General features: G+C 39.9%; 1 protein-coding gene and 1 pseudogene across 1 annotated transcript; both read right to left on the bottom strand.

Annotated features, from left to right (window-relative positions):
- Positions 1-51,436: 51,436 nt before the first annotated feature.
- Positions 51,437-260,955, bottom strand: CASK (calcium/calmodulin dependent serine protein kinase). The gene is made up of 28 exons (XM_087967572.1): positions 260,847-260,955; positions 229,643-229,748; positions 209,261-209,338; positions 188,170-188,242; positions 181,367-181,469; positions 178,107-178,282; positions 163,307-163,429; positions 160,855-160,938; positions 157,077-157,176; positions 145,983-146,000; positions 141,840-141,961; positions 136,627-136,704; positions 127,194-127,274; positions 123,746-123,934; positions 123,112-123,190; positions 120,121-120,206; positions 111,541-111,609; positions 108,257-108,280; positions 98,093-98,161; positions 96,794-96,829; positions 89,641-89,837; positions 86,313-86,428; positions 59,488-59,568; positions 59,323-59,403; positions 56,411-56,613; positions 56,080-56,163; positions 55,277-55,303; positions 51,437-52,800 (listed from the first exon to the last, which is right to left on the bottom strand). Exons 2-28 carry the CDS (start codon positions 229,717-229,719, stop codon positions 52,624-52,626), a joined length of 2,631 nt encoding a protein of 876 aa, XP_087823698.1. The 5' UTR covers positions 229,720-229,748; positions 260,847-260,955; the 3' UTR covers positions 51,437-52,623.
- Positions 242,061-242,777, bottom strand: LOC148130490 (uncharacterized; annotated as a pseudogene).
- Positions 260,956-288,358: the final 27,403 nt, after the last annotated feature.

Here is a 288,358-nt window from a genome sequence, read left to right as displayed (position 1 = left end):
CCAAGGAGGAGACCACACACAGGGAATCCCATCATCTCTTTTACAGTCATCTGGTAGTTCCCCGGTGCTCCAGGATTTTTGAAAGATGTGGTGCAGTGGTTCTGAGATGACCTCTGCCAGCTCCTTTAGAACTCTGGGATGTAATCCATCAGGTCCCGGTGATTTGTGTTCATCAAGATCAGACAGGTGTTCTCTTACTATTATTTTTGCTTATTTTAACTTTTATTTCTAGTCTGTCTTTTATAGTCTTTGGTAGTTTGGGCTATCATTTCTTTTTGCATGAAGACTAATGCAAAGAATGAGTTCAGCAGATCTGCTTTCTCTCTGTTGTCTGTTACTTCCTTGCCATCTTCTCTCTTTAGTGGACCGACTGTTTCCTTGATTTTTTTTCCTTGTTATTTATTTGTTGGAAGAAACAATATTCATTCTAAGCCTTTGCTTTCCTGACTTCATTTTTGCAAATTCTGGCCATCTGCTGATATTCTCCCTTAATTGTGTGTCCCTCTTTCCATTTGTCCTTTTCGTTTTTCAATTTGTCAGAGAGATCTTTGTGCAGCCATTTTCATCCAAGGAATCTTTCCCAAGTTTTCTCTGATTTTATTAAGCAGTTTGTATTTTTCTATCAGTATGTCCCAGTCATGGCTTTCATTCCACCAAGTTTCTGTTATTCCGATTATATCATATCTACCATCATGTATTAGTAATTCGAGTTCACCCTATTTGTTCCCCAGACTTTGTGCATTTGTATATAGGCACTTGAGATTTTTATGTCTGATGCTGGGTATGCTTCCTATGTTTCTTATTTGATGTTTGAGTTTGTCTTCCTTCCCATCCTTCCTTTTTTCATTATTTGACTTGCTTTCTAGCGGTTTTTGCTTGGAATTAGGTCCTGGAGATCCTAAAGATTGGTCACCCGCCCCCCTCAATTTTAGTTTAAAGCCCTCCTGATAAATTAAGCCAGTCATTTTCCGAAAACATTCTTCCCAGTCTTTGTGAGGTGCAACTCATCCCTTGCCAGAAGCCCATTATGGAGATAGTACAGACCATGGTCCAGGAATCCAAAGTTTTTTTTGGCAACACCAACCCTTTAGCCCAGGGGTGTCAAACTCAAACCCACAATGAGGCCAAATCTGGCCCACATGGCCATCCTGGAAACTGTAAGGGTCCAGCCCGTGTTACTTCAGCCCGGCCCACACCATCCTGGCATGTGGGCACACAGGCCTAGTTCTCCATCACTGTGTGCAGAGAAATTAGTTTGTGGAACTATGGTTAAAAAACATAGTTCAGACCTTCCAACTTCGCAAGATTTTTGTGTGTGTGAGAAGTTGGAAGGTCTGAACTAATGATTAACCGTAGTCCCACAGACTACTTCAGTTGCTCTGCATGTGACAAAGCGAAAGAAGCTGGAAAGTTAGTGAAGGGATGTGGTTGCCTGAGTGGAGAGGATGAAGGTTTGGCCTGGCTGGCCTGGCTGAAGGGCCCTCAGGTAAGGTGGGACAGGGTACCTCTGCACAAGAGGTGGTATTCAGCAGGTTCTGACCAGTTCTGGAGAACCGGTAGCAGAAATTTTGCGTAGTTTGGAGAACCAGCAAATACCACCTCTGACTGGAGATTTTACAATATCCTTCCCTTGCCACGCCCACCAAGCCATGCCCACAGAACCAGTATTAAAAAAAATAAATTGAATCATACCACTGCTCTGCACCCCCTGCCTTGTTGCATCATCCATCCCCCTTTGCATCGCTTTGTTCTTCGCCACTACTTCTTTTTGCTTGCCTCCATAATCTAGTTAGTAGAAGGCTGAGCAATGTACTGGTGCAATGGCCACAAAGTGAGGCGGTTATGGGGTGGAGTATAAAGCAAGGTATGCCCCACACCAGCTTACCTGAGCATCCTGCCAGACAGGCACTGAAGCACTGCAACTGCCACTGCAGAGAGAGAGAGAGAAGGAGGGCTCTCCAAACTATGCATGTGTGTGTGTTTGTATGAGAGAGACAGACAGTGTGCAATCCCTGCTTTAGTTGGAGCATTTAAGCCGTGGCCAGGGAAGGGGCCATTAGCCATTTTTCTCCTCGTCCTTCCCACTGAAGTGGCAGCACCCACCTAATGATTGCCCCCTCCTTAACCAGACAGCCAGCACTGCCTGATCTGTTCCCTGCCTGGCCAGCCAGCGCAAAGCCTCGCTGTTCTTTTCCTCCTCTTCCTCCCCACCCAAGTGGCACCAGGCTCTGCGGGACAGGGTCTCAGGGTCCCCAGTGCAGCGAACTCATGGCGGGCTGGATGCAGATGTGAAGGGTCTGGCCCCTTCAAACAGTAAGGCTGGCCCAGGTAAGTGAGCAGTGCACTAGGGCCACAGACGGCGTTGATTCCTGCACCCAGCTGATTCCAATTCCACCTTACTGTTTGAAGGCTGACCGAAGCCATCAACTGAGTGAGGAAGCACTGTGGGACCAGGCCATTCACACCTGCATCCAGCCTGCCACAGTTCGCTGTGCTGGAGGAATGAGAACCTGTCTTGTGGAGGCTGCTGCCACTTGGGTGGGGAGGATGATGATGAGGAGAAGAACAGCGAGGCTTTGCACTGGCTGACCAGGCAGGGAGCAGGTCAGGCAGTGCTGGCTGGCTGGTTGGGGAAGGGGCAATCATTAGGTAGCTGCCGTTGCTTCAGTGATGAGGAGAAAAATGGCTGCTGCCCCCTTTCCCCCATGCCACCACTTAAATGCTCCAACTAAAGCAGGGGTTGCATGCACTCTCTCCCATACACATACACACAGAGAGAGTTTGGAGACTTCCCCCCTCTCTCTTTGCAGCAGCAGTTGCAGTGCTTCAGTACCTGTCTGGCAGGGCACTCATTTAAGCAGAGGGGCATGGGGGGAAGCTCCACAGCCCCCCATCTTGCTTTGTACTCCCCCTCCTCCTCCCTGCTCAGGTGTTGCATTGGAATGCTCCCTCTCTCCCTCAAGGTCTCATTCAGTAGTTAAGTGGAAAGTAGTTTGGGTAGGGGAGGAGCAGGAGACTGGCAAACACTTTTTGCATAGAGAATGAAAGTTTCTGGGTCCCTGACACTCTGCAAAAGAGGATGGGCGCCTGAATCTGATATTCTCACTAAAAGCATTTCCAAGCCAAATCTCCTCTCCCTTACTCAGAGACAAAGAAAGAGAGACACAAAGAGAGGAGACAGATGTTTGCAAGGTGATTCCTTGTGGCAGGAAGGGAGGCAGAAGCATGAGCAGGGGTGGGATTCAAATTTTTTAACAACTGTTTCTGTGGGCATGGCTTAGTTGGTGGGTATGGCTTGGTGGTCATGTGATTGGGTGGGCATGTCCAACTCACCATCACTCATGTTAAGGGGCGCTTCTCCTCGCCTGGCCTCTCATGACAGTGGGGATGCTGCAACAGTCGTAAGTGTAAAAAATGGTCATAAGTCACTTTTTTCAGTGCCATGGTAACTTTGAATGGTCACTAAATGAACTGTTGTAAGTCAAGGATTACTTGTACAAAAATACAAAAAGCTTCTTTGCTTGCAAAAAGCTGCCCTAAATACCAATCATTAGATTAAAAATACCTGCAAGCTGGAGTTACAAATTAGGCAGGATTCCAGAGCACCTTGAGGAATTAAAATAGTTAAAATGCAATAACTATCAGCAGCCAACTCTTGCTCATAAAGTGAAACCCTTTAGCAGAGAGGTCATTTAAGCTCTCCAGAAAGAGCACACCCAGGAAAAGCAATCTTTAGATCTATTTGCACCACTTAAAGATACCAGCTGGTCTCACTTACCTCACAAGATATCCTAAGGAAATCATCCAGATTTAAGGAAAGGTCACATGCCCCCTAGAAAGGCAGTAAAAAAATCAATGCCAAACTTGCATCCTGCCTCTTGGAAGTACACCCCAAAAGGACAGTGTCAGATACCACTAAAGCAGTGAAGGAAGAGCCCCTCCCCAGATAGAAAAAGAAACCATGAGACAGGAAAAAAATCAAACACAATACAAATAATTAAATCACAACAGTAGCTGTTGCTTGTTAAACCAATTACCAATAGACACAGGAATTAGCCAGATTTGTCAACCCAGTTTCTTTTCAGGAACAGAGATTAATCTTTTTCCTTCCAAACAAAGCTGAATAGGGAAAATTATCCCATCAATAAACACAGGATTAAACTTTGCCAAGGACAGAATTAAACTTCACCAAAACCCAGTTTTAAACCAAAACTCAGAAAGAGTATGTAAACTCACGTTTGAATGTCAATCTTTTTAGCTAGCCAAGAAGCCTTGCTGAATGTCACTCATCTTGATTCCTTGTCATTAAAAATCTTCTTTCGGCAGCTCTACTATGTTATTCAATTATTTCTTGCTGATCATTGCATGCCGGCTGGAAGTACTTCCAGGGGAGTATTTCCTCCCAACAGCAGTGTAAAAAGCTTAAAACAACCCTTCCCTTTTAAGAAAGTATCAGGAAAGGAAAAAAAGCTCCTTCGGAGACAGTAACTCTAGGCATACTGCCAAGAATGTAATAAGGGTGAAAAAAAACAAAAGGAGATTTCTTCTAACTACCTGTTCTCTGAACTGCTTAGAAAGTTAACAAGGGGTTCTATAGAACCAGTTGGAACTGGTAGAATCCCATACCTGAGCATGAGGTATCTTTATGGGTTGGGAAGGCCTTGAGGGCCTGTTCTATCACTAGGCTCCCCCATGGCCTTCCCCACACTAAGATACTTCATGTGCACATTGGTGTTCTTGAATTGTGGGCTCTTAGGAAATTATCCCCTCCTTGTGTGTTGCAAGCAGCTATTTTCAGTGGGGAAAACAGGACAAAGCAAGTAGGGAAGAATATTTTCCTTTGATATATTTCCAGTATGAATTAGACCATGTCAGGATCCCTACAGGAGAGCCCTTTTAAGGGTTATATATTAATAGAAAAGCAAATAACGTACCTCTGTTCTTAAACGCTAAAGCTGTTGCACATAAAAAACAGAGGAGCTCTGATCAACTACCAGAACTATCATTTTGATAGTTGTACTGTACTACCCTATAAACTGCGGAAGCCCCCACGAAATGCAAGCATGGGATAAACTGAGCCTGATTTGTTCTCAGCCTTATAAATGGCCACAAATTACTAGCAAAAGTGGCATTTGATCACAGGGTGAGGAATGTTTCCCCTTTTGCATTTAAGCATTCAAGAAGGGACAAGAAAGACAAAGAAAAAGAAGGAAAGAAGGAAAGAAGGCAAAAGAGCAAGGAAGAAAAAAGAAGGAAAGAGGGGAAGGAAGAAGAAAGAAAGGAGAATGAAAAGGGAAGGAAATAGAAGGGAAGGAAGGAAGAAGAGTATAATGAAAGAAAGAGTATAATGAGGACCTGAGGTAAATCCTGCCTTAGCACTTGCCACCAGCAGCCCTGCTGCCTTTTACCATCCCCCTTTCCCCTCCTCCTAACCTCTCCTGGTAGTCTCTCATCCTATCACTGAGGATGCTTTGGTTACAGAACCAGGTCTCCTCGTAAGGAGATGGAGTGGGCCTCTCTCTGACCCACACACTTTGCCCTCCCGCACACACCATGAGCAACCTGACCAAGGAGAGTGAGCACAGCAGCAGTGGGAGCTGGCCACGCCCACCCTGCCCACGCCCTCCCATGCCCCCCAAAGTCAACCATAATCCTGATGTGGCCCTCAATGAAATTTAGTTTGACACCCGTGCCAGTGGTTCACTTCTAGAATTCTTTGTTCTCTTACTGGATGTTGTCCTTGCATTGGCAGTACAGATGAAAAAACTACTTGTGCACCTAAGTCCCTGACTTTCTTGCCTAGCTGCTCATAATCATTCAATATTGTTTTCAAGTCCTTTTTTGTGTCATTCATCCCTACATGTAGTAGTAGAAAAGGGTAGTAATCTGTGGACCTAATTATTTTGGTTAGATTCTCAGCCACATCCTGATTTTAGCTTCAAGGAGACAACATACCTCTCTGGATAGACTGTCTGTTCTACAGATGGCAGGTTCTGTTCCCTTAAGAATTGAATCTCCTATCACCAGCACTCAGCTTTGTTTTCTTAGGGAGGTTTGGGGTGTTTTTCTATCACAGAAGCATTTGATGGTGTTACTTTTTTAGGGACTTTTGATGGTGCTTCTTTTCTATGTGTCTGTTTTCTTCTAGTAAGAGTCCATGAAATCGATTGCTTAGCACCAGTGAGGCTGCATCAGAGTGGGTTGGTTTGGACAGGGGTTTTATACTAGGTTTTTCTTCTTCTATGAATTACATGTATCCATCTGTCTTCTTCCTCTGTCTAAGGGTAAATTCTTTTAGAAGTTGTTTGATCATTATTATGTTGAATTTGGGCGTATTCTGTTTGTAAGGTTTGGGGTTTCTCATTTTGTGCATTAAGTTTCAGAGTTGGTTACAATTTCCTCTAGACCCTTTACTTTTTCTTCTAGTAACTTGATTAGTTTACATTTTGTACATACATAGTTTGAGTATTCTATGGGCATAAGTGTATACATGGAACATGTTCTGCAGATCAGAATAGTATCAGTTTCTTCTTCCATGAGTGGATTTAAAAAAATTGAAAATGGAAGTGTAGGTTTTACCACAGATTTTTAAAAGGGAAAAATGTCCAATTTGGAGTATATATCTTCTAACAGATTATTTAAATTTCAAATTTGGGGGGAAAAGTGCAGCTGAAAGTTTAAGGTTCTAGCAGTTAAAGAATATCCAGCTTAAGGATTTAAAGTTCTATAGTTCAAAATTGTTTAGTTTAAAATTTTGTAATTCTAGCAGATCATTTAGATTGTCCAATTTTAAAATTTTCAGTGTTGAGTGGGCTTAAGTGTGAGATTCATTCTTAGCCTGTACTGGAATGTTCTATGATTGTCCCTTTTCTCCCTTCCTTCTTATGATCCTTTCCCTCCCTGCCTTCTTGTGGTCTTAATTTATCTCTTTCTTTTCTGGCTTTGTATATTTCTTACTTGCTATTGTCTACTCGCTTTTGATTTTTTTGCCTTGTGTCCTGTGTTGTCTTTTTATCCTCCCTTCCTACTTGCTTTTCTCCTGCCACTACCGGGTATTTAGCTCTGTCTGCTTTTTTCAGTTCATGGTGTTTCCCCTCCTCTCTTGCCTGTTGGTCTCCCATGCTGCTCTGTTGTCGTTCTCAGTCACTGGTTCAGTGATCCACTTTGCTGAAATGCTCCACCAACACTAACAGCCTTTGGTTGCATCGATGCTCTTCTGTTGCTTTCTATGCTCTCTCAGAATCTGCTTTGCTGTGTTGCCCCTCGCTGCCAGCTCTCCCCTCTGCCAGACCGCCGCTGCTCCTGGCTCTCCAGCCATGTGGCTCCCATTTGTGCTGCTTCTCCTGCCTGGATGGCCCAAGGTGAACTCGCCTCTTGTCTCCTCTCCACAGCCGGTTCTCCTCCTCCTCCCTGTTCCTTTCTCTCACTAGCTCACCCTTTTTTTCTCTGCCGATTGTTGTTTTGCCCTCAGTCAGCTCTCCTCTCTGCCCCAAGGATGATTTTCCTCCCTGCTCCACAGCTGGGCCCCACTTGCTCACCAGCTCTCCTCCTTGTTCTCTGCCGGTTCATTTTGCCTCTCCGCTCACCTCGCTACAATGGGCCTCTGGGCTCTTGGGTAGGCGTGTAGCTGGGCTTCTCTCAGCAGGCCAAGTTCTCCCCCTCTCATCTCTCTCATCTCTTTCTTTCTCATTTCTCTCTTTCTCCCACTCCCTTTCTCCCTCATCTCCTCTCTCTCATCTCTTTTTCTTTCTCATCTCTCTCATTTCTCTCTCATCTCTTTCTTTCTCCCTCTCTCTTTCTCATCTCTCATCTCTTTCTTTCTCCCTCTCTCTTTCTCATCTCTCTCTCTAATCTCTCTCTCACCTTTTTCTCCCTCCCCTCTCTTTCTCATCTCCTATCATTCGGCTCTCTCATCTCTTTTTCTTCCCCCTTTCTGTCTTATCTCTCTGTCTCTCATCTCTCTCATCTCTTTTTCTTTCTTTCTCCCTTTCTCTCTCATTTCTTTCTTTCCGTCTCTCATCTCTCTTTCTCCCGCTCTTTCTCTCTCATCTCTGTCTGTCTCATCTCCACTCACTCATCTCTCCCTTTTTCTCTTTCTTCCCCCATCTCTTTCTCCCTCTCCCTCATCTCCCCTCTCTCATGTCTTTCTCTCCCATTTCTCTCTCATCTCTCTTTCATCTCTCTCATCTCTTTCACCCTCCTCTCCTCTCCTCTCCTCTCTCTCTCATCTCTTTCTCCCTCCCTCTCTTTCTCAATTCTTTCTCTCTCATCTCTTCCCCTCTCTCTTTCTCATCTCTCACTCATCTCTTTTTCTTTCTCATCTCTCTGTCTCTCATTTCTCTCATCTCCCTTTCTCCCTCTTTTTCATCTCTCTTTTTCCCTCCCTCCTCTCTCTTTCTCATTTTTCTCTCACTCATCTTTCTCATCTCTTTTTTCTTTCTCCCCCTTTCTCATCTTTCTCTCATCTCTTTCTCCCTCTCTCTTTCTGATCTCATCTCTCTCATCTCTCTCTTTCTTCCTCCCTCTCATCTTCCTCCCTCTCATCTCCTCTCTATCTCTCTCAGCTTTCTCTTTATCTCTCTCATTTTTCTCTCATCTCTTTCTTTCTCCCTATCTCTTTCTCATATCTCTTTTTCTCATCTCTCTTTCTTTTTCTTTTTCCCTCTTTTCTCATTTCTCTCTCTCTCCCTCTCTCATCTGTCTCGCTGGTTTGTGCATGTGTGTTCCCTCTTGAACCATTTCCAAAAACAGGCGAGGGTTGGGTGTTTTTTTTGCTGATGTTGTTCTTCTTTGGGTGCTTTTTACCAGATGATTTAAATCAAGAGTCATTTCAGGTTCCCAGATAAATGAAGTTCTTTCATCCCCCTGCTGTGGCTCCCTGTCAGATGATCCCACCACTGGCTGGCCCTACCTTCCCACTCGCCTGCCCTGAGAAGAGAAGGGTGATGGCGGCGGATGGAGACTCTCTTCATATTCCAGAGCAGGAATGAAGCTCCCCTATACTTGCCTCTTTTTCTGGCCCTTCTTGGTGCTGTGTGCACCTTGCACTAAGTTTAAGTGTGCTGCACAAGGTGCTGCAAGACCAGCAATCAGGCCATGGAGGTGGTGAGAATATGGGGAGACATGCATCTTTCTCTCTGCCCTGAGACATTGACGCCTCTGCTCTTGCTACCTCCATGGCTGTTCGCTGCTTTTGCAGTGCCTCGCACTCCACACTTAAACTTAGCATGCTTCACAATGGGGGAGGCAGTGTCCCCTCCTTCTCCTGGAGCCCATTACAACATGGAGCATCAGCTGCAGTATGCTTGGCCAGTGTCTTGGGGCAGAGAAAAGTTGTGCATCTCCCTTAGTGGCTGAGGTGAGCACAGCACCAAGAAGGGCTGGAAAAAGAGTCAAGTAGAGGGGGAATTCACTCCTGCTCTGGAATATGGAGCAAGTCTCCATCCGCCACCATTGCCCTTCTTTTCTCAGGGCAGGCGAGGAGTGGGAGGGAGGGGTGGGACCAGCCAATGGTGGGATCATCCAACAGGGATCCTCAGGAAAGGGTCCAAAGAGCCACATGCAGCTGTAGAGTCACACGTTGCTGACCCACACCTTAGATGCTTCATAAAGTACCAACAAGATGACTGGCCCGATCACCTCCCATTCGTGGATGTCACTTACAATAATCAGTCCATACCAGCACCAGATTTACACCCTTCCACGTGGCCATTGGACAGGCTTTAATCCAATGCCAGATCTCCCATATGAAAAAATCTACCATACCGTCCTTGAAAGAGTGAATAGAGCAACAGAACAGTGGTTGCCAACCAGTGGGCCGCGGCCCACTGGTTAGCCACAGAAAAATTTTGATGGTCCACAGAGAAATGGCCCCCGAAAGCAATTAATCTGGGCCCGTGGGAAAACAAGGCTGCTCCGCCCACATGGCCCGCCCACCTGCTGACCCCCACCCTTCAGCCTTAGCTTGAGACTGAGTAGAGAGCCACGCAAGCTGGAACTGGAAGGTAAAACCAACGGCGGGGGAGGGAAATCTGTCCCAGGGTACCTCATTGATGTTGGTGGGAAAGTTGGTCCCATATTCCAGAGCTGTAATAGTCATAGGACTGGCCCTTTGGTCATCCCGGAGCAGCTCCTCCACTGGGATGACTACAGCTCTGAAATATGGGACCAGCCCATGGTGGCTGAAATGAGATAATGGTGCTGTTGTGCGGGTAGGAGTGCAGAGCAAGCGGGCAAAACAGCAGTGACTGGAAGAAACGCTACTCACATTTGCATCTCCCTTCGCCATGGTGGTGCCAAGGCAGCCCCTCGTGTCCTGCCATGGCTGTAGTGAGCAGAGAGAAGCAGTCAGAGTCAACCCTAGCTCTGCTGATGTTAAATCGCCCCCCTGCAAACTGTTGTCTCTCTCTCTCTGAAGTGACGTGGAAACTTTGGCCAGGGTCTCAAGAGATGAGAGTGACTCCAGCTGCTTCTCTTGTCTCTCTTGAGGAGCGCTTGACAGCTTGGCTGGAGGGGGAAGCTCTCTCATCCTCCAGTGGGCTCTGTGAGGCAGGTGGCGGGGAAGCGGCACTTGGGAGGAGCAGATTGGCCGCTGCTGGGCTCCAGGGTGGGTTTCTCTACCACCGAGGGTGCAGCTGTCGGGAGGAGAGGAAATAGCACCTCACTCCCCTCCCAGGGCGGGAGAGGCAAGGAGTAGCAGAAGCGGTGGATGGAGGGCTGATGGAGGAAAGCAACTCTCCTCTTGGGGGGGGGGTGAAGGTGTCAGCCTCCCCTCCTTTCCTTGCCTGCCTCCAGGTGAGACTAGAAGAGCCACAGCATCACCGTCCTGGAGCTTTTCCTCAGCTGCAGATATGAGCTCTCTCAATTCTCCCCCCAGGATCTGAAAGGATCCCTACTTTCTCCCTCTCCACTCCCCCTTTGGTAGGCAGCTAGGGTGGTGGAGAGGGTGCTGCCCCCCAAGGAGAGCAAAGCCCCATTTCTGACTTTGCTTCTTTCAGTGGCAGTTGCCCTGAGGACCCTCAGCTCAGACCCCACCGCCCGCTCTTCTGTCTCTTTTGGAAGGTGCAGGTGGGGGGAGGGATGGAAGCAGCCCAGCCCTCCTTCTCTCCCCCAACTCCAGGCAACCACACCTGGCAAAGGAGGGAGAGGTTTCCTCTGACTTGGGGGAGATATGAAATCACAGGAGACCAGATTGGGTGGGGGCTGTGGTTTTCTTCTGTTTGAGGGGGAGCTGGTTCCTCTCCGTCCAGACCTTCCCAGCCTCCAGGCACCATATGGCTTCTTTTGAATCCCAGCAGTATTAAATCCTCCCTCTTGCTCCCCAAAGGATGAGAAAGGCCCTTCCTTTCCCTTCGCTCTGCCCCACAGTTCCCAACCTCACTCCTCAGGACAGCCCCCACTTGTCCCCTCCCCCTCCCCCCCTTATTCAGCCAGAGTGCTGCCTTTCCTCCTGAGATGGACTGGTCCCATATTCCAGAGCTGTAGTAGTCACAGGACTGAGCCGTTGGTCATCCCGGAGCAGCTGCCCCAAAGGGCCAGTCCTGTGGCTACTACAACTCTGGAATATGGGACTGACTTTGCCACCATCGTCAGTTTGCCCGTCTTCATTTTTCTTCACTCAGATTTGACCAAGCTTCTTGAGAGAAGGAACACAAAAGACGTTCCTGGAAGGCTGTGTGCCTGGAGCAGGTGCTTTCTTTTGGGAATTCCTGCCCGGAGGCCAAGAGAAAGTGCCTGCTCCGGACACACAGTGCCCCAGGATCAAGCTAGGTTGATGCTCTTTTTAGGTAAGTTTGATCTTAACTTTATTTTCTTTGACTATAACATTTAATGGCATCAAATAATTTGATTTTGTCAACCATCATTTTTTGTTTGGTTTTAGATTTGAATGGTTTCCATGATGATAAAAAAAAAAAGCAAAGGAATATTTTGTATTTCTTTATGTTACTAATGATAATAGTAACAACAACAATATGTGTACTTCACATAACTGTGAGCTGATCAATGAATCAGAGCCTCCACACTCCTCATCAGGCACCATTAGGAAGAACATTCAAACTGGAGGTGGAAAGAATAAAAAATTCAAAGTATCAAGAAAACATGATTCAGACTACTTGAAATTTGGATTTATACAAGAACCTGGTAATGAGCTGGACCCACTGCCGCTTTGTGTTCTGTGTTCACAACATCCATTGAAGGCATGAAACCTTTGAAACTCAGAAGACTCTTGCAAACAAAACACCCAGATTTAGCCAACAAACCACTTGAATATTTTTAAAGAATGCATGAAAATATGCAAAAGCAAGTAATTGCTTTAACAAAAATGACTGTTGAAGATAAGTCCTTATTAAAGGCTTCTTTTCTGATAGCACTTCAGGTTGCAAAAAATAAAAAGCTGTATAAATTGGAGACGCTTTAATTAAGCCTTACATGTTACAAGCCTGTGAAGAGGTTTTGGGGAAGCAGGCTGTTCAGAAACTGAAAGCAATTGCTATGTCCACTAACACTGTCAAGCACAGAATTGAACATATGGCTGAAGATATTGAAAATCAAGTTATAAAATGGTGAAAAATGCACCATTTTATGCAATTCAACTTGATGAATCAACAGACATAAGTAACAAGACACTTCTCCTTTGATTTGTGAAGATTGAGTGTGAAGGAGAGTTACAGGAAGAACTACTTTGCTTGCTCAATTTGCCAGGTAGAACAACTAGCTCTGAGATTTTTGAAGCATTGAACAGTTCCTTGAACACGGAATTGAATGGAAAAAATGTATTGGAATATGTACAGACGGTGCTGCAAACATGACTGGACATCTTTCAGGAATTGTTGCAAAGGTGAAAAAAAATTGGTCACCCAGACATTTTGTCAACACACTGCATTATACATCATGAGCAACTTGCAGCAAAAAATGTCCCCAGAACTACACAAAGTGTTATCAGATGTTATTAAAATTGTAAATGAAATTCGACACAAAGCACTCGATTCTCGAATGTTTGAGGCACTTTGTGAAAGAAATGGGTTCCAAGTATACTCTTCTTATTCTTCACACTGAGGTGTGATGGTTGTCAAGGGGCAAAATACTAACCCGACTGTTTGCCCTGCATGAAGAAGTATTTTTCTACCAGCAAAATAACCCCAAATTTCAAGAACTTTTGTCCAATGATGAGTGGGTAGCCAAGCTTGCATACCTGACAGGTATTTTTTCATTGTTAAATGAACTAAACTTATCTTTGCAAGGACAATTTCAGGACATGTTCAAACTACGAGGTAAAAATGGATGCTTTTCAAAAGAAAATATTACTGTGGCAAAATTACTGTGGCTGAAAAAGATCTGCAAATGTTTTCAAATGTTCATGATTATATGAGAGAGAAAAATGTCAACTGGCAGGTAGTAACCATTGTTCAGCAGCACTTATAGTCACTCACAGAATCTTTTGGTCTTTATTACCCAAAGAAAGAAGATTCCAGACATGGCAATATGTGGATAATAGATCCATTTGCGGGAAACATTGAAGATAGCAATTTAAGTATGCATGAAAAAGAAAGCCTCATCGATCTATCATCTGATGACCACCTCAAAGCTTAATTCCAGTCATTCATCTCAAGACCTCATTTCTAGCTCTCTGTAAAAAGTGAATACCCATTGGTGAGTGAAAAAGAAATGAAAATTTTGATTCAATTTTCAACAACATATATGTGCGAAAAGACATTTTAATCTGTCACAGCAATCAAAACTCGGTAGCGGTCTCGTCTTGAAATAAAAAAGACTCTCCGTCTTGCAGTAACGTCATTAGAGCTTATTTCAAACAAGCAGGAACAAATATCACACTAAAAATGTGTAATATTTAAATGCTTCAATATTTTGCAATAATTGCACTAACTTTAATAATTTTGTTACAGTTAAATATTTGATTTTGTTATGATTAAGCATTTACAATTTTGTTATAATTAAATAAGCATTTTTATATTATATTTATATTTAATTTATATTTAATATAAAATTAATTTTTATATTAAACATATTATCTTTTTTAAAAAATTCATATTAGTGGTCTCGGGATTTAAAAGTATGAGTTTGGTGGTCCCTGAGGTCCAAAAGTTGGCGACCCCTGAAATAAAGCAATTACAGACCTGGCCAGTTGTGCGCAAAGTCTTGGACAAAGCGAGAGCAGCTTACAAAGAGCAGTCAGATAAAAAGCAAATAGAACCAAAACTGTTCTGAGTTGGAGATAGGTGTATCTTTCCACCCGATTCCTACAGTCCCTGCAACTATCTAAAAAGCTGGGTCCTAAGTTCATAGGGCCTTTCCCCATTATGTGCATCATAAATCCTGTTACGGTAGAACTCCAATTGCCGAAAATGCCGAGACAAGTCCACCTAGTATTCCAATGCATCTATTGTGGCCCGCCAGCTGCCAGTGCTGGCAGCAGAATTGGACGATGAGGAGGTTGAGGAGGAACTTGGGCCAGCCTTCTGGGGAAGGCTCTGATGGATGCTCTGTGTCAGATGCAGAGATAGAGCTGGGGCCGTCCGACATTTCCCAGCCACCCAAGAGGCAGCTGCCTTTGGAGGCTGATATGAATGAGGAGGAAGAACAGCTAGGCCTGTACCCGATGCACATATGCACAGAGCTGTTAGCAGAAGGGAACAACAGAGGTCGAGGAGTTGACTCAGGAAGCAAAGCACATGTAGACGCTGAATGGCCCCTCCCTGGCTGGGGAATAAGGAAGGGAATGATTGTCGTAGGAAACAACAGTTTGTCTTTCTGAAGATTTTGCTCATTGTGTTTTGTGCCACAGAGACTGCTTGCCAGAACTTAATTTGCAGCCTTTCAGCTGGGAGCTCATGGCCTTGCAATTGATGCAAGGAACTGATAAGGTATATTGCTGCCGTTAGCTCTTTGAAGGGCTATTGACTGGACTTTTCGGTAAGTGAATGCAATTAATTCACAAGAGGTAAATAAAGAGGGGTTTTTCGTGACAAGGAGTCTGTTTTTTGCTTCTGCTAAGGCTGGGTCAGAACAGTACCCTCCTAAAACCTGAAATAACTTCACCCTTAAGGCTGCTGCAGCATCACAGCCTATAATGGTTGAGTGACAGCACCATTTTGAAATCAAGGAAATCCTTGACTCATGAAAGCACCATGGAGTAACCTAGTATTTGGTAGCTTGGAAAAACCTCATCTGAAAATGAGTGGATACACAAAAACCATGTTAGACCCCCTAGGCTACTCAAACATTTTCATGCTGATTATCCAGACAAATCTAATCACTTCTTTTCTCCCCCATTTTCCTTTCTTCCAGGTGGACCTCTCCTAGGGTGGACATGCCTGTTATCCAGACAATCCTAACTAATCTCTTTTCTCCCCCCTCATTTTCTTTTCTTCCAGGTGGACTTTTCCTAGGGGAACACCATGTGAGGTCCCCATAGATCCCGATCAGGATGTTGTCATTCTGGTGGGAGGGGTCCTGATGACATTTTATGATCTTCTCTTATTTCTGGTCTTTCCTTTACTTTGATGTACCTTCTGGAAAATGGAAGTGGGGAGGGATGAGCCTGGGGCCATCTGTTTTGTCTCAGATCTGGAGGGAAGAGCAGGTGGAGCCCAAGAACAACTTCTTATTGCCTTCTCAGCTCAAAGTTCTCACAACTTCACACATGTGGATTGGCTCACCTTGGACTGCATGGAGGGGAGGGGTTTCTACACTTTTACATTCAAACTGTTTTGAGTGGGAACTTCAGATCCTGTCTATTCTCCTTGTTATCACTATCTCCCAATAAAAGTTCCTTTTGAAATGCTGTCTGTTTCAAGAGTTCTGCTTTCTTGAGAGATAGGAGAGGCAAGTCCTTACAGAGTCTCTTGAATCCCATTATTTCAATGAATCTATAAATTTTACTCTTTTTAAATCTCATCTTATAAAAGTCCCTAAAAACCTTTGTCATAGTATGGTGCTGTGGTAGGTCTTTTTTTTCCAATGCTAAATTCATTCTGAGACAAGGTTTTCCTAATGAAGTTCTTGTTGCAGTAATGATTTGTCTATCTTTTGTCTGAATGGTAAATCTCAAATCAGGGCCACTGATAGTAGCTATCCTTTCTGGAGTTAGCTACTGTCTCTGGACCTCATTTCAATGGGTTATTGATATAAGTTGTGTTATGATGGCTTTTCATGTTCCAAATTGCTCATGAAATAAACCTCTGGTCTCAAAAGATTTATTGCTTGTGGTTTGTCTGTATTTCTTTTACTGAATTATTTTTATAACAGATGGTGTGTTGGCTAGGAATAAGACAGCTGCTGGAAGAGACCTGCCATCTGGCCAGGACCCCTCACAGCCTGCTCTTATTCAGAAGCCTACAGTCTACTTTGAATCAGAGGTAAGCCACATGGTCCTATTAGGACCATGCATAGTTAGATAGGGTGTGTGAGTTAGATAGGGAGGGTGGGACCTGTCCCAAAATTCGACTACAAGGGAAGGGTCACAACTGGTCTTGCACAAGGGACAGGCCCATGTCTTTCCCAGTGTCTTTCATTGGCAGAACAGTCCAGGATGATGACTCTGTGGCTGGGACCAGGTGGAATATCATCTCCCCTGAGAGCTGATCACACTCTTTTTTTTTTTTTTTTTTGAAAACAATTTTATTGATTTTCAAAGACAATACACTAACAAACAAAACATAAAATATAAAAACATAGAACATCTTTTCTGAAAGCTGCTTGATCCCGGGTTACAACTCTTCGTACAGACACAAATTCAAATTCATATTCATTTTATATACCATTCCATATCTTATTACCATTTTCAATTTTCTATATAGCTTCTCACCTCTTTTAACTTTCTTTATTTTATTTTATTTATCTCATCTCAGTTCAAATCATAATACTTATTATTCTTTGTCTGTTCTGTTTCCAGCTATCCATTTATCTTTTCTCTTTAGATAAAACTTCTCCTGTACACTGATTGGAGTATGACGCCTTTAACTCTTTCCCCTAAATTTATAATACTTAATATAATACATAACTTGCATTGGGATTCTGTTTAGTACATTCTAAAATTACACAATGTATTTTATAGAAAAAAAAATTATAGGTATATGATGTAATTAAAACAACTATCAGTGCCAATACAAATCTAATCATTAATATATTAATATCATTTATATCTTAAACATTTTACACGTTACTTTTCAATTAAATATCATACTTTTATGGGAACACTTATACTGTCCATAGTTATTTCCCCCCCACATCACATATTTTAAATCATTATTTCATTAAAATGTTCCCATTTCTCCTACTTCAATTCTCTCATTTATTTCATTGCCTTCTTTTTCTTCACAAAAATTTCACTAAATTACACTAAATATTGTATCCCATTTTTGATTACATGTTGTTTCCAACATTTATTTCTGAATACAAATATAAGAATACAATCTTATGTACCTTTGGAGAATCCCTTTTTCAATTAAGTTTACCCATTGTCTCTAAAAGAATTTTGTTTCTTTACATCTTGCTCTCCACCATTGAGGCTTCTCATCCCTTCCTTTCTCCCTTGCTTATTCTTCTCCTTGCCCTTTTTACCCCCTTGTCTCTCCACCTCCCTTTTCTTCTTCTGCTTTCCCCCTTTCTGTTGTTTTCTAACATTGTATCCACTTTTCACCTTATTTTTCTCTTTCTTGGTTGTTTTTTCAAATCTTAAAGTCCCCCTTTTCTTTTCCTCTTTCTCCTTTCCTTCCGCAAATAGAGTCACTTGTTCATCAAAGATGGCTTCTTCTTTATCCCAGTCATCCTGTTGCGCAGTCAGTTTTTCATAAGTGCAAACCGCCATTTCTAAAAATTGAAAAAGAGTGCCAAGAGAATCTTTCCCTTCTTGTTCTTCTTTTTTGTATTTTTGGTATTCAATTTTCAATTCATCCACAAGTGATGCCATTGTAGAGAGAAAAAGTTTTTCCAAAACAACCACCCAAGTGCTTTTAATCAAAAATAGTTCCCAAAAGTTCCAAAATCACCAAACAATCCATATAAGCTGTTTCTTTTAGTGCTTTCTTCTTTCTTCCCTTTCTCTTTCTGGAGTTACTGTTTAGTCACAAAGTTCCAGTTAAAATGTATCTTTTAGAAGTCTTGTTGATATTTAATAGCTCTTTAAAATTCTAGGCAATCTCCTCCTTACTTACAAATTCTGCTCCAATTTTTTTTCCTCTCCCCACTTACAGCAAAAAAGGTGTTTTTTTAAAAAAAAAATGTTCAGAAATCCTTATCCCTTTAGCATTTAATTACCTCCAATGCGGGTTTTCTGATTTCTCTTGTGGTTTTATTCGCTGTCACGTTAGGAAGGAGAGTGAAAAGAAAAGAAAACTTTCCCTTTTAAACTTCCATTCGCCGCTTGTAATTCTCTGGAAACAATGTATCTTTGGCAAATTTTAAGTTCCAGGGTATTTTCGCTGTTGCTTTATCCTGGTCAGCAAAAAACACTTTCACTTCTTCACAGCTCCTCTTGCACTTTCTTTTCCTGGCTGAGCGCTTCTATGTGGCGGCCATTTCTGACCGCTGCTCAGCTGCCTTCGGAAAAGGGGGTTTAGCCAGCTAGGGAAGAGAGGTGCGATATCTCTCGACCCTGCCAGGTCCCCCCTGTCTTCGCCACCTTCTACGGAGGTGGCTAGCCCTGAAGCCGGGTGGCTCAGGGCACTCGGGCAGTGAGCACAGGCAGAAACCGCGCATAGCCGCGGATTCCTGCCTGCCCCGAAGCGCTGCAGACCGGAAATCCTGAGCTGATCACACTCTTGTATTGTATTGAAGGAGGGTCACACCCTCAGTCTGGGTCATGCCCAAGGAAGCATGCTTCTTAAAGTAAGATTTATTTTGCTGTACTATTATGTGGTCTTGGTTTGGCAGTACTACTTGCTTCCACCATTAACGACACCCTACAGGAAAATAAGTTTGTAAACAAAGAGGAAAAAAATGAGTTTTCAACCAACTGGTTAGGCTGGTGTTTCATAAAGATGTTTTTATGCTGTTATTTTTTTGTGATTACAGTTGTATTACAATTTGCAATCTCATTGTTGTAATTATCATCCTATGATGAGATTTCTGAATATATGCCTCTTGATTATTTTGCTTCTGTTTCAACTTTTCTCCCAATGAAGGTTATGCCTCAATGTCACCAGAGCATGCCCCTGTCAGAGTCCTTTTTGCCTTCTTCCCATTATCTATTGTCTCTCTATTGACACCTTTATTTCAAATTGTTTATGCTCAATTTGTTATATTGGTTTATTTTTCTCTTCCTTATTGTCATTTCATATTCTTTATGATACTGCCTAAGTTAATTGGAGGAAACTTAACCTTGCTGCTAGGATTGAGTTTTCCATTCCTTCTTTTGTCTGAATTGCTATTTTACATCCTGGGTGCTTTTTCCTTCAGCACTATGATTTTTTCTTTACCTGGTTTTTCCACAGAATCAGGAAATAAAGAAATATGGGAAACGGACAAAAAAAATTGTTTGTTTGAAAGATGAATATGTAACTTAAATTATATCTGTATGGAGATGTGAAAACCTGGAACCCTGCTGTTCACTAAAAAAAGATCTTCTATTTTTCTTTTTGTTTTGTGAAAACCCAAATAAAATTGTTTTTTAAAAAAAGACTTATGGAGAGAGAAGAAATAATATACGTATTAGTCGAACAGACATGAATCCTGGTCCAGAATCGATATGATTTGGACGTCGATGGAGCTAATCTCGGAAATAAAGGAAGTAGAAATAGACACAAATCTCTGGGCAGACCATAATCCCATGAGAATCACTTGGAGAGGGCAAAGGAAAAGTTCAAGATGGACACTTAACTGAACAATTTTGAAAGATAAAGATTTTATTCAGAGGATCAACAAAGAATTGGGATTCTTCTTTAAAGAAAACAAGACTGGAGACACATCCATACAAAATCTATGGGATATGATGAAAGTATTCACGAGTGTTGCTATATCATTCATGGCTAAGAAAAACAAAATTAAGAAGCAAAAACTAAAAGACTTGGAAGAAGAATATAGGATTTTAGAGGCAGAGCTACAAAAGAATCCACCAAAAAGAAGTCTAAAAGAGCAAATGGACCTAACTAAACATAAGTTGGCCATCCTCGAAAAAGAATTGGCACAGTATATAAAGAAAGCAAATCAAAAAAATTTAAAGAATGCGAATAAACCAGGGAGGTGACTAGTGTATAAATTGAAGAAACAGAAAGAAAAGAAATAGATTAATAAATTGCAAGATGAAGATGGAAATATTTGTTACCAAAATGAAGACAAAAAGAATATAATTCAGGTATTCTATGAGAAACATAGAAACATACAAAGAAAATGAAGATTATACAGAGAAAAAAACTCAACAGTATCTAGAAAAGGCTGAATTGTCAAAGGTACCAGAAGAAAAGATATGCTCAATGAAGAAATAAGAATGCCAGAATTAATTGAGGCTATCAAAAACAACAACAACAACAACAAAGTATTGGGCCCCGATGGACTGCCATCAGAACTATATAAGGACTTCAGAATAGCCTAGGCCCAATGCTACTAGAGTTTTATAATGCTGTCCTTACAGAAGCGAAGATACCACCATCATGGGTGGAGACCAATATAGTGTTGATTCCAAAAGAGGATGCTAATTCAAAACTATAGGCCAATTTCATTACTGAATACAGACTACAAAATATTTGCATATATAATAGCCAAACGTTTTGAAAAGATTCCTCAATACGTTTATACATGTTGACCAAAATGGCTTCCTACCTAAGAAGCAGATAAAGAACAATATGAGAACAGTACTAGACATATTAGAATATTACAAAACACATAGCGAAAAACATAGTGAAAGATTCCCAAAAGGCATTTGATAATGTAAATTGGAAATGTATGTTACAACAACTGAGGCACATTTTGGTGACAAATTTATAAATATGTTCAGGGCAATATATTCAAAACAAGAGGCCAAAGTACTAATGAATGGTGAGGTGACAAGAGGTTTCACAATACAGAAAGGTACAAGTTAAGGTTTCCCACTACCCCTGCTGCTGTTTATTTTAACGTTGGAAGTATTGACGAGAAACATTCAAAAAGATGAACAAATGAAAGGATTGGAAATAAGAAGAGAACAGTACAAATTACAAGCCTTTGCAGATGACCTAGTGTTTATCCTAGAGGACCCCTACAGTCTGGTGTGAAGATCATGGAAGAACTGGTAGAATACAGAGAAGTAGTGGGATTAAAAATAAACAAGGAGAAAACTAAAATGATAGTTAAGAACATGGCAAATAAACAGAAGGAGGAATTGACAAAAGAAATGAGTATTCAAATAGTGAAAAAAGTGAAGTATCTAGGAATATACTTAACGGCAAGGTACGTAATGCATAAAGAAGACAACTATACCAAATTAACCAATCAAATAAAGATGTATCTAGAGAGATGGAAGAACCTACAAATCTCCCTAATGGGTAGAATAGCCATAATTAAAATGAATATTTTGCCAAAGATACTTTTTTTATTCCAAAATATCCCTATAAAATTAGAGCAAAGCTTATTTAAAAATTTGAACCAAACAATGTCGAAATTCATATGGCAAGGAAAGAGACAGAATCAAATTGAAAGTAATGCATGATGCCAAAGAGAAAGGATGTGTCAGCCTTCAAGATTTTCTTCCTTTGTTTTGCATCTTTCGGCTGTCATGAGTAACAGGGGGAGGAGGGGGGACATGATTATGGGAAGTGAGCTGGAGGTTTTTACAAACAGAACTGTATAAGTTGGGGGGGGGGAAGTTTCTTGCTTTGGCTTCTATGCTATGTTATGTGCAGCCTCAACTCTTTATCAAAATCTGTCAAGGTCAAGGGACAGAGGCCTCATCACTACCCGGAGATGCCCACATGATGTGGTACACAACTTTTAATTGGATGAGCCAATTGAACTATTGGGGGTGGGAACGTTGCCATCACTTTGTATATGTGATTTACGTGCTCATTTTCTCAGATTCAGAATTCTTTTGTTGCTACCACTTGACTTCCAGTAAAAGATATCTTTTCTCTAATTAATGGAGTCTAAGTATTTCTTTCTTGGATTTTGAATGGAGCACCAGCTGACATTATTCTGAATCTCAGTTTACCAGCCCACCCGGAGAATTAACAACACAATGTCTAATCCAGCCAGCGACCAAGAAGACCTGAGAGTGACTGGAGGACCAGATTCCCTGTTGTTAGAGGTGGCAGGGGAAGCTGACTTGTTAGCAGAATTTAGTCTTGGTGAAAAACCAGCTGTAAAGCCCAAATGGTCCCTGGGAGATGGCTGTAAGTATCCTGAGAAAAAGCCTCCTCCAGGAGTGACCACTACTCATCGGCGTGGAAGAGAAGAGCTATGGCATGACTGTTCATGACTGTGCTGCAGGCCAGGTTTGAAGACCCACTAGCTGAACGTAAGGCTAGAATCAGGATGAAGACCATAAATCAGGGGCAGAGATCAGTGGCCGATTACACCCAGATATTTAGAGAGTTGGTGTGTCATATTCGAGGCTGGTCTCAGGGAGCCCTGATAGAAGCTTTTAAAGATGGTTTGAATGAAGATGTTTATCAAAGCTGTATTGCCAGAAGAGACTCCAGTGAGCTGCAGCTGTGGTACGTATTGGCAGCAGAGGTGGAAATTGATCTGACCCGAAACAGACATGGGGGGGGGGCTTGGTTGGGGAAAGTCCTCCCCCACCAGCCCTTGAGAAGCCTTAAAACCTCAAAAGGGAGGGTTGGCAGCAAAACCCAAGACCACTGCATGCTTCCAATGTGGGAAGGAAGGTCACCAGGCTGCAGACTGCCATGTCAAACTAGAGCCAAAGGGGGCACTAGGAGGAGGAAGAAAACCTGAAAAAATTCCAGCAAAACCTCATGAAACAGTGCTTAAAGTGGAGGAGGTTGTAGAGATCGCCCCTCTGAAAGGAGAGAGAGGAGCTGGGAACTCCAACCTCTTCTGAAGAGAGTGAATCCGAATCGGAAGACAACTCACTGTAAGTCCAAACAAGGGCCCTATGACCATTCCAGTGAGATTAAGGGTACCCACGTTGGGAGCCAAAGGGGAAATGTTGGCCCTGTTAGATTTTGGGTGCACAAGGTGTGTAATCAGCTTGGAAGTAGTAGAGAAAATGGGCTCAAAGCTAAAGACTTTAAAAACACCCATAGCCTTTTGCTAACTGGATGGATTGGTAGCTGGGGGCGGCCCTGAACATTTCATAACAGAACCAGTAGAAATGACGATGGGGAAGCATAGAGAGATTTTGTGTTTTATTGTGGCTCCTGGGATGGAGCGCCCCCTAATACTGGGTTTGCCCTGTGTCCGGAAATGGAACCCCCATGTCAACTGGAGGGAATCATTGCGCATATGTACTGACCAACCCCCAGAAGGGGAGGGGCAATTTCAACTGAAACCCAAGAATCCCACAGAGCTGGCCTCCACTGGCACCGAGAATCTGAGGGGGGGAGGAGAAAATTCCAGAGGAATATTGGGACTTAAAGGAGGTATTCAGCAAGAAGGCCTTGGACGAGCTCCCCCCCCCCCATCGCTCAAGAGATTGCAGTATTGAAATTTTGCCAGGAATGAAACTCCCAAAACCAAAACTGTACTCGATGACACCGCGGAAGTTAGAAAAGCTGCGGTCATTTATTGATAAAAATTTGGAACGTGATTTCATCCAACCTGTTAGGCCTCGGGTAGTGGCCCCAGTATTGTTCCGCGAGAAGAAAGATGGCTCTCTTCATTTGTGTATTGACTATAGGAACCTCAACGCCATTTCGGTGGAGAACGTGTACCCCTCCCCTTGATGAAGGATATGTTGGCCCACTTAGCCAAAGGGAATTTTTTTACAAAACTCGGCCTGAGAGAAACTTACTACCGAGTTCGAATTAAGGAAGGGGATGGGAACTTCCAGTGACATCGTGGCATGGCGAGGTAGGAGAACTCTGCTCCGCTCTCCTACATTGGGGTTTTTGTTCGTGAGCGACCGTTCGAGGTGGGGATAGATCCTGGTGGGATCACCCAAGCAAGGAAGAACTCTCAGAGCCTAACTGGGGAATGCAATCCTGGAGGTAAAGAAGGGAGCCCGAAGCTCAGGGCAAAAGAAGTCAGCCTGTTGAGGCTGGCCCAAAGATGCGACAGAACAATTTAAGAAGGAAGTGGTGAGAAGAGATCGAATTTGAGTCTGGGAAAGACTTTGGAGGCAAAATCGGTGTTGGATTATAACTGGTGGATAATATGGAAAAGTAATTGGTGTGTGTTTGAAACTCTGATGCAGAAGGGGGAAAGCTGAAAGTGGCGGCAGGACTGAGGTGTTTACCCCCAGCTCGGGATAAAGTGAATTTCACTTTTAAATAGGAAAGTGAAAAGGAGAGAAGAGCGATTATTGTTGGTGAAAACCTTCTCTTTCTAGCCATATGAAAAAATCGTGGAAAGTACTTTATAGAAGAACAAGAATCTTGAAACTTTGAAATTGAGTGGAGGAGTGACAGTGCAGCTTGTGGTGGCGGCCATTGAGACTGGCAATTCTGGGAGAGTGCAGGAAGGCAGCTGAAGTGACTGTTAGAACTGAGAACTGAAACCTCAATTTAGTATTGATATAACCGGAATACCAAGGCAACGATAGGAAAATAGGAGACTTATAAATCCTCTTCTCGTCCAGTGTTTTTCTTTTTTCTTTTTCTTTTTATTTCTCTTCCCCCTTAGAACTGATTGGAGTGGTATAGCTTTACTTTATATTTATTCATGGTATATATGTAAATAATAAGAAAATAAGATTGGTTGGTTATTTTGAAATAGGATTTGAGTAAGTGATATTTAACCTCTTTGGATTATATTCTATATTTCCTTTCTCTTCTCCCTTTTACATACATTTGATTGAATATAGATTAATGAACTTAATATACTGATTAATATAATGATAAGTTAATTTATTATTTCTTCCCTCTCTTTCCCATATTCTCCTTATATTGGATATTGTGATTTACTGGAATATAAAAAGCATTAACTTGAATTTAGAACTTTTATTATATGTCTAGGGAAACATTAGTTGAAATACAGTAATTAATTTAAAGAAGTGACTGGGGTTATAATATTGTTATGTATCTAAGCATAACTGAGTGATTTTTAAAAAAATCTGTTAACTGACTTATGAACTGATGAGATATTGAATGTATTAAATTAGGTATTGTATTAATATAAGGTGAGGGGAATATTTAGAGTAATAATAATTAAGGTGGGCTTGGAAGTCTGAATATATAATTATTGATGATAACTTCCTTAATTTAATGGTGTTAGGAAATTAGATTAAGCAGATAAACAGTAATACAAAATATAGCAGTCGGGGCGGTGCTACTACAAGCAAACGAGATGGGGACTCTGTAACTGTGTGCATATACTTCCTGTAAACTAACTGAGACCGAAAGAAGATGGGCCATCTGGGAAAAAGAAGTTTTTGCAGTTCGCTGGGCTGTTAACCTGGAGGCATTTTCTAGAAGGGGCAAAACACCCTTTTGAGGTGTGGACGGATCATAAAAATTTGGAGGCTTTAAAAATGCCTCGGAAACTGTCTCCCAAGCAAGTTTGCTGGGTGCAGTACTTCAAACGCTTTAATTTTTCATTGAAGTACATTCCAGGGGGGAAGAACTTTGTGGCGGATAATTTATCTAGATTACCTCAATATAATAGTGCCTGCCCAGAAGTGGTTTGGCCTATTGTCCCCACCAAACAGTTGGTGGCTCCAGTGGTTACCAGAGCCCAGAAAAAGAAGGAAGTTGAATTATCAAATGATTTATCTTTCCAGTTAAAAGAAGCTCTGAAACTTGATTGGTTTTTGGCTCACTCAAATAACTGTACAGTTAGAGATGGATTGGCATGGGTGGGGGCCAAATTATATGTTCCAGAAAAGTTGAGAAACCAAATATTACAGCAAGCTCATGACTCTAAAGCTGCTGGACATTTTGGATTTGTGAAAACCTTACACTTGGTTAAAAGGCAATTTTGGTGAAAAAAGGCAATTTTACCTTGTAAAAAGACATCAAGGCTTATGTGGCTAGTTGTCCTATCTGTGCCTCAGTCAAACGACCGCCTGGTAAACCAGTGGGCTTGCTACAAAATGTGGCTAGGCCAACTGCTCCATGGCAAGAAATTTCTATGGATTTTATAGTGGAATTACCTGAAAGTGGGGGAAATACAATTATTTGGGTAGTAACAGATTTGTTTTCCAAACAGGTACACTTCATACCATGTGCAAAGATCCCATCTGCGAAAATCTTGGCTAAACTATTTATTTTACATATCTACAGGTTACATGGTGTTCCTGAACGCATAATCTCAGATAGAGGTGTCCAGTTTACCTCAAACTTTTGGAGGGAGTTCCTTAAATTATTGGGCTCTGCCCAGGGCTTAAGCTCTGCCCACCACCCACAAACCAATGGGGCTTGTGAGAGAACTAACCCTGTATTGGAACAGTATCTTAGATGTTATATAAATTATCAGCAAGACGATTGGGCTGACCTATTGCCATTTGCTAAGGTGGCATATAACAATTCGGTACACAGCAGTACTGGGTTTACTCCATTTAAAGTGGCTTCGGGACAAGACTTTGTACCTATACCCGAACTTCCACAGGAGAAACCTAACATTCAGTCACTGAATGAGTGGATAACCCAACTCCAGCTTACCTGGCTGGTTACCCGTAAAGCATTGGATGATGCTCATCAATCTCATAAAAATATTTGCAGACCACACAAAAGTCAAAAAAGCTTGGACCTAAGTATGTTGGACCTTTTCCAATTGAACTAATTGTGAATCCTGTGGCAGTCCAACTGCAGTTACCAAAAACCCTCCGACGAATCTACCCTGTCTTCCATGTTAATTAAAACCTGAACATACCTCCGACCTGAGACCAGCTCAGGTTGATCCCACCATGCCTTTGCTTATTGAAGGTGAGCATCATTTTGAAGTTAAAGAAATCTTGGACTCTAGGAAATAAAGAGAAACTCCAATATTTAGTTGTTTGGAAACATTTTCCTCCTTCCCATTCCGAATGGGTGAATGAGAAGGATGTTTGAGCTCCTAAGCTTGTCAAGGCGTTTCGTACAAAATATCCTAATAAACCCTGAACTTTAGTATTATGATGTTATATGTATATTATGCTTTTATCTTTTATTCTTTCTCTTTTTAGGTCTAATGCCTGTTTTTCAGGGGGCGGGGGGCGCGAATGTCAGCCTTCAAGATTGTCTTCCTTTGCTTTGCATCTTTTGGCTGTCATAAGTAACAGGGGGAGGAGGGGGGACGTGATTATGGGAAGTGAGCTGGAGGTTTTTACAAAACAAACTGTATAAGTTGGGGGGGAGTTTCTTGCTTAGGCTTCTATCCTATGCTATGCGCAACCACAACGCTTTATCAAAATATGTCAAGGTCAACAGACAGAGGCCTCATCACCACCTGAAGATGCCCACATAATGTGGGTACACAACTTTTAATTGGATGAGCAAATTGAACTATTGGGGGTGGGAACGTTGCCATCACTTTGTATATGTGAATTACGCGCTCATTTTCTCAGATTCAGAATTCTTTTGTTGCTACCACTTGACTTCCAGTAAAAGATATATTTTCTCTAATTTATGGAGTCTAAGTATTTCTTTCTTGGATTTTGAATGGAGCACCATCTGACAGGAGGATTCGCCCTGTCTAACTGGGAGTTATATTATCAAGCTGCAGCACTCACTTGGATAAATCAATGGATTACATTAAGGAATAAGAGGCTATTAACACTGGAAGGCCATGATATCCAAGAAGGATGGCACATTTTTCTTTGGTACGGAAAAGGCACAGCACACAAATATTTTCAGAGACACCACAAAAGACAGGCACTCTTGACGGTGTGGAACAAAATTCAACATAAAAATTATATGGAAACTCCAATCTGGCTCTCTACACTAGAAGTGCTAACACCCAAATTTGATAAATATGGGGAAAATTGTTGTATATAAGGACATATTAAATGAGAAAGAATTGAAAACCAGATCAGAATTAATAGCACAAGGGGTAGAACTGGAGTGGTGGTCATATCTACAAATACAGTTGAGATACACACAGGATGTGAAAACATGGGGCATTAATAGAGAATTAACAACATTAGACAAACTGTTAATAGGGATTGAGGATAAACTGATTAAGGTGCTACAGAGATACCTATTAGACTATAAATTGTTAGAGACAATGGTGGCATGGGCCAAAAATTTTGGACACAACATTGAATTGGCTATATGGTAGAATCTTTGGGAAAATAGGAAATTAACATTGGCCACATTATACAAGGAAAATTTATACAAAATGTTCTACAGGTGGCATCTTCCTCCAGCAAGGCTGGGCAAAATGTTTAGAAATTTATCACCAAAATGCTGGAAATACAAGGATTTACCAGGTACATACTATCACATGTGGTGGACATGTAACCATGCAAGGAAATATTGGCAACAGATTCAGACATGGTTAGAGCAAATGGTGGGAGAACATATTCAATTCCTTTTAGGAATAATGACAGAAGGTCACAGAAAAGGCACAACATATTTAATAATACATGTACTGAAAGCAGAGAGAATGGTCTATGCACAACACTGAAAGAATGAAAATACACCACCAGAAAGAGAGATAGTAAGGAAAATACTGGCTTGTGAAGAACTGGATAGACTAACTTTTGAAAAATAAGGGAGAAACAGAATACTATGATACCTGGAATAACCTTTATCAATGGTTGCAAAAGAGAGATGGAGGTCGGAACAAAAAATAGGACGAATAGACCCAGAATGTGATATGATAGGATGGGAAAAACAATTGTAACAGAATTAATATCACACCAATAATATGAATGTTAATGGTTTAGTAATATCCTTGTACGTATGGCACAGTAATGCCAGAACGGTTGCATTGTGTTAGATATTTATATTTGTAATCAATAAAATATATATATATTGAAAAAAAAGATCTTAATATTTGCCTGGCCCTTTCCTACAATTTATTTTGTATGATAATCCCAGTGCCCTTTGTTAGGGATAACATTGTTTACCCTAACTGGTTTGGGTAAAAAATAATAAATAAGTTATCATGGTTTGTTGGTTAAAGTGTGTGTAACTTTAACTACAAGAATGTAATTAAGGGTGTGGTTGTAAAAGCACCATAAAAGAAGCAAGTCAATTGCAGCTCTCTCTCTCTGGCTTAATGATCCCTAATTACTGGATTGATTGATGACTGCGTTTTTCTTACTGGAACGGAGGAGAGAAAGGAGTGTTGATTTCTCAACGGAGAGAAGAGATAATACGGACTGATTTATTGTAAGTGAACTGACATTGGCTATTCAACACGGACTTTGCAAATTGAGTATCCCCGACTGGACTGACTGAAATGATACATGACTAATGGACCATTTATTTTGACTATGCTATAATTCCTAATGGAATAAACTATATTTTTGATAGCACAAGCGTATCTGTTTTTTACTGCGTGTTAACTAAAATACAAACTTATCTCACACATTTACCTGTCTACCTATCTGACTACGCTACACATTCTGTTTAGTTTGTTTTCCTTAACACTCGTTGGGGAATTCAGGCTTAACACTGGTTATGGGCCCAGAGACTGCAAAGTCAGTTTAACTAGGATAAAAAACAGGTTTATGTAAAAAGTGAGATTTTGTGTTGTTACACGTTACAGTAAAGACAGCTGTGTTTTTATTAATTATAGTTTTATATCCATATATTGAAACATGGCACAAGTCAGTCTACAAAGTTTGTCCCTTATATCCAAGCTGGATGGAACAAACTATGTTTCATGGTCTATGAAATGTAGTCTACTTCTACGAAGAGAAGGTCTGTGGAACATAATTGAAAACCCACCAAACGTAGAGGAATGGGATACTGAAAACGAGGAAGATAGTCAAAAGATAGAAGACTTTAAACAGAAAAATGAACAAGCTCTTTGCATCATAGGACTAACACTATCTGATCAGCAACTTGTTCATATACGTGGAGAGCAAACAGCTGTTGGGTGTTGGCAAAAACTGAAGAGGATTTATGTCCGAGATAACGTTGGTGCTCACATAAATCTAACACGGAAGCTTTTCCAGACGCATCTCCAAAAAAATGGTGATATGCTGAGTCATTTGAATACTATGAAAAGCATTTTTCAAGAACTACACAAGAAGGAGCTTATTTTCTCTGAACTACACCAGGTCTACATAATTCTATCTTCATTAGATGAAAGTTTTGATGACTACGTAACTTCCCTTGAAATTTTACCTAAAGAAAGCCTAACTTTAACTGATATCACTGGCAGATTGATTGAAGAGGCCAGAAGAAGGCTTGAAAGAGATCAGTTAAGGAGGGAGCAACCTCAAAAGGAAGATAATGAACCTACTGCATACGCAATTAAAAAGTGTTTTAATTGTGGAGGAAGAGGACATTTGGCAAGATTTTGTAAGAAAGCAAAGCACCAGAATGCAAGTCAAAATACTGGAAGTCATCAAAGAAAAAATAAAAATTTTGAGTTAGCCATGTATAGTAATGGAGTTGTGAAAAATAATTTATGGGTGGTTGACAGTGGAGCATCCCACTGTATAACAAATGATAAAAAAAAATTGTAAAAATGTCCATGAGTTCACAGCATATCTCATTGGCAAACGGCTGAAAAATGAAAGCAAAAGGTGAAGGTATTGCACATTGTTCTTGTATAAAAGAGAACGTAAAAATGTTATATTTTTACTTAATATATATTTTTATTTAATTTGCTTTCAGTTAGAATGTTGGTTAGATTAGGATACGTAGTTACCTTTAGGGGAGATACTTGCTTAATTGAAAAAGAATGTAAGAAAATTACTGCATCTATAAGAGGTGAATTGTATGTGTTAAATGATAATGGTTTAGAGGTGGCTAACACGGTTTATAATAATAAGAAACCTCATGATAAATGTATTCACTTGTTACACCGACGGCTAGGTCATTTAAATTTTAAAATGATTAAGAGAACTGTTCAACTATCTAAAGGAATAAGTTTGAAACCTTGTAATAAGTATTTGCAATGTTCTGCTTGCAATCAAAGCAAAAGCAAAGTCATACCGGCAAATAGAGTTGATGGATTTACTACCAAAGAGCCTTTAGAGGTAGTATTTGCCAATATAATAGGTCCTAAAAAACCAAGTGTAGGTGGTGCTCGATACATATTAAGCATAATGGACCACTATTCTAGGTACGGTTTCTGTTTTCTAATGAAGAGAAAAACTGAAACGTATATAAATTTCTTTTAATTGGTTAAAATTTGCAGAGAGGAAAACTAAAAAAGAAATTAGTAACTCTTATAACAGATAATGGTGCGGAATTTACAAATAATAAATTCCAGAGTAGACTTAGAATGGCAGGTATTCAACATAAAAAGTCTGCACCATATAGGCCTCAACATAATGCATTTATAGAGAGAAGAGGCCAAACACTGCAATCAATGGGACGGACTATGTTATCTGATTCAGGATTACCTGACAATTTGTGGGGAGAAGCTATAATGTGTGGTAATCACATATTAAATAATGTTGTTAATTCAACAACAGGTGAATTACCATTCACACTGTGGCATGATAGGAAACCTGATTTAAGTTACATTCACACATTTGGTGCACCAGCATGGGTGCATATCCCTACACAACTCAGAAACAAAGGACAGCATAGAGCTAAAAGATTATTTTTTGTTGGATATCAATCAAACCATAGATCTTATAGATTCTGGGAACAAGGTACATCTAGAGTATACTGCAGTGCTAGTGCACAATTCCTAGAACATATAGGATGGAATAGATTAGAGCAAGATTCAGATAATGATGTAATTATAGAACCCTACAAGAAGCAGAAAGAAAAGACTAGTTATAAGAAAAGTCCAATTAAAGAAGAAGTCCACGAAGAGCAAATAGAACCAGAACAAGAGGAAATAATTGATCAAGAAGAGATAGATAATCAAGAACAGGAAATAAAGGAAAGTCCACCTGTAAGTCCTGTAATACTTAGACGCACAACACGTGTAACCAGACCACCTGAAAGGTATCAGGCAAGTATAGTTTGCCAAGTAAATAAAGTTCCTACTAGTATAGATGAACTTAGGATGTATCCTGTAAAGGATCAGGAGAATTGGCAAAAGGCAATGGAAAAAGAGTTAAATTCATTAAAGGAAATGAAAGTATATGAAGATACCAAATTACCTCCAGGAGAAAAAATCCATTGGGTGCAAATGGATATTCAAAGTAAAGACTGGAAATAATGGGACAGTTACTTATAAGGCTAGGTTAGTAGCTCAAGGATTTAATCAAAATGCATTTGATTATGATGAGGTATTTGCACCAAATTTAAAGGCTACAACTTTAAGAGCAGCTTTAGTGTGGGCAGCTAAGAATTATATAGTTAACCATTTAGACGTAGAAACTGCCTATCTACATGCACCATTGCAGCATACAATATATTTGAAAAAACCAGTTGGTATAAATGATAATAAAGCAAATAGCAATGATTGTTGGAAACTCAAAAAGAGTGTATATGGATTGAAACAATCTGGCTATGAATGGAACCAATATATTGTGAAAGAATTAAACAATATAGGGTTTAAATCTGGTTTATCAGATCCATGTATGTTTAAAAGAGAAAATAATGGAACGGTGTCATTATTGTTATTATTTACAGATGATATTGCTTTGATTACTAATACCAATAATGAAGCTACTGAGATTATTTCATTATTAGCCAAAAAGATAAAATTAAAGCATTTAGGTGAAATGAAAAAGTATCTAGGATTGACAATTAACAAAACCAAAAATGGATTTATAATATCTCAAGAAGATAAAATTTGCCAATTAATTAAATTGTATAAAATGGAACTTTGTAAGCCGGCAAAGACTCCAATGAGTCAGGAAGTTTGCCAAACTGATGCTCAAAGTCCCAAATTCGATAAGACCATCTATCAATCTTTGATTGGTAGCTTATCATATATAAGCAATTGGTCAAGGCCAGATATTGCTTATAGTGTTAATCAGCTGGCACGATTTAATAATGATCCACATCAATGTCATTGGCAAGCATTAAAGAGAATTTTAAGATATCTTAAAGGAACAATGCACCATGCATTGTATCTAGAGCCAAAAGGTGATTTGATTCTTAGTGCCTATGCAGATGCAAGTTTTGCAACTGACAAACACTAGAAAATCAACATCTGGGATGGCTATATTATTTGGTAAGACACTAATAGGGTGGAGGTCAATCAGACAACAGCGTATCAGCTTGTCCACGATGGAAGCAGAATTTTCATGTCTGTCATTACTATGCACTGACTTAATTCTGTACAAACAGTTATTATTCGACATGGGTATAACTGTTAAAGATTCCATTATTGTGTACGAGGACAACCAGGCAGCCATACAGTTAGCTACTAATATTGCTGTAAAGACTAGATCAAAGCATACTGATTTAAGATACTTAAATGTTAGAGAATCTGTGAAAATTGGTCTAATTAAACTAGAGTACTGCATGACAGAAGAAAACATTGCAGACCAGTTTACAAAAGCTCAAGGTGTAGTAAAATTTAAAGAGAGTTGTAACAATTATGATTTAAAGGTGTAAATGGTTATATTATTATTATATTATTATTATTATTACCCAAAAGGGGAGAATGTTAGGGATAACATTGTTTACCCTAACTGGTTTGGGTAAAAAATAATAAATAAGTTATAATGGTTTGTTGGTTAAAGTGTGTGTAACTTTAACTACAAGAATGTAATTAAGGGTGTGGTTGTAAAAGCACCATAAAAGAAGCAAGTCAATTGCAGCTCTCTCTCTCTGGCTTAATGATCCCTAATTACTGGATTGATTGATGACTGCGTTTTTTCTTACTGGAACGGAGGAGAGAAAGGAGTGTTGATTTCTCAACGGAGAGAAGAGATAATACGGACTGATTTATTGTAAGTGAACTGACATTGGCTATTCAACACGGACTTTGCAAATTGAGTATCCCCGACTGGACTGACTGAAATGATACATGACTAATGGACCATTTATTTTGACTATGCTATAATTCCTAATGGAATAAACTATATTTTTGATAGCACAAGCGTATCTGTTTTTTACTGCGTGTTAACTAAAATACAAACTTATCTCACACATTTACCTGTCTGCCTATCTGACTACGCTACACATTCTGTTTAGTTTGTTTTCCTTAACACTCGTTGGGGAATTCAGGCTTAACACCCTTCATGTTTCTATTTTGGGTTTAACATAAACACATCTTCAAGTCTTTTTTTGCTCCTCTTGATTCATTTGTTGTAAACTTATTGCTTCTGAGAATGCTATTTTTAAAAAGGGTTTTTTTGGGGTGTTCTGGTTGATCCCTATTAATTAATCATCCATCTTGCCAGAGGAGACTCTGGGCAGATTACAGATATACAATTAAAACATAGTAATTTAAAACAATATATGAGGATCTTAAAATTAAAATTCAGTTAAAATAAAACTGACCTGGATGGAGAGGGAAGGAACAAAGGGAGGTTATTTACTTCAATAGTTACCTCCAAAATGCCACACTGCCATTGGCCCAGCCATGTCTTCAAGGCCTTTTAGAAGGCCAAAAGGGCAGACGCGGGTCTCACCTCTGGGGACATTATGTTCTACAGGGAGAGTGCCACGGCAGAAACATATCTTCTTCTGAACCTCACTGGCCAAATTTTTTTAGTCAACAGGGTCTGCAACATGCCCCTTCTGCTGGCATGGATGGGTGAGCAAGTCCCATGGGGTGAGCCAGTTCCTCAGGTAGTCTGGACCCCTGGACCCATGCCATGAAGGGCTTTAAAAGTGATAATTTGAATTCAATCCAAAAGCAAACTGGCAGCTAGTTCAGCTTGTGAAACAGCAGTGTAACATGGGTCACCCTAGGAGCCCTAAAAACTGCCCACACAGCTGTGTTCTGCACCAGCTGAAGTTTCCATATACTCTTCAAAAATAGCCTCATGTAGAATTAATTGCAGTAATGCAGGCAAGAGATGACCAGGACTTGTGTGACTGAGTGGAGGGACTGATCCAGGAAAGTTGCAAATTGTGCATGACACAAAATTGTGCAAAGGCTCTTCTGGCCACAATTGCCACCTGCTCATTGAGCAGGAGTCACAAGTCCAGAAGAATACATATATTAGGCACTGGGTCTATCTGGGGTAATTCAACTAGTCCTGGAGCCAGAAGCTCCACACACCCAGTTCTACTGGGGTTCACTCAAAATTTTCTTGTCCCCCATCAAAACCTCCACAGCCTTCAGACACTATAGGAGGGCAGCAATAGCATCATTTGGGTGACCCAGGATGGATGATCATCAGTGTACTGATGGTACCTCATTTTTTTTGCAAAAAGTTTTCTTTTTTACATACATATCAATGTATGAACAGTGTGGCACCTGGGTGTCTTACATTTTAATACAATTAAAATAATACTCAACATATTTAACTTTTAATAAGCTTATATAATTCTAGTTATATAATTCTATAATTCTTACTACCCATATTTTATTAAATTCAAATTCTCATTATTTGATTTTCAATATTGCAGTATATTATTTTTACGGCGATCTTTATATTCTATTCTTTACATCCAATAATATATTAATAACCATATATACTATCTTTCACAAACTTATATAGTTCTAGCATTAATATATTAATGTTCAGTTACAATCTTCCATTATTTAATTATTCAATATTTCCATATATTATTTTTGTCAGTTTACCATGTTATTCAAATATACTTAATACTACCATCATTCAAGTTCTAATTTCTCTTCTTATTCTTACATCACCTTGTTGCATAAAGAAGCGTATTCTATTATTCCCTCTCTCTAGTGTCCATCCCTATTCTAACTTCTAATTATGCCACTATTATTTCCAAAAATATTCCCTTTCTTTCCACATTTTAATACCGTTAAGTTAATATTCATCATATTTCTGTGCTTAACACATTTATATACTTTTAATGATAATAGGGATATTTTTATTAAGTTATAGTCTTTCCTTATTTAATTATTCAGTATTTCAATACTTGTATGTGTGTGTATAAAATTTCATTCATCAGAAATATCCTTCCTTTTACCACAGATAAAATATTAATAATCATATTTATTATATTTAACAAGATTATATAATTCTAATAATATACATCTTGATATTAAGTTTTAATTATTCAGTATTTTAATGTGTTATTTTTATGCTAATCACCATTTTACTTAAACATGCTTAATATTCCATTTCCCCCTTTTATTACTTCTTTATCATATTATATACCTATATGTGTTCCATTGTTCTCCCTCTCTCTAATTTCCATCCCTATTCCAACTTTTAATTATATCATTATTATATTTAAAAAAGTTCTTTAACCATCTTCTCTTGTCCTATTTAAAGCATTACATTTCTCCTCTTAGCTTGCCTACCATACTCCTCTCTGGGTCTTTATCTGCTTCCACATCATAACCAATCCTTTTATGCATTTCTCCCTTTTCCACCCTGTTCCATTGTCTAATTTTCAAAAGTTTTGTTCTTGCCTTTGTCTCTCTCCCAAAAAAATTATCCTGCAGTTTCAGTTCCTCTTTCAATTTCCTTAAAATACTCTCCTCTCTGCTTATTACATCCATCATTATATTTATTTTTCCCTCCTTATCATCACATTTTATTTGATTTGTCTTTGTATTTTCTTCTAGTCTTTTAATTGATTCCTCTTCTTCTTAGGCATTTTGCTCACTCCTTTCCAGCTTTTCTTCTATGCTCTGCATTTTATTCATGCTGCTTCTTTTCAAAGTGTCTTTAAAATCCTTAAACATCAACACCATTTCTTCCCAAATTTCACTCATTTCTTGCTGGTGAGACATCTCGTTTAATTTTATTTTATTCCTTTTTTTTGTCCAATAATCCAAAAAACAAAAACAAGTATTCAAACCAAAGTCACTTCTTGCAAAATGTAAAGTTCTTATATCTTTATATCTCCAAATTAATCAACCTTTTCCTCTGGATTGTCTCAGGGATTTTCAAAAGCCTCATAAATCTATAAATTCAATCTTATATTAAGACCTTCAAAGTCACTTTAATAATATTTCTGAATTTTGGGAATATGTTGTGTCTTCCTTCCATCAGCAGGTGGTGCTCTTAAATCCTATTCCAATTTTAGCCAGTTTTCTCCAATTGTAGAAATAACAGTCCAAAATAATAAGATAATATTCATTTTTAGGTATATGGTTCCAGCATTTTAAAATGCCTATTCAATACAATACCTGTCCAATTTAAAGTTCCAATTTTCTATATTTCCCAAAAATCCCCCCCCCCCCCAACTTTAAAGTTCTTCTCAAAATGCTTGTACTGCCGCTTTAAAAATAACAGTAAGTTCCTTTTTTCCCTGGAAAGTTTTTTGGGGTTAAGTTTTAGGTACAGCAGATTCTTCTCACCCAGTTCCAAACACCATTCACTATCTCCTCTCCAGCACAATGCTTAGGTGTTCACGGCTGTCCCAACTTTGTGGTGGCCACTTTGACCAGCCTCTTCTCTCCATTGTGGCGTAGAGGGAAAAGGCTCTGGAGTTCCACAGGAGAGTTGCGTTCTCTCCTGGGACCTCTCAGAGTACCCCTCCTTAGCTTCACCACTCCTCCAAGGTGGTTTTCGGCTTCTTCCAGAGCCCACAAACAGTGAGAAGCCAGGTGCAGGAACGGAGAATTCTGTTTCTCCGCTTCTGGTATCGTCGCGACGTCAGATGGAAGTTCCTGATGGTACTTCATCCTATGGCAATTTCCAATCAAGACAGAAACTTGTCTGTGAATAGTACAGAAGATAAAGAAACAGAAACTATGCCTGCAGAGCTTTGTTTTTCATTTTAATTATTTTTAAAATATTTTCTTATAAACTTTAAAATATTAGAAATCTTTTAAATGTAATTATAATGAAGAATGCTTTTTTTGCAGATCAATTGTCAAGTGTGCTTGCAGAGATGTTCATCAGAATTCTGACTGAAATGGTAGGACAGACGATAATAAGCAAAATTTGGAAAATGAAACATGTCAGGTAAGGGAGCATTTAGGTCATATTTTCTTCTTCAGTAGGATATGAAGATATCTACGAAAGAAAGGTTATTAAAGCACACAATAATAAATGGAATACTTTATAAATAGTTCAAAATTGAGCTAGGAATAAGAAAAAGATTTAACATTCCCTAGGTTTTTCATATATTTATAGATTAATACCCAAGGAATGCTTTGATGTGAGGTAAAGAATATGTGTACATTTTATTTATGTGCAGATGATAATGCTAAGAATTAAAATCATTTGCAACAAGACTAAGACAAAGCACTTCAGCATTATCAGGCATCTATTTCCACTGATCAATCTTGCTTGACAGAGTTAAACAAGAATGATCAATGGAAATAGATGCCTGATAATGCTGAAGTGCTTTGTTGATACAGAGAACATGAATTAAGATAGAATTGGAAAACAAAAATATGGAGTATATATAGGCTAAAAAAAAAAAAGGAAAACTAAGAAAATCTCAGATAAATGGAACTTATGAGATAATGAAAAAGAGATTGATAAGAAGTTTAAATATCAAAAGGCAGGGTATGAATTAGTGTATGAATGTCATGGACGCACAGATCATTTAAGGACAGAACAGAATAAAGATATATAGTTTGTGTAAGATAAGATCCAGAATTCATTTTCTTATATATTTTGACTTTAATTTTTTGCTTATACTTACTCTCGTACACATAACACAACATAGGCTTGTTATGTATGTACCATGTGTGTTTCTTCAAAAAGATGACCCACTTTGAAAAGAAGCCCTATCATATTTTTGAGCACATGCGATCAAATTAAGCCCACCCACAAAATTAGCCCTAATTAAGACCCTGCCCATGGGGTGCAGGGGGTGGGGTGAGGCACACAAGTAAAAAATAAGCTAGGGTGGGGATGGGGGGGTAGAGTTGCCCTACTTACCAGGCCTCGCTCACCCCGACACCTGCCACACCTTCTGCAGCCACTTGCTGCCACTCGCATGCATTGCCATGGCTTCCATTTTGCCTTCAGATTATTGACTCACCTTGTGGCAGTGGCATTGACAGCCCTGTCCAGCTGGAATCCACTGCTGGCCCACTTCTTCTGTGGCCGCTTGCTGCCACTCGCACGCATCACCCTGGCCTCCTTTTCGCCTTCAAATGCCTTCCGGAAAGCCCTCTGCAGCTGTCAGATCCCTGTTCATGATACTGCCATTCAGCTGGGGGGAAGGGGGAATGTAGTATTTAGATTATGGTATGTAGTTTATTGCTTTCTTCCTTGCTTGTAACTTTTCATTTTATAACCTTTAGCCTGGCATCTGGGTGCCCTGAGATTTTCTCACCTTTTGAGGAATGTGAAGAGAGGGGGAGGCCATGTGGATTTTTTTCGTTCTGAAAGGCAGATGACCCTGGGAACGCTCGCTTATCAGCATCCCAGGATGACCATTACAATAACATCTCAACACCTGTGGATTGGTCAAATCCATATTGGACTGAAGGGAGGGGTTTCTAATTCCTATTATTCTAACTGTATTGCCTGAGGGAGCTCAGAGTTTGCTTTTCCTTTGTCTTCCTACCACTCCTGTTCAATAAAAGATTCCTTTTGAAATGCCAAAGTTTCAAGAGTCTTTTCTTTCTTGAGTAGGGAGGAAAGGCAGGACATTACAGCAGCCGATAATAGAGCTCTGCAAATGCCTTCTGGAAAGTCCTCTGCAGTTAATAGAGCTCCAAATCATTCCAGAGCTCTATTATCAGCTGCAGAGGGCTTTCCGGAAGGCATTTGCAGCCGATAATAGAGCTCCGGATTGATCCAGAGCTCTGTTATCGGCTGCAGAGGGCTTTCCAGAAGGCATCTCAAGGTGAAAGGGAGGCATGTGAATGGCGACAAGCAGCTGCAGAAGTTGGGTGGGGCTGTTGGTGCCACCACTGCGAGGTGAGTCAATAATCAGAACCCTCCAAAAGGAAGGCCTAGCTATTTTTGGGGGGTCAAAAGAAAATAAGACCTGGCCTTCTTTTTGGAGAAACACGGTATGTATGTGTAGGATACAGGAGACATTTGATTGATGGCATACTTCAAAATGTAGCTATCTCCAATAGCTGATATACTAAAAATGCATGAAGATGATGATGTACAATAGCTTGGAGGGCTAACCATACTATTAGAATATAGAATAAGACAGAGTAGCTGTCAGCCCTATAACCATCCTATATGAAAGTATACAGGACTGCCACAGTGATGGTTCAGCAAGCTGTGGGAACAAAATGGGGGGGGGGAAGTGTAGATAGTGTGGGGTGTATAATCATAACAGCATTCTTTCCCTTGGGAACTAAGGATGTCCAACCTGCACCTGGAGAGGCGTGATAGAAGTTGGCTGAAGTTGGGGCGTTGATTTGATTGGACCATGTGATGCAGAAGTGGATGTAGGGGAAGGAACTTTGGGTTTTACTTTGGGTGGGGAAAATGCGGGAATTTAGATTCGGGTTTTCCCCAGATGTGCCAATATGACATTTCTTCCCCCCCCTTTAACTTTGAGCTGAAATACATCAGGGGGGAGGGGAAGAACCTGCTTGCAGATGTCTTGTCAAGGAAACCATAATTCGATAGTTGCTGGGAAGAGGTCGTGCACGCAATAATTCCCCATTCCCCAAAAGCAGCCCAAGCCACCACCAGAGGTCAAGCCAAGCATCAGGGTGACCTCAGAGATCAAATGACAGCCACTCTAAAGTCCTCGCTCCCAACTGACCAGTGGTTTGCTGACAACTGGGACACCTTAACCTTAAGGGTGAGATTGGCTTGGAAGGGGTCCAAACTCTACATCCCTGCCACATTGAGGCTTCAAGTTTTACAACCCAGCCATGACTCCCACTTGGCTGGTCACTTCGGATCCCTAAAAACCCTCCACTTAACCAGAAGGCAATTTTGGTGTCCAAAGATGAAAACCAATGTGGAGGAGTATGTCAAAAGTTGCTCTATGTGTGCAGCCATGAAGATGAGACTGGGGAAACTCCCGGGATTACTCCAACAAGTGGCAGACCCAGCTGGCCCTGGAAGAAATTGCCATAGACTTCATAGTTGAATTCCCAGAGAGCAGGGGAAACAGTCACTTGGACCATGGTTGACTTTTCAAAACAAGCCCACTTTACTGCCTGCTCTGGGTTGCCTTCACCCAGGAAATTGGCTAAGATGTTCATAAAGCATATATATTAACTGTATGGAATTCCCCAAATCATCTCGAATCGAGGAGTACAGTTCACAGCAAAGTTCTAGAGGGAGTTCTTGAAGACCATAGGATTGACCCAGGGACCATAGGATTGACCTCGGCTTTTCATCCAAGCATGAACGGGGCCACAAAATGTAAGAACGCCATGGTAGAGCAATATCTGAGATGCTATGTGGACTGTCCCAAGACAATTGGGCAGACTTCCTGCTGTTTTTGGAGATGGCTTACAATAACACAGTGCACAGTAGCATTGGACTAACCCCTTTTCAGATCACTAGTGGCATGGAGTTTGTTTCCATGCCCGAATTGGCGAGAGAGCCGCCTTTGTCCATGTCCCTGACAGAGTGGATGGACTCACTAATGTTGGGTTGGGAGAATATGAAACGGGCCCTGGCTGAAGCAGCAAAGCGTACAAACCTGCCCCCCCCCCAAAACAGATAAGCACCATGGTATCTCCAGCCTGTCTTCTGAGTGGGAGATCGTGTGTACTTATTGACAAAATACCTTAAACTAAAGTGTACAATTAAATCTCGCCCGACTGTTAGGGAAAATACATCTGGTGTTCCATAGTAGCTTGTTAAAGCCAGTTGTGGATTCACAATTAAGACCAAGGAATAGGGCAGCACCTAAACCCATTGTAGTACAGGATGAAATCCACTATGAGTTTACGCAAATCTTGGACTCTTGAATGCACTGGGGTCACTTGCAATATTTAGTCCACTAGCAGTTATCCCTTGTATGAAGCTACATGGGTAAAGAGCTGGGATGTAAAAGCAGACAGAATGGTAAAGCAGTTCCATGAGAATTTCCCTAAGCCAAGGGGAAGGGGGGGTTAGGGATGCCACAACTAATTCCTTATCCTTTATCTTGTTCCAGGAGCTCCTCATCAGCTGAGGGAGGGGGCAGTGTGTCAGCCCTATAACCAACTTATGTGAGAGTTTGCAGGGCTGCCACAGTGATGGTTCAGCAAGCTGTGGGAATGAAAGGGGGGAGGTATAGATCGTGTGGGGTGTATAATCATAACAACATTCTTTCCCTTGGGAGCCAAGGACGTCCAGCCTGCACCTGTGAAGGTGTGATAGAAGTTAAGCTGAAGTTGGGCTGTTGATTTGGACCATGTGATGCATAGGTGGATGCAGGGGAAAGAACTTTGGGTTTTACTTTGGGTGGGGAAAACACAGGCGTTTAGATTAGGGTTTTCCCCAGATATGCCAATATGACATTTCCAATAAATTTATGCTTTGAGGAAGAAATCTGCTTGGAGTTTTAATTCTGTTGGAGGTGTTACTTGGAACCCTGACAGTAGCCTCCTATCATATGGAAGTTTACTCTCAGAATTTCTGAAAAATCAAAGCTGTTTGGATAATGAAAGTGTCACTGTTCCAATTCTCCAAAACCAAGAAACATAAATAAAAGGTTTAATTAATTGGTTTTAATTCTGGAAGGCCTGGAAACATTGGCACATAGCAACCAAAACAAAGGCAACAATAACAGTTGCTGCTTTCCTGCCTATTTAACCTCATCCCCTGCATGCACCTGCCCCACCCACATGGCTGTTGTATTTCTAGAGGCCTGAGGCCTGGAATCTTTCTGTTGGCTCTAGTTCTTTCTTCTGCTGCTGGCCTACTCTCCAGATGATTGTCGACCTGCTGCTTCTTTGTTGTCTACCTCCCATACCATGAGTCTGTTTTTCATTATACCTGTAATCCTTCCCCCCCTGAATGGCAACCCCGAAACGGTCTGCTGGAGGCTCACCATTTCGAGGGTTGACAGGCGGCTCCCCTCTATCATGGAGATTGCATCTGGAAGATAAGCAAAGACCACAATTAGTTGCCTGTTGAGCAGGGTGCCATGCAATCACTCCCATCCAGTTTTCGAGGGTGTTCCCGGTGGAACTGTCTCACCAACCATGCAGCCTTCACCTCCCAATTCCTCACCCAAGATGCCTCTGATAGGGGGTACCCCTTCCATTGTACTAGGTATTGTAGCACCACCCTATGAATGCGAGAATCTAGGATCCGCTCAACCTCATAGTGAGCTTCCCCCCACTTGAATGCCCCTGGGTTCATGCTTCAGGGGACTTCATACCTCCGAGGCCTCTACATGTCTAAACAGACTACTGTGGAACACCGGTTGTATTCTCTCTAATAGACGAGGGAGCTTCAGTTCCAGTGTGACTAGGTTTATTACACAGACTATGGGAAATGGACCCAGGAATTTAGGGACTAGTTTACAGCAGGGCACCTTTAGATGTAGGTATTTGGTGGAGAGGAATATCTCACCAACCTGGAATGAGGTCTGGTGGCTCTGCTTTTTGTCGGCCTGGACCTTTCACCAACCTGGAATGAGGTCTGTCATCTCTACTTCTTGTTGACGTGGACCTTTTGGGTCTCTGCTGCCTTCCTTAATGCTATTCTCACCTTCCCCCTTACTTTTTGCATGTTGTCCACCCACTCAGTTAGGCTAATAGACAAAGGGGACTCCTGAGGGTCCTTGGGAGTGGGGACAAACTCTATCCCATTGGCCAGTTTGAAGGGGGTGAACCTCGTACTGCTGTGACTGAGTAGTTATATGCTACTTCTGCAAAGGGTAGGTCGTCAGTCCAAATGGTCTGTTGGTAGTTTACGTAGCATCTGATATATTGCTCAATTATGGCATTGGCTCTCTCTGCCGCTGCATTGGTAGCTGGATGGAATGCGGAACTCAGGCCTTGAGAGGACCCAATCATCCTAAGGAACTCCCTCCAGAATTTGGCTGTGAATTGCACTCCCTGGTCCAAGATGATTCTCCATGGGATGCCGTGGAGGCAGTAGATGTGGGTGAGGAACATCTTTGCCAGCTTATGTGCCAATGGGAGGTTCGGACAAGCCATGAAGTGGGCTTGCTTTGAAAATATGTCAATAATTGTCCATATAACAGTATTCCCATTACTTTCAGGGAGTTCTATGATGAAATTCATAGCTATTTCTTCTCACGGTCAAGTGGGATTAGCCACAGGTTGCAAGAGGCCCAGTGGTTTTCCTAGTCATTTTTTCATCGCTGCACAGATCATACAGCTCCGGACATAGTCCTCTAGGTCTTTTTTCAATTTTGGCCATCAAAATTGTTGGTTGACCAGATGAAGGGTTTTCAGGAACCTGAAATGACCAGCTGACTTCACATCATGGGACTTCTGCAGCACAGCCATCTGCTGATTGTGAGGGACATATAATTCGCTCCCCTTCCATGCAAGGCCATCTCTCTGGGTTAACATTTGCCGGTTCTCTGAAATCATGGGTCAGTGGCCATAGCCGCGTTCAAGGAACAGGTAATCTCATCCCATCCCTCTTCCGGCTGTTGTATCGCCTGCCCTCGGGTTGTGGCTTGAGTCGTGGATTGCGGAAGTATAATGGCATGAACCACATCTCCTCATCTGCTATTGTATTGAGGCATCCTCGACAGGGCATCCGCAAGAAAATTCCTCCTCCTAGAAATATACTTCAGGGTGAAGAGGAAGTGTTTAAAATACAGCACCCATCTGACTTTTTTGGGGGGCAACTTGCACAGAGTTTGGAAGGCTTCAAGGTTCTTGTGATCTGTCCACACTTCAAAGGGTACATGACTCCTCTCCAGCAGATGCCATGTCATCAGTCCCCACCGGACTGCATAGGCTTCCTTTTTCCGAATCGCCCACTGCCTTTTGGAGTCTGTGAATTTGCATGACGTATAGGTGCACAGTTGCAGGTTATCCTGCTCATTGGTTTGAAGGACAACTCCCACGGCCATGTCAATGGCATTGGCTTGTACCACAAATACTCGCTCTGGATCTGGATGTTTTAGGATGGGCTCCTTAGCAAACTGTGCCTTTATTATTTCAAAGGCTTTAGGACGAGCTCCTTAGCAAACAGTGCCTTTATTATTTCAAAGGCATTTTGACATTCCACTGTCCATTGTAGTGGTTGGACAAGTGGGGTCCAACTGTCTGGGGGAGAAGGCGGATGTTGGTACTTGAGGATAGGCAATACCCCTCAAATTCCCTCAGCATGAGCAACTCCGGAAACAGGATCCCAGTGGCACCTCGAGCCATGAGTCTGTGAAAATGCAGGCTAAGGGCGTGGGGAATCTGGCCTTCCACCCTGTGTCTAGAGACTTCACAAATGTATTCAGCAAGAAGGAATACAACATCCTTCCCCCACACCGGCCCACAGACTGTGCCATAGAAATCTACCGAGGGGCCAAATTACCAAAGCCAAAAATATACTCAATGACACCATGGGAGATGGATGAACTACAATGCTACATAGCGAAAAACTTGGCTAGGGGATTCATTGAGCTGCCCAGCCAGATTGCAGCCCTGGTCCTGTTCAGGGAAAAGAAGGATGGGACACTAAGGCTGTATGTGGAGGGTCAACCATTCCGAGGGTTGACAGAAAATATCTATTATGACACAGGTGTTAAGAAAAAACAGGAAAATAGATGACAAATTCATAAAATTGGTAAATAAAGCAGATAAGATTGAGAAGAAATTAAAATATCTGGATATCACAAAAATGAACTATATATTGTTTTATAATAACTATGTTAAGACATGGAATAAAATTAAAAGAATAAGTTAGGATGGGAAAAACTGTAATTCTCATTGCTTTGGAGAATTTCTGAGATAAAAATGACCTGCCTAGAATAATGTTTTTATTTCAGATAATACTTATTTTGACAACTAATACACCATTTAAATAGTGGCAAAAGGATACACCGACATTGTGTGGTGGGAGGGGGGGGGAACCCAACGAATTAAATATAACATATCCCAAGACCCAAAGAGCTTTACCTGATTTGAAATTGTATTTTACAGTTTGCTATTTGGTTTGGATGAAAGAGTAATGTTATAGAGAAATAGAAGGCTTTTGAAGGATATGACTTGAGATTTGAGTAGTGTGGATATTTTGGTAAGATAAAGTCAAGGTTATTGTGTATTTTAATCCTTATGTTAGACGTGACATATTGAAAAGATGGAAGAGTTAGAAATTTAAGTTATGAACCAAAATACCTTTGTGGCTCTCAGCCACATTTTATACATAAGAAATAATATGAAAATACACAGGCTAACTTATTATGGGATATTAGATTTTTATCAAGGGAAATAGAAAATGTCAACAGAAGAACTGATGGCAGAGGGACATAGTTGCCAGTGGTTTTCTTATTTACAGTTATTAGAAACATTTAAAATAGACAAAACAGCTTATGGTTTTGAACATTATAAGACTGAATCTGAAATGGAATTTTGTACATATGATGAACATTTTATGTTACTAAAATGTGTAAACTTCTATTGAAATTTGAAACAGAAGAATGAAATAATGTATGATAAACTGGGCTAAAAGTTTGGTTATTATACAGGTAGTCCTCAACTTACAATTGACCCCAACATTTCTGTTGTGGAAAAATTTGTTGAGTTTTGCTCCATTTTATGACCTTTCTTGCCAGATGTTAAATGAATCACTGGTTAAGTTAGTAACATCTGGATTCCCCATTGACTTTGCTTGTTAGGTTGCAAAAGGAGATCATGTGACAACAGGATATGGCAACCATCATAAATATGAATCAGTTGCCAAGCATCTGAATTTTGATCAAATGACCATGGGGATGCTTTTATGGTTGTGTGAAAAACGGTCACTTTTTTCAGTGATGTTGTTAACTTTGAATGGTCACTAAATGAACTGTTGTAAGTTGAGGACTACCTGTATACAGAAATGGAACAATGAGAAATTGCAGTTGCAAGGATTGAAATTTACACTATAATTTTACATTTTTATAAAATGATGTACCATTGGTATATGTCACAAGATAAAATTGTCCAGAATATATAATTTCAAATTTGTGTTGGAAATGTGAACAAGAAGAGACATTTTATCATACTTACTGGACATGTAAAAAAGCTAGAACATTTCGGATCAAAATACGTAAAGATTTAGTGGATATTAAAGATTAATACACAACTGAGACCAGAGGTTTTTCTTTTAGGACTGATGGATAAAAAGCTGGAAAAAAGTAATGGAATTTTGGTTTTGTACATGATAACTGCACCAATATTATTTTATGTGCAAAGGTGGAAAGATTCAACAATACCTAGAACAGAAGAGATGGTTGGTAGAAATGATGGAACTCACTGAGATTGACTTTTTTAGTCAGAGAAAGGACAGTAGAGATAGCAATAACACTTAGACTTATATACCGCTTCACAGTGCTTTACAGCCCTCTAAGCAGTTTACAGAGTCAGCATACTGCCCTCAACAATCTGGGTCCTCATTTTACTGACCTCGGAAGGATGGAAGGCTGAGTCAACCTTGAGCCAATCAAGACAGAAGAAATCAAATTCCTGGCAGTCAGTAGACTTAGCCTGCAGTATTTCATTCTAACCACTGCACCACCACGGCTCCTCTTCTTATTGCTGGAAATGGAATGGAAACCCTTTATAGACTTTTGTGTGAACCAGAAAAAAATGAACTTATGAATCACAGTTTAATAATTAGACAGGATAGATTATAGAAAGAAGATTGTCATGTAACTTCAGAGAAAGAAGTAAAATTGTAATTGCACTTATAACTGCTGTAAAAATGGTCAATTATTTATATCTTTTGTTTCTTTTCTATTTTTACTGTTTCCATTTCTTGCATTTTTAGCTTTCTTTTTGTTTTTCTTTCTTACTTTACATTAGTTTGTATTTGTTTTTACCTTTTTAAAAATACTGTGCATGTATATGTGTGCATCTTTGTGTGTATGAAAGAATCTACTATGTAACTCACTTCCAATTCTCTTAGGACTTTTTTTTACCACAATTAATTCTGGTGAGGTAGCAAAATATGATTTTTTAATAAAGCATGCTTCTGCATAAAAATAAGAGCGAAAGAACACATGATGTTATAGATTAGTGTTTATGTGCTATCAGAACCCTACTTTGCTTCTAAAGAACAAGCACTCTAAAAAGTTCACAATTCCCAATTAGTTTATAATTTTAGCTTTCAATTTCATAGATTTTGTTCTGTATTTTCCAATATTAATACAATAATGTATTAATAGCAAGAGCAATCCTTCACAAATCATGGATATTAATCCTATTTTATTAAAATCAATTGTTTGATCATTATCACGGGAAGTGAACTTTTTTGCAATTTTATGCTGTTATTATTATTAATACAAACATTTAGCACCAATTGTCAAATCCCTATTTTGTGCCTGAATATTTATCAAAATTAATAAGAGTACTGATAGTTTAGTATATTATACAAACTGTTAAAACCAAAACAACCGAGGGAAAAAAGACCTCCATGCAGATATCTGAGTACAAAGGAGAGTAAAAGAATCTTGAATGAATTCAGTGATTTAGATCCTGGGATCTTCTCAAAAGTAGTGAAAACAAAAAACAATGTAGCTTCCTCCAATAGTTTTTTCAACATAGTGTTTCAAATCATATGATTATATGGGATCCTATAAATTATATGGACACATGTTGATCAAATTATTAGGAACTTGATCAATAGATATAATCAAGGGCAAATAACAATAGTTTCTTAAAAATATATGTAACATCCAGAAATTCATAAATAGCTTGCAAAGTGTACAATAAGTTGAGAATATGTCACTGGAACAGAGGCAGATAATCTTTCTGCCAATAAATATACACTTCTATGTGCAAAAAGTGCAAAATGAGCAACTTGCTATTCTCTGACTAGCTTTGTTGCTAATCAGCATTTCCTTTCATAATCTAATTACTGCTAACTTGGAAATGCATACAATGCAATGTTACAGAATATACAGTGCATTCAGAAACTATTCAAACTCCCTTCACTTTTGTCAATTTTGTTGTGCTGCAGCTTGATTCTACAGTTGTTGAAATTATTTTTTTTCTCATTAATCTACATTCAGTACTCCATGGTGAAGCGAAAGCAAAATTTTAGAAATGTCTGTAAATTTATTAAAAAGAAAGCTGAAATATCACATTGGCATAAATATTCAGATCCTTTGCAACAATACTTGAAATTTAGCTCTAGTGCCTCCCCCATTTCTCTTGATTGTTGCTGTCATGTTTCTACACCCTGAATGGAATCAACTTGTGGTAAATTAAATTGATTGGACATGATTTGGAAAGGCACACAATATTGTGTGCACAATCTCTATAGAAGGCGTCACAGCTGAAAATGCATACTGTAGCAGAGCAAAAGCCACAAAGTCAAAGAAACTGTCTGCAGAGCTCAGTCAGGATTATTGCAAGGCACAGATCTAGGGAAGGCTACAAGGCTACAATAAAATTTCTGCTGCACTGAAGTTTCCTAAGAGCAGAGTGGCCTCCATAATTCTCAAATGGAAGAAGTTTGGCGCAAGCAGTATCTTCCAAGAGCTGGTCGCCCGGTCAAACTGAGCAATCAGCGTAGAAGGAAAGTAACCTAGAACCTAATGGTCACTCTGACTGAGTTCCAGAGACCTTGTATGGAGTTGGGACAGAGTTCCAGAAGGACAACCATCATTGCAGCCGTCCACTGATCTGGGCTTTATAGAATGGCTAGATGGAAGCCTTTCCTCTGTGCAAAACACATGAAAACCTGCTTAGTTTGCTTCTTCTTAACCTCTGCTACAGTATGCATTGTCAGTGGTGACACCTTCTATAGAGAGGTTTGTGCCTTTCCAAATCATGTCCAATGAATTTAATTTACCACAGGTCAACTCCATTCAAGGTGTAGAATCAGGTCAGCAACAATCAAGAGAAATGGGAGGCACTCGAGCTAAATTTCATATGCAAAAGGGTCTGAATTCTTATTCCAATGTGATATTTCATTTTTTTCTTTTTAATAAATTTACAGATATTTCTAAAATTCTGTTTTCACTTTGTCATTATGGAGTACTGAATGTAGTTTAATGAGAAAAAGAATGAATTTCAACAACTGTAGAATTGGGCTGCAGCATAACAAAATTGACAAAAGTAAAGAGGATCTGAATACTTTCTGAATGCACTGTATATAGGACTCTTACAAAAATGTTGTAAGAGTCCTCTTTTTGTTTTTTTGTTTGTAAATGTTTCTTCAGAGCTATAATGTTGAAGAAATGAGGTTAACTACTTGTGGCTATACACCAAATTACATACAGGACTGCCAGAAAACAAACAAACAAACGAACTCTCTTTCTCTCTCTCTTCTACAATCAACAACCCTCACTTCTTCAAGATCACAGCATGTTATCTTGATAGGTAATAATGTAATGTGTGCATATTAAAAATTGGACTCAAAGAATGCTTACAACCTAACTTGAAAATAATATCGGAGAACAAGCTACAATCTTAAAAACTCTGAAAGAAGTACAATCAAAGTGGATAAATCTAATGCCCTTTTAAAATATTTTGTTTCTTTAGAATGGTAATCATTGAGAACCTTTAATTGTTCTCAAGGAATTTATATTAGTAAATAATATTTCTGTATTGCAATGTTGAAGATAACACTTTTCAAAAACATACTGGAATTTAATAACAAAAGCAAAGAATCCATATTAAATAATAAAAATGTAAAACAATCAGTCCAAGATACAGTAATACCAGTGATACATGGAGATTTGAGTCACAAAGATATCACAAACTGGGATGGATAATGCACAATCTCCTTCTGTTATGGGGAACAGATGTTATCCTTGCTAAGACATTAGTTAGAGAAATCAGAATATAGCAATAACCCTGAGATGAATTCATGGTAAAATTTGCTTATTAAGGCTCCATATCTAAGATTTAGGACTGTTCTACACATTGCCAAGATTATATTTTTTCCAACTAGATCATATAACTCAGCGAGCCATAGCCAATTGGAAAATCCATTTTATCTAAACCATATATTTATTTTATTACAATGTGTTTTGGGAATATATACTTTTCAGCATGTATAATACAAGCAAGTGCTAAAAATGTGAATATATGAATATATGAAGCGACCCTTATTTTCAGAGTGAGTTTGCAATTAAAGCATGAATGTCAAATATCACAAAGATGAGAGAACTTTTTTCTAAACATCTACAAAAAATTGGCTGTTTTTCTTAAGTAATTGTAGAATCCTGTGATGAAATGAATGACTCAAGGCATTTAATTGTTGAACACATAAAATGAAGTATATTTAAAATAAAACTTTAAAAAATGGTCAGACTATAGAATCTGAAAAGAATTTACAGGGCTGCAGCAGCTGAGTTTTTGGAACTGTTAATTTATCACAAAACTTAAACTGGGTTTCTTTCATTGCGCAGTATTTTCTTTTAAAATGTGTGCATTTTCAAAACAATTACATACATATTAAAAATCAGCATATTTGCTCAAACGTAATTAAAACGGTAATACTCTCAGACAACACAGATCTGAAATGGCAAAACCAGTAATTTTTTTCCCTCCCATCTTTACAACAAATTAATTTGAGACAAAATTACAAACACATTTCACTATATGATTAATAATAAAAATTAGGAGTTTTGTTTATAAAGTTGCCCAAAATGCAAGGGATGTGCATAGGTTTTACAACTTAGTCATAGTATTTTATTTTATTCCCTTGGGTATCTTCCCCCCATGAATGGAATGTACTTGGTTGTAGATTACAGTTTTTTCAACACAGATACACCAACGGCATGAACGCTTGCAACTGTCCACATGCATTAAGAGTCAAGACCCAACTTCAAATCTCTATTCAGTTTTACAGAGTTCTTCAAAGAGACAGTATCACATTATCTTCCTATTAAACTAAAATATTTTAAAAATGCTACTTTAAAAATGATTTTAAAAAGCAGAAGAAGGCCATTAGAATATAAGTATTGATCTGGTCATGATTGGGCTAATAATTTCAAATAAATAAAGGAAAGCAACTCAATCCAATTCACAAAATCAGACTCTAAAAGATGCAATGTTCTACCCCCAATTAAAGTAAAGATCACATTATTATTAAAATAGATTATAGAAAGCAGCATCTATTTTGTGCAGTTTTAGGGGCCTTTGAAATTAAAAGCTATGAGTTCCAAAAATATACCATTCCAAAGGATTGAATAATACATACATTTAAAGATACATTTTAATAAAATTTAGAAGAACTGATTTAAAAAAGATACTGTCTCTTTAAATTATCATATTTTTTTTGCCTAGCTATAAGGACATGACAATAATTATAAATGTAGGTCACACTACATCTAGGTAGTCTCTAGGGGCCAAGACCTGTTGACATAAGGTCAATAACAAAGAGGTTCTTCCAAGTATGAGGTGGCTTCAAACAATGATCACATTCTTCTGGTAATTGGGTTAATATATCCAGGAAACAGGAACCCATTGTGATGCTTTACAAACAAGCTCAATGGCTTCTTCCAGATGCCTGATTGTTTCATCAATTTCATTGTTGATAATTGTAAGGTCAAAGTAGTGTGCATATGTTCTCTGTAAGATTTCTGATTCCTTTTGCAAGCGTTGAAGAGATTCATCCTGCACAGTGATTAGGAAAAATGAAGGTGGAACAACTTTGTTATCTTAGTTATTGCATACAAGGAAGCATATTTCCAAATGCATTTCTTATATAAGGATTCATTCATTTTGAATCCTCTTGTAAGACATGTATTTGAAATGTTGCTTTACTTTAATAAAATTGAATTGAACTTATTAAATTGTGTGGTTCAATTATATAAATTTATTTTCTTCATATAACTCAGCACTTGTTTAAATGGGAGAGATGAATGTGGGAGAAAATAATTGGATAAACAAGGAACAAGAGAGGAATGCTACCTTATTAATGAATCATGAGAATATGTATGTATGTATGTATTATTTATTATAGCTGTCCATTTCAAATCAATGACTCTGGATGGTGAACCATAAATAATGAAAATTGTTAAATCAGAATATGAAAAAGAAATTAAATACAAATAGTAGCCAAGTTATTATGTAGTTTCAACATAATTCAACACAAAACCTTGGTTTGTGACTAAAATAAACTACTTAATAACAATCTGATTAATATATACAGAAGTGGACAAAAGTATTGGCAACCTACTTTTTCCTCCCAAAATTTGGATTTGCCCTGAAATAAACTGAAACTGACATATGTAAATTGCATTCAGTATTTTTATTCCATAATTTCTATGAGATACCTTGCTTTTGATGTATGATATTTTTGTAAATAATAAAACAAATGAACTAATCAGATTAACTAGACAGTTATTTGGGGGTCTTCTAGTCTAATTTCCTGCCCAAGGCAGAGTCCTTATATCATCTCAAACAAATAACTGTGCAATCTTTCCCTGAAAAACTCCAGGCTCAGAGTACCCACAATTCCAGAAGGTAACCAACTCCACTGTTTAATAGTTATTACTGTCAGAAAGTTCCTCCTTCTCTCTCTCCTGATGAGCGTTCACCCATTGCTTCTTGTCCTAACCTCAGGTGCTAAATTGATGCCCTCTATTGGAAGATTGGTATCATATCTCCCCTCTGTGTTTTCTTGGTTAAACTAAATATACCTAGTTGCTTTAGCTATTCTTCATAGGATTTAGTCTTCAGACCCCTTATCATCTTTGTTGCTCTTCTGTGTGCTCTTTCTAGGGCCCCAGCATTTGTTTCTAAACCGTGGTGGCCAGAACTGGATGCAATATTCCTAATATGGCCTCACCAATGCGGTATACAGTGGTACTATCACTTCTGGTGATCTTGATGCTAGCCCTCTGCTGATGCAGCCTAAGACTATATTTGCTTTTTTAGCAGCTGCAGCAGACTGCTGGCTATATGTAAGTGGTGGTCCATATTATTATATAACTGTTCTCATGTATATCATAAAACTGTGAAAGGATCATAATATCTATAGAACTGTGTCAGAACTACTTATTACTTTATGTTATGCAAAATATGATTTATAGGTAGTTCTTGGATTATAACCACTAGTTCACAACATTTAAAGTTGTGATGGTGCTGAACGAGGGAGATCTACAACCAGTCTTCAAAACTGCAGCTATCACAGAATCTGAAATTATGATCTGGGTGCTTGAGCCTGGATTGCAATTACAACATTGCAGCAAGCCACTGTCATGTGACTGCAACTTCTGACATTCCTGCTGACTTTCCACAAGCAAAATCAATAGGGGAGCTGTCAGGAAGTCAGAAGTTGTTCCTGCCATTTTGCCTGCACTCCAAAATGCCTGCCCACGGCACCTTCCTATGGTACCCATGCAACCAGGACTGCTGCAATTGTCATTAGTAAGTGATATGGTTTACCTAAGGTACATCAGACTTTATAGCCACATTGCTTCGTAATGGAAACTCTGGTCCACCCCAATTGCCATTGTAACCCAAAGACTACCTGTATTATGCTGTAAAGAATTATTTAAAAATTTTGAAAATTTCTATCCCAAATCCAGCCTCAGTTAATTCTATGGAAACTAGAATAAATTGGGAGTTGCTCAGAATTTTACAAAATGGGCAGCTATATAAATGTTTTAAATAAATATATAAATATGGTGAAATCTTCAGAATTCAGCTACAGTTTTTCTATTGTGCAGAAAAATGCAAGGAAGCAGTTACCTAGCTCCAGATTATTTACTCCTTATTAAATGAGAAACAGTCAACACTTCCTAATGTAGTGACTGGGGAAATCATCCTCCCACAAAGGACATTTGCATGGTGCCTAATGTGAGGTCATTTTATCCTTGGGAAATTATTTCTATGATTCCTATCATTCTCTCTGACTGGTGAACTACAGCTCTCATGATTAGTGGAATTACTTGCTTTGAGCTGTAATTCAACTGCATCTGAAAGCCTATATATACACTGCCAATTCCAGTTTTAAATTAAAAATATAAGAAAATATAAAAATAGCTATGGCATATAGGTTACATTTTATTGAAAACAACTATTTTATTCAAATAATATTAAAATAACAAAATATACATAATATTTGTTCCTAGCTGGTACTTACAGGCAATTTTCTGCACCATTTTGGCAGCTAGATAGAATCAGTACAAGTATAAGAAAAATGAGAAGAAAAGCAAAGCAAAGCAAATAAGTGAAATAAAACCCAACAATAATGCTGTAATATAGGATATGTCTGTAACAGTAATCCTCCTAACAACTTTTCATTTCCATTTATTTAGGTATTACTTATTTATGTTTCCATATTGACACATTTTCATTGAACTTTCTTTCTTGTAACTCTGGGTTTGGCAATTTGTATTCATTTTGAAAAGGTAAAACTAAAATATGTAGGATTAACACATTTATGTAAATACCATTAGTTTTCATAAGAATAAAAAGCCAGTGTTAAATTTTAGAAAGTTCTATTTTTTTTAAAATTAAAGAAAAAACTGATTATGGAGCAACATAATGACTAGATGATAATGATTATGGAGCAACATTATGATTATCCCTTTAAAGATATATTTTTTCAAAAGAAACTAGGAAGTAGATTTCCGACCAGGGAAAATCTGTAATAAGAAACTGGATGATTTTCCATTTTCACAGTCTAACGTCTGTTTGGTTAAACTGTACAAAAATTAGCTGGTACAGACATGGCCTTAGAAAAACAAGGTAAAAATTAAAATAAAGCATGACAGGTAAAGAGAAAGAAATATTTATGCAAATTATATTCTAAAAAGAAAGACAAACAGACATATGCTAAACATGTACAAATGAAACATACTGCATTTAAGACTTTTTCCAATTTCCCCAAATGCTATTTTACTACATTCAATTACACTAATATTTTAACGTAACAAGGCTTACCTCATTAATGCCTGGGGTAATTGTAGGTGCAGCAATAAAAACAACAAAAGGAGCAAACTCTGCAGTTCTCAGGACCTTCAAGGCCTAAGTGAGTGTAATATAAAAATGGTATAAATTTTAATATAAAGTAACATAGATATTCTTGTCCTTATTTCTAGTTCATATTGACCCATCAATCTTCTGACTCTTTTTATGTGGGCAAAGGAAAGAAAGAAATGTCTTTCTTCGTGTCAAAGACAATTGGAAAAAGAGCATGTTTTGTCATCATACCCAATATGAAGGAAAATATTTTCTTTGTCTGATAAAATAGGCACATGAATGTTATATCTACCTGAGGCTCTACATCAAGTATTGCAATTAATCCCTGTTCATGGATCTTCCGTATTGTTTCCAGTTTTGTCCCATACATTGCATCTTCATGGCTACCGTATTCCAAATATTCGTTGTTGGAAATGTCCTGCATCATTTGGTCATGTGATACAAAGTAATAATTCTTTCCATTCTCTTCATCTTTCTTTGGTGGCCTGGTTGTATCTATAATTACAAAAGTTAGGCACAACAAACCCAGACTTCTTTCATGTTCATCTATACTAAAAAAAATACATAGTGGCAGTGGTGGGATTCAGTTGGTTCGTACCAGTTCACCCGAACCATTAGTTAATTACTTCTGCAGTTTGGAGAACCGGATCAAAATAAAGTGCAAGAGAGGTTTTTTCCCTTCTTTCTCCCTTCAGTTAATAGCTCCTAGTAGACAGCCAAGAACAACTTAACAAGCTACTTAGTTGCAATAACAGCTGACACATGCCTTGAATAAAATCAATAAACAACAGAAACTGACAGGATTAGGGCAGAGAAACACCCAGGAAACCAATCAATCACCCATCTAGGGATGGGATTAACCTCTTCTCTTCAGGAAGGACAAGATTACAAACATTTTCATTATAAAGAGTATTAAGTAACACTTCTGTGATCAGCTGATACTCCCTGGAGTTCCCAAAACCTTTCATAGCTGCTGCAGTGTTGGCTACTTCTTGTTTCTTCCTGAGGTAAAAAGATACAGGAGGGGACAATGATGCAGCTTGATCATACAGGCTCTGAATTCAATGCATGTGTGGTCCAGCCAGCTGTATTGCTTCTGCTGTAAAGCACCCAATTTAGAATATAGAGAACATGGAATAATAGAGTTGGAAGGGTTGATGGCTTTTGGCAGCATGCCCAGGCTTTCAATTAGCCTGAGTGGCTGCTCTTAGTTTCCTTCTCAGCTGATGCGTTTGCTTTGGGGTTTTGAATTTTTTTTTAAAAAAGAGGATTGGCTGTGTTAGGTATAACATTGATACCAAATATGGTTTGGGTGAATAAATATATAAAACTTAGATATCATGGTTTAAGTGCTTATCACTTTAAGCACAATGCAGCAGGCAATTAGCCGATTAAGGGTGCGGTTAGAAGTTACAATATAAGGAAGCATTAGAAGCTGGAAAGCTTACTGGCTGGCTGTTACTGTCTGTCTGTCTGTAACTGTGTGCTGGCTGTAACTGTGTGCTGCTGCGAGTAACTGTGTGTTACTGTGACTAACTGAGATTACTGACGGTGAGTGCCTGTGACTGAACTGTTATTGTTTGCTACTGTTTGCTGATTTACTGCGTAATTCTACTGAATATCCAGCGTTTGTTTCTCTGGAGAGTGAAACCGGAGGAGGAGAAGATATCTTTATCGGCTGATAAAGATATTGCAAGGACTCTTAACTTGAACTATACTAGTGAGTCTTACTGGATGGAAATACTGTGAATGACTTAATGGACTGAATGACAATGCTTAAACTCTAACTGGATTAAAAACTATTTAAACTACAAACAGTGTTTGTGTTCAGTGTGTGTATACTCTGGGGCCCTTCCGCTCTCCTTTGGCTGCCTGGCTTGACTACTGCTGCAATACTCTGCTAGGGGTTAATCCCCAAACCCTAACAGGCTGCTTTAAGTTTTCTGCGTTGTTTTAGTGGTTCCTGGCACCTCCTTTTGGGGTGTACTTCCCTCAGTCTTTTTGAAAGCCTCAAGTGATGGAGCACCCACAACTTCTGAAGGCAAGCTATTCCATTGTTTGATTGGTCTCACCCTTAGGAAATTTCTCCTTACTCTTACATTGTTTCTCTCTTTAGTTAGTTTCCATCTATTGTTTCTTGTTGTGTCTTTAGGTGCTTTGGAAAATAGATTTGACTCCCTCACTTTTGCAGGACCCTTCAAATTTCCTAAGAGAATTATTAATGCCTCCAGAAGTTGTAAATCCTCCTGTCAACTCGTAAAATATTCCTATGCCTGTTTTCGAGTTGCCATAAGCAGGAGGGAGGAAAAGGAACAGTATGGCAATTAAAACCAGAAGTACATTCCATGCTTATCTTATAAAGATTATAGCCTAGGCTACCGAATGTGATTGATCACCCAGTTCGTGAACATGCTTTGTTGGAGAATCTGATTTATGACATATCCAGAGGGGAGGGGGGAAACAGGGTCACAGGTGACCCTAAATTACGTGTGGCAGAGTTGGCTTCATATGGGTCAATGCCGACATGTTGCTCCTAATAAATATTTTGATTCTTTTGAAGCTTGCCTCGAGGCTCATGATTTAATTAGGGCAATCGCAGAAATGCTGGCAGCTCCAACACTGGAAGTTTTAAAGAATGGATTTGTCTGAAGTGGTGTAGGGTTTCCTGCCTAAGCAGGGGGTTGGACTAGAAGACCTCCAAGGTCCTTTCCCACTCTGTTATTCTATTCTATTCTAAATATTGGAACAGTGTTATTTTATTGTGAGTTGGATTAAGGAGAAATTTCTTAAGGGTGAGACCAATCAAGTTGGCCATTCCTATCCAGTCACATGACCAACCCAGCCACACCCACCCAGACGATCATTAGGGCAGAAAACCAGTTGTTAAATTATTTGCATCCCACCATGGCATAGGGGGTATGTATGGATTATGAATCATAGGTAAAAGTTTAGATATTCATTTCATTCATTTCTACTATCAAATATTAATTTTTGCATTTGAATTTTTGTCTAAATCAATTAAAACAATAGCCTTAAAACTGTGATAATGTTTTATTTTTTAAAAAATCCCTTTGGAAAAAGTTTGAGATTTTTAAAAAATGACTTCTTTCCTGTGAGCACAATCATGATTTATTTAGTTTGGCTACCCTAGTGAACTAATGACTCTGGGCTCTTAATAATCTATCTTACAAAATTTTTACTTACGTGGAATAGGGTATGCAAATCGGTCTGGATGTTTTGTAATTAGTGTATTTTTAATGTGTCTTCTCCCAACACCATGTGCTCCTGCATCAAAAACAATTGATATTATTACAAAGAACTAGCAATATAATACATAATTCATAACTACAGGATCAACATTAAAGTTACCTAATAAAACAAGTGTTTTCCTTTTGAATGCAGGCAATTTTACCACTTCTTCATAGGTGACAAGATCTAATTGATCGAACACTGTAATAGGAGGAAAAACAAAAGATATAGAGGAAAAATTTGATATTTTTCTATTTTTTATTTTTCAAGGATTTTTATTACAATTTCACTAAATATTTTACTTAACAAGGATATATTACAAATTACATGCTCAAGAATTTGTGGGTGACACCATGCAAATAGGCATACTGAAAGTATTAACACTTCTAAAAATTTCTAAGACTCTCCATAGTAATTATTTTAAGGAACTAAAAGACATGTGATAACATGTACTTAATCAACAGTAAAGATTTAAATATATTTTATTAGCGTATAAAAATGAATTAAAATCTGCCTTATAACATTTTTATTGTAGTGTGCGCGTGTTGTGTATTAGCATCTTATAAGCACCCCCACAAGTATAATTATCAGAGTAACCAAAAATACAGTTGTCTTTGCAATTTAACATTTTATATTACCACACTCTGGGAATTTGGATAGTGACGGACAAAAAAAATGGCTTTACTCCTTTATGCTACTGTCAATTATTTGAGAATCTCAATGCATTGTCAATTGCAATAGTCTAGTAAATCATACTAAAAATACCCTTCTCTTTCAGTGCCAAGTAATGAAATGTTGTTTGTATTATAATAATTTAAATAAAATTAAAGAATTAACCAATTATAACATATCTGAATTTATTAAGTAATGTAAGAGTGAATAAACTATTTATTAAATGTTGTACTAGAAAAAGGATATTTTCAAAAAGATAGAAAGGGAAACAAGGAAGGAGTTAGTGTACCAACAATACAACAATTATTTATTTTAATTTATTACAATACACTTTATATTTAATATGGATTAAGAAGTCAGTCCTTCAAACATTTAATTGGGCATATCTCCCTGAAATTCTGCCAAGATATGTATTTCATGTATTGATGGAATATTTTACTATCTTCTGGTATAGCAAATTCGACATTTTAAGTTGTCAGAAATCTTCCTATTTGTAACATAAATCATGTAGCCATTATGATCTGAGTCTCTCCTGACAGTAAATATGGACATACAGGTGTTAATAAATCAAGATTAATAGCTACTATTGCTAAGAAAGATTGGGCTCTTTTGTGAAAAAAATATTAATTTCCACTAACTTCTACATTTCTGAGTTGTATTATTTTTCTCAGAACTAAAATAAGGTTTAATTACATTTTCATTTTCTACTTAAAGTAATCTTACTTAATGTAGTTATTGATAAACATAAAATCCTAATAATTTCCTTAAGGAAAAATCGAGGTTGTCTTTTCATGCTCATCAAATTTACAAAATGTATTATGTACTAAATGAAAATTGGTTGGAATTTTAATTTTTGCTATTTTTCAAGGCAACCTCTTAATAGTTAAAAGCATAACATATAGTGAGAGTGCCTCAACACAAACAAGCAGGAAAAATATTCTAATAACCAAACAATCACGTTAAAAATTAATTCAGGTTTCTAGACAGAATTAAAAAAATGTACACATATTAGAGGAATACAAGGACACATTTACCAACTGACCTTTTAAGCATTTCTATATTTCTAGGTAATAAATAAAAGGAGTTATTGAAGGGAAATAGTAAGAAGCAAATAAAAAGGCATTGTCACTTGACAGGTTACTTACATGCACAGAGGCCATTGGGATTAAGACAGCATGAAAAATGGACAGGGGTCATTGAAATATGGCTCATAATATTAGTAAAATAAAAAGCATATGCACAAAATAAACTTCACCATGCAATACTCTAAACACAATGCAAATAAATCACTTTAAATGATAAGCATGTTTTTAAAACAACTGGTTCTTTTTTGTAAATTGCTTTTAATTACATTAAAGGAAACATTTTATGCTTATCTTAAGGTTGTGATATCATAAAAATGATCCAAATGAGTTATTACATACTAAGATAGGTAAATTTACTTCATAATTCCAAAATAATGGTGAGGTAATATGTAGTATTATTTAGCCATGATTTAATAAGAATACATTTGCAAGATTACTAAAATAATTAAGAAAAAAGAAAGAAAACTGAGACATTTGGGAGGAAGTTGGAAATGATATATTTTATATTTTTATTGTCTAAATACATGAAGAAATAAAACTTCATTGCATTACAGTATACGTTTTAAAAATCTTTTAAATCAGCATTCATCTATGGGGAAGATTTTTAAGAAATGGATTATTAAGAAAGTAGCAAGTCTATTTTCTATTTTTCTCCCTCAATTTCTTTTGTTAGCTGAACCACAAGATTTAAAAAAACTAAATACTGAATGAGAAAAAAATAGGATATATATTACTTTTAAAAATGCAATCATTTAAATGTTTAAAACCCCTTGTTTTCTAATGAGTAAACTGTGTAAATCTATGGTAATTAACTGAACCATAGAGTTTCACAGATGCTATCTGCTTAACGAGTTTGCTATTTTCATCAGAATGACAAAAGTTGTAGTTTGTTAACACATGTGTGCTAAGTCATGATGCACATCCAAAAGGTGCACCCAGAAAACAACTGAGCCAGTGCAACAGTGGTATAACTCAGGTGAACTGAGTGGTACCTAGAACTGTATGCTGCTGCAATCTCAATCAGCTGCTTCTTCTCAATGGCTTCAAGGGATATCTATATAGAGCACATTGCAATAAGCAAATTGGAAGATGACTAAGTCATAGTGATTAGGAGTAAGGCTAGTCTAAAAACAGGCACACCTGGTCCTAGTCACACCTGGTGGACAACATTACTTTATGCAAAGACCCAACTCTTTAAAAGCAGCAGGAGCTACAAATCCAGGAGGAGTCTCAAACTGTGCACCGATTTTGTCCAGACCATTACCCTGTCCAGAGTCAGAAATGTCAAACTTCCAGATCCCGTGAAGCTTAAAGCAATGTGTACGATCCCGTGAACTACGCTCTGAGTTCCATGAACAAGGAAATACTAACCTATACATTGACTACTGCACAGAATGTCTCAAAACCAAGACCTTCAACTTAAATCCCAATAACCATCACCCCAACATCCAACATTAGGCATGCATGCCCCTTACTTCCTCCAGACCCACTACCACATATCTAAAATGCAAACTACTCAATGCAAACAAAATGCATGAATTCCTCATCTTATTAGGCACAACCACATTCAACATTATATTTTTCTGTGAGACATGGTTAAATGCATGTCCCAGACTCCATTACCAGAGTCAGCGAATATCATATTTATTGGTCAGATCGCGAAATCCATAGAGAAGGTGGAGTTGCTATCTTCTACAAAAAATCCCTAAATCTAAAAAAGATTCAAATTACACAGCAACTTGCTCTTCCAGAGACCATCATCTGTGAACTGTCCTTAAATATCACAATCCGCTTCTTACTATGCTACAGAGCCCCTGATTATGACATAGTTCATGCAAACAAGCTAACTTCACTGCTAATGTGGGCTGCCTCTTGCCCTCACCCTCCTATTTTCCTTGGTGACCTTAATCTACCTCTTATAAATTGGACCCTAAATGAATGTACATCTGAACCCATACATGCAACCCTGTACAGTGCTGTTACTACACTGGAACTAGATCAATTGGTAACTAACAACACTAGATTCAATAATTGCCCCAACCTTATCTTCTGCAACAGCTCACTCAATATATGGCCTAAAAATACAAGAACGCTTTTCAAACAGTGACGACAGTATGATCGACTTTTGTCTCAATTTACACCCTCACAAAGAGGATCTTAATGATGGATCCCCAAAATACAACTTCAAAAAAGCCAACTATGATTTCAAAGATGCTGACCTATTTTTAACCCTTTTTAAAAAAATTAACTTTATTACTTTTACAATTAAAATAGACAAACAACACGTACATAAATAAAAGGAAATAAAGAAAAAAGAGTAGAAAGAAAAGTCAGAAAACAATTAAAAACAATTTCATCCTCGAGAGTTTGTGGGACCTTATTTTTATCCTTGATTAATTAATCCTTGATGCGAATATATCTATCTGTCTATATCTCTATATCTCTATATATCTATCTCTCTATATCTCTATATCTATCTATCTATCTATCTATCTATCTATCTATCTATCTATCTATCTATCTACATATATATATCTACTACAGTTATAACATATCTTCTTTTGCTCTTTTATTGTGTGATCTATCTTTGGTCTATCCATTCGTACCAGCAGTTCCAGCTGTCGTAATATATTGATGTTTCTTTATCTTTTAATGCCAAAGTTAATTTGTCCATTTCTGCAAAACTTGATATTTTTTTGAATAATCATTTCCTCTGATGGAACATAAGGTTGTTTCCAACATTGTGCAAAACCAATCTGGCCGCTGTCAAAATATGTATTATTGTATATTCCACTTTTTGGGGGAATTGTTTATTAAAGATCCCTAATAGAAAGAATTCTGGTTTGAATTCGATTTGTTCTACTGTCATTTCCTCTAACCATTTTCTAATTTTCTGCCAATATTTTTGAGCCTCTGTACAAGACCATCACATATGGAAGAATGTTCCCTCCTTTTTTTTTGCATTTCCAGCAGTTCGGACTCATGTTGGGGTGCATCTTCGCTAGTCTTGAGGGGGGAAGGTGCCATCTATAAAACATTTTATAGGCATTTTCCTTGTACGCTGCCAATTTTGTGATTTTATTATTTCTACTCCAGACCTTCTCCCATTCTGTTAAAGTGATACTATGTCCTATATTCCTATTCCAGGCTACCATATTCCCTTTGACAATTTCTTCCTCTAATTCTCTCTCTAGTAGGTAATTATAAAATTTTGTTATATACCTATCTATCTCTTATATACCTATCTATCTCTTGATTGGCACATTCTGTTCTCTATCTGTAATACTACAGAAGACCATTATAATGCATTCTTGTTTGAACATGAAAGAGTCATTAAACTATATGTACCATTAGTAACCCCAAAAAACAAAACAAAAAAACAAATTACCCATAACAATAAGGAAACTTCAACAAAAAAAAGGTCGCTATGGCGTAAAAACAAAATTAGCAAACTTTAAAACACCCAATACAACACCCTATGCCGACAGATAAAGGCAGAATGTACAAATTACCACTGCAAGCAAGAGGAAAACCTCCTACATACAAAATTCACCCACGCCTTCTACAATTTTGTTAACACCAAACTGAAAGACTCAAGAACCATCCCACCCCTAAAAGGACCAAATGGGAAAGACTGCAACGATGAAGCTGTTAAGGCCAATCTCTTCAACACATTCTTCAGTTCAGTCTTTGTAAACAGCAATGGTTCATGCCCCACATTTCCTAGTTGTACCACAACTAACTGTAATGACCTACTACATATTGACTTTACAGAAGATAACATAGAAAAGGCACTATGTAACCTAAAACCATCCCTATCTTTTGGCCCTGATGGATTATGTGCATACTTCTTAAAAAAGCTCTCCTCTGCCATAGCAGAACCCCTAAGCATTATACATGAGATATCATTCAGAACCAGCTCCTTACCAAACCTATGGTCCTTAGCTACGGTCATCCCTATCTTCAAAAAAGGTGAAAACTAACAGACCAATCTCACTGTGTTGTGTCACATGCAAAGTCATGGAATCAATCATTAACCAATTAATTCATCACTCTCCACTTAGAGTCAAACAACCTACTCTCCAAAAACAATTTGGTTTCAGGAAATTTTTTTCCTGCAATCTTCAACTCCTACACTGCAAAAATATATGGATTACTCTACTTGACCAGAGTAAAGCTATAGACGCAATTTACATAGACTTCTACAAAGCCTTTGATTCAGTGGTACATGACAAACTACTGTTAAAACTAAACTCTTACGGCATTTCTGGATCCCTTCATAAGTGGATTACTGCATTCCTGTCAAACAGGCAACAAATAGTAAAAATAGGGAGCACTATATCAAACCCTGCTCCAGTTAACAGTGGTGTCCCCCAAGGCAGCGTTCTAGGACCCACCCTCTTCATACTCTATATAAATGACCTTTGCGATCACCTTATAAGCAACTGTGTCCTCTTTGCGGATAACGTAAAACTATTCAACACCACCAACAATGCTACTATCCTTTAAAGTGACCTTGATTGAATGGTCAAACATCTGGCAACTCCAAATCACGACCAACAAATGCTCTGTCCTACACATTGGTAAAAAAAAATCAGTACACCAAATACAAACTAGGTGGATATGACCTTGTTGATGATTCTCACTCTGTCAAGGACCTTGGAGTTCAGCTCACTGTAACAGCATTGCCAAAAAGGCATTAAGAGTTGTAAATCTAATCTTATGAAGCTTTTCCTCCGGAAATATCAAATTGCTAACTAAAGCATACAAAACTTTTGCCAGACCAATACTCAAATACAGCTCATCAGTCTGGAATCCGCATTGCATATCAGAAATTAATACAATCGAGCGAGTCCAGAAGTATTTAACGAGAAGAGTACTACACTCCTCTGCTCGCAACAGAATACCCTGTATCACCAGGCTTGAGATTTTGGGCTTGGACAACCTTGAACTATGCCACCTATGGTTAGACTTAAGCGTACCACACAAAATTATCTGTTACAATGTCCTACCAGTCAATGACTACTTCAGCTTCAACCACAACAATACAAGAGCACACAACAGATACAAACTCAATGTTAACCGCTTCAAACTCGATTGCAGAAAGTACAACTTCAGCAACAGAGTGGTCAATGCCCGGAATGCACTACCCGACTCTCTTGTTACATCCTCTAACCCCCACTCCTTTAACATCAAACTATCCACTATTGACCTCACCCCATTCCTAAGAGGTCTGTAAAGGGCGTGCATAAGTGCACCATCGTGCCTACCATCCCTGTCCTATTGTCCCCATTTATTCATACCTATTTCCTGTATTCTTACTCATGTTTACACTTATACCGATTATCTTGTAAGCGATTAAGAAATAAAATAAATAAAATAAAAATAAATACTACTACAGAAATGCATGAAACCAAAGATGAAAACCTCCTAGAATGCATATGGGTCAATATAAAAGAAAAAAAAAGGACATGGACATAAGTGTATACTATAGGCCACCCAACCAAGCAGAAAAAATAGATGTCCTTTTTGCTAACCAACTAACAAATATATGTAGGAAACACACTACAATAGTAATGGAGGACTTTAATTACCTTGACATCAATTGGAAGACTAATTCTGCACCAAGTGAGAAATCAAATAGGTTCCTAACCAACCTAGATGGCTATTTTGTTGTCCAAAAGGTAGAGGAGGCAACTCACTGGATTTAATTCTTATAAACAGAGAAGAAATTATAGAGGGAATTGAAACTACAGGAACCTTGGGTGAGAGTGACCACGTCATACTAGAATTCAACATAACACAAACACTAGCAATAGAACATAATGACACCAGAGTCTTGGATTTTAAAAGAGCTGATTTCAATAAACTCAGAGAGAACTTGGGAAAGATTCCGTGGATGAAAATCCTAAAGGGAAAAATAACTCAAGAATCTTGGGAAACTCTGAAAAGTACGATCATAAAAGCCCAGACCAGCACAATACCACTGACAAAGAAAAACAAGAAATCCAAGAAGAAACCAGCATGGCTGCACAAAGATCTCTCTGACAAATTGAAAGACAAAAAGGACAAATGGAAAGGAGGACACACAACTAAGGCAGAATATCAGCAGATAGCCAGAATCTGTAAAGATGAAGTCAGGAAAGCAAAGGCTCAGAATGAACAAAGACTTGCAACAAAAGAAAAAAGGTAATAAAGAAAAGTTTCTTCCAACATTTAAATAACAAGAAAAAAAATCAAGAAAACACTTGGTTCACTAAAGAGAGAAGATGGCAAGGAAGTAACAAAAGTCAAAGATAATAAAGCAAGTTTCTTCCAACATATAAATAAGAAAAAAAAAATCAAGGAAACACTTGGTCCACTAAAGAGAGAAGACAGCAAGGAAGTAACAGGCAACAGAGAGAAAGCAGATCTGCTGAACTCATTCTTTGCATTAGTCTTCATGCAAAAAGAAATTATAGCCAAACCTACCAAAAACATAAGTCTGTAAAAGACAGACTAGAAATAAAAGTTAAAATAAGAAAAAAAAAATAAGAGAACACCTGTCTGATCTTGATGAATACAAATTACCAGGACCTGATGGATTACATCCCAAAGTTATAAAGAAGCTGGCAGATGTCATCTCAGAACTATTGTACCACCACTTTCAAAAATCCTGGAACACCATAGGACTATAGACCCAGGAAACTACAGACCAATCAGCCTAACATCAATACTCGGGAAGATACTGGAAAAGATCATAAAAAAAACACAGATCTGCCAACATCTAGAATCGTGTAAAAGCAGACAGCATGGGTTTGTTAAAAACAGATCATGCCAAACTGATCTTATTTCATTGTTCAACATAGTGACTAAATTAGTAGACCCAGGGGTGGGATTCTACAGGTTCACACCTATTCGCTAGAACTGGTTGTTAACATTCTAAGCAGTTCAGAGAACCGGTTGTTAGAAGAAATTACTGGCCTAATCCTGTAAGGAAGGCAGGAAGGAAACATTCTGGTGTTGCTTACAGAAACTACCTCTCCATTAACCCTTATTACATTCTTGGCAGGACTAGACTTCCTGTCTCTGGAACTTCTCTGGAGATTTTTCCCCCCTCCTTTGCTGGTACTTTGCTTGTGTGGAGTGACCATTCAAAGTTACAATGGCACTGAAAAAAGTGTCTTATGACCATTTTTCACACTTACGACTGTTGCAGCATCCCCACAGTCACAAGAGGCCAGGCGAGGAGATGCGTGCCTCGATGTGAGTGATGTTGAGTTGGCCATGCCCAGCCAGTCACATTATCACCAAGCCACACCCACCAATTAAGCCACGCCCACAGAACCAGTTGTTAAAAAAATTGAATCCCATCCCTGAGTAGACCAGTGAAATACTGTGGACATAATATACTTAGTGTCAAGCCCAAAATTGACATAGGTGTAGCCATTTTAGTTAGGTTTAGTATATATTCTTTTTTGTACTTTCTCTTTGGTGGATGGGGGAAGGGTTTCGGGCTTGCCACTTTCTTAAGGAGGGAGGAGTGGAGATAGAGAGAGTTGTTTAGGCTAGGTGATTCTTCTTCCCATGGGAACACGAGTTGACCATGCTGAGGCCCCTTTAGGTGGAGATTTATGATATCAGGCAACGTTGAATTACTTCTATTTGTGAATGTGACTTTTGGGGGTTGTTTCTAACTTCTAATATTGTGGGGTAATCCCGGGTTGTACAGATCCAGAATTACCACAGATTTTGCCAATTTGATGCTTTCCTAAATAAAAAGAATTGTTTTGGAAGATGGACTGTGTTCTTTTCTTTTTAAATTGATTTCATCACTTGGAAACCTGACATTATTCCGGATCTCAAAAAAACTATAATCCCAGACAGGGGTTGTGATTCAGGATCCTGAGCCCTGGCTGTTTACCTGGAACATTGGGTAACAGTAAAGACTCAGGGAAGATGGCAGAGGGACGGGATCCAGGGGCACTGGAACGTGAGTGCAAACCAGGAGACCATCAGAGTAATGGTGGTCATGGAGGATATTATGCACCAGCTAGGTGCCCACCCGAAATCCCCAAGTGAATGGTCAGGAAGCTTAAGTATCCAACGGATGGAAAGAGACCTGCTTGGCCAAGCAATCCTTCCTGACCTACTCATCGATCGGCCGTTAATTGCAGCCAGGCAGTCCCGAGCCACAATCTTAGAGTGGAGAGCAGCAACTGGACCTATAGGACCTATGGGAGACCACAATGAGCTGGCTGAATGGCAGTACTAAATGGTGATATGCAGCCAGATCTTCGAGGATCTACCTGATCAGCTGGAACAGCTTGTCATCGGACGCGAAGGCAGGGGCTGGCAAAGGAGGCAAATGCCCACCCAGAGAGATCATGAAACACAAGTGGAGTCCATCTATTTTTGGTTTAACCCAGTTGTTGGGAGAATTATCTCCTTCCAGAAGAGGGCGATCTACCGCTGCAGGAGATCTTTCACCATTATACCATTTGCCCCCGAGAGTGGAATGGAAAGGGGTGAGTAGAAGGGGAAGTCTGCAAAGAATCCATCAAGGAACGAGCCCACCCGCCATCTACCTACATTTTAGCCAGGCAGAGGATGGGTTCAAGAATAAGCTTGAATGAGGCCAGCCCAAGCTGCAGCCTCACCTCCCCCGCTGCAACCAGACCAGCGTGTGAATGCCCCAACACCTTTTAAAACCATGTTTGATGGGACAGCAAGTAAACTTGCATTTTTCCTGAATAGAGCATGGTCTTACATCAAGAGACATGGAAATAAGTTCCACGATGAAGCACAACTGGTACAATTCCTTGGAGACATTTTGGAGGAGGAGGCATCAGAATGGTTCACCCAGCTCAATGATGAAGGCGCTCCTGAATTAAACAATGTGGATAACTTCCTAAGAGAGCTCCAATCACATTTTGAGGATTCTTCCTGAGCACAAGAAGTAGAAGCTGAAATAAAAAGCATCAGGCAGAAGGGTAGACCTGCCAACGGACTAGTGCTTGAGTTCGGATGCCTGGCCACTAGTCTCAGGCATTGGTCTCAAAGAATATTTGTGTACTATTTCCAAGAAAGCCTGGATGAGGAGTTGTTAAAAATCTGCCTTTGCCGTGGGCTGCCTGAGGACAGAATCTATGAGTGGCACCAGATGGCCATAGCAATGGACAACGCCCTCAGACAGCACCAAAAAAGCAATGCTGAGAGACAACCCAAAAGGCATTTCACAAAGGAACCCGTCCTAAAACACCCTGACCCAGCACTGCCTTTTACAGTGCAACCCGATGCTAGCGATATAGCAGTGGCAGCTGTTCTGCTCCAGAAAAATGGTAATGGAGATCTGCAACCCTGCGCATGTACGTCCAAAAAACTCACAGACACTGAAAGAAGATGGGCTGTATGGGAAACAGAAGCTTATGCAGTTCGTTGGGCTTTAATAACTTGGAGACAATTTTTAGAGGGCAGTAACATTCCGTTCGAAGTGTGGACAGACCACAAAAACATAGAAGCTCTAAAAACACCCAGGACACTCTCTCCTAAACAAGTTAGATGGGTCCAATACTTCAAAAGATTCAATTTCCAATTGAAGTACCTCCCAGGGGGAAAAATCTACTAGCAGACGCGCTGTCTAGGAAGCCCCAATTTTACAGTAAGCGAGAAGAAGTATTTCACTCAATCATTCCACTGTCTCTTCAAGAGACAGTTCAAGTAATCACGCAGGCACAAGCTCAATCCCAAAATATAAAAAACAAATTAAAAATGACCAGGAAATTGCAAAATGAATTAACAACAGATACTTGGTATTAAGAAAATAAGGATTTATTAACTATGCAGGAGGGTGTAGCATGGAAGGGTTCTAAACTATATGTCCCTAAAACTTTACATCTTCATGCACTTCAGAAAAGTCACGACTCAAAACAAGTAGGACATTTTGGATATTTAAAAACCCTACACATGGTCAGACGCCAGTTTTGGTGGCCAAAAATGAAGCAAAACATTGAGGATTATGTAAAGAGTTGTGCCACTTGTGCCACAAGGAAAACCAGACCAGGAAAAGCTCCAGGATTATTTCAATTTGTAGTAGAACCATCCCGGCCCTGGGAGGAGATAGGGATGGATTTTATAGCAGATTTACCTGAGAGTGGGGGGCACACAGTCATTTGGACTGAAGTGGATTTATTTTCCAAACAAGCTCATTTTGTTGCATGCCCAGGACCACCATCAGCCTGGAAATTATCCAAAATGTTTGTGAATCATATATATATAGATTGCATGGAGTGCTTAGCAGAATAATTTCAAATAGAGGGGTTCAGTTTACCTCAAAATTCTGGAGGGAATTTATAAAAGCAGTTGGATTCTCTCAAGGTCTAAGCTCAGGATTTCACACAGAAACGAACGGACTTTGTGAGAAAACTAACCAAATTATTGGACAATATTTAAGATGTTATGTAAATTATCAACAAACCAACTGGGCTGATTTTCTGCCGTTTGCTGAGGTTGCTTATAATAATACTGTACATAGCAGTACTGGGTTAACTCCTTTCCAAATTAATACTGGGATAGAGTTCGTTTCCATGCCTGGATTGCCGAGGGACACTGCCCCCCCATCCATGTCAGTAACTGAATGGACGCAATTAAGGACTCTTGGGAAAACACAAAAAGGCTTTGAATAAGGCAGCACAAATCCAAAAGATACAAGCTGATATACATCGTTCTCAGCAGCCACAGTTTAAAGTGGGGGATAGAGTTTATTTGTCAACTAAATATTTGAAATTACACTTACCTTCTAGGAAATTAAGTACAAAATTCATAGGGCCTTTTCAGATAATTAAAATAATAAACCCAGTCACTGTGACACTTAATCTCCCTAGGTTATTGGGGAAAGTACATCTGGTGGTTCATAGTAGTTTGTTAAAGCCATTTGTTTTATTCTTCATTGAGGCCAGCAGAATGTGTAGCTCCAAAGCCTTTGTTCATTGTGGGGCATGAACATTATGAGGTTAAGAAAATTTTGGATTCTAGGATTTTCAGGGGGAAGTTACAATATTTAATTTATTGGAAAGGCTATCCAAATTCATAAGCAACTTGGGTAAATAGCTGGAAAGTTAATGCTCATAGACTGGTGGGAAAATTCCATGAAAAAACACAAGCCCAGGGCGAATTCTGTGGGTGTCAGAGGAGGTTAAAATGTACATTGTATGATTGTGTTTAACCTAATTTCAATCTTTGTGTATTCTATGTCATTGTAGGAGCTTCTTTTCAAATGAGGGAGGGCAGCCTGTCAAGCATGAAATTGACATATGTGTAGCCATTTTAGTTAGGCTTAGTATATATTCTTTTTCTTACTTTCTCTTTGGTGGTTATGGGGAGAGGGCTTGCCACATTCCTAAGGAGGGAGGAGTGGAGATAGTTGTTTAGGCTAGGTCAGCGGTCGCCAACTGGTGGGCTGTGAGAAAATTTTGGTGGGCTGCAGAGCACCCACATGGCCCGTTGGAACCCTCCCTGCCCTCTCACTCCTTACCCAGCAAACTTGTCTGCTAAGTTGCTATTTTTCCTTTTTCCGACCATCATCTGTTCTGCTGTGCCGGGAGATTTAGATTAGCTAAGAAGCAGGAAATGGTTGGATTTCTTGCTTTCTAGCTAAGCACAGCCGAACCTCCCATAGGACTGAAGGTTTGCTTGCAAGCTAATTCAGTGCAGACTCACGACAAGCAAATTTGAGAGACTGAGCTAGCCAATGGCAGATAGATAGATCAATGAATGATTCTGTGAGCAACTCAATTTGCCTGATTTTGGATAAAAACTGCTTTTTTTAATAAAAATTCAATATTTACATACATGGTGTGTTGTGAGTTAATTTTATGAGTTTGCTTGCAAGCAAATTTTATGACAGACTGAGCTAGCCAATGGCAGATAGATAGATTTCTGAATGAATCTGTGATTCTGTGAGCAACTCAATCTGCCTGCCTGCTTTGCCTGATTTTGGGTAAAAGTTGCTTTTTTTAAATAAAAAATTCAACATTTATATAAATATTTATAATATTTACATACAAGCCATGCCCAGCCAGTCCCATGACCACCAAGCCACACCCACAAATTAGACCATGCCCACAGAACCAGCTAGTGGGCAATATCTGAACATAAGGTACCCCAGATTTAAAACTTTAAAGAGACTTTTTAAAAAAAGGATTGGAAAAGTGGCGACCAGAGGGAGTGAAAAAAAATTAGGACATAAGTGAAAGTGGTTTTGAACTGTAAAAAGAATTAAATTGAAAGAGGAAACCCAAGAAGATATATGTGTTAATTGGATTATACTAAATTATATAATTGGCACTAAATAGGCATACTAAAAGCTGAACTTGAATGTGCCAAAAAGAAAAAAAAATGCAATAATTGGATTTATTGGATTTTTTAAAACTTAAAAGCCCTAAAAGGGAAAGAAAAGTGAAAAGAAAAGGTGGAACTCGGACATAACAGAGAGTGCCACCTAATGGTAAAAGAAAAATTTCTGTGACTCTTTAAAAAGTGTTTGGTTCCTTAAAAATTGGAACTTGATACAAAGTAAGAGGAACCTTGAAGCAATAAGATAGAAACCCTGAAAAGTGAAACTAGCATACTATAAAGGAAGAGGAAAGAACCCTGAACCCTGGGAATACTAGGTGACTTTGGGAAAAATTTAAAACTTAACAGAAGGAACTTAACAATAAAAATATATGGACACTGGACTATTTTGACCCTGGAAAATTGAAACAGGACTTAACAGAAGAGGATGATTAGAAGCTGGTTTAAACTAAGTACTGGACAACTGGACTGAACTTAAATACTGAAGAAAAAGGTTAAAAAAACCCTAAAATTAAAAGAGGTGCACAAAAATGGCAGAATACTGTTTGGAAATAAAATCGGACTTAAGAAGTATAAGGGAAATGACATGGAGAAAAATGGAATTGTATGGTATTGCTATACGAATGCTAGAAATGGCATTGTTGGAGAACAAAGACAAACAAGGAGATCCAGAAGGGGAGGAGTTGATTAAAGAAGAGGCCAGCCTCAATGAACAAACGACACAACGAACATTGAAGCAGGGGGGGAAAAGCATGGAAATTAAAATCTGGAGGTTTGTGGGGACAATTAAAGAGGTAATTGTTCGGAAAGACAAAGAAAGAAAAAAGAAACATCAGAAAAAGGAATTACAGGAGAACGTTCAAAAGAGCGAGGGGGATAAAAACTGGAGTCAGAAATGAAGGGGAAAAATAAAAGGAAAAGAGGAATAAGGGAAAGGAGCAGAAAAAAAGGGGATATAGAAAACAAAAAAAGAAAAGAAGCTGTATGGCTAGAAGACCTAGAGATAATGGGTAATCAGAGAATATGAAGGGGAATTTTACAAGGTAATGCATAAAGTGGTATAAAAATATAGATTGTAAAAAATGGAATGATTGGAACTGATGTTTTTTTCCCCTTCTTTTCTATTTGATTATTTTCTAAGAATTATTGTTAAATTAACTGGAATACATGTAGAGATGGGACTATTATAAGAATGTTAATTACATTAAATGAAATTAAAATATAATTAAAATGAACTATGAGAATTGTGTTAAAAAGACAAATATCAGTTTCTACAATTAGCTGAAAAGATCAATGTATTAGAAAAAATAAATGTCTTAGAATAATAAAAAAAGAATACTGTGTGGAATCTAACCTAAAATGTATATGTGATATATAGTACCTAAGTGATAACTAAAAATGATTATATTATGGTAGTTTTTAATATGATTTAAAGGGGAGTAAACTGAATGATATATAAAAGGGTGGTGCACTCAAACAGGCAATTAAGGGGGAAATGTTTGGAATTGTTAAAATTACGATGGAATTTACTGAATAATGAAATAAGAATATGTGATGAAACTGCAAATATGACAGATAAACGTATAAAAGTATAATAAAAATAGATTAAGAAATAAGGATTTTAAGATATTATATAAAGAAAATAAGAGTGTAATTAAAGAAAAACAGAATAAGTTAAGAAATGAATTAAAAATAGATAAAATAAATGTGAAAAACATACTAGTCAAAATTTATAGAAAATGAGAATTGTAATGATATGATAAGAAAATGAATATGTAAGATAGTTATGTAATTATGGTCATGTTTGTATGGAAATGTAAAAACCTGGAATCGCACTGTTCACCAAAAGAGATGTTTGTAAAGGATAAAAATAAAAAACATTTTGGAAAAAAAAGAAAAGACAGAGGAGGGATTGGTCAAAGAAGATAGTGACAACCGGGTCACCTCTATTCCCTATAGAGGTGGAACCATAGATCTACGCACATGGTCTGTTTTATTGGAGAATAGATGAGTTTAGCTCAGGGGTGGGCAAACTACGGCCCGCGGGCCACATCCGGCCCGTTGGTCTGTCCAATCCGGCCCGCCCCTGAAAAAAAATCACTGGGCGTGGCGTATTGCCCTGTGCCGCGTGGCCCCCAAAGCTGCAAAACAGTGCGGAGCGCTCTCGGGGTAGGAAAGAAAAGAACTTTGCAAAGGCCTCGGCTGGGAGTTCAAAATCACCTTCGAGTGCGACCTCTCCGAAGGTGAGTCCCCGCCGATCCCCCCTTTTTCCGGGGCTTCCAGGCTTAAACTTTGCAAAGGCAAAGTTTGCAGGCGGGAGCGTCTTCCCGCCGAGGAGCGGGAAGGGTTCCGCCCGGCGGGCGGGCGGGCTGCTGGAGCCACCTAAAGCTAGGCTGCTGCTGGTGGAGCCTTGCTCCTGCCTTGGTGCCCCGTTTCCCGGCTCGGCGGTCCTGCTCGGGTGGCACTTTAAAAGCCCGGTCCCAGCACCTGAGCAACTTTCCAGCAACTTTCGGCTTCCTTTTAACTCGTGGGCGCTAGCGCCTGGCCCCGAGCCGCACGGCGGAGGGGAAACCCGGAGCGCCGCCGGGTCGCCTCCTCAAGCAGCCCGCCCGCCCGCCGGGCAGAACCCTTCCCACTCCTCGGCGGGAAGACGCTGCCGCCTGCAAACTTTGCCTGTGCAAAGTTTAAGCCTGGAAGCCCCAGAAACCCGAGCAACTTCCCAGCAACTTGCGGCTTCCTTTTTCCTCGTGCCTGGCCCCAAGCCACGTGCCTGGCCCCAAGCCACGTGGCGGAGGGAAGCCCGGCGGGTGGGCGGGCGGGCGGGCTGCTTGGAGGAGCGACCCGGCGGTGCTCCGGGTTTCCCCTTCTCCTTCTCTGCCTCCTTCTCTGCCTCTCCCCTCTTGCTCCTCAGAGTTGCCCTGAGCTGGTGCAGTTCTTTACTTGGGCAGCCAGATGCTCGCAGCAGCACCTGCAGCAGCAACAGGCAGTTCCGCCCGGGCTCCGCTCAGGTGTCCGGCTGTGGCTGTCAGGAGTTGCTACCGCCGGCGCAGCTCTGTTCGGCTCCAGTCCCGCGTTGCCTTGGGAAGGGAAAGGCAAAACCAGGAGCCGCTGAGCCTGAGCCTCCGGTGCCGCTGCTGCCGTTGCAAAGCACCGCCCGCGGCTCTTCCTTTTTGCCTTTCCTTCCCGAGGCAACGCGGGACTGGGCTGCGGAGCCGCAGCAGCGGTAGCAACTCCTGACTCAGGGGGCCTCTGAGGGGAGGGGAAGGAGGAGAAGAAGGGGGAAAGGGAGGGGCGATTCCCAAAAAATCTTGTGCTGACCCAGCCCGTCTGTCAAATTTTAAAAGTCAATGCGGCCCCCGAGCCAAAAAGTTTGCCCACCCCTGGTTTAGCTGCATGTTGAGCTGCACACAGACTAGCGTGTAGTGAGGACAGAACAGACATGTTTATAGTTTAGAATGGAGAAGTGGAACTTTGGGAATACTGCATATTGGAGCTTATCCTTTAGTAAAGAAGAAATTATCTGTCATGTTAAACTTGGGTTTTCTTTTATTTTGTTTACATTAGGAAATTAGGAGCATTTTATGTATTTTGTTTATAATTAAGAGTTGAGATGCGGAATGTTGAGTTTTACATATGGTAATTAATACAAAAAACTAAATTCTTTTGCTGCAGTGGTGGGAATCAAATTTTTTTACTACCAGTTCTGTGGGTGTGGCTTGGTGGGTGTGGCATGGCTTGGTGGGTGTGGCAGGGGAAGGATACTGCAAAATCTTCATTCCCACCCCACTTCAGGGAGAAGGTTACCGTAAAATCTCTATTCCCTCCCCACCCCACTAATCTGCCTTCCAGCTCCGTTCTCCTGTGCAGGGCAACAAAAGACCCAGCCGATCAGCTGGGACTCGGGAGGCAGAGAATAGATAGGAGCGGGGCTAGTCAGAGGTGGTATTTTCCGGTTCTCCAAACTACTCAAAATTTCTGCTACTGGTTCTCCAGAACTGGTCAGAACCTGCTGAATACCACCTCTATTTTGCTGGAAACTGCGGTGAAGAAAGCATTACTTGTTTCATTTGCCTATTGTTAAAAGATTGATTATGAAGAATTTTATATTTGTTATAGGAGAGACGGAGGAGATTATGGGATTGTTTATACTTGCCATTATGAGGGTAGGAAGTCACTTTACAGGCTTTTCTACTGTTCTTTTTCTTCTGTTTATCCTCTTTTTTCTAGTTTGTGTTATCCTTTACTATTAATACACTTTAATAAAATGTGCTATTCAAAACTTTTAATATTTTTTAAAAGAAACAAAAAATTATAGGAAAATATGTAGGTATGTAGGTATATATATGTATATATGTGTATGTCTCTCTCTCTCTCTCTCTCTCTCTCTCTCCCTCCCTCCCTCCCTCCCTCCCTGGGAAGAATGCAGACAAGCAACTTGGAATAAGGGGTGATTCAGAATAAAAATATATTAAGAGGTGGGAAAAGCCAAAGCATGAAAATACATGAGGAAGAATGGCAAAAGTGAGAAATATTGATTCAAAATGTTGTTTTAAAAAGTTTTATTTTTGGTAGGAAGACCTATCTCTGCTATTAATTATCTCTTAACTAGAGAGCAGCTGTGGTCTTCATCTTTGCTGAAATCACCATTTATATTAATAATACAATACTTTCAACCGTTCATACAGTATCAAAAAATAAGTGATTGATTGATGTTACTCTATAAGCAAAGATAAGGTAAGTGATGAAAAGGATCTGTATTGCTTACCATGCTTGCAATTTAATACATATACATTGGAATAGAATTGACAAATATAGCTTTTCTAATATAAACTAATGTAAGTAATACTGTTCTTGTAGAACAATACTTGGGTTTCTGTTTTCCAACTTTTCAAGTACTTCACACACACAAAAAATCACAATCTGCAAACTTTTGAGATGTCCAGTTCTCTTCATTAGACAAAAAAGTGAGAAAAAAACCCAATTTGACTTAAAGTGATAAAGTCTTCATGGATGGAATTTAAATTAAACATATTTGCAAGTCTTCTGATTCCTTCCACCTTTCATTTTCATTTTCACCATGCAGGCCTCATGATTTTTTGTCTGATAAAGAACATTAGAAATCTCAAAAGTTTATGTTTCTTCTGGAAAATTTAGAACCTTCCAGAAAGTAAACACTTCTGATTCTTCTTTTCCTTCCAGATACAAAGGAAGCCATCTTTCCAATATTTGTTACCTCATCTTCTTAAAAAACAACTGCCCATATAGGTGGACATTCCACCTATAAGTGGCAGGCAGCACTGTGGCAAATAGCAAAAGCAGCAAATGCTCAGTGGGCCCAAACATACATCCCCAGAGGAGGCCCTTGGAGACTGATTCAATAGGGACCAGATGTCGGTCCGGAAATATCCTGGGGAACCCCTCTATGATAGGATGGGCCTCTCAGGGAGTCAGTAGGTGGTGGATTAGAATTGAGATTGAGTGTGTGTGTGTGTTTGTTACTCACTTTTTTGAGTGATATTTGAGAGGCAGGGAAATGATTGGAGTACCATCTTCCAAGTCAGTGGGAGAGGCTGGTTAGGGTGATATAGTTGGATGGGAGATGGATTAATGGTTTAAGGCTTTAGGCAGTACTAAGAATGAAAGCTAAAGCGCTGTGGGGGCTTGCCTCTATCCCTGGATTGATAGGAGGGTGATTGGAACATATGAATGCATGAAAGGATCCAGAGCCAGGGGAACCAGGAGGCCAGAGTTGGAAGGAAATGGAGGACTGGGGTAGAGCAGTACATTCAGATAGTGATGGGCATGAGACATTTTGATGAGAGGCAGAGGGCTGTTACTGGGGAAGATGCCCTCGGGTTTGGTACCAGTGGTATGTTCTCATCCTCTTTGCTTAGGCCCAGATTCTGGTCAAAAGACCCACAGATATCCAGGATTTCAGCTGCTGCTGCTTAATTCCTGATCAGTCAGTAATAAAGCTCCCCTTATTTGTGACCTTATTAGGGAGGAGCAAGTTGGCTTGGATTATCAAGACATGACTGGGCCAAAAGGTGCGGTTCAAAAGACATGACTGGGTCAAAAGGTGCCTGGTAGAATTTCAGGTGTGGCACAAGCCTAGATTCCAGGTCAGGGGAGAGGGAGGTGGCAGTTGTCATTCAAGAGTCTGTTGATGCTGCTTCCGGTTTGGGATTCTTCGGTGACAGACCGAAATCCACGATCGTGCACCATTTCGATCCGTACTCGCTACTGGAGCGCCCCGATCTTCTGGATCTCCCTTAGAGGTGGTGAAGAGGGGGGAGACCGCCAGCTGAGTTGAGGGGAGCCGCATCTCTCCTCCTCAGCTTGGCATTACTCCCTTTCCCGAAGGTAGATGCAGCGGTAGAAATGGCTACCTCAAAGAGGAACCTGACCAGACAAGATTGTGCAGGAGTGAAGACAAAAGGGAGAGCTTGACAGCCCGGGCTAAGCTGAGATAACATCTATGCAAGGTACCCTGGAACTAAAATAATTAAGAATGTTATTCCTAAAAGAAGTTTTTTAAAGTAGCGGAGAAGAGAGGGGAAAAGGAAAAAATATTTTTTTCTTTCTCATATTGACAGTTGCAATTGCAATCAGCTTTGAATGCTAAAAAGAAGTGATTCAAGTAAGAAATTAGTGCTAATTTACTTTGACACTAACAGGCAAATTTTAAGCTGAAAGTAAAGTGTCAAAGGGAAAATAAAGATTTTTTGGACACTTTAAAGCCCTCAAAAGGAGGAAAGTGGAAGAAAAAAAGAAAGGGTGGAACTTGGAAATAACAGAGAATGCCACCTGGAAATAAAAAGAATTAATTGTGAAACTTTAAAAAGATTTCCAAAGGATATACTGTAACTGAAATTTTATTACAATATAACAGAGCCCCTGGAAAGGAAAAGAAAGAAGCAAGAAGAAACAGTTTTGGATTACTTGGTGATTTTTGGAATTTTGGGTGTTGGATTTTTTGTGCTTTGAATTAAAATTAATCGGGTGGTTGTTTAAAAGTGTTAAAAATGGCAGTACTACTTGTGAAATTAAAAATGGAACTTAAAAAATGAAAGTAGAGTTGCAAGAGAGAGGAGGATCCTTTGGCTTCGCACATCAATTCTTAGAAATAGAGATTTTAAACTATGAAAAACAACAAGAAATGCTTGAAGAACAAGAAGGGCTGGACAAAGAAGAAGCCATCTTTAATGATCAAACAATGCAATGGGGGGTAAAATGGAAAAGGAGAAAAAGGAGTTGATAACACAAGATTTGAGGAAACAACTAAAAAAAATAGTTTGAAAAGTAAACATAACATTAGGAAGAAGCAGAAGAGAGGATTACAGAAGGGAAAATCAGAGAGAGAGGGGGACAGAAAAAGGTTGTGAGGAAAAGAGGGGAAAGATAAAAAGGAAAAGAAGTTATAAGGGACAGAAACAGGAAATAAACAGGAGAAACATACAAGGATTAAAGGTATTAGCGTATTTAAAAGTCACAGAGATAACGGTTAAAAATACAAATTAAAAGAGAGGATTCTGCAAGGGTACAAGTGATAGTGTTGTCATATTAGAAATAGTAACAAGCTAGAAAATAGGAAATATAGGTGATTAAAATGAAAGATAAAACTGGTATTGTTACGTAATGGAATGCTTGCTAACAATTAAATGAAATAGAGAAAGGGAATAAAAGCGAAAGAAGAGGAATGAATGAAAATACTTTAATTGTTTTTAATGATTTATAAAATACAATTGAAAAGAAAGGTGAAAGATTTATAATGAAATTAATATCAGTTGTCAGGATGAATTTGAATAGAATAACCATTTTACATTGACCATTTTATATACTTTTTCTTTTCTTAGAATTGAGTGTATATTTTTAAGAGAAAGTACCAAATGGAATTTGGTTGATAAGAGTTATATAATATAAAATAGATATTAGAAGCTGAATGTCATAATTGTATAATGTATAAATTAAATGTTTAATGAGATTTGAAAGGATAACAATTATAAGATATAAAGGTGACATACTCTACTTGGTAATCACAGGGTAAATCTTGCTTTTTAATGACTGGAAAGGGAGGGGATTTTCTTTTTTCTTTTCCCTTTCGGGATGATGATGGAAAAAGAATGTATGAAATTGTAAACAGGACAGACAGAAGTACAAGTATAATGACTAGAAAGATATAGAAATTTAGAAAAAGATATGTAATTGAATTAGAAGAGAATAATTATAAAATAAGGTTGAGGAAAGTAAGGGAAGGGAAAAATTATCGAGAAATTGATAAAATTGTGACAAGATATGAAATTGAATACAAAGATGAATATGTAACTGAAATTATATCTGTATGGAGATGTGATAACCTGGAATCATGCTGTTCTCTAAAAAAAGATATTCTATTTTCATTAATGTTTTGTGAAAACCCAAATAAAACTTTTACGAAGAAAAAAAAAAGAGTCTGTTGATGCTGTTCCACAAGCTGCTGGTTGTGAGATCCTGTTTCTGAAAATAGACTTACATAATCAGCTAGGAGTGTTGCTGCTGTATCAGCCTCCTTGATGTGTAACAACCCCCTTGCCTGTCATCTCACGGTTGGCAGTGGAGCTCCCAAGATTTATGGTCTCAGGGGACTTCAATTTGTCATTCCTGAAGCTCCCCTCAGAAGCAGCTCAGAATTTCATGGCTACCATCAGCGTATCTTCACTTGGAACACTGGACATGTTTTTTTTGTTGGATCAGTAGTAATGTGATCTGAGAGTAGTTTTCCTTATCCATCCTGTCATGGTCAGATCATGCCCTGGTGACCTTGAGATTTTCCTATGCTATCCCCTTCTGCAAGGAGGCCCAAATTATTTGATTGGTCTCCAGCAACTAAGGGACCTGGTGAGATTTCAAAGGGAGTTGGGGGTTGTTCCTGAGGTTCTGTCTGCCAAGGCTTAGCTGCTACTGGGATTAGGGAGGTAGTGATGGCCTTGGGCAGTGTGCCTGGCATTCCCTCTGGTTTATAGAGGAGTTGAGAAGGGTCAAGAGACATTTAGAACTCTGTTGGAAGAGAACAAGGGGTGAATGATTGATCACAAGTTAAGAGCTATTAAGGCCTACCCCATGGCAATAAGAGCAGCAAAAATGTCAATATACGTCATTTATCGGCGTATAACACGCACTTTTTCCCCCTGAAAATAGGGGCAAATGATGTATGCGTGTTATACGCCGATAATGTTTAAGAAGCCAGCGGAGGCCGGGCGGTGCGAGCAGAGGGCAAGCGGAGGCCGGGCGGTGCGAGCGGAGGGCAAGCGGAGGCCGGGCGGTGCGAGCGGAGGGCAAGCGGAGGCCGGGCGGTGCGAGCGGAGGCCGGGCGGTGCGAGCGGAGGGCAAGCGGAGGCCGGGCGGTGCGAGAGGAGGCCGGGCGGTGCGAGCGGAGGGCAAGCGGAGGCCGGGCGGTGCGAGCGGAGGCCGGGCGGTGCGAGCGGAGGGCAAGCGGAGGCCGGGCGGTGCGAGCGGAGGCCGGGCGGTGCGAGCGGAGGGCAAGCGGAGGCCGGGCGGTGCGAGCGGAGGCCGGGCGGTGCGAGCGGAGGGCAAGCGGAGGCCGGGCGGTGCTTCAAAGTTTTTATTTAGAAATTTAAATTTTTTCCTGAAATTTCCCTCTTAAAATGAAGATGCGTGTTATACGCCTGTGCGTGTTATACGCCGATAAATACGGTACTTCTGTTCTTATTGCATCTGCAGAGCGCTACCCAGTGGCCCTGTTTAGAGTCACTTGTTTCCTTTTGGGTAAAGGGGACTCAGGTTATTTTCAGGACCACGATGAGGAATTTTCAAAGCATCTGGCAAATGAAATTGCATGGATCCATTCTTAATTGGACATCAAGCATGATACGGGTCCATTGGAGTTGCCTGGTGAAAATTCTTATCCAGATATGGAGAACTGATTCTGTTGGACTTGAGGAAGTGGATAGGGGCCTTGGGCTTGTTAAGTGTGATCATCCCTGATTTAAATACATTCTCCTCCTGGATGTACAAGGCTACCTGGGAGGTGACATGTAGATGGATCTTAGTGATGATGAATGAATCACTGGGTTAGGGTTCTTCTCAAGAAGCTATTGCTGGACCCTACATTCTGGGTAACTTTCATCCATTCTCTCATTTCTCCTTCTTAGGAAAGGTGATTAAGAAAGTGGTCACACTGCAGGTCCAGAGCAGGGGTGGGATTCAAATTTTTTAACAACCGGTTCTGGGGGTGTGGATAGGTGGGCATGGCCATGTGACTGGGTGGCCATGGCTTCTTTTTTTTGCACCCCCCCCCCATTTTTTTGCCTCCTGGGCCTCAGGGAAGCCTCCTGGGGGCATTTTTGCTCCCAGAAGTCTTCTTTGGGGTCCAGGAAAGCAAAAAATGGAGCACGGGGGGCCCATGGCACCCCCCTACACTCCATTTTTGGGCCTCCTGGGGGTGTTTTTGCTCCCAGAAGTCTTCCCTGGGGCCCAGGAAGGCAAAAAACAGAGCGCACCCCCTGCCTGTACCCCTTTTTGCCTCCTGGGCCTCAGGGAAGCCTCCTTGGCGAAGCAGTAAGACAGTGATGGTGATTCTGGCACAGCTGATCATCGGAACAGCTGATCATCAGGAGCAAAAAAAAGAAATACCTTAAAGAGTGACTGGGTCGGGGGGAGAATGCAGTCAGTGATGTCGGGCATACATGCAATGACGCACATGCGCGATAAGGACTGACTGGGCAGGGAGGGGTGGGCGGAGAGGGGTCATCTAGGGGCACGATTTGCCAGTTCTCCAAACTGCACAGAATCATAACAACCGGTTCTATAGAACTGGTCCAAACCGGTAAAATCTCACCCCTGGTCCAGAGGATCCTGGATAAAACAGATTATGAGGTCCACTTCTAGTTTCAAGCCTAGATGACAAGAGCGGGAGAGAGTTAGCTTTTGATACCAGTGACCACAAAATCTTTTGGGGCTACCTTAAGAGTTGGGGATGGGGACACAGTTCTATGCTAGTTCCAAAACTGGTCCCAATTAGTGTTGATAGGGAGCAAGAAGTCTAGCCTGTGGCCACTGTTTAAAAGTATTGTAAGGCTCAGTATTCTTTCTGCTATTTTTTAACATCTACATGAAATTGCTGGGTGAAATAATCCATTATGTGGGTTGAGGTATCATTAATATGCTGAAGTAAGTGATATTGTGGGCACCCTTTTATGGTTCTTGGAGCTGAGGGGAAACAATAGGCTTCAATTGAATCCTGATAAGTCTGAGCGTCTACGAGTAAAATGCTCCTCTATATTTGGGGGTTTATCATCTTTGGTCCTGGATTGTCACAGATGGATAGTGTGTAATCTGGGGGTTATCCTGGACTCAAGACTCCTGGTCTATAAGCAGGTGGAGGTCATGACTAGGAAGATCTTTGCTTGACTTAAACCTAACCCTAACCCTTTCCTGGATTCAAAGCCCTTCAGTCACTCAAATCCTGGTCATCTCCTGTATAGGCTACTTCAATGTGCTCTACTTAAGGCTATCCTTGAAGAGTATCTGGAAGCTGCAACTGGTGCAGAATGTGATAATGTGAGCAATTCTGGGTGCCACTAGGGTTGCACATATAATTTCTGCTACACAAAGCTGTATTGGGTGCCATTTTGCTTCTGGGTCCAATTTGAGGTGTTAGTTATCATCTTTAAAGCCTTTCTTGGTATGGGAACAGGTTATCTGAGGAACTGTTTCATCTCAATTATATTGCCATGTATCATCCAATCAGGCAGGGAGGGTATATTGCAGATAACATTGGTTAAAAAAATTCACCTAATAGGATCCAAGAAGATAGCCTTCTCTGCCATTGCCCCTGTCCTTTGTAATACCTTATCCTCAGAGGTGAGGTGGACCCCCATTCTTCTGACCTTCAGAAAGTGTGTCAAGAATTGGCCCTGCCAACTGGCATGGTGGTTGAAGAGTATTAGGCAACCCTGGGGATGATTGGTGTTGTGAGACTGCTCTCTCCATCTTTTTAATACGATATAACCCTATTTTTAATTTTCTTTTTTATCTTTGTTTTTATTAATGCTTTTATATTTTGTGACATGTTTATACTGTAAATCACCCAGTCACCTGGGTGGGATGGACATTATAGAAATGTGATGAATTAAATAAGCAAATGAATAAATAATCAGTCTGGAGGAAAAAACATTTTAGCAAAACATTTTGCAAATTTCAAAAAATAAATAAATACACACACACACACACACACACACACACACACACACACACACACATTTAAGGCAGTTAAAGATATTTAGTATATACAAATAGTATTATTTAAATCTCCAGGTACACATTTCCTTTAGTAGCAGAATATCACCGTTCAATTTATTTACAGAAATAAACTTCAAAAGGAGTGCTATCTAATATGGTTGCCATTTTTTGATTTATTAAAAATAATCCAAACCCAAATACAGAATCGATTTAAAATATGTATAGTTTCATTTATGTTTTAATAAAATACAAAATATGCTCAAACTCTGAAGGAATTAAAAAAATAAAATGGTAAAATTTATGTTTCTTTAATTCATCTGCGTAATTATTAATAATGACAGAAATGCATATTTAAGTTGCAAATATATTCATGCACAAAATCTTAGGTTACCTAGCATCTATTTTTTGCCCAAAATACTTACTTTGCTCCAGAGGCAAATATAAATAACTAACTATTTTAGCTAACAATTACATTTCCTTTTTTTGTTAAATGTGTTTGAATACATTGAATTTTTTTCTAACTAAACATGTCACTGGAAAATTAACATTAATGTTTAAAAAATTAACAGTGTACCAATTTTAAGAACATTTGAAATAGATTTGTATTTTTCTCACCTGCATTGTGCTTTGCTAAATATTTGTCTTTGTACTGCTTCTTTTTCTTTCCAAACCAAGTACAGCTTGCCTGCTGCTCTTGTTTAGTTTTCTCCATAGCAATACAAGCTACTCGCCTTGCAAGTGAACAGGAAACAACTATCAGCTGTACATTATAGGTGACCTATTTTAGTATCATTAATTCAGAAAATAATATCCCCTCCCTCTTTTTACTCGTAGATAGTTTAAAATATTTTCAAGGTTTCAAATGGAAATTTTAAATGGGTATTCTAAAAGTACAGAGCCTTCCTTATGTATCAGCCACTCAAGAGACTATAAAATTAGCTGCAGTGGTTGAGAACTTTGTAGAATAGCAATAACACTGTAATAGTTCCTGTTTTTTAGTCATTTAAGACAGGTCATAGTGGAATGTTCTTAGTTCTCAAAACTTCTGGTGTTATGGCTAAAAACTGATAGAAACATAGAGAGAAAACTCCTGTGACAATATTCATACATATATTCTGTCAATATAAAGACATGGCATCAATTAAGCTTCATTTGACCTCTTCAGTTGAATTATCATCAAGTACTGATCAAATTGAATCCAGGAAATATATCTACAAGGTAGATATGTTTGCTTTTACAAATAGCCAGGGTATACTTTCCTTAATCAGAGACCAGGGAGGTAACTGAATTTGTGTATATTCATTGCTTCCACTAGTATTCTAATGGACTTCCTGGCAGACTGAATGATCAACTGTGTTACTATGAATTTTTTTTTTTTAATAAGCTAAGATCAGGATTTCCCAGCCATTATAGAAGAAGGCTACAAAATAGAATCAAGATCCAGAGGGATTTATATTGTATGATGCAGTTCTTCTGAAACCAAGAAGTTATGACCTAGAAGTGGTCTAAGCTCAGTGTAACATAGCGAAAGGTTAAAAATTTCCCCTGTCCAATTGTGTCCGACTCTAAGGGGCAATGCTCATTTCTGTTTCTTAGCTAAGGAAGCCAGTGTTGTCCAAAGACATTCCACGGTCATGTGGCCAGCATGACATTACACCACAATGCAGAGCATGTGGTGAAACATGAAATGCTGTTATCTTCCCACTGAAGTAGTACCTATTTATTTACTCGCATCTGCATGCTTTTGAATTGCTAGGTGGGCCAGCATAATATAAGTATTACCCAAATAAACCCATTTTACTCTCATTTATTGAGGCATGGGATTATGTTGTGAGGGTAACAAGTGGGAAGATATTCAATTCTCAGAAAAAATAATATATAAACAAATTACAGAAATTAACTGATAAGATAGTTTATTGCCTCTTTAGAGTTAGTGGATTCATTTCAGTTTGCCAAGATAGTAAGGGAATTATTGTGTTGCAGACAATCTGTTTAATACAAACCTAAGTAATCATTGGGTTTTTCTTTCTACAGAGAACAAAATTTAAAAATGTCTTTAGCTACTGATATTGTGGCAATATCCTATTCATTGACCTTTGTAAGATATTACACCTCAATATAGTGTATTGCTAAAGGCTCTGAATTAAGAAAGGAAACTAAAATACAAGAACTGTATATTTCAGGCCAAATTAAAAGCAATGTAACTTCTTTAAAGTCCATTTTAATGATTGTGATTGCAATGAAACAAATGCCATATGATGAAATTTTTTGCATAAAAAATAACTTGTTGTCTGGAACAGTTTACCACTTTTCTCTCACTTAATAATGCTTATAATACTTTATAACCTACCTTAGCAAATCAAGTTGGGGATAGGAAGAATATTTTTCAACTATAATGAACTGGCTGCTTTTATTATGATAGTATCCAGCAGAAATATTCTCATCACATTTATTTCAACCATTTTTATCTTTTTTAATGTTGGATGTTAAGACATGAATGGAAATAGTGCAAATAAAAATTCACCAACATAAGAGGATTAAGAAAGATATTCTATGGGTATTGTCAATGTATTTTGTGAGACTGGAGCTGTTTCAGGAATAATAGTTAAACTAAAGGAAGTTAGCACACTTGCAGATGGCAGTTACAATGTCATATACAGGCAATCCTTGTTTAGCGACTGTTCAAAGTTACAACAGCACTGAATAAGAACACTAATAGACAATCCTCTTAGTTGCCATCTATAGTTACATGCAGGAGTGGGATTCAAATTTTGTAACAACTGTTTCTGTGGCCGTGGCTAGGTGGGCATGGGTGGGCATGGCTTCTTTTTTTTGCAGCACCCCCGTTTTTTTCGGCCTTCTGGGCCTCAGGGAAGCCTCCTGAGGGGGCATTTTTGCTCCCAGAAGGCTTCCCTGGGACTCAGGAAGGGAAAAAAAATGGAGCGTGGGGGGCACCCCCCCACACTCCATTTTGGGGCCTTAGGGAAGTCTCCTGGGCAATGCAGTAAGTAAGTGAGAGGAATCCTGGCATAGCTGATCATCAACTGATCATTGGGAGAGAAAAAATAAAAGGAAATACCTTAAGGAGTGACTGGGCAGGGAAGAACTCAGTCAGTGATGTTGGGCATGCACGCGATGTTGCGCATGCGCAATAAGGACTGACTGGGCGGAGAGGGGATGGGCCAGCCAGGGGCACGATTTGCCGGTTCTCCAAACTGCGCAGAATCATAACAACCGATTCTATAGAACCGGTCCGAACCGGTAGAATCCCACCTGGTCACTTGGTTGCAATTCAGGCACCTGGCAATTAGCTTACAGTTATTACAATTAGGATTCACCTAATGATGGCAATTGGAACTGCCACAACTGCTGTTTAAATCAATGCACTCATGTAATATCACATTTTAAGACTGCATTGCTTAGTGATGAATTGCCAATCCCAATTATCTTTGAAGTGAGATCTAACAGTACATTCTATCCTGAATCAATGTGGTGTTCATATTGGATTTTGTGAAAAATTAGATTAAAAAAATCTTATCAACTGGTTTATGGAACAACAATAGCAGGATCATTTTCTTGCTTCCTTATTGTTTTAGATAACTTTTGATAAAGCTGATAATTTTTTTCTTTATTAACATAGAAGTTTTCAAGTATCTGTCTCTACCTCTTCTTGTCAGAGCCTGGATGAATATAATTTTTTACTTAGGGAAACCGTCAGCTAAATTTATGTAGCAAGAGACCTAATGAATACTTCATACTACTTTATACAATTGCAAATATCTTATGTGTTTTCAGTAATAGTCTAGCCAATCAAGTTACCTAATTCAAGCATTCTTTTTATCAACCAACAACACAAATGTTTAAAATATGAAATACTGACAAATTCAATTATTAAAAATTTAAGAAAACTATTTTCATGTTTATCAATTGCCAAATAACATACCATTCCTGAAGCTCAGGAGAAGGAATGAGGCCTGCAGTTCCATTTTTTGAATTCTCGAGTTTACCCTGCCACCAATTGTGATCATCTTTGCTAATAATCTGGATAATATCACCAACTCTAAATCTGATGCCAGCTTCCTTGCAGGGAATAAGATCATCCTTTGATGGATCATATTCAAATTGTGCTCTTACATATATCTAAAAACAATATTAAAAGACAGAAAGTATAAAGTTAATATGTTAGAATTTTAGATGTAATAGCATCCATGTATAGATTTAAGTTTTCCTTTGATTTTCTTTTATAAGCAGCCTTTAAAATAGAATTGCAGAATATTTGGGACATTGTCCGAGAGAGATGTGCGGCTATAGTTGAAATCATATATTTAACCAATATTCTGTCACATTTCAGGAAAATCTTGTCTTCCCCAGTTATAGATCTAAAAAGCAGAATTGCAGTATTTTGAGAGGTTTTCACAATAATCTACATGAAGCTTTTGGGGAGAAATGCAGGAAGAAAGAAGCAGAGAGATCTGTTGCCTGAGCTAACTTCTATTCGTCCACTAATAAATCTCACGCATTTCCACACTGAATTCAACCAAGTGGACAATTTCACATAAACCAAGATCTAAAAATTATTTAGATTAGCAATTACACTGCAGTTTTTGGGAACATAATGATAAATATGAATAAAAATATTTAAAACTACACATTAAATATAATTTTATTGGTCACATTAGTGTTTCACCTCAGTGCCTCATTTATAAAAATGGAGAAATATTAACCAAAATACAGGAATAATAAAAAAGTACAATTAAAGTATTATAGAATAGTTTGTACTAATTCTATAAGAATTACGTTCATATGAACAATTAGGAGTGATCTTTTGCTTACAAAAAGCAAGTGTAGGATTGTAGGAGTATGACTCTAACTGTAAGAAGTGGTTTGGCCAAATATATTGACACACACACACATATAATAAATATAATATAATATAATATAATATAATATAATATAATATAATATAATATAATATAATATAATATAATATAATATAATATAATATAATATAATATAATATATAATATAATATAATATATTATAATATAATATAATATAATATAATATAATATAATATATAATATAATATAATATAATATAATAATATAATATAATATAATATATAATACAATATTATAATATTATATTATAATATTAAATAATAATATAATATAATAATATAATATAATATAATAATATATAATATAATATAATATAATAATATAATATAATATAATATAATATTATAATATAATATAATATAATATAATATAATATAATATAATATAATATAATATAATATAATATAATATAATATAATATAATATAATATAATATAATATAATATAATATAATATAATATAATATAATATAATATAATATAATATAATATAATATAATATAATATCTCGTGCCAGGACAGCAAATGTTGAATTACATCTGATTAGTAAAAAGTAGCTGTCAAATTGTTGCTTAATCTCAACTAGTAGGACTTCTGGTTTGAGCTTCTTTGGTGACGGCCTGAAATCCACGATCATGTGCGGTTTAGATCTGTGCTCACTGCCGGAGCGCCCCAAGCCGGCTGGATTTGGGGCTAAGCCATCCCGTAGAGATGGTGAAGAGGGGGGAGACTGCCAGCAGGGTCAAGGAGAGCCACATCTTTCCTCCTCAGCTGGCCATTACTCCCTTTCCTGAAGACAGTTGCAGCAGTAGTCAGAAATGGCCACCTCAAAGAAGAACTCGACCAGAAAAGAATGTGCAGGAGGAAGATAACAAGAGAAAGTTTTGGTTGATCGGGTCAAACAGCAAAAGCAACAAATAAGGTACCCTGGAATTGAAACTATTAAAAAAAAACAATAACATTGCTCCCTAACAAGATTTTGAAGCGGCAAAGGAGAGAGGGAAGGGAAAGGATTTGGCTTTTTTTTCCCTTTCCTTCCTCATATTGACAGCTAAGAGATTTAAGTAAGTAACTGACAAAAATCCACTTTGACATCAATAGGCATTCAAGCTGAAAATAAAATGTCAAAGGGATAACAAAGACTTTTGGATATTCAAAAACCTTTAAAAGAAGGAGAGAAAAGGAAAAAAATAAAAGGGCGGAATCTGGAAAAATGGAGGAGACTGCCTGGAAGTAAAAGGAATTTACAGCAAAACTTCAACAAAATTCCTAAGATACATTCTAACTGAAACTTTGTAACAATAGAACCTCAGGAAGAGAAAGTGGAAAAAAGAAGCAAGAAGAAAAAGCTTTGGATTATTTGGATTGCTTGGTGATTTTTGGATTTTTGGTTATTGGATTTAAATGACTAAAATCAATCGGGTGGTTGTTTAAAAGTGTTTAAAATGGCATCACTCTTGGAAGAACTGAAAATGGAACTTAAAAAACAGAAAGAAGATGCACAAGAAGGAAGAGGCTTTTTTGGCTTCGTATTTCAATTTTTAGAAATGGAAATCTGGAACTATGAGAAATAACAAGAAATGCTTGCAGAACAAGAAGGGCGGGACAAAGAAGAAGCCATCTTTAATGACCAAGTAATTTTAAGTGGGGGAAAAAAAGGAAAGGGGGGAAAGAGAGTAAAAAGTTTAAGATTTGAAAAAACAACAACAACAAAAAAGAATAGTTTGAAAAGTAATTACAATACTAGGAAGAAACAGAAGAGTAGATTACAGAAGAGAGACAAGGGGTCAAAAGGGGGAGGGAGAAGAAGAGGGGGAAGAAGGAAAGGAAAATAAGTTATAAAGGACAGAAACAAGATATAGAGAAACAGGGAAAACGTACAAGGATTAAAGGTATAAGCCTATTTAGAAGACATAGAGATAATGGGTGAAATTTAATTGAAAGAGGAATTCTGCAAGGGTACATAGGATAGTATTGTTGTATTAGAAAAGAAATAAACTTAGAAAACATGAAACAAGTGTGATTAAAATTATAGATAAAATACTTACTGTAATGTAATGTAATGTTTGTTAATAAATAAGAAAGAGAGAATGAAATTGAAAGGATGGGAACATTTTAATTATTATTAATGATTTATAAAAACTTAAGTGAAGAGAAATATGAAAGACATATGGGGAAAAATTATGGAAATATTATAAGTGTTCCTAAGGAAGTATGATATTCAATTGAAAAGAAATGTTAAAGATTGTAACTAACATTAATGATAGAGCTGAATTGGAATAGAATAGGTGTTTTATTTACTATTGTTATATACTGTATATATTTTCTTTTTAAGAACATAGTGTGCATTTTAAGAATGTACCAAGCAGAATTCGATTGGAAGTTATGTGTTATATTGAATGTTATAAATTGTAAAGGCATAAATTGAAGTTTAAATAAGAGTTGAATGGACAAATTAAAAGATACAAAGGTGTCATACTCCAATTAGTAAGTACAGGGGGAAAATTGTTTAATGAGAAAAGAAAATATGAAATTGAAATAGGACAGACAAAAGTATAAATATAATGATTAGAAAGACTGAAACTTAGAAAAAGATATATAATTGAATTTAGATAGGTATGAGATAATTAAAAACAAAGTTGAAAAAACTAAAGGGGGAGAAAATTATGGAGAAAATGTTAAAATAGTAATCAGATATGGAATAGAACACAAAGACGAATATGAAATTGAGTTTGTGTCTGTATGAAGAAGTGATAACCCAGGATCATGCTATTCTCAAAAAAAGATGTTTTATTTGTATTATGTTTTGTGAAAACCCAAATAAAATTTATTTTTAAAAAAATCTCAACTAGTAAGAGAAATAAGGTGTATCTTCAATTAATCATTATAATGAGAAGCTTGGGTTCAATTTTATGAATTATCATCCTTGGGATAATTTATACTTGCCTCATTTAAAACTACATATATTCAGTTATTAATAACATTTTTAAGACCCAGCTCACAACCCATACATGGTATTACTTGGTAACTGTATAATCTCTCAGAATAAATTATTTTTTAAAAATGTATATCACTGTACTGACCTTGAGTAATCTCAAAAAGCTAAGCAGGATTAGCTTTTTGAAAATTAATATTTTATTTAATTTATATTACATTAAATTGATATTTAATATTTGGAGGTATCTAGGAATTATCATGGCTATTGACAAGTCTTGGAAGTTGAAAAAATATCTTGGAAGGAAAATAAAAGCAAAACTAAAGTATTTGAAATGCCACATGAATCTTTTTTCACTAGGGAATCATTTACATTTGTTTATTTTTTGGGGGTATGTTTATTTTGCTTAGTAATAATATATGAAACATTTCATATTTTTATTATTATTGTATGAACTAAATTCATTCCATCAAGGCATAAAATGTTAAATGATGTTTTAGAATGATTACTGTTCTATGAACAGACATGAGGAGATATAGATTCACATACTTTGCTTTTTCTGTGCTGGCTGGGTTTGTGTTTTATTGCATTTTCAAGGAAACCTAACTTGGTGTTATTTATAAAATCCAAGGTCATGATTTAAAACACGAAAGATAACTCACTTAATATTCTTCATGTTAAAAAGCAATTTTATCTCTGTAACTTAATTTGAACAAAGTTTTAGAGTTACAGATAAAATATGTAATTTTTGTATTAAGATATACCCAATTAAGAGTTTTTAATACATTTTTATCTGTCATATCACACATATTCAAGAAAATCTGAAATCTAGAGAGGCCCTTTGTTTGTACAAATATAAAGATATGGCTGTAACTGTTTTTTTTTTTAAATACAAACAAACCTTCTGTTTGTAGTTAAGTTCCAGATCTTTTGAAAAATCTGGGGAAAGCTCTAGGGAATCCTTAGTTGGAGAAAGGTGGGTGCCAGATCTGTGTAACTGCCATTCTTCAAGGGAAGAAGAATGGGGGGGGGCTGGTACAAGTAATCCTTTTTGATGTAACTTGAATATCCTAATTCTTGTATTGAATTTGTATAACCTGTACAGGATTTACAACTGGGGAGTAGAGCAGGGGTTGCCAACCTTTTGGACCTCAGGGACCACCAAACTCATTTTAGATCCCAGAGACCACCAACTGGTTCTGTGGGTGTGGCCTAATTTGTGGGTGTGTCTTGGTGGTTATGTCACTGGCTGGGCATGGCTTGTATGTAAATATTATAAATATTTATATAAATATTGAATTTTTTATAAAAAAGAGCAACTTTTACCCAAAATCAGGCAAAGCAGGCAGATTGAGTTGCTCACAAAATCACAGATTCATTCAGAGATCTATCTATCTGCCATTGGCTAGCTCAGTCTGTCACATAAAATTTGCTAGCAAACAAATGCACAAAATTAACTCACAACACACCATGCATGTAAATATTGATTTTTTTTATTAAAAAAGAGCAACTTTTACCCAAAATCAGGCAAAGCAGGCAGATTGAGTTGCTCACAGAATCATTCAGTGATCTATCTATCTGCCATCGGCTAGCTCAGTCTCTCAAATTTGCTTGCCGTGAGTCTGCGCTGAATCTGCTTGCAAGCAAACCTCCAGTCCTAAGGGAGGTTCGGCTGTGCTGAGCTGAAGATCTAAAGACTACCTAGAAAGCAAGAAATCCAACCATTTCCTGCTTCCTAGCTAATCTAAATCTCCCGGCACAGCAGAACAGATGATGGTCGGAAAAAGGGAAAATAGCCATTTAGCAGGCAAGTACCGGGTAAGGAGTGAGTGGGCGAGGAGGGTTTCCGCGGGCCATGTGGGCAGCTCAGCCTTGTGTTTCTGCGCAGCCTGGATTAATTGCTTTGGGGAGATGCTCTGGGGGTGAAATTTCTCTGTGGCCCACCAAAATTTTCTCGTGGCCCACCGGTGGGCCGCGGCCCACCGGTTGGCGACCGCTGGACTAGAGCCCAGATGCCTGGAAGCTTGTCACCTCTTGGAGAGATAGCAAGAGGAGAAGGGGCCATAAAAATTCCAGCTCCAAAAGAAACTTCCTGAGAATCTCTTCTCAACTATGTTCCCAGGAAAAAAAAAAGGGGGGGGGGAATTAACATGTTGCTTCTTTCTTTGTATTGACGAAATCCACACCGGACTAAGGGGAGGGTTCTAACTCCCTTTATGTAAGCTGCATGCCTGGAGGGATATCAGACCCTGCGTTGAATTTGACTTGCTGTCTTCCTTTTCAATAAAGAATTCCTTTTGAAATGCCCAGTTTTCAAAAGTTCATTCTTATCGTCTGAAGGGGAGAGAATCTGGCCCTTACAATGGGGCAGATAGAAAATCCATTGAACCAACTGACATAAAGGGTTTTGATTTCCACTGTTTATTTTTTAAATTTGCAATTTTACATTATAGCATCAGTGTATATCTGAGTTAAAGATACTTACAACAATAATGGATGATTGCTTTTATTTTATTAAAACAAAAAAAACCTAATTTTAAAAAACTCTTACGGGAGTCCAATAATAAATAAAGTGTAGCAGCTGGATGTGCCTCCCTACTTGCTTTTACTTCTGCAAGAAATAAAAACCAAAGTGTATTTCTCCAACCTCTGTGTTTATGTGAAAACAATTTTTAACAGCAACAGTGCTAAACGAGAATCCCCACAACTCTTTCATTTAAAAAAGGCTGCTTTCCTGTCCTTTTTAAGTTTTGTAATTAATTAAATTTAATACATTTAATTATACAACATTTGCACTTTCAGCCTGATCATTTATAAAAAGTCAGAATTCACTGTTTATTATCTTATTTGAAGAGCCATCCTGCTCTCACCAGGGCAATAAAGCTACTAGAAAGCAACAATTATATATAATATATTATAGGTTTATTAAGACAAATATATCTACAATACATGATTATTGGATAAGATCTAATGCATACGAATAACATGACAAAATAGCAAAGCAAAATAATCAAATCAAATCAAATGAAATCTGATGAGAATGCTGGAGCTGACAGACAACATGAAAGTGAATGGAGAAGCTGTTAGTAAGAAAAAACAAATTAGTCTCATAGGAGTACCACATGATAAATAGTACGTGTGTTGATCAGCCATGTGAATAAAATACAAAATGATAAAAGCTGTAAAATCTGAATCAGCACATAATGAAATAAAAAAATTGAGATGGTAAGGAGAAAATGGTATGAAGCAACTAAGTAATACCTGTCGTCCTTTTGGTTGTGTGGTTGATGGCAAGTCCTGCAGAATAAAGTCAACCCAGGAATAATAATTTTTCATCTTACTTTGAAAATAGGTAACAGTTTTAATGTCAAAGCTATTTTAGAGGTATTAACAATAATCATCTTCAGAAAATGTCAAACTCAGATTGTTTAGCAGCAAGCTGAAGCAGATAAAATTTAAGCAGACAGAAAGTGTGCTTTTAATAAAGAATTCATCATCTTCAACACAAAAATTCCTTAAACAAGGGAAAGTAATTTTACTATTCAAACTGTATTCCTGATGGGGCATTCATATTGATCAATATTGTAATTACAAATTGAAGCTAATATATTTATTTAAAATCTTGTTTTAATGGTATTACATAAGATTACATGACTAAATATATATTTCTAATTGTATTCATTTTAGTATTTAACCAGATTTTTTTTAAATCAAAAAGTAATTGCAATATTTTGAACAGTTTTTGAACTTCTCCAGAAGTTTTAAAAATATTTAGTTAAGTGTTGACAACAGAAATACAAAGAAATTTTTGAGGCAACATTTTTCTACAGATATTTTTAAGTTTTTACCATGTGTGTTCACAGAAAGAGAAAAAGGAAACAGCAGCAATATCAACAATGTTTACTAATATCTTTTTGCCTGAACATATATATGGTAAAAAGAACAGCACTTTGTGTTAAAGATGTGATGTTAATAGCTTGCTTATAAATGCAGTTTAAAGACAGTTTCTTTCGCTTTTCATATTCAGGCAAGGCTCATATTTCACAAAATATGTGCACATACCACAATAGCAGGTGACACACCAATTCGTTAACTCAGATAGCGGAAACCAATGTGGTAATCTAGAGAACTTTAATAATAACAATAGTAATAATGATGATGAGGCCTAGATCTTGAAAGCCACAAATATCTGTTTTACATGTTTTGCTTAAAAACACAAACAAAAGTTCAAAATGGAAATTATTTTTTGCTTAAAAACACAAACAAAAGTTCAAAATGGAAATTATTCTTTTTGCTTAACTTTGAGCTAATCAGGATAAAAATAACAAGCATATTTCAAGATGATTAAAACTTTTGCCTGATGGTTGAATGCAACTCATTAAAGGGATTTTGATTAGAAAATTATATTACTGAATAAACCACTGAATAAGAAAAAATAGGGAATTCTAAATATTCTTCATTTTATTAATAGAACACAATTTTTGATTGAACATATAAAAAGAATGGTACATAAGCACCAACAAGACTGTAATACTCTCTGTCTGGAACTGGAGGTCTTACCGAAATAGAATTGTTAATGCTGCTATGGCCATTAGCTGGGGACTGTCTGGATGTAGAGGGGGAATCTCTCTGAAATAAGACACAAGGTTCATTATCACACAACACTGCACAGATATATTTTAATAAACAAATATTGATAGGTTTAAAACCACTTTTGCCTTATTCTTCTTAAGAAATAATCATATTTTAACTTGCACAATACTCTTAAGAAGTCTATTTTTACATAATTTGCAGTGTCAGTGAAACTGCTTATTTATTAGCTCTGTTTTCTCTTAGTAGCAGAAACATTTCATTTTGATGAACATCTCTTCTGAAGTGATTATGTAATGAAGAAAAATACAAAGGTCTCGTTGGCCTAATTATCAAATGTAAAATCAGCTTTGTTAAACCACATTCAAACATTATAGGCTTTAGATGCCTCAGTTAAAGACAATTTTATTTATTCCTAGGATATATCTTTTCCAGAAATAATATGTGAACTAAGTTAGCATTTCAAGATTTGGTTGTGGGAAAGTAGTATATTTTTTTCAAAAATAGTACTAATGATATAATTTTTTAAATACTTCTATGGCTTTGTTATACATACAATACATACAAATACACACATACACAAAACTATATGTATCTTCATAAGAAACTATTAGCTTCACTTCAATACTTTTAGAGCAAATAATTTGCATTATGAAAAATAAAGAATATAGAACCAATAATTTTGCACTGCAATATTTGAAATTAGTACTATTTTTAAAGTTTATTTTTATTCCTTTAACATACCAAAGGGAAAATAGACAAAGAAAAATGAGGAAAAAGCAAAAAAGGAAGCAAGAACCTTTTTGTATTACAGAAAGAAAATTAAGCAATCTAATTTGTCTTCACTTTCTATATATGAGCTAGCTATTAAATTTATTAAGAAATGCTTTAATAAATTTGATAGCCAGCTCATATATAGAAAGTAAAGATATACTGGTGATCTGTAATTGTAAATCTGGAGTTGCTCTGTATTTCTAACATCGAATTACAATCTATTTTATTGCTGTCCAAATCTGATAGATCTGTAATTCATCTTGTAGTGTTAGATACCGTATTTTTGGTTATAGAATTAAACCCGATATTCATTTTTTAAATAATATTGCTCTTTTTAACAACAAGCTTAAAGAAATTAAACACAAATTGAGTAGTAATAGTATAATTTCAAATAATTTGAGTAGTGTCTCATCTGCTTTACATTTTGTAACGTAATTATTACATAAGGGATTAAGTTTAGCTAAACATAAAGAAGAATCTTTTGCTGAATCATATTGGTTCAGTTTTATCTTAAGATTGTAATAAACATAGCAATATTCTTTTATTATTAAGGCTCAATAAGATTAAAATGATAATTATTAATGACCCATAGCAGTTGATTTGTTAATATGGATTATTCTGACTTTTTATTTCAGAGTTCTTGCAAATGATCAATATCCAGCTTAGTGGTTGTCTTTTATTGTTTATAAAAATAACATAGATTTAGAACTTTTCAAGATAATTCCAATATTGATATTTACTTAGGAGTTTTAGTCACGTCATAAGGGCCAAAGTGTGAAATCAAAAAAACTTTTCACAATTTTAGATATTCCAAATTTATTGGAAATAAAGTAACCCACAGTATCTGTATCACCCTCTACCCCCCCGACACCCCAAATATAGGACTATGCAAGAGGGTAAATTTATCATGTAAACAATGATTGAAATTATACTTCCATCTTGGTATCTTCAAATATAACTTGCAATCTTCAATGCAAGAAATGCAATGGAGTTATGGTTAAAAATAGAGCCAAACCATATCAAAGGAGTCACACAGTAATCATGCCCATAATTTTTTTATTTGATCTTTAGATTGGAGAAAGAAAATGAAATAAAAATATATCCAAAAATTAAACTGAACTTGGGAAGATAATTCTTGCCTAGCATTATGTGATAGCTGTAATTTAGGTAAAGAATCCAGGGGGTTGTCTTTTTTACTAAAAACCCAATTCAGTGCCTTATCTGCTTGAAATAATATTATTAACATAGGAATACCTATATAACCTTCTTGAATTATTAATCATTTTACAATATTTTTCCACAAAAGCTCAATGTATTTTTAATTATCTAATTATATCAATTTTCCAGCTTTGAAAAGATATACAGGTAGTCCTCAAACTATTATCATAATGGAGCCCAAAATTTCTGTTGCTAAATGAGACAGCTGTTAAATAAATTCAGTCCCATTTTATGACCTTTCTTGCCACAATTGTTAAGTGAATAACTTCAGTTGTTAAATTAATAACATGGTTTTTAAATGAATATGGCTTCCTCATTGACTTTGCTTATCAGAAGGTTACAAAGAAGATCACATGACCCCAAGACACTGCGAAAATCATAAATATGAATAAGTTGTCAAGGTTCTGAATTTTGATCATGTGACCACGGGGATGCTGCAATGGTTGTGTGAAAAATCACTTGTCACTTTTTCAGTGCTGTTGTGACTTTGAACCGGGGTGGGATTCTACCGGTTCAGACCAGTTCTATAGAACTGGTTGCTATGATTCTGTGCAGTTCGGAGAACCAGAAAATCATGCCCCTGGCTGGCCCCACCTCTCCGCCTGCACCTCCCTGCCCAGTCAGTACTCATTGCACATGCACAATATTGCGCGCATGCCCAACATCCCTGACTGCATTCTTCCTTTCCCTGCATTCTACTCCTTAAGGTATTTCTGCCCCCCTCCCGACGATCAGCTGTTCCTATAGCAGCTGTGCTGGGATTCCCCTCACTTACTTACTGCTTCTCCCAGGAAGCTTCTCCCAGGAAGGCAAAAAATGGAGGCAGTGTACAGCATATACACCCCATCCCCATCCATTTTTCCCCCTTCCTGGGAGAAAAAATGCTTCAGAGACTTCTCTGAGGCCCCGGAGGCCCCAAAATGGAGCGCAGGGAGGTGCTGTGCCCCCACTCTAGGCTCCATTTTTTCTCTTCCTGAGCCCCAGGGAAGCCCTCTCGAAACAAAAATGTCCCCCCAGGAGGCTTCCCTGAGGCCCAGAAGGGCAAAAAAACTGGGGGAGGGGGATGCTGCAAAAAAGCCGCGCCCATCCAGTCACATGATCACGGCCGAGCCGTGCCAACAGAACTGGTTGTTACAAAATTTGAATCCATTTCCTGCTTTGAATGGTTAGTAAATAAACTGTTGTAAGTTGGAGACTACCTATATTACATTTACAAAATAAGAACATTTCCTTGGTATAACCAGGGGTGGGATTCTACCAGTTCGCACCTATTCGCTAGAACTGGTTGTTAGCATTCTAAGCAGTTCGGAGAACTGGTTGTTAGAAGAAATTACTGGCCTAATCCTGTAAGGAAGGCAGGAAGGAAACATTCTGGTGTTGCTTACAAAAACTGCCTCTCCGTTAACCCTTGTTAGATTCTTGACAGGACTAGACTTCTTGTCTCTGGAACTTCTCTAGAGTTTTTTTCCTTCCTTTACTGGTACTTTGCTTGTGTGGAGTGACCATTCAAAGTTACAATGGCACTGAAAAAAAGTGACTTATGACCATTTTTCAACTTACGACTGTTGCAGCATCCCCACAGTCATGAGAGGTCAGGTGAGGAGATGTGAGTGATATTGAGTTGGCCACACCCAGCCAATAACATCACCACCAAGCCACGCCCACCAACTAAGCCATGCCCACAGAACCGGTTGTTAAAACATTTGAATCCCACCCCTGGGTATAACTATTCCTAAACACCTGAAATAAATAAAAGCAATTATTAAATATCATAATTTTTTTTAAAAAAGTAACTATTATTATAGTTTTTTTTAACTGAAACAAAAATGATGCAAATTTGAGAGCCAGTTTGGTGCAGCTGGCTAATTTTGGGCCAGCTGCGCTCTCTCAGCCAAAGGATTATTGTTGTGGGGAAAATAGGAAATAATATTATGTATCTTTGCATTATTTGAAAATAGTAAAGGCAGAATTAAAAAAAGGAAAAAATTGAAGTGAGAAACAAGAAAAAAGAAAAAGAAAGATAAAAGAGCAGCCTCTGATTTACTTTAAAGCAATTGTAAATGCATTTATTTTTTCATCTTCTCTTTAAATGTATGTCTCCCTTCTTTCATATTCTATTCTTTTAATCATCAAACTCATAAATCACACATTGATTTTATTTTTAGCAAAAAGTCAATAAAGGTTTCCATTCACTAACAAAGGTAGTAGTCTTTTTCCCAATGAAACAAGTCCTCAGCAGAGATTGGTATATCAGATGTAAATCTTCGTTCCTTTAGGACACCTGCTATAGAGTGCCAAAATATTATTGAATTATGACTTTTGGCAGCTAATTCGAGTTCTGACCAGATTGAAATGGCAAAACTTGTTTTCTTTAATTTTGTAATTTTTTTATATTACCTTCTTGTGTGCAACATCTCAGCTTGTATATGAGCAGTAGGATTTCTCTAGGTGAGCCTCATGGCTGCCTTCAATTTCTTTTTCAGCCGCTGGCATTCAGGATCAAACCAATGGGGTTTACCCACTCGGGCTCTTTTTGTAGCAGGTTTAGTTGTTAGGTAATATCTTCAGGATATTAGAGAGATTAGAGAATGTGTTGAAGGCTGACTGTCAGTGAGTAGCAGATGACTGGATTGTTCTAGCCAGGTGGCAGCATTCTCTGCTTTAAGGCAGTCTGATATTGCCTTAGTATCAACTTTGGCCCAAATTAATCTTTTATTTTGGGTCACTTCTACCTTTTTGGTGAGCCATCTGTCAGCCATGTTATATGGTCTTAAATCTGAGCTGCCTTGCAATGTCACGCTTACAGGCTGATTATCGCTATCATTGCTAAAGTGTACCATGACCTCTGAGAAGAGGTCGACTTTATCTCTAGACACACAAGAGATCCAGTACACTGCTTGAATGGGCTGAGTGGTATGTGTAAGGATATTTGTAATTCTTATCCCTACCTCCCAGAATTTGAAGATTACCCTTAAAGATTAAAGAGACTGGGAGCAGGCCAGCAGCATTACTTCTGCGGTCTCTTGAGAGCCATTGAGGATGGTTATCAAAAACCTCCCCTGGGATTCCCTTCTTCTGGGCAAACTCCTACAAAGAGGGATCCAACCTAGCATTAAAAATCTAGAAATACCACTAAGGACTGAGGCTACAATACAGATATATCATCTAGGATAACTTCCAAACCCACCCAGTATTTGGAGTTATAATACCGCGATGTGTTTGGGGATATGCACATTTACCACTCTTATTAACTCACTCTTTATATCAAAATTTAACAACTAGGAAATACAAATACCTGTCTTCGTTGTATAGTTTCTCCCCCTGCCATTGCAATTCTTGCTTTATAAGAATGCATAACCCTCCAGAATGTCTCCCTTTGTTTTGGGGGCCAGGGAAGCCCATCCCTGAAAGCCTGGCAATTGTACTGGTTTGTCCACTTCGGTTAACCAGGTTTCCTGAATGGCTATTACATCAAATCTGGAGAGAAAGTTCATTAGTCCACCATCAACCATCCTTTTCCAACCAACCACATTCCAGGTCAGCATCTGTATGGCATTTCCAGAGGCAAGGTGATCTGGTGGTTGGTTGGTTGGTTGGCTAGCTGGTAAGAATGCTGGATGTCCACTTGAAGTTGCAGCTGGGTCGATATTAACTATGCTTCCCATATAAATACAGTTATTGTGAGGTTCAATATTTCTCCTCGTGAATTGCAGAACTTGTTGTTGCTCCTCTTTATCTTGATTGCCTGTGGGACTCTGCTTTTGCTTCAATAGACATTTCTTCAGTAGAAAGAGTATTTTAAAAAGAGTAAAACTAGAGAGTATAAAGGAGAGCAAAGCTCAAAGCCGCTGCTCACTGTCACCATCTTGGGCTACCTTGGAGTAGTAAAAGTACTGCCTATATAAACTCCACAGAACAATTTAGCTCTTGCTGCTTACAGATGGTCCTCATGTTATGGCTACTCATTGTTACCATTTGAAGTTACATCAGGGAACTTACAGTGGGTCTGTAAACCTGTGGCAGTTGCCCCAATGAAACAAGTCAATTTTGCCATCTCTACAAATTCTACTATCTTCACCAACCACTCCTCCATTATATGTACTTCAGAGACTTTCAAACACCACAAATTTTCAAAGAAACATTAGGGGAGATCTGTATTGTATTGCCAGATCTGTACTAGTTGCAAATTACATGCTGGTATTGAACTTTAAAGATCTAAACAAAGAAGGGTTTGATTTTGTGCAAAATCTCCTCTCCTGCTATGAATTTACACATTATTTAGGCTGATAGGAGAGGCTTTTTTAAAGAACTAGAAACCTGATTACTACATATAAATGAAAACCCCTTGCTTATGAAATGTGCCATCCTGATTGTATGGTTCTGATTGTATGGTTATATAACTTCAATACTATGAGAAAAATAATGCAAATGTTAATTCTGTTTTGAATTGCTTTATCCTTCTTTATTGTCAAATTAAAGTTAAGTGTGAAGAATACTTTTAATAACTACATGAAAAGTTTACAAGAGTTGAATGCCCTCATATATTTTAAGTGGATTTCCATATTGAGTATTTTGTTAAATGTATTCTTTAGAATCACACAGGGATTCCTACACAAAATAATTGGGTGTGGTATACAATAATGATGTTCATGTAGCAATTTAAAAATTGTTTATAATTAAAAAGCCTAACATGGCCATTGACTCTGGACAGTTTGTACTACCTGACCGAAAGCTTCCAGGTTGGAATCATCTTTCTTTCCTTCTACTACTTAAATAGTCCAGCAGTTTGGATGTGGTTTCATTAACATTTCTTTTTAATCTATATACATCTGTAGTAAACCGATATACATCCTTAACCCAATACCATAAAGTATGGTATATCAGGCCTTGTTTAAAATTATTTTTACATTTTAAAATTAAGTTACTCTACCGTGTTAAAGTGAGCATGTTCCTTTGAATATAACTTTTCATTATTGATTTTTAAACATTTGTATTTGCTCTTAGCTTTTTCATCTAAACCAACTGGTAACATTAGATATTTGTAACAGAAATATACTTACAATCTAGTTTCCAAGGTAGAATTCTATATATTTAGGAAAACAATATACATAATTGCATGAAATTGTTTTCTACTTCTAAGTAATAGAAAAATGCCTATGGAGATTCTCAGTCATCCAGATCATAATTGTCCCAAAAGTGCTTTTTCAAGAGGCAATTGGACCAGGGATGGGATTCGACCGGTGTAACTACCAGTTTGGTGATTTATGTTTTGAATGCTTACCATCCATCCATCCATCCATCCCATCCATCCATCCATATTGTTTTGCTTTTTATTTTTTCTCTCAAAATATTTTGTGTGTGTGTGTGTGTGTGTGTGCATGCATGCATGTATGTATGTATGTATCTTTTTTGCCTTTTTTCTGCTTGAACATTTAATATAATTTTGTCAGAGTATATTCATTAACTGGCAGAGACATGGTTAACAAAGTCAGCAAGTGAGTAAGCATGGCAACAGACCAGCCAATGGGAGCTGACAGCCTGGGTGTGGTTTGGCTCTGTGTGCTTTGCTGAGAATTGAAACAGAAACTTGCCTGCTTGCTTACTGAAACTGATATCTGCTCCGAGCTGCTGCTACTTGTGTTTTTGCTTATGTTACATTGACAGGCATGATATTCCCCTCTGAAAAAAAAATCTGAAAAGTAGCCAGGGGTGCAGGGGTTGCCTAAGCACCTGCCGCGGTCCGCGCAGCGCCCCAGTGGGAATTAAATTGGCAATGCCCCCTTGAAGCTTTAGCAGAGTAAAGTAATCAAAAGTGATTTTTCAAGGTGAGTCTGCATGATAGTTTTATTATTTGACAAAAAATAATAATAAAGAGCACCATGAGAATGCTCTTGGGCAAAGGATTTCACATTTAAAAAATAAAACAAACAAACAAAAACAACAAACAAACACTGCTTAACAGACAGAAAAACAGCCACAATGCTTCACCTCTAATTGGACTTTCTCTTTGTTCCCTTTCCTTTGATCAGCATTGCTTCTCTATGCTTCTTTCTAGCTACCTCCCAACAATTCGGCCATGCATTTTATTTATTTATTTATTTTTCTTTCTTTTTTTGCATGCCTTGAGAAACACAACTTCCTTCTCCCACCCACCCAAAAGAAGAAGATGATGATGATGACAGCGGGAGGCAGGAGTCACTCTCTCCCTTGCAAGTCCCCCAGCGCCCGGGGCTGGCGAAAAAAGCAAGAGCCGTTCTTACAATCTCTCTCTCTCTCTCTCTCTCTCTCCCTCCCTCCCTCCCTCCCTCTCTTACAGTCAAGCCCTTTCTAGCACGCACGATACGCCGCCGCCGCTTTGCACCTTGCAAATGCAAAAACCATGGAGGGCTCTGGGATTTTGTTTTTTGCAAAGAGCAGCGCGAGCAAAGAAGAGCAGCCAGCCAGCAACCTGCTACCGGTAGTCCAAACTAACAGCGCTGCTTATTGAGTCGGAGGTGGGGGGGAGGTAGGAATTAGGGGGACTGTCTTCACACTTGTGATTGTCACAGTGTCTCTGAGGTCACATGATCAAAATTTAGGCACTGCCATGTATTTATGACTGTTGCAGCATTCTGGGGTCATTTAAAAATATTTTTATTATGCATTTTCCTTTATAATACATCATATTTTCAATTTTACATAAATAATCCATCTCTTTCTGTCTCTTTCCTTCTCCTTCCCTCCCTTAATCTTAAACAATACTCTTTTTATAAAAAATGAATTGTCCAAATCTAAAACCTGCTATGAATAGTATAGATTTTTTTTTACTCGATACTGATTATTCATAAATATTTTATCATCTTCCTGATGCACTCAGATAAACTAAACTGTGATTAATGCACCTCCAAAATGCTTAATTCAAGGATTTTATTTACAACTTCAATTTACTGCCTAAGCTTTGAATCAAAGCTTTTGGAGTTAATATATATTTTAATAATTTTGGAAGATTCAATTGTTGGAATTAAGAATGATCCTTTTATATATCTTTTTGTATACAATACAGCCATTTTTGGGGGGCTACAACACATACTGTCAAGAACATATACAATGACTCCAAAATGGCAGTTACTGTGTGTGATAGTATGATGTATTTTTGCAGCACACCAACAGCATTCTTTAAAAATGTAAATAAATTGCATGTTCATTGCTTCTGTCATTATTGTGAGACCTGTGGTTGGGAAAGTTACCCAGGTACCTATTTAGTATAGTCTGCATTTGAGTAGGGATAGCATAATAACTTTTTTTGAATAGATAAAGGTTAAGCTTTGTCCTGTTCAGTCATTTCAGACTCTAGGACAGTGTTGGCAAACCTTTTCGGCAATGGGAGTGCTGGAAACTGGAAGAGCAGCTCCCCAACACACTTGATCTTCCGGTTTCTGGCATGCGCGCATGTGCGCACAGTAGAGCTGTTGTTCTGGATTCTGGCGTTCCCATGCACATGAAGACTAGCTAGCCAGCGCACATCTGTGTGCCAGAACCCAGAAGAGCAATGGGCGATGGCTGGCATGCCCGGAGAGATGGCTCTGCGTGCAACTTCCGGCACACATGCCATAGGTTCACCATCATAGGTCTAGGGGGTGGTGCTCATCTCCATTTCTTAGTCAAGTGAGCCAGCATTGTCTGAATACATTTCCTTGGTCATTTGACCAGCATGACTATATGCCAAGGCCCACAGAACGCTGTTACCTAATTAAAACCCTGTTGCGTAATTATTTGTCACTATTTGCATCTACTATCCTTTTAAACACATATCAAGATATTCATCTTCATACCTTCAATTGTAAATTAATTTAAAAAATACCATGATTAGCTTTTTTACAAGATTAATCTATCCCTATCTATTAAAATGACTTTTTAACAGATAGACGTATTTGTGTAGGCACATTTGTATTTGAGGCCATATTGCACAATAACTTAAATGTACTTCTGGCAAGCCAACTTTGTTTCAAAATTATAGAATTCCAGTTTTTTTTTAAAAAAAAAAAAGTATATAAATGTATATATCTGTGCATTACAAATCTATACTGTATTTTATCAGAATCTATACAGAGGAACAGTTGATATCTTTGAGCATGCAATATTTTAAAGTATGGTATCACTTACATAGTATTTCTCCCAGTGTGTTTGCTAAGTAGGAAAAACATCCTTTCTTAAAATGAATTTAAGCATAACAGATCTAACAAAATATATTTTATACATCTATAGGTTCTTAACCATAAACTACTGAAAAATAAACAACTGAAAACTTTTATATTGGTAATGAGGTAACAGAAATATTTGGTTTAATTGCCTTTTTGGAAAAGGTATTTCAAATAGTTTACCCAGTGAAGTATTAATATTTAGATGTTATGAAATTATAGAACTTTAAGACATCATTTGAGTATTTTTAAAATATAATTGCATTTAAATCTGTTTAAATTTGAATGTCTTCAGTTTATTACGGCAGCTTTTGAAGTTGTACATAACTAGATTATGAACTGTTTCTAATATTTCATATTATGATGATTTCCTTAAAACTAATCTTTAGCTATTTGATTTTGTTATGCTCCACCAAATAGGATTAATTAATCAAAATAGGAAAAGTTAAGATACAGGTAGTCCTCAACTTATGACCAGGTGTTTATTGACCATTCAAAATTATGACCTGCTTTCAAAGTTATGATGGCTACACCCCCCAACAGTGGTCACAGGATCGCATTTTGGATACTTGATAATTTATTGGAATGACTTACAACTGCAAATCTGGAGTCAATTATGTTCATAAGTCAAAGACTATCTGTAAATTCTTACTTCCTACAATAAAATAAACAACCACACATTCATTGAATATACAATAATATGGAATACCCCAAAATTGTAAATATTTTCAAAAGTTTAAATGTGACAAAAATAGCACTAATAACTCAGGCCAAATTTCCTAATCTACCTTCAGATGTTTTGGCTACATCTTCCATAAACTTCTGGTTAAGAATAATGGCAGTTATAGTTCTAACATATTTGTTGGACACACAATTAAGGAATGTTACTGATGGATTATATCAGTGGTGGTATTCAGCCAGTTCGCACAAGGATTTGGTGGGCCACTAAACCAGTAGTAAGTTCTGGCTGACCACGGCCCCAACCTGGTCACCCAATCGCCACTGGCTCGCTTGCCCCGCCCACCCAATGCTCGCTCACCCTGCCCGTCTGACGCTCGCCCCCTAAGGTATTTCTTCCCCCCTCCCGACAATCAGCTGTTCATACGATCAGCTGTGCCAGGATTTCTCTTCCTGAGCCCCAGGGAAGCCTTCTGGGAGCAAAAACGCCCCCCCCCCCCGAGGCTCTTCTGAGGCCAGGAAGGCCCAAAACAAAGCGAGGGGGGATGCTGTGTACCCCTCCTATGCTCCTTTTCTTTTTCCTGAGTCCAGGGGAGCCTTCTGGGAGCAAAAACGACCCACTCCAGGAGGCTTGCCTGAGGCCCAGAAGGCCCAGAAAACAGGTGGGGGAGGGTGGCTGCAAAAAGAAAGAAAGAAAGCCACGCCTACCCAGTCACTTGGCCACGCCAACCAAGCTACTCCCACAGAACCGGTAGTAAAAATTTTTGAATCCCACCACTGGATTCTATGCATTTTTAACTAATGTATCTTTGGATGAAATATTATATACTATGTCAGCAAGATCAACTTTTGCTGTATTTCTCATAACTATCTTTTCCACCTTCTTGCTTTTCGTATTAGGTTCTTCCTGCAACCTAAGAAAATTTTGCCTAGTGGATTCATCTAATTCAATTTTTCCAAAACTGGGTCTTTCCAGGTGTCCTGTGCACATTTTTCATCAGTCCCATAGAGCAGCAGTCCCCAACATTTCTGGCTTTACTGACTGGGGGTGGAGTTCCATGCATGCAGTATGCAAGAGTGCACAGTTCCATCTGTGCAAGCAGTGGGCATGCATGCTACTTGTGCAAGTGGAATGGCTTGCCTGCCACTTCTGCAGCCCTGTTTCGCAACCTGAGGGTTGGGGACCCCTGCCATACAGCATATAAATTTTGTTAGTCAAATGAGATGATGGGAGCTGTACTCCAATATTTTAGGAGAGGGTAAGCTACACAAAGAAAATATTTGTAGAACTAAGATTTGTTCATACAAGTAAGACTGAACAAATCATTTTTGATGGATTATAATATCTGCTTTAGCCTGCAGACACAATACACTTTACATTTATATGCACTTTTACTGTTATTATACATGCAAACAGATATGTTTCTTCCAAGCCACTTGGCAGTAGACATTGAAACTTGTATTGTGTACAGCCCTGTACTCCTTTTTCTAATATCACTGTTTGTATATGTGTACTTGTGTGTGTACATATGCACACTGTGTACCATAAGTCAGGGTCCATAAATTAATCACAGTATTTTTTATTAATATTTTTTCCAGAAAAATATTGTACTTAGGAATATCCAAAGGTCATCAAATAAGCAAGGAAGTATTCAGAAGAAAGTGGCAACCAATTGGAACATTTAATATAATTTATATAATAAATTATGGGGACCTGATGTGTGTTCTTTTTATGATGGAATCTATCCTAAAAATAAATCCCACTTAAATGCACCTCTTTCTGAGGACAAACCTTTATTCCTTAACATTTTCAGTATCCAAGAAAATATGCAAATTATTTAATTAAAATGAATATATATGAATGTTTTTAAACAAATTTGGTACTTTAAATAGGTTATGACTAGAATGTAATATCACATTTCCAAGAAAATTATTTGCATTTTCCATTTTTCTTTTGCTATTTCATGGAGAATCTGGTTTGTTGGTCAAAATAATTTTAGTTAGCACTAGTTAGCATTTTGCAATAATTGATCACATTAAATATTCAGCTCTTTCACTGGATGCATTCACTATTTTGATTTGTTTTATTGTTCCCCAATGCTACCTCTGGTTCTTTAATCAATCTGAATCAATAATATTATTAAGCAATAATATTAAATTTTATTTTTTAATATTAAAAACACTGTCATATCATTGCATCTTTTCAGCAGATCCTTTTATGAAATGATCAGAATTCATTGTCCAGATTTTTTTTTAAAAATATTTCAATTATCTTGCCCAGATGTATTATTATTTCAGCTTGTTTTTAATTATTCCATGACCTAATTATCATGATTAGTTTTGCTTTATTTTAGACATTTATGTAATATTTAATGAATTGATGTAATGAATATGAAATAGCAACAATACAGTAGGTGGATAGAACTACTCCTTTGTTCCGTTATCTTTGTTGTAAAATTGGTGTGTGTGATCTAACAGCACAGGCAGAAACAATTTCCCAGAAAGCAATAACATTCAGCCATGAGCAGGCAGTTAATTTTAAGACTGAGAAGAAAGCAAGTAATTCATTACCTCACATGAAGAAGATTGAGTGCGATAACTTGGCACAATCTTGAAGGTGATGCTGCCTCTCATTTCTCTCTGGAGAAAGTAAAAGTATAAAAAAGTATAAAAAATAAACAGTGCACCCAAAACCATCTAATATTTTAACAAAATAATAACACCTATGTTTTTTATTTCTAAAACTTAGTCACCAAATTTCAAAAGGGACTCAAATATACTAAAAAAAATATTCTCTTTGCACAAAGCTGAAGTGCTTATAAGTATTTATAATAAGGTTAGTATTTTAGAGAATATCATATTTGGTAGTAGCAAGCTGTTTTTTTGTTTTTGCAGTTTTATCATGTTCCCTCTAATTTGTACATACTTCAGCAACAAAGACATTGAGCCATTTTTAAATGTAGTTGTTAACTACACGACACTTATTAAACATATTATACATAAGTTACTGGTAAAGTACAAGCTTGCCAATAAAATGGCATAAACTAAAATGTCTAACAAATTACCTTTTTAAAACAGAAACAAAACTACTGAAGACTATTTTTTTAAAATTCACATAGCAATTTAAACAAAATTTACTGAAAGCAATCAACTATTCCTTTTGTGAAAAAAGTCAAATCAACCTGGATTCCAAGAATGGGATTATTTTATGGACAAATACATGCATGTAGGAAAAAGATAACAAGGAAAATTAAATCAGACAGAAATGAAAGTTGCTTAATAGAATAGAATTCTTTATTGGCCAAGTGTAATTGGACACACAAGGAATTTGTCTTGGTGCAAATGCTTTCAGTGTACATAAAAGAAAAGATATCAAGAATCATTAGGTACAACACTTAATAATAGCCATAGGGTACAATAAGCAATCAAATTATACTAGGAAACAGTCAATATAAATCGTAAGGATACAAGCAACAAAGTTACGGTCATACAGTCACAAGTGGGAGGGGATGGGCGATAAGAAGTGATGAGAAGATTAATAGTAATAGTAATGCAGACTTTGTAAATAGTTGGACAATGTTGAGGGAATTATTTTGTTTAGCAGAGTGATGGTATACGGGGAAAAACTGTCCTTGTGTCTAGTTGTTCTGGTGTGCAGTGCTCTAGAGCATCGTTTTGAGGGAAGGAGTTGAAACAGTTTTTGTCCGGGATGTGAGGGGTCTATAAATATTTTCACAGCCCTCTTTTTGATTCATGCAGTATACAGGCCCTCGATTGAAGGCAGGTTGGTAGTTAATTGCTTTTTCTGCAGTCCTAATTACTCTCTGGAGTCTGTGTCTGTCTTGTTGGGTTGCAGAACCAAAACAGACAGTTATAGAGGTGCAGATGATAGACTCAATAATTCCTCTGTAGAACTGTATCAGTAGCTCCTTGGGCAGTTTGAGCTTTGTGAGTTGGCGCAGAAAGAACATTCGTTGTTGTGCTTTTTTGATTATGTTTTTGATGTTAGGTGTCCATTTCAGGTCTTGTGATATGATAGAACCTAGAAATCTGAAGGTCTCTACTGTTGATACTGTGTTGTCTAGTATTGTAAGAGGTGGTGGTATGGGAAGGTTTCTCCTAAAGTCTACCACCATTTCCACGTTTTTGAGTGTGTTCAGTTCCAGATTGTTTTGGTTACACCACGAGGCAAGTTGTACAACCTCCTGTCTGGATGCGGATTCATCATTGTCTCTAATGAGACCAATCACTGTTGTATCATCTGCAAACTTCAGTATTTTAATAGATGGATTGTTTGAGATGCAGTCATTGGTGCAAGAAGTGAGAGTGGAGAAAGCACATAGCCTTCAGAATGTTCTGAAAATACTCTTCTTCTTGTCCTTAGTATTACAATGTGGAGTATGTTCTAGAATATTATAAATGAAAACAGAACTCCTGTTTTCAACAAAATGTGAAGACTAATCTATGTAAAAAATAAATCCAATAAATATTAACCCAGTTTCTACAATTGTTGAAATTGTAATTTAATTAAATAGTAAAGTGTTATTACTAAATATCTGTCAAACTTTATTCCTTAGTTAATGAACACTGATTGACTGTACTGACACAGCCAATTATTATTTTTATTCCCCTTTTCAAAACATTATTTGGAGTTCATGCCAATTTAAAACAAGACAGAGGACCTGGTTCCTGGTTTATTAAAAAAAAGATATACAAAGGAAGAAAAGTTAGACGAAAGAGAGAAAAGAAGCATTAATTTTCCAGAATATTTCTTTCCATAGGCTTAAATTTAGTTAAATTTGGACTAATATTCTGTTGGTATTGCTTTTGTGACTTTTTGGCTGCTGATGGAATAAGAATGCTAAACATTAACTCCTTTGGGGAAAAATCTGGGCATATTGTTCATAGCCAAACACAGTAATGAGTTCAAAGGAAATATTAAGACTGTTTTTACCAAATTCCAGGTTAATGTTGATCCTGCTGGTGAGAACATGGGGCTACCCTTGAAAAGTATCCAGAAGCTTTAGCTGGTATAGAACGCAGGAATGCAGGCAGTTATGTGTACTTGAGCAGTACTTTATACCTCTGCTTTGTGAGCTGTACTGGTTGTCACTCTCCCCAGTTATTTTAGCCTACCCATTAAATCAGGAAGAGAAGTCATGCTATGTGTTGTGAATCAATAAAAGTGAATAACCTAAATGCAAATTAGGGGTTGAAAACCTGCACACTTGATTGGTCCTTATACAACAACTTGGGATTGGGCCAGAACCAGTCCCTGATTGGCCACTTTTGGGACTGTCCTTATTGGTCAGTAGTTGGAACCTGTTGCACATTTTCATTGGTTAATAAGGCAGCAGCTAACCCTATAAAAGGGTTACTGCTGCCCATAGCATTGCTCTATTATGCCTATCACTTTATTAAAGAGTTGAAGTCACTGGTCAGATGTCTGGTCTCCCTTATTCTCCATACTTAACACTGGCGACGAAGGTGGGATACGGAGACCGAAGAGCTGACTAACCTACAGAGCAACTAACAGAGCACGTGGTTGAACACGCACCATCAACGGCAACATGGCCAGCGGTGTCGTACCACCCGCTCCATTCGACCCAGAAACCGAAGACTGGGAATCGTACATGGATAGGTTCCAGAAGTTTCTGGAGACCAACAATTTGAAAAATGCAACAGCCGGAAAAAAAAAGAGCTATATTTCTAACCCACTGCGGCCCGACCGTGTTTAAAATGGCAAAGTCACTTGCCAAGCCAGCAGAGGTAAAAGAGATGGACTGGGACGTCCTCGAGCCTTTACTACGGGCTCACTATGCGCCCACCGTGCCAACCTTAGTCCAAAGACACGAATATTATCGGAGGGACCAACAGAAAGGTGAAAGCCTTGCTGATTATATCGCGGACCTCCGAAACCTTGGAGGCCTCTGCGGATTCGCAGACTTAGAAGAAGCTCTCCGGGATCGTTTGGTTCTGGGCCTAGAAGACGGCACGATCCAGAGTAAAATTATGGCTAAGGGGGACATCAGTCTCACCGATGCCCTTAAAGAAGCCTCGGCAGCAGAGGCAACCAAGAAGTCGGCAGCTCGAATGCGCCGCACCAACGCACCGCTACGTAAACTCGCCACTGATACCTCGCCTCGCACAGAGAGACACCCGGTATCAACTCACCACGAAGACCTAGAGTCCCCGTCCGACAGCGATGAGGAAGAGGTCAACCGACTGCAAACGGAGCGAGACCAGTCCACACAACACTCCTTTCGACCGTGTGCCGGTTGTGGATCCAATCACCCACGATCCGGTTGCAAATTCCTCGACGCGCTCTGCCGAAATTGCGGGAGACGAGGTCACATCGCAAAGGTTTGCAGAAGCAAACAAAACTCCAAACCCCGACAGGCCGAATGCCAATCTTCAGGATTCTTCGGCACACACCGAGAAAAATTAAACCACTCCTACAGAAACAAACCGTCCACCACTTCCACCAGGCGTGAAGAAACCCGGCGGGAAGAGACCCACCAAACAATCACCATAGGCCACGCTACATCCCTTGATGCCGGGAAAATCCGAGTGAAGGTCGCTATCGAAAACAAACCTTGCGTGATGGAGGTAGACTCGGGATCCTCCCTCTCGATGGTGTCGTGGAAAACGCTCCAACAGCTTATTCCATCGATTCGCCGCCAAGACCTTAACCCTCAAAGGGTGATACTCAAAGACTATCAGGGCAACCGAATCCCCGTCGTCGGGTCCCGCAGATTCCAGGTCTCATTCAAGGACCGCACCGTCGCACTACCACTAACGGTCGTGGATCGAGACAGGCCTAGCCTTCTAGGCCTTCAATGGTTCCGGCCGCTCGGAATCACTGTAGCCGGAGTCCACAAGGCCGAAAGCGTCGATTGGGAGGAAGCACTCGTGCAAGAATTCCAAGACGTTTTCGCGAACGGACTAGGCAAGTATAAGGGGACCCCAATCTCGTTTAACTTGAACCCTGAAATAGCACCCATCCGCCTTAAGCCGCGTCGGGTGCCGTTCGCCTTAAAGCCTAAAATCGACGAACAACTCGATAAGCTGATAGCGCAGGGCGTACTGGAACCCACCGACCACGCCCGTTGGGAAACCCCGATAGTGACGCCTATCAAGCCTGATGGGTCCCTAAGAATTTGTGGAGACTACCGGGCCACATTAAACCACGCACTGCAGCAAAGTCGCTGCTATCCAGTACCGGTAGTGCAACATTTACTCCATTCCCTGGGCGGCGGGAAAGTTTTCGCCAAACTAGATTTAGCCCAGGCGTATCAACAATTACCTGTAGACCCAACCACAGCCGAGGCGCAAACGATCGTAACACATAGGGGCGCATTTAAATGCAACCGGCTCCAATTCGGGGTAAGTGTCGCCCCTGGAATCTTCCAGAGTTTAATGGAAAGGTTGTTACAAGGGATAAAAGGCATTGTCCCATATTTCGACGATGTACTCATCGCCGCACCTAACAAAGACATCCTAGAAAAACGACTCAGAGAGGTTTTACGAAGATTCCAAAATGCAGGCCTCAGAGTAAAAAAAGATAAATGCCAGTTATGTACCGAAAAAGTGGAATTTTTGGGATATCTCCTGGACAGCCAAGGAATTCATCCCACCGAAGACAAATTACGAGCAATTAAAAAGGCACCCATTCCAAGGAACAAGGCAGACCTACAGGCGTTCCTTGGACTTATCAATTTCTATAATGTGTTTTTACCCCACAAAGCAACAGTAGCTGAACCATTGCATAGACTATTAGACAAAAAAGCAACGTGGGTTTGGGGACAACGGGAACAACATGCTTTCCAACAAGTAAAGAAATTGCTAACTTCTGATTCAGTACTTATGCAGTACAACGAGACTCTGCCACTCACTATCACGTGTGATGCATCACCTTTGGGGTTGGGGCAATTCTGGCCCACGTGTTACCAAACGGAACGGAGGCCCCCATCGCTTTTTTCGCGAACCTTAGCTAAAGCTGAACGAAATTATAGTCAGCTGGACAAAGAAGCTTTAGCTATTGTTGCTGCAGTTAAAAGATTTCACGAATATGTTTATGGCCATGCGTTTACAATAATCACTGATCATAAACCGCTACTGGGGATCATTGCGGGTAATAAACCAACCCCGTATATATTGTCCCCCAGAATGACCCGTTGGTCTGAATTCCTGGCGGCCTACAACTACACCTTGCAACACCGCCCGGGGAAATCGATTCTCCACGCCGACGCATTGAGCAGAACACCGCTCCCAGACGCTGTTGTGGATCCAGCCCCAACCCTCTCAACACTACAGATTGAAGCTCTACAGGCACCACCCTTGACGGCTAGAGACATTGCTTTTGAAACGAAACGTGACCCAGTTCTGCAACACATACTACGCTGGGTTGAACGGGGGTGGCCGACGGACCGAATTGCACCTGAATGGGCGCCCTTCAAAGCCCGCCAAACCGAGCTGTTTTCCCAAAAAGGCTGTATCTTGTGGGGCGATCGAGTCGTAATCCCTGGCAAATTGCAACAGACTGTGTTGGCGGTATTGCATGAGGGACATCCGGGCATTGTGCGGATGAAATCACTCGCACGCAGCTACGCTTGGTGGCCGGGAATCGACAAAAGAATCGAGGCCTGGGTCGCTACGTGCCAACGTTGCCAGGACGTCAGCAACGCCCCACCGAAAGCAAGCCCAACTGAATGGGAAACACCGAGGGGACCGTGGTCCCGTATTCATATTGACTTTGCGGGGCCTACCAAAGGTCACACTTTCCTGATTACTGTCGACGCCTATTCTAACTGGCTCGAGATTCATCGAATGCACACAACTACAACCGACTCAGTTATTAATAAATTAAACAGACTATTTGCCACGCACGGGTTTCCGGATGTGTTGGTCTCGGACAACGGCCCACAGTTCACTGCATTGCCCTTTGAACAATATCTGGCTGATCGGGGCATCCGCCATGCGCTGACCTCGCCCACGCACCCTGCGGCGAATGGACATGCAGAACGCATGGTACAATTTGTGAAAAAGACCCTGCATAAAATGGAATTTGGCAACATCGACGAGAAAATCAATCGAATCCTCTTATTGCAGCACATCACGCCCCACAGCGTGACCAACAAAACACCCGCTGAACTTCTTATGGGGCGGAAAATACGATCGCACCTTGACCGGCTCCACCCGCTTCGCACCAGAAAAACCTTTCGGCTCCAGCAGCAAATGCCGGGAATTTAAGGTAGGCGATTTAATCTTTGCCAAAAACTTTTCCGGCGACCCGTTATGGATACCCGCAACCGTTACCCACCTCACCGGGCCTAGATCTTACCGCCTGCTAACAGACGATGGGAGGGTGTGGAAACGCCACATAGACCAACTCTGATCGAGATTACCACCCAGCGGCCATGACTTCCCCAGTTCACCAACTCAAGGGGGAGGGAGTATTGAGGGAATTGACTTTGATACAACTAATAGCAGGTCAACGGGAGCCCTACAGCCCAGCGAAGCACCGGAACGTGAAGCGGGGAGGGAGTTGATGTCTTCAGGGAACTTTAATACGGGGGAAAACGAACTGCAAAACCCCGAAGAAACACGCAGTAGCAGAGACAACCACAGTGAATGCAGCACAGAATCGCCGTGCAGCGAAATAGAACTCAACAATGGTCATCCAAACGCTCCACCGGAACCGGACATTGGACAAAACCCGGTGGAGCCTCGGAAATCATCCAGGCAGACCAAACGGCCTGCCTATCTTGAGGATTTTATCACAGCTCCCCTCAAACGGAACCCAAGGGGGAGGGGTGTTGTGAATCAATAAAAGTGAATAACCTAAATGCAAATTAGGGGTTGAAAACCTGCACACTTGATTGGTCCTTATACAACAACTTGGGATTGGGCCAGAACCAGTCCCTGATTGGCCACTTTTGGGACTGTCCTTATTGGTCAGTAGTTGGAACCTGTTGCACATTTTCATTGGTTAATAAGGCAGCAGCTAACCCTATAAAAGGGTTACTGCTGCCCATAGCATTGCTCTATTATGCCTATCACTTTATTAAAGAGTTGAAGTCACTGGTCAGATGTCTGGTCTCCCTTATTCTCCATACTTAACACTATGGGTACCAAAAGCTACAGATCAGGTAGGTCTCAAGAGACAGGATTTCTTTGCTATGATGATCACTTTATGGAACATTTCCTCCCTGTCCAGTGGTGGGATTCAGCCAGTTCACACCACTTTGGGAGAACCGGTTGTTAACTTTCTGAGCAGTTTGGTGAACTGGTTGTTGGAAGAAATCATTAGGGCAGAGAACCGGTTGTTAAATTATTTGAATCCCATCACTGCCCCCCTCCCAAATTGATTAGCTTCACCCAATTAACATTATGGAAGGCTCTCAAGACCAGGCTATGTCATCAGGTCTGGCATTTCCAGAGAACCAGAGATATACTCAGATAGCTCCATTGATGAGGTGCCATGTTTATCTTCTCTTTGTCTAGGGGTTTATATATTTGCTTTTATGTTATTTATTTCTTAATGTAGGTTTTTACATTTTTAAATATATGTCATTTTTATATTTGTGGTTTTTATCCAATTGTGTGATTTTGGTTAGAAGAGTAATAATACAAATTTGATAAATAAATCAGCCAAAATGGGACTATGGGACAAAACTATGAACTAGTGACAGGTTACTGTTAATGAGTCATATATCTCCAGAATCCCGGTTTATCTTTTAATATACCTAATACTGCCAATATCAGGTTAATGTTGCTGATATTATTTTTCAGAGGCATAAAATGAAGTATTTTTAAAAAGTTATATCATAGGAGTTCTTATTTTTTAACTCAAACATGAGTATGATACAAACCATCTTCATACATGATCCATCTTATTCTATTTGAAGAGTTAAATAAAACAGAAAAGAGGACCGAAGCTATAGAATGTCTTATTATTTGAGAAAGGTTTGCAAAAAAAAAAAAAAAGCAATCTGAAAAAACCAAGATCCAAGCATTGTTATCAATGCTAGAGGGTATACATAGCTGTATGTTGAGCAATATTTTGAATTGTAGTATTTCAGAGGTTAAGTAACCTTTAACTCATATGAAAAGTAAAATGAATCAGATAAAAACTTTTTACATACTTACAAGCATTTTCTGAAGTTGTTCCACTGTTTGATTTGCCACACTAATTCCATTTATTTCTCGAATTTCATCTCCTACATGAAGTGTACCTACAGAAGCAATAACACAAAATGGCACAATTACAAACTATTCTATTATTATACCACATACCACTATATGCATAATTAAATATTGTAAACAATTAGAATTTCCTCAAACTATGTGGATAGGAAATCTTGCAAACTTAAAAAAATTACTAGAAGTATAGCTACATAATCATGAACATGTTCTGCTACATTCAATAGGAATACTCCTACTTAATTTTGAATAAAATTGTAGCTCTAATAAAAGGAATCCACAGCAAACAGAGATGAGAACAGATCTCTATTAATAAATCTCTTGTTTATTTATAAGTTTATCATCTTTTATAGACAAATACTATTTTCCAAAATGGCTCACATATAATATTACAAAGACAGTTTCAGCCATTGTATGTATGTCCATGTATTTGTATAATATTGTCAGCCTTCAAGATCTTCTTCCTTTGCTTTGCTTCTTTCTGGCTGTCATGAGTAACAGGGGGTGGAAGGGAGAAAAGTATGGGAAGTGAGCTGGAGGTGTTACTAACTAATATTGTATAAACTGAGGAGGGTTTCTATTTCTTGCTTAGCTTTCTCTTCTCTGCGCAACTGCAAACCTTTATCTGAGTAAGCCAAGGTCAACTAATCATCACCACCTGAAGATGTCCACATGATGAGGTTCACAACTTTTAATTGGAAGAACCGTTTGAACTATTGGGGGTGGGAACATTTCAATCCCTTGATATATGTGATGTACGTGCCTATTTCCTCATATTCAGAATTCTCTTGTTGCTACCACTTGACTTCCAGTAAAAGATATCTTTTCTCTAATTACAAGAGTCTAAGTATTTCTTTCTTGGATTTTGAACGGAGCACCAGCTGACAAATATCTTGATACTATCAGAAAAAAGTGGTAACATTTAAGACGTTTTTATTTCTTGTAAACTTTGACCAACAGCTTTTGTTAGTAATTACTGATATTAAACAGGTATTAGGAAAAAGGCAAGACTTCCGGCTGATGTCACGACAGGACCAGAAACAACGAAAGGAAGTCTCCATTCCTGCACTGGCTTCTCGCCATTTGTGGGCTCTGAACGGAGCTGATAGCTGTCTTGTAGGGGTGGTGAAGCAAAGGAGAAGCGCCTGGTGAGGTTCTGGGGGAGAACGCAACTCCCCCGTGGAAACCCAGAGCTTGCTCTCTACACCACAATGGAGAGAAGAGCGACTAAGATGGCTGCTACAGAGTTGGGACAGCCAAGGAATATCTAAGCACAGTGCTGGAGTGGAGACTGGGAACGGTGTTCAGAGAAGAGTGGGAAGAATTCATTTTATTTTTGCCTATCCCTAAAAGACTATAACAGAGAAGATTAAAGAACTGAGTTAGCAGCAATTTGGAAGAGGGAAGAAGAAATGGGAAATGGAAACAGCTTAAACTTTTAAAATCTTAAAAGCAATAAATTTGGAAGAACACTAATTCGGAATTGGCTATCAGACAGGATTTGGCATCGGAAGGCATTTAATTTGAATGCAGAAAATAATTGTTCTAAAAGAGAAATATTTGATTTTCTAAAACAAAATTTGTGAAGCTAATTTAAAGAAACGGAAAAAGAGTGGCAGTGAAACTGGATTAGTGTCACTTGCTGATGAAAGAAAAATCCTGCACATCCCTTCAAACTAATGATTTAATCAAAAGAAATTAAAAAGGATAAAATAAAGGCACTACAGTAAGACCCCAGAAAGCTGAAATATATTATAAAAAAATTGGTATCCACTTAGTATTTAGAAAATCTATGCATTGACAAAATGTCCATCTATCAATCACAACAGTTGAAATGCTTGGATCGGCACATATATTATGCTAATACATTATGACATCGTAGGTTCGTTGGAAGAATTTGATGTATTTGAAGGCCAACACCAGCTAAAGAAGTGGCATCTGTGATTTCACATTGTTTTATGTATATAATAATAATAAATTGTATTTGTCAATGTTAATGCTGCAAATAATTATTATACAGATAGCCACTGAACTTTTTCAATTGTGTAAACTGATGCACCAGAAATCTTGATTGCTTCCAGTAAAATAGGTTCTTCAAAAGCATATCTAAATTAGTTAAGGATATTTCAAATGTATAAAATCGATGTTCAAAATTTCTTGTGCTCCTTCTTTTCTGCAAACTTGGTAATCATAAAATCATTAACTAAAGAGTGGATTTTAACAAATACACTCTAATAGTGGATAGCATCATTTCCTCTCTAGTATTATATCTTTTTAAAGTTGCTCCATCAAATACTGGAGCAGAATTATTCCAAGTTGCCCAGAAGATAGATTCAGAAGCAAATGAATTTAAATTACAAGGAAGTAGATTTTAATTGAACATTCAAAATTAATGCTTAATGAAAAAGTTGTTCAACTATGGAAGAAACCTCAATTAAGATACATAGCATAAATGATCCCAACAAACCAAACAGATTTTTAAAGGCAAAATATTGTCACATAATATTTTATTTATTTATTTTAATAGGTCTACTCAATGTTCATATTTTCATTCAGTCTTGGTGACTTAATAGGAGTTAAGAAAATACTGGCTTTGAGGATACAAGGTTCCCATGTCTACTGTCATAATAAACCCATACATTTCTTGGAAAATTAATTATTTGCACCCTTCATGCCAGGTAACTAGTGATCTATATACTTTAGTTAATATTGAGAATCTGTTCCTCTTAGCAAAACATTGTTTGATTTTCTTTGCTTGTTGAACTATTGATAAGTGACTTGAGTAATAACAAGACTCAGTGATGCAAAATATTGTATTATAGGCAATATATGATTTTTGACACTAAGTATTCAAATGTCAGTTAGAATCCATTTCTGAAAATTAGGATAGTATCATATAAAACTTGTGTTGTTCATTAACTTTTATATTTATATTACCTTGTCTGTGAATCATTCCTCCATGCATAATTCTTGCTACAATGCAATGATTCAATTCATTCATTTTTAAAGTGATTCCCTAATAAAAGAAATATAATCACAATAAGATTTTTCAGGCATTGATCCAGTTTAAGCATTTTAACATTTGACCATGGTATGGAAGTAATCAGAGCTGTCTCAATTTACCACCACAATATCTATTAGCATTTTGTTTTAATTCTACCTAAACAATAAGTGGCCTATGAATTAGAACGTACATCTTCTTTTGAAGAATGTTCAGGAGAGAAAAATTTCCATTCTGTTGATGGAGAAAACACTGTTTAGGAGAAGGCTCTATCTGGATACAATACACAGGAGAGTGAGAAAAAAAGTCTTCAAATTTCAAAATTAAGACATTCATACAGTTTGTATATTATTTCAACTTAACTGAATCAACCTTTTTCTGATATAATCAATATTTATTTATATTAAAAGCCTTTTTGGTACAGACTTTTCTCTAGATTTTTAAATGTAATGTTCCTTTCATTTGCCCAAGATAAATTGATAGTATTACAAAAGATAAATTGTAAATTTGATATATGATTGGATATATCTTACTCATGCTTATAAAATTAAACAACATTTATCTATTTACCATTGGTTCATCTGTATTTTTTTGGAACTGAACCAATCGCACTCTTGTGACATTCTCCATGTCCATGTCTCCATTTATGCTTTCTGGAGAATCTCCATTTAAATATGGAGATGTGGGAGGTGGAGTAACTCTTAATGCTTCATCACTGTAAACTTCATGTGCCACTACATCATGAGTTTGGAGTAAGGCCTACACAAAGATATAATTTTCATATTTTGTTATCTTTTGTGCTTTTTTAATGCAAAGAAGCTTAAATTAATTATAAATAGTTGAAAAACTTCAAGCTATTCAACCACAGTTCAACCCAAACGGCATATGCTATGTGACTTTCAGTTTTTCTAATAGTAATAACAGCACACTAATATATCAATTATATATATGGCAGGCATTTCCATATACTACTAACACAATCCTAGTCTACTAAAGAAAAGATACCCCAAAAAGCACAGTATCTTTGAACAAAAAATAGCTGATTCTGGACTTCGGCTGACGTCACGGTGATATTGGACATCAGGAGTGGGTCTCTGCACTCCCACACCGAGTTCTTCCTGTTGGTGGACTCCGAAAGGAGCTAAAGCCACCCTGTAGGGGTGGTGAAGAGAGGTGCCCTGCAGGTCATGGAGAGCCGCAACTCTCCTGCTGGACCCAGGGCTTCTTCCCTCTCATCCACGACGAGAAGAGGCAGCCATCATGGCTGCCACGAAGCTGGGACAGCCAAGGCAACAAAAAATGTGCAGGAGCGATGTAGATGAACAGTGATCGGAGCTGGGTGAGAAGATTCCCTTTTATTTAGACCCTAACTTTAAAGAAAAAAGAAAGAGGAAAGTCCAGGAAAAGAGACTCTTAGAACTATTTCTCAAGGTGGCAAACAACCATCGAGAGAAAAATCCTAGACCTAAAAGTAAGGAACTAGGGGAGAAAAGCTAAAAATCTTTTAAAACAGAGAAAAATGGATTTTTAAATTGGGCAGGTGTTGTTTTGGAAAGGCATTATAAGATGCTGGAACTATCTACTTGAATAGCCAGCTTTGTTTCCATAAATTGAACAAAATTTGGATTAATCAAATCTATAAGACTTGAAACCTAATGCAAGGCATATATGGGAAAACAGAAAATATGCTAGAACTGATAATGGATGAAGATCAAAGAGTCCAGGAAAGAGAGGAGATAGCAGAAAGAACGGAAGAAAAGATAGAACACACAACCCAGCAAACAAAGCAAGAAGATGAGAAGGAGAAGACGACAAAGTCAATAATGACTGATGAAATAAATCATGGGGAAAGTACTTTAAAAAATTTAAAAATGGAATCAGATAACCTGGAAGATATTTTTGAAAGGGAGATAGGGGCTTGGGTGGATACTCTGGAGACCTGGCAGCTTAGGAGAATAGAGATGGGGGAAATATTCAGTCTGAATGGTGAAGATACAGATGTTGATAGAGGCAAAGGTCCAAGAGAGGAGTCTGGGAGGCAAGCCAAAAAATGAATAAGAATTGAAATATTAAAACAGACCAGGGATGATGGAGAGAAAGGAATTATTATATTTTTTTTTCTAATATAATGATGGCCTGATTAGAAATCTGAAGGTAGAAATAAGAACACACACCTTTATAGGAAGCAATAGTTAGATGGAAAGGTTGAAGGTTGAAAGATGGTATTATTAGGTATGTTTAAATAATAGGAAGACTGGTAGTTGAATGTCCTATTGTGACTTTGAACAACTAAATAATATGTCTTAATATAAACATGTGTTAGCAGTGGTGGATTAGCAATGGTGACCTGATTAATTTGATGGAAAGGATCAGAGGTTGAAATATGGTATTACCATGTAATGCTTATAGTATCATTAGCATTAAAATGGAAAATTGATATATTGAATAACTACTCTAAAAAACCATGTATAGTAATACTAGGATTATATAAGTTTGATTAATAATATAACTACTATTATGATTACCATTATTGCTGTTTGTATCAAAATGAATTATACCCAGAGGCCACACTGTTCATATATTGATGTATACTAAAATCCAATAAAACTTGGGGGGTGGGATTGCTGATTCTCTGAAAGTCCTTTATTGTATTGAGCTTTATCATGTGTTAAAAAGGTCTACATAAAAATGTAAGATAATCCTTTCTTGCAAATGTATTCCTGTCCTATTTTCAGAGCATTCTTTGCTGTTTCTAAAAGGTAACAGTTCAAAAGGAAAGTATGCTCTTCAAAGTGTCTAAAATCACAATGTCTAAAATAACAGTGTCCACTATGCAGAAGCTAGCATGTTCATATTTATGTCGGATAAAATTTCATCAAACCTGTTTTCAGTATTCAATTCAATTAAAATTTTAGTATTTTCAATAACTACAGTATTCATTTTACTATTCATATAAATGTTTCAGGGAGTTAATGTAATTTCTAATTTTGGATTATTAATTGCAAAAATTTTCCATGTCATATGCAGTTATGAAAACAAAGTTCTGTCTTCATTTATGATTCTTTAGAAATATTTACAGTCAAAATTGTGGGCGTAACGTAATACGTTGTTCATTTAATAAAATTAGCATAAACAAATTGACATGATTCAGAATCAATATCAAAAGGACCTGTTTTCCTCTCTGTGAAGGAAAAATATGTAAGCTTTATTATTCTAAATCAAAGTTGAGCATATTGATAAAATAAAATTGTTAGACTAGAATCAATCATGTTCCTCTTATTAGACTAAAGTATCAGAAGGTGAGTTCACTGAGTAAGAGTAAGCTATCTTGAAAGGATTGATTAAAAATATGGGGCAAAATAATATAAATAAGAATTGACATTGCTATGTAATGGAATACTGTAAGCCTGTGTTATTAAATTGAAATCATTAAAGGATAAACTGTCCCTAAGATATTCTTAACTAAGGTTTTATTTCTAATAAAATTTAGAATCCATAATTGGATTACAGGTTGAGCCATCTAAAATATCTGTGAAAATTCTAAAAAAAGAAGGGCCTGGCTAATGCCAATATTGTTATCTTTTTGGATTTAAACACTTATTTTTCAAACTATATTTTAACATACTGTCCTATTTGATTTACACATCACTTTATTGTTATAGGAAATTGGATGCATATACATATTTTAAATAATTTTTAAAAAACTATATTTATAATGCATTTTCTATATCTATAATTAATATATTGCTGTTTCTATCCATCATCCATTCTAATCAATGGGAAATATCCATGTCAAAGATATTAGCTTCCTTAAGCCCAGTTCAGTGTTGAACATTGGGACAGAAATAATTTAAATATGTGAACATTCAAAATTCATTCATTGAAATTCAATGAAAGGCTGTATTTATTTCTGAGTAATTATACCCCTTCCCCAATTCTTATCACTTTCAGATAATTTCTTTCATGAATCTATTTTCTATGGTAAATATTAAAAAATGATATTGTAACAATTAGTTACCATGAAATGTGGTTGAGTTAAAATACGTTTAAGTTCTTTTGCATCACTATTTTCTTGGTAACATGAAATTTCTTCCAATACCTGTAAAGCATAAGAGTAGATATATGAATAAAGTTAAGTAACAAATAAAATTCATATTTTTGAGTCATGAAATCCAAAGTAAAAAGTTTGAAAGAAGAAATTTATTTTCACTTCCCAGATTGGCTTATGCTGCAAGGAAGACTTTAATATGCTAGTAAAGACCAATCTATATCCATAGGAATAAATACAGTGTGTGTGTGTGTGTGTGTGTGTGTGTGTGTGTGTGTGTGTGTGTATATATATATATAGTGATATATATATATATATAATGATATATATATATCATTCACAGATGAACACTATAGAGAAGCCTGATGATGGCAGATGAGATTCTGCCGAAACGTCGCTACAACTTTAAAAGCACAACTACTATGACGTGGGAAAACACCCGAACAAAGCTGAATGCCATACATGTAAGTACCCGCGAAAACTTAAGAATATATATATATATGTGTGTGTGTGTGTGTGTGTGTGTGTGTGTGTGTGTGTGTGTGTGTATCTTTGGTTATTCGGGTTTTCTCCCGCGTAAGATTGGAAGTACCTAGGCAACGTTTCGATGAAGTCTCATTCATCATCTTCAGGCTTGTGTCTTCAGCTCTGTGCTTCTCACACACACACATATATATGTTCTCTTAAGTTTTCGTGGGTACTTACATGTATGGTATTCAGATTTGTTCGGGTATTTTCCCACGTCATTATAGTTGTGCTTTTATATATATTCTTAAGTTTTCGCGGGTACTTACATGTATGGCATTCAGCTTCGTTCGGGTATTTTCCCACGTCATTGTAGTTGTGCTTTTAAAGTTGTAGCAACGTTTCAAAAACTCACCAAAACCCTAGCCACTATAGAAAACCCCAGCCACAGAATCATCAGAGAAGCCATAGAGATTGAAAAAAGACCAGAAAGCATGAATAGAAGAGATGATTCCACCAGACTGTCAATCATTTGGAAGCCTGCACTCACAAACAAAAAAATCTCCACACCACAAGCCAGGCAAACACCTGGGCACAAACAGATCCCCCCTGATACCTCCAGCTCAAACACACCCCAACCAGGTACCCAGATGAAACCTAGCTTCCTAACTAATGATAGCCGTCCATTTACCCAGAGCCAAGCTGCACTAAAGGCCTCCAATAAAGTAACACAATGTTGCCAGCCAATCAAGATACAAAAAGAGCCAAAAAACAGACAGAAGATATTAGAAACACCAATCAAGCAGAACACAGCAAACTCCAAGACCAATAAACGCAGACCAAGACTCCCAACCAATCAGGATGAAGAAAAAACCTTTCTGGCACAGCAATAGGCTGCCCCAAATTAAATCTGAAACCACTGTAAAAGTCTGACTCACAGATGAACACTATACAGAAGCCTGATGATGGCAGATGAGATTCTGCCGAAACGTTGCTACAACTTTAAAAGCACAACTACAATGACGTGGGAAAACACCCGAACGAAGCTGAATGCCATACACACACACACACACACACACACACATATCAAAAATAGCGCATGCAAATTAAGGCAGTTGCAATTTCATTCACTGATGATTGCAAAGGAGAGGTGATTATCGGGCAGTAATACACGGTAGATTAAAAAATAATCTATGAGTAGGTAGCTGAGGCAAAAAGGGAATAAAGTTTGGAAGGGCAAACTAGCTATAAGAGGAAAAAACTCAGGAAATGACAGAAATGTAAAGGATGGAGGTGATTGAGAAATCCATTGTCTCTTCACTGTGAGACTATTATTACTTTGCAAGAAGTGACATGAAGTAAGGAAATCAATGTAAGAAACTGAGGTGGGAATGATTTCTTTGGTTCTAAATACCTACTTTGTTAAAAATTATTCATCTGAATCAATATTGATTCCTGGAAACTGTCTACATTAGTCCCTGCGGTTTTCTGGGCAAGCCAATAGTCTCTTTCCTACTGTTGAAAGTGAATATTAACCAGTTGCCAAACATTCAAATTTTGATTATGTGATCATGGGGATATTGCAATGGTTGTGTGAAAAACAGTGATGAATTTTTAAAGTGACATAACCAGGGGTGGGATTCTACTGGTTCGGCCCGGTTTGGGCGAACCGGTTGTTACGATTCTGCACAGTTCACCATCTTCCCCCGCCCGCTGTTGCCACCTGGCCTTCCACTGCTGAAGCAAGCAATCCCCGGTTGCCTACCTGCAGCCGTCGCCAGCCCCAGTTGAGTCCCGACTCCCAGGTCACCCAACTACTCTCATCGACGCCGATGCAGCAAGGTTAGCCCCAGAACTCGAGTCCCAGCCGGCTTAGCTGCTTCTGTTTGTTTTTTCTTTCCTTCCAACTCTGATTATCTGTTATTATCATACATAGCAATGTTCGTTCTTCACCTAATTTCTACCTCTTATCTCTAACTACTTCTTTTTAAAGAAGCATAATAAAATCAATATTAGTACAGTTGGGTACAGTTAATTTTGTGTAATAATAATGACAATAATATAACATTAATAATGAGTAAATAATTATTTCTCCATTTTAGTGAACTTTCCTTAGATAATTGGTCTTTTCTTTTATACTTTTAGATTTCTAACTTTTATTTCTGTTAGCCATTGATAAAACAAATCCCACGTTAAGAAATATTCAAAACCTTAACAGATAACAGATAATCAGAGTTGGAAGGGACCTTATAGAGACCCTACACCATTTCTGACAAATTGCAGTCCAATCTCTTCTTGAAAGTCTGAAATGATGGTGCTCCCACAACTTCCAAGGTCAAGTTGTTCCATTGGTTGATTGTGCTCACTGTCAGAAAGTTTCTCCTTATTTCCAGGTTAAATCTCTCCTTGTTCAGTTTCCATCCATTATTCCTTGTTTGGCCTACAGACGCTTTAGAAAATAGCTTGACTGCTTCCTCTCTGTGGTAGCCCCTCAAATATTGGAAGACTGCTAAAATGTCTCCCCTGCTCCTTCTCTTCACTAGACTAGCCATGCCCAGTTCCTGTAACCATTCTTCCTATGTTTTAGTGCCCTCATCATCCTGGTTGCTCTTCTCTGTACTTTTTCTAGAGTTTCAACATTTTTTTTATAATGTGGTGACCAAAACTGGATGCAGTACTCTAGGTGTGGTCTTACTAAGGCTTTATAGAGTGGTATTAGTACCTCACTTGATCTTGATTGAATCCCTCTGTTAGTGCAACTTAGGATTGCATTAGCTTTTTTGGCTGCTGCTGCACACTGTTAGCTCATATTTAGCTGGTTATCCACTAAGACTCCAAGATCCCTCTCACAGTTATTGCTATTGAGCCTGGTTTCACCCAGTCTATATGTGTACTTTCGGTTTTTCTTGTCTAAGTGTAGGACTTTACTTTTATCTACATTGAATTTCATTTTGTTAGATATGGCCCAGTGTTCTAGTCTGTCAAGATCCATCTGGATCTTGAGCCTATCTTCTTGGGCGTTAGCTATTCCTACCAGCTTAGTATCGCCTGCAAATTTGGTAAGTCCCTCTTCTATTCCCTCATCCAAGTTGTTAATGAACATATTGAAGAGTACTGGGCTTAAGATGGAACCTTAAGATGGGCTTAAGATGGAACCTTGTGGCACCCCACTGCTTACTTCCCTCCATGTAGACTTAGATCCATTAAGGACTACTCGTTGAATATGGTTTGTCAGCCAGGTGTGAGTCCATCTAGTAGTGGTGCTATCTATTCCACTTTTTTCTAGCTTATTAAGAAGTAGGTTGTGGTCTACTTTGTCAAATGCCTTGCTGAAATCTAAATATATTATGTCCACAGTATTTCGCTGGTCTACTAATTTAATGGCTCTTTTCCAGTCCTCTGGTAGTTCCCCAGTGCTCCAGGATTTTTGAAAGATATGGTGCAGTGGTTCTGAAACGACCTTTGCCAGCTCCTTTAAAACTGGGATGTAATCCATCAGGCCCCGGTGATTTGTGTTCATCAAGATTAGACAGGTGTTCTTTTACTTTTGTTGTTGTTGTTTATTTTAACTTTTATTTCTGGTCTATTTTTTACAGTTATGTTTTTGGTGGGTTGAGCTATAGTTTCTTTTTGTGTAAAAACTGATGCAAAGAATGAGTTAAGCAGTTCCGCTTCCTCTGTGTTGTCTGTTACTTCCTTGCCGTCTTCTCTCTTTAGTGGACCAAGTGTTTCCTTGATTTTTTTCTTGTTATTTATATGTTGGAAGAAACTTTTTTTTTAAATTATCTTTGACTTTTGTTGCAAGTCTTTGTTCGTTCTGAGCCTTTGCTTTCCTGACTTCATCTTTGCAAATTCTGGCTATCTGCTAATATTCTGCCTTAGTTGTATGTCCTTCTTTCCATTTTTTGTCCTTTTTTTCTTTCAATTTGTCAGAGAGATCTGTGCAGCCATGCTGGTTTCTTCTTGGATTTCTTGTTTTTCTTTCTCAGTGGAATTGTGCTGGTCTGGGCTTCTATGATTTTACTTTTCAGAGTTTCCCAAGATTCTTGAGTTGTTTTCCCTTTTGAGATTTTCATCCACGGAATCTTTCCCAAGTTCTCTCTGAGTTTATTAAAATCAGCTCTTTTAAAATCCAATATTCTGGTGTCATTATGTTCTATTGCTAGTGTTTGTGTTATGTTGAATTCTAGCATGATATGGTCACTCTCACCCAAGGTTCCTGCAGTTTCAACTCCCTCTATAATTTCTTCTCTGTTTGTAAGAATTAAGTCCAGTATGGCTATCCCTCTAGTTCCATCCTCTTTTGGACAGCAAAGTTGTCAGCTAGGTTGGTTAGGAACTTCACCTTAATTTTAAGTGTTCTAATCTATCCATTTCTGCACATTGTAATATTTTTTAAATTACAGTTTCATAGGGATCTGTTTGTTTTTCCATTGTTATGCAAACATAATTCTAGTCACTGTTAACACATATAAAATTAAATATGTATTATATTCCCTTTATTTATGTGGGTACCTACAAAGATATTTCTGGTTTTAAATCTATATGTTGCTTTACCATGTTTTCTAACCATGGCACTACTAACTCTTGAATAGCTACTTGAGTACAAGCTGAGCCCAGTACTGAACCTAATTCATATATTCCTGTTTTTTAAACGGAGAAATAAATTTCAGAAAAAAAATCCAGTATTGCTCTGTGAATGTGCCTATGAATTTCATTCTTAATCTAACTTCTTAGATGATTTTGTGCTATATCATTTCTTTTGTACTATATATATCTGCATAAGGCTGTAAAAAGCTTCAGTACATTTTTAAGATGAAAAGTCTAAAAAGCTTAGGTGACTAAGCATGGCTTCCCCTGGCTCCTCTCTCTCTGCTATTAGGGACTGTTGGTGCTGGTAAGACCTGGGCTAATGTAAAGTAGTCTTGGCTAGGAAAGATTTTTGTGCCAATACTGGCACAAAATAACAAACTTCCTTGGTTTGTTAATTGTATTTCCATTTTAAGTGTTTATTTTTCAATTAATTGTAATTATGAAAATATCAGCCATTCTTTTATATACACAGTGTAACTTTTTTTTATAGACTATCATTTTCAAATCCACTTTCAGCTCAGTCTCAGTCTTGTCTGGTGAAACTTGTTCCTCTTTCATAACATCTTTTAAACACTAACTTAACTATAGTGTCAGACATTCTTAAAAGTATTCCTTAAAAGTATTACTGCTCTCCACTCCTTGCTCGCTTTCTTCGCTTGCCAGTCTTCACCACAACTTGCTACAACAATCGAGTCCAAACCACAACATTGTTGTATTTTTTTGCAGTAGCTTACCAGGATGAAAAGGCAACTGAGTTTGGCTGCTTTCCTCAGTAAGAAAACAAAACCGGAAACAGATCCAAAAGAGTCACAAACACAACCATTCCAACCTGGGGAAAGCAGCACATCAACTACACTCCAACCTGGGGAAAACAGCACATCAACTACACTCCAACCTGGAGAAAGCAGCACATCAACTACTGAAAGAACTGAGTCGGACATTGAAACCAATCTTCCTGACTGCTGGATATTGCAGCATTATACCAACTTTAAGGAGAAATATGATGGACTGGAAGTTTAAAAAAAATAGTTTGCAAGTATTGCAAAAAAAAAAAATTGAGATTACAACAAAAGAAAAAAGTGTTCACATAGCAAAGGAATGGAAACATTTCCAAATTGAGGCAGCAGGGAAGAGTAAAGAGGTACAACAAGTGTCTCTTAGAAAAACAATGAAAGAGCATTTCTCAACTAAAGCTCACAAACGTTTGCACAGAGAAGTTAAAGCAAGGTGAGCAGGATGTAATAAATAAAGAACTGGACAAGATAACTGAAAAATATTTATCTACTACTTGTAGAGTATTTAATAAAGTTTACAGTCTGGCACAAAGATGTAAACCATTTTCAGACATAGAAGATGAGATAGAATTACAAATTAAATGGATTAGATCTGGGAATAGGATTGCATTAATGTAAAACTGCAGTGAAAGTAGTTGATTTCATTGCAAAAGACATTAGAAAACATTTATTTACTAAAATTATTGAAAAAAGTAGCAAAATATATTTGATTATTGATGAAACCTCAACGATATCTTCCAAATCAGTTCTTATACTTTACTTAAAAGTTGAGGATTCAGTTTTCTTACCAACAATTTTTCTTGAGCAAGTTGAATTGGAAAAACAAGATGCAGAGGCAATATGTTTTTCATTTATGGAAAGTTTAAATAATGTTGGGTTTACTCAGAACTATCTAGAGAAAAAATTTAATAGGATTTTGCTCCCATGGTGCCAGTGTTATGCTTGGGAGAAAATCTGGAGAAAGCACTAGGGTAGCAAAAGACTTTCCAAACATCATAATATGGCACTGCTTAAATCATCGTCTCCAACTTGTTTTAGATGATTCTACTAGGGAAATAAAGCAAGTAAATCATTTTAAAATATTTATTGATATGCTATTTTTCATCAATCCAATAAGAATCCAATTGAATTTAACAAATATCTGAACAACTTGAGATTGAAATTATAAAGATTGATAAGAGTTTTTGGACCAAGATGGGCTGCCTGTAGTTTAAGGTCAACCCTAGCTGTGTGGCGTGCTTATCCAGTGCCACATCAGTTTTTTCATTCAAATAAAAAAATACTCAGGTATGGCTGCCTGTCTTGAAAATATGTACCGTAGTTGCCGGCGTATAAGACGACTTTTTTGCCCTGAAAAAGATGCCTCCAATTGGGTCGTCTTATACGCCGGCAAATAGTAATTGGGAAGCACTGCGGCTGCCCGCGGCTGAGGCACTTTGCGCACCGTGGAAACGAATCCCGTGAAGCCGAAGGAGCAGCCAGCCTTCTCCCAGCTCCCAAGGAAACGAGGTTCGCACCGCCCGAGCTCCGCTGAGGTATCCGGCTGGGGCTGTCAGGAGTTGTTACCGCTGGCGCGGCTCCGCGCGGCTCCAGTCCCGCGTTGCCTCGGGAAGGGAAAGGCAAAAGCCGCGGCTCTTCCTTTTGCCTTTCCCTTCCCGAGGCAACGCGGACTGGAGACTGGAGCCGCGCCAGCGGTAACAACTCCTGACATCCCCAGCCGGATACCTCAGCGGAGCCCGGGCGGTGCGAGCCTCGCTTCCTTGGGAGCTGGGAGAAGGCTGGCTGCTCCTTTCAGCTTCACGGGATTCGCTTTCCACGGTAGACAAAAGTGCCTCAAAAAAAAAAAAAGTGCAAAAGTGGAAGGCGTGCGGAAGAGGGGCAAGTATATAACAAACTATATTTTGAGTGGAAATGTTGGGGGGTCGTCTTATACGCCGGGTCGTCTTATACGCCGGCATATACGGTATATTTTATGACTGATTTGGCATTGATGATTGATATTCTAAATGAAATTTCTCTTCTTTCCAATGCACTGCAAGCAAGAAATATAGACATCATAAAGGCTGAAAAACTTGTGATAACATCAATTAAATCATTTGAAATGCTTAGAAAGGAAAAGGGTGCATATGAAAAAAAAGGTTGATGGATTAATTACTTCAGAAACCTTCAAAAATATAAATTTTGTACAACATCATTGATTTGTTGGACTTCCTTGGGAAAGACTTTTAGAAAGCGTTGTAACTAATTTGAAGAAAAGACTAATAGATTGTGAACATTTAAAAACAAGCAACCAATTTGAAGACACTGATAAATTAAAATTTCTCAATTTTTTGGAGCCAGATTACTGGAATATTGAAGAAGTGGTGGTTCCATGGAAAGCAGCTGAAGAATAATTGGTTGCATTTGGTGAAATTTTTAATTACGAAATTAATATTAATTATTATTGATATTTTTATAGAAAATGTTTTAAAAGATTCCAAGAAATATGCAATTCTGACAGTATTAAAAAAGCTAAAGATATTGTTAGGATAATTGCTGTAAGTTCAGCAGAAGTGGAAAGGGTTTTTTCACAAATGTACATAACATGTTAAGAGAGCAGAAGTCGCCTAACAGTTTCCAATGTAACTAACCTACTGACTATTAATCTAATTGCCCTACCTCTGCAAGAATGGGACCCTGTCCCTATAGTAAAAAATGGTTGCGAGCACATCACACAGCTGATGATGCTTGTGTAAAATTAAAGAAAACTGCAAGTGAGGACATCAGTAAAAAAGCTATTTGGCAATACTTTAAATAACAATATTATTGTTTTTTGTAAAGTATTATGTAATAGTTTTTTATTAATATTTTAAAACTTTGTTGTAACGAAATCTAGTTTTGTGTACTTTTTATTATTTAAGCATTAAAAGCATGAAATAATAAACTACCTTTTATTTTGGTATCTTTTTTATACTTAAAACAGTCATTAGGGCAAAGAAGTGATGCTGAATTGGCCACGCCCAGCTAGTCACATGACCACCTATCCGCGCCCACCCAGTCACATAACCGCAAAGCCATGCCCACCAACTAAGCCAAGCCCACAGAACTGGTTGTTAAAAAATTTGAATCCCACTCCTGGACATAACTTTTCATTAAATGAACTATTGTATGTCAAGGACTACCTGTAACAAGAGACCATGGGTACAGTGAAATGGATGGTTAGAAATTTATGCAAAGAACCTTAAAATATTAGACATGAGTATTTGTTTATCTCTTCAATTTGTTTCTTGTTTTTTTCCTGGAAGATACTCAAGAAAGGTAATTTTAAAAACAATGAAATATAAAAATGTTAAATTTGCTGAAACAGAGAAACTGTTAAATGATTTAATCTTAAAAATCCTGGCTAAATACTTTTTTTGTCTATTCTAAAAGAAATAAAAATAGAGGCTTACTGCAACTACTGTGGGGCTGTGAAAACACACAAACACACATACATTCATACATTTCATTTGTAGATTTAAACTATTATTAAATTTATTAGATTATTAAATTTAAATTATTTTTAAAATTACCTCTTTGGCTCTCTGTACAGCATCACTTGGTGGATTTCTGATTTGTGGTGAAGATTTTGTATTAATTTTGTCATAGAGCTGTTGACAAAAAAACATAATATGAATATATTAAAAACAATTTTACCAGCTTGTTTTATAAAAGATCTCTGAAAATTTCACTTAAAAACATCTGCTGTGCTGTAAATCTAATTTTCTATAGATAACTGTAGAAAATGTAACCATTTCATTTTTTCACGGCATTTATTAACTTCTTGCCTGCTCATGATGCTTCATATAAAGCAGGGATCGCCAACCTTTTGGAGCTCAGGGACCACCAAACTCATCATTTCAAATGCTGTGGACCACTAATATGAATTTTGACTGATGGTGGCTTGCTGACATTGGTGGGACAGAGAGAGAGAGAGATCTGATCTAACCTCTCTCTCTCTCTCTCTCTCACACACACACACACAGGCAGGGGTGGGATTCAAATTTCTTAACAACTGGTTCTGTGGATCTGGCCTAATTTGTGGGTGTGGCTTGGTGGTCATGTGACTGGCTGGGCATGGCTTGTATATAAATATTATAAATATTTATGTAAATACTGATTTTTTTATTTAAAAAAGAGTAACTTTTACCCAAAATCAGGCAAAGTAGGCAGGCAGATTGAGTTGCTCATAGAATCACAGATTCAGAAATCTATCTTTCTGCCATTGGCTACCTGAGTCTGTCACATAAAATTTGCTTGCAAGCAAACTCATAAAATTTGCTAGCAAGCAAACTCATAAAATTAACTCATAACACACCATGTATGTAAATACTGAATTTTTTATTTAAAAAAGAGTAACTTTTACCCAAAATTAGGCAAAGCAGGCAGGGAGATTGAGTTGCTCACAGAATCACAGATTCACTTAGAGATCTGTGTTTCTGTCATCGGCTACCTGAGTCTGCACTGAATAATAAAATCTTCAGTCCTAAGAAAGGTTCGGCTTTGCTTAAAAGCAGAGCTGAGGATCTAAAGATTAACTAGAAAGCAAGAAATCCAACGATTTCCTGCTTTCTAGCTAATCTAAATCTCCTGGCACAGCAGAACAGCTGATGGTCAGGGGAAAAAAAAGGAAAAATAGCAACTTAGCAGGCAAGTTTGCCAGGTAAGGAGTGAGTGGGCGGGGAGGGTTCCCATGGGCAATGTGGGCGGCGCAGCCTTGTATTCCTGTACAGTCTGGATTAATTACTTTCGGGAGTGCTCTGGGGGGATGACATTTCTCTGCGGACCACCAAAATTTCTCGTGGACCACCAGTGGGCTGTGGCCCACCGGTTGGTGACCACTGTTATAAAGACACGTTAGAAATAAGCAATGTTACTTAATCATATTTTCTTGCTAGTAGCAATTTGTAATGATTTAAGAGATTTATTGTAAAGTAAATGCATTTCTTAGTATTTCTATAGACTTCACTCTTGGAATATTTCCTTCAGCAAGGAAACCCAACTAAAATGAGGAAATCAAAGGAAGGTATTTGAGCTGTCATGTCAAATGTTACATTGACTGGCCTGCCACTATCTGCATTTTTGCTCGAGAGGAAAATTTGCATCCTTTTTTTTTTAAATTTTGAAACTGCTGAATTTGCAAATGGCAGTTTTTCATTCTATGGCCAGGGATTCATTCGATATACTAATTTTCTTCAGACATAACTTAAAGAAATAAATTCACCATGTCAGCAATAAGGAACCTAACCCTCACTGTAAAAGTTGTACTAGGGTGACACTTAAATAGCATATTAATGGACAGTGTGCCTGTCAACACTGTGGAGGGTGCTGTGACTAGTTGCCACATATCAGGTTCTGAATCATATAGAAACCAATGTATATGCAGTCACTATGAAGGCCTCTGTACTGCAAAGTATTTATGATTTTTGTTTTATTTACTCTGGTTTATATACAACCCAGAGCTACTGAATGATTTATAAATATCATATAATGGTATTTAGTTTACCATATAAACTAAAACTAAAACAGTAAAAAAGAAGAACAAAATATATCTACTACCCAACTATTACCTTCATAATATCGTAACTAATGAGACCATACCTCATTTGTGATTCCCAAATGAAGTACAGAAAAAATTCAAAATGTAAAACTTAACAACAAGGGCCCAATCTATATATCCAGAAGAGGAAGTATTGCCAAAAGGCATGACCATGGGGTCCCTAAGGATTTTCTTGGCTGTGGAACTATCAACAAGTATGTAATTTTCATTGGGAGCAGGTGGTCCCATAGACATGAAGGCCCTAATCCATTTAGGACTTTAAAGATGACTACTGGAATCTTGAATTGTAAAATATTCAATGTAGCTTCTATAATAGTGATGTTACATAGGTGAACAGAGGCATGTTTATAACTAGATCGTGAACAGGGGTATCAAACTTGATTTCATTGAGGGTTGCATCAGGGTTGTGTTTGACCTCGGAGGGCTGGGGATGAGCATGGTCAGGGGTGGGTAGGGTCATAGTGGCCACAGCCAGGGTGGGTGTGACATGGGACTCGTGTTGGGCGGCGCCCTGAGATATTCTCACCTCTTGGGGAATGTTTAGGGGGGAGGGCCATGTGGATTGTTTCACTTTGAAAGCCAGCAGATGGCTATGGGAACGTATGCTTATCTGTTTCTCAGAACAGCTGGTACAATAACTTCATCCCTGTGGATTGGCTGAATCCACATCTGGTTAAAGGGAAGGGTCTCTACTGCTTTAATTCTATTTGTCTTGTCTAAGGGTTCTCAGACACTGCTTTGAATGTATTGCTATCACTTCTCTGGTCAATAAAAGGTTCCTTTTGAAATACTTCATTTTCAAGAGTTTCTTGAGTTAGAAGGAGAGGCAATCCTTACAGAAAGCAGCGTCTGCAAAAAGGTCAACCTGGAGAAGCAACTTTCGCTCTACTGAGGGGACCCTGCAAACAATGTCCGAGCAAAGCAGCGAGCTGGGAGCGGCCGAATGCTGGGGAGAGACATCAACCACCACCCAGCCGGATGCCTGCTCACTGTACCCTATTGGAGAGGACATGGTTACCCTGGAAGACCCAAAAAAAGCCTTTTTGGTTGATTGGCATCGGGAAGAAAGACAGCTGAGATGGGAGAATCAGAGGGGTCACCCTCACCCACAGTAGCTGAAAATTGGGGTGGAAATTGGAGCTAGAAGCCCTCTCTGACAAGGAGGAACTAAGTGAAGTACCGATGAGGGAGGATTGTCTGAAGAGACATATAACCTGGTTGGTGATGGGTATTTTGGCAAACCTCAACATCCGAGGAGAGCCTGAGCAGCAGCAGCAAAGGGGTGCTGAAATGGCAGCCACCGCGGATGATGCTGGGGGGGCACCCCTCTCTGGGAGTAGCTGACCAAGCTGATGGTGCAGCAGCAGCAGCCGGGGGTCCAGCAAACCCCCCTCGGGTGGTGTGAGCACTGGGGCCCATTCCTGGCCAACCCTGAGCTCCACAACTGGAAAGGAACCCCCCCTTGGGGTGAAATTTGATGGGCATCCGCAATAACTGGGATTCTTTGTGTCACACGTGCTCACATACATGTATGGGCGTGATTTCCAGACTCAAGGATCCCGGGTGCGAGTTGTTACCCTAGCCTTGGAGGGAGCTGCTGCCAGATGGATGGTGACCCTATGTAACGCCAATGCGCCAGAATTGCAGAGATTCGATTGTTTCATGATGGCTCTGTGACGTAGATTCCAGGACTCCCTCGCAGATCGCAAAGCACACAACCACATTAAACTTGTGAAGCAGGGATGGCGGCCAGTGGCAGAGTATACTGAGACCTCGTGTGCCATGTAAACTGGCCAGAAGATATCCTGGTAAGCTGTTTCAAGGATGGGCTGGGTGATGACCTCTACAATGTCTGTGTGGCCTGAGGCGCACCGAACCACCTACATGAGTGGTATCTCACCACCGAAGAAGCTGAGATCGATATGGCCAGAAACCAGTACCGGGTGGAACGAGCATGGAAGAAATCCCACCACAAGGAAAGCGGGAGACCTTCAAACCACAAACCATTTTTACTTCAAAACCCTCAGCCTGTTTCAAGTGTGGAAAGGATGGGCACCAAGCTGCAGAATGTCATTCTAAAACACCCATCTGGAAACCAGAACGGCCATGGGGGGGGAAGACCTGCGAAACCTGGCCAGCGCGGGAGACCACCCTGAGAAGCAGGGAGACAATAGAGTTTCAATCCCCTCCCCTCCTTGGGGATGAAACTCCAGCATCTCAGTAGGAGAAACCAAACTCATTCGGAAGCAATCCAGAGGATGCGCCACTGGTAAGCAAACCAATTGAAGTGTTTACCCTCCCCCTCAGACTGTTTATCCCAGCCAGGACAGAGAGATAAAGATCTCTTAAAAATCAGGCTGAACTGCAAGCCCCTTGTTGATTGGCTGCCATGCCCCAATCCCTGAAGCTGCTTATTCGAACTAGCCATTCAGCAGCAAGCAGGAGGCTGCTTGATGCCGGCCAGACTGGACCCAAACTAAGCCTGCAGGCCCTCATGGCAGAGAAGCTGGTCTTTTATTCAAATGGGGAAAGCTGTTTTCCTTACATCTCATGTTCTTACAACCTCATGGCCTTCTGAAAAAAAGACTTCGGCTTCTCTGTCATGTGTGTCAGCCTCTTCTGGATCTCTTCGAAAAGTAAGTACAGAAAAGCTATGGGAAATGGGGTGGGGAGGAGTAAATGAATCTGGGATGCTAGCAAAGCAGGCACAGTCTGTGGAGAGGAGTGAACAAAGTATCAGAGGGCCGCATCTGGCCTATGGAGGCTCCATTTTGGCCTGTAGCAGGCTGTGGGAGGCCCATGGCGGACCGAATGGAGCCTTGGAGAGCCGGATGTGGCCTATGGAGGCTCCATTTTGGCCTGTAACAGGCTGGGGGAAGCCTGGCAGAGTGCTGCAGGAGGCCATCCAGGCTGAAAAAGGACCAGGGGGGGGACACATGTGGCCCCCACACACCTCATTTTCGCTAGCAGAGGGACAGTGGACCGCTTCTTTGCTATTTTCTATTTCTGCTGTATCAGTTTCAGGGAATTACTGAAGAGATTATACTGAAGATACTCATCTGCAGTATCAAAAATACTGCTAAAACTGCCCTAAGTTCTATTAGTTTGGTTTGATAGTCTTATTTGCTTTATTTTTTGATTATAGCTAAAATTAAACAATATTTTTTAAAGAGAAAAAATACTTACATCTAGTAATGTATGAAGATGCTGATCTTGAAAAACACTATGCAGAAAGTCTAAGTCTTTTTCACTGCAATCTGTAAGTGCATGAATTTCTTCTAGGCTGTCTAATACCTGTGAAACTGCTCCTATTATTAAACACAGGGAGAAAGAAAAATATTTACGACAAATCATTATAAGTTGGTCATATTTCACTGTATTCATTGAGTAAAATATGAACATTAATAAAGCAATCTTCTTTTCAATGAAGAAAGTATTTGAAAAGGAATGTGTGAAATGAATTTAAATTTAGCTTTTAGAGGAAAAAAAGGACAAAGTTTAGTGCCTGCCATCTGTAGAATGGATGACCTTGAATATGTAGCTAATCTTAATCCCATAATAATAAAGCAGAGTTGGTACTTATGCAGTGTTTCCTGATTTCGAAGGTCTGACATAATATTTTGAGCCTGATTGTATCTTTTTGAATAAAAATGCTATAAAAATATTACAGAAACTTAAGAGTATCATGAACATATTTACTCATGTTGTACAGCAAAACAAAAGAATCCCCTTGAAAATTTTTCAGGAGACAATTCTTAATTTATAAATCCCAGTTATAGAACCAGGAGCTAGAAATTGACTTAGAAAAGTAATCTGACTCTGCAAGCAATTTCATGCTGCATGACTGTATAATAAACCCACTGATGCTGATTAAATCAATTTGGAAGTTCCAGATAGTAAAAACTGTGAAAAGAGCATAATTGGAGAAGTCTCTCACACATCTGAGAGAAATTAATCTCAAAAACTTCAGAGAAAAGTTGGACTATAAAATTTTTGAAAGAAAATAAAAATTCAGAAGTATAGATGAATCAGAAAACAGAGGGCATTACTGAAAATATATTTAAAGGAAATACAGATAGTCCTCAACTTATTATCACAATAGAGCCCAAACTTTCTGTTGTTAAGTGAGATATTTGTTAAGTGAGTTTTGCTCCATTTTACAACCTTTCTTGTCACAGTTAAGTGAATCACTTCAATTGATAAGTTAGTAGCCTAGTTGTTAAGGGAATCTAGTTTCCCCATTGACTTTGCTTGTCAGATGGTTGCAAAATGGGATCATGTTACCTTGGGACACAGCAATGGTTATAAATATGAACAAGTATCTGAATTTTGATCACATAATTATATTGAAGCTGAAAAGATCATAATTGTGAAAAGTGGTCAAAAGTCACTTTTTCAGTGCTGCTGTAACTTTGAATGATCACTAAATGAACTGTTGTTAAGTCGAGGACTACCTGTAAAGGGACTCTACACAAAACAGTATGGCTATATCAGCAGGTTTCTAATGTGATATGACTTAATCCTAAAGTTCAAAACAAAATATCTTTGCTATATTAGGAGCCAGAACATTATCAAAGATGACTTATACATGATGTATATAATCATTTGGGGCTAGAGTAACATACAGATTTTAAAAATAAACCTGCTTTTGTAGTTATTATGATTATTAACAGTTTCAATGTGATTGAGCTTCTCTTCTGAAATGGGTTTGAAAAATGGGGATTTAACAAGTAGTTGCTAAAAAGGGGAAGATAATTTTGCAATAACTAATTATTGTGAAGAAAAAACAGATTGTTATATATTCATTACTGCTTAAATGACATCAATTTTGATTATGATTAAACCTTTGATGTACTATAGTCTTGGTTAACAGAAAAAGACAAATTCAAGTGATGTCTGAGACCTGTAATATAATAATAGGTTTTTCAGTCCTGTAGGGAGAAGCATTTATGACTTTCTCTGCTTGTTTTGCCTATCCCACGAAGGGTTTCAATTAGAATTAGTAGAAATAATGGTAAAAAGTGAGACCTGAAGCACAGGATAAAGAGTTATTAACAAACAACTTACTGTTTTAAATAAGTTGAACTATCTAAGTGAATTTTCATCCCACCCCAAGTTATGGATTATAATTTTGAGAAATTTGGGAGGATGCAAGATTGCTAAAATAATGGAAATGATGTCTTTATACATAGAGAACAAAGAAAAGAAAATCCACAAAATTGGATGTGATATTATATTAAGCCAAACAGATTAAATATCAATATATGAGCTATTATAAAATAAGACAATAGCTAGCGATAAAAAGAAATTGATAAAAAGTAAATATCAGGTCACTTATTTCATCTTTTTTTGGGGGGGGGGGTAAGCATCACTGCATTATAGGAATACTATTGACAAAGTATACCTTGATCTTCTATCTTTTTAACAAGATTTCCTAACATTTTTCTTTATATGTATCAAATTAATTCGGTAGTTGTATTCAATTATAGTAGTGCTTGTTAATAGCTCAGAACAGAGGTTTCAAGCAGAATATATTATAAATTGCATGTCAACAGTGAAGAAACAGAACTGTTCCAAGATCTCAAGTAAAAGACATATTGCCCATTTAAAAAAAGATGATGAATAATACTACTGATATAAAAATTGGTTGAGAAATATATGTTGAAAATAGATCTTGCTAACATTCATGCTACTCGTATAAAATTTATTCATTCAAAACTATTACTAGCTTTTTATAGACATGGACATTTAACATCAGTAATAAGCCTTTTATGGTCTGCATATTTGAATATATGTTTGAATGTGTCTCAGTTATAATCCTCTTGTTCTATCAAAGATTAAAGTCAAATCAAGAATATATTAGATAGATATTGTACAATCTCTAGCATTACTGGTTAGTAATAAAAGTTGAAGAATACTAATATTTTTAATGAAGTTTTTCAATTACATTTTGGTAAGAAAGCTACTAATGAACTAATACGTGCATTAAATCATGAAATTATAAACACCAGAAAGTAATGCTCAGTTGTCAATATTTGCATATAAATATATATCTATAGTTTTTTGGGTTCTGTAAGTCTGTTCTTCTTTTATCTATTTATTTATATACTGTTATTATTTTTACAAATAACCCAAGGCAACAAATCTATCAAATACATCTTCTTCAACCTATTTTCCTCACAACAATCTTGTGAGGTAGGCTGCTTGAGAGAATGTGATTGACCCAAAGTCATTCAGCTGGCCTTTCATGGTTAAGGTGGGACTTGAACTTATGCTCTCCTGTTTTCTAGCCTGGGGACTTAACATTTTTGTCATCTTTGTCATCTTTGACTTCTTTATTTTGCCCAGTCACTGGGGTTAAATGATATATAAATTTAATAAAAATTCATAAAAACTGGGAGTTTCTATGAAAGTTACTCTGTAGTCAATGATATGTATGTAGTAATTAAACATCTGTAAAATATTAATAATTAGAATTCAATGACAATTCCAATTTCTTTTAACTAGATCCACTGAATAACTTCACTGTATGCAAAAAATGTCAAAGTTGCATTTGACATTTATATTCCCTAAATTTCAAGATATGGATTATCAGAATATAAACTGGATATGTATTTGGCTAGAAAAACAAGATTATTTTCCATAAAGATTTATGCTTTTCTTTCTTGTGCCCTTAGAGATAGATACTCTAATAGTATCTATCATGAACAGATGCTGCAACCTCGTTTGAAAAAGAATTCTTCTGGCACTTTTAAAACAAATAATTTCAATTGTACAAGTAGTCCATGACTTAAAGCAATTCATTTAGTGACCATTCAAAGTTACAACGCATTGAAAAAAGTGACTTATGACCGTTTTTCACACTTATGATAGTTGCAACATCTCCATGGTCATGTGATAAATATTCAGATGCTTGGCAATTGGTTCATGTTTATGACAGTTGCAGTCTCCCAGGATCATGTGATCAGCTTTTGTAAACTTCTGGCAAGCAAGATCAATGGGGAAGTGAGATCCACTTAACAACCATGTTGCTAACTTAACAACTGTAGTGACTCACTTAAAACTGTGACAAGAAAGGTGGTAAATGGGGAAAAACTTACTTAACAACATAAATTTTGGGGTCAATTTTGATCGTAAGTTAAGGACTACCTGTATTCATCTTCTACCATGAGCATATTGAAATAAAAATATACTGTATCTTTGTTCTTTAATTGCTCAGATGGTATTAAAACTAGGATATGTTAAGCAAGGAAAAAGCTGATTTAATCATGCAAAGCCAAACATAATAGCTAAATGCATAGCTTTAGAGGAAAACAGAGGGATACCTACTTTCCGCAGCTAGAAGTCCTAGCAGGAAGGCAGCATTTGGACAAACAACAAATAGTAAGAGGATTTCAAAACAATTTTAAAAGCTGCAACTAGGAGTATTAGCACAGCCACAACAAAACAAAACAAAACAAAAACCTTCCACATTTTATTAAGTTGAAAAAATGCAGTATATGAAAAGGGTTTACATTATATTTTTACAGTGTTATACATCCAACTTTTTAGTAATTATTAGTTTTGAAATTTAAGGAAGTACAAAATACTTGCTGACTATACACTTAAGTGAGGAAGCTCACTTATTTTGTTATATAAACAGTTAACATACATATATCATAGATGTACATATTTTAATGGATATAGGTTACAACTGTTAATAACTTTATTGAGGTCAATTTATTAAAATCAAAAATTATACATCAACCTGTGAAATTAAAGTTGGCTTAATCATAATTTTAATATTCTCAATTAATAATTAAATGAATACTTTTATTAAATTTGAAATAAATTTGTTTTAAAAACAAGTAATAATAACCCCAGTAAAATTATGATAGCAATTTCAGTACTATGAATATAGTGTATGTATTCAGGTACAATGTTAGAACTACAATGTGATGCAACCAACCAATTTTATTGTAATTATAGTGTGTGTGTGTGTGTGTGTGTGTGTGTGTGTGTGTATGAATGAAATTGCTACCTTCAACTTATATTTCAAATTTTACTGTCAGTTAAAAGTTAACTAAATTCTTTCTGCAAAATAAAATAAATACAAATACAAAATGTTCTTCTTTCATTTCACAAGCAAAGTACTATAAGTACATATACACATATATGCAAAACAAACAATCCATTAATGTTTTCAGTAGCACTTATATAGCTTCTAATTTCTTCAGAAAATGTTAAAATTTAAACAACCATTAACAATTAAATTTACAAGAAAATATGACCTATACCTGTGATGGTGAACCTATGGCATGCATGCCAGAGGTGGCACACAGAGCCCTCTCTCGGGGCACAAGAGCCATCATCCCTGCTCAGCTCGGCTGCGCATGCATGCGCACCTCCTGCTGGCCAGCTGGTCTTCCGGTCTCTGCCATGCATGTGCAGGGTACATGTGGGGGTTGTGCGCACACACACGGGCTGCACAGGGGATTGTGCATGGGTGGGCACATGGGTGAGGTGATGTGCTGCATTTTGGGGATGCGCATATATGTTTTGGGCACTTGGTGCCAAAAAGGTTAGCCATCATTGACCTATACAGTAATTGTTTTTTCTTAAAATTATAACATTCATTTATAGAAATTCTTCATGGATTATAATACTGCATTTTTTACAGTATATAAAAATAGTTGTTAACAATTCTAATACAATTATTTTACATAAAAACTAAACATTTCACTCACCACAAAACAGAACTTTTCTTTAGCATCCCCCCCCAAATATATTTTCATCTTACTCAATATTAGATAATCAGAAATTAGGAGATTAAAACATATTCCCACTCCATTCACAAATACATAATCAAATGAATTATATTTTAACATTAGATTATAAAAGAATGATGTAATAGATCAATTCTGTGCACAATTATTCTGCATCTATCAGATTTGGGTTAGGGTCATTCTAGATGGCAGTAAAGAGATACAGATTTTTGCTGATTTTATAGCTACGGCATAATCAGCAATCTCACTGTCTCACTGCCTTATTTCCAATCTACATAGCCAAGGTGGGCAACAGATTGAACAAGATGGCTGCATACATGGATGCTGTGGCTGGCCACTCCTTCTTTCAGTGTATGGGATGTATGATTCTGTGTGTGTTTTGGATTCTTTCCTTGACTGAATCCTGTGGGGCAAGTGGCATCTATGGTTAGCAAGCCTTGTTACAAATTGGACTGAAATGTGAAAAGGCTATTACGGACGATTTTATACATTCTCATAACATACCGGAGGAGGCAGCTAGGATTCTGGGGTAGCCATGGATCACTATCCCTGAAGGAAGAAGAGGCAGAGAAAGAGGAACAGGAAGAGAAAGAGAGAGGGCTGGGATTCTCTTTAGGCTGAGTAAGTTTCTGCACAAGCCTTCAATTCCAAGTATATTTCTTACCAATGCAAGATCTCTGACTAACAAAATGGATGAATTAAGGCTACAGATTGCAAAGAGTAAATTCATCAAGAACTGCTATGTTTTGCTAATCACAGAAACTTGGCTTCATTCTCTCATTCTGGATGCAGCTGTTGAGCTGGAAGGCTACATAGCTCACCGGCAGGACAGGAGTAAAGAGCAAAGAGTTTAAGTCTTTATGTGAACAAAAGCTGGTGCACAAAGACTGTAGAAATCCACTGCTCCATGGATCCGCAGTATATGACTCTTAAATGTAGACCCATATATCTTCCACTGGAATTCAGCGTGGTTTTGATTACTGCAGTCTATATCCCACCTGATGCCAATACTACCATAGCTTTGGGATTCTTGTATAACATTGTTAGTAATCAGCAGAATAAGTATCCCGATGCTGTGCATATCATAGTGGGGGACTTTAATCAAGCTAATTTAAAAGCAGTGCTCCCTAAATTCTATCAGCATGTTACTACTAGAGGAACAAACATATTGGACAAAGAATATACCAACATCAAACATAGCTATAAGATTATACAAATACCACATTTGAGACAATCAGACCATATGTCACTGCTTTTAGCACCAGCATACATCCCTCTTAAGAGATGGGCTCCTATAATAAAGACAGCGAAATCTTGGTCAGAAGATGCTTTCCAACAACTTCAGATTGTTTTGAGAACACAAATTGAGACATCTTTTACCACCCTGACTTAGAGGAGCACACTGCAACTGCTCTGCACAGATACTATCACTGTGGATAAACATATTAGGATCGATCCCAATCAGAAGCCCTGGATGATCAAGGAAGTCCAGCGCCTCTTGCATGACAGGACCAAGGCCTTTAGGTCTGGTGATGGGGCAAGATACAGTGTTGCCAGAGCTAGTCTGAAGGAAAGTATTCGGAAGGCCAAGACTGATTATAAGAGGAAGATTGAGGATAATTTTTATAGCAATAACATGAGGCAGGTGTGGCGAGGGATTCAATAAATTACCAACCATTAACCGACCAATGTTATCCCTGCCAGGTGGGATGCTTCATTGGTAGAGGAACTAAATCATTTCTTTGTTTGCTTTGGAGACATCAGAGACAGCTAAAATACAGCCACCAGCCAATTGTAGCCCCCACCTCAATGTGGAGGAACAGGAGGTGAGGAGCATTCTGAGGGCTGTGGACCCTAGAAAGGCTGCCGGTCTGACAGTATCTCTGGCCGAGTGCTTAAAGACTGTGCTGATCAATTGGCTGGAGTCTTTATCAGGATCTTCAATCGGTCTTTATCCCAGTCCACTATTCCATCTTGTTTGAAGGATTCCACCATTGTTCCGCTGCCAAAGAAATTTCCTATCAATAACCTCAATGATAACAGACCAGTGGCACTCTCTCCTATCATCAGGAAGTGCTTTGACAAATTGGTCTGCCGACACATCATTTCTGGTCTTCCCCATACATTTGATAAACACCAGTTTGCATACAGAAGAAATAGATCTACAGAGGACGCTATAACCATCATTCACACTGCTCTGACTCATCTAGAATAGCCGGGGGGGGAGGGGCTATGTGAGGATGCTTTTTGTAGATTTTAGTTCTGCATTTAACACAATTCTTCCACATAGATTAGTGTCTAAACTTCTGGACCTTGAACTTTCTTATTCAATCTGCCTTTGGATTATAGATCTCCTGTCTGGCCGCTCACAGAGGGTCAGATTAGGTAATCATACCTCTTCAGCCCTTATTCTTAATACTGGTACAACACAGGGTTGCATGTTGAGTCTCTTACTCTATATTCTTTATGTGTATGACTGCATTCCCACTCACACTAGTAATACTATTACTAAATTTGCAGATGATACAACAGTGGTGGGACTCATCTCGGGGGGGGGGGGGTAAGTCTGCCTACCGAGATGCTTTTGTGGGGACAATAACTTGATCCTCAACATCAATAAGACTATAGAAGGAACAGAAGACATCCAGTCCTTGCTTATCAATGGAGACCGAGTGGAGCAAGTGGCCAGTTTTAAGTTTCTGGGTGTTACCCTAAAATAGAAGCTGACCTGGGATGCTCACATCGCAGCACTGGTCAAAAGGGCCCAGCAGAGATTATACTACCTGAGACTTCTCAGAAAACAACTACTGAATGAAAAACTGCTGGTGACCTTCTACTGCTGCGCCATAGAGAGTATCTTAACTTACTGCACCTGTGTATGGTTTGCCAATTTCACAGTGGCAGATAGGACAGCACTCCAGAGGGTTAACGTCATTGCCCAGAAGATCATTGGTTGCCCTCTCCCCTCTTTGGAAGAGCTTTATAGCTCCTGCTGCCTTAAGAACAAAACATTATCAAAGATCCATCTCATCCTGGGCACCCTTTTTTTTGAACTATTACCATCTGGCAGATGGTACAAGATAATAAAAACAAGGACTAATAGGCTGAAAAACAGCTTCTATCGCAGGACAGTAACTCTATTGAATTCTACTGTATAGTGCAATATTAATGCAATATCAGGGGTTTTCAATTCAATGTATAGAATGTGAAGGATGTGTGCTTATGTTTATTTTCATAGTCCCAATGTACACTGAAGATGGTATTTAATTTTGTTGTACGAGGTGCAATGACAGTAAAGTAAACTAAACACTTGTAGAAGCCTGTAAACCTGCTACAGGTAACCCACCTACTTTAGCACATTGAACTCAATCTTTTCTGCTCAGTCAGATTTGAAAAGAAAAAACATTTTCACAGCACAAAGAGGAAAACACCTCAGAAAGCAAAGTAGAGTAGTCTTCAACAGTGATTGGGTGGAGAAGTAATGAGATTGCAGATTTGGATTATATTATTTAATCCTTAATATTGTTTTTCAAACTTTGACTCTGTAGGAATATTAACATTCTATTGCCTTGCACTGTGGAAAAAGAACAGGTGATTGAAACAGTTAATCTCACAGCTGGTTGGCATTTCTCTGAATATGATGTCTCAGAAAGAGTGTAAATTTTCATCTGGATAGTAGATTATTAAAATGATATACGAGTACAGACGCCTCCCAAAATCTAAAAGCTTTAATGACTGAAAGTCAGGTATGGTAAGTATTTATGTGCTGATAAGGACAAAAGTTTCTTTATTCTCTCTCTGGAACAGGCTATCCACTTGTGCAGGGATCTGGAACTGCCATAAAAACTTAGTTTCAACAGTAGTTTGTTGTGCACCACTGAATCAAAGGCTTTGCAGAAGTCTTATGTAAATTGTGTCTATTGCTTTACCCTGGTCAATATGTGTGGTCCAAATGTTTCTGCAATATAGGAGTTGCAGATTACAGGACAAATTTTCCCTGAAACCAAACTGCTTGTTAGAAAGCAGGTTGTTTGTTTCTAAGTGGAAGGTGATAGATTAGTTTATAATTGATTCTATGACTTTACAGGTGACACAACATAGTGAGATTGGTCTGTGATTTTTCTACTAGACTAGAGTCTCCCTTTTTAAAAATAGGTATGACCGTGGCTAATGACCATGAGTCAGGCAAGGAGCTGGTTCTGAAAGATACCTCATAGATTGTGCATAGAGGCTTGGTTAGGGCAGAGGCAAGCTTTTTCAAGAAGTAGGCACATAATTCATCAGGGCCAATAGATAAAGATGGCTTTAGGTTATGTAGTGCCGTTTGAACATTATCTACTGTAAAATCAATATGTAGTAAATTGTTACAATTTGTTATGGTACGACTAGAAAATGGGGGGCAGCAGCCATTGCTTCAACAAAGACGGAGTTGAAGAACGTATTGAAGAGGTTGGCCTTAACAGCTTCATCGTTACAGTCTTCCCCGTTAGGCCCTTTTAGGGGTGGGATAGCTTTCGAGTATTTAAGCTTGGCATTTACGAAATTATAGAAGGCTCAGGTGGATTTCGAGGTTAACAACTCTTCCTCCTGTTTACAATGGTAATTGGTGCATTCTGCCTTTATCTGGCGGTATAAGGCTTTGTAGCGGTTTTTAAAATTAGCTACATAACCAATTTTGTTTTCTCACCAGAGAGATTTTTGGGGGGACTGTAACTTTCTTATTGTTACAGGTAATTTGTTTTGTTTTTTTTTGCTTTAGGGTTTATTTTTGATACGTATAGGATAATGATTCTATTGACTTCAAGCAAAAAAGTGTTACAATGGTATTCTGCAGTATTACAACCTGTGAACTAAAGGTGCCAGTCAAGATATGTGAGGTCGGCAGCTATGAGATCATAGTCGGCTTTTTTAAAGTTATAATTTGGAGTCACATCATTATGACCCTCTTTGCAAGGACACAAGTTGAGACAAAATTCAATCATACTGCGATCACTGTTGGAAAAAGGTTAACTTCTAGGCCATAAATTGAGTTTAAGCTCTTGCAGAAAATGAGATCTAAGCAATTGCTGAGCCTAGCGTTCTTTGTTACCAACTGTCCCAGCCCGTGTCGTAACAGCATTGTACAGGGTTGCATGTATAGGTTTGGTTGTACATTCGTTTAGGGTCCAATTAATAAGAGGCAAATTGAGGTCACCGACAAAGATAAAGGGATGCGGGCAGGAAGCTGCCCACATTAGTAGTGCGACCAAGGTTGTAATCAGGGGCTCTATAACATAGCAAGAAACGAACTGTGGTATTTAAGGACAGTTCGCAGACAGTGGTCAGAGGAAGAGTAAGTTCCTGTGTAACATTAATCTTTTTTAGACCTAGGAATTTTTAATAGAAGATAGCAGCACTACCCCCTCTACGGTTTTCATGGTCAGATTGGAAAAACGTGATAGTAATAAGGGAGTCTGGAAAGGATACATTCAACCACATCTCGCAGACAAAAATAAGGTCGAATAGGGCCGCATTTACAAGCAGGAGGAATTCAGGTATTTTGTTTGTGAGGCTTCTTGTGTTAAGTAGCTTGCATTTTAGGCCTGTTGGGCGGACCTGGAAGAAGTTGGGGCATGCATGCCTAGCTTTGGTTATGGGGGGTTGTTGGGATGCAGGCCGCTGGTCTTGCATTTGATACAGTCAGTGCAGTAGTTTATGTACAAGTCAGTCTCTCCTTGGTTCTGGCGTCTTTTGATCTCTGAGCGGAGCTTGCGAGCACAGGCACACTGTAGTATGGACAGGTCGGTCCGTGAATGAAGTTTCTTATGGTTTGTGCAGCGTTTGATGAGTGAGTTTATTGTGGAGATGAATTTGCGTTTGCTGGTTTCACTCTTGCAAACGACTGCAGAAGCATGGGGCCACCAAGCCATCACTGTTCTTGAACTCAGGGCCGTTGTGGGAAACATCAATGTCATTGGGAGTGATGGTTGATGCCTGGAAGTTGTTGATGTCACAAATCTTTGTGATGTCGTTGGATTCTTTAAGTGTCACCCAGTCCAAATAAGATTGCATCTTTGACAAGGATGGAGATGTTACTTGCAGAATTAGTAGTTTCCTGCAGTTGGGGTAGTTGGGTTGGGATAGGATTTTGGGATATTGATGCTTCGCTTTTCTGTGTTTTTTTCTTTTTCTTCAGGGGATGTTAATCATACTTCTCTGATGTCCACCCGTTCAAAGTAAAATAATAAATTTGTCCACTCTGAGCTTGCATGATGGGCAGAATAGTGGAAATGCAAACTGGGAGGTTTTAAGTAAAGCTGATAGCAGGAACTGGGCTATGCCTTTTGTTAACCCCAAGCACTTGTGGTGGGCATACGTGTTGAATAAAGAGCACTTCATGGTACTCTCATCCTCCTTGAATGCTTCTGTACAGATGAAGCACATGCAGGAGTCATAAGGCTCATTAGTAGCCATACGACATCTCCTTCTTTTTGGGTGGGGGTGTGGCAGCAGAGTGTTTGCCTGGCATGGTAGGTTTGCTGTGGAGGCACTGGTGTGGTTGGTGAGGAAGGAAGTTTTTCCCCAATTAGTGCATATTATTTTAAAACAAGAAAGCAAAATCACTTAGCAATGGAAGTATGGTCCCAATTATGAGAATTAACTGTATTAGAAAATATTTAGTATACTACAGGTAGTCTTTGAGTTATGAATGTAATGGAGCCTTCCCATTCCATTTGTAACCCAAGAATTCGTGAGAGTGAACCTTGTACTTTGAACGGGATCACTCCCTCCAATCACCCACGCATTTGCTAATTGAATTCGAGGCTTGTTAAGTGCAGATGAGGTATTTCAGGGTGTGGAAGGCCGGGGGGAATACTGATGGAACAGGCCATCTGCCTAAGACAACCAAGGCCTCTCAGACACACTGAAATACCTCATGCCCCCCACAATTGCTTTCCCCCCTCCAACCTGCTGCGTCGGTTCACTTACCTTGTGAAGATCTAGCAAAAAGTCTCCTAGTAGGTTGCCTGCTGAAATGGAGCTTCTGGGGGGTAAATCCGGCTCTCCGATGCTGCATTCAGCCCTTTACGGGCCTCTCCCGGCCTGTTGCAGGCCAAAATGGAGCCTCTGGGGGGCCAGATCTGAGCCTCCAGGAGCTGGATCTGACCCTCCAACACTCTGTTCAGAGCTCTGCAGGCCTCCCCCGGCCTGTTGCAGGTTGAAATGGAGGTTTTGGGGCTGGATCTGGCCTTCAGAGGCTCTATTTGGGCTTGCAACGGGCCGAAGAACTGTGATGGGCTGAACAGAACATTAGAGGGCTGGGGGAAGCCCCTGTAGGCTTGGGGGAGGCCTCTGGACACTTGAATGGGGATTCTGAGGGGCCGATCCACCCCTTAGATGCTCCTTTTTGGCTTGCAATGGGTCAGGGAAGGCCCTTGGAGGGCTGAACGGAGGGTCAGAGGGCCAAATCCGGCCCCTGGAGGCTCGGATCTGGCTCTGGAGGCTCCATTTTGGCCTGCAACAGACTGGGGAAGACACATGGAGGGCCAAACAGAGTGTCAGAAGGCCAGATTCATCCCTCAGAAACACAATTTTGGCCGGCAATGGGTGAGGGAGGCCACTGGATGCCTAAATGGGACTTCTAAGGGGTGGATCCCCACCTCAGAAGCTCCATATCGGCCGGCAATGTTCAGGATGAATGTTGCAGAGCCTTTGTGGTTGTTCATAAGGGCGAACAACTCCCATGGTGCTGCAAGATTTGTAGTTTCAGGCCTTTTTCATAAACGCTAGGGGGCGCTTATAAGGGAAGTTCGCACTTTCGCTAAGGGAGCGCTTGTAACCCAGAGATTACCTGTACCTAGTTTTCCTGCATTGTCAACTAAAGTTGTCAACCATTTCTGAAATCAATACTGGAGCTTTTACATGAAATGTATTCATGAAAATACCTACGTTTGTGGGCAATACGTTAGTACAATGTATATTAGAAAACATTAGAAAAATATATATTCATTTATTAAATGCTCATCTCTGCCCATCTCAATAAAGCCTGGACAGTAACACATTTATGACTTGACAAAAATTGCCTGCAGGAATAAAATCCTATTTGTAAAATAATTTATATTATACAAACACACACATACTTAAATCATTCTCTCATACAAAATACTGTTACAAATAGATACAAATGTACATAAATGCACAAAAAAAGAGACTGGAACACCTTGGCTCAGCAAGCATAGTCACATTAGTAAATTGTATTAGTTTCACTACCCTTATTATTTCCAACTACAGGTAATCCTTCATTTATGACCACAATTGAGCCTAGAATCTCAGTTGCTGAATGAAGCAGTTGTTAAATGAGATGTCATATGACTTCTTCAACAATCACCATCCTGGCTCATCTATTTGCTATTGTCAACCAGCCATGTGGGTTATTATGTGGAGTGAGGGACTGCTTCAACAGGTTGGAGAGGTCCTCAGTTCACTGATACGTGTAAACCTGCTGTGGATCAGGAGGCCTCAGTTGGTTCCAACCCAGTTAGCCACCTAGGGAGCTTCAGGTTGCTGCAGAGACTACACATGCAAAGCTACTTGCCTGCTGCCAATGCAGCCAATTAGTCATGCAGGAGAGCCTGAGCTGGCTTAGGGGCTACTGACATACATAAAACTGTTGTGGCTCTAAATGTGGGTCAATTGCTGAGTACCCAAAATGCAGTCATGTGACTGCAGGAAGGGGGCTTTTCAATCTTTGGACTTGATCAAAAGTACCTTTTGTGGGTCTGTGGTAAGTCAAGGACTACCTTCCTTATCCCTCTAATAGGGTGAAAGATCATGGGAAAGAAAAAATAAGAATTTGCTTCAGTTGGGCTATGAGAGATTAAAAAATGCAAGAGGGTAAAAAAGTCCTCAAAAGCCTGCCTATTATGTCTTCCTACAAGATTTACACTGAGACTTTTACAGAAGAAAACTTTTCTGTTGTTTCAAATATTCTCCAGTGTAAGGATGGCTACAATTAAAGCCACAGAAAACAAAAAAAGTCAGAAATTACTTTCATTTTTCTTTTTTGCAATACTACGAAGAATATTAAAATGCCTTTATTTCTCAAATATTACAACAAATGACCAAGTTTTCTTCTTTGGTAGTGGATTTGTCAATATTAATAATGTAATACAACTTTTAATAAGCAGAAACTCAAGAAGTATATTTGTGTTTGTGTATACCAAGTCTTTACTACGCTTACATAGTTAATTAGATTTGTCTTCAACATTTTCAAAGATGTTAACATGATTGGGGATTGCTCAACTCTAGACTGCCTTCAGACTGATTTGGACATTTAAAATAATGATACATCGGTAAAAACGTTTACCAGATTAGAACTACAACATTCTAACAGCACTATTTAAACAGTCAAATAATTGAAAGCATGAATTAAAACTGAACTTTAATAATTTAGCTGTCAAAATATAGGCAGGTCTTAGTTTATGTGCTATCCCAGTATCTTCTGCGTAAGTTTTTGTATAAATTGGACCACTATTTGTATAGTATACCTATCTACCATTTTTTGCATGGTCTATGGGAAAAATTCTGTGAAGCCAAATTTATTTTAATGAAGTCTTACCTGGTTCTGAAAGCATCTGTAAAACTATGTAATAGTTTAATATACTTTTGATAAAAGTACCTGAGGAGGTAGGGTCTTCTGAGAAATCTGGTAGTTCTTCAGGGGGATCACCATAGAAGGAACTGAATTTGTGGCTTGATACTGCTGCCAGTACTGCACCCTAGATAAATAAAAACTTGTTACTAACTGCACATCAGTTTTATTTCAACAAAGTTTATGAGTCACTTTAGATTAATATTCACCGTTAGAAATTAATCAAGAATCTTAAGCGTTGCACAATAAAAATGATTATTTGCAATAGTATGGAAGTTTTCAACTGGACATACATTTATGAAAACATTTTAGAACTATACAAGATAGCTACTGGTCATCTATAGAGAGACTTAGTGTCATATATGCCTCCAGGATAGAAAAAAAGCTTATTTTCTTTGGCTTTTTATAAAAGCATTATGGATTAGCATACATAAACTAATGCTGTACACAAAGTGTTCACTGGAAGGCATCTGCTTCGTCCTTGAAACTGATATAGATATTCTTAATAGTGAAAATTTTGAACACTTCTGTTCTCTGCTGGACATATCTTTTAGTTGAGAATGAAATATTCAAAACTGTTTTTCTTGTCTGGTTAAGTAACATCATTTTTCTGAAGGCAGAAGATGGCAAACAGAATTCACTGTCCTCCACTTAATTCTTCTTAATAAACATAACAAAGTACAAGAAGTATAATGTTGGAAGGAATTTTTTGAGGGAATCAATTCCAATCCCATGCTCATTTGCATGAATACAAATAAGCCTGATTGTCTAGCCTCTGCAGAACCGATCTATTGAAAGTGAGTCTCTTTGAGCAATTGGTACCACTAAGAAGTTTTTCTAACACTGGAATCTGCCTCCTGCAATTTAAAGAAATGATTTTATATTTTGCATTCTGGAATGATTTAATAACAGGTCCTGACATTCTGTGTGACATCCTTTCCAGTATACTGACACTTTTCATAGGATTGCTCCTAGTTTGTTAATCATCTTTGCAGCATTTTTTTCTGAACCTGTTTACATTTTTCTGAATCATTCTTAAAAAGTCATGCCCAGAACTAGATAAAATATATTATTTATAACATGATCAAACTAAAATTGTGGGACAGTTACTTCTCATAATTTGGAAATTTTATTTATGTTGATGCAGTTTAAAATTTCATCTGCTCTTTTTACCATACAGATTCATTATCAGGTTGCAGTTAATTATTATTCTAAGATCTTTTTCACAAATGCTATTGCCAAGTATACCAAGCATGAATATATCCTATTCATTCATTAATTCCAGTTAATTCCATTATTTTTAGCCCGTTTCTCTAACCCAATTGTTTGACTTTTATTCCTATTTTCAAGCACCAGCATGCCTACCGTCTCTATCTTATTGTTTCTTTTATTTTTCTTATATGTATCCATTTCATGTATTCATAACTATGTTTATACTTATACCTATTATCTTGTAAGTGATTGACAATTCAAATAAATGAAATCAAACAATATTTGCAAATGACAATGTGTGTCTTGCGACTTGCTGCTATAGAATAGGAAGGAAGGAATAGGGGGAAGATTATATTACAGCTTTGCTGCTGTTATCTCCAAGGCCAAGTCCATTGGCTCTGGTATGTGGTTGCCTAGCTACAAGGGGGTTGGGCTGTATGCAGTGTTTGAAGTTGATGTGCTCGAGCATTTTCCCTCATAGCTTGCTTAAAACTGTTTGCTTTCTGTTTGTTCCTAGTAAAAGTACTTTTCTCTAAATCTATGGAGCTAAGGATTTTTCTTTCCAAGGAAATGAACAGAGGCAGCCCTGACAATATGTCATCTATTAATTTGGTGACAAATTTTCCTTATTTCTTCATCCAAATGAGTTATAAAAATATTGAAAAGTAGAAACTAAATAGCAAATGTAAGTTGCAATCATGGTTGCCAATAATCCACCCTTAATACATAAGTATCTATCTGCTGAACAATGCTGAGAACTAAAAAAAGAAACCTCTAATTTAAAAATATAAAGAATGTGACATATAGTGATGAAATTGGACAAAACAAATCTTCTCCAAATTTCTATTAATATACTAGAAAATAACCAAGAAGCTAGTTTTATTGAGATGTGCAAAGCAATTCTTGAAATGAAAGGGACAAGTGTTAGTTTTCAAAGACTTTAAAATGTTTCTGCAAACAGACAAAAGAATGGTATTATTTATTTTAAAAAATATGCCCTACCCATCACCTAGTATTTTATGAAACTCAAAATAATATTTTTTCTGACAACTGTATATCAATAAGAAAGCATAATTAAGTTTAAATGTTTTATATTATTTTTATTAATTTAAACTACTTAAAAAAGTTATTTCTGGCACAAATTAAAAAGTGTGCCTTGATTACAAAAACATAAAAAGATGTAAAAAAAAACCTTATTGGTATATAGAGATCTATTAAAGGAGTTGTATTCCTTTGACCATGACCAGTCTGCTTTAGTTGGCTGAGTTAAAGAAGAAACTGCTCTGCAGTGATATCTGAATTCTAAGCACTGACGTTATCCTCTTAACTCAAGGAAGCCCGGCTCAAACAATATTGTCTCTATGTAAACGTGAGAACTATGAAATAAATAATCCTTTGGTTTATCTCTGCCCAAATATATACTGGAGTCGCTGAACACATGTGCTTGAGAGGATTTCTGATCTGTTTCTATGGCTAGTATCAAAAAAGGAAAGTATTTTTATACAAAAGTATTTTTATACAAAAAGTACATTTATACAAAAAGTTTTGTATAAATGAATGTTTACTGTGTTATGTGAAAATTCTAGAAAGACTAATGTTTACCTCAGTGTAACATGCTTTTGATTTAATTTTAAGTCCCAGCTGGTTCAAGTATTGCTATTAAAACTGCTTCTACATATTTACATATTTTATGAGAGATGTGTAGAAGCGTGGGCCAAAAACATTCAGAATTATACTAATGGAAACAAAGGAAGACAGCAACTCCATCAAACCTTATTTAATGAAGAATGTTCTATGCTCTAATCATTATATAAATCAGGGGTGTCAAACATGATTTTGGACAGGGATGGCTCCTCGCTGGCTCCAGGGCAGCCCCACGGATCTAAGGCTGACCACTTTCTGGCTCGGATGGCCACCACTGGGTTGTAGATCAGCGCCCAGTTGGCCTGGGTTGGGCTGAGGCACTACTGGTTAGTTCTTCACTGTTTCCAAGGAAGTTCCATGGGCCAGATCTAACCATATTGAGGGCCAAATCTGGCCCATGGGCCTTGAGTTTGACACACCTGATATAAATCATCTCAAATTTGATATAAAAAATAAAGAATACTTTCAAAGGGAAATTGTTCTCTTAACAAAAACAGACTTTCCATGGAGAATCTGATATGTGAGTATAGTTCTATATTAAAGGAGAAATGTGTATGTAAAAAATCCATGACTTCTGAGAACACAAAACAACTTACTGAAATGTATATGTCAGCCACAAATACCTCTGCCATTGATTTAAAAATATATCACATATTTCAATTAAATAATAGGGGTATGCAATGAATGTTCATATTTGTTTTGGAAGCGATATTGAGGAATACATGGGTACATAAATGCAGCATCTCAGATTCATTAAATCATCTGGGTCCATTTCCAGGAGTGCGTATGATTTTACTGTGATTGTGGAAACAGATGTAGCTTCTTCGATAAACAGCAGACAGGTGCTGTTTCAAATTGAATCCTAACAGAGAGACAATTTGCATTATGCATTATTATACAATCCTGTTAGTATCATAAATTTAATATAGGTGTGCTATTTTTCTTTTACCTTCAATTTTCTTCTTGCATTGAATTTTCTCAGCTGTTCCACAGTTTCTGGAAGATGAATCTTGTATGCATAGCGATCACGCTCCTATAAACAGTCATGTATTTTTATTATATTCAGTTGTATTTTGCAAACATGAGACTAAGACACTTTTTATATAAAATTCCAAATAAATTGAAAAATCAGTCTCCATTATTTATACATTATCTAACTACTCTTGATTTCAGAGCACATAAAAAGCTATTTGCAAAGAAGATGGTATGAGATGGAGCACTTTTTCTGATTAGATATTGCTCTGCTTAATGAATAAGGTTTGAAAATATATATTTATGGGTATCAAAGATTAGTAGCAGACAGCTATCCTCTTATGGGTTACAAATTTTTCCCAGTGGGATTATCAGCACAGGTTTCCCTAGTTTTATGCTAGGATTATGTTCTCTTAAAACATTTTATAAAGTGAATTCATATAAACAAATTGTTGAACTGGTGGAAAAAAGAAGACTGTATAGTGTTGAATTGTTTTTTTTATATATTTTCTATATCTGGATTTGTAATGCATATGGTTATCATGGCATACAAAATGTGGAATGTATCATGGCACTATGGATCTTATTAATGCTGTTATGGGCCTAGTACATTTGTCAAAGGCCAGATATCTGTCATCAGCTTTATTGCAACATAATTATGTCCAACTTTGGTTCAGTGTTAAATTCCTTCCCTTTTCATTTTGAACACCAGGATTGTACAAGATGTTGACAGCTGTTTTGATCCCATAGTAACAGTAGTAGTTAATTGCAGGTATAGAAGAAAGCGGGAGACAAGATACACAACTAAAATGACAACAGTAAATGATGGGGAATGCAGAAAAGTTTTGGTGGGAAAATGTTCAAGTAGTTTTGGTGGAAAGAATCTGAATCTACCCTGTTTCTCCAACAATACGGCCTCCCCCAATAGGAAGTCCCAGCATGTTTTATAGGCATGAAATGAAATTAAGCCCCTCCCCCCAAATTAAGGCCTATATTAAAACATGCGAAATGGGGGGGAATGGTGGGGGGGCTTGCCGTTAGGAAGTACTTTTGTTGCACACCCGGATATGGTGCTGCCTGCGTTGACCCCGATATGAAGTGCCCCACCAACACCGAGGTCAACATCCAAGCTGTCGCCGCCCGCCCATCCGAAGATGCAGGGTGGAGAATTAAGTCACCCCCGAAAAGACGACCTAGCCATTTTTTCGGGGCTCAAAAAAAAAAAAGACCCGGCCTTATTATATGAGAAACACGGTATTTCCAGACCTTTGGTGCAAATTTACTATGTTGGCCCAAATTGATATAACTGTACATATATACATACATATGTATATTCATATGCATTTATAAAGATAATTCTTGGATGTAACAGATCAATTGCACAGTAGTGAATTTGTTTAAAGGAAATTCATGTAAACTTGTAATTAAAAAAATGCCACTGATCTAATAGCTAAATAGAACAAGCTCCTATAAATAAGGTAAATTCTTAAGGATGTTCTGGAGCAACTCTGATCATGGAAATGTAGGATTATTTACTACAGTTTAGATATTATGCCAACTGAAACTTTATTTATAAAGGACTGTCTGCTTTGCATAATCCATTTAGTAATGATATACAAAACAAACTAAGTAACAAATATATTTGCAGATCTTTATGCTGTGAATCTTTATTTGATTACTTTGCCTTTGAATTTTATATTGCTGAGTTCTAACATGCAGTTATTATAGTGGTATCTTGGCTGAATGTTTTCGTAATATTTAATTTTACTAGTTTTTATTATTCTATTTGTGAATTGAGCTTTTTATATATTTAGAAAGGTTTAAACTGTATATTTTAAATTAATAGAAAATATGAATCAAAATGAATTAAAGCAAATATCAGAATTTAAAATAGCTTCTTAATATTCTGGAAAAAGAAGTTATCTTATTTTTTATTTTATTTTTGCAAAAAAAACCTTTACTCTTTTTTTTAAAAAAAAAAAAAGAAATAAACAAGAGTAAAGAAATCAATGCATGTTTATGTAAGAAAGAGAATTCAGGGTAAAATTATCAATAGGGCTACCTATTCCTATACAATCTTCCCTACAGTCCTCTCAGGGTTACCTTTGTAGGCTTTTGCCACCAATGTGTTTAATATCAATAGCAAATGCCACTTTTTGTGGCATACTCCATCTGGTGTCTTAGTACAATTTAAAATGTACTTTTTAACTCAAATTCTAACACTTTAAACATTTTAGTTTTAATGTCGTTTTAAAATTTTAAGTGAATTTAGAATTATATTTATGTATTCTTATAAGTTACCCAGAACAATGGATACTTACAGAATAAGTGCAATAAATTATTGCATAAATTATCAATGGATCTGTAAGAATGTAATTCATATTAGTAAATAAATAAATTGAATCTTTTAAGATTTTTGTTTTCCGTACCTTCAGCCAAGGATGATTAAGTGCCTCATAAACAGTTATTCTCTCAGCTGGGTCAAGCATAAGCATGCGCCGAACTAGATCTTTGGCACTTTCAGATATATGGCTCCACTGTCTGGGATTCATCTAAATTAAAAAAAAAAAAGGAATTTAAAACTAGTCACGACAGTGAGGTACACCAGGTATTTCATGTTTGTACTTTTTGTAGGAACAATATGTTGAAGTTAAAACCCCAGAAGTTAAATACGTGTCATTTAAAATAATAATTTACTTTTAGATTGAATAGACATATATTTGAAAGAGAACAAGAAATCACTGCAATGTCTGATTAGAACATTAATCAAGATGTAATAAAATAGTGTCATTACTTGATATACTAGGTTTGTGAGTACAATAATTTCCTGATTTCTACCAAAGATATATAATCACATTTTCACTATTACTGAATCAGGATCATTTACTAAGCTAATATATTTTAGGTGAAATTAAACTAACACAAAAGCAGGGGTGGGATTCTACCAGTTCTGTCCAGCTCTACAGAACCGGTAGTTCTGAAGAGCAACAGACACAGAACTGGTTCTGTGTCTGCTGCTGTTTTGGCCCACCCACCTGCCTGGGCTCTTACCTGTCCTTTATTTCCAACTTTTTCAACCACAGCTGCTTTGCGTGGCACAGCTGCGGTTGAAAAAGCAGGAAAAAAGAGCTTTTCCAACCGCTGCGCACCCGCATGCAACGCTGCTCAGCTGTCCAGGCAGCTCAGCAGGTCGTAAATGGCACGCATGCGACACAGAGCAACAGAACCGGTAGTTATACTGGTCGGATCCCATCACTTCACAAAAGGTTAGCAAGTAATTGACAAAATTTGCTGGTTTTGCAAAAATAGTTTACAATTTCTTTATAGAAAGTGAAATATGCATACATATATAGATGATGTAGAACCTATAGAAATCAGATACAGAAGATTTGAATCAACAAGGCTCAACTGAGGTAATGGAAAGACAAATGCTAAAGATATTGCTTAAATGTGGTAGCCTTACAATTATATATAGCCAAGTAGATGACTTCCTATAAGATAGTGAGAAAGACTGCATAAAGATCTTGGTCCTAAATGGAACAAAATATCTATTAAAGTAACTGACTCTGAGAATTATGAGAACTAAATGTTTCTGGAGGTCACTATGGGAAGAATGATGTATAATAATCTCAACCTGAGAATAAGTACTAGAATATTTATGTAAGCTCTAAAAACAAAATAGTAAATTTGAAACTAGGTTTAATGTTAAACCAAAAAAATGAACACGGAGATGAAAAGTCAGAATTGTTGGCTTATTTGATATTGTTTGGGGATTTAAAGGGTGGGCACAGGAGAAGTCACCTTCTCTCATTCCTATCTTCTCAAATCTCTCCCCAAAGGGCTGAAGTTACCTCTGCAAATTGTGACTTTGGGATATAACAACAAGAACCCCCATTTAAAAAAAATTACATTGATTAAATTTAGCAGCATGATCTTGGGGGTGCTGAGAGTTGTATTAGTTATGAGACATTGGTGATCATTGTGTTCTATGCTATACCTAAAAATATTGGTATAATTTGGAAAAAAATGTTTTCATTTCCAAGTACAATCTGGAAAGTTTATTAAAAGCTTAAAATTTGTATGTAGGGAATGGAATATCTTTTATTGGGTAAAATTTGCATTTAGAGAATGGAATACATATACCTATGTTTTGAAGAGTGAAGTAAACATGTCAGGTATATAACTGAAATCAGCTCCGGTTGAACTTCCGCCGTCTTTGGAGCAAGGTCCATGATAATCTGCGGCTTCACTTCGAGCTCTCCTCGTCGGAGGGCCCCAAACGGGACCAGAACCACCCTGAAGAGGTGGTGAAGAAAGGGGACCACCTGACAGGTAGAAAAGAGCCGCATCTCTCGTCCCTGACATGGAACCCCCCCTCATCCAAAGACGAGCTGTGGCAGCAGGGAAAAAGGCTGGCATGAAGACAGTGTCAGTCTGAAACCTAAGACTGTGCAGGAGCGAAGAGTCGGTGAATGGTGTATGAACTGGGTGAAAATATTTCTCAACTGCAAAGGTAACCTCAATTAAAATATCAGGAAAGAGAACTCACAAGGATTGGTGACCTAGAATTAGAGAAGAATACAAAGAACTAATTAAAAAAAAACAAATGGAAAGAAAATAAATTAAAGGAAGAGAACTTCTTAAAAGAATAATTGAAAATTGGAATTGGCGATTGCACATTTGGCACTGGATAGGCATTATTTAAAATGCTGTAACTAAAATGCTGTAAATTTCCAAATATTAATTATATATTAAAAGAATATATAATTAATATTTGGAAATATTGACAAATTTAATGAAAGACTAAAGAAACGGGGTAAAAAGGTGGAAAGTGAAAACTGATACCAGAGTACCACTTGCTGTTTAAAGAAAAATCCTGTAGATCCCTAAAGCCTTCATGACCTATTTAAAGAGGAACTTAAAAGAAAAATAAAAGGAACTGTATTGTTAAAAAACCCCAGAAAGCTGGAATATTAAACTTAAATCAGTGGAGGAATGTATGAAAATACCCACTTGGATTATTGAAAAGGAATAGATCGATTGACTTTGGGACATAAAGATTTCAGGATATTGGACTCATAGATTGAAAAAGGACGCTGGTTCAAACAAAGACTGTGGGACAATTGGACATAAAAAATAAATACACAAAAATAAAAATGAGCGAAATATGCAGAGAAGTGGTGTTGGAATTTTGAACCATAAAAGAAATGATGAACAGAGAAACCTTAAGGACATTTTGAGCAAAATACAGAGCATGGAAGAAAACCTGGAAATGGAGATGCAAACTACAGAAAGAAAACAAGAAATGCAGGAGTTAAACAGAAGAGAAACCAGCAAAAGAGCAGAGGGAACAACAAATAAAGCAAAAGGACAAAAAGGAAATAAAATACAAAATGTTAACGACTGATGTAATAAACCAAGGGGAGAATATTTTGAGGGCAAAGCAACAGGGAAGGAAACTTAAAAAAGAGAGACTGAGAGGATAAGGGCAAAACTAGACAACTGGGAAATGAAACAGTGGAACACAATAGAGAAAGGAGGAATGAGCAAGAGAAAGGGTCAAAAAAATGATAGAAAATAGAAAGCAAGCTAGGAAGAGATTAACTAATACTGTAAGGAGAGTAAGAGACGATGGCTGAAGAGGGGAAGGATAAGGATTCCATATGAATGGGTATTTAATTAGCTAAGATATATAATAATTAACTTTGATGAATTTGAAATTAATATTTTATTATAGAACTATTACTAAAGACATATAAATCGTTAATCATAATAAATACAAGGCTCAATATTTTAATTGGAACAAATATGGAATTAAGACCTTATTATAGGATTATTAAGACTGAAAATTGTTAATTGAAATATGAATGATAACTAAGGGAAAGAAGGGAAAGAAATGACATGTGGAATATGATAGAAAGAAAAATAACATAATGTATGGTAATAGATAAAAATGATTATATTATTATTAGAATGTATAATTTGCTAAATGAAAATAAGACGGAAACTACGATTTGTGTATTACCATGAGATTAGAGAGAGACCTTGTTTTAAAAATAAGTGGCATAATTAACATTAAGAAGGGGATAAATACCGGAAAATGTTAATTAATATTAATTAATGAATGATTACTTAAATAACATAATTTGTTAAATATTGCAAATATGACTATTAAGGGAATATGTATAACAAAAATGATAAGAACATAGATATAAAGTAGCATATGAGAATACTGATTGATAAAAACTAATAATATATAGAAATACTAAATTAGTTAAGTAAGTTAATAGTATGAATATGAAAGGGTCATGTTTGTTTTAAAATGTTAAATGACCTGGAATCACACTGTTCACACAGTGATGTATTTAATAGAAATAAAAAAATAAAAAATATATTTTAAAAAAATTGAAATCAAAATCAAGTTATTACTGAACAGTATAAAAGGTCAGGGAGAAGAACTTTCATTCACAATTACAGGTAGTCCTCAACTTACAACAGTTTTCAGTCATAAATATGAGTCAGTTGCCAAGCATCTGAATTTTGATCACATGGAGGTTCTGCAAATGTCATAACTTCATAAGTCACATTTTTCAGTGCTGTTGTAACTTTGAATGGTCATTAAACAAACTGTTGACTTTGCTTGTCATCACCCCCATGTGATCAAAATTCAGATGCTTGGCAAGGTCACAAGAAGGTCATGTGATTCCTTCTTGTGACCTTGCCAAGCATCTGAATTTTGATCACATGGGGGTTCTGCAAAGATCATAATGTCATAAGTCAATAAGAAAGCCAGATTCACTTAACAACTACCGTGTTTCTCCAACAATACGGCCTCCACCAATAGGAAGCCCCAGCATGATTTATTGGCATAAAATCAAATTAAGCCCCTCCCCTCAAATTAAGACCCATATTAAACATGCGAAATGGGGGGTGAATGGCGGGGGGCTTGCCGTTAGGAAGTACTTTGTTGCATGCCCGGATATGGTGCTGCCTGCGTTGGTGGAGCACTTCATATCGGGAGACCTTCCGCCACCGTTAATTTCCCTTCTCCCTTGCTGCCGTAGCATTACAGCAACGCCGCGGCGTTTGGCGCAGCCACGTGCAGCCAGTCAGGGCTCCTCCCTGCAACCGGAGCCCTGAGGAGACACTTGGCTTCAGGCGCTCCTGTGGCCAAGGGCCTTCCCTTTGCCTTCGATGGTAAAGTGAATTATTTTAAAAACCTCCGCTCATCCTATCAGGGCCGTGCGAGCTGAGCAGAGCCGGGAAAGCAAACCGCGGGTGTTTCCTGGTTCTGCCCAGCCCGCACGGCTCTGCGCGCCCTGGCGGGATGAGCGGAGGTTTTTAAAATAATTCACTTTACCTTTGAAGGCAAAGGGAAGGCGCCACAGGAGCGCCTGAAGCCAAGTATACCAACAACAAAAGGCAAATCCTCAAGGTTGGCTGGAGGGAGGTGGCTACGTGCCCCCCGGGCTGCTTCAATGCAAGGTCCTGACTTGCAGCATCCTGCTTTTTGCTGCCGCCTCCCTCTCCAACTGCAAAACTCGTGTGCTTCGCCAAACGCTCCAAGCGAGGCGAGCTCTTTCATACATAGAGAGGGAAAGACGCCGGCGTGCTCCGAGAGGCTGGCTCTTTTCTCTAGCCGAGGCTGACATCTGACTGAATCTCTATCCCGCTCCTTTATCCTCACGACGGGGTCGGCAGTGACGCTCTCTGGTGCGGCCACCTCAGCTTGCCAGCCTTGCCCCGCTATGAGACGATACTGTGACAGCCGCTGCTGCCGCACTCCCTTCTCTTTCCTCGCCTCTCCTCCCTTCGCCGGCAGGAGTGTGCGCGCCTGCTGCCACTGCCGCGCGCTCCTGAGGCCGTCTGGGGCGGGCAGGTGGGAAAGCAAGCAAGGTGGCTGCGCTGTCTTCTTTTTCCCTCAGCGAAGCACCGCCGCTTGCCGCCGCCACCTGCGATGGGCGAGGAGGCGGCGGAGGCACCCGTAATGTCACCAAGGCAACGAGTGCCTCCCCGCCGGGCCCTCCGCTCATCCCGCCAGGGCCGTGGCAGAGCCGTGCGCGCTGGGCAGAACCAGGAAACACCCGCGGCTTGCCTGCCACGGCCCTGGAGGCACTTCCTGTCAGCCTCGGCTAGAGAAAAGAGCCAGCCTCTCGGAGCACGCCGGCGTCTTTCCCTCTCTCTCTATGTATGAAAGAGCTCGCCTCGCTCGGAGCGTTTGGCGAAGCACACAAGTTTTGCAGTTGGAGAGGGAGGCAGCAGCGAAAAGGACGCGGCGGCAACGGCAGGATGCTGCAAGTCAGGACCTTGCATTGAAGCAGCCGGGGGCACGTAGCCACCTCCCTCCAGCCAACCTTGAGGATTTGCCTTTTGTTGTTGGTATACTTGGCTTCAGGCGCTCCTGTGGCCGCCTTCCCTTTGCCTTCGAAGGTAAAGTGAATTATTTTAAAAACCTCCGCTCATCCCGCCAGGGCGCGAGAGCCATACGGGCTGGGCAGAACCAGGAAACACCCGCGGTTTGCTTTCCCGGCTCTGCTCAGCTCGCACGGCCCTGATAGGATGAGCGGAGGTTTTTAAAATAATTCACTTTACCATCGAAGGCAAAGGAAGGCCCTGGCCACAGGAGCGCCTGAAGCCAAGTGTCTCCTCAGGGCTCCGGTTGCAGGGAGGAGCCCTGACTGGCTGCACGTGGCTGCGCCAAACGCCGCGGCGTTGCTGTAACGCTACGGCAGAAAGGGAGAAGGGAAATTAACGGTGGCGGAAGGTCTCCCCAACATCCAAGCTGTTGCCGCCCGCCCACCCGAGGATGCAAGGGGGGGGGGAAATTAAGTCACCCCTGAAAAGACGGCCTAGCCGGTTTTTCGGGGGTCAAAAAAAAATAAGGCCCGGCCTTATTATGTGAGAAACATGGTATTACTAACTTATCAACTGTCAGAGTGTTTGCAACGTGACTACTATTGTAAGACAACCCTTCCTGGCCTTTTTTGGTCCTTTTCTCCTGGTGCTTTTTGGAATATGCACCCAAGGATAACCAGGGGTGGGATTCTACCGGTTCTCACCTATTTGCTAGAACCTGTTGTCAGAGAACCAGTTGTTGGAAGAAGTCTCCTTTTGTTTTTTTCCACTTTACAGGACTAATCCTGGAGGGAAGGCAGGAAGGAAACATTCTGGTGTTGTTTCTAGCCTAATCTTTATAGCCCTGCTCACAGAAATTGCCTCTCCGTTGACCCTTATTAGATTATTGGCAGTCTGTCAAGACTTCCTGTCTCCAGAGCTTCTGAGGCTTGACTTTCTTAAAGGGAAAGGTTGTTTTAAGCTTTTTACACTGCTGTTGGGAGGAAATACTCCCCTGGAAGTACTTCCAGCCGGGATGCAATGATCAGCACTTTGAAGAAATAATTGAATAATGAAGCAGAGCTAAAAGAAGCTTTTAATGACAAGGAACCAAGATAAATGACATTCAGCAAGGGTTCTTGGCTAGTTAGAAAGACTGACATTCAAACATGAGTTTACATACCCTTTCCGAGTTTTGGTCTAAAACTGGTTTTTGGTGAAGTTTAATTCTGTGCTTGGTGATGTTTAATCCCGTGTTTATTGATCGGATCATTTTCCCTATTCAGCTTTGTTTGGAAGGAAAAAGGTTAATTTCTGCTCCTGAAAAGATACTGGGTTGAGAAATCTGGCTAATTCCTGTGTCTATTTGTTCTGGTAATTGGTTTAACAAGCAACAGCTACTGTTGTAATTTAATTATTTGTATTGTGTTTGAATTTTTTCCTGCCTTGTGGTTTCTTTTTCTATCTGGGGACGGGGTCTTCCTTCTCTGCTTTAGTGGTTCCTGGCACTGTCTTTTTGGGGTGTACTTCCAAAAGGCAGGATGCAAGTTTGGCACTGATTTGTTTACTGCCTTTCTGGGGGGCATGTGATTTCTTAAATCTGGATGATTTCCTTAGGATATCTTATGAGGTGAGTGAGAGCAGCTGATGTCTTTAAGTGGTGCAAATGGGTTTCATTTTATGAGCAAGAGTTGGCTGCTGATACTTATCATTGCATTTTAACTATTTTAATTCCTCAAGGTGCTCTGGCACCCTGCCTGATTTGTAACTCCGGCTTGCAGGTCTTTTTAATCTAATGATTGGGATTTAGGGCAGCTTTCTGCAAGCAAAGAAGCTTTTTGTATTTTTGTACAGGTAATCCTTGACTTACAACAGTTCATTTAGTGACCATTCAAAGTTACAATGGCACTGAAAAAAGTGACTTATGACCATTTTTCAAATTTACGACCATTGTAGTATTCCCATGGTCATGAGAGGACAAGTGCCCCTCAACTTGAGTGGTGGAGTTGACCACGCCCACCCAGTCACATCACTACCCAGCCATGCCTACTCAGCTGGTCATTAGGGCAGAGAACTGGTTGTTAAGTTATTTGAATCCCATCACTGAGCATAACTACCAAAGATGAGCTGAGGAGGGTTTCCTTCCATGCAACACGAAATATGGCATTTCCTTTATTGCCACACTCCATATCCTGTTAATTATATAATTTGCTGTCTTCATGGCTTCCCCCCAGTATACTTTGCTCATGCCTCCATCAGTAAGCAATGTGTCCTTCATGGTCTGTATCACAGCATTCCTTCTTTCAACCACTCTGTTTTCAGCTGGCGAATATGGATTCATTCATCTATGCCTTATGCCTAAGCTGTTTAACCATCTTTGGAACTTATCAGACATAAATTCTGTTCCCCTGTCTGTTTGCAGCTGGCATATCTTATAACCATACCATCACTCTACAAGTGTTACCCATTGCCTGAATTGTTGCAATACTTGTCTTGCTTTTTAGCAGATAACAAAATCCATATCTACTGTAGTCCTCTACTACGACTAAGGCATATTTAGCTCCTCCTAAAGAGGGTGCCATAGGGCTAACCAAGTCAGCATGCACAAACTGCAATACTGTTTCTTATTTACAGGATACACCCTGGATTTTGACTCCTTACAAACAGTGCAATCTAAATATACATTGCATTTCTTTATCCTAAGCCCCTCAGCTAGGCCTGGCTTCTTCTTCAGTACATCAAAACTTGCATGCCCCAATCTCCTATGCAACAAATGTACACAATTGTCATGTGTGGGAGCATTCGTAAGTGCACGTGCACAAATATCTTCCTGCCTTCCTAGAACTTACAGTCCATCCTTCTTAACCTCCAGTGCACGATCTTTCCATTTTTCTTAATGGATTACCATCCCTCTGCAAATAGTATTTCATAACTCTGCCTGTCTAACCTGGATATATTCAATAGATTATGATCTAATGCAGGTATATATAGGACATTGTACAATGTTTCTCCTATCTCTGGTACAGAAACATTACCTTCCCCTTTTATAGCAGCTCTTTGACCATTTAACTCATGTTTGCATTGCTGGTTTCAAACCAGAAAAAGCTTGTGGATTGTTAGTGATATGCTGGCTCGCCCATTATCCAACAACCAAGTATTCCTGGTGTCTTCAGTCGTTGACACTGCTAGGGAAAACGATGCTGGAGAACCGCTCCACAAACGTAGTCCTGCACCCTTGTCTCACTGCTCCTGTTTCTCCTCTCAGGGCAGCGTCTCTGGAGATGCTCAGTAGAACCACATGTGTAGTATCTCTTCACTATGTTAACTGTCTCAGCTGCTCTGCCGCATCTTGGACTGTTGTAGATGCTGGTCTGTGCTGAGGATTCTCTCCTCCCTTTCCTGGTCTCCACTCCAACCGTTTCTGCTCCTCCTCTAACAATCGACTAGTTAAATATGCCATGGTTAAATCCTGCTCTTGCAAAGATTCTAGACTTGTCACAAGAATGTCCCATGAACTGTCCAATGAACTGAGCACCACAAACACTCTGTGCGCCTCAGTAAATGTCATTCCTCTTTCTTCTAACTCAAGGAATGTCCTTCTAATATTCTGCAAATGTCTGGACCTACTCTCCCCCAGCTTCAGCTGAGCTTTATACAGTCTCCTTGTCAGCAACACTTTACTGCCCACAGTTTCTCTCACGTGCACACTGTACAACGCCTCCCAGCACTCTTTCACAGACTGTAGACCCCTCCCATATATCAGCTGACCGTCCCCTAAAGCCAGAATTATACTGGCTAATGCCTTTTCATTTTTTCCTCTGGTTTCCATCATTCAGGACTGTTGGTGGATTGGTAACAATTGTCTACAACTCCTCCCTCCGCAAGAACATCTCCATCTTCACATTCCAGGAGAGGTAATTTGTCTCATTCAGCTGAGACACCAAGAAACCTCCTTCCATTATGCCGATGGAGGCCATGTTGCTTGGTTTCCTTCACAAGACACTAACTATGATTAAACCACGTCACACAACCCCTCTAGCTCTGGTGCAAGCTCCCACTGGGATTCTCTTTTCTCTAGGCTCTCCAGTCACTCTGGTCTTCTCTCAATTCTGGTCCCATAAACTGTCAGAGTGTTTGCAGTGTGACTACTTTTGTGAGACAACCCAGGAGCACAACACAGTACACAGAGGCTTTGTCTTTTAACAGTGGTTTATATACATGACTGCTATATACATAAATATATGTGGTAGGCAAATACCTGGCAAGCAATCAATCTTCTTTACTCTGCACAGAGAACCACAATGGAGACATAACACAAGGAGAGAGAGATACACTCTCTCATGGCTGCTTTTATATAGACAACTTCTTAAAGTGGTAAAACCCTGTAGACCCATCCTCAGTCTTAAAGCGGCAATAACCATGCTGATTCATCCTCATTTCATCAGCCTTAAAGCAGCTGGTCAGCTATTAAACCTCAATACCTTGACATCAACTGCAATGATTCACTTAACAATTATGGTAAGAAAGGTCGTAAAATGAAGCAAAAATTCACTTAACAAATGTCTCATTTAACAACAAAAAAGTTGGGCTCAATTGTGGTCCTAAGTCAAGGACTACTTGTATTTTTATGGCAGTAGCTTTTTTCCATTTTAATGAATAACAAACCACAGCTCCCTTTATGATTATGGAGCTGGGCAAGGAGGACCATTATCCATACATCTGTATAGGGGTAAGTAGCAAAGAAGTTCAGATTTCCTTCAAAATTCAAGAGCACTCCCAAAAATATCACCTAATTAACCCATAGAGATATCTGGGGGATTTTGCTTTTAGTTATGTTGACCACCAAGGAACAAATCCTCTACTGACAATTGAATTCCTAATGCTTCCCAAAGCAATAACAATGCCACTTTTAAAGTTAAAATCTATAAATATTTTAATACATAGTATGTTAAGATTTAACATCTCAGGCAGTTTGCAGCATTAGCCAATTTTGATCAATTTGGAAAAGCTAAGTACGGTTCAGGCCTAACTAATACTCAAATGGGAGATCACTCACAATATTCCAGGGCTGTAGGCTGGATGGGAACCTGAAAAAACCATTCTAAAACAGGGGTGTCAAACTCAAGACACATGGGCCAGATCAGCTCACAGGGTGCTTAGAACTGGCCCATGGAGTTGGTCTGGAAATAACAAAGGACCGGCCTACAATGCCTCTACCAGCCAAAACGGGGCATGGGGGACCGCAGAAGCCAGCACTTTCTTCACCTTATCTTTAGCAGCACCTGCCAACTAGAACTAGGTACCCTCCAAGATCTGGATGGCTGTTATTCAAAAGAGCCAAAAATACCTGGCTCTTCACCCAGGTGTTTGATGAGAGTGAACCTCCTCGTATCACTGAGTTTGAATCTTTTACCTGTGACTGATTTAATTTTTTTTTTTATTGTTGTGACCCACCCAGGATCACTGGGTGGCATATCAATTTTGTAAATTATTACTCATATTAAGTCCTCCTCTAGGACTGTGTCAGAGATAGCAACAAAGATTGATAGACTGTTGGACAGACAGTTTTTAGAGACATCTGGAGAAATTATCAGTTCATTTATACTCTGTCCCTATACAAAAGAATCAAGCCTCATAGCAGCTGTGGACTCTACATGTCTTTAATCTTTACATTATGGAATTGAGACTATTTGTGCCAGAAAATAAATCTCCCTTTGTCAGGAATAGCTGTTTTGAATGCAAAGGGGGGGAAATGCATCTTGAGCCTGTGTCAAACGCCCACCATGCCCATGCTCATACCCTGCCACGTCTCCTCCATCCATCCCCAGCCTTCCGAGGTCAAACACAACCCTGATGTGCCTTTCAATGAAATTGAGTTTGACATCCCTGCTCTAGAAGAAAGTAATGGCAAACCAAGTTCATATTATTGCAAAGAAAATAACATAGATATGTCTTTGAAGTAATAATGAAGTAATGTTTCCTAAGAGTTTAAAGCAATTCAAACATAAAAGGAGCTATATTGTTAATGTAGATAAAAGTGTTTTCTCTTTTTTTAAAAAAAAAGTTTTTTATTTTATATTTTACAACAATTCTATTTCATTTCAACCGTGTACTGACTGGGTACATATATTTTGTGCTTACAATTATATTCAATACATTTCTTATCCATGTAACAATAATCACATTTTCTTATATCTATTAAAATGTGTTCTTTTTTTTCTCCTAAACACTTTCCTAATTCCTTACAATAAAAATCATTTTTCAAACCAGAGCTCTGCGATATTGGTAAGAATATTAAAGGCTGCAGAAGTTAGCACTGATTACAACAAAGCTTGTGTCCAGTTGCAATAAATTTCCCTCCTCTTCCATGTTTCAAAATTTCTACTATATTGGATTCAAAACACATTGCCCAAGATGCTTATAGCCTTAGAGAAGAAATATAGCAATTAACAAAACATGAATTAATCCAACAAATGGAGGAAAGCATTAAGAAACAAACGTAAATAACTCCATTAAGCCTTTTTGGTATAAGGGGAAAGGAACAGGAAAAGTTTGTCAAGTTTTCAAGATTCTGTTATTATGGTCTACATCAGGGATGTCAAACTTGATTTCATTGAGGGCTGGATCAGGATTGTGATTGTCCTTGGGGGGAAGGCATGGCCAGGGTGTTTGTGGCCAACTGGGTGTGGCCTGGGGGCATGGCCAGCTCGACATTGCTCATGTGGGAGGGGCACCTGTGGGGGCCAGACGGGGTAGGGGAGGAAATCCAGGATCTCTGGCAGGTAGGGTGGTGGGTGGGAGGCTCCTCCCGCAGAATGAGGTGAGGCAAGGCAGGGGTGGGGCAGCTGCCAGAAACTGTTGGCCAATGCACATTTGCTGTCTTTTGTGGGGGGGGGCTGATGGTTTCCGGCAGGAGCCACAATCTGCCAGCCTATCAGCTGGCGCACTCTGTGGGTCCGGAGCCCACTGCCCCCATCAGGCTGGCCGTCCAAGTAGCAGGCACAGGAGCAGCATCAGCAGCAGGTGAAGCCGGGCGGGAGGCATGTGCTGTGACAGCTGGATGTGGTTATTCTGTCCCACTTGCTTGCAGTTAGAGAGCAGGTCACTGCTGGTCGTCTTCTCCTTGGTCCCCTCGCGGGTCTTGCCCTTGGCCTGTGCATGGAACATTTCCCTTGTGCACCAGATGCACCCTGGCCTCACTGCAGGCTGCTGCTGCTGCCACTGCTCAGCAGACCCGCCCAACTCGAAGGAGGCAAAGTGGCCAGCTAGAAAGGCCGAGTAGAGATGGTAGAGCACGCCCAGGCCCAGCAGGCAAAAGACCACTACCCTGAGTGGGGAAAGCTGGATCCCATTGCCGCCTTGGCCACCCAAGCCCAGCAGAAGGGAAGAGGGAGGGAGGCATGTGATCCCAGCTTGACCTGGGCAGCCATGGTGTTGATGGGATCCGGCTTTCCCCACTCGGGATGGCTGTCTTTTACCTGCTGGGCCTGGCCATGCTCTACCACCTCTACTTGGCCTTTCTAGCTGGCTGCTTCGCATCCTTCGGGCTGAGTGGGCCTGGTGCTCCGGGTGGTGATGGCAGGAGCCTAATGTATCTGCACAAGCTGCTAGCAGCCTCGGTGGTGGCAACGGCCCACAAGTGTGTTAACTACATGAGGTGAACATACTCCACGTGTGGGCCAAGGGCAAGACCTGCAAGGGGGCTAAGGAGAAGATGACCAGTGGCGACCTGCTCTCTAACCACAAGCAAAAACAGACAGTGGGGCAGAGTAAGCATGTCGAGCAGTCCGCATCACAAGTCTCTCCCTGCTATTGATGCTGCCGCCGTGCCTGCAACCTGGAAGTGGCCATCCAAGCTGGACCATGGACAACCTTAGATCCCCACCCCCTGGGCGTTCGCATTGGAGGTGGCAAGTGTGTGATGGTTGGTATCCTGGGTGAAAGGGAAGTGCTCAGAACGCAGTCCCCAAGGACGTTAGGCCCTGAGTGCTCGCCCAAGGTCCTTTGCTGTTTCTCAGTTGGCCCCTTGGAAAAGATCTAACCACCTTGTGGGCTGGATCTGGCCTGTGGGCCTTGAGTTTGACACTCATGGTCTATATTAACAAAGTAGAGTTCCAGGATTTCTTATAAACTCTGTTTTCTGACTTATCTATCTTGAAGGGGTAGAACATACTATTAAAGAAAACAAGACCCAGCGGGTGTTCAAAATCCTATTAGAAATGTACAAACATGGAAGAAAACACAAATTTATTGCATGTTTGAGTAACAACAAAATGGATTAGTATGTAATTGGAGAATACATTCAGTAAGCTTCTGACATGTAAGATGTAATGATATATTAGATTTATTGTTCAACAAAATGGCATTTGAAAATCTTAAACTTGAAACTAAAATGGAAAATATGTAAATTGTACTACCAGGTCTCAATTCACCATAATCTGACTACCAGATTTGGGAGCAGGGCAGGGCAGGGCATATGTGGAAAGGAACTATTATCTTTATGCTTTCTACTTTATCTTTCAGAGACAACTAGCTTACCACATTTGAAAGAGAATGCTTTGTATAAAAACCAGATAGCAAATACAAATGCATGTCAGAAAATATGGCTGACTTTGTTCCCATGTTACCACAGACTTTATAACAAACTCAGTTTTGGTTTTATGTAGTATAGTCTATTTCCTTGCTTTGTTTTTAACTACAGGAATTTTTCTGTTGCCATTTTGTCAAAATATGTCTTAATAGTAAAACCCATGCTTGTATTTGTATTTTAAGTGTTTTGCATACCTGTACATAAAGGTGTGTGGCAACTATAATTTATGAAAATAGATTAGCATTTGCAAACCTATTTTCAAATGAAAATTTCTAACTAAAACTTTTCTTGAGATAAGTGCTTACCTTGTATTTTCCTTTGATAATGCCTTCAAACAATCTTTCTTTTGTACCATAAAAAGGTAAACAACCACTAAGCAGAATAAAAAGAATAACTCCACAGCCCCACACATCTACAGGCTTTCCATAAGGCTCTCTTTTTACTACTTCTGGAGCCATAAAATGAGGAGTTCCTACACGCCCTAAAATAAAATTAAAAATATATTGTTTTTAAAGATGGCAGAGGAATACAAATCAAAATTTTACATTGCATTTATTTTATCATATTTTATTGATTTAGTTATGTGATTTATCTGCCAATTCTGTACTAGCAGGCTTCTAGATAATGTACAGATACTAGCAATTATATAGCAATACAAGATCCAATAGCAGTATACTCATGGTTGCACATGAATCAATCAATCACCAAAGCCAGAGCAGTCAGCTTCTGGAAGGCTCTGAGAACAGAACCATCTTCATTTTGGGGGACCACCCAAAATATGATATGTTAATGCATGGTACAATTGAGACATCAGTGCCCAAATATTCTTTCTTAATTCCTGTCTTACAGTAATAATAGCGACTGGAGACCACACCCACCTGTCATTTCAGAGTCCCACATCTGGGCTACCAAGGCAATTTTTAGGGGGAGAAGTCCTAACCTTTCCTTCTAGATGATGCAATTTCCTCTCAAAAAATCTTCTCCTGTGCTGATACTGAAACAATTTTAAAGCCTCACTAATTTATATGCATATATGTAAAACAGAAAGATAGATTGCACACATATGTGAAGAAGAAGAAAGCATATTGTGACCATATTCTTTGTGACTAAGCTATGTAATCCTGGCACACAAGCCTGGAATCAATTCAGTGCAGAGATCAAAATATACTAGGAACTAACATTCTTTACCCATTGAAGCTTTAGCACCAGTTTCAAAAGTAGCCCTACCCCCAATAGTGCAAATGGAGAATTACTCCTCCCAGGAAGGTCCACTGGATCATAGAAAATTTCAGATGTGCAAAATATTTTTCATGAAGAAAAACTTTCTGTGTTAAACACCCTGTTTCAAGCTTGAAATGACTGTTAGATCTTCCCTGAACTGTCTAAGCCAGAATTGTTCTATTTTAAGCTTAGTTCTTCAGAAAAGGTCTGCTGGAGTTGAGAGAGCTCATTTGAAATTTGAAATAATCATTTCCAAAATGGCTATATGTACTTTGAAACTTTCTCCACACATTTAGTAGTTACACACATACATTGTATTCAGAAAGTATTCAGACACCCTTCACTTTTGTCAATTTTGTTACGCTGCAGCCTGATTCGACAGTTGTTGAATTTCCCACCCATTAATTTATACTCCATACCCCATAATGATAAAGTAAAAACAGAAGTTTAGAAATGTTAGTAAATTTACAAAAAAAGTAAAAACTGAAATATCACATAGGCGTACATATTCAGACCCTTTGCAACACTTGAAATTTAGCTCTGGTATCCCCATCTCTGTTGACCGTTGCTGACATTTTTCTACACCTTAATTAGAGCTCATCTGTGATAAATTAAATTGATTGGACATGATTTAGAAAGGCCTTTCTAAAAATCTCATAGTGACAAGGCATACTGTAGTAGAGCAAAAGCCATGAGGTCAAAGGAACTACCTGCAGAACTCAGAGACAGGATTATTGCAAGGCACAAATCTGGAGAAGGCTACAATAAAACTTCTGTTGCACTAATGGTTCCTAAGAGCACAGACCTCCATAATTCTCGAATGGAAGAAGTTTGGTACAACTAAGACTCTTTCAAGAGCTGGTTACCTGGTCAAACTGAACAATCAGGGGATATGGGCCTTAGTAAGAAAGATGACCAAGAATCTGATGGTCACTCTGACTGAGCTCGAGAGATACTGTGTGGAGATGGGACAGAGTTCCTGAGGGACAACCATCATTGCATCCCTCCACTGATCTGGATTTTATGGCAGAGAGGCTAGATGGAAGCCTCTCCTCAGTGAAAAACACATTAAAACCCACTTGGAGTTTACAAAAAAGCATCTGATCTGATGCAACCAAGATTGAACTGTTTAGCCTCAATTCTAAACATTATTTCTGGATGAAACCAGGCATGGGTCATCACCTGCACAATGTCATCCCAACAATGAAATGTGGTGGCGGCAGCTGTGACAATGTTTTTAAGTAGCAGGGACTGGGAGACTGCTCAGGGTTGAGGGAAAGCTGAATGGAGCTGAGTACTGGGATATCCTCAATGAAAACCTGTTCCACAGCACTCAGGACCTCAGACTGGGTTGAAGATTCACTTTCCAACACGATAACAATCCTAAACACCCAGCCAAGACAACAAAGGAGTGGCTTCAATTTACGCTAGGACATTCAATTCTGTGAATGTCCTAGAGTGGCCCAGCCAGAGCCCTGAGTGAACCCTATTGAACATCTCTGGGGGGATCTGAAAATGGTTGTCCATTGACAATCACTATCCAACCTGACTGATCTTGAGAGGATTTGCAAGGAAGAATGGCAGAAAATCCCCCAATCCAGGTGTGCAAAGTTTGTTGCATCATATCCAAAAATATTCAAGGCTGTAATTGCTGCTGTAATTGCTGCCAAAGGTGCTTCAACAAAGTACTGAATGAAGGGTCTGAATATTTATGCCAATGTGATATTTCAGTTTTTCTTTGTAATAAATTTAAACATTTCTAAAATTCTGTTTTCACTTTGTCATTATGGAATATGGAGTATAGATTTATGACAAATTTTCAACAACTGTAGAATCAGGCTGCAGCATAAAAAATTGATAAAAGTGAATGGGATCTGAATACTTTCTGAATGCACTATACATGCACGCACACATTAAATTCTTCAAAAGCATAATTCCTGAGTTAAGAGGAGCTAATTTGTCTGTGAACCACTGGTTTTGTTCATTCTCAAAAAGGCAGCCCCCAAAGTTGATGTGTTTTGCTTAATTAGGCTAGAATAGACAGTGGAGCAAAGACTTCAATTAAAGAAACACATTTAAATAAAATATGAAATATATTTAATAAATTAATATATTACTTTATTTTCTATTTATTTTTCATTCTTAAGCATGGTTTACTTTGCAAATTTTCAATGACTGTTTCTTAATAATCATTTGCAGAATATTCAAGTTGCACAATTAGACAGTTCTGTTTTACTTTTTTATAAACAAGCTATTTTCTTATATCATAAATTCATCCTTGGTAAATTTCACCCAAACTAAAAAAAATATTTATTGAACATGATATGAAATAGTCATTACTTACCTCCAGCAACAAGTCCTGATTCTCCTAATTGAATAGCAACACCAAAACCACCAAGTTTTACAGGTGCTGAATTTTCCTTTGAAGCAAGTAGCACACAGTGTGGCTGAAATGATAAAATCACCGTGATGATTGATAAATCATCAATTTATGATGGCACCAGAATATATATGTACAATAGTCATTGATAGGGGACAGGATGTATCATGCACAGATAAAATAGGTTCTTCAAGTCAAATGGCACTCAATGTCCTAGTGAGGAATCTAAAATAAATTTGGAGTGCAAATGGTATTTAGAATGTGGCTAGATTAAAGCCTTTGCAACAACCAGTTTCTTGTTACCAAGGAGAAAAAAAACCCAAGGCTGCAAAGAAGTCAAAATTACAGTGGTAACATGGTATATGAAAAACATGATTACGGGAAAGCTGTGAATACTGAAACATGCAGTAAAAGATAACACAAAATTACCACTTGACATTTTAGGCATCAGTAAAATGAGATGGACTGGGATTGGACACTTTCAGTCAGAAGATCATACTATTGAGAAGGCGGAGCCTTCTCGCTGACGGACCGTAGATCGCGACTCTCTGCGGCTATGGTCCGTGCTCTTTTGTTGGAGAGCCCCAATCATTACGATTAGGGGCTGAAGCTGCCTTGGAGGGGAGGTGGAGTAAGGGGAAGCTGCAAGCCAGGTTGAGGGGAGCCGCATCTCCCCCACTGGGCTTGGTCTCTTTCCCTCCTGAAGACGACTGCAGCGGTGGTTTAAAATGGCCACCCCGAAGAGGAGGACTCAGCTGGATTAAGATTTGTGCAGGAGGGAAGAAAGAGGTGGATAACATCTGAACCGGGACAACTGGGCAATACAACTAAACAAAAGAACCCCGGGATTAAGGTAATATGGAATTTTTAAGAAAAGGAAAGTGAGCGGCGAAATTACAAAGGGACAGGGGAAAAAAAAGAAAATACCTGTGAAGTCGGGAAAGGCAGAAAGACCCAGCAGAAAAGGGGAAAGGAAGATATTAAGAAAGAGAGGGATATAAACTGGAATGAGAAAAGATATGGGGAAAAGAGGGGGAGAAGAAGCAGTAAGAAACAGGTGCATGAAATAAAGAAATACGGAAATAGTAAAATGTTGAAAAGAAATTGTTTTTTCAGAGATAATGGTTGATGAATTAAAAAGGGGATTCTGCAGGGTGACAAGGGCTAATAAGAATATTTCTGCAATTAAAAATATTTAGAAAATAGGGTAATATAAATACTGATAACTTATTAAAAATCAAGGGGGAAAATGTGCTGCGGAATCCAAATGAAAAGATGTAATGATTATTATTGTAACTTCTTAAAAATAATGGTTTATTGGGAATGAAGATGAGGGAATAAAGGTATATTTTAATCATTGAGGTGTCACACTCAAAGCAGTAAAAGGGGGGAAACCTGTACTTTTTTTTTTAGTGTTAAAATTTGTATTAATCTAGAATTTATAAAAAGAATGTGTAATGGAAAGGGAATATGATAGACTAAAGAACCAACTAAATTAATAAGTTAACATAGACTATTAAAAGCAAGGAGAGACATTGGTAATTTATTATTATTATTATTAATTATTATTATTATTATTATTATTATTATTATTAGGCAAACACATATTGTTTATCTTTATTTTTAAAATAAATATTAAAGGATTATATTTGAAATAATTGAAATGAAACAAATATGATGTTTCGATTGAGATTAATGAAAGAGGCTAGAATTAATGTGTTTGTTTCTCTCCTTACTGAAAATTTGGAATGGAAAAGGTAATAATAGAATTAAGTATGCATATATGAATGTATAATTGCTGTCATATTTGTATGTAAAGGTGATTACCCGGAAATATGTTGTCCACTAAAAAGAGATTTTTGTTTTTAATGTGAAAAACTGAATAAAATTTGTGGAAAAAAAAAGTTCATACTATTTATTACTCAGGGTATGAAAAACAAATTAACTAATCACAAATAACAAATTAACCATTTGTTAACAAATTTTGTTAATTGTTAATGGTGGTAGTGTTATACATAGAAAGAGTAGAGAAAGAACAGTATGCAATCAGTGATTCCATAGTATCATTTAGCCTTAATGTACAATCCTTTAATATGACAATCATCCAAGTTTATGTTTCAATCATCAATGAAGAAGAGGCTGAGGAATTTTATGATCAAGTCCAATTTGAAACCAACAGAAATGCAAGCAAGATACTTATGGCTAGAGAGTGGAATGCAGAAATAGGAAATTTTGAGGAAAATGTAGTTTGATTGCATGGATTAGAAAACTGAAATAAAACAGGAGAGCAAATTATTAATTTCTCCCATTCCAATGATTTCTTCATAACCAACACTATCTAAAAACAACAACAACCCTAAAACAATGTTGCATACATAGAAATCACTAGATTAAATATACAGAAATCAAACTGGCCATATGATTGTTAAAAGGTGAAGAAGCTCAGTTATAGGATCAAAAACATAATAAAATGCTGTTTGTGGAACAGATCATGAACTGCTCATGTGCACATTCCAAGTGAAGCTAATGAAGTAGAAAGTAACCAACTTATACAATATGAAAAAAATACTCACCATTTTCATGGAGAACATCAGGAATCACTTTGAAGTTCTGAACGGCACTGATTGGGAACCAGTTAGTGAAGTTCAGAAGTTCTATGAAACTTCTATTGAATGAAATCATGGAAGTTGTTAAGGATGAAGGAGGAGATTATCAAAGCCCAAAAAACAGAAGAAAGCAAACTGAATGACAGAACAAATAGTGGATGTTGTCAAGAGAAAAGAAGCCAAAGCCAAGAGAAGCAAAGATCTCAGGAAGGGAGAATTTTAAACAGCTATTAAAAGCAGTACATGTAGTCCTCACTTATTGACTGCCTTGTCTAGTCACTGTTTAAAGTTACAGTGGTGGTGGTGGTGGTGGTGCAACCAATCCTTGCATTTATGACTAATGCACCATGCACAGGTTACATGATCACCATTTCTGTGCTTCCCAAATGGTGTCATGCCCCTGTCGGAATCTGATTTGGAGGGAGAGGCCAAGCAGCTGACAGGGAGTGAGAGTGTGGCTCCCTTGGCTGTGGAAGAAACTAGGGAAGGACAAAGTCCAGCTGGGCAAAGCAGGGAGAGTTAGAGCAAGGGAGAATTTGGAGGAAGACCCAGGCCCATCCCCCCTTCATCCTAGGGCACACAGGGATGAATGGAGAAGGGAGCAACGTGAACTGTGTGGCTTATGGGGGAGGAAAGGACCCTGATTCCCTTCATTAGCTGCAGCTGGGAACACAGTGTTTAAAAAGGGAAGCTGCGTACAGCAAGTTGTTGGGAACAAATCGTGAATTATCTGGTATCATTGAGGCTTATCTGTGTTCCTAGCGTCTTCCCAACTGTAAGTGTTTTGCTGTGCTTTCAAGTCTGTAATTCCTTCTCTGCCCTGTCAAGTTAATTACTGCAGTGTGGTTTGTTTTGATTTTTAGTTGCAGTTTTTATGTACTTTGTTTTTGGACTGAATTTTTTCCACTAAAAGACTGTTCCTAGGAGAGTTTTTCTCCAGCCGAAGGTAACCTGGACATTGAGGGCAAAGTTGGAGATAATAAAGGGACTCTTCTTGCTTATTTGACTGTGTTGCCTTTGTCCCATGCCCCGGGTCATCACAAGTAGGTTGCAAATTAATACAGGTAGAGTTAATGGAGAATATGGAACTATAACTGCAAGTTGTGGTCATATGCTGTTTTGCTTAACAACTGAAGTGATGTCATAAATCTGTTGCAGTCACATAGTTTTCAACTTAATGACTGTGGTGTTTAGCCACAAAGGGTCTAGGTGGTCCCAATTGTGGTCGCTAAGTAAGGACTACATGTATTACTAATCTGTAAAGCTATCAGAGATAGAAACAGTTACAGTGAACAAGGAAAGTCTTTCAAAAGATTTTGAAACTGAGGAGAAGGTTACATCCTCAATATGCTTAAAGAATGCCAATGGACAAATAATAACCAATTCAAAGAGAAAAAAATGATGGAAGGAATAAACTGAAATTCTGTGCAGCAGAAATGCCAATGTCCAAGATACCTTAGAAGACATTCTCTATATACAAGAACTCAGTACCAGAAGAGAATGAAGTTATAATAGCAGTATGATCATCATCAAGATGGAAGGCTACATAAATTGAGGGAATATATACAGATATATCAAGCAATTAAAGAAAAAGCAATAAAAATTATAAACAAACTTTGCCATCTAATTTGGATAACATCATAGTGGCCATCTAATTTGAAGAGGTCAGTCTACATACTAATATCAAAGAAAAGAGGGTACTTAACTGAAGGTATGAACTATTGTACTAATGATACAAAATAATGATAATAATCCTAGCAAAATAATGCTTAGGAACATCCAATGCATATTAAAGCCTTAAATGGAAAAGGATACAGATGTTTAAATTTATTTCAGAAAAAGTCAAGATGTGACATTGTTGTTGATGCCACTGGATAACTGAAAAAAATAAAAGGATGCAAAAACAGGGGACCCAATATGTACTTCTTTGGTTATTAAAAAGATCTTTGATCTTTGAGGGGACCAATATGTACTTCTTTGATTATTAAAAAGATCTTTGGTTATGTGGATTATGTCAAGCTGTGGAATGTCTTAAGGAAAATGGGAATTCCAGAATATCTAATTGTCTTCAGAAGAAACCTATATGCAAGATAGGAAACAATAGTATGGATAGAACATTGAGAAACATACTCCAGATCAGCAAAGGAGTGACAGAAGACCAAAAATAACAGGTATAGCAGCAGCCTCAGAACCAATAATAACAATACTGAAAGGTGGATACCTTCTGATTTTAGGTTCAATTGTCAACAATAGTTGATATTAATAGTTGAAGAACAGGGGAGCCTGGTGTGCTATGGTCCATAGGATTGGAAGAATCAGATATGACTCAGCAACCCGACAACAACAATAATCAAAAATAAAGAAATAGATTTCAAATTATGATGAAGTAGCAATGAAAGCCTTGGAGAAGATAATCAGATGCTATGATATGTCTATATTTATTTATTTTTATTTTATTTATTTTATTTGGTTTGTCAATTGCTTACAAGATAATAGGTATAAGTAAAAACATAGTTATGAATACATGGATACATATAAGAAAAATAAAAGAAACAAAAGGATAGGGACGGTAGGCATGTTGGTGCACTTACGCATGCCCCCTACAGACCTCTTAGGGAAGGGGTGAAGTCAATAGTAGAAAGTCTAAGGTTAAAGTTTTTGGGGTTTGGGGAAGAAACCACAGAGTCAGGTAGAGTATTCCAGACATTGACTACTCTGTTGCTGAAGTCGTATTTCCTGCAATCAAGTTTGGTGCGATTAACCTTGAGTTTGTATCTATTGTTTGCTCCTGTATTGTTATGGTTGAAGCTGAAGTATTCATTGACAGGTAGGACATTGCAATGTATGATTTTATATACTAAATTTAGATCGGACCGAAGGCGGCACAGTTCTAGGTTTTCTAGGTCTAGAATTTCAAGTCTGGTGGCATAAGGTATTCTGCAATGAGTAGAGAAGTGGGGAACTCTTCTTGTGAAATATTTCTGGACTTTCTCAACTGTGTTAATATCAGATACATAATGTGTTTTCCAGACTGATGAGCTGTATTTGAGTATTGGTCTAGTAAATGTTTGGTATGCTCTAGTTAGTAGTGTAATATTACCAGAGAAAAAGCTACATAAGATTAGGTTAACAACTCTTAATACTTTTTTGGCTATGTAGTTACAGAATCAGAATCATGCAGGCAACAGTTTTTCCCATGACACCCTACAGAAGCAAAAGTTAAATTTTGAAGAAGGATTGAAAGAGAGTTGGCACTTTTGAACTTGTGAGTTGGAGAAGACTCTGAATAAAATAGCATGGATAGTCAAGAAAACAAACAAATGGATTGTAGATTAAATCAATCTAAAGTTCTTACTTGAAGCACAAATTACAAGGCTCAAATTATCACACTTTGAATATATTATGCAAAGAAGTGGCTCTCTTGAGAAGTCTGTAATACTGAGAAAGGTAGAAGAAAAGATAGGAAGAGGATGACCAGTGGCAAGATGGATGAACTGAATTACAGGTGATGGATATAGTGTTGGAACGATCTGAAGGACAGATTAGGGACTGCTCTTCTTGAAGTAGGTCTATATATCTGGTCACTAATAATCAGCACTGTGGATAATTCACAACTATATTTAAATTGTAAATTATCTACCTTAATTTCTATACTGTACTTGTTTTGTAATTATAACTACACTATACAAAGTATATACTTTTATATATTCAACTATTATACTCCAGCACTATTTATAAAATTATACAGATACAGTAAACAGATAAAAATATAATTATTGACTGTATCAGATCTGGATTCAATAATAGAACACTCAAAGAAATAAATAGATCACTTGTACAAAAACACATTTTCTAGTTCTCAGACTAAGGGGTGGAAAATGTTTTGAATTCAAACAGAGCTCAAAATTGGTGTTTTAAATTCAAAACACTTCACATTCTAAATGAGAAGTAGATATAGGAATTTCGTTAAAAGGAAAAAATATAGTGTATATAACTATATTACATTATAATAGATTGTATTTCATGTGTGTGCACTTGTGACCCTTACCATATGAAATGGTTCAATTGTTTTACTATTCTGACTGTCCAAAACTCCAAATTAAGCAACAATAAATTATACACTCACATAGATAATATTTTTCCTGTAATAATATGACTTACCTTCACATCTCTGTGAATTATATTATTATCATGACAATAGCGCAGTGCTTCCAATATCTGTCTCATGTAATGACTGCAAAACCAAACAAGCAAATAAGTTATAAGCACTGCAGAGAAAAAATAGGCATAAAATTCAGCTTGTTTGAGCACTATATTTTAAAAATTCAAAATCATCGGGGTCTTTATTTACGTTACATATACTTTGAAACCTAAGGCTGTAACATTTCTTTCCAGAAATAAGTCATGTAAGAAAAAGTTACTTCTAAATAGTATCCATAATATCATGATGTTATTTATGGGTGAGACTATATTCAGAGTTTTCTGAGCAAGATATAATCTAAACAATTTAAAATCAAAGTCCAATACAATAATTTAATAAAAATATAAACATCCTTTTAACAAAATATTAGAATTGAAATTAACATACATTTCAATCATAGTAATATAATAAAAATATAAACATCCTTTTAACAAAATATTAGAATTGAAATTAACATACATTTCAATCATAGTAATATAGTTTAAAACAAGACAGACACAAGCTAAAAAGACAACATAATATATTGAATTTAATATTATTTAAAACACTTCAGTAAAAACAAAAAGGTCTTTTCCTGATGTTTGAAAGGGCAGTAATTGGCATAACTAACCAGTTGCTGGCAACCAAGAGGCACATAAATTTAATAAATTATTATTATATTAAAATGTTCAGAGAGGGCACACCCTGAAATAAAAACTCTGATATGAAGACTTTCCCTTGGATCCATAGTCTATATTTCAAATGGTGGGGAACTTGATGCTAATCACTTGTAGAATGGAAGGAAAACTTGCTTATGTGTATTTTTAACTATTTGAATAGTCACCTGTGCATCAATAAAAATAGATAACTAGCAATCTTATTTTATGGAGGAAGAGAAAGTACCTGATCAGGAGAGAAGTTCAGATAAAAATATCTGGATAAAGATCACATCTGCCCTGACTTAGTGTAATCCACATAATAATGATCTGTGCATAAATAAAGTGTAGGAGTTTAGGGTAAAAAGATAGCAGAAGAAAAGAGATTGAAAATGGTAAAAGTCTAAAACTGGAAGAAAATATGCAATGTCAACTCATAACTATGACAGTAAGATATGGCACAACAATGAGCAAGGTACCCATCACTAACTCAGCATGCTCAGGTGAACATGATAAAACTAACAACAGAGATTCAGGACCATTTCAGGAGAACTACTTACAACTCTATGACAGCACTAGTGATTAATAATAAGATAAAGATGGTGAAGGCTTTTCAAGAAGCATTTCATGCCCAGATAATAGAATATTGGGTTATCATCCATTGGTAGGGATACAACAAAAATGTTTTTAAAGTAAATATGTGTGGTGATAAAAGCCAAATCTATGACTTTAATGTCAGGAGAAATTGAAAAACTACACATAGAGGAAAGAATCCAGGACTGGTCTGTACAGAAAATCATGTACTGTGCAATCTTTCCTGAGGCTAATTATTACCAAGTGCTCAAATAGAGGCAAATTTTAACAATGTTATATTCAGGATCTTCAAGAAATGGGTATTACACAAACCAAATCCATTGTGGTCTGAAAAATGATAGATTGCATTTGAGCAGCATTAAGTCGCAGATATCCTTAATTACAACTCCAACCTTGGATAAAGCAATTGTGTTAACAACTGATGCCTCAGTGTGAGTCACTACCTGAAGTTAATGCAGAGCAAGATCCTCATTTGGTGGAATTTCTAAATAAGAAACTACCCAAACTACTCATTGGTCTGTGTTGGAGAAAGAATATATATGCCCTTGAGAACAACATCACTTACATGTAGGACTAGCTTCAACTGTTATTTTGAACACAGAATTGACCATGCATCATTGAAAGGCTACAGGAAATTCATCAAAAGAAATGTGTATATTGTAGTTTCATACTGCTGGTGTATAGTTTTAAAACTGAGTATATTCAAGAGAAGAAAACATAGTGGCAGAAATATTTAAGGAGCACAAGGACTCATATGGAAGAGTAGGGGAGTAATGAAGGATACTGTCTATTGATATATAGACAGGTCTAAGCCCAAAGACAATATAGTGAATGTGCGCTTGGAGAAACAGTGGTAGGGAATCTTGGCAGCACATAACTTTTCCAGGGAGAAGATAGTATAATCCAGAGAGAAGCTCAAATAAAGAGACTGTGCAATACTGCGTTGGATTGGGCAGGGAGAGAAGAAGAATCTCTAGAATCTTTCAGGATATATCTATTAGGGAACTGAGTTATAGTTTGGCAAAATTCTGTCCATTAGGTGTAAGCACACAAAAGATTGGAAATCAATTGGATTTCATTATTTCAGGGAAGCAAGAGGTCCAGGAATAATTAAGAAAGAGAAAATATGTTTGCAAAAATTGCTACTCAGAAAAGTAAATATTTGATTAGGAATGCTGCTTTTAAAATATAATCTTTATTTTTTAATTAACCTTTTATATCTCTGTATAAGCTCAATTGTATATTTCAGTCTTTTCTGCATACTCAGGTTGTATAATATAAAACAGAACTTGAAAATTTTTAAAAATTTGGAATAATTGCTTTGAAACTTCCTTCAGTACCTTTCTATAATTCCTGCAGAATGCTAATTTTTGTTGTACATGGGGAAACTTTTGTGGTCTGCTAAGAGCACTTTACCTTTTTCTATTAAATTTATTTTGTGCAGTTCGGGAGGAACAGTTTTTATTGTTATTCAGTGTCCTGAAGTTTGCTCAAATTCATGTTCATTGCATAAATTACTCTAACGATATCATCCTCTCCTATCCCCTCCTCCTTTTGCTTTCAATCTTTCCCAACATTATGCTCTTTTCCAATAAGTCTTCTCTTCTCATCTAATTTTTCATTTAAAACTTGTAAGTTGGCAAACCTTTTTTGCAAAAATTTCCAAGAAGGAACTACTGTTAAAAACATTGAATCCCATCTGTCCTTTATCTCTCTTTTCGGGGATATTGTAGAGAATATATAAATAGTGAAAGTCCTTAATTTATTGTTGATTTGATTTTACTATAGTACAAATCTCTCTTATAGCCAAGCTTTGCAGTATAGTATAAAAAGTTCTTTTTCAAGGACAGAGAGAGTGGATATTCCATAACAAAGTAACCACAGAAGCGGTTAAGATAATTCTCACAAAAGAGAATAAAAAGAGAAAATCTCTGTCTTTTTAAAAATAAAAAGGATATATACAAAAATAAAAAGAAGCAACAGAGTTCTTTAGAAAGACTAATACGATGGAAAATCCTTAGAGTAAAAATGTGATATAAATCAGATAAAGTTGTCAAGGCTCTGACAATCCACCCCCATTCATGCTTGTGTTTGAGTTGACACAAGTTACTTTAACTGCAACAAAAAAAAGCCCTCATGCCGCCACATTCCTTGTGGTGAAAGAGAAAGTGTTTTAAAACTCCAGAGTAAAGCTATGAAAGTTTACATTTGTAATTAAGCAAAGGGGTTTAGAACAAATCAGCACTCAGCCAGGCTATTATCAATTAAACTTCAAACTGTATTGTTAAAAACAGAAATATGCCTAAAAATGCAAATAACAGCTAGAAAAGGTGGAGGCCCAACCTTCTGGCCCGTCTTACTGAGAATCATAATCCTCTAAGGCAGCGGTTGCCAACTGATGGAGAAAATTTTGGTGGGCTGCAGAGAAATGTCACCCCCAGAGCACCCCCCCCAAAGCAATTCATCCAGGTTGTGCAGAAACACAAGGCTGCGCTGCCCACATGGCCCGCGGGAACCCTCCCCACCCACTCACTCCTTACCCTGCCTGCTAAATTGCTATTTTTCCTTTTTCCGACCATCAGCTGTTCTGCTGTGCCGGGAGATTTAGATTAGCTAGAAAGCAGGAAATGGTTGGATTTCTTGCTTTCTAGCTAGTCTTTAGATCTTTGGTTCTGCTTTTAAGCACAGCCGAACCTTCCTTAGGACTGAAGGTTCTGTTATTCAGTGCAGACTCATGGCAAGCAAATTTTATGTGACAAACTGAGCTAGCTGATGGCAGATAGAAAGATCACTGAATGATTCTGTGAGCAACTCAATCTGCCTGCCAGCTTTGCCTGATTTTGGATAAAAGTTACTCTCTTTTTTTATAAAAAATTCAATATTTACATACATGGTGTGTAATTTTGTGAGTTAATTTTGTGAGTTTGCTTGCTAGCAAATTTTATGTGACAGACTGAGCTAGCTGATGGCAGATAGATAGATCTCTGAATGAATCTGTGATTCTGTGAGCAACTCAATCTGCCTGCCTGCTTTGCCTGATTTTGGGTAAAAGTTGCTCTTTTTTATAAAAAAAATTCAATATTTATATAAATATTTATAATATTTACATACAAGCCATGCCCATCCAGTCACATAACCTCCAAGCCACACCCACAAATTAGGCCATGCCCACAGAACAGGTTAGTGGTCCCTGGGATTTAAAATTATGAGTTTCGTGGTCCCTGAGGTCCAAAGGTTGGCAACCCCTGCTCTAAGGCAAGTACTGTCAAGTACACAGTTGCCTGATGATCATTATAGGTCATTCCTAGTTGTTCCTACTCAAATCTGGGAAGCGTGCTGCCAGAAAAACAGCTTTGGCAGAGCTGTTTGTCAGCAGGGAGAAAAGAAAACACCCAACTGCTCTGTATATTCTTGCTATCTCTTAATTTCTTTTTCTTGTCCCTACCATTTTTGTCCTTTACCATGCCCATCTTTGCATGAAAAATTCCCTTGATATCTCTAACTTTGTTTTTCTTGCCTCCAATCTTTCTATTGCTTTTATTGTTTTCCTCTATTTCATTGCATTGTTCATTTAAGAAGACCTATTTAACTCTCTCTGCTATTCTCTGGAAATCTGCATTCAATTGGGTATATCTTTCCCTTTCTGCCTTGCCTTTGATTTTCCTTCTTTCCTCAGCTATTTGTAAAGCCTCATCAGACAGCCATTTTGCTTTTTTGCATCCCTTTTCGGGGGGGATTGTATTTCTGCTTCCTGTACAATATTCTTAGTTCATTGTTCTTTATGCACTCTGTCTACCAGATCTGATTCCTTAAATGTATTCACCAGCTCCATTGTATATTCATAAGGGTTACAATTCAGGTCATGCCTGAATGGCCTAGTGATTTTCTCTACTTTTCTCAATTTAAGCCTGACTTTTGCAACAAGAAGCTCATGATCTGAGCTCCAGATTTTGTTTTTACTTAACTGTATAGAAGTTCTCCATCTTTGACTGCAGAGTACATAATCAATCAGATTTCAGTATTGACCATCTGGTGATGTGTAGAATCATTTCTTGGTTGTTGAAAAAGAGTGTTTGTGGGGAGGATGGAGCTTGCGTCACAGCGGTACAGCATGCAATCTTTAAGCTCTAAGATCACTGCTCATTGCAGGACAGTCCCAACGGATGTAAACCGTCCCGTAGAGACGGTGACAGAGGAGGGCACATCCTGTCGATCCCAGGGACATCGCAAAGTCCCTGGTAGATCCAGGAGAAGCCCTTTTTTCCCGTGGTGGAGAGGCAGCCATTAAAGCTGCTGAAGCTGGGACAGCTCCGGAACAGAAGAAAGCTCTTGCTTTTTCTTTTCAATTTTTCTATTGTACTTTAAGATGAGCAGAAAAATACCAGCCTCAGCTTCTTCAATCCCGACTTCTTCTTCCTCACCATTTGGAGGACAACGATCAATACAGGTGATGTTACAACAAGAGAAGGAGAAAGAAGTGACACTGCAGATGATTATGCAAGGAATTTAAAAGATACAAGTAAAAACAGATAATATTGAAAAGAGAACGGAGAATATTGACCAAAGAATGGAAAAGACGGATGAAACAATAGAAAATATTCAACAGATGATGATGCAATACAAGGACAGAATTAAGAAAATTGAAGAACAAGATGTACAAAGAGATAAGAAGATTCGAGATATGGATACCTGATTGAGTGAAGTGGAAAGAGATAAGGGCAGATCTCTGCAATCATTGGGATGGGAAATTGATAGATCAGAATTCTATCTTAGATTTCAAAATATAGAAGAAGAAAAGGGTGAAAACCTTGCTGAAATGATGACAGAAATCCTTAATATTAAGAAATCCAGAAATATTAAGATTACAAAATCGGCAGCATATAAAGAAAATACATACAAAATGTTTTATAGATGGCACTTGCCCCTTCGAGGTTGGCGAAAATGAACCCAAACACGAGTCCAAAATGCTGGAAATGTAAAAGCATAGAAGGAACCTACTTTCATATGTGGTGGTCTTGCAAAGAAACCCAGAAATATTGGCAAAAAATCAGAAAATGGTTGGAGGAGATAACCAAAGAACAAATCGAATACAAACCAGAGTTCTTCCTACTAGGGATCTCTGATAAACATTTACCCAAAAAGATGAAATATGTAACAATTCATATCCTAACTGCAGCCAGATTAGCGTTTGCCCAGTGTTGGAAATCACCCTATGCACCTACAGAACAAATGGTCATCCAGAAAATATGTGATTGTGCAGAAATGGATAAATTAACTATAGCACTTAAAAACAAAGAGGCTTCAACATTTTACGATAATTGGAACTCTTGGTATAATTGGTTAGTCAGAGATAAACTGCTTAATGGACAATGTGTAATTTAAGCATAGATTTCGATAAGATGTGTGTATTCAAATTAAGGTAGGAGAATTGGATCTTGCAGACTGTCAAAAAGGATATTGTCTGTTTTTTAAACGCATCTTTTTTTTTTTTTTTTCTCTTTCTCTTCCTTTGTTTCTTTCTTTCTTATACATCTCCTCTTCTCTTTTCTTTCCAGTTTGTAAGACCGAGTGTTCTTTTTTTGTTTTTCCTTTTGTGTATGTAATGTCGATATGTTTTTAATTGTAAATTTAATAAAATTTATTTAAAAAAAAAAAAAAAAGAAATGATGACAGAAATCCTGGCAGAAGCATTAGTGGTAACTAAAGAGAAGATGATGGATGGAATGGACGAGGTTTTTCGTGTTTATACAAGATATGCGATGAGAAATAAACTGCCAAGAGAAGTTCATATCAGATTTACCAAGAAAATAATAAAATAACAAATACTGCAGGCGGCAAGAGAAAAAACACTAAAGTACAAAGATAAAGAAATAGTGGTACTGAAACAGGTACCGAGAAGAGTGAGAGAGATAAGAAGAGAATATTTATTTTTGACCAAAGAGTTACTTAAAAGAGGAATACATTACAGATGGCTGATACCCGAAGGTCTCATGTTTACCTGGCAGGAACAAAGACACAGAATTGATACAGTTGAAAAAGCGGAGTTATTCTATCTGGAATATTTTAGAGGAAGGGAGGAAGATTCAAGAAAAGAAGAGTCGTTAATTGAATTTCAAGAGGAATGTACAGCGGCAATTGAAAAAGAGGAAGGAGCCGTAGGTGGTGTACCCAGAGAACAACGAGAACTAAGATCTACTAGAGCAACAAATCCTTCTTACAAAGTCTAAAATGGATGAGAAAAAATTGATTACAATTAATATAATTAATGTATTAATTAATTAATACAATTAACATTTTTTTAGCAAAGAACATGTTAGTAAGACAAAAGAAAGAATTGGAGGAAGTTTTGGGGATCCAGGTCACAAACAAGGTTAAGTATTTAGGGATACATATAACACCAAGATGTAGCACACTTGAGGACAATTATCTCAAACTTAAACAACAGATTGCGACAGATTTGATAAAATGGGAAAATTTACAATTACCCTGTTTCTCCAACAATACGGCCTCCCCAATAGGAAGTCCCAGCATGTTTTATAGGCATGAAATGAAATCAAGCCCCTCCCCCAAATTAAGGCCTATATTAAAACATGCGAAATGGGGAAAATGGCGGGGGCTTGCTGTTAGGAAGTACTTTTATTGAACACCCGGATATGGTGCTGCCTGCATTGACCCTGATACAAAGTGCCCCCAACACCGAGGTCAACATCCAAGCTGTCGCCACCGCCTGCCCGAAGATGCAAGGGGGAATTAAGTCATCCCGAAAAGACGGCCTAGCCATTTTTTGGGGCTCAAAAATAAGACCCGGCCTTATATATGAAAACACGGTATCACTGATTGGGAGAATATCTACAATTAAGATGAATGTATTGCCTAGAATCTTATACTTATTCCAGACAATTCCACTCAGATTAGGGAAAGAATTTTTTGAAGATTTAAACAAAACAGTGCTAAAATACATTTGGCAGGGGAAGAAAGCGAGAATGAAACTTAAATTGTTACAAGATGCAAAAGTAAGAGGAGGATTTGCTTTGCCCAATTGGGAATTATACTACCAAGCGACAAGTCTGATGTGGGTAAAGAAGTGGATAACATTAAGGAATACTAGACTTTTGAATTTAGAAGGACATGACTTGCTGTTAGAGTGGCATGCCTTCCTCTGGTATAAGGGAACTAAAACGCAGGGGTATTTTAGAAGACATTATATTCAAGAAGTATTGTTTCTAAACTGGGAGAAGATAAAAAAGCAATATTATTTAAAAATTCCACTATGGTTATCTACTATTGAAGCTTTTTCCTATCCAATAATATATAAAAAGGAACGAACAGTTAGATATGGTGAGATATTGAATGAAAAGGGTGAACTTAAACTATGCTAGCATTGGAAGAACAAGGTGTAAAAATGAATTGGTTTTCATATTTGCAAATACAATCTAGATTTGATAAAGATGTTAAAACAGAAGGTATCTATGACAAGTTGACTGATTTAGATAAAATTTTGACAGGTACTGATGAAAAAGTAATCAAAAACTTTATGGACATTTGCTAGACTTTAAATTAGAGGAAGAACAAGTAAAAGAAACAATGATTGCGTGGAAAAAATTTGGATATGGGATTGACTTAGATAAATGGCAAAAATTGTGGTATCAAAATTATAAAATGACAATGTCAACTGCGTATAAAGAAAATTTGTATAAGATGTTTTACAGGTGGCACTTACCCCCGACGAGAATTGCCAGGATGTTCAAGGATAAATCGGATAAATAGTAGTACGAGCCGATGGTAACTTCCGACAGGGGATAAAGTGGGCCATTTTAGTTAACATATCAACCACCACGAGCACCGTCGTATATCCAGACGAAGAGGGCAAATGCGTTAAAAAGTCCATGGAAATTGCCCCCCATGGTCTGTCTGGAGTTCACAGTGGTTGAAGGAGACCAGGAGGCGCACTTGTCGCGGCTTTCGCTTGCTTGCACTGTACACAGGATGCGACATAGGCATAGACATCATGCCGGACTCAAGGCCACCAAAAAGTCTGTGTGACAAGATGAAGGGTCTTAAAGAATCCAAAATGGCTGGCAGCAGGGTTGTCATGACATTGAGTCATGATGAGGGCTCTAAGTGTCCTCGTTGGCACGTACAATCGGCCCTGATGTCATAATAAGCCCTCCTCCAGAGTCCATGGAGAGTCAGGTCCAATTTCCCCCATTCTCTGCTGCGACCATGTGTCTAAACGCTGCGCCTCTCGTATCCGAGTCCTCAAATCCACTGGTTTTTGGATAACGGCCAAAGATTCCGGTGGCAGCACCGTACGTGGAGGAAGAGGGTCCTCGGGACAAAGATACTCCGGTTTACGGGACAGGGCATCTGCTCTCCGGTTCTGACCACTGGGGATATAAGTCACAAAAAAGTTGAACCGAGCAAAGAACAACGACCACCGAATCTGTCGCTGGTTCAATTCCTCGAAGTGGACAAGTGCTCCAAATTACGATGATCCGTCCGAACCTCCACCTTGTGCCGAGCCCCCTCAAGGTGATGTCGCCAGGTCTCAAACGCAGCCTTGATAGCCAGCAACTCTTTCTCCCAGATAGTATAGTTGCGCTCGGAAGGAGTGAGTTTCCGAGAATAGTAAGCGCAGGGAAAAAGAGGGGCGCCATCCACTGGGGCTTGCAACAACACAGCCCCAATAGCCATGTTGGACGCATCCGTCTCCACCACAAACGGACGATGTGGATCAGGATGCCTCAGGATAGGTTCTGCGACGAAGGCCTTTTTAAGAGCCTCAAAGGCCTGTTGCTGCGGGGGCCCCCACTGGAACGGGACCTTCTTTCTAAGGAGCTGAGTGATGGGATCCGTCAGCTTGGCAAAACCCGGGATGAAGGTCCGATAATGATTAGCGAACCCCAAGAGACACTGAACGTCTTTCACTCGATGAGGGGGTTCCCAACTACACAAAGCCTCCACTTTATGCGGGTCCACGGCAATGCCTTCAGGAGAGATGATGTGCCCCAAGAACTCTATGGAAGTCTGGAAAAAGAGGCATTTCTCCAGCTTCGCATAGAGTTGATGCTCCCGAAGACGTTGCAATACCTGAGGAACTTGTTGAATATGGTTCTCCCTGGACCTAGAATAAATCAAAATGTCGTCCAGGTACACCACCACGAACCGATCGAGCATGTCCCGGAACACGTCGTTCATCAAATGCTGGAAGACCGCGGGGGCGTTGGTCAATCCGAACAGCATCACGGTGTATTCAAAATGGCCGTATCGGGTGCCAAATGCCATCTTCCATTCGTCCCCCTCTCGCATCCGCACCAGGTTGTAGGCCCCTCGAAGATCGAGCTTGGTGAAGACAGTAGCCTCCCGTAACCGCTCCATCAACTCTGGAATGAGCGGCAAGGGATAACTATTCCGCACCGTAATGGTGTTCAACCGGCGGTAGTCGCAACACAAGCGTAAGTCCCCCACCTTCTTTTTAACGAAAAGAACGGGAGCAGAAAGAGGGGATGACGACGGCCAGATAAACCCCCGGGCCAAATTCTTTTCCAAGAAATCACGAAGGGCGGCCAATTCGGGCTCAGACATAGAATACAGGCGTCCCTTGGGTAGTGGAGCATCGGGCAAAAGGTTCACGGGACAGTCATAGGGTCGATGTGGGGGTAACCAATCCGCCTCCTTCTCACTAAAGACATCGGAAAAATCGGAGAGTTCAGGAGGTACGGAGACAGCGGGGGTGGCGATGTCCTGGCCAGCACAGGTGTGTCGTAAATGGTCCACGCACTGGAGACTCGGGAACGAAATGGCGTTCCGCGCCCAAGCCACCAGAGGATCGTGTAACCGTAGCCAGGCCATACCAAGGACCAAGGGGAGATGGAGGTCCGCAGTGATGTAAAAACTAATCGCTTCCTCATGGTCCCCAATAACCAGGCGCAATGGCTGGGTAGCGAAACGAATGGGCCCAGCACGAAGCTCCCGCCCATCAATCGTTTCCACCTTGATTGGAGGCTCCACCGCAACTAAAGGGACATCAAAGTGAGTTGCAAAGGCCTGGTCCATAAAACTGGTAGTAGCCCTCGAGTCCACCAACGCAACTGCAGGAATCCCCTCCGACCGGGACTGCAAGAAAACCTGCGTGTCTAAAAGTAAATGTCGAGGGGGACCAGAGTTCACCTCCGCTATTTCGGGTGGTTGGTTGATACGTGCCCGACCTAGGGTTTCCCCGAGGCCAGGCCTGCCCTGTTTCCCGACTGAACAAGGTTAGATTCGGGCACTGGCTTGCGTGCCCCCCGTCGTTTACCAGGACAGGAATTCACAAAATGTCCAGGCCCCCCACAATACAGGCATAAGCCTCCTTGAAGTCTCCGGGTACGTTCTTGGGCCGTCAAACGAGGTTGGACCGCACCCAACTCCATCGGCTCCTCAGCCCTGGCCACGGCACTGTGGGAGACCTGGGGCACTGGTTGTACAGGATGCTGTGGCCTTGAGGTGGATGGCTGCTCCGGAACTGGGCGTCTAGTCTTGCGCCATTGAAGCCGGGCGTCAATGCGCAAGCATTGCACCACCAGAGCATCGAGGGTCAGGGCCGGTTCCACGTGCACCAACTCGTCTTGTATGTCCTCCGACAGACCATCTTGGAAAGCGTCCATTTGAGCAGCCTCATTCCACGCAGAGTCCAAGCAGAGCAGTCGAAACTCTGAAATGAACTCCTGCAATGGGCGTTTCCCCTGGCGAAGTTCCTTCAGGCGTCTGGCTGCTGTCTGAGCTCGTATGGGGTCCTCATACATGAGTCTCAGGTGACGCCAAAACCCCTGATAGTCCGTTAGCAAGGGACTATCCTGCACCAACAAAGGAGTGGCCCACCTGGCAGCCGAGCCCGACAAAAGGCTGATAACAAACCCCACCCGAGCCCGGTCATCAGGAAAATCCTCGGGCCTCAGAGCCATAAACAATTGGCACTGTCCCATGAAAGCCGGGAACATTTCAGGCTGCCCAGAGAACTTATCCGGCACAGCTACCGGGCATTTCCTACGGGGAGGGGCAGGAGGAGCAGCATGAGCTTGCAGCAGCGTGAGTTGGTTAACCAGCTGGGTAACTTGCTGCTGCAAAACCTGGTTATCATTTAGAAGTTGATTAATCTGCTGCTGCTGCTGTTGTTGATCCATCTTGGTTAGAAGATGGTGTTTGCTGGTTCGGGACAAAAATGTTCTGTCTCACCTGTGACCACGAGGTGAAAGTCCAAGTTTCCAAAGGAATATAAAAAAACAGACAGGACCAGGAACGACAGGGTTAAATTCCTTTGACTGGAGAAGTCCTTGGCAGTCTTCCACAAGCTGCCTGCCAAGTCCGATAATAAAACAAGACCATAAATCAAAGGCAAACGCCGCACAGAGAATTTGTCAAAGCTTCTATCCCAAATAAACAAGTTGTCCCGAATGAGGATCCAGAGCTAACACGCCCCCTTTTATTCCCTGAGGGGCGTGTCAGTCTCTCATCTTAGTCCCTGATTTGACATTTCCTTTTACGTTGCATTTCGCGTCTATGTCTACGTCTTTGCCTTGCATCAAACCAACATTCCTCAGTTTGATCCTCAGCCAAAGGCTCTGCTACGCTCTCCTGATTATCTGCCGACACCTGAGGCACAACCAGGGAGGAAGGTCCTGGGGAGGAAGATAATTCCGAATCCTCCAGCAAAGCAGGCTCAAACCTCAGAGCCAAATCCTCCTCTTCCTCATGGCTCAAGTCTGTGTCCTCCAGCAAAGCAGGCTCAAACCTCCAGGCCAAATCCCTCTCTTCCTCATTGCTTAAGTCTGTATCTTCTAACAGGGCAGGCTCAGACCTCCGAGTCACAACATATATGTATATGTATATGCATATGAACACAATACAGAAGCCTGATGATGGCAGATGAGATTCTGCCGAAACGTTGCTACAACTTTAAAAGCACAACTACAATGACGTGGGAAAGGAGGGGCCTCTCTTATCCTTTGGGGGGGGGGAAGAGGGAGGATTTAAGAAGCCACATGGTGCCCGGCTCTCCCTTAAACAGAAGAAAAGCAGAGCCATCTCATATCTCCCCCAAGTCAGAGGAAACCTCTCCCTCCTTTGCCAGGTGTGGCTGCCTAGAGTTGGGGGAGGAAAGGAGGGCCAGGCTGGAAGTGCCGACGAAGACAGGCTCCTAATAACCAGGCAACACCCCACCCATTCAGCCTCTGCATGAGAAGAGGACTCCTCGAGGCTAAGCTCCAGGTTTCTCCTGCCGCTTCCAAGCAGAGAAGGATCCCTCCCTGTGTGGAGGCTGAAGGGGTGGGTGTTGAGCCCAGAAAAGCTTGAGCTCTCGCCTGCAGAAACATGCTGGTTATTAGGAGCCCATCTTCCTCGGCACTCTTTTGGTCTGCATTTGGTCTCCCCCTCTCCCCATGCAAAAGGAAAGCCAGACGGGCTTCTCCTTCCCTCCTACCCTTCCCCCTGCTCCCTTCCCACCGACTCAATCCTACTTTGGGACAGAAAAGAGCACGCTGGAAATGTGTGTTGGCATTTCCAACACACCTCTCTCCGGCGCTCGCCTGCAATTCTTCGCATTCTTCCAGGCCTGGCTTGCTGAGAGGGGAGAGCGTCTCTGCTGCCCCCCAGGAAAAGCAAGCGATCAGAAACAGCTCTTGCTGAGGCGAAAGAGCAGAGATCAGAAGGCACAGGCAACAGAAAGCAGCGCTTTTCAAAGGTGGCAGCTTCCATCTACTCTTGCCTGTGCCTTCCTCGATCTGAGCTCTTTCGCTCCAGACAGAGCGATGTTTCTGCTTGCTTTTCCTGTGCTTTCTCTGGGCAGCAATGGCTGGGGCTATGGGGGGGGCAGCAGAGCAGAGCGCTGAGAGGGATGAGGAAACTGATGCTGATGCCCCATTCTTTACCTTTGAACTGGTGAGCTCAGATTCGCCCACTTGGCCCCCTCCCACCACCACCAGCCAGTACTTTTCTTCCCCTGGGCCGCCCCTACAGCCTTTGGCCATAGAGGAAGAGCCCAGGCCAGGAGAGGCAAACTGGAAGGTGTGGGAGCGCCACGCAAATGTAAACAGCGTGGTGGTCCTGCACCTTCCGGCCATCTCCATAGCCATTTCAGCCCACCTGTGCCACCAGCCCCCTCTTGCTGCAACAGCACCATTACCTCGTCCTAGCCGGTGAGGGCTGCGCTGCTTTTTGCAGGTTTGCGCTCGGCCGAAGAGTGGGAGCCAGTGGGTGGGTGGGCCATAATCCAGGGTGCAGTCTGGATTGCTTTGGGGGATGCTCTGGGGGGATATTTCTCTGTGGCCCACCAAAATTTTCTCACGGACCACTGGTTGGTGACCACTGCTCTAGATCAGGGGTCGCCAACCTTTTGGACCTCAAGGACCACCAAACTCATAATTATAAATCCCGTGGACCACTAACTTGAATTTTGACTGATGGTGGCGCAGGAAACTTTGGCCGGGCTCTCAAGAGATGAGAGTGACTCCGGGTGGTTCTCTCTGCTAACAGGCAAAATTGTCTCTCTCTAAGTATCTACAGTGAGGTGTCACATAAAATGGTTCATTCTGTATTGTTGAATTTCTACTGCTTATTGCCTCAGGTATTAAATACTGTCACCTTGATTAGGAGGGGGAAACATTTACTGTTTTGCATTTCGTGAAGCCACACTCCAACTAGTGTAATAAAATGGAACTATTTTGCCATTATATTACAATTTCTCTTTCTCTGAACAACCTCTCTACCCCAACTATTATATTTTTTAGTCTGCAATGGGCCAGTAACATAAAATACAAGAAACCTTGCCAAAAGGCTCTGATTTTGTGACAGGGACTCACACCACAAATACATGAAACTCTTGATTCCTCCAAGGGAGAAAAAAAAATATGGCAACACAAGGAACCAGGAATCTCCCCTTCAGACAAAGGAGTGGCAGGCATATTCCCCTCTGAAAAAAAAATCGGGGCCGGCCAAAAGAGACCCCGCGCCGCAAGCCAAGAAATCGCACACACAACACCAACGCTACACACCCTTCCTTTCCAGCCGGTCACGTGTGGATCAGCTCCAGAGCTGGGCAGCCGCTTCCCTGGGGGTGGGGCCGAGGCCGCCGCCTGGGGAGTGCCCGCTGCTTTCCCTCACCAGGGCCAGGCGGTGGCGTGTTGCATGGAGAGACGGATGGTCCGTGGCTGCCCAGCTCCCTTTTCCTGCCACTCAGCGGCCTCCACTCACACCACCCAGGCTCCGCTCAGGTGTCCGGCTGGGGCTGTCAGGAGTTGCTACCGCCGGCGCGGCTCCGCGAGACTCCAGTCCCGCGTTGCCTTGGGAAGGGAAAGGCAAAACCGAGCCTGAGCCATCGGTGCCGCTGCTGCTGTTGCAAAGCGCCGCCGCGGCTCTTCCTTTTGCCTTTCCCTTCCCGAGGCAATGCGGGACTGGAGCCGCGCCGGCAGTAGCAACTCCTGACTCAGGGGGCCTCCGAGGGGAGGGAAGGAGGAGAAGAAGGGGGGGAAAGGGGGGGGCGATTTCCAAAAAAATCGGAATTCCGATTTTAATCGGAAGAATATCATGTCTGGAGTGGCCGGCTGGATGCGGTTTTACACCTGGTGCCCTGAAGGGCTCCAGAAGCCGGGCTCGGGTGCTCCCAATAGATATGTAACAGGGGGGCAGGGGGCGCATCCTTGGGCGGGACTGCAAACAAGGACACCCAGGAGCTGGCAGGGTTTAAGAGAGGGGCGAAAGAAGCAGCGGCGGCAGAGGGAGGGTTTTCTTCCCCCTTTGTGGAAGCTGCTCCGGGCACCATCTCTTCCCTTCCAGCACTGCCCCCAGCACCAACTGGAAGTTCAGTGCTTCTGAATGGAGTGCTTCTCTGGCCGCCGTGCTTTGGTGACAGGTACAAATGTAGCATCCTTGGGGCTGCGCTGCTAGAGCAATGCTGGCGCTTCAGGGACAAGCCCCTTTCCCCACCCCCCATGTTAGTGAGGTGCAACAATGTTGTGCTCCCCTTTGCACAGGAGTTTGGCCAAGCTATCTGCAAAAATTGTCTTTCTTGAGGAGTGCTTGATAGTTTGCAGATATCTTGGCCACCTGTTAGTGGAGAGAAGCAGACGTAGTCACTCTCATCTTGAGAGCCCGGTCAAAGTTTTCTGTGCCACTCGTGCTTCAGTGCTTTGACTCCCAGGGGCAGGAGTTCTACCAAGTTACCTGCAAAATCGTCTCTCTTTCTCTCTTGAGGAGCGCTTGCGGAGAGAAGCAGCCAGAGTCACTCTCATCTCTCAAGAGCCCAGCCGAAGTTTCCCGTGCTGCTTCTGCGAGTGTTCCATGAGAGAGAGAGACAATTTTGCAGATAGCTTGGCTGAACTCCTGTCCCTGGGAGTCAAAGTGCTGAAGCAGAGATTTCCAACCCCACCACGGGCCGGTCCCATATTCCAGAGCTGCAGTAGTCACAAGACTCTCCCTTTGGTCATCCCGGAGCAGCTCATCCATGGCAGGCTGGTGCACAGGTCAGTCCTGTGACTACTGCAGCTCTGGAATATGGGACCGACTTTTCCACCAACATCAGCAAGCCACCCCAGGCGGATTTCCCTCCCCCACCATTGGTCTTACCTTACCTTCCAGTTCCAGCTCGCGGTACTCAAGGTAAGGTTTGCACTTGGCTGAAGGGTGGGGGCAGCGGGTGGGCAGGCCACGTAGGCTGTGCAGACTTATGTTCCCACACAGTCTGGATTAATTGTTTTGGGGGGTGCTTTGGGGGAGACATTCCTCTGCGGCCCACCAAAATTTTCTCACGGCCAACCAGTGGGCTGTGGCCCACCAGTTGGCAACCGCTGCTCTAGATAACTTTTTTAGTTTTTGTCTTGCTTCATTTTGTACTCTGAGACCACACTTGCCTGTTATTCTGGTTACTTTAGACTTCCTGCTTTAGCATTATAATTTCCTATGATGAAAGAACATCTTCTTTTGATGTTAGTTCTAGAAAGTGTTATAGTTCTTCATAGAACTGGTTGACCTCAGTCTCTTCAGATCAGTGGTTGGGGCACAGATTTTGATTATTGAGATGTTGAATGGTTTGCCTTGGGATCATTCTGCTGTTTTTGAGATTGTATCGCAATACTGCTTTTCCTACTCTTTTATTGACTATGAAGGCTAGTTAGTTCTTCTAAGGGATTCTTGCCCACAGTAATAGATATAATGGTCACCTGAATTAAACTTTCCGATTCCTGTCCACTTCAATTCACTGATTCTCAAGGTGTCAGTGTTGAATCTTGTCATTTCATGTTTGACCACATTTAGCTTACCTTGATTCATTTTTAGGTTCCTATGCATTAACTTGAGAGCAGGTGTGGCCATAGTTGTGGCTAAGAGTCTCTTTGCACAGGTATGTCTGGTACACAATTTGTACCCTCCCCTGGACTAGAAGGCTCTTCAGTCAGTAAATCATGTTATGATTACCTGTTTCCTGGATGAATGTAATGAGGACTAGTAGAGCTGCCTTTGAAGATGATATAAAAGCTACAGCTAGTCCAGAATGCAGCAATGCAGGCAGTGATAGGAGCAGCATGTTATGCCAACATAACCTCACTGCTTCACTGTTTACCAGCTGGCTTTCAGGTTAAATTCAAAGTGCAGGTTATTCTCTTTTACCCGCATGACACAGTCAGTTAGATATCCAGGCCCAATCTCCAATTGTTTCTGCCCATCTGGTGCAATCAAGAAGTTTGAGTGCACTCTGGATCCTGTTCATCAAACACTATCATCATGAGACATACCTATTAAATTATAACACCTGCCCTCTTAAATGATATATGACTTTGTCGCAATTTCCATTCTTATGATATTCTGGTAATTACTAAAAACTGATCTCTGGAGCCTTGGGATGGTTAAGGAGCTCCACTTAGCTTAGCTCTTCTGGTCAGCTATGTTCTCTTTTATATGTATTGCTTCTTTTATTTGTAAGCCACCTTCAGTAGCCAGGTAGCCTCAAGATGGGATTAAATAAACAAATAACTAAAGTTTACCTAAACAATTCAAATAGCAATATTCAATACCTTCAAGGAAATAATCAAATACCTTGCTTTTGTGCAATCTGCCTTTTGCCAATATTCAGGTTGATTTTCTTTATTAACATTTTCACCAGCAAGTTGCAATATTTGTACTCTTTGATTGAAAATTGGGATTCTTCAAGAAAGTGGCAGGACTGTTCACCTTTCAGTCAATATCAACTCCCAAAATATTATTTAGGGCTTGTAGCCCAATAAATAAACCAATAGTAATCACCAGCAGATTATTAAACCTAAATTGTGGAAGTTGACTAATACCAAGTTCTGTATGTCTACTTATGTAGACTTATTCCTCATAATGTGAGGGGTGCATGTTAAACCTTGACTACTGTTTGCTAAATCTATGGGACTCAAAAATATATACGCAGAAATAAAAAAGGATTTGTAATCCAAAGATTTATTAGCAATTAAACAATGATGTTTCATTTCAGAGATATTTCCTTACCAGATTCCTCAATGGCAGAGCTTGAAATGTACTGGAAAAATTCTTAAAAATTCAGGGAGATATTTAGAGATGGATTTGCCTTCAGAGTAACTGACTGCATAGCACAGTTAAACATCAGGAGCTGACCACACGAAATATTTTATGACATTTTGTTATGTCATAGAATATTTTATGATAATTTTTATGTCATAAATTGTTTATAAAATTTGCCAAATTTTAATTCACTAGAATTAAAGATTTTGGATGCATTCTGTAAGCTACCCATGTGAGGTAGCTGGGTTTAAAAGGTTGTGCCTTATAATGCAAAATTTCACCCAGTTACAGACCTGAGAGTTTTCATAGAACAGTATATAGATTGGGCTGACTTAGCTAGAGAAAACCAAATTGAAATTTAAGTGTCTCGGGAACAAGTGAGGGTACAAAGGAACAATTTCCTTAGCATGCCTTCTGATAAATGATTTTCAGCAACCGCTCCCCTGATAAACACTTTGTAACAATGTCCTAACATCTTTTCAAAATTTCAAATATGTTCATGGTTCACGTTTGAGCCTCATTTACCTCTGTAATCCCTATCACAGTCACACTTGGAAAAAAGCTACTTACCATCTACACTGTATCTTAGTCATATTGTATTGTATTATACAGTATGTCTTTATATTATAAAGATGAAGTATGCAGTAGCTAATGAAAACAACTCTATGCAACCATAGTTGTGTAATAGCAAACAACATTCTTAAAGACATAAAATGACTAGCAGCAACATAAGGTCAACTAAAAATATGATATGGTCCACTGGGGGCCCTTATGGTCCACATCTATTCTAGTCCCCAACCCCTGGTCTGTGGACCGGCACCAGTCTGTGACATGCCAAAAACTGAATTGTGCAAACAAGTGAAGCCCCATCTGCAGAATGCAGGCAGCACACAAAACTACACCCCCCTTGATCTACAGAAAAACCTCTCTCTACAGAACTGGTCCCTGGTACCCAAAAGGTGGGAACCACAGCTCTGGAACACTGAAAACATACATTGCTAAAATTAAAGTTTCTCTCTAGAATCTATGAATGCATAAATAAATCTATGAATGTATAAGACAGCATAAACTCACAATATTTTGGTTTTATTTTGTAAAAGAGACCAAAAAAAAAATCCCTCCATGTTTAGTATACCACAAAATTTAGCTATGGAATCAACAGGATTCAATACTTCACCTGTTTAGCTAAATTTAATATAATATCTTCCATTGAACTAACATAAGGAGCCTTGGTGGCGCAGTAGTTAGAATGCAGTACTGCAAGCTACTCCTGCTGCAATTTGGCAGATCGAATCCCATCAGGCTCAAGACTGACTCAGCCTTCCATCCTTCCGAGGTGGGTAAAATGAGGACCCAGATTGTTGGGGGCAATATGCGACTCTGTAAACCACTTTGAGAGGGCTGTAAAGCACTATAAAGCTGTATATAAGTCTAAGTGCTATTGCTATTGCTATTATACAAATCGACTTACACAATTTGTTACTAAATGTTGTACTTTATTTACCTACTTAGATGGCTTTAAAAGAGAACAGTCTCATATGGACTTGTCCTATTAGTGCAATGATCATGAAACTCCTGTGTTAAAAAATAATGTGTTTTTGAATATAGCTTGCTAGGAGGCAAACATGGCAGTGCTACTGGCTTTATCTCTTATAATTTTCTACAAACTATAACTAGAAAAAGAAAGCTGGAGGTAATCAAATCTTGATCAGATTCTAGCCTCTTATGCTCCTAATTTAAAAGTGCTTGATTCAGTTCTTTTGTTAACTGGAGGTTTAGAACTGTAACTGATAATGACGAATCTAGTAATAGTACAATTTAATTATAAACTTTTGAGATATCCTGTCACAATTATTTAAAATAACTGAGAGCTAAAATTAAAATAATACAATCTTTTGCTTTTTTAAACATTACTAGTTATAGTTTCTTTTCTCAACATGTATTAACCTTCTTAAAAAGAATACTATATTGAATATGGGTAGTCCTCATTTAGTGACTGTTCAGTGATGAAAAAGTAACTTTGCAATCGATCGTCATAGTTACTATCTTTGCAGGTCTGTAAAGTAAAGTAAAGCTGATGTAGGATCAGTAGCATAGCTGCTATTTAACTTAGTGACAGCTTCATTTAATGATTGAGTTATTGGTCTCAACTGTGGTCTTTAAACAAAGACTACCTAACTTTTTCCGACAGATTTTCTTAATCTTAATCAAAGCTGCTTATAGTGCTAGCTATCAGACAAGTGTTAATTAGTATTCATTCTTCTTAGCACAAAATTAAAGTAAGACAACATACCTGGCTACAGCTTCACTGTACACAAAACCAGCATCTGCTCTCTTTACAATTTCAAAGCAGAGGTCTGCACCATCCATACTGCATAAAGAAAGTATTGAAACAGTATTTATGAAATGTGAAACTGACTTTCAAAGTAACGTTAATATTCAGAAATGCACACTTTTCAATTATTTTCTAAATAACTCATAATTTAAACTAATTGAAATTTAGCTTGGTAGCAGCTCGTCATCTATCTATTAGAAGACAAGAAACTTTACAGACTTTACAGTGAAATCACTAACCAGTGATTTCATCTCAAAACACAATACAATTTTCGATAAACACTCTCAAATAGGAAGAGTTATTGGCATTTTTAAATTCTTAAATGCAAAATTTCTGAAACATTTGGCCACAGGCTTCTCTCTTCTCAAATCCCAAAACAAATGAATGGATACTGGGAATCCATGAGTAATTTCTATATGTATTCTCCTATGTTAAAGGTGAGCCAAGTGTAAAATAATGTTTGGACTAGGAAGATATAGGTTCAAATTCCAAATGAGCCACAAAGTTCACTGCGTGATTTTGCACTATTTTGGCACTACTTCACATGATTGTAGTGTGATCAAAAAGCCTTGAGGAGTTCTTGGAATAATGATGGTTTATTTGTTGAGAAGAAAGATAAACAGAGACAACCTAACATTATGGAACTCTTACAGAAACAGAATGAACTTGTAATTGAACACCATCAAGATAGAGTAGGTTAGAGTTCTGCCATTTACTGTTTCCAAAATCATCTGGAAGGCTGCTATCACAGGGGTGGGATTCTACTAGTTCACACCTGTTCACTAGAACCTGTTGTTAACATTCTAAGCAGTTTGGAGAACCGGTTGTTAGAAGAAATTACTGGCCTAATCCTGTAAGGAAGGCAGGAAGGAAACATTCTGGTGTTGCTTACAGAAACTGCCTCTCCGTTAACCCTTATTACATTCTTGGCAGGACTAGACTTCCTGTCTCAGGAACTTCTCAAGTTTTTTTCCCCTCCTTTGCTGGTACTTTGCTTGTGTGGAGTGACCATTCAAAGTTACAATGGCACTGAATAAAGTGACTTATGACCATTTTTCACACTTACGACTGTTGCAGCATCCCCAGTCTTGAGATGCCAGGCGAGAAGATGTGTGCCTCAATGTGAGTGATATTGAGTTGGCCACATCCAGCCAATAACATGACCACCAAGCCAGGCCCACCACCTAAGCCACGCCCACAGAACCGGTTGTTAAAAAATTTGAATCCCACCCCTGTGCTATCATTGTTCTCAGTATCTGCCACCTGAGATAATTGCTTCACTTAATCAATGACAAAGCTGTTTGGACTTAGTAAATTGCACCATTGGTAAAAATATGATGCAAAATAAAAGATCCACAGTAATATGTAATATTGCCTACAAGATTATCTTGGTAATTACAGAGATATACTATTAGTCCTTGACTGACAACTATTTGTTTAGTGACCAAAGTTACAATGACACTAAAGAAGTGACTTATGAGCATTAACAGCACTTATGACTGTTGCAGCATCCCCATGGTCACATGATCAAAATTTGGACTGTCGTGTATTTGAATGGGTTGCAGTGTCCCGAGGTCATGTAATCATCTTTTGTGACCTTCTGACAAGCAACGTAATGGAGAAATCAGGTTCACTAAACAGCTGTGTTTAATAACATCTTAACATCTGCCAAATGTGGCAAGAAAGGTCATAAAATGGGGCAAAAGTCATTTAACTGTCTTGCTTAGCAAAAGAAATGTTGGCCTTAATTGTGGTCATAAGCCAAGGACTATCTGTATTACAACAGTTGAAGTATATCTTTAATGTTCTTTATAATGCAGTTGAATTTTTTTGGGAACATAGCAGTCTCAATTTAAATTGAAACCACAGCAATTTTTCTCCTGTGCCAAGCAATGTCAATCAGAGACAATTAACACTAAAACCACAATATATAAGAGCACCCACTCATCACCAACTTTCCACCTGTTATTTCAGTGGTATGTCTAGGGAAGGAAAAAAGAAACTATATGCTGCATCCAAAAAATCCATACTCTATTTGCTCAGACAATATATGGATTAATGCTTTTTTTGGGGTAAGACAATGGCAGCTCAATTTCTGAATTTATGTAAACACAAAACAAAACAATCCAACTATGATCCCAATAATTTTTATAGACAGAAAATTTTTTATTGATAGAAAATATTTGTTGGTTTTCTTGTTTCTACATTGCTGAAAGTTTCCAAAGATGCCCTTTAGAACAAAGCTTTCCTTCTTCCTTCAGTAATACTTTTATATACAATAAATAATTTTGAAAGTGGAATTGTGAAATATCCTGTGGAAAGTTATTGGCCAATTTCTTTGTTATATGTAGGTGCTAACATTTTGACAACTTAGTTTCAAATATTATCAAATCCTTGAATTCATTAAAATGCAGTATTCTAATCCACAATTTCTGTGTTAAAAAAAGTTAGAACCTAGGAAAAGTATGAGACAGTATTAATAAAGGAAGAAGGGCTTGAATCTGGAGAAGAAATTACAGTCCTGAAGTGGAAGAAAGCACAAAAAAGACTCAAAATAATCATTCATTGATTTTAAGATGGATCAGACAGAAATTTAGACAAGATTCCAAAATTCCATTTTTTCTATCAAAGTACAACAAGGCAATAAGATATTCTTGTGTATGTTTCTTATATTAGAATCTCAAAAGGCTAGTACTGGTTTATCAAAGATTTATTTCTTCATCCATCAAAGATCTGGACTTTCTCTTCCAGTACTTATTCTGACTTTGGAACCACATTATCAAAATACGAGGGCTATCCACAAAATAGATTACGTTTTCGTCTGTAGCAAGAAGGGGCGGAGCTAGCGTGGCCATCTTTGGTCTGTGCGTCTGCCGCTCAGTCTGCATCTAGTCGTGCTAGTGGGAGGTTCATATCATTGCCCGTTATTTCACAGCAAACATTTGAAATGTGTGCTGCAATTGAAAATCCCGCGAGTTGTGAGGTGCGATCAGTGATAAGGTTTTTGTTGGCAAAAAAACATAAACCGATTGAAATTTTTCGGCAACTGTGTGAAGTGTACGGGGACAACATCATCACTGAAGGTGGAGTGCGCCAATGGCGCATTAAGTTTAAAAATGGACGAACTAGCGTTCATGATGAACAGCGGAGTGGACGTCCGAGCATTGTGACTGATGAACTGGTCCGCCCTACAGCCCCGATCTTGCACCAAGCGACTACCACTTGTTTCCGAGGATGAAGACCTGGCTTGGAACACAGCGCTTTGACGACGCGGAACTGCGGGCGGGCGTGACTGACTGGCTCAAATCTCAGGCGGCTGAATTATATGACAATGGAATTACAAAGCTTGTTCACCGCTATGATAAGTGCCTCAATTTGTTCGGTGAATATGTTGAAAAGTAGTATTTAAATGTCACTTTCAAGTGTACATAATAAAATTTTTTTCCTACACTTTGTTTTTTTTCTATCACAAAACAATCTATTTTGTGGATAGCCCTCGTATATATTTGAAGTATCAAGGTGGTATTGCTAGTGTTCTCTATTCCATAGTACATTAGTGTTTTAAATGGATATAGATGTACTAGTTTTCTTACATTTTTAAAATTTCATTTAAATATCTTTTAATAGCTATTATTAAAAATAGTTACTTTTTGATAGTGATTAAAATGTGGGGCTAATAGGAAAAATAGTTCATTTGTCAACTCATAAAATATTTCTATGGATATTTTAGAATTGCCAACAGAAACGGAGGGTTGAAAGAGCAGTGCAGCAGCTTGGAAATCAGAAGTACATTCCATACATAGTTTTTCAGAGATAGTAACCAGATGACTGAAGTTTCTGTTGCACAAAAATCTAACTGGAGAACATGATGGATGACTCTTGGCTATGGATGTATCTTATTGGAAAACGTGAATTATGATACACCCAGGAGGCGGGGGGAAACCAGGGTTAAGGATGACAATGAATTATGTCTCGCAGAATCAGCTACACCCAGGCAGTGCCGGACATGTTAACTCCCAATAAATCCTTTGAATTTTTGAAAGTTTGGCTCCAGACGCATGATTTAATTGACAGCATTCTTATTCACAGAAGTAATTGGATGATGCTGGGTCAGTCACACTCTCTCATCCCACCCTACCTTATATAGCTATTGGGGAAAAGAGAAGTGATATGTATGCTACCTTGAATTCCAGAATGAAAATAAGGCTATACATTTAATAAACAAATATTTATAACTGTCTGTGTCATATTACTAGTTAAAATTTCAATGTATTTTTGGAGAAAAATATTAAAATCAATGCTACCCCAAAATGGATATATATTTAGATGACAATAACTTTCTAAATATTTTAAACAGACTAATAAGATACCAAGAATATTCTTATGGGATAGCTCCTTGATTTTCTTTTTCAAATTACATATTGGATATGAAGGCATATATTTTAATTTCCTCAACTTAAACTTAAACAGGGCTTATATTCTGATTACTAGTGCTTTGTGGAATCTTAATAATCCATTTACCCAACTAGTTTGTACATTAGTTTGTACATTAGGTGGTGTTGTAACTTATTCTTTCTATGAGTTTCAGAATGGAAAAGAAGCCCAAAATATCAGCTAGTCTGATGCTTGCTGCCATGAAATGGGGGTGGGGGGAGAGAGAAACTACAACTATCTAGCTACAAGGGGGCTGGGCTGTATACTGTATCTTTATCTGTGCTGTTCCTGCTCTGGTGCCTCAGAGCTTGCTTGAACCATTTTGCATTCAGTCTGTTCCTAGTAAAAGTGCTTTTCTCTAAAGCTATGGAGCAAGGATTCTTCTTTCCTAGGAATTGAATAGAGGCAATCCTGACAGTAAGCAAGCTCTGCCTTAATGGTCAACCAGGAGACAGCAGTCTACTGTGGGGACCAAGCATCCAATGTCCAACCACTGGAGTGAGATGGAGGAAATTGGAGTTACAGCCAGCTTCCCCACTAAACCACATCAGACTCTAGGTAAGGCAGAATGGCAAGAGGAGACAGGCTTCAGCGAGAAGCTCCAGGCTCAGGTGGGCAAGGGGAGTGGGTCAAAGGGAAGATACCCTTCCCGGGAGAGAAGCTCAGAGGAAGCCATGCTGAATCAGGCTCTGTTTCTGATACAACAGGTTAGGGGGAATTGAAGAGCCAAAGAAAGAGCCTCTTGCACAGGAAGCTTCTCAGGGTTCTTGGATCCCCCAGACCAAGCTGTGCAAGCTACTCCGCCTGCAGGGACTGTTCCTCGAAAGCACCAGGCCCCAAAGGTCCCAGCCTTGGGGGTTAAGTATGGGGGAGACACTGAGCAATTGGGGTTCTTCCTGGTGCAAGTTTGGAACTACATGCAGGAGTATGGGACTGAACTGGAGATAGCAGAAACCTGGATAAAGCAAGTAAACATAGCCCTGGAAGGGGAGGCAGCGGAGTGGATGGCTTCTTTCCACAATGACAATCCCCCCCAACTGTGGAACTATGACCACTTTATGGCAGCCTTTCGCCAACAGTTTGAGGATCTACTGGCTGAGCATAAGGCAAGCATCTGGATAAAGGGTGTCTGTCATTGACCATGTACACCCAGGAGTTCTGAGAGTTGGTGTGCCGGTTGGCCGCATGGTCCAAAAATGTCATTGACTAATTCAAAGATGGCCTCAATGATGACATCTACCACACCTGCATCTCACACAGGGCCCCAAAAATCCTACAGTGCTGGTATGTGTTGGCAGAGGAAGTGGAGATCGACCTTGCCTGGAACCAGCAATGGAGAGGTGATGGACAGGTTTAGTCCTTCCTTCCCACGCATAAGAAACAATCCGGGAGCACAATGTGCCTCAGACATGAGGAAGGGCACCAATCTACGGCATACCAATCCAGCAAAACCAGCCTCAACGCTACGGCAACCTCGAGGGAGGAGGCAATGACACCAACTCTGAGGACCCAAGAGACAGTGCTGAATGGTCTGGAGGTTGTAAAGTTAATCCCTCCTGGCTCTGAGGGGTTGGGAACTCCAACCAACTCAGGTGAGGCTGATAGTGACAGCGATGATGACCTTCAAGTAAGTCAGCATGTTATCCCTATAACCCTCCCTGTGGAGTTAGTGGTGCCCTCTTCAGGGGCCCAAGGGAGGAAGCTAACTTTATCGGACTCGGGCTGCACTAGGTGCATAGTCAGCCCTGAAATCGTTGAAAAACTGGGACTGAGACTCAAACAGCTGAGAGTGCCCATAGCATTTTGCCAGCTAGATGGGGCTGTAGCTGGAGGGGGCCCAACTCACTTTATAACTGAACCAGTAGAGATGAGAATGGGAAATCATAAAGAGACTCAGAGTTTTATAGTGGCGCCAGAGATGGAGAAGCCCCTCCTGCTTGGACTGTCTTGGTTGCAGAAATGGAACTCTAAAGTGAATTGGAGTGGTTTTTTTTTTTGAAGATTCGGCAGAAAGTGGCTAAGGAAGAGGAAAAGACACCAAAACCCAGCAGTGAGCAAAACAAAGGGCAAAGGGAGCTGTGGGAAGCAGCTCGGGATTACTCAATGAGCGAATCCAAAATCCCAAGGGAGTACTGGGACTTGACAGATGTATTTAGTGAGAAAGGCTCTGATGTGTTCCCGCCCCATCGTCCAATGGACTGTAGTATTGAAATCCTTCCTGGAGCTAAACCCCCAAAGCCTAAACTTTACTTGATGACTCCACGTGAGCTAGGAGAACTTTGCACCATCATAGATAAGAACTTAAAATGTTGATTTATACAACCAGCAAGGCCAAGGGTGGTAGCCCCAGTTTTGTTCCGGGAGAAGAAAGATGGGATCCTTTGTCTATGTGTTGACTATAGGGGGCTATAGGGGGCAGTGTGCATAGAAAATGTCTACCCACTGCCGCAGATGGACATGCTGGCACACCTAGCCAAAGGAAAAATCTTCACTAAGTTAGACTTGCGGGAAGCTTATTATGACCCAGGGGCCCCATCTGTAATTCAGGCCAACACGAGTGATGTAGCTGTGGGGGCGGTGTTATTGCAGAGGAATTCCTCGGGTTTGCTACAGCCATGCGCATACACTTCTAAGAAACTCACTGAGACTGAACAGAGGTGGGTGATATGGGAGAAGGAGGCATATGCAGTGCGGTGGGCCCTACTCGGTGGTATTTCCTGGAAGGGGCAAGGATGCCGTTTGAGGTATGGACTGATCATAAAAATCTGGAAGCCCTGAAAACTCCGCGCAGGCTATCCCCTAAACAAATCCGTTGGGTTCTCCACTTTAATCATTTCAACTTCACTCTCCATTATGTCCTGGGGGGAAGAATTTTATGGCAGATGCTTTGTCTAGATTGCCCCAATACAATGGTGTTAAAGCTGAAGTGATCAGACCTGTTATCCCCTTGAAGCAGCTAGCAGCCCCAGTAACCACTAGAGTTCATGGGAAGGGGGAGTCTAACATTCCAAATGAACTGTGTGAGAAGCTCAAAGAAGCACTAGAAGCTGATGAATGGTTTACCACTCACAAAAATGACTGCACCATGTGTGACGGACTGGCTTGGGTCAGGGCCAAATTATATGTGCCCTCAAGCATGAGGAACACCATATTAAAGGGCACCCATGACTCTAAGTCAGCAGGACACTTTGGATTTGTAAAAACCCTGCATTGGTTAAGAGGCAGTTTTGGTGGCCCTCATTGAAGAAAGACATTGAAAGCTATGTGGCCAGCTGTCCAGTTTGTGCTGTGGCAAAAAGACTTCCGGGGAAACACACAGGGCTTTTACAGATTGTGGCTAATCCCCAAACACCGTGGAAAGAAATATCTATGGACTTCATTGTGGAATTGCCTGAAAGTGGAGAGAACACTCTTATTTGGGTTGTTACGGATCTTTTTTCAAAACAGGTGTACTTTGTTCCCTGCCCCCAAATTTCTTCCGCAAAGATGCCAGCTAAACTCTTTGTACAACACATGTATAGAAGTGGTGGGGTTCAATTTGTTTTACTACCGGTTCTGTGGGTGTGGCTTGGTGGGCGTGGCAGGGGAAGGATACTATAAAATCTCCAGTCAGAGGTGGTTATTTGCCGGTTCTCCAAACTACTCAAAATTTCCGCTACCGGTTCTCCAGAACTGGTCAGAACCTGCTGAATACCACCTCTGGTGTATAGGTTGCACCTGAGCACATTATTTCCGATAGAGGAGTGCAATTTACATTGCCATTTTGGCAGGAATTCCTGAAGCTGTTGAGAACCACCCAGACCTTAAGCTCCTCCTATCGCCCCCAAATTAATGGGGCTTGTGAGAGAACTAACTCAGTCCTGGAACGGTACCTCAGGTGCTACATTAATGATCAACAGGACAATTGGGCCGACCTTTTGCCTTTCGCAGAGGTAGCATATAACAATTCTGTGCTTAGTAGCATGGGGTTCACCCCATTTAAAGTGGCTCTGGGCAGGACTTTGTAACTATGAGAGAGCTGCCTCAAGCAAAACCACACGTACCCTCCTTAATGGAGTGGATAGTCCAACTGCAGAACACTTGGCCAGTTGCCCGTAGACACTGGAGGAGGCACATCAGGCACATAAGAAACAAGCTGACAAAAAAACGTGTGAAGCCAAAAGATTTTCAAGTAGGTAACAAGAGTTTACCTCTCCACAAAGTTCTTACAGTTCACCCAACCATCTAAGAAACTTGGGTCCTAAATACGTGGGCCTATTCCCAATTGTTAAAGTAATTAACCCCGTCACTGTGCAAATTGCAGTTGCCCAAGAATCTAAAGCATATTCACCCTGTATTTAATTGCAGCCTATTGAAACCTGAAACTGTATCACCTTTTCGCCCTGCACCTGACACTCCTCCTGTACTCACTCTGATTGAGAAGAACTATGGAGAATTTTATATCGCATCTTTGCAACTGCAGTTAACTTCAAGGCCATGTTATCAGTTGGCTATGGTATGCAGTAGCCTCTGGTTATCTAACTACAAGGGGGCTGGGCTGTATACTATATCTTTATCTGTGCTGTTCCCACTCTGGTGCCTCAGAGCTTGCTTGAAACCGTTTTGCATTCAGTCTATTCCTAGTAAAAGTGCTTTTCTCTAAATCTATAGAGCAAGTATTCTTCTTTCCTATGAACTGAAGAGAGGCAATCCTGACTTGGGAATTAACAGCAACAATCTCTCTGATAATCTTAGTATTTGACTAGTGTTCCTAATAATGAAAATCATATATAACAATTTCTTCCCAAATAATCAGTGGTATTTTTTATTATTTCTAGAATGAAAATTATACTGAACATAAATTTTAAAAAACTTAGTGGAAACAAAATGTTCAACCCAACAAAATATTACTAACCAAGATAAAACTTTTTTTTTAAAAAAAATGAACACATTTACATCAATTTAAAATCAGTGTAAATAACATATCGAAGTAACAAGCCCCAATAGGATTGGTCTCCACACTCAGGTCTGGCAGAAGGGACATGCTATGGATTCTGTTAGTTAAGGAATTTTAGTTGGCGAGATCTAGGAGTAGAGTCTTTTCTATGTGGCCCCTGCCCTTTGGAATATCTTGTTTCTGGAGGTAAGGTGTCTCCCCCAACCTTTTTGACCTTATGCTGGTTTTGTCAGTTGGTTTGGGGCTTTGATAGGGATGCTTTATGCTGGAGGTAGATATGGATTAAGAGGGAAGATCCTACCACTGTACCATTCATGCTCTTGTTTTTTAGTTGTTTTATCTAATTCTTGTACATTTTAATATTTTGTTTATGGAGATTCTCATTCATCCAGGTCATAGTTGTCCCAAAGGTGCTTTTTTTCAAGAGGCAACTGGACTTCCTTGCTTTTCTTTGAAGACATTTCGCTTGTCATCCAAGAAGCTTATACAGCTCTGACTGGATAGTGGGGAATGAAAGGATTTATGCTTCTTGCAGACAGCTGATCATTTGCATTCTTTTACTCAGTCATTAAGGCCACCTGAAGGTTTTTCTGTGTATTTTAAATGCAGATGGACTGCTGAATCTTGTCTTGTTCTTGTCATCTATCTCTAGTCTACAACATAGTCCTTTCAACAGTTCCAAGAAGGATCCACCCCCATTTGCACTACTTGAGTCCTACTACTGAAGACACAGACAAACCTTCAGATGGCCTCAACAACTCTATAAAAGAATGCAAATGACCAGCTGTCTACAAGGAGTATAAATCCTTGTATTTCCCACCATCTCCTCAGAGCTGAAGAAGTTTCTGAGATGAGAAATGAAAATCTTCAAACGAAAAAGTCTAGTTGCCTATTGGAAAAAAGAACACTTTGGGGTTTAATATTTTATATTTATAATTTTATTGTAAATTATCTAGAGTTGCTTTGTATAGTGAAATAGGTGACACATCAATTTAATAAATAAATAAAATCAGCATAAGGAGATAAATTCTACTCTGTGTGTGTGTGTAACATGATGTAGGTTTTCTTTCACAAAAATGTCACAGAGAAATCTATGGTTTGATTGGCAAGGCTTCTAAGCCAATTGAATGCAGTAAGACTGGTGGTAGCTAAAGAAGGGCTGGCAAGGGGAGACTATGTGAATGTGAGAAAATTTAATGCATTAAATGAATATGGATTAAATATAGATTAAATATACAAGTGACAGATTAATACAAAAATAATAGGCTGACATAGTTTTATCACTTAAAGAATTATATAAAAAAAGAATAAATGGTTCAAGAGTGTAAGAAGTAGAGCAATATGAATCAATTTTGTATATGTGTTTCAAAAAGCAGCTTCAGTACTTTTCCAGAGGAAGTAGCCAAAACCACTCGCTGTCAGTTGGTAGCCTGGAAAGTACTGATAAGGAATGGGTGTTTTCTATCTGTGAACCAAGCCATCATATGATGGGGTGGGGGCTAGGGTATAAGTATGTTGAATAAACTATGCTCGAGGTTCCATCCTGCTGCCTTGGATGTGAACCCGCTTCTGCAAAACCGAATAAATCAACTCGTGTTTGAAGATCCGTATCGTGTCTTGTGTTTCGTGTGCATCACAATCTCACAATTGGCGAGCCAGCCAGGAGCCTTCACGGCGACCCTCAGGGTCTCGGGGACTGGTGAGTAGTGGCCACTCTATCTTCTTTTGTGAGATAAACCCTCCCCAATTCTCGAGAGGTTCCAGGAGGCTCCTCGAACCAGAAAACCCAGAGAGACACACGAACGGACTTCACCGGGTGTGAGAGAAAAGACGGTACCAAGAATAGCCAGAGTGGTCTGGGACCATGGAGAAACCTGAGTTGGGGACGCCCACACATCCGCAAACCTGAGAGAGGTCCCGGAGTGATCAGGTAATATTGTTCCTTTTTTAAAGTGTTTTGGTAGGAATAAGAGTGAGGGATCCTTAAATTCTCAACGAAACTGAGAGTCCAGCGCTTGCTGGAGGATAGGTCAGGGAAGACGAAATGGGAAAAGGACACAGTAAGGAGTTGAGGGAAGACTTAGAGGCTAACGTAGGAGAGACAGACAAAGAAGGCAGAAAACCTATTCCGGTGGATTCGCCATTGGGACAACTGTTACAACAGTGGTTTTCCCCGAATCTGAAACATTATACCCGGAATCTTGAAAAGAAGCACATGATTTATTTGTGCAAATACAGGTGGCCGAAATATCCCCTAATTTATCCTAAATTTCCATATCATTGGTCTCCAGAGGGAGAGACCAGTATATATTGGATGAATCAATTGAAAGATTATATATTGGCTCATAAACAGAAGGCTGAGATCCCATATATTGAGGTGTGGTACCATGTAAATTTTGAAGGACCCAGCCCGCCACCGGCTGATCAATTTGTGTCCAAAACCAAAGATTCGGAATCGGACGATGAATTCTATCGTCCACCATCTCGGTATGTTCCTCCAGATCCCCAGCAGGTAATTGCTTGTGCAGCAAACATCCTGATTCCTCCCTCCCCTCCGCCTGCGCCACATGCGCCTTTGCGGAGAGAATTGAGGGATCTGGAAAGGAACGTGCAAAATCTTCCTTTTCCACCAGCACAGCCGGTACAGGCTTACCCTTTGCGAGAAGTACCAAATGGTCTAAATGCTTTGGGTCAACCTGTGGCTATGTACACTATTCAGCCTATGAGACCAGGGGAACTGAGAGAACTTAAACAGTCACTTCCCCGACTTCATGAGGATCCACAGAAAGTGTCAAATGAATTGGAATTGTTTTTGGGGCCGAATGATTACACCTATGAAGAAATAATGTACATACTTGGTCATTTATTTAGTAGGGAAGAAAGAGATTTGATCAGACAGGAAGCAATAGAATATTGGCGAGTATTGCAATTGGGAAATGCACAAGCAGTTGCTGGAGACGTTAAGTTTCCCTTGGCACCTCCCAATTGGAATATTCAAAATGCAAACGATAGACAGAATATGAGAGATTTGAAAACAATGGTAATTGAGGGAATCAAAATTGCTGTCCCACAAGGACGCAATTTGACAAGAGCTTTTGAAATTTCACAAGGGAAAGACGAATCTCCTGGGGACTATTGTGCCCGGTTGAGACAAAGTTTAGAGAAATATTTGGGCGTTGACCCAAACTCACCTGCATTTGAATCTATGCTGGAAATGCAGTTTGTGGCTGGGGCATGGCCGGATATTCAGAAGAAAATTCAGAAAATTGAAAATTGGGGAGGACAAGGAATTACAGATTTAATTCGGAATGCCCAACAGACATTCGTAAATAGAGAAGTGACAAAGACAAGACAGAAATCCCAAATGATGTTAGCAGCAGTACAAACAGCTGCTCAGAATGAAGTGAAGAAATCCATGGGAGAAGGTTTTAGAGGAAGGGGCAGAGGATTTGTGCCCAGAGGAAGACCTTTTAGAGGTAGAGGAACTGGTTTAGGTAGAGGAGGTGTGGATCGTACTTGTTTCAAGTGTGGCAAGGAAGGACACTTTGCGCGCGAGTGTCAGAGCAGCCGCCCTGAAAGAAGTTACACTCTATACGAAGATTAGGGAAGTTCCGGCTCCTTTAAGGAGACCCGCGGGGAGCCATTGGTAAATATAAAAGTGGGTCCAGACCGTCAGGAAATGACTTTCCTGATAGATACAGGGGCTAGTCGTACGTCTGTATGCGAGCCTGTAAGCAAGAGAATGGAAGGAAAAGAAACTATTTTAGTCACGGGAGTGAGTGGAAGGCAAAATAGAGTGAGAGTTCTGGAAGGAGTGGAAATGAGCATGGATGAGATAGAGGTTTGTAGTAAAGTGTTGTATATCCCAGATGCAGGGGTGAATCTGTTGGGAAGAGACTTGATGCCAGTGTTTGGATTTCAGTTATGTAATACAGAAGGTGTGAGAATGTGTGTGCTGACAGCTGAAGATGAGGAAAAGATAGAAGATGAAGTTTGGGCTGAAGGAGGCAAAGTAGGAAGAATGAAGATTCAACCCATTAAGATACAGGTACAGCCTGGAATTGTGAAGAGTTGGACTCCACAGTATTCCATAAGTCAGAGAGGGAGAAAGGGATTGAAACCGGTAATAGATCGATTACTGGAGCAAGGTCTCGTGGAACCGACTATGTCTCCATTCAATTCCCCGATATTGGCTGTTTTGAAGAAAGATGGAAAGTATAGAATGGTGATAGATTTGAGAATTATCAATAGCATAGTTGTGCCACGTTTTCCTGTGGTTCCTGATCCGTACACTATCTTTGGGCGTATTCCGCCCAAAGATAAATGGTTTACGTGATAGATCTGAAAGATGCCTTTTGGGCGTGCCCGTTAGAAGAAGGGAGTAGAGACTTGTTTGCCTTTGAATGGGATGAGACAGGAAGAAAGCAACAGTTGAGATGGACTGTGCTGCCTCAGGGCTACACAGAAAGTCCCCTGTTGTTTGGACAAGCTCTGGAAGAAAAGTTACAGACATTTCCTAGGGAACCAGGGGTGAGTTTGATCCAGTATGTGGATGATTTGTTGCTATCAGGAGAGAAAGAAATAAAAGTTAGAGAGAGTTCAGTAGCTTTGCTGAATTGGTTGAAGGAACAAGGATTGAAGGTGTCAAGAGAAAAGATTCAGTTTGTAGAAAAGAAAGTGAAATATTTGGGACATTATATCCAACAGGGAGTGAGGTCATTGGATCCAGAACGGGTGAAAGGGATAATGAGTCTAGCTCCTCCTAGGAATAGGACTGAAGTGAGAAAAGCTTTAGGATTGGTGGGATATTGTAGAGCATGGATAGATCAATATGCGGTGTTGGCTCAGTTTTTGAATCAGAAACTGAGAGGCAAAGAAGAGCAAATTAGTTGGTCAGAAGGAGATAAGCAGAAATGGGAAGAAATCAAGAGGGCGTTGGCCACTGCTCCGGTATTGGCTTTGCCTAACTTGAAGCTTCCTTTTCACTTGTATGTTTCTGCAAGATCAGGAGTTGCAGTAGGAGTGCTTGCTCAGAAAAGGAGGGGGGAGTTATCAGCCCATTGCCTTTTTGAGCAAAACGTTAGAACCAGTTGTGAGGGGATGGCCTGTTTGTGTACAAGCAGTTGCAGCCACAGCAGTGTTGGTTGTTGAAAGCAGAAAATTGACCTTTGGGGGAGCACTTGTGGTGCATTCCCCACATCAAGTGACATCAGTCTTGAGTCAGTTGGCATCCACGTGGATGACAGAGGGAAGGATTTTGAAATATGAAACTATTTTGAGAACTAGTCCAAATGTAGTCATAGGGACAGACAAGAATTTGAATCCAGCTGAGTTTTTGGAGGGATCAAGGAAGGAGTGGGAAGTAGAAGATCATGATTGTCTATTACAAGTAGATTTAATGACAAAAGTCAGAGAAGACTTGGAAGAAACTCCTTTAGAAGAGGGTGAAAGATGGTTTGTTGATAGATCTAGTAGAGTAGAGAGTGGTGTAAGAAGGTCAGGATATGCCATAGTAACTGGAGAAGGAGAGGTCATTGAGAAGGGGCCTTTGTCAACAAACTGGTCAGCACAAAAATGCGAACTGTTTGCATTAAAAAGGGCTTTAGAATTGGCAGAGGGAATAGATGTGACCATATGGACAGATTCTAAATATACTTGGGGAGTGGTCCATACATTTGGGAAGATCTGGCAAGAAAGGGGGTTCATTAAATCAGATGGGAAACAAATTGAGCAGTTGCAATTGGTCGAAGAAGTACTCGCTGGTCTACAGTTACCACACAGACTAGCCATAGTACATGTGAATGCACATCAAAAAGGGGATAGTCCAGAAGTTGTTGGGAATCGATGGGCAGATAAGTGGGCAAAGGAGGCAGCAGGAGAGTTGATATTGCAAATGTTGTCTATTCCTTTGTTGGAAGAAGAGCCACATGAGGAATGGAAACCAGATGAGAATGATAGAAAGAAATTAGAAAAAGAGGGATGTGAAGAAACTGAGAAAGGATGGTTTACATCTAAGGGAATACCAGTTTTATCGGGACCCCAAATGAGGAATGTGATGCAGTATTTACATGAGGGAAGTCATTGGGGAACTGAAGCATTGGTACAAGCCATAAAACCACATTATTGGAGTTTGGATATGTGGACAATAGCGCACTCCATTTGTTGGAAATGTTTGATATGTTTGAAAGTAAATAAAAGTGCATCCAAAAAGACAGATAGAGGAGGACGGCCATTAGCAGCCTGGCCGTTCCAGAAGATACAGATTGACTATACTGAATTGCCACCTAGTGGTGGATGGAAATATTTGTTGGTAATCAAAGATCATTTGACAGGATGGATGGAAGCCTTTCCTACGAAGCAAGCTACAGCTTCTATGGTGACAAAAAACTTGTTAGAACAAATCATACCTAGATATGGCATGTTTGAAGTAATTGATTCAGATAGAGGTACACATTTTACACAGAAAATTCTTCAAGAAGTAATGAGGGCAATAGGGGTGAAGTGGGATCTGCACACTCCTTGGCATCCTCAATCATCTGGAAAAGTGGAACGTGGGAACTCTGAAATTAAGAAACATTTGACAAAACTGCATTTAGAAAATGGATTGCCTTGGACTAAGAATTTGCCTCTGGCTTTATTAAGAATTAGAACTTGTCCTAGGAAGGATGTGGGAGTTTCACCTTTTGAAATGTTAATGGGCCGACCATATCTTACAACCCTTGGGGGACCCATACCAGAATTCAGAGATATGTTTGTGAGAAAGTACTTGCAGACACTGTCCAGGTCTCTATTGTCTCTTCACAAACAGGGACTTTTGGCACAGCGACCACCGCTAGTAGGAAGTCAACATCCCTATGAAGCTGGTGATTGGGTGCTTGTGAAGACCTGGAGGACTGAGAAATTGCAATCCAGCTGGGAAGGACCATACCAAGTGCTTCTGACTACTGAGTCTGCTGTCCGGACGAAGGAGAGTGGATGGACTCACTACAGTCGTGTGAAAGCAGCTCCAGAACCTAAGAAGCCTTGGAGAAGTCACCCAGTGGAAGGACAACCTTTGAAACTGACTTTTAAAAGATAAAATCATGTATATGTTTCTGTGTATTTCAACTGTACTTGTGAGTGTTTTTGTCTTACAACAGGTTGAGGAAGCAGAAACCGAACAATCTCGATACGTTCAGAGAGCAGGGGATCTTGGGGAAGATCTCTGGACGGATAATTGCTATATCCAAGACATAAGAGCAACGGCTAAGAGTTTGAATGTTACTGATTGTTGGTTATGTATGCATTTACCTGGGAAAGCTAAAGGAGTGATTTTACATGGGGTACCACTAACACAACAGATGATGGTGCCACGAGGGGAAACCAAAACTAGACCTGTAAAAAGAAAAATGACTAGGAAAGTATTTGTTCATTTAAGAGAAACGGCTTATGTTTGCTTTAAAAGGAATGTTACTGGAGGACCATTTCTTGGAGATTGGGAAAAGTGTAACAAGACATTGGAAATGCCTAAAACATGTCTTAATCATAGTATAAGTACCAGTTATACATGTAAGAATGAATATATGCCAGAGTATACATATTACTGTCAGATGTGTGTTTACTTTGAGAACATAATCAATTGGACTAGATATTCAAACATGCCTTGGGCCATGGAAAATAATAGATGGATGCTGTGTGGAAAACATGCTTATAGAGAAATACCAAAACTATGGTCAGGTACTTGCACCATGGGTTTTGTATTACCTGTAATATACAAATTAGATAAATTGCCAAATACACGAATTAGGAATAAAAGAGAGTTAGATTCTGGAATACATCATAGATCTTGGTATGAGGGTACGGCCAGAGCTTTAATAGCCCCACTTGGAATAGGGATGAATTATCGAGATATTACCAGACTAAATAATTTTACAGTTGCTATGTTTAATGACACAATTAGAACAATTAAGATGATTAATGAGGAATTATCTGAGGTAAGACAAGTAGCTTTGCAAAACAGATTCGCTTTAGATATTGTGTTAGCTGCTAAAGGTGTGTGCCTTAGTTCATTCACATTGTTGCACCTATATACATAATTATGAACCAAACATCACTAGAACTGTAAAAGATATGGAAGAAAGAGTGAAAGAGTATCAGAAACAATGAGATGAATCTGGAATAGCAGGTTCATTGTGGGATGCATTATGGTCTTGGCTGCCAGATGGTAGTTGGTGGAAGTCTATTTTGACAACGGTTATAACAATCATAGTAATCTTGATTGCTTTATGTTGTTGTATTCAATGCTTACCTAATTTGATGCAAATGATGATATCTGCCTGTGGTAAGATAAAATTTAGTAAGCCAGAAGAAATAGAAAAATTGTTGTATAATAGAGAGGATGAAACTGCCATTTCGAAAAGAATTGATAAGGACTTAATTGCTTTTGAAACAGTTATGATCCAGAAAAGGGGGGATTGTAAGAAGTAGAGCAATATGAATCAATTTTGTATATGTGTTTCAAAAAGCAGCTTCAGTACTTTTCCAGAGGAAGTAGCCAAAACCACTCGCTGTCAGTTGGTAGCCTGGAAAGTACTGATAAGGAATGGGTGTTTTCTATCTGTGAACCAAGCCATCGTATGATGGGGTGGGGGTTAGGGTATAAGTATGTTGAATAAACTATGCTCGAGGTTCCATCCTGCTGCCTTGGATGTGAACCCGCTTCTGCAGAACCGAATAAATCAACTCGTGTTTGAAGATCCGTATCGTGTCTTGTGTTTCGTGTGCATCACAATCTCACAAAGAGGAAGGAGAAGACCAAGATGCTCATGGTTGAATGGTGCAAATGATATCCACAAAGAAAAAGATAAGAAGATTAAAAGACAGTCTATGAAATGGTGCATGCTATGGTGAGCATTTTTCAAAATGATCTTTTTATGGAAAATATGAAAATTGGTTCCAGCTTGAGAGATAACTTTTAAGCACAAATGTAATATGTGTATTAATGAAATATTACAGTAAAGAGTAAAAAGAATATATGATTTAATTTTATGGTTAAAAAAGTCATAGTAGTTATAGAAAGCAAAGTAAAAACAAAAGAAGTCTAAATATCATTCCTAAAGATAAACATACAGTGACAAAAACACCTTTATTGTCTCTCAAAATAGCTAGCAGCGTAGACTGAACTGTTATCTCTTTCTTTAAAACTTCATACATATGCTGATAGATATAAAGTGACATTCACATTTCTGCAAATTGGCATGATTTTGATCAAGGTTAGGGTCAGCACCCATAATTTTGTTTTCTCAAAAACTATCTTCAAATTCCTTGAGAATGAACTCCTTTACTTGCACATTACTATTTTCTTTGGACAATATCTTACTTTCCTTATGGACTAGCCTCATTTGCCTACACATTAACCTCACACAAATTGGAATTTGGGTTAAACATGACTCAGCATCAACTAACAATTTGCACTAAATAGAATACTGCATTATTTGACCTAACACTAATTGTGACCTATCTGTATCCCTTTTCCTTATTTCATATTTTCAAGTTTTTTTAGTTTTCTTATCATATTCTGCACTTGTTCTGAAAATCTTTGAAAAACTACCTTTGATCCCTAACCTAGGCAGGTCTAAGACTTTTCGGCTCCTACCCTTGGCCATGCCTGCTTCTCCTCCAAAGTTCCACCTTTGCGCATTCACATCTAGCTTTTCTCCTCGGCTGGCACGTCCCTAGTTGTTCACTCTGTCCTATGGGCCACAGCCCTTCTGTCCCACATGCTTTGGCACGGCCCATTCGATGAAACACTGTTTGTCCCAGGCTTTTGCCCGCCTGGGACAGTTAGCCGCCAGCCAATCGGCTAGCTGCCAATGCTGGCAGCCAGAAGCCATGGGGTGATCCATTGCAGGGGTGGGAGGTTTGGGGAAAGTACTGCAGCCAAACAATGTCAGGCGCTTGTTAGGAAAAGGGGAGGGGGTGGAAGCTCCCCTGTAAATAATTGTGCCTCCCTGATAACTAACGGGAAGGGAAGAGCCTGGGGGGGGGGGGCGGCAATAAGTAAGCTGGGTTCATCCAAAGGAGTTTTTGTTTTGGGTGGGTATCCTAGCCTTAAAAAGAGAGAGAATGAGGAAGGGACAGGGGAAGGGGAGAGAGAGGGGAGGGTGTACAGGAAAGCTCCTCCCTTTCCTTCTCATAACAAGCAACTGAGGTCATTTGGCTGCAGCACCACCCCCAAACCCACCCCCTGCAATGGATCGCCCCATTGCTTCTGGCTACCAACATTGGCAGTTAGCCGATTGGCTGACGGCTAACTGTCCCGGGTGGCCAAAAGCCCAGGGTGAACAATGTTTTGTCGAATGGGCCATGCCCCATAGGCCAAGTGAGTGGGATGGAGGGGCCGTGACCCATAGGCCATGGTGAACAGCTAGGGGCTTGCCAGCCAAGGAGAAAAGCTAGATGTGAATGCAGAGGCGGAACCCTAGTGGAGGAGCAGACGCGGCCATGGGTAAGAGCCAAAAAGTTCCATTCCAACCTAGGCTTGGGATCATTATCAAGCCTCTATTTTTTTTTCTGTTCTGAGTTAGTTTTTTTTTCCTGGATGTTCATTCCCACTTCCTCTTTATTTGTTTCTTACCTTTAAAATGTAAGCTGTGAGTTAGGTTGCTAGAATAGAATAGAATAGAATAGAATAGAATAGAATAGAATAGAATGCAACCAAAAGTAATATGAAAGTGTATTTTTGCTTAGTATAGTATTGATCACTAATTTAAAGAACATTATTCACTTCCCTAACTGATCACATTATTCTCCTCTGGCCATATATAACTAGAGTAGTTACAATTTGAACATAATATGCAAATAATGATTACACATAATGCACATATTTATTTATGCGCACATATACACATGTACAAATTACAATGTGAAAACATACTTGGCATTCTAGAATAATTGAAAATCTCAAAAAAATATGAGGAATTAAAACTTACAATTCAAAAACCATATATAGCATTCCATCAGAACTATAGGTCTCCAGAAGTTCAACAATGTGAGGATGTTTCAGCATGTGACAGATACTTGCTTCTCTCTTCAGATCTGTTTGAAGACAGTAATTTCTGTATCATTAAATATCGTAATGAAAGTAACAAGGATGATATATTCTAATTAAATTCTTATAATTAAATTTTGCTTTAACGTTGGTTTTAAATGCTTACAAAAGTTTTGACAATTGAATATTATCTAACTATATAGCTATTTTATGGCAATTCAATATGTAATACACAATGTCATAATATAAATATTAAGTAGCACATGTATAAGAAATTAAGAAGATAAGTGAGATTACTGTCTATCACATAGTCCTTTCTAAGAAAAAGTTATTAGTGTTCTTCAGTGAGTTCCAATTTTTTCCAATTTTTTCAACCCCTAGCACCGTGTTGGTGAACCTATGCCACGCGTGCCGGAAGTGGCACACAGCCATTTCCTTGGCACGCGAGAGGTCGCCTGGAAGAGCCCCACTGTGCATGCCTGCATGTGCCACCTCCCGACAACTAATCGTTGGGTATCTGGTGCGCATGCACAGGGGGCGGAGGAGGGTGCATGGGAGATGTACACACATGCGCAGGGATGTGCTGCACATGAGGGGATCACGCACGCATGCGCAGATGTGCAGTGCACGAGGGGGAATCGCGCACACATGCGCAGAGCATGAGGTGGGATCTCACGCGCATGCGCAGAGCGTGAGAGGAACTCACATACGCATACACAGACACATGGCCCGTGAGGGGGGGTTTCGCACGCATGTGGGAGGGCCAGCACACATTGCTTTCTGGGTGCTGGCACGTGAGTGCATACAAGCAAGAGCGCGCACAATTATCAGCACAGGAACTGAAAAAGGTTAGCCACCACTGCCCTAGCAGAATAAGATTTTCTGGTTTTGTTCTTTTCTAGTGCATCATTTATTTTAGTAATCTATGCAACATCTATTTCTACATCTAAATGGCTGTTGTTCTACAGCCTAAGATAGTCCTTAAATTACAACCATTTGTTTAGCAACCATTCAAAGTTATAAAGTCATTGAAAAAAATGAGTTATGGTGGTCCTCACTCTCATGACTGTCATAGCATCTCCATAGTCACATGATAAAAATTTGGGTGCTTGGCAACCTGGATGTATTTATCATGAGGTCATGTGACTTTCCCAAACAGCTTCTGACAAGCAAAGTCAATATAGGAAGCTAGATTTACTTAACAAAAGTGGCAAAAAAGCTTGTACAGTTAACTAATTTGCTTAACAACAGAACTTCTGGTCCCAAATTTGGTTGTACAAGTTGGGACTACCTGTATATGTTTATGCAGATACATGAATTACTGGAATATTACAGATTTGAATATTCAGTTACAATCAAGTTTTAAGTAACCAGACTTTAGTAGTAACATGGTGGCTTCTTTGCTTTGTGGTTTTCAAATACTTGGGAATGTTTTATTTACTTCCACCACAATCAACATCTGTAGTAGCAATAGAGGTCCTGTAGGGGGCGCAAACACCTACATGTTCTCACCTGCTAACAGCATTACTTCCTTACTTGTATATTCTTAAGGATTGCTGGGGGGAATTCACCAATCCAAATACTGTTTCTATATTACTTTTTTCTGCTTGTAAAAACTGTATAAAAGCAATAAATGCTGCCCAGGCAGTCAGACATCGTGGCACCCTGCAAAATGACTGGTCTTTGAGCTCCATCAAATGGCGCCCGACCAGAAACTACAAACCCCGCTGTGGGTAGCAACAGCCAACATACTTACTATTGTCTGGAACAGACCCCTAGGTGCACCTTCATCCCACGGGACCCCTCAGTGGTAAGTATGGGTTGCAATCTATCTCAGCACCAGCATAAACATGTACAGGAACTCAGATTCCTGATACAGAGCTCAGGTGTTACAGTGCCTAAGGCGGACATAAGGAAGCTGGCTGAGGAGATAAGGAAACATTGTCCCCAGTATCCTGAGCGTGGGACGCTCAGGTTAACGGATTGGATAAAGATAGGGCATACTTTACATCTTGAACCCAGGGCTCCAGTTCAAATATTACATCGATGGTATCAATGCCGTCAAGCAGTGGAAAAATTTGGCTCTGATATCTCAGCAGCACAACAATTGACTACAAGCCCCCCTCCTGATTATGATCATGTAAAAATTGTTACCCCAAAATCTTCTCCAATTCGACCTTCAGCTCCTTCTGAGGAGGCTAAATCTTTTGCTTCTCCACGGCCATTGTACACCCCCATAAGGCAAGTATTAGAGGAACAATTAGAAAGGCTAGAAAGGGAACACGCCCAGGACAAAGACACATAGCAACAATTTATTTATTTAAAATTTTTATTTTTAATCCCTTTTAATTATTTAGTGTTTAAGGAGATAAAATAATGGGTGTAACTAGAATGCGGGCAACTGCTCTTTTCTGATGCACTGGATGGCAGAGTCGGATGTGGAAGGCATGCCCCGTTGATTTCAATGGTCCACAGTTAGCTCTGCTGTTCAGGAGCATGGAACGAGAGACAGATCGGTGTTGGGAAGCCCCTCCATACAGAACATTGAGGCTGATCAAAGAAGATATTGTTAATTTAGGCTGTTATGTGTGGTAGAAAGAACTGAGAGAAGAACAAATGTTTATTGTTCTTTTCATGATGTGATTTACATTAAAACGTCTTAGATGTGTATGTATAATAATGTATAATAATTGCATGCAGAATTGAACTTAGATGTGTATGTATAATAATTGCATGTAGACTTGAATAGGATTGAATTGAAGAAAGATATTCTTTACCTGTGTATACCTCAATTGGGGATGCTGCAGTTCAAAATAAAATAATTGTGACATGTTTGGCCAGCCAGAGAATTAAATTGGCTTTTTGGATTGGACTTAGAGCTATGGGAGGCAGATAGACAGTGGTTAGGGCCCACAATCACATTTGTGATTGGAACCACTCCTTGAGTTATCTCACTGCTCTGAGAACAAACTGCAGGTTGTCCAAAGGAAGAAAGCATGGAGATTTAAAGGGACAAAACCTTCCCAGGTCTGGAAATGTTGTGTGTGAGAATGTGTCTATGTGTAATCATTTGCAGACCTGGAGGATGAGACCCTCTAATAACAGTGCACAAAATTATTTAGACAATGGAGCTCATTGGCTCCCAGAAAAGAATTGTGAGTATTCAAGCAGTCTGATTACAGTACAAATTCGTGAGTATGTTGATGGTAAAAAGTTGGTGTAAATGTCTGTGTGTTGACCCCCATCCCAGATTAAAAGGAGAGTATGAGAAAGGTCCCATGGAGAAATGTGTGTGATTTAATGGAGAGAGAGAATTATTTTGTTAAAAGAATGTTGGGGTGAGATTTCTGTGTGGTATTTTAAACATCCCCCCCCCCCCCCGTCCTTGCTGGTTGTTAACTTTCTGCCTTGAAAAAGCAGAAGCAGGAAAATTGGGTGGGGGGGAAGAATGAGGTTTTTTGCTCACTTTAACCATTTTTTCTCTCTGCGTTGAGCTTTTGCCTAAGAAAGGCGGGGTGATTTTTCTCAGAGTTACTGCAAACTAAGAAGCCTTAGATGGCTAGGCTGAGGTGGGCAGTTTGCCTAGAACGTTATCTTTGAAGATGGCTCAGGTTCCCAGTTTACAATGGAGCTCAGCTCAGCAAGGGAATCAAAATTCAAACTAGCCGCACTCTGTACATGCTCTTAATCCATATTTTGATCAAAGCAGAGAATTGACACTAAAGTTTGACTCCCTCAGGACAGTTTACAACAAGAATGTGAAGAATGCATAACTATTATCAGCACATCAGGTAAAATCACAAAGTGTTTACAATGGGCTTTGCAAATAAGAAGTGGGGGCAGAAATAAAAAATGGTTAGGGTAGAAACATGATTTGGGATTCTTTTTTTGTAATTTTTGATAAGTACAGTAAAGTGTAAATGGTGGAGTTATGTAAATCTGATTTTCAATTTTATTTTCAGAATAACTTATCTGTTCAGTGTGCTTTAACTGATTATGTAGGCTGTACTGCATATCATTTGCCTAAAGATCCTCGGCTTGCTTGCTTAATGACTTCTTCCATTCCTGTCCGTCCACTGCTTTCTCCTTCTCCATTGCCACAAGCTCCTGTTTTTTTCAGATGGTGGGCGAACGAGAGGAGCGATTGCTTACAAGGATCCTCATGATGATACCTGGAAGGTGTCCTACACTGCAGTGCAATCCTCACCTCAAAGTTCAGAATTGTCTACTGCTATTTTAGCTTTCCAAACTTTTTCTCATCAGCCTTTCAATTTAATCTGACTATCATTATGTGTGTCAACTTATTTTTAATCTTCCAGGTGCTTATATTACGCCCAGGATTGACCCTAATCTCATGGCCTTGTTTTTAACTTTGCAACAGCTGCTACAAGACTGAAAGCATTTCTCACATACGTAGTCACTCTCCCCTTCCTGGGCCTCTTTCTGAAGGCAATAATCATGCTGATGCTGCTGTTCATATTTTACCTACTTTGTTTTCAGATCCTTTTTTCAGTCACTCTTTTTTCCATCAAAATGCTAGAGGGCTGGCATAAGCTTGTTATATTCCACTCGACCAAGTCAAGCAGATTGTTTCATCCTGTCCCCAATGTTCTGGGGCATCCCCCTCAGGGGACACGGGAGTCAATCCCTGTGGTTTCACCTCTAATCAACTTTGGCAAATGGATGTTACCCATGTTCCCCCTCTTTGGCTCCCTTGGAAATATATTCATTTATCTATTGATATCTAGTCAGGAGTCATTTGGGCCACACCTCAATGAGAGGAAACAGTTAATCATATTATTTCTCATCTTTTTTCAGCCATTACAGCGCTAGGCAAGCCCTCTTCATTAAAAACTGATAATGAGCCAACCTATTCCTCATCGGCTTTTTTGCAATTTTGTACAACCTGGAATATAGCCATCGTGGAATGTGCTAATTGGTCCTTTAAAGACTGCCTCCACAAACAAATAAAAAAGAAGGGATCTCCCCAATTTGTCGTGTGTAACACAACAGGTTAAAAAAGTATTATTTACCTTAAATCAATTGAATGTTTCTATTCAAAATTTAACTACTTGGGGGTGCGGCTGTGCTGCTGTGCTTGCTCCTACAGGACCTTTGTGGATTCCAGCTCGTTGTGTCCACCCAGCCAAGGATGTTGTGGCACCAGTCTCTTGATCTGGTCCCAGAAATGGCAAGGGTGACTCTACAGATGACACAGTGTCCAATCCGGTTCCCCCCGGTCCCATCGTACCAGTCGCCCAGTGACATTAATTTTGCCCATGTTTGGCTACCGCAAGGATGGTTTTTTACATGTGGTCAAGAAACTTTTAATTATATTCCTGCTAATATTAGTGAAGCACAGTGCTGCCTCAGCCGGCTGATTCCTGTTTTGCTTTCTAAACAACAAATTCATCACTCGAATCGTTCTCAACATGGGGTCATGCTAGATAGCACCTGTGACTCTGAAACAACCTTACTTAATAAAGCAGAATACGTAGTGCTAGCTGTGTCTATAGTGGGTGTGCCAGTACTTGCTGCTCGCACTCACCTTAACATTAACTCTGTTGCATTTAATTTAGCAAAAACAACTAATGCTACTTCTTCAGCTATCTCAGCAATCAACCACGAGATGCAAGCATTGAGAAAGGCTATTCTACAAAATCTATGTTGTTTTAATTTGTTTGATGAGTCACGAACCATCTAGCACCAGCTTAATATTTTATACAATTTGGCCTCGGAATTGAAAATTCATAATTTAGGATCTTGGTGGGAAAGCTTTTGGGCTTGGTTGCCCACAGGCTTAATGGGAAATATTCTACGCTATGTAGTTATTATTTGTGCTATTTTAATTAGTGGGTGCTGGTTTGCTCAGTGTCTTCCTTCCCTTTGCAGCATATGTATCACAGCTTTTTGCCCCAAACCCTCTCCTAGGTTGCCTCAGGGTCAGGTATATGCCCTGTATAAACAACTGCAAGGATGCTCTTCTTCTGATTATGATGCCCTTACTCTTATGACTATGCCTTGTCTAACAAAACAAAAAAGAGTGAGATGTAGTGGCAATAGAGGTCCTGTAGGTGGTGCAAGCAGCACACTGCTGTGCCTCAACACCTATATGGGCCTCAAATACCTACATGATCTCACTTAGCAGAGCTGTCCCTGGCTTGTACATGATCTCACTTGCTAACAGCACCACTTCCTTACTTGTATATTCTTAAGGATTGGTGGGGGGAATTCACCAATCCAAATACTGTTTCTATATTACCTTTTTCTGCTTGTAAAAACTGTATAAAAGCAACAAACGCTGCCCAGGCAGTCAGACATCTTGGCACCTCACAAAAAGGGCATTGGTACTTACCTGATACGCCCATTCTCTGTGAGCTGTGAAGAGCATCCAGTGATGGGAAGGTGCTTCAGTCCCTTCTAGGAAGGCTGGGCTTAAACTTGAGGACACTCCTCCTCCTCCACGAGACTCCTCCTTAACGTCCCCAGTTTTGCGAAGCCAAGGTATTGATACCCTATATGCTTAAGCCTATGTAATAACCCTGGCCAGAACAGACCCCCTACCAGACGGAATAAAAGGGAGGGGCTGGATGCTCTTCACAGCTCACAGAGAACGGGCGTATCAGGTAAGTACCAATGCCCTTTCTCCCATGAGCTGTTCAGAGCATCCAGTGATGGGACATACCAAAGCTTGGCACTGTCCTAAGGGAGGGACCCCATCTGGGTTGCAGACCTAACTGTCTCTGAAATAACTTGCTGCAAAACTCACCTACCAAATGAAGCCTCAGCAGAAGCAAATACGTCAATTTTATAATTTCTAATAAATGGAGATGGAGAAGCCCAGGTTGCAGCTCAGCAAATCTCCTCTATTGTAGTTTGGGTCGCCCACGCTGCTGTGGTGGCTGCACTCCTGGAGGAGTGAGCAGTAATGCCTTGGGGCACTGGAATCGAGTGAGAGTCATACGACTTAGCGATGGTGGCCCTTAGCCATCTACCTATGGTAACCCAGACGGAGTCCCTCCCTTAGGACAGTGCCAAGCTTTGGTATGTCAGGGGAGCAGACTGATAGGGTGAAGGGTTTTCAACTGTTATGGCTTAATGCAAAGAAAATCACTATCAGTAAGCATTCTTGTTCCAATTATGTTGTTCAAATTCCAAGAATCTATAGACTAGAAATTGCTTTTCTATATAAAGTTGAAGATTATATTAATTATTCCTCATGGTTTCTGACTTTTTGGGCCTAGTAAATTACAATTAATACAGCCTTGACTTCCAAGCAGAAATCTGACTTTAAGAATCCTGTATACTGGATTGACTATCTAAATATAAATAGCTTAAACATAAATACTTGTGATTTTATAGTTTTTAAAAATATAATACAATGATTATTAATTTTGTTGAGAAGTAATTATATTCAATAGGTCCAGTGGTGCAATTCAACCGGTGTAACAATGGGTTTGGTGAGCACGCGAGTTTATTGAATATTCTGAGTGGGATGCTGGTCCCAGCCCGATGTACAAGGAGAGGTAGTAGCTAGCCTCAATTCCAATGGAAAGGAACCGCGAAACTCCTTAAGTACTGCGAAACAGGCAAGGTTGGTTTTATACTTGGAAACAGGCGTAGGACTATCTGTCTGGAACTGGTAAGATTAGGGCCATGTTCTCCATGGAGCTGTTTAACATGTCCATTGGGACATGTTAAAACCTTTAGTAGCAGTAAAAGTTGTCTTTAAAAAGAAAAGTGGAGTTCAAACTTGCTCATGAGAGCCCTGGCCAGGTGCAAACGATGTGTGAACAAAGGTCTCTATAGATCTTGATCTTTAAAAATAAGCCAGCATCTCCTGGGAGATCCAAACTAGAAAGAGAAGAGACAGAACACCCAGGGCAGAGACAGGTAGTAAAAATCTAGTGCTTAAGGAGATAGAACAATGGATGTAACTTCAAGTAAAAGTGAGAAGTTCACTAAAACAATTAGGAAGAATCCCAAATTGTAAATAGACCTGGGTAGTCCTTTAGGGAAAAATATTTAGAGTTTGGGAAGCCCCTCCATACAATAAGATGATTCAGACATTAGGGCTGACGAAAGAAGATATGGTTAATTTATGCTGTTATGTGTGGTAGGAAGAAAGAGTAAAGAAAAGGTTAATGTTCTTCCCACCTGGGATTTAGCAAGTAATAAAAAGGCCTTGCCTGTCTAAATGGGAAGACTCAGATAATTTGATGTGATTTCTGTTAAAAAAAAAAACTCTTAGATGTGTATCTATAATAATAGCATGTAGAATTGAATGGAATGGAATTGATTGTGATATGTTTGGCCGGCCGGCAAATTAAGTCACATCTTGGGGCAGTGGTTGGGGCCCAAAATCACATTTTTGATTGAAACTATTTCCTGAATTTTCCCACTGCTTGAAGAATGAGCTACAGGTTGCCCAAAGAAAGAAAAAGTGGAGATTTAAAGGGACAAAACCTCCCCAGGTCTGTAAATGTATGTGTGAATGTGTGTGTGTATAGTCATTTCCAAACCTGAGGATGAGACCCTCTAATACCAGTACACAAAATTATTTAGAAAATGGAGCTCATTGGCTTGTGAAAAATAGCAAGTGTTTGCAAGGAAAATAAATGTGAAAGATCCCACGTAGAATGTGGGAGAGAAATCTGTGAAAAAGGGGGGAAATGTGTGATTTACTAAAGCTAGAGAGAGAGGGAGAAATGGAGAAAATTATTTTGTTAAGAGAATGCTGAGTGGAGAAAAGGGGTGAGATTTCTGTGTAGTATTTTAAACATTTTTTCTTGTCCTTGTTGGTTAATATTTCTTTCTCTTGCTCAAGGACTTTTTGCCTTGAAAGAGCAAGAGAAGCAGGAGGGGGGGGGGGAATGAGGCTTTTCCCCCCTCATTTTAACCATTCTCCCCCCTGCTTAGTTGAAACATTGAGCAGCAGATGAAGCTAGGCAGAATCACATCTGATACCTGTACAATTAGAACAGCCCCCCAAGGCTGTGTGCTTTCTCCACTTCTCTTCTCCCTATATACCAATGACTGCATCTCAAACGATCCATCTGTTAAAATACTGAAGTTTGCAGATGATACAACAGTGATTGGTCTCATACGAGACAATGATGAATCCACATACAGACAAGAGGTTGTACAACTTGCCTTGTAGTGTAACCAGAACAATCTGGAACTGAATACACTCAAAACCGTAGAAATGGTGATAGACTTTAGAAGAAACCCTCCCATACTACCACCTCTTACAATACTAGACAACACAGTATCAACAGTACAGACCTTCAAATTTCTAGGTTCTATTATGACACAAGACACTAAAATGGACACCTAACATCAAAAACGTCATCAAAAAAGCACAACAAAGAATGTTCTTTCTGTGCCAACTCACAAAGCTAAAACTGCCCAAGGAGCTGCTGATACAGTTCTACAGAGGAATTATTGAGTCTGTCATCTGCACCTCTATAACTGTCTGGTTTGGTTCTGCAATCCAACAAGACAGACACAGACTCCAGAGAGTATTGAGGACTGCAGAAAAAACAATTACTACCAACCTGTCTTCAATCAAGGACCTGTATGCTGCATGAGTCAAAAAGTGGGCTGTGAAAATATTTACAGACCCCTCACATCCCGGACATAAACTGTTTCAACTCCTACCCTCAAAACAATGCTATAGAGTACTGCACACCAGAATAACTAGACACAAGGACAGTTTTTCCTGAACACCATCACACTGCTAAACAAATAATTCCCTCAACTGTCCAGCTATTTACAAAGTCTGCACTACTAATCTCATTACTCCTTATCACCCATCTCCTCCCACTTGTGACTGTATGACTGTAACTTTGTCGCTTGTATCCTTACGATTTATATTAACTGTTTCCTAGTATGATTTGATTGCTTATTGTACCCTATGAGTATTATTAAGTGTTGTACCTTATGATTCTTGATGAACGTATCTTTTCTTTTATGTACACCAAGAGCATTTGCACCAAGACAAATTCCGTGTGTGTTCAATCACACTTGGCTAATAAAGAATTCTATTCTATTCTATTCTATTCTATTCTATTCTATTCTATTCTATTTGCCTGAGAAAGGCAGGGCGACCTGCTCCTGCAGCCTTGCCTTTCACTGTTTTGGGTCTTTTGCATCTGCAAATAGAAAGCTATGCTGATCTGAATACAATTTTGATTTATTTTTCCTTCTGCAAATTTTTGAGATCATGATTTTTCTCAGTGTTTCTACAAACAAAGGAACCTTAAATGGCTAGGCTAAGGCTGGCAGTTTGCCTAAAAACGTCTATCTTTGCAGCTGTCTCAGCTCCCAGTTACAATGGAGCTCAGCTCAGCTCAGCAAGCGAATCAAAAGTGAAACCAGGCGCACTCTGTATATGCTCTTAATCCATATTTTACTCAAAGCAGAGAATTGACACTAAAGTTTGACCCAAATATATTTCAAAGCATTGACTCAAAATACCTCATTTGGATTGTTTGTTTTATCTTTGAAGTTGTTCTTCTTACCGCCCTCTTTTATGTCTTTATTTCTGTGTGCCTTTTGGATGCATAGGAGTCAAGATGCTTCATCCTATGGCATTCATTGTTTGTCTGTCTGTTTGTTAGCAACACAAGTTGTTGCCCTTTTAGGAAATGTTACAGTGATGTTATAGTGATGTTACAAATGTTAGTGAATTACACTATGTAGAAAAAGAGGGAAAATTTCTAGGATTGCGTGGATATTGTAGGTTGTGAATAGGTTATGCTATTTTGAATGCAAAACTACTAGAAGAAAACCCTAGCGTTACACAGATAAGGGAATGGCTTTTGAGGATTTTAACACAGAAGTGGGAAGGAAAAAGACAGCCAGTGGCATTTTTTTGTCTAAAATGCTAGACCCTATCTGTCAAGGTTAAAAGGAGACTTATAGGGAGGATTGGATCTTGAACATTATTGTGTTGGGGTAGTTGTGTTATAGCCTAGTTAGACTTCATTTGATGGATGTTCCCTTGGGGGAAGGATTAATTTGTTTGTAGATGGGAAGAGAAAATAATAGAAGGAAGAGACGGACTTTTGGTCTAGCTAGCTAGAAAGTTAAGTTGGTCTGCACAGACTTGTGCTGACTTGGAAGCCAAGATAGCAGTGGTAGGAGGAATGTTTAATGTTATGAGAAGGAGTTAGAGAAAGTGGGAGCAATAGAAATTGGAGAATGGAAATGGGTATTGCCTGATGGAAGGAAAATGTTGATTTTGTAAGTACTACATCAGGGTAGTCATTGGGGGACTAAGGTATGATGTGATTTGTTTTCGGAAGTTATGGATGCTGTGGATTGTATACAGTAACTAAACAAATATGTGACTTGTATAGTATGTAAAAGAGTTAGTAAACAAGTCCTACTCATAAAGAAAAGAGGCACTGGCTTACCTGAACACAGTTTTTCAGCATGCCATTGGAGAATCCACACACAAGGGTTGATTCTGCCTTTCTGCCCAGAGACTGAGGCATCAATCTTTGCCATGCCTCTTCCTGTCCAGGCCAGGAAGCTCCCAGTCACGATGAAGGTGCAGTCACCTGATGATCTTCATTGTGTTATTGGTTTGGCCTCTCACCTGGACACTGGACCAGACAGTCGCCACGGTGGGATTGGATTCTCCAATGGCAAGAAACTGCATTCAGGTAAGCCAACGTCTCTTCTCCAGCATGCCTATTGGAGAATCCACACACATGGGACATACCAAAGCCAGCTGTCTCTATGGGCGGGAAGCGGTCTGGTCCTCTGATCCTGTCAGTATGTACTCGTTGGAGCACCCTTCTACCAAAGGACAGCTATGCAGAGTCAAATGTGTCTAGTTTGTAATGTCTTATGAAGGGAAATGGGGAGGACCACGTCGCCACCCTGCAGATGTCCTCAAGAGAGGCCTTAGTCACCCACGCAGCTGTAGTAGCTGAGCTTGTTGAATGGGCGGTTACTCATCTGGGTACTGGGAGAGCCTGAGTCTTGTAGGCCTTGGCTATACAAGCCCTTATCCAACGGCCTATGGTTGATATGAGAGCTTGGTACCCGTGGAAGATGGTTGAAATGAGACAAACAGGGCTTCAGTTCTGCGATATGACAATGTTCTTTTGATGTATCTGCGGAGTGCTGTCCTTACGTCCAGAGTGTGCCATTTGTGCTCTGTGAGATGGAGCCAGGCAGAAGTCCGGTAACACTATTTCCTGAGCCCTATGTAAGCAGGAGTTGACTTTAGGGATGAAGGAGGGGTCCAGCCATAGAACTACCCTGTTGTGTGAAAGGTGAAAAGGTCTTCTCCATTGTGGTGGAGATAGCATTCAGGATTGGGTGATCAGTCTCTGCTTGCTGATTGGACTGAGTCTGTCAAATCTTTGAGGACACTCCCTCTGTTGCTAGGGACCTCTGACAGAAAGAGCTGCCAGTTCTGATATGCGCCTGGCTGACGTGATGGCCACTAAGAAGGCGATTTTCAATGTCAGGTAGCGCAGACTCATAAGACAGTAGTGGTTCAAATGGTGCCAGGGTGAGGGCCTGCAAAACTTTAGACAGGTCCCAGGTGGGATACCTGTGAATCACAGGTGGTTTGAGATTAACTGCCCCTCTGATGAAGGTATGGACCACCGGATAGTGGGCTAGGGAGTCCAAATCTCCGCAATTCAGCGCTGTAATTCAGGACAAGGCGGCCACTTGTCTGCGTAGTGTGCTAGGTGAGAACCCTTTGTCAAGTCAGTCCTGTAAAAAGTCCAGGATCTGCAGAATAGAGACTGCTATGGGATCAATTTCCCTCCTGGCACACCACTTACAGAATGCCTTCAAGGTAGCATCATAGATTCTATTAGTGGAAGGTCTCCTGGAAGCTTGGATTGTCCGTATCACCTTCCATGAGAAGTTGTCCTTCCTCAGGATCCTCCTCTCAAGTGCCAGGTGGTCCATTGGAGCTACTGAGGCTCTGGGTGTTCAAAGACCCCCTGGCTGAGGGAAATCCTGTCCTGACGAATTCTCCAAGGACGGGACACTGACAAGCTTACCAAATCTGCATATCATGACCATCTGGGCCAATGGGGAGTGATGAGTAGAATTTCCGCCCATTCAAGTAGCACTTTCCAGAATGAGTTATCACCCCCAGAATGAGGAGGAGGGAAGGAATAGGCCCTTGGGTCATTGGCTGTGAGGACATTGACCCCTTCTGCTCCCAGAGTCTGGAACCTGGAGAAGAATTGGGGAAGTTGGGTGTTTGTTGGAGTGGCGAACAGGTCCAATACCGGCCGGCTGAATTTCTGGGACATTTCTTCAAGATCCGGGTGGAGACGCCACTCAGAGTTGTCCACCTTGGTCCTGCTCAGGTAATTTGCCTCTTTGTTGCACCAGATGTGTGCTCCACCTAGCCCAGGTTCTCAATTGTTCCACTTCGCTCATGAGGGACCTGGAGTGGGTCCCTCCTTGATGGTTGACATGTGCTTTGGCCGCGACGTTGTCCATCAGGATCAGTATGTGCTGGCCTGAGATAGTGCTCTGGAATTGCCTTAGAGCCAAGTGAATTGCTTGGAGTTCCAGCCAGTTTATATTGTGTTTCAGGTCCGCTGGGGACCATTGTCCTTGTGCTAGTTGAGACTGTCTCCCCATCTGAATAGACTCCCCTAGTTGAGATGGGCTCACCATCTAAATAGACTGGCATCTGAGGTTACTGTCATGCAGTTGGGTTTCCTGAATAGGGTTCCCTTGGTTATTGCTGGGAAAACCCACCATCTGAGGGACCTGAAGTTATCTAACATTACCCGAACCCTGATATTGGAGGTACTGGTACCTATACTCTGGAATGGCAAGAGGAACCATTGGAGGGTTCTGGTGTGTAAACGACCCCAGGGAACTATCACTATGCATGATATAATTTTTCCCAAGAGTTGGGAAAGCAGCACCAAGAGAACTACTCGCTCCACTCTGATTTGGTTGACCAAGGACTTGATGCTGTCCTGGCACCCCTGGGACAAGTAAACCTCGCACAGACTGGTGTCTATCACCACGCCCAGGTGTAGCAGGCGGGTGGATGGGACTAGATGACTTTTTTGAAAGTTGATGGAGAACCTGTGTTCCTGAAGAACACAAATTGTAGTGCCAACATTGAGTTGTGCCTGTTGGCTGGAGCTGGACTGAATGAGAATATCATCCAGGTAGCACTGGACCCACATTGGGATTGTTCTGAGGTGTGCAGCCAGTGCTGCCAGCACCTTTGTGAAGGTTTTGGGGGCCGATGATAGGCCAAATGGCAGAGCCTTGTACTGATAGTGGTTCCCTGCATAATAGAACCTGAGAAACCTCCGATGGGAGGAAAATATGGGGATATGGAGATAGGTCTCTGTCAGATCGATGGGTGTGAGGTCGCACCCCCCTTATGGCCTTCAAAATTGACTGCAGATATTGCATCTTGAATCTCTTGTACTCTAGGTGTATGTTCAATTTTTTGAGATCCAAAATTGCTCTCCACCCCCCCCCAGGCGTTTGGGACTACGAATAAAATGAAGTAAAACCCATGCCCCCTCTCGTCCTCCAGCACCGGCTCAATGGCCTGGATGTCCAACAAATGTTGGATTGTCTTGTTCATAAGGCCTCTTCTTACAAGGTTTTTGGAAGCGGGGCATCGGTGAAGGTCCTCGGAGGTGTGGAGAGAAAGTCCAGAGTGAAACCAAATTGCATGGTATTCAGGACCCAAGAGTCAGAGGTGATATTCTCCAATTGGTCTAAAAATAGAGCCAGACAGCTGCTCATAGGAGGAGGGTTCAGGCCACCATTTGGATCAGCTCTGGAAAACTGCTTTTCAAGGGCTTTTTGCCTTCTGCTTGCACCCCTTTCTTCTGCTCTGGTAGGTTTCCTAGAATAAATGGCTTTTGCCCTTATGTTGTCTGCTGCATCCTTGATTGCAGATCTAGCCTTCCTGGAACTCTGTTTAGAGGATTTTTTTTAGAATATTTAGACTCCATGCTATCTGCTGAGTGATCAGTCATTGCAATAGCTTGAGCCTAGAGACTGCCCTGGGAGGAGAAGCTAATTGCTCCATCCTCCAGCTGGGGCTGGGGCTCTAGGGCACACCCCTCCCAAAGGGTGGGAATTAGTTGCAGAGCTGCCCCCCCTATGCCTGGCCTATTTGGGCCATTATTGGTCATTTAGGGAAGCCACGCGATAACGGAGCGAGAAGAACAGTCTGCTTAAAATCCTTTTGCTGCCTCTCTTCTAATCTTTTCAAACCTTTTGGAGAATCCACACTTTAGATGAATGCTGCTTTGCAAAACATGGAGCCAACCTTTACCAAGCCTCAATCGGGCCAAGACTGAGTCGTGACTGGGCGCTTCCTGGCCCTGACAGGAAGAGGTGTTGCAAAGATTGATGACTCAGTCTTTGGGCAGCAAGGCAGAATCAACCCATGTGTGTGGATTCTTCAATAGGCATGCTGGAGAAGGGAGGGCAACATTTAGCGTGAGATCATTTCAATGCATTCAAATTGCTTTTATTGAACTCCCTCAAGTGGGGAGATTTAATTATTTATTGATGATAGTGGATCACTTGACTGGATGGATTGAGGCTTATCCAGCCATGAGAACCACCTCAGCAGTAATCACCAAAATTATACTGGAACAGATCATACCTAGATATGCAACAGTAGAAGCTATAGACAAGCAACTCATTTTTCTGCAAATGTCCTTCAATCATGGAGTGTGGGAATTCAGTGGGAATGTCACATTCCATGGGATGCAAATTCATCTATGCCATGGACTGAATGTTTACCCTCAGAATTCCAACCTGCCCAAAAAGGGACATTTTACCTTATGAAATGATGTTTGGATTACCACACCGGGAAATTCCACAATATGAGTACTTACATGTATGGTATTCAGCTTTGTTCGGGTATTTTCCCACATCATTATAGTTGTGCTTTTAAAGTTGTAGCAACGTTTCGGCAGAATCTCATCTGTCATCATCAGGCTTCTGTATTGTGTTTATCTGTGAGTCAGACTTTCACAACCCTTTCAGTTTTAAATTTGGGGCTAGCCTACAGTTGTGCCAGAATGGTTTTTTCTTCTTCCTGATTGGTTGGGAGTCTTGGTCTGTGTTTATTGGTCTTGGAATTTGCTGTGTTTTGATTGATTGGTGTTTCTAATATCTTCTATCTGTTTTGTGGCTTTTTTTCTCTTGATTGGCTGGCAACATTGTGTTCCTGTATTGGAGGCTTTTAGTGCAGCGTGTCAGTTCGCTTCATGTATGGCTCGGAGGGGTTTGAAGCAGGTAGTGATGCAGCTGCAGTGCGAGCCATACATGAAGCGAACTGACACCCACCATGAAGATGCGGCACGACCACGAACGCGAAGCCAAACAGCAGGATCACAGCTCACCAGCACAAATCCCCCAGCAACTAAGACTAACCTGAGCACAACCAAGCCCCCACCTGAACAGAACACACCTCCAGCCAATCAGAACACGGCCAACCCCCCAACCAATCAGAACACAACCAAAACCCCAACCAATGAGAACACACCCCCACCCAATCAGAACACAGCCAAGCCCCCACCCAATCAAGTCACATCCCCCACTACCAGTTAAAAGGAAGAAGCAGCTGCAAGCTCACATTACTCTGAGAAGCAAAGAGCAGAAGACACAAGCCTGAAGATGATGAATGAGACTTCATCGAAATGTTGCCTAGATACTTCCAATCTTACGCGGGACAAAGCCCGAATAACCAAAGATCCACATACAAATACCCGCGAGAACCTCAGAATGATATATATATATATACTCTATATATAACCCTAGCCACTATAGAAAACCCCAGCCACAGAATTATCAGAGAAGCCATAGAGATTGAAAAAAGACCAGAAAGCATGAACAGAAGAGATGATTCCACCAAACTGTCAATCATTTGGAAGCCTGCACTCACAAACAAAAAAATCTCCACACCACAAGCCAGGCAAACACCTGGGCACAAACAGATCCCCCCTGATACCTCCAGCTCAAACACACCCCAACCAGGCACCCAGATAAAACCTAGCTTCCTAACTAATGATAGCCGTCCATTTACCCGGAGCCAAGCTGCACTAAAGGCCTCCAATAAAGTAACACAATGTTGCCAGCCAATCAAGATACAAAAAGAGCCAAAAAAACAGACAGAAGATATTAGAAACACCAATCAAGTAGAACACAGCAAACTCCAAGACCAATAAACACAGACCAAGACTCTCAACCAATCAGGATGAAGAAAAAACCATTCTGGCACAGCAATAGGCTGCCCCAAATTCAAAATCTGAAACCACTGTAAAAGCCTGACTCACAGATGAACACTATACAGAAGCCTGATTATGGCAGATGAGATTCTGCTGAAACGTTGCTACAACTTTAAAAGCACAACTACAATGACGTGGGAAAATACCCGAACAAAGCTGAATGCCATACATGTAAGTACCCACAAAAACTTAAGAAAACAAATATGTGTATGTGTGTGTGTGTGTGTATACACACACACACACACACACACACACACACACACCCTGTTTCTCCAACAATATGGCCTCCCCCAATAGGAAGTCCCAGCATGTTTTATAGGCATGAAATGAAATTAAGCCCCTCCCCCCAAATTAAGGCCTATATTAAAGCATACGAAATGGGGGGGAATGGTGGGGGGGCTTGCCATTAGGAAGTACTTTTGTTGCACACCCAGATATGGTGCTGCCTGCGTTGACCCCGATAGGAAGTGCCCCACCAACGCCGAGGTCAACATCCAAGCCGTCGCTGCCCGCCCGAAGATGCAAGGGGGGGAATTAAGTCACCCCCGAAAAGACGGCCTAGCCATTTTTTGGGGGCTCAAAAAAAAATAAGACCCAGCCTTATTATATGAGAAACACTGTATGTATGCATGTGTGTGTGTGTGTATGTATGTATGTATATATGTATATGTATATGTATATGTATATATATGTATGGCATACACACACACACACACACACACACACACACACACATATACACGTATATGTATATATATGTATGTATGTATATATATGGCATTCAGCTTTGTTCGGGTATTTTCCCACGTCATAGTAGTTGTGCTTTTAAAGTTGTAGCAACGTTTCAGCAGAATCTCATCTGCCATCATCAGGCTTCTGGATTGGACGAACACAATCCAGAAGCCTGATGATGGCAGATGAGATTGGGCGTTGGTACCTACCTGACACGCCTCTTCTCGTTGAACTGCGTAGAGCATCCAGAGAGTGGGAAGTGCTCTAGTCTTCACTCTTACAGGCTGAGCTATAATTGAGGAACGCTCCTCCTCCTCCACGTGACTCCTCCACGCGTTCCCCAGTTTTACGAAGACGAGAGGACAGGAACAATCCTCTAAACTCAACTATGATACAGAACTCAACTATAAACAAAGAACATCATTGGCCGAAACAGGATTCCCCACCAGACGGACTAATTAGGGTGGGGCTGGATGCTCTACGCAGTTCAACGAGAAGAGGCGTGTCAGGTAGGTACCAACGCCCATTCTCTGTAGAACTGCTGCGAGCATCCAGAGAGTGGGACATACCAAAGCGTGGCTGTCCTACGGGAGGGACTCCGTCTGGTCCTGAATCTCCTCTAGCTCTCTCACCACTTGCTGAAGGACTTGCCAAAAGATGCCTCACCACTTGCTGAAGGACTTGCCAAAAGATGCCTCAGCCAAGGCGTAAGCATCGATTTTATAGTGGCGAATAAAGGGAGACGGAGACGCCCAGGTGGCCGCTCGACAAATGTCATGAATTGAAGCCTGGGTAGCTCAGGCTACTGAAGTAGCTGCACTCCTGGTAGAGTGAGCGATTATTCCACTAGGGACTGGAAGGGCTTGGGTGAGATAGGCCTTGGATATGGTAGCTCTAATCCAGCGGCCAACAGTAGACGGGGATACCTTGCAGCCCAGTGTCTTTGGCTGAAAAGACAGGAACAGAGATTCTGACTTCCTGATAGACTGTGTTCGATAGATGTATATACGAAGAGCCCTTCGAACATCGAGGGTGTGCCGCTGCCTTTCCCTTTCTCGAAAAGGCTTTGGACAGAAATTAGGTACGACCAATTCTTGTGCTCTGTGAAATGCCGAGTTGATTTTAGGTAAAAAGGCAGGGTCTGGTCGCAGAACCACCTGATCAGGGTGGAAACTACACAGGCCCATTCTCACGGATAGAGCTGCTATTTCAGATATCCTTCTCGCCGAAGTTATTGCCATGAAAAACACCACTTTGAAGGTGAGAAACTGAAGTGGCATCTCCCTGAGAGGTTCAAAGGGAGGTTTAGTTAACGCCGTAAGGACCTTGTTGAGGTCCCAGGTCGGGTATCTGTGAATCACTAGGGGGCGCAGATTGGAAGCCCCTTTAAGAAAGGCCCTGATTCGAGGGTGGTGAGAAAGCGGGCCCGAGGGCCGCCAGCAACTACCGTTGATAGAGCTGCGACCTGTCTTCTCAGAGCGCTGGGGGAGAGGCCCCTGTCTATGGCCGTCTCGTAGGAAAGCCAGAATTTGCGCGATTGAGGGGGAGAGCGGATTGAAGGAGGATTTAAGGCACCACTTAGAAAAAACTGTTCCAGGTTGCGCTATAAATGCGGGTGGTCGAAGGCCGCCTTGCTGCCAGAATGGTACTGATGACCTGGGCCGACAGGCCCTCATTTTTTAGCCTTTCCCGCTCAACCTCCAGACGGCTAACTGGAGCCACTGAGGGTCTGGGTGATGAAGAGGACCCTGGGGCAGTGAGAACCTGTCTAGTGGAATCCTCCACAGTGGGGCCACGGACAGATCGCGAAGATCTGCGAACCACGGTCTCCTGGACCAATACGGTGCCACCAGGAGAACCTCCGCCCTTTCGAGTATCAACCTCTGAATCACCTTGGAATCAACAGGAGCGGGGGAGAGGTGTACAGAAGCCCGGTGGGCCAGGGGCAACGCAGGGCATCACGGTTCTCTGCCCCGATGGTGGGGTGTCGTGAGAAAAATCTTGGTGTCTGTGCATTGAGCGGAGACGCGAACAGGTCTACCAGAGGCTGACCGAAAAGCGCTGCTGCCTCCTTGAACAAGAGTGGGTGGAGGCGCCATTCCGCTTGGTCCAGCGTGACCCTGCTCAGCCAGTCTGCTTGGACATTCGAGGTCCCCGAAATATGTTCTGCTCTGATGGATAGAAGGTGCACCCCTGCCCACCGACACAGCCGTTCAGCCTCTTTCATGAGTGGAATGAGTGCCCCCTTGGCGATTGATGTGGGCCTTGGTAGTAGTGTTGTCTGTTAGGGCCAGTATGTGACTTCCTCGCACCTGAGGGAGGAAGGCACGCAATGCTAGGTATACTGCATGAAGCTTCAGCCAATTGATGCTGTAGCTCCGCTCGGTAGCTGACCAAACTCCCTGAGTCCACCATAGGAGGGAAAGCGAGGACCCTTGGAGGAACCTTCACCACGAGACCGGGGTTGCTCCTTCCGGGACGCTGATACGGCAGGAGGAATCACTGCAAAGATCTGGAATGTAAGCGAGCCCTTGATATGCATGAAACTAACTTTCCAACCAACTTGGATAAGGCAAGCACAGAGGCCTTTCCAGACCGTCTAATAGCCCTGATAGATGTTTGGATGCTGCTGAACCTCTCGCGAGAAAGGAAAACCTTCTCCTCAACTGAATCAATTACGGCTCCTAAGTGAGCTATACGGGTGGAAGGGTTGAGTTGACTCTTTTCCCAGTTCACAAGGAAACCGTGAGCCTGAAGTACTGAGAGAGTGGTGCTAGTGTCACTCTTGGCTTGCATTCGGTTGGGGAATACAATAAGAATGTCGTCAAGCTAGCAGTGAATGCGGATAGGAAAGTGTCTGAGGTGGACCGCCAGGGCTGCTAATACCCTAGTAAAAGTCCTCGGGGCTGAGACGAGGCCAAAGGGAAGGGCCACACTTTGAAAATGCTGATTGTTGTAGCAGAAACTCAAGTATTTGGGAAAAACGAGGGGCGAATGGGAATATGTAGATATGCCTCGGAAGGGCAATAGATGTAAGCCAGTCCCCCTTTGTGATACCCTGCAAAATCGACTGAAGGGTATGCATTTTGAACCTATGGCGGACAATACAGCGATTGAGCGTCTTTACATCTAAGATGGGCCTCCAACCCCCGGAATGCTTAGGGACTAAGAAGAGGAGGGAGTAGAACCCCTCTCCCCGCTGCGAGGGTGGCACGGGCCGGATTGCCCTAATATCAGAGAGGTGTTTGATAACGGAGTCATGAGGGCCCGTTTAGTCGGGTCTCTGGAGAGGGGAGAAACCATGAAGTGCTCCAGAGGAGCAGTCTGAAACTGGAGAAAGAGGCCGAATCTTATCGTATCCCTGATCCATGCATCCGAAGTGGATGCCTCCCACTGGTGGGCAAAAGCCTGAGGCGACCGCCACTGGGATGAGGGGCTGAAATTCTACCTGGGTCGGCGGGACGTCCTGTTCCCCAAATCCCTGAAGGGCCTCCTGTAACTGCCTCCCCTTCTAGATCTGTCTCCCGAGTCGCCCCGGTCTTGGTAGGCTGACCGGGATGATGGAGTACCCTGGTATATAGGGGTGAAGGATGGCTGGGAGGAGGGGCGAAAGAAGCCCGTTCAAAAGGATTGGGACCCTCTGGCTTCTTGTCTACGAAAAATCGATGGAAGGAACTTTTTCTTATTCCGGCTCTCCATCAGTAATGGATCTAAGGCCGGCCCAAATAGTCTTCCCCCCGAGATGGGAGCTGAGGCTAATTTGGACTTATTTTAATGTCGACCTGCCAATGCCGGAGCCACAGTAATCTTCGGGCAGTTACGTGCGAGGAGATGACCCGGGATGAAAATTTTACAGAATGAAAAGGTGGCATCGGCCGCCAATTCCGCCGCAGCCGAGAGTTTTGCAATATTCTGCTGGGCCCTAGTGTTCGATGCGGGGACAAATTGTTTCAACTGTCTGAGCCACCTGATGGAAGATCGAGTGAAAAGGAAGCGGCTGTGGCCGACCGGATGGCCCAAGCATCCGATTGATGTGCTCGCCTGAGCGCCATCTCTGCCCGCTTATCCTCTGGCTTCAGCACCTCCAGAGCGTCAGTGGGATTAGAAGAAGAGGCCAGTCTCACTATCGGGTCGTCTACCTCCGGGGTGTCTAGCAAGGCAGAGAATTCTGGGACGAGATTAAACAATCTCTTGTCTAGACTAGAAGGGGCGGGGGGGGGGGGCCCGCAGAAGCCAATTGCCTTGTGACCAGGTCGGAAAAAATTGGGGGGGTTTGGAATAATCTCGGTTTCAACAACCGGCTGTCTGAATATTGAATCCTCTGGGGCCCCCCGGGGTCGCTGGGGGTGGTTCAGAGGGTGACTGGGGGGTCAGACCGGAAACATTTTTTGCCTTAATTAATAAGGATTTAAATAAATGAGGCTCAAAAAGGCCCACAAAGGCCGAACCTTCCTCCTCCCTGAAGAACTCAAAGCCCAGTTCGTCCTCCTCTTGGGCCTCCTCCCCTTCCGGGAGTGGCGCTTCCATTTGGGCAGGTACCTGACCATGTTGTGGCGTCGGCCTGGAGAGAGATCTTCCGGATATAGATTCGGCCTCGGGCGCCATACCTCGAGAGCCTGGTCTGGACAGCTGTTGCACACCTTCAGCTATTCCCTGAGGGATGGCAAATTGCATCCACTCTTTAATACTGTCCGGAATAATGGTTGTGACCGGGTCTGCAGGGTGTAGGCTCGCTGCAGTTGGTGCGAAGGTCGCTTCAGGTGTACGAGAGTCCTGGCGACTTCAGGCAGTGGGACCGCACCTGGAGGGAGAAGATTGTCCTGACAGAGGAGGGGGTGGTAGAAATATAGTTACTTCAAGCTGTTTAGCTCTCATAGGCTAGCTATACCCTTCTGGGATCTGAACCCAGGTCACTTACATATTAGGCAGATGTATTAACCTCTAGGCCATGGGCTCTCCTTTGGGAAGCCCTGGAGGAGTCCTTGTCCCTTTTGCGTGAATAGTGTGTCTTTGGCTTAGCCTTCAAAGAAGGACCACTGATATTACCCTCTGCCATGATGCCAAGGGATAGATAACCAATAAAGGCGGTTGGCACGCCTAGGAGTTCGGTCTACTTTCGCAAACCGGTTTTCCTAAAGTTGGGCCACGTCCCCCTTTTGGATAAAAAAAATTTTGTGTGCTTGCTTGACCTTTTCCTTCTTTTCTTTTCTTTTCTTTTTTTTTTACTAGATATCTATGACCTATAACTTAGTCAACTATTATACACCTATATACAAAAATTGTTTTTTTTTTACTTATTGTTTTTTATTATTTTTCTTAATATTATTATTATTATTATTTTAAGGGTGGGCGGAGCCCAAAAAAACACCAATAAGGATCAAGAAAAATTACTAAACACCTATATCTATTATCTAGAATCCAAAGGAACCAAATGAACGCTGAGGCCAGAAATTAATATACAAAAAAAAATTCACACACACGGAAAGATAGGCCTTTTGAGGCAGCCTCCCAGCAAAAATGGGAAGTAGGTGCCTGCGCCTCTGAGCGAGCTGCGGTAGCTAACACCAACAACAAAAACAAGGGGAGAGGCAACGGGGCACAGAGCCACAGTGCCTTCCCAATTCTGGCACCACGCGGCCTGCCGGTCCCGCTAAGGGCCCCTGTAACGATCGCAGCTCGAAACAACAAAGAAAGGCAAAAATTCAAAATGGCCGCCCGTCTCGGCGCTATTAACTCAGAGACGCACCAGCCCTTAATACAGGGAATAAAATCAATGAAGGGAGCAAGGGCTGTGAGAGGAAGCAGTCCTTCCTCTGTAAGGCGTTCTTGGGGGAAGACGCAACGAAAGAAACAGCGCTAAAAATAGCGCAGAGCCAAGCGGCTGGTTTGCAACAGCGCGGCTTGGAATACAGGCAGAGGGAGTAGGAGGCGGGTGGGGGGAGCAAAGGCCTCCAAATCCCCCTATCTCCCCCCTGAGGGCGAGAAATCTCGCTCTTTCACTAAATTTGAGGGCACACTAATAGCGCAGGGACAAGGAGAATGAAAGAAAGGCAAACCTGAACCAGAAAACAGAAGAAACCTGAATCGGCCAAGGAGCGATAGAAAAGAGCTGCCTGTCTCTGCGAGGCTGAGCTAAAACTGGGGAACGCGTGGAGGAGTCACGTGGAGGAGGAGGAGCGTTCCTCAATTATAGCTCAGCCTGTAAGAGTGAAGACTAGAGCACTTCCCACTCTCTGGATGCTCGCAGCAGTTCTACGGAGAATCTGCTGAAACGTTGCTACAACTTTAAAAGCACAACTACTATGACGTGGGAAAATACCCGAACAAAGCTGAATGCCATACATGTAAGTACCCGCGAAAACTTAAAACATGTATGTATATATATATATATATATGTGTGTATATATATATATGTGTGTATATATATATATGTGTGTGTGTATATATATATAGGACTGCCTTCAAAACAGACAGAAAAATAGCAGCCATCCTTAGCAACCCCAAAGATAAAATTGACCTGGAAAACCAAGGCATATACGAAGTCCCCTGTGCATCATGCCCGGCCACATACATTGGACAGACCAATAGAAGAATAAGTACCCGCCTGGATGAACACAAAAATGCAGTCAAAAAGCTGGAACACACTTCCTCACTAGTCCAACACATGGAAGCTACAGGTCATAGCATCAACTTCAATGGCACCAAAACCCTGGCCACTATGGAAAACCCTAGCCACAGAGTCATCAGAGAAGCCATAGAGATTGAAAAAAGACCAGAAAGCATGAACAGAAGAGATGATTCCACCAGGCTGTCAATCATTTGGAAGCCTGCACTCACAAAAAAAAAATCTCCACGCCACAAGCCAGGCAAACACCTGGGCACAAACAGATCCCCCTGATACCTCCAGCTCAAACACACCTCAACCAGGCACCCAGATGAAACCCAGCTTCCTAACTAATGATAGCCGTCCATTTACCCGAAGCCAAGCTGCACTAAAGGCCTTCATTAAAGTAACACAATGCTGCCAGCCAATCAAGATACAAAAAGAGCCAAAAACAGACAGAAGATATCAGAGACACCCATCAAGCAGAACACAGCAAACTCCGAGACCAATAAACACAGACCAAGACTCCCAACCAATCAGGATGAAGAAAAACCATTCTGGCACAGCAATAGGCTGCCCCAAATTTAAATCTGAAACCACTGTAAAAGTCTGACCCACAGACGGACACAATACAGAAGCCTGATGATGGCAGATGAGATTCTGCTGAAACGTTGCTACAACTTTAAAAGAACTACAATGACGTGGGAAAATACCCGAACCAAGCCGAACACCATACATGTAAGTACCCGCGAAAACTTAAGAAAACACACACACACACACACACACACACACACACACATATATATATATATTCTGAGGTTCTCGCGGGTATTTGTATGTGGATCTTTGGTTATTCGGGTTTTCTCCCGCGTAAGATTGGAAGTATCTAGGCAACGTTTCGATGAAGTCTCATTCATCATCTTCAGGCTTCTGTCTTCAGCTCTGTGCTTCTCAGAGTGATGTGAGCTTGCAGCTGCTGAGACACGACCACAGACCAGAAGCCGCACTGCAGCTGCATCACTACCCACTTCAAACCCCTCTGAGCCATACATGAAGCGAACTGACCCCCACCATGAAGATGCAGCACGACCACGAACTCGAAGCCAAACAGCAAGATCACAGCTCACCAGCTCAAATCCCCCAATAACTAAGACCAACCTGAGCACAACCAAGCCCCCACCTGAACAGAACACACCTCCAGCCAATCAGAACATGGCCAACCCCCAACCAATCAGAACATGGCCAACCCCCCAACCAATCAGAACACAGCCAAACCCCCAACCAATGAGAACACCCCCCACCCAATCAGAACACAGCCAAGCCCCCACCCAATCAAGTCACACCCCCACTAGCAGTTAAAAGGAAGAAGCACTACCCACTTCAAACTCCTCTGAACCATACATGAAGCGAACTGACCCCCACCATGAAGATGTGGCACACCACGAACTCAAGCCAAACGAACACAGACCCAGACCCCAAACTCAAAGCCATATTAAAAACCCAAAATGCTACATCACAGCCACCGCTCAGGACATCACATCAGAAAACTCAAGAAATTACACCTCAAGAACTCAAGAAGTCACAACACAGCAAATGACCCAGGATATCACAGCACAAGACCAAGGATACCACAGCAATAAATCTCACAAGGTCATCACACAACCCATTACCCAAGCTGTTACTACACAGGAGGCTAATCGAAAAGAGATCAAAACACAAACGACCCAGGAGATTACAACGCAAGACCCAGGATACCACAACAAAAGAACTCACAAGCCCATCACACAACCCATTACCCAAGCCGTTAAAACACAAGAGGCTAACGACCCAGGAGATGACAGCACAAGATCCAGGATATCTCTACAACAAAAGGCCATTACACAGCCCATTATACCAACATCAACTCCATCAACCTATCAAGAGGCTGCAGCACAGCCAACCAGCCCAGCACACCATCCCCCACCACTTGTATATATAGAGAGATGGCAGCTCCGGTCACACACTGCTTGCACTGGCACTAAGCCGAAAGCACCAGCCTGAAGATGGCGAGTGGGACCTCGCGAAACGTTGCCTAGATACTTTGAATCTTACGCGGGAGAAAACCCGAATAACCAAGGATCCACATACAAATACCCGCGAGAACCTCAGAAAACATGTATATATATATACACACACACACACACATACACACACACACACACACACACACACACACATATTTATATATCCTGCATGTCTTGAACACCAACATCGATGGGCAGGCGCTATGCTCATGTAGTGTTGTGGAAAGCAGACATCGACCTGACTAAGCGGGCTGGGGAGCTCACAGAGGATGGGTCATCACCAAAAGATCCCCAGCTGGTTCCTCAACAGGCTTAAGGACCGCAAGGACGACAAGTACAGCCAGGTCTTGCCCAATGGGTTGGACAACAAGCTACGCAAGAATTTGGAGCGCCTGAAGATCAGGCCCTCAGGGCCTGTGCCACTTCTGGGGCCTCCATGTCCGTAACCAGCACACCAAGACCACTGGGTGCCACAGCAGAACTGTGGGCCTTTCCAAGATCCCATAGAAGTTCTATCCTGGTGATTAGGTCCTGATAAAAAGCTGATGCGGGGAAAAACTTAGCCAAGCCTGGGACACTGAAACAGCAGTCCAAACAAAAGACAAAGGGTAGACCCACTACAAGCGTGTAAAAGGACCAGTTGATGAACTTAAAAGAGTGGAAAGTGATTCCTGGAGAAGACCGGCTGAGAATAAACATTACCAAAATCTGATGCGGTCATGGTGGTATGAATGGGTTTTGTTTGTGATTTCTTTTTCTCATTGCAGCAGTACCAACTTTTTGATTTTTCCTGCCTGTGTGGTAGCCTATGTCATTCCATCTGAAGATCCCAAGCGAAGCTGTGGAATTTTGCACCCTACAGGATGTGTTGGTTCTATTATTGTAACTGTATTACTGAATGATGTTGTTAACATTGTTGTAAGTGTGAACCAATATGCGCTTGTGAAGAACCTTGTGATATAGTAATAGTAGAAGACTAGGTAGTTTAAATGTGTAAGAATTGGGGCATTTAACCTGATCAACCTGCCTTGGACACAGTAGTCCTAGGAGATAGTGTTATCATAATCCCTGAAGATATAGGATCTTTCGATTTAATGCAATGATTATAATTTTCCATCGATAGAATAGGAGAATATAATTCAATAATTAATCTGAAAAAACAGACATTACAAACATGGGTCTTTTCTTTGCTTAATGTAACCTTTCAGTTTGGAATTAACCTGACACAACCTAATAACTCATTTGAAAATGTACCTAGACTGGGTGGGTTATGGACGGATGTGGGTAATGAAATTCTTAACTGGCATGCTACAGATGGCTTATATTGGATATGTGGAAAGTTTGCCTTTGTGCAATTGCCTAGCCGTTGGTATGGAGCATGTGTATTGTTTTTCCTACTATCCATACAACAAGGTGACAGACTGAGTGTACCTGTTCATGTGGAAGCAGATCACAGATCTATGAGTGGCCTCCAAAAAGAATAATTCAGAAATATAGACCAGCCATCTGAACAGAAGATGGCATGTGTGGTTACAGAACTCCTATATGTTGAATAGACCAGTGATCGCCAACCGGTGGGACGTGGCCCACTGGTGGTCGGTGCGAAAATTTTGGTGGTCAGCAGAGAAATGTCACCCCCAAAGCACCCCCCAAAACTGTTAATCTAGGCTGCGCGGGAACACAAGGCTGCGCCACCCATATGGCCCATGGGAATACAAGGCTTGCGTTGCTTGCATTGTGAACAACACACGGTAGTGAGGGGAGGGATGAAGGGGGAGAGGGGAACTTGCCCCACACACCTCGCCTGGCCACCGGCCTGCTTATTTCCGCTTCTTTCTTCTGCTTTTGGCTGCATACAAGGAAAACAGCAAAAGTTTCTTTCTGTCCTGCAAACTCCACCAGAAATGAGTCGTTGGGACCCTGCAAGGCATTCTGCTCCAAGAGGCTGCACCGACAAAGACTCATTTCTGGTGGAGTTTGGGGAACAGAAAGAAAGACTTCTGCTGCTTTCCTTGCATGAAGCCAAAAGTCTCCCCCTCTCTCTCTCTCTCACTCTCTCTCTCTCTCTCTCTCTGAGAACGGAGCTGGAAACAGTATCCTGCAATCCCAAATGATTGATCGATAGGAAAACGGGGTGAGGAATTTTCCTGCAGACCAGAAGCCAGCAAGGAAATGGCAGAAAAGAAAAGAGGGATGGAGCCCTAAAAACAAGGGAGGAGAAAGGACACAAAAGCAGGTGGAGGTGGGATGACTCCCCAAGGAAGAAGGCAAGCTCGGAGCGGCAGAAAGAGAGCCGCTAAGAGCTCGTGAGGCGTGAGGCAAGGGAATAAGGAAAAATGACCGTGCAAAGAGCTCGGGCAGTGTGTCACAGCTGCTGGACAGACGGGCAAAGTCCCACCTGCTGCCACTGCTTTTTTGCCGCTGCACCTGGACTGATTTGGACAGGGACACACACACACACTCTGCCTCTCGGCCCAAGTTAGGGATCCTCTCCAAACACCCATCCCCCCTGTCATCAAAGAAGGCATAACTGGTTTGGCTGGAGAAACTGCTTCGCGGCTTTTCCCTCTCTTTCTTTCTCTGCTCCCCATCCCTCTCCGTGGAAGGACTCTTGCAGCCATGGAGCGGACCAGCAGCATTTGCAACGGGACTGCAACTTCGGCAGGGGAGCCATTGGCCAAGGTTGGGGGGGGACCAGGCAGGTTTTTTAGTGTTTCGCTTTCCAGTTCTCTGGGAACTCAGGCGTGGCTTTGGTGGCAAGCCTGGCAGCTGTATGTATCCCAAGATGGTAAAATCAGTGTTTAAGTGAAGTTCAGAAGTCTGACTATATCGACTGTCATCCAGACCAGGGGTCTCCAACCTGGGCAACTTTTAGCCTGGCGGACTTCAACTCCCAGAGTTCCCCAGCCAGCTTGATTAGTGGTTTGCAGGATTTAAAATTATGAGTTTGGTGGTCCCTGAGGTCCAAAAGGTTGGCGACCCCTGGAATAGACTTATAAGGTTACAGCCTGTGCTTGAAATAATAACTAATGAAATTGCTATTGCTTTAATTATAATGGCTAAATGGCAGACTCACTTTAAAACAGCTATATATATCAACATAGACTTGCTTTACACTTTTTGTCAGCAACAGGAGAAGGTGTGTGTTGAAAATTTTATCTCACAAATTGTTGTTTACAGATAGATGATCCAGAAAAAGTTATGGAGGAGATCAAGGGTGGGGAAAACTGCCCACATCCCGATGCAGACTTGGACTGGGGCACTTGACTTCAACTGGTTTGGCAGTATCTTCTCTCACTGGAAATTGATTGGGTTTCTCGTGTTTTTAGCCTTTGGAGATCTCCTGTTCCATCCCTCTGATCCAGCGTATGGTTACCTCTTCCATCACTGGGATGGTAGTCTTAGCCTCCTCAGTGTCCACTGACCCCTTCCTCCACCCCCTCCACCTGTTAGACCAGCAAAACTCATGGTCCTTAAATGCTCCCCTAGCCCACCATTGACAGGAAGCATCCTGTCATAAGAAAAGGGAGGAAAATGAAAGGACATATTGACATGAATCAATCTAAGCTTTGTTCTTTGCTTCTGTAAAAGAAGTTGCTTGTACTATTTTGCTAAGGTTGGGAATCATTTGCTAGGAATTCATTCTGTAAAAGAACTGTATCCTTTTCTATCTGGTTTCTCGCCTCTGCAATTTGCTTCAGAGCTAGACACATCCTTGGAGAAAGTTCCTGAGAACATCCTGCTCCATAGATGGGGGGGGGGGGCTACCTAGGAGCATGAACACACAAGGACAAGGGATACTGTGTAAAATAATAAAGCATGGACAGAACATGGACAAAAAACACTCCATGGATAAGGAAGGGGAGGGTATGGGCAACACATTGCCCACATTGACTAACGAACCTTTGACTCTGATTGGATAAACTTTGTTTCTATCAGCGTAAAATTTAAATAATACCCTGAGCCACTCTCACTTGGTGTGGCTATTCCTTACATGAATTTTGTCTGTATGTTTTGGACATAGTATTCACCTAGACTTTTTGCTTTGGCCGAATAATTAAAAAAAGCTGTTATTTTTGCAAACCTCGTCTTGAATTCCAACAGAGCTCTTTGGCATCTCAGTGGCTCGGGAAAACTTCTGGGACCTTACAATATAATTAACTTAGATAATAATTTAACATATATAATAATTTATATAATATAATTTATTCTTCAATTTGCTAAAAATAATTTATTCCTTTGATTTCCTTGTTAAATAATTAATCTGAATGAAATATATATATATATATATAATGGACTCAAGATAACAGTATTGATCACTTATTTTCTTTGTCAATACTTGCAGAAAATATCTGTAACTGGCATAATTTTCATTTCTTTAGGATAAAAAAACAATAAATTTTTGGGACATAATTATCATAAAGATAGTAAAATTGAATAAAACGTTGTTTGGTAACAACTGATTTTTACCTTCAGTACTTAAGCCTGGGCTTGAAGTGAATTTTGCTACATCGACAATCTTGACAGCAAACTGTTGCCCAGTTTCTCTGTTGATACATCGCCGCACAACACTGAATGGACCCCTAGAAAGAACAACATTGTTCAATTAATTTAAACATTCACAGAGCCTCTTTTTTTCCATACAACTTTATTATTTTTCATTTAATTTTCACTGAATTGGCATTTTAAGAGCCAATATAATAATTTGTATAAATTGTTATAAATTTTTTTTGTTGTTTTGTTAAACTTTTATTTAGAGAACTACAGCACTTTAATGATCTTTGCTATTAAAATAAATGAAAAACCCATATAGTCATTTAATCCTACACTTTGTAATGTATCAGTAACAGTGCAAATAATTTAAATAAGATTTTTTTCAAGAAATGACATAAGTCTACTTTACAATAAAGAATTTCATGAAACCAGTCATATGAGGAGGAATACATAGATCAGTAGGATTAAAAAAGAGATTGCTGCAAATTATAAATGTGTAATATTTTGATAAGGGATTTTTCCCTTCTAGTGGGGGAAATGGTGGCTTGAGAAACTCCTTCAGAATTGGAGAAGAGGCAACCATTGAATTGGGGCTCAAGCAGGATTCCTGTAACTTGAAGAATTCTCCAGAAACGAAGGGAATCCCAGAAATTGATGTATTTGTCCTCTAGACAACTGTCCCTTGAAAGAAGATTGTGAAAGGAAGGTTTTTACAATCAGCTGGTGAGTCAAGTGGCTGGAAGCAGAGGTGGGATTCTACTAGTTCAGACAGGTTCTATAAACCAGTTGTTATGATTCTGTGCAATTCGGAGAACCAGCAAATCGTACCCCTGGCTGGCCCAACCACTCTCCACCCACACCTCCCCTCCCCACCCAGTCAGTCCTTATCTACATACACGACATCGCTGACTGCATTTTGTATTTTTCCCCTCCCAACGATCAGCTGTTCTGATGATCAGCTGTGCCAGGATCCCCCTCGCTATTTTACTTCTTCGTCCCTTTTTGCCTCCTGGGCCTCAGGGAAGCCTCCTGGGAAGGTATTTTTGCTCCCAGGAAGCTTCCCTAAGGCCCAGGAGGCAAAAAGGGGTGCGTGGGAGGGCTGGGGCCCCCTCCTGCGGTGCTCTGTTTTTTTTTTGCCTTCCTGGGCCCCAGGGAAGGTTCCTGGGAGCAAAAACGCCCCCCAGGAAGCTTCACTGAGGCCCAGGAGACAAAAAAAACCCTGGGGGTGCTGCAAAAAAAGAAGCCATGCCCACCCAGTCACATGGCCATGCCCATCTAGCCACACCCACAGAACTGGTTGTTAAAAAATTTGAATCCCACCCCTGGCTGGGAGGCAGGTTCCTACAGGAACTTCAAAGCTGTAGCATAGCAGAAGAAAAATGGACACTGTAATGACACCCCATTTCTAAATCACTTAATTATAATTTATTATTATTTTAGCTTAAGAGAGGCTTACTCCAGATATAATTAATATTTCATTTTGGAGATTTTCAGTATTTTCAGTATTATAATTTAGTATTATTTTCTGTATTATAAAAAGGTGAAGGCTTGTATTTTCAGCTGTTTTCTAAAGAAACAAAAAAAATTATGGATGATTAAAGTTTATATTTGGGGGGAGGGCGGCGACGATACAGCATGCAATCTTGGAGGTCTGAGATCGCTGTCGATATTTTTGCTCCTGGACAGTCCAATTGGATCTAAACCGTTCCGAAGAGATGGTGAATGTAAAGAGCACATCCTGTCAATCCCAGGCATACTGCAAAGTCCCTGGTAGATCCAGGAGAAGCTCTTTTTGCCAGCAGCAAAGAGGCAGCCATTAAAGCTGCTGAAGTTGGGACAGCTCTGAAATGAAAGAGAACGGAAAGAGAAAGTGTGCCGGTTTGGTGAGAACTTTTTCTTTATTTTAAGATTTGAAAGGACACCCTAAGGAAAAGAAAGAATCTGTAAAAGTTTTGACAGAAGTGATTAAGCGGCGATTTTAAACAGGAATGTCAGAGTAATATTTTTTTTTTCTCTCATTGCTGGATTTTCTACACATGATTTTATATTTTGAAACTGGACTGGTGTTTTTTTTCTCTTCTTTCGCCTATTCTTTTTCTCCTTTTTGACTTTATAATATTCTAGGCTAGAGACTCCCTTTTAGTCATCTTTTTAAATATCTTTTTCCCTTTTTCATTAATTTTTATTATATTTTGTTTGGAAAAGGAGGGGGAAAGTGAAAGCAAAGAAACTTTGTAACATTGCCAACTAGAGGCTTGGAAATATTCTATTTCCTTTTCTTGACCAGACAAAACTGAGAAAGAACTGAGATTTCTTTTCAAGGACATTGCTATTTGATAAGATAGAAGGAAGAGCATGGGAGAGTATTATTGCAGGTGCTCTTCTGGGTTTCTATCAACAGCTGGAGTCTGGTGTTGAAGCTTATAGAAAAAAAAGGGGGTGATAAGACTCTGGAGAAGAGAGTTATAAATTTTAACAAAAGCCTTGGATAACCAAACAAGGTGTAGTGTGCTCTTTTTAATTTTTTTTAAGCTGCGCTATTTCTTACTTTAACAAACCCCCTCCTTACTAGTTTACTTTTTGTAATAGCTATTTGGATTTTTGGCCTTTTGGAACTTGTTTTTGTCTTTCCTTTTGTTTTTTGAAGTAAAATTTTTTATGTTTGCATTTTATTTTAAAGGAAAAGCTTTAGTATTAATGATTTCCTTCCTTTTCTTTTTAAGGGAGTAGTCTCTTTTCTTTTTTCTCTCTCCCTCCCCTTGTATTTTTTTTTACCCTCCATATTGGTTTTTTTTTTAAAAAATATTTTTATTTTATTTTTGTGGCTTTTTTTTTTCCTTATGCATCCTTTTATACCTGAGACCTCTTAATTGGATTAAGGTGTTGAAGAACCTGAAGAACTTTCCTTTTCTCTTTTTTAGTTTTTTAGTTTTTACTTTTCCGTCTTTTTCAGGTTTAACAATTTTTTCCTTTTTGTGTGTGTTTATGGTCTTTTCTTCCATTTTTGAGTTTTTACTGCTATCTAGCCAATCGATTGGATTAAGGTATACAAGAACCTGAAGAAATTTTATTATTATTATTATTATTATTATTATTATTATTATTATTATTATTGTTGTTGTTGTTGTTGTTGTTGTTGTTGTTACTATTTGGTTTCTTTTTTCCTACTATTTTTATTTGGAATTGCAATTGGTTATTTCACAAGTGGATTAAGGTTTAGAAGAACCTGAAGATTCTGAATTGTCCGAAATGAGTAGGAAACTAACAGCCCCTGGTTCCTCAACTTCTACTTCTTCCTCTTCACCATCTGGAGGACAACGTTCAATACAGACAATGTTACAGCAAGAAAAAGAACAGGAAAAAGTGACCCTGCAAATGATTATGCAAGGAATTCAAAATATTCAAATAAGAACAGAGAATATTGAAAAGAGAACAGAGAACATTGAACAAAGAACAGGGAAAACTGATGAACATTCAACAAATGATGATGAAGTATGATGAGAGATTCCAAAAAATTGAAGAAGATGACGAACAAAGAGATAAGAAGATTGGAGATATTGATAGCAGATTAACTGTGGTTGAACAAGATAAAAGTGGGATGCTAAGATGGGAGATGGACAGATCAGAATTTTATCTCAGATTCCAAAACATAGAGGAAGAAAAGGGACAAAACCTAGCTGAGATAATGATAGAAATTTTGGCTGAAGCTTTGGAAATTACTAAAGAAAAGATGATGGATGGAATAGATGAGGTTTATCGAGTCTTTACAAGATATGCAATGAGAAATAGCCTACCAAGGGAAGTTCACATCAGATTTACAAAGAAAGCCATTAAAATGCAAATATTGCAAGTGGCAAGAGGGAAAACATTGAAATAACAAGGAGATTGTGATCCTGAAACAAGTACCCGAAAGAGTGAGAGAGATGAGAAGAGAATACCAATTTCTGACCAAAATGCTACTTTAAAAAGAGGTGAATTATAGATGGCTGATTCCAGAAGGTTTAAAGTTCACATGGCAAGAACATAGACATAGAATTGATTCAATTGAGAAAGCTGAATCATTTTACACATAATTTTTTGGAGGGAAAGAGGAAGAGGCAGAAAAAGAAATCTCACTAATTGAATTCCAAGAGGACTGTCAAATGGCGACTGAAAAAGAAGGTGCAGTAGGTGGAAAGGTGGAAGCCAAAGAACAATGTGAACCAAGATCTACGAGAGCTGCTAAACCTAACTACAAAATATAACCATGGAAGAGACAAAACTGATTACAATTAATATAAATGGACTTAACTCAGCTGTTAAAAGAAGAAAAACTTTCCATAAATTAGAGAAATTAAAATTTGATATAATTTGCCTACAAGAAGTACATATCAAAAAGCAACATGAACAATTGTTGATACAGCCAAAATTAGGGAAAATATTTACTTCTTTGACACAATGCAAGAAAAGAGGCGTGGTTTTTGTTGAGGTAATTCCCTGTTAGGAGAATGAGCGCATACAGGGAGACATATTTGAGAGAAGTGTTTGAATAATACACACACAGTACACAGATACACTGTACAGTAAACGTAGGTTTTTACTTACAGAAAGGTTTAAGCAAAGTCCAAAATAAGCAATCCAAAGTCATTCACAAGTAAATCAGTCAGTTTTCATCCAGGGATAATCCAAATATCAAATTCCAGTGTCAAAAACAGTTCAATATCAGACTTACATTAAATCCAATAATATCAGCCAATTAGAAGAAATGGAGCAACGGCAATACTTTCCAACAGAAGGAAACAGAGATCACTCACACTCTCTTCTGACACTCAGACTAAACAACCCAGGTTTCTGGCTCCATCTTATGGCCGTTTGAGAAACCACACCTAATTACAGTTTTGCATTTTCTTAAAGATACAGTTTTAAAATGTTTATCCTGGTTTATATATTTTTAACCCAAATAGCTGTTAGGTGACTCATATTCCTAACAGTTTTATACATTAAAGATATTATCCCAGCGAAATTGATCTATACTGATGACGATGGAAGAATACTAATGGTGGAAATAATGGACAATAATATGAAAACACTTCTGATTGCAATCTATGCCTCAAATGACAATCAAAAAGAATTTTATAAAAAAATTACATATGAAAATAATTGAACTGGACTATGCTAATATAGTTATGATGGGAGATTTTAATGGAATTGTAGATAATAAATTGGACTATACAGCACAGAAAACAACAAAGCAAAACAGAAAGACTCTCCCTAAATCTTTTTTTAAAATGGTAGATGAAATAAACTTAAAAGATACATGGAGAGAAAGAAATGCTAAAACTAAACAATACACCTTCTACTCAAATAGACATTTATCATTGGCCAGAATAGATATGATATGGATGTCAACAGAATTGTTAGCTAATATTCAAGAAATAAATATTGAAACAAGTACGTGGGCAGATCACAATCCAATGACAATTAAATGGAAAGGACAAAGAAGAAGATTTAGATGGACGTTAAATAATACTATATTAAAGGAAAAAGACTTCACACAGTGGATCGAGAAAGAACTGGCTTTCTTCTTTAGAGAAAACAAAAAAGAAGAGACATCAATCCAGAACGTATGGGATACAATGAAGGCATACGCTAGAGGCTTGATAATAGACTACACAAGGAAAAGAAATACCATGAAAAGACTAGCCTCTAAGGCATTAGAGGATCAGTATAAAGGACTTGAAAAAGAGCTACAGAAAATGCCACAGAAAAAGGACATTAAGTTAAAAATGGATATAATTAAACATAAAATGGGTCTAATAGAAAAAGAATTAGCACAGAATATCAGAGGTGCTAAACAGAACTACTTTAAAGATGCAAATAAACCAGGTAGATGGTTAGCATATAAATTGAGAAAGGAGAAAGAATCAAGGAAAATATTGCAATTAATAGATGACCAAGGCCAAGTTTGCTATGGTAGTAAAGAGAAGAAGGAAATCATACGAGACTGTTATGGGAAACTATACACACAAGAGAATATTGATGAGGAAAGAGTTAAACAGTATTTACAGAATGCTAATTTACCCCAGATACCTAAAGAGATTGAAACAATGTTAGAAAGCAATATAACGATGATGGAGTTAACTGAAGCACTCAAGAAGCAAAATAATGGAAAGGCACCAGGCCCAGATGGACTTCCGGCAGAATTTTATAAAACACTACAAGAATCGTTGAACCTTCCATTGCTAGAAGTTATGAATGAAGTTATGTTAAAAAAGAAGATACCTAAATCATGGTCAGAAGCTTGTATTACACTTGTCCCAAAAGAGGAGGCCGATCTATTACAAATCAAGAACTATAGACCTATTTCCTTACTAAACGCAGATTATAAATTTTTTGCTTCAATACTGACAGAAAGACTTAAAAAATACTTGAACAATTTTATCCATCCTGATCAAAATGGATTTCTGCCAAAGAGACAAATTAAAGACAATATGAGAGTAATCTTGGACACTTTGGAATACTATGAGGCACACTCTGAAAAATAAATGGCTTTGATATTTCTAGATGCACACAAGGCATTTGATAATGTGAATTGGCGATTCATGTTATTTCAGCTGGAACAGATGGGCTTTCCTGAAAAATTTATCCAAGCAATAGAAGCTATATATCATAAGCAAACGGCAAAGGTAATGATAGAGGGAGAACTGACAGATCCTATTGATATAAGAAAAGGAACAAGGGTGCCCACTATCACCTCTGTTGTTTGTGTTAACCTTGGAAGTGCTAAACAGAAATATTAGAAAGGATATAAAAGGGATGAAAATTAAAAAGGAAGAATTTAAGTTGCAAGCATTCGCAGATGATCTGGTTTTCATTTTAGAAGACCCACTAGAAACAGCATTAAAATTGATAGAAAAGATAGAGGCATATGGAAAGGTAGCTGGTTTGAAAATAAATAAAGATAAGACAAAGATCTTGACAAAGAATATGCTATCAATACAAAAGGAAGAACTGGCAGATCTATTGAAAATCCAGGTCACGAATAAGATCAAGTACTTGGGGATACATTTGACAGCAAGATGTAGTACACTAAAAGAGAATAATTATATCAAACTTAAGCAGCAGATAGTGCTAGATTTGGTGAAATGGGAGAATTTACAACTGTCATTAATAGGGATAATATCAACAATCAAGATGAATATATTACCCAGAATTTTATACTTGTTCCAAACAATTCCAATTAGGCTTGGAAAAGATTACTTTGAAGATTTAAATAAAATTGTGTTGAAATATATATGGCAAGGTAAGAAACGAGAATAAAGTTAAAACTGCCAGAATAAGAGGAGGATTTGGTTTGCCTAATTGGGAGTTGTATTACCAAGCTACAAATTTGATGTGGGTTAAGGAATGGATAACATTAAGAAATACTAGATTGTTAACATTAGAAAGACAAGATCTGTTGTTGGGGTGGCATGCTTTTCTATGGTATAAAGGAACTAAAACACAGGGGTATTTTAGAAGACATTATACACGGGAGGTCCCTGTGGTTAAACTGGGAGAAGACTAAAAAACAATGTTATTTGAAAATTCCAGTCTGGCTATCGACTATTGAAGCGTTTTCCTATCCTATAATATATAAAAAGGAACAAACAGTTAGATATGGTGAAATATTGAATGAAAAGGGTGAACTTAAATCTATACAAAAATTAGAGGAACAAGGTATAAAGATGAATTGGTTTTCATATGCGCAAATACATTCAAGGTATGATAAAGACTCTAAAACAGAAGGTTTCTATGATAAACTGACTGATTTAGATAAGATTTTGACAGGTACGGATGAAAAGGTGATTTAAAAATTGTATGGATATTTATTAATTAAACTAGAAGAACAAGAAGTTAAAGAAACAATGATTGCTTGGGGGAAGAATTTTGGATATGGGATTGATCTAGAGAAATGGCAAAAATTGTGGTCTCAAAATTATAAAATGACAATGTCAACAGCATATAAAGAAAATTTGTATAAGATGTTTTACAGGTGGCATTTTCCCTCAACAAGAATAGCAAGAATGTTCAAGAACAAATCTGAAAAATGTTGGAAATGTCATCAGACACCTGGCTCATATTACCGTATGTGGTGGACTTGTGCGGATGCTAAAAAATATTGGACTAAAATCCACACGTGGTTGGAAAAAATGACAAAAAAGCATATAGATTTGAAACCAGAGATATTTTTATTGGGAATTTTACCTGAAATATATAGTAAAGACTTGAAATACCTGATTGTAAATGTATTAACAGTGGCTAGGATTGTATTTGCTAAAAACTGGAAAAATGAGAAAATACCATTACAGGAGGAAATCATTAAGAAAATATTGGAATGTGCTGAAATGAGTAGATTGACATTTGAAATCAGAGAACAAGATAAACAATTTTATAAAATTTGGGATCTATTCTATAAATGGTTAGACAATAAAACATGGTAATGAAATATGCAGATTCTTAGAAAATAATAAATATATAAAGATGTATTCTTTTCTTATTATAGCTACAAAATGATTGTAGGATAGATTTGAGATGATAATATGAACTGTCATAAAACAAATTTCGTAAAATATGATTATTTCATAAAATATGAATGAATAAAAGTATAGTCAAATGATCGATTAACAATGATATTAATGTATTTAATACTTGATTGAAAATATAATAATATATACAATGTAATTGTAATTGAAGACTACAAAATGGAAGCACAAAACAATTTGTAAACCAACCGGCACACTGTATGTATATAAATGGAAGATGGCTTGATGTTTTTGTTTTGTTTGTCTATGTTCGTTTTAAAAACCAATAATTTTTTTTAAAGTTTATATTTTGGGGAGTCTATGTTTATGGTACCAGATATTGAAATTTTTGAGTGTAAACTTTTGTAGAAATGTTGTATTTTTTCCATTGACCCCTGTGCTGACTAATGTGGATTTACAAATAAAGGCAATAAGAGAAGTTTCCCTTGAACTCCCCCCCCCCCTTTATTCTATTTCCAATGAGGCTGTTAACTGCAATTCATTTTCTGGACATTAGAGTGTGCACAGTTTTGTAGGTCTGAAAAGCACAATGTTTGCAAGAAACCATGTAAGAACAAAAGGATGTAAATTATTTGAAATGTAAGGCTGTGGGTGAAGAATTTATATTAGCAGGTTTAAAAAGGCTAATGGTATTGGTTTTGTATTATTTGTATATTGTTTTGAATTATTTGTATAGATCAAATTAGCTGCTGGATTGTGTACACTCCAAGATGGGAGCTTCCAAGAAGGCACCAACGGAGGAAGCATAGTCATATCGCTGGCAGATAAGTCGCTACTAAAATAAAATAAAACGATAGGAAGAGAGGTAGAGAGGGAAAGATAAGTCACAAAAAAAGAAAAAAAGACTGAGCAGCTAGGCAAGAAAGTCAAGGATTTAGATGCACAAGTACTTTTTCATCTATACTGCCAATGAAAGAACATCCGGTAAGAGCAGAAAATTTTAGAAGTGAACCACTGGCTAAAGGGTTGGTGTCGCCAAAAAAAACTTTGGATTCCTGGACCATGGTCTGTACTATCTCCATAATGGGCTTCTGGCAAGGCATGGGTTGCATCTCTCACAAAGATTGGGAAGAATGTTTTCAGAAAACAACTGCTCAACTTATCAGGAGGGCTTTAAACTAAAATTGAGTGGGGAGGCTGACCAATTTTTAGGATCTCCAGGACCTAATTTCAAGCAAAAACCCCTAGAAAGCAAGTCAAATAATGAAGTAAGGAAGGATGGGAAGGAAGACAAACTCAAACACCAAATAGGAGACATAGGAAGCATACTCAGCATCAGACATAAATATCTCAAGTGCCTATACACAAATGCACAAAGTCTGGGGAACAAAAGGATGAACTTGAACTATTAATACATGAAGGTAGATATGATATAGTTGGAATAACAGAAACTTGGTGGGATGAAACCCATGAATGGAACATACTCATAGAAGGATACAAACTGTTCAAAAAAAAAAAAAACCAGACCCCCATAAAAGAGGTGGAATTGCACTATATGTAAAGGACCATTATATTGCTACAGAAATGCATGAAACCAAAGATGAAAACCTCCTAGAATGCATATGGGTCAAGAAAAAAAGAATGACATAGCCACAGGTACATATTATAGGCCACCCAATCAAGCAGAAAAAATAGATAACCTTTCTGCCAACCAACTAACAAACATATGTAGGAAACACACTACAATACTAATGGGGGACTTCAATTACCCTGATATCAATTGGAAGACTAATTCTGCACCAAGTAAGAAATCTGATAGATTCCTAACCAAACCTAGCTGGCTACTTTGTTGTCCAAAAGGTAGAGGAGGGAACTAACTGGACTTAAAACTTATGAACAGAGAAGAAATTATAGAAGGAATTGAAACTGCAGGAACCTTGGGTGAGAGTGACCATGTCATACTAGAATGCAACATAACACAAACACAAGCAGTAGAATATAATGACACCAGACTCTTAGATTTTAAAAGAGTTGATTTTAATAAACTCAGAGAGAACTTGGGAAAGATTCCTTGGATGAAAATCCTAAAGGGAAAAATAACTCAAGAATCTTGGGAAACCCTGAAAAGTACAATCATAAAAGCCCATATCAGTACAATACCACTGAGAAAGAAAAACAAGAAATCCAAAAAGAACCAGCATGGCTGCACAAAGATCTCTCTGACAAATTGAAAGAAAAAAAGGACAAGTAGAAAAAATGGAAAGTGGGACATACAACTAAGGCAGAATATCAGCAGATAGCCAGAATCTGCAAAGACGAAGTCAGGAAAGCAAAGGCTCAGAATGAACAAAGACTTCCAACAAAAGTCAAAGATAATAAAAAAAAGTTTCTTCCAATATATAAATAACAAGAAAAAAAATCAAGAAACAGTCGGTCCACTAAAGAGAGAAGATGGCAAGGAAGCAACAGAGAGAAAGCAGAGCTGTTTAACTCATTCTTTGCATCAGTCTTCAGTCAAAAACAAATTATAGCCCAATCTACCAAAAACATCACTCTAAAAGACAATTAGAAATAAAAGTTAAAATATGCAAAAAAAAAAAAAAAGTAAGAGAACACCTGTCTGATCTTGATTAACACAAATCACCAGGACCTGATGGATTACATCCCACAGTTTTAAAGGAGCTGTCAGAGGTCATCTCAGAACCACTACACCATATCTTTCAAAAATCCTGGAACACCGGGGAACTATCAGAGGACTGGAAAAGAGCCAATGTGGTTCCTATGTTTAAAAAAGGCAAAAAACAGACCCAGTTTTGGATCATTGTATGTTCATTCATATTAATTTCAAGAAATATCTTCAATTCCTTATTTAGCATTTGTGTGTATTCATTGTCTCTCAGTAAACTCTTATTAAACGTCCATCTACCTATCTTTTTCTTTCCTCTCCAAATCAATTTAGTTGGATTATGGTCAGCGGAGGTGTTTGGCAATATTTCCACTGTTTCTATTTTTTCCAGTAATTCCGAGTCCATCCATATCATGTTGATCCTGGACCAGGATTTGTGTGGGTTGGAAAAGAAGGTAAATTGACTTTTAGATATGTTTAATTCCCTCCACACCTCTTTTCATTTCTTGGGCTAATTTGTCAAATGTTATTGGAAGTATTCTCTTTTTTATTGTTTTTACTACTTTTGTAATCCTTTTCTATACTTGACAATGCATTGTAGTCCCCTACTATGCATATGTTAGATAATTTGGTCTCTATGATTTTATTATGGAGTTTATGATAAAATTCCTTTTGGTTGGTATTTGGAGCATAAATTACTGCCGATAGTATTTTTTTTTTTTGTTCTATTGTTATCTCTATAAGAAGTATCCTTCCATCATCATCATTATATATTAATTTTGGGTTTAACCAATTCTTAACATACACTGCAACAGTTCTTCTTTTATCAGGGCCAAATGTAATTTACCCAATTTGGGGACTTCTAATAAGTATCCATGTTGTTTCAAAATATGTACTTCTTGTAAACATGTGATGTCTGCATTTTGCTTTATAAGTTTCGTAAATGTTTGCTTCCTTTTAGGTAACAAATTTAGTCCATTTATATTGAGAGATAGTAGGGTAGTCCCTCTGTCCATTTTATTTTTGGTACTCTACGACTCTTGTTCTCAGTTCTCTCTGCAGTTGGTTGTTTTTTTCCTCTTCCCAATTCTCTGTTCTCTTCTTTCCCTTTCTGTTTCTTTATCCTCCGATGTTATCTCCTCTTGACTTCTACTCTCCGTTTCTTCCTTGCTTTCTTGTTCTTCCTCCATTCTCAAGTACCGTCCATAAAACTTGCATGCCTTGTCGAGAGAACTGATTTTAAATTTCTTCTCCTGCCATGATATCAGTAGTCCCTCTGGAGTTAGCCATCTAAATGGTATGTTGTTTTTGATCAGTTGTGTTGAGAGGAATTGATAGTTCTTCCTCTATTCTCTCACCTTGCTCGGTATCTGTTTTAAGGTCACCACTTCATGGCCTTTGTATATCAGTGGCTCATCCCTCGTTCATCCATACAACAGATCTCTAGTTTTCTTTGCAAAGCGTACGTGGACCTCCCTTGGTAATTTATGTCTACGTGCATAATGTATTTGCACCGGATAGACCTCATCCAAATCATTCATTATCTCCATATTAAATTAAATTAAATTAAATTAAATTAAATTAAATTAAATTAAGCTACATACACCTTAAATTAAGCTACATATATTTAGGATAATCAAAAATAAATACTGACTTTCTAGCGTAGTTTTACAATTAACTTTCAATTCTACAATATAAATTCTATCTTCAAATCTGTTCCAGCAGTCAGCAATTCATAAGCAATAATCAAAAGTTCCTTAATTAATAGAAAAATCAAATAAGCACTTAATCAGCAATTAATCAACAATAATAGACCGTCTTTTTCTTAAAGACTTAGTTCTTATGGATTATTCACTTGTTTGTAAATATCTATTTTAAAAATACACATTTAATACTATCTAAATGCTTCTTAAGTGGAATATATAACAATATGTAAATTATTTGTAAATTACAGAGTCCCAGTTTTCCTTTACTCAGCTCGCTTCTTTCTTCTTCAAGATGTCTTCTCTTCTCTCAAAATGCAAAGTCACTCCAGCTGTAAGTCACTACTTTCGCTTCTTATTAAATTCACTCTATCTCAGTCTCTATCACCAAACAGCATAACACAGTTAGAATGTCGCAAAAGTCTTTCTCTCTGGGTCTCAGGAACAAAAAATAAGGAAATCAAACATAAAAGACGTCTTTTCTTCTCTCTACATCCCAGTCTACCACCTGTCAACTTCACCGTGCTGTTACCATTTAGTCCGTCAGATACGCCAGCTCCTACTGCTAAATCCGCTGCTGCTTCAATCCTCAGTTCGGAGCGTCCCTCTCACTTAGATTTTCAGAGTTTTCTTTCATTGGTATCCCCTCTTTTGGTCCACTTTCCACTGCTATTCCACACTGCTCTCAATTTTTGCTTCCACCTTTACTCAGCTGGGCTGCCACTTCTCCGGATCAGGTCATAAAAACCGATCTCTTTCACGCCGGTTTTCGGGACTTTCCCCTGCAGAATCTGGGAGTTGCAGATCTCCCTTGATACCCCAGGGTTTTCTCCTCTCTATTGTCGTCCCCTCCAGGATCCTGACTTTGCCTCTATGGGCTAGGAGGCACAAAGTTTTGGGCTTACAGGATGGAGCGTTGTTTCTCTGCACTTCATACCTGCCATAGCACTTGTAGAAGGTAGGAAGTTTGAAGGCAAAGGAACGCTCTGCTGAAAATATTGCTCGCTAGGGCCCCCTGTAGACCAGGCTTGTACACGTAGGGCCCTGCAATCTCCTCTGGCTGAGGCCTGTCTTCAAAAAAATGGTGGGGAAAATGCATCATCAGCCACTTTGGACTCTTGACTGCTTCTGACATTCTAGGTCCTTCCTAGCTTTGTCAAATTCCTTTTTGCCTTCTCTTAGCTTGCTTCTCTTCAGCCCTAGTTGGCTTTTTGGAAACAAGAGCTCTGCCTTAAGCTTAGCTGCAGTCTCTGATCCAGCTGACCTGGTTTTGGCTGACCTCTTCCTAGTAGAGGCAAAGGTGATAGAGGGGCTTTCTGCTAGGAAGAAGTCCCCTCATGAACAGCCCCGCCAGCCTCCATTCCAATCCCAAATTTCCTGTAACTCACAGTTAGTCCATATCCGGTTCAGCAACAAAGCAGGCACTTGAAAGTTGCTTTTGCTTTCTGTTCCAGAAAGCCCTTCCACAGCCTCTGTAGCAATCTAGGGCTTTTTCTAGGAAGTCAGAGGCTTGCAAACTAATTGCTGGACTTGATACCAGCTCCAAAGGCAGTCTTATGTGGCATGCAGATGCTGTGGCTATCCTCTTGCCCTCTGAGAGCTGCTGACTCAAAACAAATGTAGCAAGCACCAGAGCATTCAACAACTGATTTAGAAGCTCACCGCTAACCACACGGCAATCTTAAGTGGAATCGCTGCCACCGCGGCTATAACCAGGGACTATAATCAAGGACTCCCCAGGGGTGGAACACTTCCAGGGGGCTTCTGCCGCTTGTTTCAGTGCTGTTTTGCCTTTCTATAGCTGAGAACTTGAACAGAAAAATCCAGGCCTTAGAAAAAAATCACGAAATTTCAGAGCTCTGAACAGACGTCTGAGTTGAAGACTGGGGACCATTATCAGGAAGGCATTTCCTCAGAATTCAACTCAGTCTGAAGAGCACGTGATGTGAGACTACCCACTCTGGATTCTCCTTTCGACTCAGTGGAGAATGATTTAACAAAGTTTCCACAAGGTATTTTTTTGTAAAAGCAGGGTGAAAATACCCTCTTTTTTTTTACACACAAAACATCAACTTTACATTCAATTTGTAAACTTTGGAAAGCAGTAGAATGAAATTTTATATTCAAAAACCTTGCGTTGCTACCTTATTACACGCAAAAGTTCATGTTTATCATATCTTTCCTTCCAGAGATATAAAAAGCCAAACTTTAACCTTTTTTCAAGCCGCAATATTTTCAGCCAAATTTGCTCCAAATTATCTAGATGGAGATTGCTCATGAGATTGTTTTTATAATTTTATTTAATAGAGCACAAAAAGTTGTACAAGATGGCCAAGTTTTGTTCCTCTCAACAAAATATTGCCGGAGATATTATGTCTTAAATTTGCTGAAATATCAGAGTCATACTGTAGAACAGTGGCTGCCAACCGGTGGGCCGCAAGAACATTTTGGTGGGCCGCAGAGAAATGTCCCCCCAAAGCAATTAATCCAGGCTGTGCAGGAACACCAGGCTGTGCTGCCCACATGACCCACCACCCGCTGGCACCCACCCTTCAGCCGAGTGCAAATCTTCCCTTGAGTATATCCATGCGAGCTGGAACTGGAAGGTAAGACCAATGGCGGAGGAGGGAAATACACCCTGGGGTGGCTTGCTGATGGTGGGAAAGTCAGTCCCATATTCCAGAGCTGCAGTAGTCACAAGCTGGCCCTTTGGTCATCCCGGAGCAGCTCTGGGATCACCAAAGGGCCAGTCTTGTGACTACTGCAGCTCTGGAATATCGGACCAGCCTATGATGGAGTTGGAAATCTCCTTGCCAGTTAGGATGAGGTAATGGTGCTGTTGTGGCAAGAGGGGGGCATAGTTAAACCACCACATCTCTGTTCCAAGCTGATGGTTGCAGCCAAATTCCCCGCTCAATCGGTGTTCTGGGAAGGCGTGGCTCAGGGATAAAGGGGCTTCCCTCTGCATGAGCAGGCAAGTCGGTAAGGCACTGCCCGAACTGGTATGTGGGACTCAAGGCTCTCTTCCTCCAGCTTTAAGAGGGGCACCACTTCCTATCCTGCCCCCCTTTGGGTAAATGTAGCCGGGTGCCACGTGTTGGGTCTGGCAGTGGAGGAAATGCTGCCCCCTCCCCTACTTCCTGCAAAACCTGCTGTCAAAGCACCCCTCTCATGCACCTGCCACTGCAGTTGGGTGCGTGAGGAAAACACATTCCACATGGGGGAAGGAAACATGCTCCGCGCCCATTCTGCTGAACCAAAGGGGACTGGTGGGCAGGGGAGCAGCTGCAGCCGGCTGGCAAAGTGATGTGCAGGGAGGTTCTCCCTCTCCCTCTCGGAGAGAAGCAGCCAGAGTCACTCTCATCTCTCAAGAGCCTGGCTGAAGTTTTCCATGCTGCTTCTGCAAGCGCTCCTTGAGAGAGAGATGATTTCCGACACCAGGCAGTAGTGAGGAGGGGAAGCCAAGGAGGCTTTCATCAGTGGAGAGGCCTGGCTCGGAAGATCGACCGATCCACCTTCCATGGTGGCTGAGGTGCCCCTCAGAAACGGTGGTGGTGGCGGCGGCAGCCACTCCGGCAACCTTTCTGTCCCTGGGCTGCCGTTGCCACCTGTTTTCATAGCAACACTTAAGATTAAGACTTCAGCAAAGAGAATGTGAATCAGATCTATAAATTGAAATACTATAATGTTATAAGTTCATGCCTGGTAATCAACATGCCTTTTAATGTGCTGAAACATTTGGCACAGGGATTTAACATCTGTAGATGTTTTTGTACTTGGAATATGGTGTGCATATGACTTAATGAATTGATTACTGCGGTAACATCTTAAAATAATGGGAAAACTAATAAGAAACTTTGGCTGGGCTCCTCAAGCAAAGGTGGTCTGCAGGATTTAAAATTATGGGTTTGGTGGTCCCTGAGGTCCAAAATGTTGGCAACCCCTACTGTAGAAGGCTGCGGTATGGGGTCAAACAAATGACTATATCTCCGCAATTATTGCATCGGCAAACGTAACACTTTACCAATGTTCATTGGGAACATGTGTGCATGTTCACACATATTTCATCGAAATCTGTGATGGTTGAGTGGGGCACTTTTCTGAAATCAGGCCACTTGACATAGAATGACCCACCTGATAAATTAACAAAGAGAATAGCAAATAAATAAAAGGAAAAACTATCACAACGTAATATGGATCAAAACATCTCTGGACAGAAAAGAGGGAAGGTTATTAGCCAGTCCCTTTTTTTTACCTTATTTCACTACACAACCATATAAATAAAAACAAAATGGGGTAAAAGAGGCACTATGATTGAGAAAGCCTCATTTTATAGCCACTCTGGTACATCATGTTTGGGTCTGGAGCTAAAAGTTGACTCAAGTGTGAACTTGTGACATCTTAGATAAATATTAACGGCATTCTATATTATCATTTCATTCAAACCAGATGATGCATTAGCTCAACAATTAACTTTAATGCATCATGCTAACGCAGCCTGTAAGTACATACTATATTTTATGGGAGCAGATGAGGTAACAAAGGTTACAGTGCCCACCGAGAAGATAGAATTAATAAAAGAAGATCTAGATTAATGGAGCTGAGCAGCAGTTTCTACATAAAAAGACAGTGATAATATTGAGCTGCATTTGACAAGGCAAGTCAGACAGTTGCAACATAGCTGCTAGTAACTTTTGTACAATTTCATATTTTGTGGGTTGTATGTACCAAGTCATCATCCTTCGAGCTGTGTACTAAACAACATGACTGTGGTGATGAAATGAGTAAGTTGGAGGTTAATTATACAATAACTGACCCTGACCCAACCTAATAAAGCAAAAATTTAATGCTGTTAACCATAACATATTCTACTTGCATCCAATTATTTAATCTAGCATCTAAAAACCTCTCTAAAGTGAACAGATTCTAAGGAAATGTGGTCTTGACACCTAAGAATATATACCTGAACAAAAATCTTAAACATGAAACTATGTATTAGTGATGTGCTTAAATCTGGTCTGCAGGGCTGTCCTGGAGATGGCGAGAGACCAGCCCCACCATCCCAACCCAGCCATGCACTTCTCCTGGGCGTGCACAAAGGAGGCGGCGAGTGCATGGGGGCTGGCAGTGTCCGGCAGCCGCTACAGCTTGTTAGCCACTCAGCCACTCATTGGCTTGCAATCTCTCTATTGGACTGCAGGAATTAAGACTACGGCCAGTTCTGTGCCTCTTCCCACCAGGGCTGAGTTGGGATTCTGTCTCCAAAACGCTACCAGTACCCTCTCAAGGACAATGGCAGGAGAGCCAGAGAGAGCTGCCAGGGCAAGCAGCCTGTCCCGGGATTTGCCTGGGCTTGCAGGCTATCACGGGGCTTAAGCCGATACAGGAGCTCCAAGTACACCCTCACTCAGAGCCACTTTGCGGGACACAGCCAGCCAGCCAAGCCAGACTGGATGGAGGTGGTGACGGAGGAGCTGGAAGGTGGTGGGGAAGTTGTTATCAGGAAGAGTGGATCGGCCCCAGCACCAGGCTCTAGGAAGCCTTGTGGATTTATCTTCCTTCCAGGTTGCAGCGCATCGGGCTGGGGAGAAAGAGTGCTGGCTCCATGCTTGGTATCAGCATTTTAGGGGAGCAAGGAGCAATGGCAGTGTCAAGTTAGAAGGGGGAGAGGGAGAGGGAAGTGAATCTCCCGAGGAGGAAGTGTCAAATCCCCCCCTTTTGCCTGTGTCCATGAAGTTTTTAATGCAGCTGCAGATTTGAACTCTCTCAACTTCCCCTTTCCACAATCTCAAAGGATGCCCAGCTTTCCTTAATTCCTGTTGCTCCTCTGATACTTTTTTGACCCTGCACACAGAGGTCCTCTTCTTCCAATATTTTCATCTGGGGGATCAATCTGCCCCTGCTTCTCCATAGCACTCCCGCCACTGTAAAAAAGGTTCCACCAAGGGATTCAGCGCTTGGCTACCAGCAGTTTGGGGAGGTAAGAAGCTTGTGCAGCACTGACCTGTCCCCACTTTGAGTTAGCTGGTGTGACTTGTTCAGTGAGCAGCATCGAGCCAGCCACACCCATCCAGTTGTGGTGACCTAGCTACTGGCCCTTTTAGAGCAACCATAATGCTGATGCGACCCCCAATGAAATTGAATTTGATACTCCACTCCTGCTCCAGAACATACTGTACTGTTTATGTAATCATTATAGTAATTCAATATAATCATGCTTACTAACATATAAATAGATATTAGAACAGAGCCAAAAATTATACGTAGTCCTCAGTGTACAATCATTTTTTCATTGACCACTTAGTTATGGCAGCACTGAAAAAAATGGATATATGACTTCTAGCCAATGTAGAAGATCCATGGGCATATGATTGCAATGCAGATGCTCAAGTTCCTGGTTTGTATTACAAAATTTCAGGGAACTTCTCTGCCAGCTTTCCCACAAGAAAAGCAAATTCCGTGTAGAAGTTGGTAGGAAATGTAATCCTGCTTTTTCTCCTGCCCACAGCATTGCTTGCCCATATGCAGCTCCCTCTATCTTTTGCAATTTGCACCTTCTCTCACCCACCTCCGTGACACTTCTTATATAGTCCCTCCTGCCTCTCTACTTAATGTCCTATGTGGCTTCAGGGTTGATGGCAACTGAGACTGCTATTGCTAAGTGATGCAGTCGGGATTTGATCTTCCTGAAGGAAGAAGTTCGCTTGATGTAAATGCGGAGGACCCTCCTTTTTTTTTTTTTATAACAGACTTTATTCAGTTTTTCACATTAAAAACAAAAATCTCTTTTTAGTGGACAACATATTTCCGGGTCATCACCTTTACATACAAATATGACAGCAATTATACATTGATATATGCATACTTAATTCTATTATTACCTTTTCCATTCCGAATTTTCAGTAAGGACAGAAACAAACACATTAATTCTAGCCTCTTTCATTAATCTCAATCGATTTTGTTTCATTTCAATTATTTCAAATATAATCCTTTAGTATTTGTTTTTAAACATAAAGATAGACAATATGTGTTTGCCTAATAAATAATAATAAAGTTTAATTCTAAGTTCTTTCATTAATCTCAATCTAAACATCTTTTTATTTCATTTCAATTATTTCAAATATAATCCTTAATATTTATTTTAAAAATAAAAATAAACAATATATATTTGCCTAATAGTCATAATAATGAAGTTACCAATGTCTCTCTTTGCTTTTAATAATCTATATTAAACTTATTAATTTAGCTGGTTCTTTAGTCTGTCATATTCCCTTTCCATTACACATTTTTTATGAATTCTAAATTAATACAGATCTTAACACACCCACACAAAAAGAAAAAAGAACAAGTATAAGTTTCCCCTCTTTTACTATTTTGAGTGTGACACCTTAATGATTAGAATATACCTTTATTCCCTCATCTTAATTCCCAATAAACCATTAATCATTACATCTTTTCAATTGGATTCCACAGCATATTTTCCCCCCCTTTAATAAGAGTTATCAGTATCTATATTACCCTATTTTCTAAATATTTTTAATTGCAGAGATATTCTTATTACCCCTTGTCACCCTGCAGAATCCCCTTTTTAATTCATCAACCATTATCTCTGAAAAAGCAATTTCTTTTCAACATTTTACTAGTTCTGGTTTCTTTCTTTCACATGCCTGTTTCTTACTGCTTCTCCTCCCCCTCTTTTCCCCATATCTTTTCTCATTCCAGTTTATATCCCTCTCTTTCTTAATATCTTCCTTTCCCCCTTTCTGCTGGGTCTTTCTGCCTTTCCTGACTTCACAGGTATTCCCTCTTTTAATTGCTTTCTTAAAACTCAACTTTTTAACCTTCCTTCTTTCCCCACTTCTTTGTATCGTTCTTTGTGTTAATTGTCTATTTAAAATGTCTTCTCCTTGAGTCGATTCCTCCTCCTCTGAGAATCTTTCTTCTTGTTCTTCAATCGCCATTTCCATTTTTTCTAGCACAGAGCAAAGAGATTCGCCTCTTTCCTGTAGTAATTCTCTCATATTTTTAAGTTCCATTTTTAATTCCCGAAGAGATATCATCATTCTTATATTTTATGATCGTTAAAGTCCACAAAAAGAAACCACTTTTACTTTCCTTCTTCTTTCAGTTTTTTAAAGTTCTCAGCTATTCCAGTCCAGGGTTTATACCAAAAACATAAATCAGTCCCACAAGCAAACTTTCCTTGCTTTTTCCTTTATTCTGGTTCTTCTTTCACTTTCTAAAATTCTTACTTTGTTTCAATATTTCTGTAATGTTATATCCACACCAGTTCATTCAAAAACAAGATGCTTTCCCTTTTATTTGAACTAAATTTTTATCAAAAGGTGACACTCTCCATTATACAAAGTCTTCACTTTTTTCCCCTATATTTTTATTTAAAGTTTTTCGAACCTCAATATTCCAACAGAATCGTCTCCAATTTGTAAACTTTGTTATTATTATTCTTTGACAATCTTAAGCCCAACTTTAGTTTTATACTTGTTTATTCCCAAATTATTTTAGTCCAATTTCATTAAATCTTTAATTCCAGCTTCTTCCTTTCCCAGTTCGATGCCCCATTTAGCTGTCAAAAATATTTTTCTTTTTTTCTCTGTCCCTTTGTAATTTCGCCGCTCACTTTTCTTTTCTTAAAAATTCTATGTTACCTTAATCCCGGGGTACTTTTATTTGGTTATATTGCCCAGTTGTCCCGGTTCAGATGTTATCCACCTCTTTCTTCCCTCCTGCACAAATCTTAGTCGAGCTGAGTCATCCTCTTCGGGATGGCCATTTTAGACCATCACTGCAGTCGTCTTCGGGAGGAAAAAAAACCAAGCCCAGGGGGGGGGAGATGCGTATCCCCACAATCAGGCTTGCTGCTTCCTCTTACTCCGCTGCCCCTCCAAGGCAGTTTCAGCCCCTAATCAGAATGATTGGGGCTCTCCGACGAAAGAGCACGAACGATAGCCGCAGAGAGTTGCGATCTACCGTCCGTCGGCGAGGAGGCTCCGACTTCTTCCCCGGAGGACCCTCCTGACATCCAAGGTGTGCTATTTCTTCTCCAGAGCATGGACAAAAATCAGGCAAAATCAGCTCCTGTGGAATAAGGAGTTCACCTTGGGCAGATAGATAGGGTCCAACCGCAGAACCAACCCATTCACATGAAAAACACAAAGGTTCTTTCTAACGTATAAGGCCACCAACTTTGAGATACATCTGGCTGATGTAATGGCCACCAGGAATGCCAGTTTGCATGTGAGTACATGCAGGCTGGCCTCATGTAGTGGCTCAAGTGGGGTCAAAGGCAAAGCCTGCAAGACCTTCAGCAATCCCAGGTGGGATAACGGTGAACCACTGGTGGCTTCAAGTTCATGGCTCCCCAAAGGCTCTCACCCTGGGTGCTGGGCAAGAGTGTTTGAGTCCTCGAACGAAAGCACCGAGGCCAAGGCAGCCATCTGTTGCTGTAAGGTATTGGATGGAAGACCCCTGTCCAAACAGTCTTGCAGAAATTCCAATATATCTGCCACCGACACCGAGGTGGGATCAAGGTGGTGGCTTGCACACCAACTGCAGAAAATCTTCCATGTGGCATTGTAAATTCTGGTTGTGGAAGGCCTGGATTGGGGCGTTGGTCCTTACCTGATACGCCCCTTCTAGGCGAGCCGCGAGGAGCATCCAGACTGTGGGATGTGCTTCTGAGTCCTCTTCTTTCAGGCTGAGCTTAGACGAGGAAACGCTCCGCCCTCCCACGTGGCATCGCGCAGCGTCTCCCCAGTTTTTGCGATAACGAGAAGAGAAGTTATTAATCCTATCTAATCAACTATTGGCTCCTTGGCTGAAAACAGGAGTCCCCACCAGACGGAGATGCTAGGGTGGGGCTGGATGCTCCTCGCGGCTCGCCTAGAAGGGGCGCATCAGGTAAGGACCAACGCCCCATTCTCCTCGAGCCGCTCGGAGCATCCAGACTGTGGGACATACCAAAGCTTGGCTGTCCTATGGGTGGGACTCCGTCTGGCCCGAAGGCCCCTCCGGATCATTGACAACCCTCTGTAAGACCCGCCGGCCAAAGGAGGCCTCAGCTGAGGCATACGTATCGATCTTGTAATGCCTGATAAACGGGACGGAGAGGCCCAGGTGGCTGCCCTACAAATGTCAGCAATGGGGCTTGTGTGGCCCAGGCCGCGAAGTGGCTGCACTCCTGGTGGAATGGGCAGTTATTCCACCGGTGCCGGCAGAGAATGGGAAAGGTAACACCTGGCGATGGTCGCCTGATCCAGCGGCTGATAGTGGAAGGAGAAACCTTGAGCCCTAGTGTCTTGGGTTGAAAGGACAGGAAAGAGATTCCGACCTGTAAGGACTGAGTGCGCTTAATATATATACGCAAGGCCTGCCTAACATCTAGGGTGTGCCAAAGAACCTCCTGTTCCCGGAGGGTCTAGGGCAAAAATTTGTAGAACCAGTTCCTGAGATCTATGGAAGGGCGAGTTAACTTTGGGTAGGAAAGTGGGGTCAGGCCGCAGACGACCCGGGTCTGCATGGAACACACATAGATCGCTCCTGACTGACAGAGCTGCTAATTCCGACACTCACGAGCAGAAGTGATGGCTACTAGAAAAACTACCTTAAAGGTGAGGAACTGAAGAGATGACTCCTCAAAGGCTCAAACGGAGAACGTGTAAGAGAAACTAGGACCTTGTTGAGGTCCCATGTGGGAAACCTGTGAACAGTGGGAGGGCACAGGTTGGTGGCACCCCTAAGGAAGGATCTAACCCGGGGTGATGGGAAAGGGAGCCGTAGTTATCACAGGAGACCACTGTTGAGAGGGCAGAGACTTGTCGTCTCAGGGTGTTAGGTGCAAGCCCCTTGCGAAGGCCTTCCTGAAGAAATTCCAGAATCTGAGCCACGGAAGGAGAGAGAGGGTCAACCTGGGACCCACTACACCACTTGCAGAACCCCTTCCAAGTGGCATCATAAATTCGTGTAGTGGAGGGTCGCCTGGCGGCAAAAATAGTGTCGATGACATGGCTTGATAGGTTCTCGCTAGTCAGACGGATCCGCTCAACTTCCAGACGGCTAACTGTAGCCATTGAGGCTCCGGATGTAGAAGGGGCCCCTGAGAGAGGGAGACCCTGTCCGGGGATCCGCCATGGGGCGCTCCCGTAGGTTGCGGAGGTCCGCAAACCACGGTCGCCTGGGCCAATAGGGAGCCACCAGGAGAAGGTCTGCCCTCTCCTGAATGAGCTTCTGAATGACTCTGGGCACTAGCGGGAGCGGAGGGAAGGCATATAGGAGCCCTGGGGGCCATGGGCAGCGCAGAGCATTGTGGTTCTCCACCCGTGAGACGGATACCGGGAGAAAAACCGTGGAAGTTGTGTGTTGGATGGGGAAGCGAACAGATCCACCACTGGAAGGCCGAATATCTTGGACGCTTCCTCGAACAGGGATGGATGAAGTCGCCATTCTGCTTGGTCCACCGTGGCCCTGCTCAGCCAGTCCGCCTGGGTATTGTCTATCCCGGAGATGTGTTCGGCTTTTAGTGATAGAAGGTTGGCCTCTGCCCAGCGGCAAAGGCGCTCGGCTTCCTCATCAGTTGAATTGACTGGGTGCCCCCTTGCCTGTTGATATGGGCCTTGGCCGTGACGTTGTCTGTGAGAACGAGAACATGGCGACTGCGGATCTGGGGGAAGCAGCGCAGAGCCAAATGGACAGCATGGAGCTCTAGCCAGTTGATGCTGCATCTTTGTTCGGTCGGCGACCATTTGCCTTGCGCCGAGAGTGAGTTGAGATGAGCGCCCAACCGGATAGACTTGCGTCGGTAGTGACGGTGAGTCTTTGAGGCTCCGCAAAGAGGTGGCCTCTGTTGATGGCGGGATTGGTCCACCAGAGAAGAGACGTGAGGACCTTTGGAGGGACCTTGACTCTGATCTTCGAGTTGCTTCTTCCGGATCTTTGGAACGGGAGCAGGAACCACTGGAGGGGCCTGCTGTGTAAGCGGGCCCAGGGAATAATAGAGATGCATGACACCATTTTTCCCAACAATCTAGAGAGGTCAAGCAAGGCCACCTCCTAGAACGTCTAATTTGTTTGACCAGGGTTTGAATGCTAAGAAACCTCTCTGGGGAGAGAAAAACTCTCTCTGAGACCGAATCAATTATGGCACCCAGGTGGTTGATTCGGGTGGAAGGGTAAGTTGGCTCTTTGCCAATTGACTAGAAACCCGTGTGCCCGTAGGGCGGAAAGGGTGACCCTGGTATCCCTGACTGCCTGGGACTTGGACGGGGACAGGATAAGGATATCGCCCAAGTAGCAGTGGAGGCGGACGGGAATGCTCCTGAGGTGGGCCGCCAGGGCCGCCAGGACCTTGGTGAAGGTCCTGGAGGCCGAGGCCAGCCCAAAGGGTAGGGCCACGTATTGATAGTGAAGGCCATTATAACAGAACCTAAGGAATTTGTGATGAGAGGGCCTGATAGGAATATGAAGGTATGCCTCAGAGAGATCTATGGAGGACAGCCAGTCTCCCGCCTGGTGCCTAGGAGAATGGATTGCAAGGTGTGCATTTTGAATTTGCGCTGGATAAGGTGACGGTTGAGCCGTTTCAGGTCTAGGATGGCTCTCCAGCCCCAGAATGTTTGGGCACACAAAGAGATGGGAGTAAAATCCCTTTCCTCTCTGAGCCGGAGGGACAGGTTGAATGGCCTGAATATCAAGCAGGTGATGGATGGCTGCATCCATTAATGCATCGTTTGGTGGGATCCCTGAGGAGGGGATGGGAAGAAACGATCAGGGGAGTGGATTTGAACTCGAGGGCGAGACCAAACCTTATTGTGTCTCTAACCCATGCATCGGAAGTGGATTTGTCCCATTGGGCGGCGAAGTGGCTGAGGCGGCCACCAATGGGGAGGGAGAAGGAGGCTCTACCTTCTGCGGTAGGGCCTTCCTCCCGCACCCGAAAGGGTCTCTTATAACCACCCCTCGCCTGGTCCTATCGCCTGAGTCCGTGCGATCCTGGGATCGGAAGGAAGGGGGTCGGGGAATCTGGGCGGGAAGGGGGTTGGTAGAAAGGGCGGGAAAGCTCCTCCGAAAGGGCTGAGAGCCCTGGTCTCCGATCTTCAAGAAGGGAAGGCAAGTACTTCCTCTTGCTGCGACCCTCGACCAGCAGGGGTTCGAGGGCCGGGCCAAACAGTTTGTCTCCTGAAATAGGGGCAGTGGCCAGCTTGACCTTATTCTTACGTCCGCCTGCCAGTGTTTGAGCCATAGCAGGCGACGAGCCGTGACGTGGGACGTGATGGCCCTGGAAGAGAATTTCACCGACTGGTAAGTGGCGTCAGCCGAGAACTCGGCTGCAGCCACTAGCTTCGCAATGTCCTGGTGCGCCTCAGGTTGGAAGCAGGGACGTGTTCCCTGAGCTGACGTAGCCAGCGGATAGAGGACCTAGTGAAAAAAGAGGCGGCGGTAGCTGACTTAATGGCCCAGGCGTCGGAAAGGTGGGCCCTGCGCAGGGCCAGCTCCACCCGCTTATCCTCAGGTTTCAAGGCCTCTAGGGCCTCACTAGGTGTAGAGGAGGAAGCTAGACCCACAATAGGGTCATCGACCTCTGGAATGTTCAGGAGGCTGGACAGTGCCGAATCGAGATTAAAGAACCTCTTGTCTTGGCTAGAGGGAGTGGGAGGGTCCCTGTGGAGGATAGTTGCTTCGCTACCAGATCTACGAATATGGGGGGAAGGGATGACCTCAGCTTCAACCACTGGTTGGGTGAAAATGGAATCTTCTGGGCCCTCTGGGATGGGGGGAGGTCAGCAGGGGCCTGGGAAAGAAGGCCCGAGACATTCTTGGCCTTAAGAAGGAGGGACTTGAACATGTGTGGTTTGAAGAGCCCCCCAAAGGAGGGTTGGTCAGTCGAAGTGCCCTCGTCCTCGGACATCTCCCCTCCATGATGTCAGTCTCTAAGGGAGGTTCACTGTAGCGGGAGGAACCCATCTGGGAATCCTCCTCCTCGAAATCCCTAAAGTCCCCTTCCTCCTCAACCTGGGCCCCAACCGGAGGAGGGCTGTCCCTCTGAGAGAGTACCTGAGCAACCGGGGACCGGTTGTGGAAGGATCTGATAGACAAGGAGTCGTGCTCGGAGACTCGAGGAGAGAAGCCTGATCTGGACATGTGCTGTAGTTCCTCTATAACACTCTGGCGGATGGCTGATTCCATCCAAGCCCTGATGTGAGGTGGCACCTCAGATGTAGAAGGTTCGCCCTGGCGCAGACCAGCAGCCGTGGGTGTAAAAGTGGCTTCGGGTGTCAGACTCATCGTAGGACCGGGGTCGGGAGACCCTGGGGCGAACTGCGCCTAGGTAGGGAAGAAAGGCCTGGGGGAGAGGTTGAATAGAGGTAGGGGGTGGAGGAGGAGGTAGAGACGGTTCAGAGCGGGACTCCCTTGAACGCCTGTCGAACTCTTTTTCTAACGCCTTGTGACGCCTTAAGGCGTCACGTTGAGAGGCCTTGGAAGGTTCCTTGTCCTTTCTAGAGCCCTTAGGTTCCTTGTCCTGCTTGCGCAAATAGTGGGACTCTTGCCTTGGCCTTCAATGAAGGACGTTTAGAGGAATTGTCGCCTGCCATATTGAACAATAGAGATTAATAAGGGCGGTTGGCCTGGATAAGGCCGGGT

This window comes from Notechis scutatus, chromosome 5 (assembly GCF_049901735.1).
Source record: "Notechis scutatus isolate UNSWTSFEM ecotype Mainland chromosome 5, rNotScu1.2, whole genome shotgun sequence".
NCBI classification, from domain to species: Eukaryota; Metazoa; Chordata; class Lepidosauria; order Squamata; family Elapidae; genus Notechis; species Notechis scutatus.
This window is presented reverse-complemented; position numbering and strand designations above follow the sequence as displayed.

Bases quoted from the DNA above. Each gene is read 5' to 3' on its own strand.
- CASK (XM_087967572.1), bottom strand. From the start codon at position 229,719: ATGCTGAAACATCCTCACATTGTTGAACTTCTGGAGACCTATAGTTCT. The intron at 59,404-59,487 runs GTAACTTTAATG...TTTTTGATGCAG, and splicing joins GAAAACACTTGTTTTATTAG to GAGCACATGGTGTTGGGAGA. The intron at 56,614-59,322 runs GTAAGTAAAAAT...TTGTAATTATAG, and splicing joins ATTTGCATACCCTATTCCAC to ATACAACCAGGCCACCAAAG.